Genomic DNA, 288358 nt, shown 5'->3' with positions numbered 1-288358 from the left:
GCTAGGGTCTCCCGTCAGTTGAGGTGTATTGCTTAGTAGCTCAGCCCCTAAAGATTCTGGGGAGACCTTCGACCAATTTCTGCTTGTGATGACTATCGAGCTGACATTAAAGTCAGAAGGTCCGCATATCAAGCTGAAAGGGACTAATAAGTGGTCTGACCAAGTTAGCGGTAATGGAGTCTCTACTTTCAAATTGGGGATATTAGTGAAAATAAGATCAAGCCTATGTCCTGCAACATGAGTAGGGCGCACACCATTTGTGTTAAATTTACACCTTTCAGTGTGTCTGCCAATTGTGCAGCCTTGGGAAATTTGCCATTGTCCATGTGGACATTGAAATCTCCAAGAACAAGGAAATCAAATCTGCAATAGCATCATACAGTGCGAGGAGGTGACTGGCAGGTGTATCAGGGGATCTATAAACCAGAGTGCCAGCCACAGAGAGAGCAGGGGAGGTCCTTATGCAGTAGAAGAGTGCCTCTATCGACCCCAGACCAGCAAGACTCCTGTAGGAGATCTCCCAGCCCTCCCTCATAATGGTGGCCAGCCCTCCCCCACACTTCTGGCCAGTCTGGTTGGCCACTGAAATCCGAAAGCCCTCTGGGACAGCCAACCTTATGTCAGGATTAGAACTTTCCTTTAGCCAAGTTTCAATTAGAAACATGAGGTCCCAGGAGTTGGCCTCCAGGGAAAACCAGATATCATCGCAGTGTTTGGGGAGGGATCTGCAGTTTATTAAGTACGCTGTGATGTTAACCCCAGAGGCCATCTGGTGGATAGACGGGGTCTTAGCGTCCCAATTAACCACGTTGTTACCCAAGGGCGCCAGCTTCGCACATTGCCCCAGAGCAAATGGGCTATGGCTGCAGCACCACGTCTGTCCTGCTAGGGATAGAGCCAGGCTGGCCATTCCAGGACTGATGATCCAATCGAGGGCAAATGGGGGATTGGCAGTCCCTAGCTTTCCACAATATTATGCTGCGGTGAAACTCAGAGTGATGGTGCACTGGTCTACCATGCTCTCAGAGAAGAACTGGAGGCAGATGGAACACGCCATAGCCCACCATCCTCTTTGGGACATGGCATGGTTGGATAAACGTCTTAGGTCCATCAACTCATACCTTAGCACACTAGTAGCCATGACCCTGCGAATCTGGGATATATATGTAAGCCCCGGGTTATTGACATCTTACCCATATCCATATACTCCTATTGACTTTAACATTGCATTCCCACCCTCATTAGATGGCCAGGTCTTTTGGCATTGAAGATAAGGGAGGCTGCAAAATAATTACAGACATGTTTGAGGCCTAGATACCAAAGGCTTTTCAGAAATGCAAAGATACATATAGTCTCCTTGAATGTGAATGGCTGTGGTATGTTTACTAAGCACTAAGCCACACAGCCCCTCACCCTCTCGGGAGCCATGAGATACAAAAACACTTTTGGAATACAATTCCCTAAACTAGTGGGCACACAGGGCACCATCTCGACACTATACTTGCTCCTGACACATGACATCCCACAATGATGGAGACACAATTGAGACTGGGAACATGCTTTTGGAGTACAGTTGACAGCGGAGGGGTGGAGCAGGCTTAAAAGGGACATGTACTCCTCATCTGATTTTTCCTTAGGGCATGAATGCTTGTGGAATGGCTTGTGGTATGGCTGGCACTACACCCCACCCCCCATAGTCTGCACTCTATGTAATGTAATACTTCATAATGGGGCTGAAGGTGCTGTGGTGCACATGAATAAGCACTGCATATATAGTGGGGGTGTGTCAACCATTTTTAGGTGGGGCCACCAAACTCCTCAGATGGTCCTAACGTTCACGATCCGAGCAATGCGTGCGGTGATGCTCCTTGCCATAAACGTCTTTACTGGCCCACATATCAAAGGATGAGTGGCAATTGTGCCTTCAGTGGTTGGGTGCAGCTAAAGAGACCATATCCCACCACTAGAAGAAAGAAAATTGCCCACCGCTCACACACTTGTATCACAGACTGAGGGCTCTCTTTGCTATGGAGCGGTTGGCGAGCAGTATGCAGGGATCCCACCAGGCTTTTGGGGCCAAATGGAGGCTGCTGGTTCAGCAATTAAGTGGAGGACCGTCTGGTCAGGTCCTCCCTCGAAGTGGAAAGCGTTGGACCTTTTCACTTATACACATGGGGTGAGCTCTCCATTTTAAGTGGCAAAGCGGATGTGGAGGTGGGTGAGGCACAGTGTTAGGGTTGTGCCCGGAGGCTACTTTGATGCTTCTACTTGCTATGCTTGGACATTGATTGGGATTCACCTTCTGCATTTACGGATGGCAGAAGGAGGGGGAGGGACCATGCAAGCAGCAGCCATTAAGTTTGGGTCTACCAAAAAGTGTACTGGTCGTAGATAGTTAACTCGTGCTCTCTTCAGTTGTCTCTGGCAGGCTGTGCAAGTTGCTCATTATGTCTCGCCATGGATGATCTCTACTGCTTTGTTGTTGACATTTCTGAAAACAAATCAATAAAATGTTTTAAACAAAAAGAAAGATAGCCATCGCTCATGAGTGTGTGAGCACTCACAACAGCCGCCATTTTGAAATGTCTTTCAATCCATCGAAAGATATCCACTGCGCATGCATGCATATGTACAGGGGCCATCTGATGAAAAACATCGAAAATCCAATAAATGTTAAACTCAAAACCTACTTCCTTTTATAATGCTCTTAGTTATTGCTCGCATTATTTTTCAAATAATCAGCAGACATTGTTTCTGTAAAGGGCATGAATGCTAACCTTTTACACATGATCTCTAGTTCATCTTGCCTCATCTTTCTTATCTGTCTAATTCTCCCCTCCATCTCTTCTTTATTTCTCGATTTTGTTTTGACGCGTAATGACACCCCATTGAATGAAAATGAATTACTCATCCCGACACTGGTGTGGTTTTTAATACCTAACGACCTTCATAGTCTCTCCATGCTGTCTGTAAACACTTTATTGATGTGAACCAATGTAATCATATTCTATATTTTAATCCATGTATTCAGGTCCACTCAGAGAGGTGAGGATATTCATATAATCGTGAAAAATGCAGATTGCGGAAGAAGCCAACACAATCATTGCAGTTCTATGACAGAGAATATGACTCACATCTTGCAGAAAAATAAAAACCTGTTCTATACATGTTGCTCTTCTTCAAAACACTTCACATAAAACCTTTTACATACAGTTAGTATTAGCCAATCTAACACCGTAGACTTTTAAGTGACCGGAAAAGATGCCAGGATCTGGGTTTGTGGCATGTTGGGCACACAGTTATCTCCAGTAGTAACAGCTTAATCAACTGAGCTTTAAGTCGAGTCCGCCACCTTCCTGGAAGACTGGAAGCATGCACAGATCAACCCCCTGCTGAAGAAACCCTCTCCCGCCCGAAGGGCCACAAGAACTACAGACCCATCTCTCTGCTCCCCTTCCTAGCCAAAGTAATCGAGAAAGCCATCAACGGTCAACTCTCCGAGTTCATCAAAATAAACCACATCCTGGACCGCTCCCAAATGGGCTTCAGAAGCAACCACTGCACAAGACCGCTATACTCAAGGTTCTGGCCGGCATCTGCACCCTCCTCAACCAAGGCGAAACTGCTGCCCTCATCCTCCTGGACCGCTCAGCCACCTTCAACATTGTAACCCACCACACTCTCTGCACAAGACTCCACAATGCCAGCATCCATGACAAAGCCCTGGAATGGATCTGCTCCTTTATCACCGGCCGAACACAGAGTCAGACTTCCACCGTTCAACTCAGAACACACAGAGATCAGCGGCGGAGTGCCTCAGAGATCCTCCATGAGCCCCACCGTCTTGAACATCTACATGGCCCCACTTGCAGCAATCGTCACTAGCCACAGACTCAACATCATCTCCTACGCCGATGACACTCAGCTAATGCTCTCCCTCACAGACGAACACACAGCCTCCAGGAGCAACTTCCACAACAGGATGAAGGTAGTCGCCACCTACCGGACAGCTGCCTCAAGCTTAACTCAGACAAGACCAAAGTCCTTATCCTGGGCTCCACCCCCTCTGCCTGGGATGACTCCTGGTGGCCTGCAGCACTCAGAACCCCCCCCCCCCACACCCACAGAGCATGCATGTCATCATCCTGGACTCCTTGCTCTCAATGAACCACCAAATCCATGCCATTTTGTCCTCCTGTTTCCACACGCTCCCCCTGCTCTAAGATCTTCAAGAGGATCCCCACTGAGTACAGGAAAATGGTCAACCATGCGCTCGTCAGCAGCAGACTCAACTACGGCAACCACTGTACACTGGCACCACCCAGAAACTCCAAAAGAAACTGCAGAACATCCAAAAAGCCTCTGCCAGATTCATCCTGAACATCCCATTCAGCAGCCACATCACCGGCCATCTGAGAGACATTCACTGGCTACCTATCAACAAAAGACTATCCTTCAAGCTCCTCACGCATGTCTACAAAGCCCTCTACAACACTGGACCTGCATACCTCAACCACTGCCTCTCCTTCTACACTCTTATCAGACATCTCCACTCCGCCCAACTGCCCTGGCCCTCCATCCCACCGATCTGCACGACTATGGCTGGAGGAAGATCCTTCTCCTGCATCACTGCAAAGATCTGCAACTCCCTGCCTCTGCACCTCAGGCAATCACTATTGCTGCTGCAATTCAGGAAGGACCTCAAGACCTAGCTCTTCAACTGAACCGCAGATCCACCCCCCACCCCACCACTCAAAGCCTTGAGACCCTCCCGGGTGAGTAGTCATGCTTTATAAGAATCCAGATTTATTGATTGATTATCATCTTCACATTGAAAGCTGTTTATACTGGGGTAGATTAATTTGTTTGTTTTCTTGCAGCCAGCATTGAAGGGAGATGGCAGCTCCTGGTGGCAGGTGTTGCAATGAGTAGGCATTGTGAAGACAAAAGGAAGGCAGTAGGTGTAAGCTCCCTTGTGTGGTTTGCCTTAAAAGTTTGAGAAAACCATTTCTTTCCCTCCCTGGAAATGGACAGAATATTACTCCAGTTTCCATGGTGTAAAAGGGACCCGATCACCCACAAGCTTGATGGAGATGTAGGGCTAGTAGTTTCTCATAGAAAAAAATATGTATTTTATGTGAGCAAAAAAAAGTGAAGAAACAAAAATATTTGCAGATCAGAGCTCACTTTCGCTGTTTGCGCCATGGCACACCTTCGAAAAGGACGCTGGGAAATTGCATTCTAATATGCTGAATGCTCTGCTCTCAGGGCAGCCGCAAACTTGTGCTGCAAGATGGCAGTGCATTTGAGTAAAACGTGGACCGGCTGCTTCAAAGTTTTTCTGTGTTTTACTGTGCAGATGGCAACCCGCCTGCACTTTTAAGAGGGGAGAGAGCCCCTTGCAGGTGGGTGCAGTGAGTGACCCTCCTGCAAGGGGATGTCTAGGGGCATCAGAGGGTTGCCATCAGGAGGTGCACTGACAGCGCACCACCTTTTTGTGGTGCACTAACAGTGTGCCTCCTGACAGCATCTTTGCCTTTGCGTCTGTGTCCATAATACAGTGCTGGTGCAGAGGTAAAGAGAACCCCTCATGTGCATGAAGCCATGCCTACATGCAAATAAGGGAACACCCTTTTGAGATATCGCTGGTGCTACATGTGCAAAAGCACTATCTGTTTTACAGAAGGGGCCGCACAGGCGTCTGCAGCCTCTTCTTTAATACCACAGTGCCCAGGAGATGCACAAAGCAGGCGTAAATTCCTGTTGCATCCCTGGGACACTTCCGTACAACATCCCCAGGATGTATTTCCCCATTGAGGAGTTGTGCACTATGTGCAATTCAGCATAACAGAAATGGAAGCACAATATTCCCAGTAGTACTCCTGGACAAGGCACAGCTTTTCAGGCCTACAACTGGAAATGTATGGGAATTCCCAAAAGTCGCAAGGCTGCATATGTTTGAAGGAGTACGACTCTCCAGTGCAGATTTACAATTTTTGGGGGGGGAATTGGGCCTCTGGTATTTCATGGTAAATTAAGGTACTTTTGAATTTCCATTAATATAGGGGAAAGCTTAACCAGTTTATGGTCTGATATATTCTGATATTGGTGAGCAAAGGGTTGCACAAGTTATATTCCACAACACTGAAATCCCAACAACGCTATATTTGGCATGAAAAATATTTAACACATTCTATCCAGTGGAACTTGTTCTTTATAAATACAGTTTCCTTTTATGTTTTTATTAGCTATGGAATTCAGTCCCAGTCTTTTTGTAGACATATGACAGAGACTCAGACATGTCTGTTGTGTATGCCCAACCATTGCATTATCCTTAAAGAAAGTGGCAGGATCTCATCTTTAGATTTTATTTACTTTATAAGTCATTCCCTTTCATAAATTAGTAATTCAATAGACACAAGAAGTATGCTTTTTTTAGAATCTGGCAACTCTTTTCTTACCACCTTCTTCATTACATTTTTGTTTTAGAAAATACTTATCAACTATAGTTCACAAGATAAGACTTGCGGCTTCCCATGCATCTTGTTAGACTTGACACAAAAGAATACATCTCTCAACCTTCACTACCTTTCCTGCTTGTGCACAGTCATGACCAGATGTGCAAAGGTATTTTGCGGCTTCAAAGACTATCATTCATAAAATCACAGACTTTGCAACGGCAAAATATCTTTATGCAATGTACAAAAGACTGAGAAATCTTTCAGGCTCACTGATTGGTGTTGCGAATCCTTCTGAGTTGCAAATCGGAGGGTACGTATGTTTATGAGAAGCCTCCCTCCTACTTGCAAGTCACAAATGTATGTAGCAATGGTTTGAATCCACAACAGTTGTCACAAACCATTGCTCAGTTTTGGACACCTGAATTATGTTAGGAACTTATTCACAAAAGATACTTAATACCTTTGGGAATCATTTTGGCTGAAATGAGGGGAAGTATACAGTGGCACAGGGCACCACTGCATAGTTCTCGCGATATCTACCCTGCTTGGAAAAAGGTTTTAAAGCAGCACAAGCCCCTTAAAGAGGCACAGCTCCTTTAAAACATGTTTCCAGACAAGGGGCTCTATTCCGATCTTGTTCGGAAAGGATACCGAACGACTGGGGTCCAGAATGCTTTCTGTACGACTCGGACCGGGGCAGCCGACCAAACGAGTACGATGCATCCGTATGTATCCGGATATGGTTCAGCTAGACTCCCATTGACTTCAATGGGAGCCTGTGTTCTGAACATGAACACAGGCTCCCATTGAAGAAAGGGGTGGCTGGGGAACATCTTGCACCCTGTGGCAGGCACCCCATGGTGCCTGCCACACAGTGCATGGTAGGGAAGAGGGGACACATGGGTACCCTCACGGGCCTGATTCAGAGGGCCCCAGGTGAAGGGGGACCTGCTTCGGGCCCCCAAAGACTGATTCCGGCAGCCATTTCATTTCGGGCAAACCAAATCGGAAAAGCTGTCTGAATTGTTCATTGTACTTGCTCGCTTGGAATCCAAGTCTATAGAGCTGTACGAATCGGCTCCGAAAAGGCTCGATCTTTATTATCTTTTATATATTATATCTTTTGCTTTATATGTATACACACACAAACAAAAACTTTGACCGTAATGAAGTGTGTAACTACTAATCGACCTCCACACGCACTTTGATAGTAGAAAAGGTTTATAAAGTGGATATAAAAAATACAACAGCACTTTCAGTTTTTTGATACACTTGCCTTCGCTGGGTCATTTACCACTAGTCTTTCTTTGTCACGCTCCTGTCTGTGTCATGCTTAATTATTCAAATCCATGCATGGAAATATAGCATCACCCATTGCATGGGCAAATACCAAAGATGCATTTCTGGAGTATTTAAATCTTGCTGCGCCTTAGTGGCGAAATATATATTGTAATTTAACAAGATGCTAAAAGAACTGCAGTCCATCCCATGGTAGATTAGTATATATAGCAAACAGAATTAATTACGATTTTCTTTTTTGCTGGAGACCAGACCACGAAGCTTTACAGTGTGCGCTGGGAAATCCTTGATCTAGTGAGAATAAGCTGATAAGAAGTCGGATTTGCAGGGGATTATTTGCTAAACCGGAGTAAATATTGACGTTTTAGGACAGATATGTGTTCAAAAAACCTAAATACTATTAGGGTATTACGTGTGCATCAACTGTTAATTATATGGCAAGCTGATAATTCAGGTGCAGGTACGAAAGGAAGAACGTAGTGTGAACAAGAGAGTTTGTGAGTGTCAACACTCAAGGTTAACACTGCAGACACTGCATAGCACCTGAAAAATCTGAACAGAAATGACCTGTTATACAGGAGCCGTCTGGTGTCATGACACTTAACCTCCTTTAAGGTACCAAAATTGCAATTCAATGCGAATATATATTATTGCTAACAGTCTTGTTGCAAAAAAACTCGCTGAAGGGCATGTGCAAAGATAATTGTAAAGTTTAAGGAAAGGGCTATGGACCAGGGTTATCAATCAAGATGGGGACATATGTTTATGTCATGGAAGTACAAATAAATGTGGTCCAATAACACATTTTATTTAGAGCAACTAAACTACCAAATGCACAGTCACACAATTAAGGCGACACTTCAAAGGTCACATTGAGTTTATTGCCACAGGGCAGCACCATTGAAATTGGAAAACACTTTTCACTGCCTCACAGATTGCATGGAAAATTGTTTTACATATGGAAACAACTAGACTAATAGTCATGAGGTCTCCTCGGTGTGATAACATATATGTATATGTATATGTAGTGTGTATGTATATGTATGTGATCAAGACCAGGATTGAACGAAATGTGTTGTGGCAGATTGTGAAATCAAAAAAAACCCTTTTTGCATGCAGTTATGTCCTGACGGCCACCGTTTGGAAAGCGACGTGAAGGGATTAAAATGTATGTATATATATATATATATATATATATATATATATATATATATATATATATATATATATATATATATATATATAAAGAAACAGGTTGCCCAAGATGAGAAGCTCACACTCGAGAGGGTTGACACACACTTGCTGCCGGCGGTGGTGTAACAGCATGGACCACACCCGCCCTCTGACTTGCCATACGCGTTTCGGGCGTGAATACCGCCCTTGTTCACTGGCTACACAAAAGGAGGACAAGACTTCATTGTCCGCACCTGTATTTATTGCACGTTGTTAAGTCCCGCCCATACATACACCAAAAGACACGCTACAACATGCCACACTACTCAAGTGAAGTGGGATAGAGTGAAGTAGCATAGAGTCTCGTGGCGTGGAGTGTCATGGTGGAGAGTGCCGAGGAGTCGAGTGAAATTTGGTAGACTAGAGTGGCTTAGACTGGAGGGGCGTACATTCTAGTGGCATACAGTTAAGCTGGGTATGGTGTCATGGCGTACAGTGGAGTGGGGTAGAGTTGAGTGGCGTACAATGGAGTGGGGTACAGTGTAGTGGGGTACAGTGTAATGGTGTATAATGGAATGGCGTAGAATGTCGTGGCATAGACTGCAGTGGTGCAGATTTGACAATAGTGGCATAGAGTACACTGGTGCAGAGTAGAGTGTAATGGCATACGTGGGAGTTGGAGGGAATGGAGGGGCATGGCGTAGAGTAGAGTTGCATAAAGTAGAGTGGGGTAGAGTGAAGTGGGGTAGAGTAGAGTGGCGTAGAGTAGAGGGGTATACAGTGAAGTGGGGTAGAGGGAAGTTGAGGAAAGCGAAGTGGGGTAGAGTAGAGTGGCGTAGAGTATATTGGTGTACAGTAGAATGAAATAGAGTGAAGTGGTATAAAGTAGAGTGGCATAGAGTAGAGTGGCGTAGAGTAGAGTGCAATAGAGTATAGTGGCATACTATAGGATGGGGTAGAGTGAAGTGGGGTAGAGATAAATTGCATATATAGAGTGGAGTACAGTAGACTTTCGTAGAGTAGAGTGGTGTACAGTGAAGTGAGGTAGAGTGGAGTGGGGTACAGTGAAGTAGAGTAGAGTGGGGTACAGTCGAATGCCATAGAGTGAAGTGGGGGTAGAGTGAAGAAGGGAAGAGTTAAGTGGGTTAAAGTGAAGTGGCATAGAGTGTCGTGGAGTGGTGTACAGTATGGTGACAGAGTAGAGTGGCGTAAGGTACAGGGTTGCAGAGTAGAGGGGTGTAAAGTACAGTGGGCTACAGTGAAGTGTGATAGAGCCAAGTGGCATAGAGTAGAGTGGCGTAGAGTGCAGTAGTGTACAGAAGAGTGTCATATAATTAAGTGGGGTACAGTAAAGTTGGGTAGTGTGAAATGGAGTAGAGGAGAGTGGCATACAGTACAGTGGCGTACAGTACAGTGACATACAGTGAAGTAGGATAGAGTGATGTGGTGTAGAGTGAAGTGGAGTAGAGTACAGTGGCACAGAGTGCAGTGGGTATAGTGAAGTGGGGTAGAGAGAAGCAGTGCATAGTAGAGTGGCATAGAGTGGAGTGGTGTACAGTAGGGTGGCAAAGAGTAGAGTGATGTAGAATAGATTGGTGTAGAGTAGAGTGTCATCCAATGGAGTGGAGTACAGTCGCTTGGAGTGGCGTAGAGTAGAGTGGCGTAAGGTAGAGTGGGGTAGAGTGAAATGGCATAGAGTACAATGGGGTAGAGTGGAATGGTGTACAGTAGAGTTGTGTAGTGAACTGGGGTAGAGTGAAGTAAGGTATAGTAGAGTGGCGTAAAGTAAAGTGAGGTATAGTAGAGTGGCGCAGAGTGAAGTGGGTTGCATTGAAGTGGAGTAAAATGAAGAGACGTAGAGTCTCATTGTATAGAGTGTCATGAAGATACAGTGTTGTGGCGTAGAGTGAAGTGTGGTAGATTATCGTGGCATACAGTGGAGTAGTAGATCTTTTATACAGATGTAACACAGAAAGGTGTGAACTTATTTTTTATGAAATTGGTCAGGAATATAGATTATGGAGTGGAGAGGGTTGTTATTGTTCATTTATATAATTTGGTTCAGTGGTTAAAAAAGCAATACTATTGGTTAATGATAGCCCTTACCAAATTAAAAGGCAGCTATATTGTTTAGACCACCTCTTTCAGTTTGTTCTAGGGTTTAATGTGAAATCAAGTTTAGCAGTCTGTTTTAAATGTATAACAACATATGAGGCACATTAGCAAACTTTGCAGTGGTAGGGAAAATTATTTTTAATGTTGGCAACTGCTGGAAAGCCCCAGGGTCCCCACGGCCCCAGCTGGATCCCCACATGGTGCAAGAGCCTGCATTGCTCCCGCCCGCTGCAGGTGGGAGCAATATGTTGTCCTGTGTCCCTTCCCGAATCAGTGCAGGCAGGGAAACAGATCAGAAGTCTGCTCCCAGCCTGGAGGAGCATTTTTAAAGCTCTCGCCGGCTGGAAGAAAACATAGGGCCTGATTACGAGGACCGCTGTACTTGCAGTTGAGTGTTGGGAACTGCAACACTGGCTGTTCGAATACCGCATTTGAGTGTGGCGGTCCCACCTACAAAAGACATGCTGCAACCACTGGGGATCCGCGATCCCGAGGCTGTGGCACGTCGGATGTTGCCCAGGAATCTGCTAGCAGTGCATCTGCGACACACCCAAGCATATTCTGAGATTCCTCACTGCCACGGTGCCATGAAAACTGTGGTGGTGAGGAAACAAAGGTGGCCTACAGGGCCCCCAGTGTCCTCAGGTTCACGGGATGCATGCAGGGGGGCACATGTTGTGCCCCCCTGTGTGCATGCCCCTCCTTTCCTACACGGCATAGACTGCAGTCTATGCCGTGCTGAAATGGACTTTGGTGCGCCCATTACAGTGTCTTTTTAATGGGCACCACTGTGTGCCCACCAAAGCACCGCCCACCAGACACGAGGAAACTGGTAATCTGACGGGCAGTGTTCACATAGCTTTGGTGGTGTGGCAGTAGGGCGGTGGCATGGCGGCCCTGCTGCCACATCGCCAAAGTCGTAACTAGGCTCTTAGTATTTGTTTCCGTTTGTCGGGAGATTTGAAAATGCTCCTGCCAGATGGGAGCAAACACGTACCTACCCACTTTAGTACGGGCAGGGAATCTACTTTGGCTTGTGGGTGGGCTCCCTGGGACACAGCAAGTGAACCAGTTCTGGGGGATGGGGTCTCCAGAGCCATTAAAGGCTCAAGGAGGGAGCCACATGGCCCTTCCTTTGATTAAAGTGCTGGTCCTGGGAGGTGGGGTCCCCAGGACCATTTTAAGGCTGTGGGAGGGGGTCTGCGTGGCCCCCCTCCCCTTTTAAATACATTAGACCCTAGGGGATTTGGTCCCTAGATCCAAAAATGGCTTGGAAATGAAGGCACACACACCCTTGCCTAAATAATAAAATTGGGCCATGTGGGATTAGTTCACTGGGACTGAAAAAGGCTCAGGGAGGGGGCTGCACACCCCACTCCCCTTATTAAATAGATTGGGTCCTGGGGCTTGAGGTCCCCAGGGCCGAACACAGCTCGGGGAGGGGGCTGTGCTAAGCCCTCCACTTAATCATACCCAGTCTAAAAAGTCTTAAAGTGCTGGGGATGGGGCCCCACTGACTAGCCCCTACAAATATATCTGTTATAAATTGGGGTTCACTGCAAAATTTGCCCAGTTGTTTTCCCTTTTGGCCCCTGGGGGGTTGTTCTGGGTCCACCGCATGGGGCCTACGAGGGCAGGGAATCCGACCCCTGCCCTCATATAATTTGTTTGTTTTTTAAAATCAGGACAGTGGACTAAGTCCCTGAGACCTGTAATGACTGCCTGCATAATTTTTCTCACATTACTTGCAGCCAATCAGAATGCTTACTGCCCCAGGAGTCTGACTCCCGCAGGAGAGAGATGACCCAAGGAAAAAAAGCTCCCTAGGCCAATTAGAATACTCCAGTTTTACATTGGGGCTCCTGTGAGACTCTCGTGGACCCAACCATTCAGATATACAAATAGTTTTGCACCTTGATTTCTAAAAAGATACTGAACTGATTTACACCAAATCACAAAAAGCACAATCTGTGGACCAAGATCTAGCTTCCTGCCACAATCTGTGTACCAAGATTTAGCTTCTGTGCAGCAGTTTTGAAAGAAGTCTATGGAAAATGCATTGGAATTTTTCACTTTGGGACCCCCCTTTTTTTGGCCCCCGCTTGGCAGATCACCACAAAACTTTCCAGAAAGGAGCTGAGGTCGTTTTTTGGAAAGTCTTGTGAAGATTCGTCAAGCAGGACCAAAGTTATTAGCAAACCAAAAAACACTCTTTCTATTGAAAAGCAGACCTAACTATAACTACCAGACCTTGTCATATGTTGAAAAATACTCTAGAAGTTCACTGAAAAATAGTTAGGTGTTGAAATGAGACAAGAAATGTCCATGAAAATCCCAAAACCACTGAAATACATCAGTTATAGTTTAGTCAACCAACTGTACTTTGTGCCCCATCATCCTCTGCTTATGTTCTCATATATTACATCCCACAGCAACCTGGATTCATATCTGCATTAACATCTAATAGCTCATTTATTTCAGCCTACTCCTCAGGAAAGACATTAAATTCCACCGCTCCTATTCTAATAAAATGTTATTCAGGAGCACCTTACATTTATCTTGAAAAAATGTTGGCGCTCTCATTGTTCATTACAGCTCTTTGGTGAAGTTGCAGTTGACCTCTAGGGAGTTAACTGACAGATTGCTGTTCATGTTGGAAATATGTTTCAGTCTGCATGCAAGAATGTTTTACTCACATGGTTGTGGAAGATAATTGAGAACTCATAGAAAATTCTTCCTGATTTTACCTGTCTAAAGCAGAAACCATGATTTCTAAGACAAAAAGAGGTCAAAGGATTTTGTCATTTTTCTGCTCAGCATGGATGGCACTAGCTAATCTATGCTTAAAGACTTTGCAGTATAAATGGCAAAAGACTTTGTCACTTTCTAGGTGTGCGTGAATGGCACTGTGCTAGTCCTATGCTTAAAAACTGTGCTAGAAAAACAGGCATTTGAAATTAGCAGATTCAGAATGTCGATGTTGTAGGGTGCTCCCTATAAAGGAGTTGCTCTCCACCTAAACTTGGCAACTGCCCAGAGTTTCCTGCTTCCTTTATATGTATACATACACAAACAAAAACTTTGACCGTAATGAAGTGTGTAATTACTACTCGACCTCCACACGCACTTTGATAGTAGAAAAGGTTTATAAAGTGGACCGAAGCAAATATAACAGCACTTTCAGTTTTTTGATACACTTGCTCAAAGTACCTAAACACACTACAGGGACTGATCCTGACACCGCAATGGTCCTCACATAGAAAGTGTTGGGTTCTGTCAAGGTTAACCCACGCTATGAGGACCGATCCGGTCCCCACAGAGAGGGTTATACATACATAGATACACACATGCGCGCAAACGCGTGCACGCACTCACACACACACACACATACATATATATTTATTCCCTACTGTCCGTCGCCACTGGGTAGTTATACTTAGGACCATTTTCCATAGGAATTTTTTTTTTTTTGTTTCCTTATAACTTTGATGCAGTTTGACGAACCTCCACAAAACTTTCCAAAAAAAAAGGTTCTTCCACCTCAGCTTCTTTCTGGTTGTTTTGAGGTAGTCCATAAAGCAGGGGCTGAAAAAAAGAGGGGAGGTCTCAAAATCCATTTCCCCCACTAATTTCACCATAGGAACAGTAGACACAGCTACAGCCCAAACGGCTGAACGGATGTACACCAAATTTGGCAGAAAGTTAGATTTTGGTCTAGAAAGACTGCTTTTTGTGATTTAGTGTAAATCCGTTCCATAATTCTTAAAGTAATTAATGCTCAAACAAAGTGGGCCTACTTCACAAAACGACCTCCATATTTGTGGGGGAGGCCACGCAGTCACGGCGAGGGTCTCGCACTCGTGACGGGTGCTCTGTACAACAGTTTACCATTGCGATGGTGCCACCGTGAGTGCGGGAACCCCTCCGCGTCTGTGAGGTCTCCGCTATGACTGTGGAGGCCGTTTGTGAATTAAGCCTTTTGAATATATCATGTCGCAGAGGCTCCTGGGACCTGACAGATTTCATGTTTAGATCGGATTGGCTGCCACCACTCCCACAAGGGAGCGGCGACAGACATCTCAGGACTCAGTCTTGAGTTCTCTAAAAAAGTTTGAAAAACCCTGCATATCTCTACACTGACCCGCTAGGCCTGGATGTAGGGTCCCGGAATCGGAAGAAAAATTGACACAAATTTGCAGAGGACCTGTTAATCTGCAACAACATTTTTTAAAAGTGTGGGCTCCCGCCCTACTATTTGAACCCCCCGGGGTGTGCCATGGGCCGGTGGCGGCAAAAAAAATAGTTTTGGGGAGAGGGTTCATGGCCACATCACCGAGCCTCAGGAAGGCACCAGGGACCCATCCCCTGAGGCGATTAATGAAAAAAAGAGAGAGGGGTGTGCTGCCTCCTCCCCAAGCCATAATAAGCCCCGGGGACCCCATTCCCCAGTGCCGAATGCCTTACAAAAGGAAAAGGGGGCACACAGAACCCCTCCCCAAGCCCTAATAGGACCCGGGGCTCAATGACACAAAAAAGGGAGTTAGGGGCCCATATCCCTGAACCTGTAAAAGCTCCTGGCACCCTATCCTCTGGACACTGTAGTTTCCCTACCTGCATTGCGCGGGCTGGAAAACATATGTCTGCTCTCACCTTCAATATCTGCCCCTGCTAGGTGGGAGCAGACTTTTGTTTCCCTGCCCGTGCTCTTGTGGGCAGGGAATTACATATTGCTCTGGGAACCCATCCAGCAGGTTAAGATGACCCTGGGAATTGGGTCCCCTGTGCCTGTTAAGGCTTGGGGAGGGGAGCTGTGTGCCCACCTCCCATTCTTAATGGAATTTGGCACAAGGGATGGAGTACTCAGAGCCTATTATGGCTCAGGGAGGGGGGCTGCACGCCCCTGCAACTTATTAATAGAATTCAGCCCGGGGGATGGGGCTCTCGGAGGCTCTTTGTGGCTCACAGAGGAGGCCCCCTTACCCTACATACAGAACAAATGCCCAGGGGGATGGGATCCCCATGTGCCCGCTCCCCTTAATTCAAATAAAATTCTCAGAGATGGGGTCCTCAGGGTCCAAAGTGGCTCCGTAAGGGAGCAGGGGCTACCCTCCACCTTAAAAAAAAAGCCCCTTGGTATGGGGTCCCTAGGGCCCGAAGTGGCTTGGGGAGGGGGCAGCACCGATTCTGCCAAACCAACACTGGTTGGTTGCCTGTGGGGGGTTGTAATCATGACTTTGGCCGTACGTGGCATGTGGTTGGCTGACTGTGGGGGACTGACCATAGTGGCCAACCCCTACCAAGCACAGCCAAAGGCCATGCGTGGTTGGAGGTTGGGTTTACATATGGTTATAAAATATTACTTTACTTAAACAAAAACTAGAAATTCAATGAAAAAACAAAGGTTTAAGTAATATTATTTTTAGGTGAAAATTTCAGTGGCAATGTAACGTTTTGAACATGCAAAACCACGGAAATTCCCCAGTTATAGTTATCTCAAGTAACTATAACTTGTGCCCTAAGGTAACTATTACCAACACCTTCGCCATATTGCCATACTCAAGCAAGTGCTTGGCTTGGTTTGAAATAATTCTATTCTGTACAGTTTGAGAAATTAGTGTTTAAAAGTGTTCCGGTCTGGGCATAAAGAAGTTAGAACCATTAATTTGCAGATTCTCCGCAGATTCGCAAATCTAATTAAAAAACAGTTTAGTCAAGGGAACTCTTTCTCCTTTCGAGCATTGCTGATTCACAAATCCAACTGTGGATTCATGAATACACCGCTCTCTCATTAGTTTGCTATCACAAAAACCCTTCTGCCATGGCCCCTATTACTCAACATGGTGCACTCTTTTTCACACTTATGTCCTCTTTCGCCATGTGAAAAATTATATAAGGGGCAGAGTGAACCTACCTAGGACATTGTGGAGAAGGAGGCTATAAAATTAGTATTAAAAAACGTATTTGTAGCACAGGATTTGCGAGTTTTATGGTAGATTTGTGAATCCTGGACCCAAATTAGGTCCGCAACATCTAAGGAGGCTCTAGGATTTGAATCCTGTAAAAACAAATAGGAAAAAAGTGTTCAGACTACTACTGTGGTGCTTGGTCAATGGCCACATGTAGGCATTGGCTAAATGTGGCAGGTTAGGAGTAGGGCTTGCCTGAAATTCAGTCTCTGCTGCCAACACCTATCAGGAGTTTGTATAGCACGGCTACTCACCTGTGAGGGTGTCAGGGCACTGGGGGGGGGGCTGCTGATCTGTCTGGGCATGGAGGTTCAGTCGCAGAGCCAGGTCTTGAGATCCTTCCTGAATTGGCACCAGGGATTGCCTTTGGTGGAGGGGCAGTGTGTTCTGGTCTTGTGAATCCATGGGGCGGTGGCCAGGGCAAGTAGGGTGGAGCGAAGTTGTCTGGTGGGTACGTGGAATAAGAGGCGGTGGTTCAGATATGCTAGTCCTGTGTCATGTAGAGCTTTGTAGACATATGTGAGGAGCTTGAAGGTGATTCTGTTGACTGGAAGTCAGTGGAGTTGTCGGAGGTGTTGTGTGATGTGGCTGTGGAGGGGGATGTTGAGGACCAGTCTAGCTGTGATGTTTTGAACATTCTACAGTTTTCTGAGGTGTTTCTGGGTGACGTAGGCAAGAGTGTGTTGCCGTAGTCGAATTTGCTGGTGATGAGTGTGTGGGTGACCGTATTTCTTGATTCTGTGGGGATCCATATGAATATCTTTTGAAGCAGGCAGAGTGTGTGGAAACAGGATGAGGATATGACGTTAATCTGGTGGTTCATTGTGAGCGAGGAGTTCAGTATGAAGCCAAGGTTACATGCGTGGTCCGTGGCGGTGGGAGGGGTTCCCAGTGCATCTGGCCACCTGCAGTCATTCCAGGCTGAGGGGGTGGGTCCCAGGATGAGTACTTCGGTCTTGTCGAGTTGAGCTACTGCACATGGCTAAAGGTCATGGACTTTGGGGTTGGCCACCCTTGCCATGATGGGACCCTGTGAACAACCCCTGCTGTGCACACCAAAGGCCCTGCAAAGTGGAGGTGGCTGCACCCTGAAAGCTGGATGTGGGGCCAGGCTACCTGTGGCAAAAGCCCCGCTGAGCATGGCTGAAGTACATGCAAAAAGGTGGTTGGCCTCCTATATAGAATTATGTGAAGGGTCTGGCTTAAAGTCTAGCAATGCGCCCATCCCCGCTATGCACTGTGAAAGTTAACCAATGGCAGAGAGTTAGGTAAAAGCCTCACTCACGGCTGGTTGGGCGCATGGAACTGTTAGATGTGGTATATAATCAAAATGCTCAAAAGTTCACTGAGAAACCAAAACCTGAAGTGAAGTTATGGTTAATTTTAGCTAAAACAAATAAACATTTTTATTTTCATTTTTTAAAACCTTAAACATTCAATTAAAAAACACAGTTAAAGTTCAATTATGGTATCAAATGAAAACTGAAAAGAACACTGAAATTTGCTTATGGTTAGAACCATGATCCATAACTCGCACAATAGCAATGCAAACCATAACTTGCACACCAAATGCAATCTTTTAGACCTCGCACCAAACCAATAAATGATACTACATTTATAGAGGTGCCTATTAAAGTAGTAATGTGATATGTAAGCTTGTCTGTAACCTGATTTTGTAATAGCATCTGTTTAAAGGTAAGGACATGAGCATTACATTTGGCATGAGTATTATGGTTTTCAAGTAAAGTACGTGTTATGCTTGATACAAAAGGGCTATTAGGCTCTAAGAATATTCCACCCACTGAGGGTAGAATGTTCTAAATGAAATAGTGTGAAACAGGAAGACAAACATTGGCTTATTTGGTGAGAATACCTAACCTAATCATTACTGGCCCTGAGTAACTCCATTGTCTTTAAAGGAGCACTCAACATTTTAGTGTTCAAATTCCAGAGTACAGCAAACTTGACATGAGAAAATCATGTTTTACTGCCTCGTAGATTGCATGTAATATTTACATTACACGGGAAAACAACTGTCCTAAAAGTCACCTGGTCTCTTCAATGTGATTTTTACCACACTGCACAAATTTTACCCCTTTGCATCTTGATTTCATTTAAATATGTTTTGTTAAAACAAGCAAGCATGAAAATACTATAGCATAAACTATATATACACAGATCTGTGTAGTATATTTTGTTACCTTTGTTGATGATATAATATAATTATATTGTAATTATTTTGTAATGGTAATAATATATTATGATGTACTATTTTATTAGACCGCAGAAATGCATTAAACCACAATTCAAGTGCAGTTTTGGCTACAAAATAAAACGTAAAATTACTGAAATTTGCTAGCTATGGTAATGTAAACTAACCATTACTCGTGGCCCAGTGATGAACTGGTGGTGATCTAAAACTGACACCATGAATGAAATCTCAAATTACATAATTGATTACATTTCCTGACTCATGGGGTAGCTAATTTTATTATTGACACCATCTTTATATAATTTACTTTTTTTACAATAAGCTCTTTCAGGCTTTTTTGATCTAGCACTTTTAAAAAGCACTTAAAAAAATACTGAATTGAGTATTATTTAATTTGTATGCTACTAGGCAATATAATTGTTAAACTTGTTTGTCATAACAGGCATAGCAGTCTGTGTCACTATTTTTGTGACTGAATGGCAATATATATGGACTATCTGTTCAGGCTTTTTGCAGTTTGAATGTATGTTTTGTATTGTATGTAGTTTATACTGCACCTATGACCATGGGATACTGGTAGTGTCGTTATATTACTGTTAATTACTGTTTTATTTTTTACTTTTTGGTCATTGTTTCTTGATGAGATAGTGTATATATGAGATATTGAGTGTTTGCATTTATGGTGTTTTTTAAAATAGTTTATAACTAAATGTATAACTTATTAATGTATCTGTTTTAAACAAAAATTTTTATATTATTGTACAATCGTTAGTGTTTGAAAGATTTATATTAATTGAGTAGTGCTTGCAGTATTATTTTGTGGTTTATTCATAGGTAAAGTATGTGGGTGAATAGTTATGCATGAGTATTATTTTAGATAGTGTAGTTAAGAAGCATTAAATAAAAGAATAATAGTTTTATTAATGAGAAGTTAAACAAGCACTGACAAAGCCAATAGGTCTCACCTATGTGAGAGCTAATGGCTTGGCCAATGTCTTTTAGCCATGTTGTAGAGCAGCATGGCTGCTGTGCTGGATGGGAAAAGTCATAAAAAATGCACTCTAAAAGTTTTTTTCAGCGCTATGATGTGGAAAGGTGGAAAAAAAACACTATGACACGGCAAGCACTGGCCAAGTTATAGGGCTTTTCTTTCTAATGGCGTGTGGGTGGAGGGACAACACAGACAACCTGGAGGGTGGTAGGGGGTAGGGAAGAGGCTACCAAAGTATTATGCCATTACTTCCAGCATGCTCCGCTTGTCATAAGAAAATATAGTGTTTATCAGTTGTCCAGAAATACACAATCCCCAAAGCCATCAATTGATTATTTCATTATGTAATGACCATGCATCACTTCATAAGATAACCTTTAATGGATGATAAATGGCTATGAAGGAAAGCTATAAAGCTTTGAAATGTACCCAAGAGTTAGTACAATTCTGAATTTGAGATTACTCATAATGTTATGTGATTTAAGGAGAGCTTTGTAGAAAGGTTTTTTTCTTGTATCCTGACATTTGAAGCAAAAATGAGGAGAAATTCAATACATAAAAAAAGTTATCCTATTCTGTAGTCCATGCTTCTCCTGGTTACCTATTTGTGTGGGTGAGCCTTTCCTGTGCAATGGGAAAGGCCCTAAAATGGTATATGAAGACATCAAGAATTTTCCACCTGGGGGAGTCCAAGGAAGATGTGGCTCACATAGATACTTCCTCGTGTTTTTACCCAGAATGCCTTGAAAAAAAACACACTTTGGATAAAATGTCAGATTTTCCTCACATTTCTGATTAGAATCTGTGAGGATTGTCCTACCACACAGGGTTCCCAAACCTCCCCTGATAAAAACAGCAGCCCATTTGTATTAGTGGGCCTGTCACTCATGAGAGGAAAGGTACCAAAATACAATGGGGAGACATAGATTGTAGTGGCTGCAGTCATTTCTGAAAACTATACATCCAGGGGAGTCAATGGTTGTCAACCTTCTTTGGGTAGCACCACTTTGTCTTATCTGGAATATCCTTCAGACTTTAGACTTTGACTACAATAACAGATTTTCCTCATGTCTGAGAGGAAAAGTTTCAGAATCTGTGTGGATCGACACCCTCTGTTCCCACACTTCTCATGACCAAAACAGTCCCCAACTTGTGTGGCTGGGTCTATCCCTCATGATAGGAACCAGCTAATATTTGAACGTTGTAAAGTCAGTGCAGTGTCAATGTAGTCTTCACATGGTTACAGTTTTGGTCCTATCCCATAATGTGTGTTCGGGCCACCCACACATGGTTGTACCGATTCTATAGGAGACAGTGGAAATACAAAGTGACTTTGATCATTGACTGGAAGAATCTGTGATTTTCTGTAAAATCAGTATGATAGAAATTGTGTATTTTGACTAATGCAAGCCACACCACCCTAATCTTCTGTGGATCTCTAGTTTTCAGAAAGGCCTAGTTTTGGAGGGTTCCTTGAATGCTGGCCAACCCCAGGATCTAAATACAGCAGTCATCCTCAAGGAAAGAGTGGGGTTATAGGAACACCTTTGATATCTGGATGGCATTCGGGATAAGAAAACAAGCTGGGATCCATGCAAGCTACTCCAATTTTTAGGGAAGGAACACAAGCCCTGGGTACCTGATTGGCAGGAGCCCAGGGCACACTCAGTCAAAGTACATCAGCAATTCAGCAAAAAGTGGGGGCATACAATGCAAGAAATATGGCACTTTTTCACAGAATGGGCAGAGTTATCATGACTCATGGAAGAACAGGTGGAGTTCTGATAACGTATGTAAAGGAGCAGCCTGCACACACCGAACGAGGCGAGTGCGAAAGTCATGAAAACTATGGAGGCCTGATCATGGGTGGCTGGGGCAGAGATACAGAAGCCAGGTATTCCAGGACAGACAGAAACAGGCAGCCAGGATTACACCTGGGTAGTTTAATTAGCCAGGTAGTAGGAACAGGTTGCCTTGCAACTGTTTGATTGTATGGTTCCCACTAACTCGTTTCATTCACCGTAATTGGGGTTCCCCAACACCTTTGCTTTTGTTACCCTTTTCCTGCGTTTCCTTTTTCTGTGCCTTGTTATTTCTTCATAGCTCAGCTTACCTCATGATCTACAACATTTATTGCTATTGATATATATATATATAGATATATATATATATATATATATATATATATATAGATATATATATATATATATATATATATATATATATATATATATATATCTTCAAGGTACATAGATGTGGAGTTAAATAGATGTGGAGTTAGGAATTATAATTCTGCACTTACCTATATTACAAATATTTTGGCCCCGTGATGTTTATTCCTTGATATTTTGACATACAATTTTTGCTCCTTGTCCACAAAAGAGTCTCAGGGGCAATAGCGAAACATCAGAGGCTCTCATATAGTAGGCCAATAGCTGCGGCAGTTAAGGTCTACGAGGGGAAGGCCATGTCAGCGGCCCTCTATGGGGCGGGACTGTGGGGATTCGAAAATCTATCAGAGCTCCTTAAATCGGAGAATAAGTTCTTTAGAGACTTAGTCTCGCTTCCTCTGTCTACCCCGCTAGTCCCACTCTGCAGTGATCTCGGTAGACACAACATCAGCAATGTGGCTAGGCTGCGCCCTATATTATATTGGACAAGGCTTAGAAGGTCCCCCGAACTTCATCATTACGCTTCTGCTCTGGACGAGCTATTAAAACTTGGAGCAGAGCACAAGATCCCCTGGGTATCGGATCTGAAAAAACAGTTGCAGAAGATAGGCCTGGAAGAGGCTTGGGAGAGCCAGCTCCCTCCACCCAAATCAACGATAAAAAAGATTTATTGGGAATGGGTCATGATTGACACTCTAAGAAATCAGAGGGGTGTTCTAACTGTGAATTTTTTGGATGTGAAACCAGCTCCCAGTATGGAATCCTTCATGGACCTGATTGAATCCCCTGGGGATAGGTCACTATATCTAAAAATGAGATATGGTACCCTTCCACTTCACGAGTTCCAATCTAGCTGGAGTAAGGCAATCGTGAGCCCAAAAGGCTGCCCAGGTTGTGCCTCGCCCATAGAGTCTATCTGCCATTTTATGTTTGCCTGCCAGGCGTACAGGCAACCAAGATTAAGATGGCTGAAACCGGCCTGTAATAATCTGGGCACTAGGTCTTCCAGGGTGGCGTTGCGCAACTTGACCCACGAAACATCAGTCCCTAGTGTTATCTGTAGGACTGCCAAATATCTGGGCTGGGCCTGGAGGATAAGACGCAAGCTCCTTAAGGCGTACCAATCATAAGCTAACCACCCATATCCCTGACCTTGTACGAATATCACTGTTTAATATATCATCTAACGGGGGCGTGTGAAAATGCTGTATGTACATATATATTGCTCTTTTACACTTTTTAACTGTATAAAGATTGAAGTCACTGTTGTAGTGGGTTTTAAACTGTTTTATATGTATTGTACTATACTTTTATGATATTTTTTTTTATATCGAATAAAGTAACTACAACAACAACAACAACATACAATTTTTCCCAAAATCTCCAACACCTTATCCACAATGACATCATTTATTATAGTCCTCAAAAAATGTAAACTTCAAAGCTGGCTGCACCTTAGCTGTCTTTGAACTTTTGAGAGAGGCCCTAGTTTAGGAATAGGGCTAGCCAATGCTAACAAAAATGGAATCCAGTAGAACAGAATCTACCATCATGGGAGTAACAAATGCATTAAGGTGTCCTAATTACATACCCTATGTAACTATTATTTCTTCAGTGTCTGGAAAAAGATTGCTCTTCATCTGCATAGCCACATTCATTCACTTTTTGCTATAAAATGCAGAGGTGTAAACTACCATTTAGTTTTTGGGCAGTGGCCTTTGAAGATAACAAAGCCAAAAATGTATACCTCTCTATATGCCTGCCCTATCCCCTTTCTCTCTCTCTTTTTTAACTTTTCTATCCGCTCATCCTGCACCTACTTCTCTATCAAAAATCTAGCCAGCAAGGGGATACCCGCCTAAGAACAGTAATGTACTAAGGTTTTCTGACAGCCGTGGTTAACCACGCTACTGCTTTTGTGATTGTATACAATTTATAAAAAAATTAATAAAAAAAAACAAAAAAACTGTAGACACTATAGAATGCCGTCCTTACACATTGTAGCCAGAAGCTTGAACAGTTGTTTCTAATGCTGAATGGGAAATGTATGAGCACGGTATCGCTGGTTTCACTACAAGTTTAATCTTGATGGTATATTTGAACCCATTAACCACTCATGTACACAAGCACCTTTGGCTGTAGGTGTAATATTCTTTCTACTTCACTTTATTATAAAGTAGGCAATTCATGTTATTTGCTACTAGGGTTGGGAATCATTTTGCATGCCGTCCACCAATATGGTGAAGTCACTTTTTGATGCATTAGGTTTGCTTGAATGTCATGATCCTTGTGTTCTGCCTTAGCTAACCTTGTAGATGAACTCTACTGCACAATAGGCTCCATGGACCGAATCAGTGGGATTTAAATTTCTATTTTCACATGCTTTCTTATATATCACCTCACCTTATGTACTCCTTTCTTAACTAATTCCCACTGATTCCCTAAAACGTCTCATCTAGAACAATTAAAGAATCCTTGCTTTTGAAATCTAAATTTTCTTTGCCAGTTTCTTTAGCGACGATCTTCTCATCCTGTTTATCTACTACCATATTGACCTGAAACTTTGCAGAATACATCCAATGTGCCTGGCCGTGTATCCCTTAAGTAAATAATATTTTTCCTCATAAAGTTACATTTAAATCAGAAATTAGTACAGAATTATAGGAAGTTCTCCTTCTTAGTGAACAGCAGGAGCAGATACCATTTGCAGGTGGTAAAGACCAGCTGGATTGGAAAATCACATCACCAAGTTTCACACTATAGAGAAACGGTGACAGCAGCTTGTGAACATCAATTATAAAATCCTGAGTTTGACTTCAGATTAGAATATCTTGTGTCACTGAGTATCTGGTATCCCATAATTTCAGACCAGATGTTGCGCCGAAACAGCCACTGGGCACCAAACCTTTGGACTTCCAAAGAGAGACCACACTAACATGGCCAGGGGCAGTTGTGCAGGTTCCCAAGAAAGGACATTTGGCCACATCATTTTTAGATGCCTCAACAAGTCTGTCTGTCAGACTGTATCTGAGTCGCACTAACATTGAGGAGACAAACAGATTCCAGGTGAAAATCATGTTGCAAGAAATACTAATAAGTACTCCACAATGGCTTGATCAGCAGTAAGGAGAATCTCACCAAAACTGGAACGAATACAACACACCACACAAGGCATCAATCAGAATTTAAAAATCTGTGCACTATGAGTCCTTGACTGCTGCGGACATTTTGAGTCACTGGTCCAGGTGGCAAGTGAAATAAAGAAGCTGGTAAGGTAATTAAACAGACTTCCGTACACTGACCCAAACTTGCAGCTGCTAAAGTAGAAAGCCCAGTTCAAATGAAAAGAACACAGTTTAAACACAAACATTGCATTGACAACGCCAATAGGTCTGGTGCAAAGTACTTTTGCTTTGTAAGTGTCATGGTTTTTGTCAAACGTTATTTTTGAGGGAGCAGCTGCACCTTTTCAGATATAAAATAAAAACATTGGCTAAAAGAAAATTCATTTTTTTGGTCTCAAAAAGTACACATTGCAATAGTAGTCCCAGATACAGATGGGTATGTGTGCAGATATACTCCTTGTGAAAGAGCAGACTAGCTGGACAATGAAGGTAGCCAATGGCTGAAGTGAGGTTACCCATTGTCCCATGCTGTATGCTGTAGCGGGTTAAAGACCAATAGGAATGCAACAACAAAGCCCAGTGGATGAAGAGGGCGGGCCGAAAGACCTGAAATATCGTCAATGGAAGAAGAGGTGCACACAGGGACTATCTGAGTCTCGGTTTCTTCACCTCAACTGCACTTGTCACTTCTTAATGTGCCACCTTATCTGTGTGGGGCTGTGACCTTTTACAGTTGATGTTTAGTAAAAGCTCACAATTCAGTTTTAAGTAAGACACCCTGTTAGAGCGGATCACCTTCGCTGACGGACTTCACCAAGAGACTCAAGACCTGACGTTTTGACTAAGCCCAGCAACCAAGCGCCTGGATACCCTCACGGGTGATAAGCACTGCTCTACAAGTACTGATTGATTGATAACACTGAGGGTCGCACTGGCGTATGCGCCAATCATGCAGTGCCCTATGGGCTGGTCTGACAGGTGTGGGCCGGATTGTTTGCTATTGTTTGGCCTGTTTTATGGTCTGTTGGGCTATTTTTATTTTTCACTGTGGGTTTCACTGATATTAAAACCAACATTGCCTGTAGCAACCTCAAATCTATACAATTGCAAAACACACAACTTCGAGTCATTGCAAGTTCAAAGCTGCCATCTCCACCCTGCCTGTCCACATTCCATGCCCCTATCCCCTTCCTCCTGTCCTCCATGGTCCATTTTACTGCCACACCCTTCTGCCCTCCCTGGTCTGTTGTGCTGCAACTGCTCCTCCTGCCTGCCCCGCGCGGTCTGTTGTGAGGCCCCTTCCCCTGAACTCTCTTGTCTGTGCCCAGGTCCTGACCCTCCCTTACAACACTTTTTTATCTGTCTAGTTCACTTATTTTGGTGCCCGCGCCGATTTTCTATCCCAGTCTGACCCTGACGCCGCCAGTATAATAGTAATCGGGCATTCAAGTCACCTCGCAGTTGCTTCACTGGCCTTACTGCACATTAGAAATTCTTCTCCTAACAAAAGAACAGTCCTTGGTGCCTTGGCCCACTGTGATGCTCACACTGAGTTGAATGTTCCTCCGCAGCTCATCGCCAAGGTCGTCGATGGAAAGAAGAGCTACATGCAGGAACCAGGCTAGTCTGACGCTCTTCATCTCATCCACCAACGACAACTGATGCCAGCCATCCCTGGGGAACCATGAGGCCACTGAGTTCTCAATTCTGGCACTGTGACTTGTCATTAGGGCCAACAGTAGAAGCCCCTATAGATTAGTATCTTATATGTATAATCTTGGCAAAAGGTCTTGGCTCGCGTGGTCTTAGAAATGAATCTACAGCACGGTTAGAAAGTAAAAGCGCAAAACTGAGCATTACAGGTGAACTGCAAAATAGCACAAATAAAATAAATATTATGTCATAACTTGCAGTGGAATTTAATGTTAATAAAATGGGAGGTTCAGTTTCAATGTCACAATTTAGAGCACATGCGGAATAGTACCATCTCTGGGGAAAATGCAAACGTCAAAACCGGTTAAAGTTATGTCTGCTGATCATCCAGGAACTCTAATTGTGGCACATTCACTAATTCTTTGTGTATTGTGTCTATATTTTTGATTTAGGAGAAGCAGAAATGGCTAAATACTACCTAGTAAGAGATTAACTGAACCCAATAAATAATATTAACGCACATTTTTGCAAGGCATGGTCCCAAGTGTGTATTTATAATTTTTTTCACGCTGCTTATTCGCCTGACCTTGCAGAGCACTTGACTTCCTGCGCTCGGAGCGGTGTCAATGTTACTGACACTCATTCCAGTTTATGGCATGCATATGCAAAAATGAAATGAGACAGCCTGCCAAGGCCTTCCCTGGCCACTGTAATATCCGCTCTCAATCCAGCATTTCTTTTGGAAACCTTTGAACTCCAGATCTGCTAAGGTAGGCACACAGTCTAAAAATATGCAGCAGTTCGCTTAAGCTGGGGAAAAAGTTATGACACTGCCTTAGGATCGCTCCCTCAGTGACCTGGAAGCAGTTCAGCAACACTTTGGACAATAATGGGCACTTTAATGTGCGCTTTTCTAATACAGTGTCTGGGGTGTGTTCCAAGCCAGTCAAGTGTTAGTCCTTGGAACAACTGCTTTTTATGAAGTACTGATCACTATTTCATCTTACAGAGGAATGTTAACTTTTGCATGACTGTAAAGTGGAGACATTTCGTAACTTGAGTTTATCTGAGGGTTATATTAAAGGATGAAGAAATATAGAAAGGTTTCTAACCAGTCTCAGATGCCAAATCACTCTACTAGCTCAATTTATGTTTACAAAAAATACAGCAACGTAAGAAATCCCATCCACCTAGTTTTGGGAGCAGGAGCAGCTGTGTTCAGCAACACAAATCTGCTCAACAGATGAGCTGAATAAGCTTGTCCAAAAAACCAGGTTTTTATTTTAGTAACCAATGGAGTGGTACTTTCAAGGCACTACATAACACTGGTCCAACATACCTTAACAGTTGCATCTGCTTTCACAAACCTTCCACACACCTCCACCCGTCAAGACGTATACTTGCACACATCCTGCGCAAGTGGAAAACCAGAGCTAGCAGTCAGGTTTTCTCCTACATCCTTCCTAAAGCTCAGCACGACCCGCCACTACAAAGTAGAGCCTCCCCCTCACTTCTTGTATGCCACAAGAAGCTGATGACCTGCCTATGCAAGTTGTCCCTCTAGGCCATAGGTTTGACTAGAGTCCCGGGTGACAGTGTACTCTACAAATCTGCACAACATAACACAACACAACATAAAATAACATGACATACCATAACCCAGCAGTTGTCTAAAGAGGACATCTGTTCAATGTCCTCATGGCGCAAGGTCAACGGAGGTTATGTGGGGAAAAGATAATGTTGTTTAACCCTTATGTTAGGAATTAAGGGCCCCGGCGCTTCCCCAGTGCAATGTAGGGGAGGAAGACTACATATGCTGGAGGCTCATGGGATAAAAACAGAGGACGCACAAGGATTTCCATGCGTAATTGAATTGTCGGAGTTGGATTGTGATTTCCGGTCGTTTGGTGGTGCGGAGGGCTCCTGAACGCTGAGCTGGCAGTGCTTAATTTGTAAAATATTAAGTCCAGGTGCTAACATTTATGTAGGAGGTCACACCCACTTACCCCGACTCCACCCACTTCCTCCACTGGTCCCACCCATTCACTCTATTGGCTCCACCCACATCCTCAACTGGCGTAGAACAGCTATTGAGGTACCCCATCAAGCCTAAAAGATATTTTCAGAAACAATATTACAACTGAATAATGTATAATAATATAGTACAGCTTTAAATCCTCTCTGCCTACATTTCACACACCTCACAATGTTACCCACTGTAGAAATGTGCCTCTTCTGAATCTGTCCTGTTCTGCATATAGATTTATTTGTGCATGGTGGCACATAATAGAACAGTGCACCATATCCATAATGCAGACCTTTTACTTTACATGGACACATCCTTAACCCAGTCATTCTCCCCATATGAAAAATTCAGTGATGCAGAGAAAAAACAGAACAGAAGCCCACGAGCAGCACTATCCCACCCCCTTCCTTGGCATATTGAGAATAACTAAAGCCCCTCTCAGGCCAGGTGTACAGTTATTGAGGTATGATTGTACAAATTCCCAATTAAAGATATCAAACCCATGTCAATACCCAACTTTTCCATATTTTGACAACAGTTGTTTTGAGTCACTATCTAAACCCTGGACAAGCTCAGGGAATCAAAATAAAGATGTAGATTTTGCTTCTCTTCTCGTTTGGTACAGAATCCCTGTCAACAGCCAGCTTGATTAAACTGAAGAACTCAATTTTCAACAATCTGTTTCTGGACCTTGGCCAAGATCCACAAGTAATACATTTGAACACATATCCTGAGGAGTTTTGGGCCTATATGCATCCAAGTCACCAGTCTTCTTTTCTACACAAAACAGATTAATCTAGTGTCAATATGTGACTCTGTAATCCATCATCTGATATTTAGAAAAAGTAACATGTGCCCCTAAAGAGTTCTAGTAGTGTTATACAAGCCACCATGCTGGCTAAACAAAAGTTGGGGTGATGGCCTATTGTGAATCAAGCATCTTGAACACTAAAGACAGATACTCCCCATTGCTAATCCTTAAGCTTTAAAAGAACTGAAGGAACCTCCTAGGACAATAAAACCTTGTGATACTCAAAGTAGCCCAGAATGTGGCAAGCTTATGTCACCGTGGCAAAGTGAGACCATACTCTGAACTCGATTCTCAATGCTACTGCAGAGGCTGTCATGTACTCCCTAATGGCCCTCAAAGCCAAAATTCCTCACTATACTTATAAATTGACCAACAACAGTACTTCACGGACAAAACAAGCACCAACAAGTCTCAACGTCAGCAGCACATAAAACTCACACTGACAAACAATAACACAGTCTTACCTCACAGTATTATCTCAATATCACTTCTAGAAAGAAAATCTAAGGGGCATATTATCAAGAAACGGCGTTAAAATTATCGTCGCTTTAGCGGTGGAAAACTGCTGCTAAAGCGGCGATAATGGCCTTGATAATATTTTGCAGAGAATTCCCATAGAAGCCCATGTTGACACCAGAACATGGGCTTCTATGGGAATTCTCACGGGCATATTATCAAGCCCATTATTGCCGCTTTAGCGGCAGTTTTCTGCCGCTAAAGCGGCGATAATTTTAACGCCGTTTCTTGATAATATGCCCTTAAATTATTTCTTCAAACATTGACTAGTAATATCAATAGCACCTATAATATGATTTGTGAGTGAATCTGCTCTTTTTTGTTTTTTTGCAATTTTATATAGCGCAACCTCGACTCAAAGGTATTGGAACGCTTTACATGAGCACCAGTTACATTACACAAAGACACATTCATTATGTAAGGCACAGGGAAATTAAGTGATTTGCCCAGAATCATAGGATGGTGAGCCGATGTCCAGACCAGAACTTGGTTCCCCAGTTCCAAAATAGGCAGCGCTGGCTGTTATGCCACATCCTCTCCCCTAATCTGGGGGAGAAGCCTGGAGAGTGGATGTTCAATTGCTAGAGGGCCTTGCAAACGATGTGAATACCCACAAACTTGCAAGTTAGCAGGCCTTCATAAAGGTACATTTAAAGTTGATTTATTCTTGTTGAGGGAAAAGTAAATTGCTTTCACAAGGACGCAGTGCAGTGGGAATAATCTGAAAATTCGTGAGGTGTAAGAGAAGGGGATTGTCTAAGGGAAAATCAGTTAGAAAAAGTTGTGTGAACCCTATTTTCTTATATGTTAACAAATGGGTAACTGTGCACAATGCACATTGACAAATGTGTGTGTATTCCTGGAAAGCTACTGTAATAATAATCAGTACTTTAAATGGGCTGGTACTTTCAGGGACCGAGTACCTGCACTTCTTTCATTTTCAAGTGAGAGTACCTGCACCTCTCAGCAGAAGTCTAATACGTTTAATTGGAGAGTACCAGCACTTCTCTGCAGCAAGAAGGTACTCCGGAATAGTAAATACCCACACTTTTCCATTTCATGCATCTGTCATCCTGTCCCTGGAGTGCTCTCGGATGTTTTGTCCAATTTCAAATTATCCCTGCAACACCATAAACGACAGGCCAGTACCAATCATGCAGGTCAAGTCACATCCCAAAACGCTGCAGGAAAGGGTGGGTAGCGACCTTACCTCATTATGAATTCTCCTTGGCGACTGGCACATCCAGATTACCAGGAAAAGGCCAGGTGGCGCCTTCAAATACAACTTCATAAAATCAAAGTACCACTCGGGATAGGGGTACAGGGAGATTTGCCTAGGTCCAATACAACACCGAGAGAAGGCATTGCATTCAACCCGCAGATTCATTCATATGTAGGCCTGAGCATGCCTAACCGTAACAAAACGCCAGCTTTAACAAACGACGCTCCGAAGGTGCAAAAATAGGACATTTGCCAGATTCTGGGGTGGCTGAAAGGAGGTAATGTTTCAATGGCCTACGCTTGAAATGCGTTGCCTGCACCCTCGTTGTGGCGAGTCCCCCAGGACTCCACAGGGATTAGTTTTCCATTGCGGCGCATCTTTGAGGACTACACCCAACCAACCCCACCGCGTTATCCCTGCAAAATATCCTCCAGCCAGAGAAATATTTCAAATTCTCCAGTATCCATGTCTGCAGGGAGCACTATCAGCAGAGCCAGTTCATGCTTTCACGCCCACAAACGTTTTGTAGTAGAAAGGTCAGACGCCTGCCTGCATCCCAAATACGAAAAAAGTGACGCTTGTATCAGGATGTGACACAATCTTTAACGGGACACACTCAAAAGCGTCACCAGCCAAATTTAATCCGAAAAATTCACAAAAGCAGTTTCCAACATAGGGCAGCCATGCAACATTTTCAGGATAAAATGCAAGCTATGAATTAGTTCTGTTACACTGAATGTATGAAAAATCATCTTATCTGGATTGCCTGAAAGGCAGGAATCGAATAGGAAACTGCCGTGATTAGGTTAAAAAACATTTTTTTAATTGACTGGGAAGAAATGTGTGCATTTGTTAGCATTTGAAACTTTATGCATATTTTAGCACAAACCTGAGAACTCGAAAAAGAAGTAGATAGCAGAGAAGTATACAAAAAAAGAGGCATGAAAAGAATGAACAATTAGGCCTACCATGCCCTGACTCGACTGGTGCTGTTGCTGTTCAAACTGTTGTAACTACAGCTACTCCTCAAGGCTCGCCTCAACGCCAACGTCGTCCAGGTCATGCTCTCAGACTGACTTTGAACGGCGGCGGCCGTTGCACCACCATGACTTGGTGCCGGTGGTGAGGTGCGGCCATGCGGGTATGCTGGGGCGTGGCAAAGCAGCAAATGCAGGTGCGCAATCTGAAAAAATCTGCGCACGCTGTCGCGCACAGCCCCAACCCCCACAGAAGACCAAAATCCAGCCCTGCCCAACTCAGTGTCCCGCCCACTGGGCCGGTGTTACCTCCGGCAACACTGAGCCAGTGCCACTGCATCAACAACATTTAGATTGAGATTGAAAAGAACTTGAAGACGTGAAGAACAGAACTTGAAGAATCAGAGTCAGAAATAAGTTCAACATCAACACAACAGTACGTAACATTCTAACAGTAACAGTAGCACTTACGGTAGAGCAGCACTCACTCTGTGCCGCTAATTACTATCAAATCATTTACGTGCACTAAATGCGTATAGACCCGGCCCTGATAATTAAGTGCCGGTGCTAAGCACCGGAAAGCACCGGCACACATTAAGCCCTGTGAGCTGGTCTTGTGGTGAGAGCGTTCCTCTGCACCTTTGTGCCTTTTTCTTCCTGAGGTAAGGAAGGAGGGAAGCTGAAGCGGAGCGGTCCTCTTTTTGAAACCATTCAAGGTTTAATTTCTCTGTAACTACAGAGCCCGAGTGGGGGGTTCTTTGTGCCTGAAAGAGACAGCCTTGGAGGGCTGTTCACTGAGGATAATACTCATGTTTACCGCTTCGTTTCACGCGTGGTGTGTTCCTTGATTGGAGTAAAGAGTAGGCTGTTCTCTCTCCGAACACTACAGTGCTCACCAAAGAGTGAGCAAGGCCATAAATTTCCACTCTAGGCTAGAGTGGAGTTTACAAACTAATTCCTGGATTGGAATCAAATCCCCCATTTGCATATATTGTTTATTGTCTTTTGATCTGAACTCACGTGGGAGTTTTCTATCCCTTATTTTGGATTAGTGTTCATTGTGAGCGTGAAGACTAGGAAAGAAATACGAGACTCTGAATGTTTACTAGGATTATTCCTTGTTTTCAAGAAGTTTCCTTACAAGACTTTCCTAGCCCATTTTATGTTCTACACATCAATGTTCTGTTATAAATTGTGTGAGATATGTATGAATAGGAATTAGTCATGTTACTATCTTTATTGGTGTTGTGGATTTCAGCAGGAAGGATGAGTGTAAATCTTTCTACTTTTGTGCTTACAGGTTTCAGCAGGCAATCAGGAGTTTGAGATCTTGACGTGTGAGGTGGAATACCTGGAAGCAGGACTTACCTGAGTGTAGTATTTGTGCTCAGAGTTAACCCCTTCCACGCGCGGGTAATTCTCCCGCGACGCGGGGGGGCGGCGGCGGTGGCGCTGTGCTCGTGACAAGCCCAGCTCGTCATGAGGCACAGTGGAGCTGTGCTCATGACGAGCTGAGCTCGTCACGACCCCGCCCACTGATTGATTCTCCCGCACAGGCGGGGAATCAACCGCACGTGGGCGGGCCGCGACGGTTATGACGAGCCCAGCTCGTCATGAGCACAGCTCCACTGTGCCTCATGACGAGCTGGGCTCGTCATGAGCACCAAAGCGGTTAATGTGTGCTTCTTTGTTCTTGCAGATGTCAAACTCCCTGCCGGTCCCCTTCCCAGTACCCTTTCCCTCGCCTGCTCTCCCTTCCCTCTGTGTTTGATTATTCTCAGAGTCGGAGCTAACAAGGAGGTGGACCCCTTTTTGCCTCATTCCAGTTCTGAAGAGCTTTCGTTTGGGGATCCGACAGATCTGACACCCTAGGCCTTCGGGGACATTTTATGCATCTTAGATAGACATGCAAGGGTACAATCGTTCCATCTTAAAGCTGTTCCATAAAATCCTATACTAAGGGAAGTCACTGTCAGAAATCCCAGAGGCTTATGTGCTACCAAGATATCCGATGGGCAGTGTTGGTTGCAGCAGGCCACAGAGTTGTCTTTCAGTGTTCTGGAAGTCATGGCAGCGTAGGGCACTGCGGAGCAAGAGATTGTGCCATCTGGGACATGACAGATTTTTGGGGTATTATTTCAATTTCGAGATAGAATTTCACTGGAAAATAGTCAGGCCTATTTCAAAATGGTGATGCACAGCATTTCTTTCATTGTCCACTCTTTTAACCCAATCTCAATGCAAAATGGCCACCAAAGAAGGAATTCTTCATGATTTGGTTAATGAGGAACATACTCCAGGACAGGTTTTCCAGTCAGAATGGTTGTTACAGGTTGTTGGGAGGCTTGGGGAATGGCTGCAATAGATGCACTCACTGTGCTAGGTCCTGCCAGGACCATTTTGCTCCATCCATTCAGCAGCTGCATTGAGCTCAAACCCTCTTTTACAGGATCGCTGAGTACCCAAGCAAACTAATAAGAAGTTATCTTTTTTTAAAAAAAGTTTTACTTAAAGCTATTTAGTATACACCAAAACTCAGCTCACGTGTGATCACTTCTTATTCCATTTTGCACACTATATTGTGCTATAAAAGCATATTTTCACTTACATCATCTTCAGTACATCTCTGAAGTTGTTCCTCACACCTCTTATCCAAAGTCAGCTGTATCTACAATGACAACATCTCCCCCTTTTAGCGTTAGGTCTACTCATCTCATTAAAATAGTTTGCTTCTCTCTCTGTCACATATAAGCTCTATATGGTCCCACAAGTCTCTCGGTTACACCTTTGGATTTACCATTTCACAATTGTCAGCCATCACTGCGTTACAATACACCATATCTTTCAACCATGCCTCTTCATAGCAGCCTTAGGGCTCATCCAGTGCATTGCCAATTGCCTCTTGTCCAATGCACACTGCACCAGGTAAGTAGGACGCGTGGGGCCTCTCTGGCTTGGGCGTGATATCTACCTCAATCATCATATACAATGTTTCAAAACTTTTTCAGACTGGGAAATCATTTTTGAACGGTTCTATGCAACGCACAGCAAGACCATATTGATAGCATTACACTTTGTACACTTTACAATGCTACCAACAAATTGAACAGTGGTAGGGAAATACTGCGCAGGGAAGTGGTAATTTAAAGTTGAGAAAATATCCCACTTAAAGCCACTGCTCCAAGGTTGACCATACAACGACCACCTCGCGTCGTAATTAGTGGGCAATGCCCACCTAGAACAATTACAGAAATGGTAATCCGAGCAAAAAGCTCAAAAGTAAAGCTTTAAATAAAGTCCAAGTGTCAGTTCTGTGGTGTAGTCTTCTTTTACTTAGAGCTTCTCAGATATTATTGTCTCTTGTTCCAATACAATTTCCTCAAATAAATGCCTTCAAGCCAAGCCAACACGTGTTTCGTCCAAAAAGCTGTTAGCCATGGACTTCATCAGGGCTAAAGACAAAGGAAATGACTCAAATGTAGTACTATTTCCAAAGATGTACAAATAATACATATGGTGGGCTTTGCTCTATACTAGTCCCATATGTGCACATAATAACTTCAGAATAGTGAGATGACGGAGAGCCCACATCGTTAGTATACTGAGAGAGGGGAAAGAAGAAAACTGCAAAAGTTTTGTGTAACATCTGGGAAATAAATTGAACTAGTGATGTCACAACAGAGAAAACTGAACAAAGTGACCTAAAAGTGCACTGTGTAATTCATTCTAGAAGAAAAAAGAGAACGAAAAAATAGACCAAAGTCACAATATAAGTGAAGGTAAATAAATTGTGCCATGCTCAATCCCAACTAATAAGCATAAAGCGAAAGAGAAATTACGTGAGTGCTGAAAACAAACGTCAAATGGAACATCCGTGGAAAAATTAACCGGACAGCCACAAAGTAAAGGGACACCATGTCCTGGTAAGAAACACTTACCAATGTTGTAAAAGTCTAATTTGAAGAAAGGAGAATACAGTTCGAGATAGGATCAAGCACTTCCTCTATGATTCTAAAACGTCAAATATAAGGTAAGAGGTTAAATAATTCTTCTCAAGGGCTGCAGTCTAAATCAGTACTAGAATATGTAAGCTGAATAAACTACTCCTATCACAAATAGTATTACTGAATTATATATAAGAAAAATCCCGTAGGTTCACAGTAGACCGTAAAGTAATACAAGGTAAGAGGAACTATATCGGGTTAAATCTAAATCACTATTTATAAGAAAGAGAGAAGAAGAATCTCGTTCATTCTAAAGTCAATAAATAAATGTTATGAGTGAAGTAAGTTCATGATTAGATTAAAAAGCAAAAAACATACCTAGACAAATAGTGCACATTCCTTCCATGAGTACATTCAAATGGAAAATCCAAGCTTCTATCCTTAAAAGTTCTGGTCAAAATAATAACCTCATATCCTCGAAACAAAAAAAAGAGATCTAAAAACCTCCAAATATTAAAATAATCAGAAATATAGTAGCGGGGAGAAAGAAGAAGAAGGAAAACCAAGATGGACTAGTGACAATATATCTAAATCAGCGACTAGGCTTAATCAAAAAGAAAAGTGAAAAAAGAGAAACCGAGAAAGTCCAAAAGGCACTTACAATCTAAAAATTAATACCCACATAAACATAATCAATAGCACAAAGAATATTAACCTAAAACTTGCTCAACCATATTGGTGTAAAGTCCGTCTGCCTCCCAAAGAATGCAAAGGAAAACCGCTATCACAAATAATATATGGCTGGGAGACATGAGCGATCAAAAGAATACACGTCTGCTTAACACATTAAACAGTAAGCTCAATGTCAATTATGGAAAAGAAAAGAAAAACAGACACAAATGTTGTGGAGTCATAGCATGATCTAAGCGTTAAAGTCGCTACGAAAATACGGGAGGGCAAAAGGCTTAAGGTGCTCTCCCAAGTAAGTATATTAACATATCCCTATAAAGTTACATAAAGCTGCTAGTTTGTCAATTATTTAGCGCTTACCTTAGAACAGCATAGCAAAGGTCCACTATCAGAACCTCACATAGCAAAAGTTGGCATGTGCTACGCACGCCATCTTTGAATGGGAATAAATAGCTGAAGGGAGAAATAGATGACAGACTTCGTTGGCGGACAGAAAGCTACAAATGTAGTGTCATCTTGGGTTAGTCAATCGGACCAGATCAGTTAGAATAATAATCGTGATCACAAAGTTTAAAGAGCTCTCTCAAGTAAGTGTATTAGCAAATCCCTATAAGATTACATAAGCAACTAGTTTGTCAATTGTTTAGCGCTTACCTTAGAGCAGCATGACGAAGGTCCATAATCAGAACCTCACATTGCAAACGATGACGTGTGCAACGCGCGCCATCTTAGAATGGGAATAGATAACTAAATGGAAGAGTAGACAACGGACTTAGTTGGCGATCGAAGAGCTACGATTATGGCGCCATATTAAGTTAGTCAATCGGGCCAAGTTAGTTCGAATAATAATCAAAATCACAAGTAAAAGACAAAGAAAGAAACAGGATAAAATAAAATAAAAAGGAGAAAATTAGTAAATCAAACCAAAATGGAAATAAAACTAGTACACTGTGCACATTATAAATGAATTACCATGTCAAATTTTGCAGTGCTACATTTCTCTCATAATCAAAATCCACATTACAGGGCAAAAGCTGAAAGGTATTGTTCTCATATCATACTCAAAAAGGAGTTAACAAAAAACAAATATGATGCCCAAATCATACATTGACAGTATTAGGCAAAAAGCCTTGCTAAAGATGTAAGGCAAGGTAAACAGATATAGACACTGCCCACAAGGTGGAGTAAATGGTTCAGTCACATTCAATGTTACGTGCCCAACAAGTGCCGCAGTTCATTATCGATATTAATTCCCTTATCAATCGCATGCAACTTCAAAATCCAGCGTGCTTCAGCCTGCCGCAGTTGCAATTCACGGTTACCACCCCTGATGTCAGTTGGTACAGTTTCAAGAGCATGAAATTTAAAAGACTGATGCTTACTTTATTCAGGACATTCCAACGCATGAGGTACAATAGGGTATCTGTCATCCATGTTTTTCAAGGCCCTAAAATGTTCTGAAATTCGTACTTTAAGGTTTCTGATCGTACTTCCCACGTAGATCATAGTACATTTACATACAATGGCATAAATAACAAATTTGGTATTACAGTTTATATATTGATTGATATAAAATTTCTTAGAACCATTTTACTGGAATTCTCTAATGCCAGATATAGCATGTTTGCACATACTACAGTCGCCACACTTGTGAAAACCCAAGTTACCTCTGTGAAGCCACGTAAATGTATCCTTGTTTTTCTTAGGATAACTAGAACTAACCATATTGCGAATAGTTATTCCCTTACGATATGTCAAACTGGGGTGCCTGGTCAGATATTTGTTCAGATCTGAGTCAGATGTAAGCAAATTCCAGTGATGTTTGAGTATATTAAACACTTTATGTGACCAAGGGTGGTAATTTGTGATCATTCTCACTGGTTGTTGTGTTCTCATTTTTTTGATAGGACGTGATATAAGTGTTTAATTTCTGGTAAGTGCATAAGCTCTTCTTTTGGCTTGATTAATAACTTTCTCATCATAGCCCCTATCAAGAAACCTCCGTTCAATGTCAGAGGCACATTGATGGAAGCCGGACTTCAAAAAAATGAGAACACAACAACTCACATCTGAACAAATATCTGACCAGGCACCCCAGTTTGACATATCGTAAGGGAATAACTTTTCGCAATATGGTTAGTCCTAGTACGATCAGAAACCTTAAAGTACGAATTTCAGAACATTTTAGGGCCTTGAAAAACACGGATGACAGATACCCTATTGTACATCATGCGTTGGAATGTCCTGAACAAAGTAAGCACCAGTCTTTTAAATGTCATGCTCTTGAAACTGTACCAACTGACATCAGGGGTGGTAACCGTGAATTGAAACTGCGGCAAGCTGAAGCACGCTGGATTTTGAAGTTGCATGCGGTTGATAAGGGAATTAATATCGATAATGAACTGCAGTACTTCTTGGGCACGTAACATTGAATGTGACTGAACCATTTACTCCACCTTGTGGGCAGTGTCTATATCTGTTTACTTTGCCTTACATCTTTAGCAAGGCTTTTTGCCTAATACTGTCAATGTATGATTTGGGCATCATATTTGTTTTTTGTTAACTCCTTTTTGAGTATGATATGAGAACAATACCTTTTAGCTTTTGCCCTGTAATGTGGATTTTGATTATGAGAGAAATGTAGCACTGCAAAATTTGACATGGTAATTCATTTATAATGTGCACAGTGTATTAGTTTTATTTCCATTTTGGTTTGATTTACTAATTTTCTCCTTTTTATTTTATTTTATCCTGTTTCTTTCTTTGTCTTTTACTTGTGATTATGATTATTATTCTAACTAACTTGGCCCGATTGACTAACTTAATATGGCGCCATAATCGTAGCTCTTCGACCGCCAACTAAGTCCGTCGTCTACTCTTCCATTTAGTTATCTATTCCCATTCTAAGATGGCGCGCGTTGCACACGTCATCGTTTGCAATGTGAGGTTCTGATTATGGACCTTCGTCATGCTGCTCTAAGGTAAGCGCTAAATAATTGACAAACTAGTAGCTTATGTAATCTTATAGGGATTTGCTAATACACTTACTTGAGAGCGCTCTTTAAACTTTGTGATCACGATTATTATTCTAACTAATCTGGTCCGATTGACTAACCCAAGATGGCACTACATTTGTAGCTTTCTGACCGCCAACGAAGTCCGTCTCCTATTTCTCCCTTCAGCTATTTATTCCCATTCAAAGATGGCGTGCGTTGCACACGCCAACTTTTGCTATGTGAGGTTCTGATAGTGGACCTTTGCTATACTGTTCTATGGTAAGCGCTAAATAATTGACAAACTAGCAGCTTTATGTAACTTTATAGGGATATGTTAATATACTTACTTGGGGGAGCACCTTAAGCCTTTTGCCCTCCCGTATTTTCGTAGCGACTTTAATGCTTAGATCATGCTATGACACCACACCATTTGTGTCTGTTTTTCTTTTCCATAATTGACATTGAGCTTACTGTTTAATGTGTTAAGCAGACGTGTATTCTTTTGATAGCTCATGTCTCCCAGCCATATATTGTTTGTGATAGCGGTTTTCCTTAGCGTTCTTTGGGAGGCAGACAGAATTTACACTAATATGGTTGAGCAAGTTTTAGGTTAATATTCTTTGTGCTATTGATTATGTTTATGTGAGTATTTATTTTTAGATTGTAAGGGCCTTTTGGACTTTCTCGGTTTCTCTTTTTTCACTTTTCTTTTTGATTAAGCCTAGTCGCTGATTTAGATATATTGTCACTAGCCCATCTTGGTTTTCCTTCTTCTTCTTTCTCCCCGCTACTATATTTGTGATTATTTTAATATTTGGAGGTTTTTAGATCTCTCTTTTTCGTTTCCAGGATATGAGGTTATTATTTTGACCAGAACTATTAAGGATAGAAGCTTGGATTTTCCATTTGAATGTACTCATGGAAGGAATGTTAACTATTTGTCTATGTATATTTTTTGCTTTTTAATCTAATCATGAACTTACTTCACTCATAACATTTATTTATTGACTTTAGAATGAAAGAGATTCTTCTTCTCTCTTTCTTATAAATAGTGATTTAGATTTAACCCGATATAGTTCCTCTTACCTTGTATTACTTTACGGTCTACTGTGAACCTACGGGGTTTTTCTTATATATAATTCAGTAATTCTATTTGCGATAGGATTAGGTTATTCAGCTTACATATTATAGTACTGATTTAGAATGCAGCCCTTGAGAAGAATTATTTAACCTCTTACCTTATATTTGACGTTTTAGGATCATAGAGGAAGCGCTTGATCCTATCTTGACACTGTATTCTCCTTTCTTCAAATTAGACTCTTACAACATTGGTAAGTGTTACTTACCAGGACATGGTGTCCCTTTAGTTTGTGGCTGTCCGGTTAATTTTTGCACGGATGTTCCATTTGACGTTTGTTTTCAGCACTCACGTAATTTCTCTTTCGCTTTATGTTTATTAGTTGGGATTGAGCATGGCACAATTTATTTAACTTAACTTATATTGTGACTTTGGTCTATTTTTTCGTTCTCTTTTTTCTTCTAGAATGGGTTAGACAGTGCACTTTTAGGTCACTTTTTTCAGTTTTCTCTGTTGTGACATCACTAGTTCAATTTATTTCCCAGATGTTACACATAACTTTAGCAGTTTTATTCTTTCCCCTCTCTCAGTATACTAACGATGTGGGTTCTCCGTCATCTCACTATTCTGAAGTTATTTTGTGCACATATGGGACTAGTATAGAGCAAAGCCCACCATATGTATTATTTGTACATCTTTGGAAATATGTACTACATTTGAGTCATTTCCTTTGTCTTTAGCCCTGATGAAGTCCATGGCTAACAGCTTTTTGGACGAAACACGTGTTGGCTTGGCTTGAAGGCAGTTATTTGAAGAAATTGTATTGGAATAAGAGACAATAATATCTGAGAAGCTCGAATTAAAAGAAGACGACAACACAGAACTGACACTTGGACTTTATTTGATGCTTTACTTTTGAGCTTTTTGCTCACTTTACAATGCTTCCTGGCTTGAACTTAGTTTTTCATTCCGGGGTATAGCATGGCCAGGGTAAGAATTTTCAATGTAAGAGCTCAATCCTTTGATTGAAAGGTATGTTTTTGATCTGCGCACAGCAGTATCGCCAACATTTGCCTGATAACTTCCTCCCTACACCACTTTAACTGCTTAATATTATGATATCCTTGCATGTATCAACTCCTTATGCATAAAAAAGATTGTGTTGCGCACATCCTCTTTCTAAATCATTTTGATTAGAACCTCCAACTCCAGCACATATGAAGTTTCAGTAAGATTTAATGGTAACTGGAACACCAGGGTAAGGTAAAAGCAGACAACCTTCACCCCTTCCTCCAGTTCTGCCAGCTCTTCAGTAACTGCCCTATACAACAATCTAGAATCCACCCCCGCCCCCATTGCCAGGGACCTAGGCACAAGCATTACACGGTTAAAGGAAAACAATAAACACCGCATGAAAGAATGCTTGACATAACACATCTCCCTTCATAATTAATACAACAAAACTAAGATATAAACTTTTAAAATTCAATGCCATAGAGAAAGGAAAATAATACCTAAATAAACATAAAAAACGAACCCAATGACATAACAATACCTTTAATCACCTACTATTTCACACTCATAATCTGATAACCATTTAGGTTTAATTCATACATGTGTTTCTTTTTCCCTTACTTCAGCACCATCCTCAATTCCATCTTCCCTACCTTGCATGTCAGTGGTACTTTCATTCACCTCCACTAGACCTTCCCAACACACATTGCATTTTCTTCTAGACTTCATCCTGCAACATTTCCTTCCCCATTAATCTGCCTTCCTGACTGATCCCCTTCTGTCCCAACACTGCTGCTAGCCCAACAGCTTCCCAGTCAGCATTTACAATTATATCAGTAACCTCTTCATTCCATAAACTCTCCCTGTGAAGTACAGCAATTCTTTTTAAGTTCCAAACCTTGCCATCACTCAATATGAGAACATTACACAATACCTTAATTACCTTCAAAGGTTTAGTAAACAGACTTTTGCCTCTCTTGACTCTCCAAGGTTTCCTCACCTTGACCATCAGTCCAACTTCCACTTCAGTATCTTTAGTGTTTTCCCCTAAATTAGTTTGTTCTGGATATTTTAAATGGGTATCCTCAACTTTCTTCCTGACCTCCTCCATGGAAACATTTGCCTTAACAGAATGTACTAACCACTTTGGGTTAGCTTTGGTCCTGGCCTCCCTTCCTTTCATAATTTCAAATGGTGAGACACCCAAAGCATCATGTGTAACTGTTTTATACATCCAAACTGGTTTGAATACTTTGACTTCCCAATCATCCTTGTTCTTAATATCTAATCACACAGAATTTGTAATCACCCTGCTGAAGCGCTCTTGTAAGAAATTGGGGGTCTCTAGTTGGCAATGGTTTGCACCTTGTCCAAGTAGGGATCCTTGCTTCTAGTCAGGATAAGGGAGTTACACTCCTAAAATAACCCCAGCTCACCCCCTTGGTAGCTTAGCACAAGCAGTCACGCTTATCTTAGAGGCAGTGTGTAAAGCATTTGCAGATAACCAACAGAAACACAGTGTAAGCATTACAAAAGGACACCACACCAGTTTAGAAAAATATTGAATATTTTTATATACTGAAGACAATACCAAAAACGATTAAAATCCACAATACAGCACTTAGAAATATTCAGTTATCAAAATAAACTTGAAATAAAGTTCCTTGAAGTCGATAGCTCCATCTGGGGCTATCACGACGTCGTGAACAACAAATTCCAAACAGTTCTGGCTCACCGCGTTGTCTTGGGCCAGCTATGGTGTCGGGAAGACCTGCAAAATAGTACCTTTAGAAATACAGGGCGTCGGCGACCTCTCATTGAGCTCCAAAAGCACGGCGTCCACAGACGTCGGTACCGGAGGTTGGTGCAAGAGTTGTTGGGCCCTTGAAGTCACACGCTTTGCAGATCGAACTCCTCGCGGTTGAAGTCAAGAGCGCTGGTGTCTGCAGGCGTCGGGTGCTGCGGTTCAAAGGGCAGCGATGCGGCATGCAATGCCCTCAGGTTGCGGTGCAGGCAGCGGCTCGGTGATGGTCGTCCAGCGGCGTCGGTGAGACCAGGGCTGTGGTGCGAAGTGATGCGGTGCTCATCCCAGGACTGGCAGTTCACGGTGCAAGCAGCGTCATTGTTGTTGCTGAAGCACTGTCTTCGGCTGATGAACTGGAGTCGATGGCGCCGGTGTCAGTAGGGCAAGGCGGCGGTGCAGGATGAGGACGGTGCATCATGTAACTTATGAGCGGTACACTTGAACGACAGTGCAAGCAGATGCGTAAATATCGGCATGTAGCGTTGTCGTCAGAGATACCAGGGTGATGATATGAAGTGAGGCAGTGCGGAGTGGGGTGCCCACAGGTTGTGGTGCAAGCAGCAGCTTGTGGCGGCATCAGCAGGCAGTGTCGGTGAGATCAGGGTTGTAGTGCGGCATTGCGGCCGTGCCCTCTACGGTGCCTACAGGACACAGAGTCGGCAGCGGCATTGTAGACGGCGTTGGGTAGTTTTTCTTCCGTTGCAGCACAAAACACACAGCCCCCAGTGCTGATGGCAGAAGAACTTGAAGTCTTTGCTGCTCCTGAGACTTCTTGAATAGGGGGCAAGCTCTACCTCAAGCCCTTGGAGAAACTCATAAAAAAGAGATTGCAGAAAGTTCAAGTCCAGTCCTTTCACTGCCCAATACAGAAGCAGCCATTGCAGGCCAACACAGCAAAGCACACAGCACAGTGGTAGTTCCTCCTCACAGCTTCTCCAGCTCTTCTTCTTGGCAGACTTCTTGGTCCGAAAGAGTTCTAAAGTTCTGGGGTCTGGGTTCCAATATTTATGCCACCAAATCCTATGTTCTCTGAAGGCAGAGAGTGTCTGTACCCAGCCCAAACCAGTTCTGTCTTTACTGGTGCAGCTTCCTGGCAGGGGTTGGAGAAGGCAGACCAGGCCCATTCAGGTGCAAGGAAATCTCCTCGCACTACTCTAAATGCAACCCAGGTCTATTCAGCCCAGCCCTAACCCATCAGGCTCTCTGGAGCCACTGCCCTTCTCCAGCCCCTGTCATCCCAAAACCAGACAGTCAGAGGCACACAGGATGGCTAAGCAAGAAAATACCTAGTTTCTAAAAGTGGTATTTCCAAACACAGAATGTAAAAATCATCTTCACTAAAAGATGTATTTAAACATTCGGTGTCCAGACATACTAAACTTAATTTTTCTACCTTGTTCCCAGCGGTTGTTAATTTATAAGATGGTATAATCAAACCCCCTATTCTTTCCTATGGGAACAGGCAGCCTTGCAAGGGTGAAAAGTGAAATACACTGTAATTCATCACCAGGACACAACCAGTGCTGCAAGCCCACTAGCAGCATTTGATTTACCAGCCCTGGCACTCTCAGGGCACTTTACTAGGGCCTCAACAGTAAATCAAATATGCCAATCATGGAAACACCAATCCATAACATAATTTACAACAGGAGCACTTGCACTTAACACTGAACAGCAGTCAGAAAGTGCGCAGAGAAACTAAACGAGCAAAAACAGAGTCAAAACCGAGAGGTCAGAAAGCAAGACAGGGAAAACACGCCAAAAGAAGCCATGTCTAACAGCTCTATCATACTGTTCCCACTGGGATTATAGCATGATGTGGTTCTATGTTTGATACCCACACTGGCAAAATAGTTATGTGTCTTCTCAGACATGAATTGTACACCACTGGCACTGATCAGTTGAACTGGCAACCCCTCATTTAGGAAAACCTAATTTCTAAATGTCAAGACAGAATCAGGGTCTACCCTTTCCATGATTTTGATGGTAGGACATCTAGAAAAGGTATCAAAAAGGGCTATCACATACTTCTGCCCTTCTCCAATGGGTCCCATGATGTCTATGGCAACAGTCTGGGTAATTACTGTAAGGCACTGTTCCAGGGTCGGTCTGATTGAAAATCAACCCAGACCGTACCTCAACAGAGAGAAAGTAAAGAGAAGGATCTATATGATAGAGGTCTAGGGTGGGGTACTTAGGAAGGGGGGAGACAGCATGAGTGTCTCATGTTGCCCTCACACATCCCGAGGGATGTCATGCTTCATCATCGGGCGGTGCTCCTCGTCGGGCCGGCGGTGCAATGCCCTACGGGTCCCCCGAAGGGTCTCTTTAGCGGAGATCTTTTAAGAGCGCTGCCGTTTGGTGCATGCGGGTATGTGGAGGGGAAGTACCAAGGTCAGTGGTGCTAGTGGTGTGTGCAGGAATAAAAATACCTAAGGGTTACCAGGGAAGCTAGTTTAATAAGAAGGTACCCTTGGTACATTAAAATACGTGGCAAAAGTGTTACTAATTAAAACGTGATGTGTTTAGTAGTAACTAAAGGTACAGGTCAAATGGTCGACATGTTTCGCGCCTAGTGGTGGTCAAAAAGATCCGGGGCGCTTCATCAGGACCAGTAGAGGTGAATAGTGTGGGGAGAGGTGCCCAGACTATGTGTAGTGGCGGGGGGTAAAATATCGCCCTCCCACTCGGCAATAAAGGGGGGGGGGTTTAGTGTCTCCTAAACAGGTGGTGTCTGCAGGGAGAGGTATGTTATGCCCCCTTTGACTTAGACCTAAAGTAGGAGCTGGAGTTGCTCCTTGAGTTTAAAAAGCGGCGTAGGAGGCCCACACCATCTAGGGGGGTTGCTCAGGTGACGGCACTGGAAACCTGCCCGGTCCTGACGCCTGCTCGAAGGCAACAGTCTCTCATGGACTATGCACAACAAAAGGTTCACTCATGCTGAGTCTTAAGGTCCTTTAGGACATGTCAGAATTTGAACAAGCAATGCATTCCCTCACAATTCTCTCCAGGAACACATCCAATCGAGGCAACCAATACCATTTTTTGACAATTTTTGGGAGTTTTGACAATTCCTCTATGTTCTTTGTGACATAAACTGACTAATTTCCTCCTAAAGGTAACTGGAGGAACAACTTTATCACCTCTTCGCACAATGCCACCTTACACCAATAATTCCTTCTTTATCTCCCAAAAGAGCCTCAATTCAGTTGATAATTAAGATTTGTTGGGCTAACCGGAGTCCATGAATTTGACCAATTTTTGGAAAACTGCATCATTTGCACACTATTTTTCCCATTCCTCTTTCTTAACAGCAGCCAAACCTTGATCATGAATAAGGGCTATTTTGAACTCTTCCCATTCAGATTTCTTGAATGCCCAAAGGCATCCTAGATAAGAAATCAGCTGTTATATTACTTTTACCAGGAATGCATTCTACCCCATAGATGAATTCCTACAGTCTCATGGACATTCATGTTATTCTAGCCGAAGCCCGAAAAGATGCAGCCAGTCGTCAAAAGTTTCACAATCAGCTTATGATTGGTCCTAACAGTGCATTCTTTACTCATACAAAAGGTCTAAAGCATTCCAAACGCTCACACACAAGCCAAAGCCACAGAGAAATTTTCTTCCAGTGGTGACAATGCCCTTGATGCATAAGCAATTATTCTTTCCTGCCCCTTAGTATCCCTTTGTGTTAAGACTCCCCCTAAACCTTTGTTGCTTGCATCCACGTAACATAATTCTACAAAGTGGGGTAAATCATTTCAATGCAGGAGCCTTGACAATGGCACTCCTGATTTCCTCAAATTCCTTCTGAAATTCAAGGATCAAATAAAATGTACTCTTGTTTTTCAATAGTTGCCTCACATTGTACATTTTACTGGAGAACCCTTCTACAAACTTGGAGTAAAACTCTACAAGTCCTATGAAGGATCTTAATTCCTCTTTCTTGGTAGGAGTAGGGGCATTTCTGATAGCTTCAACTAATTCAGGTTTGGGAGAAACACCCTCCTCACTTAACACATGGCCAAGGTATGTCACAGACTGCATCTCAAATTTGCATTTAGAGTATTCCACTTTTAAATTCCTGTTGTTTAGAACTTCTAACACGTAGTTCAAAGTTGTGTCATCTTGTCTTCACCACAGATCAAGATGTCATCCTGGAAACACCTTATATTATTCATCTTGCCGAAACAGCTGGTTCATTAATCTCTGAAAAAACGCTGCAGCGGATGCTAGTCTAAATGGCATTCATTTATACTGATAACATCCCATAGGCATGATGAATGCAGTGAATTTCTTACTCTTCTCATGTAAGGATATTTGATGGTATGCTGCAAATAGGTCAAGTGATGTAAGCCACTTCACACCATCTACTGAAGGAAGCATTTCAGTGATTTTCGTCAAGGGCAATTGGCTATCACTATATTGTTGTTAAGATAGCACAAATGAATGCATAATCTGATTTTGCCATTGTTATGTCTAGCAATTACTACAGGTGAAATCCATTCCAACGTTTCCACCTCTTCAATAATGTCAGCATTTAACAATTTGTCAAGGTCGTTTTGCACCTCCTCCCTTAACAGAAAAGGGATATTCCTGGCTTTGTGAATTTTTGGCTATGCGTATCCTTAAGTATGATGTGATGCTCAATGCCGCCGCCGACTCTGTGAGATTACCAATGTTACCTGGGAACACTTTGGGAAATCTCTCAAGCATTACACTACCAACCCTCTCACTGTTATCCACAATCGTACTGGTTCAGAACTATTTGGGATCAACATCATGTTGATATTACCCTGGTTAAGCCGCCCCAAAACAGATGGCCCTCTTCTTGCAATTTACAATTTGCCTCAGCTCTTTCTATTTTTTTATTCTGAAAAGTAATGTTCTGTAACCTAGCATCTCAATTTTCTCTCCATAAAACCTTTCTTGACAAAAGTCAGTGAGTAGCCTTGCTCCAATGTATTCTACACATTTTTCCTTCCATACATTCTCATTGATGATTGTATAGGGTGATCCCAAATCTGCATACACTTGAGTTTCCACCCACCAATCCTCATTAAACAAATGGGTTTCTTAGTTTGTCATCACTGCTCACATTCAACACAAATAAATCGCTTGAGCTAAATATTCTGTTAATTTGCTCCTCCTCATCGGAGTCCCCTTCCTTCTCAAGACATTTCACTTTTACATTTTTCTTGGTTTTACTAACCTCGGAAATATGCCCAATCTTACCACATATGGAATATTTTACCTCAGCTGCAGGGCATGATTTGTTGCATGCAAGGTGAGAATCGCTGTCGCAACTGTAGCATTTTAAACTCACCTTTTTCTAACTGTACTTAGGGCCTGATAACAAGTTTGGTGGTCTCACAGTGGGCCCCCAAGCCCGCTCCCCTCTGCAAGACCACCAAACCCGTAGTCTGAATCTGGGGCAGTCGGTCCTGCTGCAGCGGTCCCACTGCCGTGCCTTTCTAAGGCTCAAAGGAGAGCCATAGAATAGCAGCGTTGTGGGAGCACCGCAGCATGTTCCTGCACAAGGAGAAATGCACCGTGTTGTGCATTTCCTCCTGTGTAGGACCTGGGATTGGAAACATACAGAGGAGCACAACCAGTGTCCCCTTGCATTCCCCCTTGCACAGAGGAGCAGCTCAGGGGAGGGAGAATGGCCCCCTCCCCTGAGTTACCTCACTGACACCCTTTCCATGGTGGGCTCACCGCTGTGAATAGGGTTGCAGTGCATTGCCGCGGGGTCATGGTTCCCTAGCGGTTGAAGCAGTCCTGTGGTGGTGCAACCGCTAAAGTTGGAATACGGCAGTCGGACCGTCGGTGCGCACCGCTACCACAGGTTCAGTTGTCCATTGGAGCCCCAAACTCGTAATTAGGCCCTAAGGGTTTCTCCCTGATGTATTACCTTACCACAGCACTAACGCCGCCACCGCCAGGAGTCAAACGAAGCAGTAGGCAGCGCCGCCACCACCAGGAGTCACTTGCAGCGTCGCCGCAACAACGGGACTACAATTCCCGGCAGCACCAGCAGCGGCGCGCTATCCACGCATGAACAGCGCCAGGAGGCGCATTTAAACAGCGCTAAGGCCGGCGGAGCGGGGGGACTTACCACAGCACTAACGCCGCCACCGCCAGGAGTCAAACGAAGCAGTAGGCAGCGCCGCCACCGCCAAGAGTCATTGGCAGCCACTTGCAGCGTCGCTGCAACAACGGGACTACAATTCCCGGCAGCACCAGCGGCGGCGCGCTATCCACGCACGAACAGCACCAGGAGGCGCATTTAAACAGCTCTAAGGCCGGCGGAGCGGGGGGACTTACCACAGCACTAATGCCGCCACCGCCAGGAGTCAAACAAAGCAGTAGGCAGCGCCGCCACCACCAGGAGTCATTGGCAGCCACTTGCAGCGTCGCCGCAACAACGGGACTACAATTCCCGGCAGCTCCAGTTGTTAAACTAATCGTAAGTATGTCCAAACTTAAATCCACTGCGCCAGCTACGCTAGATAATTACCTAGTGAAGGTAGTTAATAAAATCAATTATGAACGTCGACTTTCCCTTAGTCAGGGAAGCCCCTCTGCATCCCTGTTTACCCTGTCTACCTCCCCAGATGTATCAGCGCTAGATGTTAGCCCAGTCCGTGACCCACAGCAGATTATTGGTGATGAGTCAGTGCCAATGATCTTTAATGGATCGGTGGTAAATGACTTGTCTGATATCCCTGGAGACTCTTCCCCGGTGCCTAGAGCAGTAAGGGCGTGCCGGAAAGCTCCAGTTAAGCGAGGGGATAACAAAAAAGTAAAGAAAACCCAATTACCTCCTAAAAGTATAATGGGGGGGAAGAAACCCAAGAATTAGTGGGCCATGCCCAGTTGAATCTAGAACAATTTAATTTGTTGGCCAGTCTTATTGATGCCAAACTGGATAAGATTATTTCACCATTGGTGGCCAAATTAGATCTAATTTCGGCGGAAGTCACTAGATTGACCCAGCTTTTGGATACTAATACTGTCCGTACAGGAATTCCAATGACTACTGATTTAAGCCTCAATAAGAGGAAAGAGGTTGTAACTTCACCCGTGCAGGGGACTAAGGCTAACCAATTAGCTGTACCATCTGTTGAGGGGATTAGAGTTAACCAACTGGTTGTACCTGTTCAACAGTATCCAGCGAGCCAGCAGTTTCAAACTAACCCCGTAGCTGAAAGCAATGAGGGTTGGACTGAGGTAAAAAGAAAGGATTCTGTTAACCTCCCACCAGATTGTGCCCCTTATGTGGTGGTTTTAACAAATGTCCTACGGATTGATTCTATGCCCCAGTCCCAGTATGAATCTCATGATTCATTGAAAAACAAAACTGTTGCCTGGTTGCATAAGCATTGTGGATTTCCCACGGCCCTTTCTAACGATATATTAACTACAAGAAGGGTCAATTGGGTGGGCAATTCTAGTAAGACCTGTAATGGCGACTTTGTTATTGTTAATTTTAAACACCCCCAACACGTCGCCACAGTCTTACTTAGATTAGCCTCCCTACCACTTACGGATACTGGTGTTTGGGCGCGCCCGCTAGGTTTTTTCTATAGCCATCTTATTAATATCCCTTCTAATGACCATGACTCTTCCTGGTTACCCCCGACGATCCAATGGCGGGGTTTAACCATCCCCCTGCATAATCGTTTTACTGTCCTCAACTGTTTAGACTCTAATGACTGACATAACCCGGAGAGTTTGATCCCCCTGGTTGAGTATATGTATAATCCAAGTCCCGACTGTATTAATGGTAATTTAGATACGGAGTCTACCAAGGCGGAGTTAAACCACGATAATGATTGTAGGGGGTCAGTTAATGAAAACCAAGCTGTTTTTACTACTTCAGTCAGCACTAATGTTGGGGGTAATGGAATAGTCATAGCCAGTTGGAATGTTGCAGGGTTAACATCAAAAGGGATTGTTCTGGGCTGGCAGAATTTTATTAATTCCATTGATATTATATGTTTCCAGGAGACTTGGTGCAGGGAAGAAATCAACTATGAGGGGTTTGTCTCATACAATCTGGTGCCCAAGGATACTGGGCCAGGTAGAGCAAAAGGGGGCCTATTGATTCTCGTGTCAATTCACCGTCCAATAACAGTAAAAAGATATATAACAGTCGGTGAATATGCTCAGATTCTTTGGTTGTTAGAGGAACATGACCATAACATTTTATTGATAAACTATTATAATAACATTTTTGATAGTTCCAGGGATGTAGTCGTCCGTGATCTGGCAAGTGCCATCGATAATTTGAATCCAGATGCTAATGTTTCTTTTGATTTTATCTGGCTTGGCGACTTTAACATCCCCTTATGTAAACTGTCAATTGAAAATGTTTGTGGATTCATTAATGATGAGGGGGTGGAGCTCCTACATTTTTGCCATAATACCTATGGGGATCTTTTGAATTATTGTTTGGGCTTTTATGATTTAGAAATTTTAGGTCTCCCTAGGGACCAATTAGGTAAAATTATTCCCGCCTTTAAGGGCCATCACTCTTGTTCAGTTATTGACCATGTGATTGTTTCCTCTAATATTGCATCTTGTTGTGCTCCACCTAGGATTGAAGTAACTACCCTAAGTGACCATAACTGTATTATTTTGGAAACAACCTTTTGGGCTGATAGCAGTGTTAAAAAGGGCACCACTGTCTCTAATATAGAGCCTTACAGATCAAATGGTGTTCGTTTAAGATGGGACGGGGATAAAGCTAGTGATTTACTTGGCATTATCGTGAGGGACTGCCTACCTAGTATTAGTATAATTCTTATAAATCCTACTGATGAACCGCAGGTTTTAAATGCTTTTATGGTTATTAATTCAATTATCGAGGCCAGGTTTACTAAAACCAAGGGGGGCCTGCGTAGCAATGCCCCGAGGTGGTTTGACCACGAGTGTACTTGATTATTGACTGAATTAAAAATTGGGCTTGCTAAAAAACCCAGGGACACCGAGTCTGTCGTGAAATTAAGGTTAGCTTATAAACTTGCTTTAAGGCGAAGGAAGGGTGAGTTACAGCAGTTGGCATGGGATTCGCTTAACCAAGCAGCTGAACTTTCCAATAGCACCCTATTTTCGGCCACTGTTAATTCTCCCTTTATTAAGGATGAGAATACCCCAATGTTGACCTCCAATGTTTCTAGTGATGACTGGGTTACCCATTTTTCTAATATCTTTGATTCTAACAGTTGTATCGGCACTTATCTTAATAGATGGCCTATTTTACCATTAAATATTACTGTTAGTGAGGGTGAATCTGCCATCCATGCTAGTAAAGGGGGCAAAGCCCAGGGCCCAGATGGGGTGCCTATTGATGTGTATAAAGGGGCCCCTGATATGTGGAGCCCTTTGTTGGCCACCGTTTTTAACGCTGCCATATGTACTGAGCCCCCCGAAACTTTGGGGGAATCTATTATCATCCCAATACATAAAAAAGGTAGCAGGTCCGACGTTAAAAACTATCGGCCAATTTCTCTTCTACATTCGTCGGTCAAGATCATGAGCAGAATCTTGCTCGTGAGATTGGAGGAATGGGCCGAGCAAGAGAGAATCCTTGCTGATAGCCAGTATGGATTTAGAAAAGGGAGGGGCACACTTGATCAGTGCCTAAATCTTGATCTACTGATCGGGAAATATACTGAGGCTAAGTTAGGTTCACTCTACCTTTGTTTTACGGACCTTAGTAGTGCATTCGATTTGGTCGACCATTCGATCTTATGGCCAACCTTATTGCAGTTAGGTGCACCAGAAGGTATAATTTATTTTCTCGCCAGACTGTATGAGAACTTAAAAACTTGTGTACGCTTTGGGTCCAAAGGTTAATGCACCCCCAAATTTAGTGTGAAAAGAGGCATCAGACAGGGCTGCGTATTGGCCCCCCTTCTTTTTATCTTATTTATTAACGGAGTCGACGTCATTTTAAAAACAATGCAAGCAGATGCCCCACAGATCAAAGGATCTCCTGTGCCAGTGTTGTTATACGCTGATGACGCTGTCCTACTTTCAAGAACCCCATTAGGATTGCAGCGTCTGATTGATAGATTCTCTTCCTTTATTAAGGATAGGAGGTTGACTATCAATAAGAAGAAAACGTATATCATGATTTGTGGGGCCAATAGTAAAATAAAAAGCAAATCTGCTAATTTTTCCTTTTTTATTGATAAGGAGAAGGTGCTTCAGGTTGATACCTTTTGCTACCTTGGTATTACCTTTTCCAACGACAGAAAATGGCTCAATGAATTGAAAAATATCCGTATTAAAATGGCCAAAAATGCCCACAGCATTTTTAGATTTGCTGCAAAGATCGGGGATCGACGCACCAGGGATATGCTTAAGATCTACCAAGCGAGGTGTGTTAGTATCGCCCCGTATGGGGCTGGTGTTTGGGGTTATTTTCCTGTTCATTACCTGCAGTTAGAGGAAAATGCCTTTTTAAAAAAACTTTTGTTATTACCGCCCACCGCCTGTACCGATCTCATCCACCGAGAGCTTGATATTAATTTTCTTACCGGTCAACTATCCTTGAGGCCACTTATGATCTGGCGTTCTATTTGGCTCCAAGAGGAAAAATCGTTTAATAGATCGGTCATTGAGGATTGTCTCACGCTGGATAAGTTTTTGAATATACCCTGGTTAAAATATGTGGTCAGTTGTTTCTCCGAAATCTTTAATGTAAATATTTTGGTGGATCCTAATGCAGCATCTTTAATAACAAAACAAGAGTTAAAAATTAATTTTTTTGGCATTTGCCGCTAGGAAACGGGCCATTGCTAACGGTTCTCTGTCTACTGTTATGTTTTATAACAAGCATAACCTTGTTGAGGGTCTACCTAGCTATTTAGTATGGGTAACGAGGTCATCCCATAAGTTTGTGCTGACTAGACTAAGGCTTGGTATCGTCCATCATTTAGTGGCACTGCCAACATTAAAGAAATATCCGCAGGGGCCTTGTATGTGTGATGGCGTTTCCAAACAGAGCACTGTGCACTTTCTCCTTATCTGTAAACTGTACATGAATTTTCGTATTGCCTATTTAAAACCTATGTTTCATAAATATGGCACATGTACTGTTAATCATGCTATGAGTTTAGTTTTTAACCTACAACACGTCGATATCTGTTATTTTACTGCTATGTTTTTAACCCAATCTATCAAGGCCAGGAAAAGTATGTGTTTTTAAATCCATTGTATTTGTTTTCTGTAGCTTGTGGTTCATAATTTGTTTTACTTGTAATATTGAAGTGTATTTGTATTTTGTATCTATGTTGTGCTTTTATGGTCATTTTTATATGCACCGAATAAAGCTTCATGAATTGAATTGAATTTAATTGAATTGAATTGTATTACCTTTATCTTTACCTTTATCTTTAATTTTACCTATCACCTCTTCTTGCGTTTTACTAATCTCACCCATAATGTCTTTCACACTGCGGCTAGACATTTGTGACTTTCTTACAATTGCTAACATATATGGTAAATCTGCATCTCCATTAACCCATAATCTCTCCTGGATTGCAGGGTCTTTTCGGACGCATAACCACTTGATCACATGTAAGTTGTTCTTGTAATGCCTCAAATTTACAATCAAGAGATAATTTGCATAAAGCAGGCAAATACTCATCCACACTCTCATTCCGTTCTTGCTTCCTCCTAAAGAACTTGTATCTAACAATGCCTATGCATAAACTTGGTGTAAAATACTTATTAAAAAAGCTGTAATAGCTTTTTTTAAAACATTGACTTCACCACCACCAAGAACCTGTGGTAATTGTTCAAACACTTTTAACCCCATAGGTCTCACAGAATGTAGGAATATGCTTTTTATTTTGCTCTGGTTTAATTTTTCCATCAATGTCAATGGAGTCTAAATAATTCTGAAAATAGGTCTTCCAATGCGGCCATTTCATGCATGGTTCACCTCTAGTAGGCCAAAATACTTGTAGAGGAGTTAACGCATAATTCCAGGTACTCATGACTGCAGCTGTACTTCGTTCAAGGGCAAGTTCAACACGAAATATGGAAAGGAATTACAGTGTCCCTTCTTCATCCCCAGGAGGGACTAGTTCACTGTCTAATAAATATAGATTAATGGAACATAAATACCAGACTTCATGAAGCTTCCCCAATTACTCACAGTGGGCAACAGAAATGCCAGGCTTCCAGAAGCTTCCCCATTTACTCACAGTGCTATCCTTGCAGAGAAGTTTGTGGGGAACAGAAATACCTGAATTACTTACTGTTATCCTTAAAGAACAGAAATCATGTGGGTAATCGTGCGTCAATTTCTAAAAACACGCGTCTCGCTCAATACGCCCGCTGTCAACAGTAAGGCTGCACTGGAGAGCGCATCTAATAAAACAAGCTGCACCAATGCAAGAAAGAGTGTTGGCGGAGACTACAAGGAAGTGTGTCTGATAAAAAAATAGTGGACTGCTGCTGGCAGGAGCATCGCCGGAGACCAAGGACGTCTTAAAAGCTCTTCTTCACTTTCGGTACATGATGGTTAGTCTCTTGTCACTCTCCCTTTTCCAGGACAGTACAATCTAGTGTTGTGCAGAGAAGCTCACAGGATACGCCGCTGATTATGACCATGTAGAACAGGCAGCGCTTCCACTTTATGCACTCAAGAGGAGTTTTCAAATAATGCTGTACTGTAACCACACTGGATATATCACTGTAAGTGGTACCTTAAACACCCTCACAGCAAGGCAAAACTCAGCTGAAATGAAATGTGCTCCGGTTTGAGGAGGTACTTTCCCCCCCAATTAACACCATAATTTAAAAGTTCTTAAATTGATCCTTCAGGAATCCGATGAATACCTACACACGTGGTTCTGTGGTGTTCCAGCCACTCATTGCCACGTTTGTAAAGTTTGAATTCACCACACAGGAAGTTTCAATACCATTTAATGGTAACTGGAACACCAGGGTACTTTAAAAGCAGCCAAACTTCACCCTCCTTCTTGCTCTGCCAGCTCCCCTGTAACTGCCCTATAAAACAATCTACAATCCCCCATTACTAGGGAACTAGGCGCAAGCATTACATGGTTAAAGAAAAGCTATAAGCACTGCATGAAAGAATGCTTGACATAATCGGGGAGGTAGGGAAAAGCAGGAATCACTGACCATGCTTCGTGCCTCAACCGATGGTACCCTGAGATTGCCAGTGCATCACTCTCCGCCTGAACCTTAATAGCTTCTTTGAAGCTGGTTTGAGTAAAGGCGGGAAAAGAGGGTTACCGTCAATAGATAACAGGGGAGATTAGGGCACATCTATACCTATATACGCCACAATCCCCCACCACACCCATCCTGTAGTCGCTATCACATCCACCTTGTCACAACAAATGATTGGTTTTCGACTTACAACAGTCGATAGGAAGTAAGGCTTCGCTAGTGTTTTTTCAACCCTGCCATGTGCTAATGCCTGTGATTAATTAAATAAGTATTTGACCTTCTGAGCAATGAGATATTCCAAATACGGATCTAGTACTTCTAATCTCCATTTTTCCATCAATTGGCTTAGTACTGCTTAGTTTATGCAATGCTGCTTTCTACCCCAAACTAATCTGGCTTGTATTTGTTGAAGCTGCCTGAAAACTTCTTTCAGTACACGTTCAGTGACCTTTACAAACATATAATTTAAGGCTATTGATAATTTTAATTTAATGATGTCTTTCCTATCATTGATAGGGGAAGCCTCAGCCACTTCACAATGCATACTTGAAAATTTTACCCAAAATATTTCTTCACCCTGTCTCTTGTTATATTTAATACCAAATACTTCACTTCCTCAGAATTTCATCGTAGTGGATTTTCACCAGCCCATGGAGCAAGATGGTTGATTAATAGGAATACTTTGATTCATCCCAATTAATTTGTAATCATGACTATGGCTCAGAATCTGGTTATATTTTTAATGACCAGGACTGTATTTTCCTATGTTTTTTGGAAATATCGGTCAAAATCGTTGGCATACAAGGACACCAGTAGGGGTCCAGACTTAACATACAATCCTTTATGCAGGTGGAAATCTCGTAATCAGCAGGCCAATGGATCAGTAGTTAGGGCAAATATTAAGGGTGATGATGGCCATCCCTCAAGAGTGCCGCTGATAATAGCAAACCTATTAGATTGTAAACCATTCACCCTTACTCATGCAGTCGGGTTCATGTATAACAAGTTAATCAGACTGGAAAGGTATTTTCCAAAATCCATCCACCTCAACAATTTCAGCATATACTGCCATTTCACTGCGCCAAAAACTTTCTCAGTGTCCCAAAAAATTCTGCTGCTGGTAACTCTGGATCCACTCTAGGCAGTATAGACCTCACTCAAGGTGTGCAAATTTAATGCAGTCTATCTTTGGGGAATGTACCAAGATTCCTCCAGGCGCACCAATTCCCGCTCAGAGGTTGCAGACTCTGTGCGAGGATTTTGGCAAGAATTTTGTTGTCAGTGTTTAATAGCGACAGCAGCTGGTAAGTAGCACATTGATTAAGGTCTCAGCCTCACTTTTATTGAACAGTAATCCAGCATCGAGGCGAGCAGCTCTCCTTTAGTTATAGCTTCAGTGTAAACATCCAGCAGCTTTGGGAAAGCTGAATAGAGAGCTCCTTATAGAATTCCACATTAATGCCATGATTTTGGAAGGCTTTCGATTTAAGAGAGCCACCATTGCAACCTTTACATCCTCAATTGTAATGGGAGAGTTAGCTCCTAGATCTCTCTCTCTCAACCTTAGCTAGTGCCAAGTTATTTAGATAGCATGTGATATCGCTATGGTATGACATGTGTAAGTATTCACAGTATTTCTAAAAAAACTGTCAAAATGTCTCCCGGTGTCGTCATTACTTCACCGTCGCTCCGAAGTATGCCTGTTATCTATGGGCTCTCTCTATTTGGATCAATGATAAAATATAGTTGAAAACAATATCAATTCTCAAAAATGTTGCAAAAAAATGTTTACATAAATATCGCCATCCTTTACTAAATTAACAGAAACACTCATATCGAAGACCAAAATATCATCATTAATAATATTCTCCTAAAATTGAAACCACAAATATCGGAAACTAATATATCGTTATCTTTGAATAGTTATATAAAATGTAAGAAATAACAAAATACACACTATCGATTACACTAATATCTCAAAAAAGTAAAGGCAACTATTACACAATACTATAATAACTCTATTTTGCTTCAAACAAAAAATAAAATTAAACTCACCATAAAGGAATAAATCTTCTAATTACATTATTTTAATATTATACCACTAAAATAATCTTTAAACACATAAAATAACATTGAACTACTTTACAAAATATCAAACAATAAATATTTAATTCGATTTATGTAATATACAAAATAAACATTAATAAATAAAATTAGAATTAAAAATGTCCAAGATACCACAAAAAACACAAATATATATTAAACATTAAAACCAAAACAATAATTAGCATCCACCATAAATAGTAATAACTTAAAAAAAATTTTACTAAATGAACACTAAACAATGAACACAACTCCTAAGCAAGTAAAATCAAGGCACTTCTAAACAGCTAAACCTTAAACCTAACAATTAAAAGTAAAAACCCTGAACCCCTGAATATTAGCTACAAATAAACATAAAAAATATAACTAATCCACCATTTTTCCCAACAGAAAACACACCACCTAATCCACATTGAAACAGCTTTACCTGAAAAATGAAAAAAAGAAATAAAAAATCCACAATATAAATGAGAGTATAAAATGCAAAACTATTGTCATAATATTTTATTTACATAAGCAGAGCAAAAGTAAAATGGGTGCAAATTATTTAGCTGTATTATTAAATTATTTTTAGACAGAATGGCAAAAAAAGCAAGAAATATCACATAACAGAAAAGCAAACAATTACTCTATCACATGGGCTACACTTACAGCACAGAAAGTACAAGTACCGAGAATGCTAATTGGAAATGTACAAAATACTACTCTAATGCTTATTAATGGAGGGTTACTATGAAAAATTATGGGGTATATTATCAAGCCAGGCGATAAAATTATCACCGCTTTAGCGGCAGCAAACTGCCGCTAAAACGGCGATAATGGGCTTGATAATATGCTCTATGGAATTCCAATTGAAGCCCATGTTAAATGTGAAGGACATCTAACATGGGCCTCAATTGGAATTGCATAGAGCATATTATCAAGCCCATTATCGCCGTTTTAGCGGCAGTTTTCTGCCGCTAAAGCAGCGATAATGTTATCGCCTGGCTTGATAATATGCCCCCTACTTATTATTAACGTGAAAGTACACGACCCCCCCAAATGTCATTGAAATCGAAGTTAGACATGTACTTCGAGACTTAAAAGAGGCAAGTACTGGTTCCTAAGTGCCCACTACTAAAATGTTAAAATATATGCTACCTGTACACATCCAGCACAACTACCAATGATACCCAGTTTAAAATGCTTAATAGCACAAACTAAAAAAGCCACCAGTGATACTCCTGCTGCCCTTAGAAGATACCAAGAAATCCAAATTCCTGGACACTTAAACACCACACATAATGATGAACCCTTCCTCCAACATGACATCCTTAATGACAAACACATTAATATATTTGCTACAACAGATAAGTTATTAAGGGTAAGCCAAATTCAAACATGGATGGTAGACAGAACATTCATAATGTGCCCTAAATCATTCACTCAGATATACTCAATACATGGTGAATATCAAAACACCAATTTACCCATCATCAAATACCTTGCTACCTAATAAACAAAGAGGCATATTTATGAGAGCTTTGCGTTATGATTGCACCATGCAACTTAGACCATGCATGACATAACTCCCGAAGTCAAATTTTGAAGCCACGCAAAGGCAATTTGCATGGCTTTGAATGGCTTAAAAAATATGGAGTAATGCAACGCAGCACATATCGCTTTGTTGCATTACTCCGAGTTAAGGAGGCATTCCATGGGCGTTGAGGTGGGTGTTTGCCACACAACTCCCAAGGTTTTTTACGTATTCCCAGATTTACCAAATCTGGTAAACATTGGAATGCGCCAAAAAGATACACCTCCCCAGGGGAGGTGTAACAAGGAGAAATATCTTTATTTCTCTTCGTTTTTTCCTCTGTCTATGTGTGCTGCATTCTGCAGCACACATAGAAAGAGGAAAAAGCCTCTCAGGATAGTTTTTGTGCAGGAAGGTGTCACTTCCGTCACAAACTGAAACCAGGAACTGGGGCGCATGCACACAGGGGTGCACAAGTTGTACCCCCTGCATGCATCACTTGTGGAGGAGGCACAGGGGGCCCCCTTTGTTTCCTCTCCACCATGGTGTTCATGGAGGAAGAACCTCCATGACACTGCTGGCGGAGAGGAAACTCGTAATATACTTGGCAGGACCGCCGTGCTCCCACTAAGCATATCGCGGCCTCCTGACCCCTGCAACACTGACAGGGAATGGCAGTTCTTTGGTGGCTGCAGTGGGGCTGTAGTGGTCCGACCGCCCAAATCGTATGAGGGCTCAGCAACTGCCACACCCGCACAAGTCTTGCTGACAAAACAAGCACAAACTAAGGGCCTGATTATGAGTTTGGTGGTCTTACCGCTGTGGCAGCGGTACCAAGTACACGGCCGAGTTGGTGGTCTCTCGCTCGTTGAATTACCATGTTTCCAATGGGCTGGCGGCCTCTTGGCGGCAGAGTCCTAGAGTGATGTTTCACTGCTGGAAAGATAGGTAAGTGTGTATATCGAAACACATGTATGTTGAATATGAGTCGTAATGTATATGTAGGTCATGTATAGTGAATGTTTTGTTGCATGTTAAACATAACAAACTGTTACCATGCACTACATAGGAGAAGTGATGGTGAAGCCTCCCTTCGAATCCAGCGAAAACCGGTTTTAAAAGCATCAAGGGCTGGTGTCAGGAGCACAGGAGGGACCTGGACAATGGTGTCTGAAGCAGATTCCGAAGTGGGTCCCCGAGAAAAGGTGGGGTTTCACCTCTTTTTGTGCCTTTCTGCCGACTTGCGCATGGCGGTGTCGTGGCCAAGAAAAGCTTGATGGAAAGGCAGATCATAATCCAGACAGCAAGAACCTTGGCAGGACTGCCTCCAGGACCCGCCTCTGGCCTTACGCCATCAACTCGGTAGCAGCAATTTCAGTGGTTGCGACAGTCCAGTGACGGTCTTGTAGCTGAGTTTCCAACATGATCGTAATCGGGCAGTCGGACCGCCATGGCAGCAAGTTGAAAGACTGCCAAAAATGAGCGGCAGTGCCTTTTCTCCAAACTCGCAATCAGGCCCTAAGTCCCCTAATGGACTGCTTTGAAGACTCTTGCGTTAGGTGACTGCAACTCTCTGGACACAGATGCCAACCAAAATGCCAAACACCATGGTGGAATGTCTACGACAGCACCTTGGCTTAAGAAGCCGAAATCAACAGTGCAGTAGAAGGATTCCTTCTCCTTCTAAGCCCTGCAATAGGAAGAAAGCTACCAACAACTTAGAATCGAGTAATCAGCAGCTCAAATTAAACCTAAAATAAATAGACAACTCGTAGAATGCATGACATGGTAAAGAGGTGTCATTAACCATTCATACTCCAATCTAAGCCATGTAAGAGAAATTGTTGGACACTAAAGGGGTGACATCTACTATTCCCACTGCAATCTAAGTGATTATGGGGAAGGTTAAAATATTTATAAACAACAAAGGGGTACACTACTAAGATACAATAGCAAAATCCCTATTTTAAAATACCTAACTACCTGAAAACTAACCAACACACCTTATCAAGGGTTAACACCACCACAACTTGATGATTTGTAACTAAATATTAAACACTTTTTATTACACATCTGTTGAAAAAACATGTAAATAACATAGAAAAGAAAACTGATAGTAAAACCAAAATGTTTAATAATTAATTAAAAATCAGCACATCAATAGCCATAAAGCCCAACATTAGAAATAAAGACAACATTGAACTAAATAAATCTAACACATAGAAATTCTAATTAGCATATTTTAACGACAACAAATACAGGTAGAGAATAAAATACAACAGCTCCAACCCACAAATAAAATAATAAATAAAACGTATAGTTCAGTAGCTATTGATCTTCCTCCATGTCCATGTTGTAAAAATACAATCCACCAAAAAGATCAAATAAATTCTAACAACTGTTGCAGGGATTCTGCTCATGCACAGAACTATGCGCAGGAAACCAGGACCTCAGTGAATTGGGGTGTACCAAAAACTCGCCTCAGTACCCAGAACCCCAATCCAACTAGCATCAGTGTCCCATTCGACCTCCGTATTCTCTCGGAGCTCCCAATGTATAGACAACCCAGAACAAGCGACTTAGAGTACTCTCAGGGATGGTGGGAATCAGAAATACCTGTTCGTTATTATTCTCATATCAGTCCACAACAAGAGTAATCAGAGACACAATAAAGTTTAAAATGTTTATTTTATAAACTACGTGTCCTAAGATGCAGTACTTTGGCTAACATAAGCAGACAAATTATTAAAATTAAAACCATCAGCATTGTTACAATACCATAGAAAATGAAGGGAGAAATCATATTGCAAATGATAGTGGAATGCAACCACCCTCCCTTCGCTAGTGATCTAGTATTATCATACTAATAGAAGGTCTCTAGGTTTGAAAGGGGAACCCCATACCGTAAAGATCAGCTTAGGTGAATCACATCATAGGATCAGCTTTGCTCTACGCCTGGAAAAGTTCTTCTCCAGAATGTGTGTCTAATACATGCAAACTGCAATATTAAAGGCTCTCGACTTTCAGATATTTGCAGATGTGTGTGTGTTATGGCTAGAGCGTGGGCCGATCAACCTGAACTAAAAAACATACATTGTTTGGTGGCTCAGACTGTTTCTGCACACAATGTACAGACCAAGGTCGCAGTGCACATCTAGGGATGTGAACAACAGACAGTTCTCATGTGAAGAAAAGGCAAGCAAGCAGTTTTCAAATAATAACATGTATCTGCAGTGTTGTGTGAAAAAGCAGCAAAAGTGGCAAGATGGCGTTTCTAACATCTAAGGCGCTTATGCTAACATAGCAATGTATGTATCTAAAACGCTACCTCCACTACACAACGCCACCAAAAAGGCAGAAATAAAATAGTCCAGGGTAAATCCATCAATGTAATCCGAAGTCATAAGGATCATTAATGACCTGAAAAATAAGAACCACTACAGGAAACCCAAAAAAGTAAAGGAAATTAAAAAAACATAATATTGGTTTACTAAAATCCAACATAATTTTGTTGGAAAAAAGCACAAGAACCATAGGTCCCTGGGATGACTTATGATCCATACTCCTGTGAAAAAAAAAACAATACCCACTGTCACATAATACTTTTTTTAAATATAACAGAAACATTACATTAAAACTATAATCGACAATATAATTTAACAATATCTAAAAAAAACTCAAGTATACCACCAAACTCCAAAAAAGCCTAACTCACAGCACGACTAAACAACAGAGTGCAAACTATGACTATATAATCCTGAAAATAAAAACTAGCACTATATCTAACATGAAATAGATCTACCCACAACCCCCACCCCAAAAACTTAAAAAAGGTCTTACCTTTTCCAACGATCAGCAGCAGTTAACTGCACCTCACTCACTCCAAATCCAACAAAAAAATGATAGGAAATCCAACAAAATAATGATAGGAATAGACTTAGGGCCTGATTACGAGTCTGAGGCGGGGCGACGGTGGTGGTCTTACAACCACCAGATTACGACCTTAGTGGTTGTGCCACCCTGGTCCACCAACTCTGCCAGGGAATCACCATTCCCTAGTTGTGGCACGGTGGTCCAGGGCCATCCATATGCTTGGCGGGACCAGTCTCGCCAAGCATATTAAGAGCTTCCTGTTCACCAGGGTTTTCATGAGGGTTTCTCCTCTATGAAAACCCTTGTGGAGAGGAAACAAAGCCCACGCCCTGTGTATGCTCACAGGGGGGCATAACATGTGTCCCCCCTGTGTACATGCACAGAAGTTTCAGCACGGCGTGGTCATTTCAGTCCATGCCGTGCTGTAACTTGTTTGATGTTCCCATTGCAGTGCCTATTTTATAGGGATTGTGGGGCCTATTTTCTAGGCACCGCCATGGGAACGCCAAAGGAGTCACCCGTCAATAACAAAAAAAAGTATTTATTCGGCAGGAGGTTCTCTCGTGGGTTTGGCGGTGCGGTGGCGGGGCAGTCCTGCCGCAGCACCGTCAAACTCGTAATCAGCCCCTTAGCGTTAAAAAAAATGGCCCTAAATGAAAATACAAGAAATACTATGTCAAACTATGGGACTTTATCCAAAACTTGATAAAATATTTTAAACATTATGTAACAATGTTCTAAAATATGTAGAGAATGTCAACAAATGTATTAAGAAAATATAAATAATTTTGAAAAGTACAATATGAAAACTGCTATTAAAACAAGAAATAATATATTATAGTACAATGTATAATATACCTAAAGAGAATTTAAACCTGTTATATCAAAAAAATGTAGGTGTAACAAATGTATATGTTTATTTTTTTTTACCATATTTGCAAAACATTTGCAAAATAACAACACATGAAAATTGTTTTACAAATATAAAACATGCTTTGTATTTTACCAAAAATATAGCAAATGTTGTAAAAGAAAACCTTTTTATTTTCTGTTATAAAAATGTGTATTTGTGTGCTAAAAAAAGAAAATACATACATAAAATATTAAAACTAAATGAAGAACAATACAAAAGTCATAAAATGTGTCATTTTCTGTTGTTTTGAAAAAAATATATACTAGTTATATGTGTGAAAACTGCAATCCTTAAAGTTTCAGATGTAATACTTACACTGTAATACCACACATTAGAATAAATATGTTATACGCAAAAGTGGTTCACTACTCCCACTTCTAAACCATTTTGGGGGTTATTTTGTACACTAAAGGTATCACTTTTTTGACTCTAGTCTAAACCATTTACGGGAAGGCATTGGACACTAAAGTGTTAACATTTACTATTTCCACTTCAATCTAAGTCATTTAGGGTGAAAGATTGAACACTAATGCGGTGACATTTACTAAACACACTCCAATCTAAGACACTTAGACGAAGGTGGTGGAAACTAGAGTGGTCTCATTTACCATTCCCATTCCAACGAGAGCCATCAGGTTTAAGGTGTTGCACACTAAAGGGGTGACATTTACTATTCCAATGTCAATCTAAACCAATCTAAACCACATAGGGCAAGGGGTTGAACACTAAACTGGTTTAATTTAGTATTACCACTCCACTCTAAGCTATTAGGGGAAGGTGCTAGACACTAAAGTTCTCACATTTACTATTCCCACTTTAACCTAAACCAATAGGGAAAAGTGTTGGACACTAATGTTCTCACATTTACTATTGCTTTTCCAATGCATAGCATTTAAGGGAAGTCTTTGGACACTAAAGTGGTGACATTTACTATTCCCCCTCCAATGTAATCCATTTAGAGGAAGGTGTTGAACACTATAGTGGTGACATTTACTATTATCATTCTAACTTAAGCCATTTCAAGGAAGGTGTTGGACACTAAAGGGGCGACATTTACTTTTCCCACTCCAGTCTAAACCTTGTAGGGGAAGGTGTTGGGCACTTACTGGAAGACATTTACTATTCTCTTTTCAACCTAATCCATTAAGGGGAAGGTGTTGAATCTTCAAGTTCTCACATTTACTATTTCTGATACACCCTAAGGCATTTAGAGGATGGTGTTCGACAGTATAGGGGAGACACATACTATTCCCACTACAACCTAAGCCATTTAGGGGAAGATGTTGGCCACTAGAGTGGTCACATTTACTACTGTCTCTTAAACCTAAGCCATTTAAGGAAGGTGCTGGACTCTAAAATCTCGAATCTAAGCCACTCAAATCTAAGCCATTTAATGAAAGGTATTGGACACTAAAGGAGTGACATTTAGTATCCCAACTCAAGTCTACGCCATTTAGGGGAAGGTGTAGGACACTAAAGGGGTGACATTTACTATTCCCACTCCAATATAAACCATCTAAGGAAAGGTGTTGGACACTTACAGGGAGACATTTACTATTCTCACTTCCACCTGAACCATTTAGGGGAAGGTGTTGGACACTAAAATGTTCACATTTACTATGCCCACTCCAACCCAAGCTATTTAGAGCAATCTCCATTCTAGATACATTTCTTGTGGAAAGTCTTTAATACCAAAGATAGTATAATATTTTACACTTTATCAAAAATTATAAAATTATATATTTTCAATATTGCTATTTTGAAACAATAGCGATTAAAAGTAATTATTGTTTAAAAATGAACAAATAATAATTTGTTTATACAAGAGACATATGATTAATATTCATATATCTCTTATACAAACAAATATATAGACATCTACAATAAATACTAAAGGTTATGCATGCATTAATAATAATTTATGCAATAACATAGATAACAATATTCTATCATTATAATTAAGCATAGTCATTTTCCTCCACACAAACTGAAAAGAAAACATAGCACATTAAAAAAACACAACAAATAGCACATTGAATAAACAAAATATAGCTGAAACAACTATAAAAATTAAAATATACAAACTATGAATTTCATTTTTTTCACATACCATTTGAAATAAGCACTTACATAACAGTATACCTATATTTTTTTTAAAATATATATTTTTACATCTATAGAAATGTGTAAATTCCTATAGCTAATATATAAAGGAAAAAATAATATATATAACAGGTACATATTTGTACAATTTTTAAATTAAATATTTAAATAAATAAACATTTAAAGAACATACATTATTATGCACTGAAATTAATAAATAAAATTTGAATTTGAAACATATTGTCAAAATAAACTACAAACAATGTTTGGATATTTTATATTAAAAGTATTGAAAATTGATATATGAGAAATATCAATATAACAAAATAAAAATAACAAATGTTATTTAAGTAAAGATTCCAAATATTCAAACAAATATAATCGCATAAAAAATAAAAATAAAATTACAAATCATATTCATAATGTATCAAACTATCACTCATACAGCTAATTTCCAAGAATGTTTAAAAATGTTCCCTACCTTTTTCCCCTATAAACCCAATAGCCAACTCCTATAACGTGATAAAAAGTATAAAAACACAAAATTTCTTCAATTACTCATATAAATTTTTTTATAATATTTACATATCTTATTGACATAATACATTAAATAAATTCCAAATGCAAATCGAATACAAAAATAGCAAACAATTCTAACTGAATTCTACAAAAAACATATTTAAATAATCGTAAGAATAATATGTACAACAATAGTTTAGAAAATGATATTTTTTCACAATATTAAAAACAACACTTAAAATGATGTTCTTACCGTCGATATTTCTGTCCATGATATTTTCTCGATATTCTTGACATGATATCTTTGTAGCACAATATTTTTTTATTTAATATTTTGTCCAAACAGCTTCTATTTAGCATAAGCGCCCAAACAAGGTTTTACCTGGCAGTTCCCCCTCACCAAATGCTCTGGCTCTCACCTGCTTTCCCAAATATAACACTTCCCACTTTTCTGCCTCCTGAAACTCCTTCAAGGCATCCTGAATTCTAGACAATATGCTCGAGTCCTTGCGAGCCTCATATTTTTTTTAGGTGTTTAATGTCTTTTTTCCAATGCACCTGACCTGAAGCACAATGACCAAAGGATACCTGCTCCTTGGAGATACAAAGACCTCTGTTGGAAGCCTTTAACACCTCCCATGGTGTACCTACCTTGGCAAATGTACCCTTATTAATTTCCTCCTTCGCTGCAGAGCCTGCTCTGTTGCTAAAGAGTGGGAATCTCTTATTCCATGACAGCAGTTTCTAGCAAAGGGCTGGTGGTCAACTGTAATTATAGAAGATGGAGGACCATCAGTATGGTGTAAGTAAATTACTTCTCCATATCGACAGACTTACCTCCGCCCGCCAAACTCTAAATCAGTCCCAAAGTATGGTCAGACCCTAACTGATAATAGTTTCACTCTAAGTCAACCCTAAATGTTCTTATTTTTTACTTCTTGTAATATTATGGGGCTACATTATAGGAACTGGGGCACTACTGGTTCAAGCCTGGGTGATGTCTTCGTGGTGACCTGGCCTTCTCGTACCAGGGGTGATGGATCCTAGGGAAAAGATTGCATTAATATGCATTTATAGGAGCAGATGCTTCAAATCTCTCTCAAGAGTATAATGTGTAATTAACTGGGCAATGTCATGAAATAGTTATTTTACCTTTAGGGCCTTAATTCCCTTCAATTTTGTCTGATAGATACCTGATTAGAGGAACTGTTGCTTACATTTGAGTTGGTGGTGACTACCCACTTGCCCTGATGTTCTGCATTTATAGGAACCACTTGGCATGAAGTAATTACTTATTAATGCTCCGCTTATCTACGATGTTTTATCATTGCATATCATAAGCATTAGATCACGACAGCTGACTTATAGCGTCTCATTTCTTTATATTCAATGCCAACCTATAAATTTAAATTAATCTAATCAATGTGTTTCCAACAATGGTTTATACGGTAGGTTTGAGTGCAAAATCTTTAATAATTTAGGATTTCAAGTAAATTTATGTTCATAATGTAAAGGAGCTTCGATGAACGACAATGCAAAAAGGAAACACCCCTTCTAAATGGGAAAGAGTGCATAATGAGTAGGTGGATAATTGCACAGCTGTTTTTGATTAGAAAGAAATGGTTGTAAGGTTATTGGCATCACTACCCCTTTTACGCTGCACCAGCTTGATCAACTGGCCTCATGTTCCAGCTAACCAATGAGGCACTTATTTCTGATCCATATGTCCTCTTCATCTCTTGCTTTCTGCAGCTATGCTTTTATCCCCTGCATCCCTGACACCACGCACGCCTTTGGTCACATCTAGCAGATCGGTTCCTTGCTCCTTTGTCTCCTCCATTACAAGGAAACATTTTAGCAGGTCAAGAGGTAGAAATGCAGATGCTCATCTCAATCAATCAATCAATCCAGCCACTGAGGTCTATGCAGTCTCTAGTTGAAGAGCGAGGTCTTGAGTTCCTTTCTAAAATCTGCGATTTAGGGTGAAGTACGTAGGTGGAGGGGAAGGTCGGAGACTGTGAGTTAGGAAATGGAACAACCTCCATTGTGGCTTTGGTGAATGTGGGGAACGTGAGCGAGGTCAAGGGAGGCGGAACACAAATGTCTGTCAGGCTGATGGAAGTTTAGCCGGTGCTTGATGTAAGCTTGACCCTGTTTGTAGAGGCCTTTGTAGGCGTGGGTCGGCATCTTGAACTAACATCTCTTCTGGAGGAGGAGCCAATGGAGGTTCCTCATTTATCTCACTGAACTGTTTCCCAGAGGTACACTTTGTAAATGCGGTTTATACAATGAATCCTGCAAGAATTGTATGAACCCACTGAGTTATTTTTTTTAGCATTTTAATCTGTTTCCTTCCTCAAGGTTAAACACAGTGGTGTGAGAATTGGACATTAACGTTGGTACTAAAATGGATGACTGTGGTACCAGGTTGCATTTAAAAGGCTTGTTAAAAGAAGCGTGTCTCTTTCTGGCGGGTCAGGCATGAAGTCCAGATTTTGCTTGAAGCATGATGGTGCCATAGGCCCTGTACGTTAATAAAATGCCTAGCTGCATATTCAATTCAAGTACCTGTGTTCTCATTGAGCTTGGGAGCTGAAGACAGTCATCAGGCAGAAAGTCACATGGGCTTTGTGGGCCTGGAAAGCAGCTCTGGGTGGCAGTTGAAGGTATGTATTTGGTTATTATAACACAGAGGAGGGGCTTGCAGTATGATGGGGTTAGGAGCTTTAAGGACATCTGGGAGTCAGTAGAAAGAGGTTGTGTGCCAGAGATGTTCAGGGTTAGGTGACATGCTCTTAGGGTAAGTGGAGGAGTTCTCAAGGTCTCAAATGACTAAGAAGATGGGGATGAGGCTCTACAAGGGCAGCTGAGTCTCTGTGAGGATCCACTGAGCTAATGTTACGGCCCGCTAATGGCATCTCAGGGTTGATAAGAGACACTTGGGGCCAGCTAATGGGTGTCTAATGGTGGGCTGAGAGGAGGTTGAAGGTGTCTTTGGAAAGGCAGAGACCCAGTAGCAGGGATTGGGAAACTTGATGCCCGAACATATAGGATCTGAGCACTGGTTGCGAGGGCCTAAAGACCAATTCAAAGTGACTAAGAGGCACACAAGGATCACAATGCAGCAGCTGAGGATTTCTTATAGTTTGTTGTTAGCCTTTCTGAGGTCTTACTGAGGGACTCCTAAGACTGACATAAGGCTCTCGTGAATTTCTTTGTAGAAGCATGGGTTGGCTATGTTCAATCTTCGGGTGTCTTAGGGTTGCCTGAAGATCTTTACGGAATGGCTGAAGGTCTGTGAGGGCCAGATGATAGTCTGTGAGGATGAGCAGAGGTAATGTGAGAACCAACTAAAGGCAAATAAGAGTCAGTAGAAGATCTCTGAAGGCAGGCTGAAAGCACTTTTATCAGCTGGCTTAGGGTGCCACAATTTAGCCTGATGAAATCCCATTGGCAAGTTGAGGTCTTGTGGTATTGTTGGCCTCTAGAAGGGTTTTGAGGTATAACTAAGAAGGTTGGCATTTTAACGAGACCCTTAGCAGTAGGATCCAGCAACCCAAAAATTTCCCTATCTCCATAATCCCTCCTGTACTACCCACAGTAGTCCCATGACTCCACCCCCTATGTGGCCCAGACTGCAAGACCTTTTTGGCTACACCCACTTGTAAACATTGTTGGGACCATGAGGCCCAATGGACAGCATGTAACAGGATTTCATGCCATAGTGCAGGGACTCAGGTTCTCCTGGAACTCCGCTGGGGTGCTTTAACCATTCCTGGGCAGTAGCAGAAAGGGACTGAATGACATAGATGTTCTTCATGGCTAGGTGGCAGGTTCTCAGGTCGGGTGGAGAAGTTCTCAATGGCTGTTGAGACTGGAAAGATGGGTCAATAGGCTAAATGTACAAAAGTCATGAATAGTGATTTTCTAATTGCAATATCCTATGAATCGCAGTTAGGAAATCTCTATTTCTAATTTATGAAAGTCTTTTGAATTTCATTACAGATTCCTGGTGGGTCGCAAATAGACCTACTTCATGAATATTAATGAGGTAGGTGCAATTTGCTACCCATTAGGAATCGCAGCCATCATAGGGATGGTGGCCTGCTGGGTCAGCAGACCACTATGTCTTTGATTGCTTTTAAGTAGAAAATGAAACAGGATGCATTTAAAAAAAAAGAATGTAACTTGAAAGTTTTATTTTTATTATAGTAGGCAGTGGTCCCAAGGACCACTGCTTACCCTTAAAAAATATTTTTACAACCATTCTCAAAGGACCCCTTACCATTTCCAAATGGGTTCCGCACTAACTTTCAAATGGTGGTAAATTGCAAATGTTTTGCAACCACATTCAGTCGCAAAGCATTTATACATAACATTCAAATTTCATATTAGGAAGGGGCACCGTCAACACTCTGCGTCCTAAAACCAAATTGCAAAATCCAAATTGTGATTCTGTTACCGATTTTCAATTTATGCTTTGTACATTTCAAAAAGTATGTTTGCAGTCGCAAACAGACCCATTCTGCAAATCGGACCTTTTGCAACCTAAAAAATACTTCGTACGTGTAGCCCAAAATTACTACATTTATTTAACTGATGTACGTGCAGGCGCACATGGATGTCTTTGGGAGTTTACCAGTATAACCAGCCCTCTATAACACATTGGTACACACAAAGGAAAAATAGAACAAATGTGAACATTATTTATTTATTTAAGGACATGGCTTACCTTTTTGACCCCTCCCCCCCTTGGTGTCAGTTTGCCCAGATTTCACCTTTCAGGCATGAAGAGTCACTCAAATGTAAAGAAAAACACATTGTTTTCTGTCTGTATTTATGGGTAAAAATAAGTAAAAATCGAGCAACTTGGAGCATTAAATGTAATCTGCAACTATGTGTAATATGCAAAAACTGCACAGTGTTCTGCCTAGTGCTGCTTTGATTTCTTTCTTCCTAGCCAGAGTGTTTTAAGGGTTAGGCAACTGCCCCGGGGATCCGACCTTTCAAGGGCCCCCCTGACAAAGGTATTTTTTTCTTTATATCACCTGCCCTCTTCTCTATATCAGACCCTAACATATTATTCAATATTGTGTGGAATTGTGGAGCTTCAATTAGAAGAAAATGGGTAATAAGGGGGGGCGTGGCCTGATACCGAAGATGGTGGACGCGTCTTGCTAACGTTCCGCGCCTAATCCCCTAATTATCCTGTGCATCTTTCTTCAGTGGCAGTTTTTCCTGCCCCAGTGCATGTTTGCCATACCTACCCCGGGGCTGTGCTTCCTGAGGTGAGTTGTTTGGACCCTGGCGACGATTTCCCGAGGCCCTGGGCGATGCGGCGGCCCCTGTGGTAGCTCTGAGGCCTCCTGGCGCTCCTGCCTCCAGTCTCGACTGAGCTGTGGAGAGCGCTCAGTGCCTGTCCTGCAGAACACCATCGGCTGCCAGTGTGCTGATCGCAGAGGGAGCCTGAAGTGACGACCTGGGCCGATGCTGCGGAGATCACCGCTGCCATTTGCCTGTAAGCAACCGGCGCGGCCTTCACTGTAAAGGTAGGCCCATGAGTTTCAGTGGCGGCACCTGCCCAGCGGCGTGGGACCACGGGGGTTGGTCGGGCCTAGGACCCCGCCTGGACATACCGGGGCAGTGGCTGGGTGGCCTTGGCAGGTGAGGCGGACCCACATGGTGAACTTGCAATGCCTGCTCCGTGGCGGGGGGCCACAGGGGTCGGTCGGGCCTAGGGCCCCCTCCTGGGCATCGAGTGGCAGTATCTGGGCGGCCGCTGGAGGTGAGCTCCCGGGTGGTCGATCAGGCCTAGGGCTCTCACTGAGACGCAGCGAGTGGAGTGGAGACCTGTGTTGTCTCACCTGTGGGGGGGGCCTCGGGGTCAATCGGGCCTAGGGCCCCCACATGGATTTCCCTCAGCTGAATGGGGACCTGCATATACAGAAGGGCCGTGTCATCGCCTGTGCAGAGGGAGGCCACGGGGTTGGTTGGGCCTAGGGCCCCTCGCCAGATGCGGACCTAAGGGTCGTGAAACAACCTGACTCCCGCTGTGCCGGTACTGACACATCTTTGAGGCCATTCATACTCTCTTTCCCCCCTCTGGTGAGTGGTCTGCCCACCCCGGTGCTACCTGCTGTGGCCCCTTCCGGGATCTGGATCCTTGGCGTGGCATCAAGCACGGGCCGCAACGCTTCCGGTAGGTGAGATGCACTACTGGAGGTGTTCTACTGAGGGGTGAGAACTGGGCACGCACCATCCATAGCGGACTGTTCCCACTTCTGGCGGTGCGACTGCTTCAGTGGGGGGCCACACGGGACTGACTGTCCTTCCGCTGGGGCCACTGGATTCGATCGGGCCTGGGGTTCCATTCCCTTACAGACCATCGGCTGGAATATCACCCAACGGTTGAGTGCGCGCTGCATGGGGCTTCCACGGGGACTTCCTAGTGGGGGTTATTCCGGATGGCCCTCGTGGGTCCATTTCACGCCTGGACGCCAGGCCGTGGTACCATATCTCGGCAGGGGTGGGATGCTCCCCTCCCTCCACTCCTCATCTGTGACATCTCCGGTGGCCCTTGGGGGAGGCAAACTGATGTCCAGAGTAGCCCTACGGTTGCTGGGCCCGGGGCGGGACGCATAGCTGACTGCAGTGGTGCCACCCGGTGGAGTATACGGTCCTGAGTACCGCCACAAACACCACGTTGGGAGGTCACGGAGATCTGGCGTCCTGGTCTCGCTTCCTATGTGGAGCACTCAGCAAATCGTCATGGGCCGCCTACGTAACAATCCCAACCGCGATATATCTCCTGAGGGCCAGGCTGGGGCACCGCCTGTGGTTCCCGGATCCCTACCTGCAGTGAGTCAGCCTGACATTGCTACCAAACTTGACACTGTACTGGCGGCGGTTGAGCGAATTGGTAATGCTTTGGACCAGACCTGCACCTCCCTGGAGAGCCGGAAGGACACCATCCCCTCTGACTTTACTCTCCTTCGAGCTGACCAACACAAACTCTCAGACAGGGTTCGCGATGCAGAGACCGCACTTGCAGATCTACAGCCCTGATCTCGGACTTGCTCTTCTGCCTTTCAAGATCTGCTGGACCGGGTTTGCACCCTGGAGGAGAAGGTGGATGACGCGGAAGGCTGCTCCTGCCGTAAAAATGTCCGTGTGGTCGGCCTTCCTGAGGGGGCGGAGGGTCGAGACCCAGACACTTTTACAGAGACCTGGATGAGGGAGCTGATGCCCCCGGATCGCTCTCCCCGCAATTCATAGTGGAGCGGGCCCACAGAATACCTGCTCACAGGCCACCTCCTGGGGCTCGTCGCCGTCCCTTCCTGTTTCGAGTCATGAATTTTAGGGATAGGGATACAAATCTACGTGAACTTGGCAAACACCCATGCCCTACAGTACAGAACATCACCGTCTCCCTCTTCCCGAATTACACTGCTCATGTACAAAGGAGACGAGCCACCTTCACAGTAGTAAAGAAACAACTCCGTGATCTTGACCTCCGCTACTCCTTGCTCTTCCCGGTTCGCCTGCGAGTTATTAAAGATGGCAACACGAAGTATTTTGACTCCCCCGCGGAAACTTGGGACTGACTCGAGGAGCTGGGGCTGACGGTGGTGCCCAGCTCTTCTGATGTGTCCCGGCACCGTGAGGGCCCTCGCCGAGGCAGATGCGGGGGGAGAAAGAACAAGGACGTGGGGTCTAGGGTGGCCGCCCTAAGTCCCGACCAAATCAGACTGGAGCGCCAGGGGGCCCTGCAGGCGATGGTGGCTCTCCAGTCTGCTGGACCTCCATCCCCGGTTGACTCCACTGCCTCCTTGCCAAAGTCTGCAGCCTCCGAATCCACACCCGAATGGTCCTTAGGTGCAGATTTCCCCACGCTTCAGGGCGTCACCCCGCAAACCGCGGATGGCATTATTTGACTTTAGTCTATACTAGAACGTGGTGTTGCTCCAAGACATGCCATTCTTAGTAATTCCTTGATGCTCTATCTCCTGCTCTTTTGGGGTCACTGAAGGGGGCAGTCTTTACATCGGCTCCTTCCTTTCACTGGACCATACCCCCCCCGAAGTCGTACAACAACACTAGTTCAGTAGCTATGACTTGGCGTGATTGTTTGGGCAGTTCCTAATGTTGAGGTCCCGCTCTTCTCCTGTTTCAAGGTTTTCTACAGTTGTACATTATTATTTTCCTCCCCCTACACAAGTCGCCATACCTACAGACCTGCTGCCTCTACGCCCTTCCCCTCCGAGAGGGTTCCTCACACAGGGGGTGCCATAATCTACAGATGAATTATACTGATCTTAGTTGTCCAGATGACCGATCTTAATATAATAACCTGGAATGTCAGGGGCATTTATACACCCTCCAAGCGATACGCCATTTATGCCTATTTGCAACGCCGCAAGACGAGTGTAGCGCTTTTGCAGGAGACACACATGACGACCGTTGGAGCTGCCCGCTTGCGCCGTCACTGGTGTGGCCAGATATACAGTACCAACTATTCGTCCATGGCCAGAGGGGTGGTGATATGGGTTAAGGCGGGGGTTCCATGGGAGGAGAGGGAGGTCCTGACAGACCCTATTGGGCACTATATCCTAGTGAGTGGCAGGCTGAACGGCCAGCTGATCTTGCTGGGCTCTTTGTATGCCCCAAATGTTACACAGGGTACCTTTCTCTGCGATCTTTTGGAGATACTGCTCCGGTGGAGGGATATTCCGTGGCTCCTAGGGGGGACTTTAACGCAGTACTCGATGTCTCTCACTAGTACCACGGCTTCCTCCAATGCACATCTTTTAAAATCCTGGATGGGCAATTCGGCTCTTTCGGACATCTGGCGGTAACGCCATCCTCACTCCAGAGTATACTCCTTTTATTCCCCGGTCCATAAGTTGCATGTGTGCCTTGATCGCATACTCGTATCCTCGGCTCTCCTCCTCTTGATACAGACGAGTGATTACCTTGGTCAGACACACTCCGATCATAACCCCATGGTGATGCACTTGGCCTGGGAGGTGCAACCTCCCCTGATTCCGGCCTGGCGCCTGCAGACCGCGGCTCTAGAAGACCCCCTCTTCTGGAGCTCACTAGAATCAGCGATTGCTAGCTATTTTGCACTCAATACAGGTTCCACGGACTCGGTTCTCACTGAATGGGAGGCCTTTAAAGTAGTAATTAGGGGACATTGTCTGGGACAGACTTGGAGTATCTGCAGACAACTAGACACCTCACTATCCCGCATAGAGGAACGTCTGCTCCTGCTCGAGACGCAGGCCGTCACCAACCCGGATCGACAGCAGCACCTGGACGCTGCCCATACCGAACAGGAGGCACTCCTGGACTGACTGCGATACCATAATTATTTGGCACATTCGGCCTGTTCTCACTCGGTGGCGGACTAAGCCGGGAGAATGTTGGCTTATTTGATCAGACAGGAACATCCCCAGTGCCCCATACAATTATTACTCGATGATCTGGGCCGGTAGCGAAGCACCCAGAGCGACATTCACGAGCTGATGACTGAACACTACACTTGGGTATATGAGACCTGCCTGATGGGCAACACCCAGGATGTGGGGTCCTTTTTAGACACTGTGGAGTTGCCCACTTTTACAGTGGTCTAGTACCTGGAGTTGGACTCCCCCCTACTAGCAGAAGATGAAATACGAGACGCATTGCGGTCCTTGTCCTCCAGTAAAACACCAGGCCGGATGGCCTCCCGGCCAAGTTTTTCAAATTGTATGCGTAATATTTGGTGCCACATCTCCATTCAATGTACACAGAGGCAATGTCGGATGGGACTCTACCCCCAACCATGCGTACTGCTAATGTGGTATCTTTGTCGAAACCTGGTAAGGACGCTACGTCACCAGGCTCCTATCGGCCGATTGCAATATTGAACACAGATTATAAGATCCTGGCAAAAGTACTAGCCAATTGTCTGGTCCCACTAGTCCCTGATCTAGTCCATTCTGACCAGAATGGCTTTGTTCCATAGCGTAATACGGCACTGAACATACGTCACTACTTTTGGGTGGCGGAATATGCACCGATCGGCTGGCCATGCTCAGGCTGCATGGTGTTGGACCTTGAGAAGGCCTTTGAGTCGCTGGCTTGGAATTACCTCTTTGCTGTTCTGGCTCACTTTGGGGTTGGTCCCTATTTCCTTAGTTTGGTGCAACTGCTGTATCGTGATCCATCGGTTTGGATTCGGACGGGGCCCTACGTCTCAGACCCGATTCGGGTGCGGCGTGGAACCCGACAGGGATGCCCGTTGTCCCCGCTTTTGTTCACATTGGTGGTGGTGTCGCTGGTGGTCCATATCCGCACTCATGTTGACATGGAGATTGAGCTAGGAGATGGCACTCACACCATTTCGCTATACACAGATGATCTGCTGTTATATGCTCAGGATCTCCATAATATCCCCTCTCACTTGATCGAGCCCTTAGCCATTATGCGCGTGCCTCTGGACATCGAGTTAATCCAGCAAATCTATACTTTCTCCATTCTTGGCAGATGTTCCTGATCCGGGCTACAAACTGGGGGGGGACCTGTGACCTGGTGCGTCGAACCTTTTCGCTACTTAGGGGTCCGAGTTCATCGTACCAAAGCTGATCTCTTCGACAGGAAAGTGCTCCGGGCTGCCACGGCGATTTGGTCACAGATGAGTTTCTGGAGGACTCTCCCATTGGCAATCTCGGGGAGAATTGCCCTTGTCAAAATTATAGTTCTTCCTCGCCTTATCTTCTACTTCGCCACTTTACCCCTTATCATCTCTCCCCCTTTCTTCAGACAATGGGAAAAAGTTGTGCGGGACTTCATATGGGGGATATCACGCCACAGAGTGTCCATGGGAAAGCTGTATCTGCCTACCGAGCTGGGTGGCCTCACGGTACCCAACTTCGAACATTACTACCTGGCCTCCCAGCTGCAATGGATTGCCAGGTGGATATCCTCCTGTTACTTACCAGACACGACCTACTTACAGCCTTCACTGATGCAGAGAAGCCTTTTACTAATTTTCCATCCTTGCTCCAAGTCCAGACCCCCCAATACTCTTCTACTCACTGTAGCATACAAGTGCTTCCGTAGGTGTCTTCTTCTCACTAGAACCACCATTCCATATGCACCTGCTATCCCACTGCTGGGCACTTCACGGGGAGACACTTACACGACAGCGACTGAGTTGCATCACTGGGCCTCGGAGGGGATATGAGACGTGGGGAACCTTTTTCAGGACGGCACTCTTATTCCATACCAGGACCTTATAGCGGAAGAAAACCTGCACCCTGGGCAGTTTCTACTACATAGAACACACATAGCCCTGTTAGCATCCAAATAGGGTAGACTCACTCAGGAAACTCCAACACACCACAATTTGCAGTACCGTCACGTGATGGGGACAGGAGGGCATCTCACGCGCTGGTTCGCATCTTCTCTCTGACAACACACGGAGGTAGACCTCACTCGGCTTTGACTTCATTGGGAAGGGGCCGTGGGGAGGGCGTTTACAGATAGAAAGTGGGCGGTCGTCCGGGGCAGCCCGACCTATGTCCCCCGTAACCAACGATTCAAACAAATTCAATTCTTTGTACTACATCGGGCCTACCTTACCCCGGCCCAAATCAACAGGCACTTCCTCCACACGGATGGGGCTTGTCCCCAACGCCGGCAGTTAGATGCCGACATTTTTCACATGCTTTGGGGTTGCCCGGTCCTGACTGACTATTGGAACAATGTGACGGTCACCCTCACATATTGCACCTCCCGTACCATTCCCTCTACTTGGGAGGCCCATGTGCTGCACCTCTTCAGCAGAAACAAAAAATATAGAGCTCTGAGACGATTTCTAGACCTGGGTCTAAGAACGGCTAAGCGCTTGATCACCAGGCAATGGAAATCCCCTCTGTCGCCCCACCCACTTGCCTGGCGCTGAACCCTGCTTAACTGGGCTAAGGCGGAGGGTGTGGCGCTACGTAGGGAGGACCTGCTTGGCATTTGTATGTTCCCCCTAGCGCCTCCGTGGGACACAATGGTTTCCAAACTCCAAGGGATGGTCACGGACACAGGGGACCCGAATACGTTCCATGGGGTCATTACCCAGGGTATACCCCCCGCCGGCGGGAATGTAGAGTAGTACTGATACCCAAGCTGACCTGGCCCGTCTGTCTCAAAGCCCCATTGTCACCAGGTCCTGGCAGTTTTTGGCCCCTCGGCTACACTAGGTAGGGCAGCAGGTCTTAGACGACTCCACCCTACCCTTCCTTGACTTATGTTGTCCTCATTCTGTTGTGCCCTATGTCCCCAGTTAGGTTCGAACTGCACCATACCTGAATCGTTCACATGCTGCCCGGTGCCGTGACTCACCAGCACTGCTCTGTCCTCCCTGGGATATTGACTCATGGTTTGAAGTACTTGCCATAACTTACATCTCTGTTTTTCCTGTTGCTACTGGGTATTGTACATCGTGCCACTGACACTCACCTCTCTTTCATCTTCCACTTGCTGCATGATCGCTGCTCTGACTATATGTTTTATTAATAATGTGCAAAATGTTTAATAAAAACTATTTAACAAAAAAAAAAGAAGAAAATGGGTAATAAAATACAAAGTTTTTCTGAAGCGGGACCCTAAAGCACGTCTTAACTAGGGCCCCCACAAATCTTAAGATGATACTGTTCATAGCCATACTCCCAGCACATGCTTGTTCTGTAATCCAAACTCAATACGAACAACACACACTTTACTACGCTGTGTACAACACTTCATGTTCCTTCCATACCTGAGGGGTCGATTTGTGCGCGTTATCAAATTATTTAATTCATTCCACAATAAAAATGTTCTAAGTGTAGTCGTTCTCGCCTCTGATAAGTCATGTAAACACTGCATCAAATATCTAAAATGCATACATAACAACTGTTCAATCAACAAATAAACTCCACTCATCTTTTTATTCCCCTGTTTCATTTGTTTGAAGCTTGAAGTTTGTCACTAAGGAAAGTAAACTTCCATATAATACCCTTTGACTTAGCTGCTCACCAATACTGCTCTAGCACTTGGTGAGATAGCCTCAGCAAATAAATTGTTTTCAAAGAAAATATTTTTAGTGGATAATAGCACAAAAATGCACTAAAACGACCTGTTAGGAAACAAAATGCTGAAGGGAGGGAGGGGAAGGAGGTCCCCCTAGCATATAAGTACAGACAATGGCAATGGTTATATCCTCAGCAATGTAGAAGTTGTGGACAATAACTTGTCAAACAACATCAAGCAAAATGGACGTCGAAGTGTGCAAATAAATATTATACCTGAAATCATTTTGAAACAAGGGGTGGTTCGGAAAGAGGAGTGTTAATGTGTATGTGCTTATATAGCGCCGAATCACCCCTAGGGGTATCTCAGCGCTGTACTCATACCGCCGTAGGAACCCTTCCTGGCTATCCGTGTGAAGTGTCCACTCCTGGGCATCCCCATGGTGAAGCCAGGAATCCCAGCGCTGTTGGGGCCGTTGTGGAGACTAAGCAAGCTATTGCCCAGCGTTGCAGCGTGGGACCCATGATTAGAATAGGCACTGAGGCGAGAATATCAGGTCCGAGGAATTTATAGCCCGAGACCCTGCCGCGTCGGGAATCGAACCCTGGTCCCGGACAAGTGCTCTGCATCGAGGTCTGCCACTCTAACCATTGAGCCACAGGGAAAAGAAGCTGGGACAGAAGCGCAAGAGAGAGCTGACGAAAGTGGAGAGAGTAAGAAAATAGAGTGAAAAAAGAAGTAGACTATTAGCTATGAAGTTTGTATAAAAGTAAAGGACATTAAAAGATGTAAAAAGAGTGTCTCGTAGAGAGTTAAGTCGAGAGTAGGAAGAGATGGAAGAAACAGTATGGTAGACGAGATGGGGGAAGTAGGGGGAATGAGAGACATATCATGGTAGGGTCTTTCTTTTGAACAAACAGGTCAGTGGAAGACCAGAGTTTCACGAGATGCACTAAGACAAATATTAATTGAACCGCTGTTGAAACAGAGCCAATTCCACGAAGTTAAATAAGAGATTTTGTGAGAACTTTTCCATTCGAGACGGATCAGTTTAACACCCAAGGCAAGCATCAGATCAATCAACATCAGATCGGGTAAAGGGAGAAGAGGGAGCGGGGAGAAGGCGTATACACTGAGAATAGCCGTGGAGGAGGACAAGGTGACCGATATATTAATGATCTCCCAGATCATTTTTTGAATTTCAAACCACAACGTAGAGACACATTTACATTCGAAAATCACATGCATTGGAGAGTCAACATCTTCTTTACAGTTCTGACAAGTATCAGATGTGAATGGACCCAGTTTAAAGAAACGTGATGGAGCCCAGTAGGACTTGAACCTTAATTAGGAGAATGGGGGGGGGGGGGGGGGGATTTTACCTTGGAAGGCGGAAGAACAAAGTTTACTAACATCGAATAAAGTATGACAGCTTGTTGAGGGAGGGAAGTAGGTTAAACCAGGATTTACACACATGCCTTGTAAGGTATTTCTAGGAGTTAATAGGAAAATGTATATTTTTCAGGCAATGTGGCCTTAGTAGTTAATTTCAAATGGATGAAGGGGAGGGCAGGTAGATGAACTGGGGATGTTTTACTCACCAACACTTTTATCTTCAGAAAATTAAAAAAAAACTCAATATTAGGTAAATTGAATGTAGATTGGATTACTGAGAAGGGTTTGGGATCTGGCAGGGTGCCGAGATATTTAAGGAGGTTGATCCCTGATTTCACCCAAAGTTTCCAGAAAAACGGATTGTGAGCTGGTTTTAATGTATTTATTGTGCCAGAGAGAGGTGTATGTCTTCGGATGTTGGAGGTGATTCCTCAATCCTTGGCAAGATTAGCTGTAATTCACACAATCCAAACTGACTCACTATGCTATTTACTTATTGTTGGTTGCATGGTTTTGGACACTTGCTGCTAGGTGTTGGCTACCTAGACTTTATTGTTGTATGTTTTTGTCATGGATGGCTCATAGCTATACGCTTGTGATATCTTTGATCTTTTGTCTCTCAGCTATTTCTAATGTTTTTAAAACTGCTCCACGTCGCTGTTTTTGCTCCATCTAGACTGTCTGTTCCAATCGCTTCTATAATTATGACACTATTGCTCTACTTGACTAAATTTCAGAGTTGTTATTCCACCTGCAATCAATACCTTTGCAACATCTTGATATATGTTTTTCACATGTATACTAATCGCTTATTATTCCTCCTAATATCCATCCTGTTTATCTGCAGTCACTATTTTGTAATAGCAGACTCTGCTTTTATGGTTAATCTAGAAAATTACACTGATTCAATTTTGGGGTTGTTTAACTCCACCTACAAACAATATCATTGCACCTTCTTGATAAGCATTTCTACATGCAAATTAGTTGTATATTCTTCCGCTTACTACTCAACGTGTTTATTTAAAATCACTAATTAGTAATAACAGGCACTGTATCTATGGCTGTACGAATATAATTTAATACTGCATGTTTTTCTACGCCATCTCTATGTCACTCTGTGTCACTTGGTACTATTTATTCCTATTTGTTCTGTGCATAGTGTGATATTAGGTGTATCTGAACTCTTGGGTACATGAGGTTATTCCCATTGGCAACAGCTATTACAAACAGTAATCACTCTGCAGTTGCAACACAGATACAACCTTCTTTCTCTAGGTTGCTCTGTACACATTAAATTATCGCTATGTTGCTCACTTGAATTGTTTATCACATTGCAGATTATTTTGTCATAGTTTATGTTGTTTTCTTTTCTTCTCAAATGGTCTCTCACCAGTGCTTAATTTGAGCTGGTGGTTTCCGGTGCTCGGCACCAGCACTTAATTGTCAGCACCGGTTCTAGTGACAGCCCATCACATGGTTGTGTCACCTGAGATGTGCACAACAACTGTGTTTATTAAGTCAAATGGCATTGAAAATGAACAAAACCAGCCTTTAATATAGCTTTGTGTGCCCTGAGATAGTCTGAATTGTCACATTTGTAGGAGTGCGATGGTTAGGTGTTATGTTAGTACTGTCATTGGCAGCGCTGGCAGGAGCAATTCGTGGTGCAGGCTGCAATGGCCTACCAAAAAGGGCCCAGCCACTTAATTTTTTACAAATTAAGCACTGCCTCTCACCAACCATTGCTCATCTCTGGTCTCCTGGTTAATACCATCATCTATTTGTTCTCCCTTCTCTTTGACTCTCCTGAATTAGTGGCTCTCGCAACAATCTTCCAATTTTTTCTGTTCGGCATCAGATGCAGTGGTGGCATGGCGTTTCCTCTCCCTTTTTTTCTTATTTCTCTTTCCGCCCCTTGAGTGGGTTCTCATGAGCTTTAGGGCTCTGGTGGGTGGGTTTAAGCTGTTTGTCCAGTTGTTGGGGTTTGATATCAACTAATAAGGTACCCTTTCCTTCTTCTCTCTCTCTCTCCTCTTCTCTCTTTCTTTCTCTTTCTTTTGTATTAGCTAGGGAGGCTTGGTTCTTTTGTCCTTTATTACTCTAATTTTTATTCCTTACGTGTTTTCAAACAAATCGTTTTACATATATTTCCAATGTCACTCCATACCCCGCTTTCCCATTCTGTTTCTGGTCACTGATAACACTGATTTCAATTGTAAAATATGGTTTATTTTGGACAGCTTCAAACAACAAAACACTATCAAACTGCCACATCCTTATTTAGACTGCCAAGCTCGTGTCAAAAATTGGAAATATTACTTATTACTAAGCATTTGCCGCATACCGTACTACCTCGCTGAAACCCAGTAAATAGTTTCTTTCTCCAAATGATTGGTGGAAATGGATCCATTTTTTTTACCAGACAGTGTGTCTCTAGGTTAAGCTTATTTCTGTGAAACTTGAAATCTGGAGCTCATAGCATCCAGGATCTGGGAAGCAAAACCAGGCTTGCACAAATGCTTAACCCGGCCCTGCTTTCATCTCTTTCTTTCCTGAACCACCCCACCACCTCCTGCTGTAATTACCTGTTGAAGCTGGTGAAAGTGATAGAGGTGCTATAGTGCCCCCCCCTGGCCTAGGCACTAGCCTACGAGGGAAATTCCCATGGAAAAAAGGGCCAGTCAGTCTGATACCCAGCGCTTGATTTGATAATGAATGAGCACAGGTGTCCAAAGCTCTGCCCAGAACTTACACCCGCCTGACATCGTTGTGGAAACAGGACCAACCGACCTTTGGTCGGCGGTCCCGACCGCCTATTACGATGTGACCGTACATGGTACATTCACATTCTCACACTTCTGTATGGGAGCGTGTGCTTCGGCCGTAAATCGGCCGTAGCACAAGCTCCCATAGGAAAATGGGAGGTTGTGTTCATCCCTGCACCACGTGGCACACACGGTGCAAGGATCAACAAGCGGGCACTATAGGTGCTGCCTCAGCCCCCAACCAGAGGCAGCAAACAGAAGGGGGCCCCCAAACTCGCTTTCCAACCGGCTTTTCATGTCGGAATGCCCGGCATGGAATGCCTGTTGGAAACCAAGCATCATAATCTGGACTGCGTAAAACGCTGTCCATATGGATTACGAGCTGGTCTCCGACTGGCCAAAAGGCTCCTTGAGCCTTTTTGAATCCAGTCGGAATGACTGGGCGGTTTCACTTCCAACCGACTAAATTGTAAATAGGCCGAGATCGTAATCGGCCCCTAAATGTCAGCGCGCCGAATACCAAAACAGTGTAATTTTCAATTCCCCTCAGGCCTCTATTATCGACTACCAGACACTCCCTACCCCTTTATGTCACTCTTGCAGGTTCAGCTTTCTCCCATCCTGACGAGTTTTCCATCATCTTTCTAGTCTTCCTGCCTTGAGTGTCTTTCCCTCTCTTGCTATTGTTAAAAGTCTGATGCAGAAAAATAAGTGCCGGAACCCAAAAATAAGTGCCGGTGGCCACCACCGGCTCAAATTAAGCACTCCTGATAACATTCCATAATTGTATTTTGGCTTTATGGTATTCCTCCTGATTTAGAACATGGCTCTAAAGGAGGGTCCAAGTAAGTTGTAACACGGTGGATGAGAACATAAGACGGCTGCCTTGACCATGTTGGACCAATAAGAATGCGTTGGTTGACACACTGGCTAGACAAGTTATAGAGGTTGTTTCAGCTAATTGCATTTCCTATTTAAAAGTAAGAGACTGGATTGAATTCAGGAGCTTCCAGGTAGTCACAAACTGTGTGGTCTAACTTCCAGCAGTATGTTTTCAACATGCCATGTTACTTTGGCACAACAAAGATCTAAGAAAGAGAAGATCGAAGTGACAGTGTTGGTCACTTGTCAGATCAAAGCAGATCTCTGCCTGAATTAGATGCAGACTCCCACACTCCTCTTTGTTCGCGCCTGTCTGAGGAAAGCGAAATCAACTACGCAGTCATTTCCGTCCCATTTTAACAGTCCTCTCTCTGAAAAGCAAAGAGTAGAGAAAAGCGCCCATCGTGATGCCACCGTCAACGATTTAAGTTTACAGAAGCGCCAAAGCATGTCAGTGAGTGATAATAAAAAAAAATCTACATAAAGAATATTAAATTACTACTTGATAAAAAAGGCACTTCCAGCTCACACTGCTGTCTTCTTTTAACATTTTTGCATGCTAAAGGATAGTGAAACTACAGAGAAGGATGGGAGTAAACAATCTGATGGGCTCTGTCTGGGCTGAAAGTGTTTTTTGCTACATTTACGTATATTTATTATTTTCAAATTTTGGTGCACATTGCAGCACGAGCTCCCGTTAGGAGTGGAGTGTAAATTGCCCTTCTTTTGAATCAGTGGAGTACTTTTACCACCAAGTTTTCCCTGGATGTAATTGCCTGGGCTAAATAGTGCACAAACGTTAATAGTGCACACAAAATGGACGCAATTACTCTTTACAAGTGTTATTCCCCCTTTTTTCATCTAGTTATAAAATGGGTAGGGATAAGACCAGGCACAAACATTATTTGAACCAGAGTTTACCCCTACGTGTCAATGAACATTTTAGTGTTTTGCATATTTAAATTATAGTGTATTATGGCAATTTATTTGTATGTTTGAAACATTGATGACTAATCCATTCAAATTGATATTCTGTTTGTCAATACACAAAGCAAGCTTCATGTGATCCACATTGGTTTATTTCAAACATCCACTATTGGCTTGTGTGAGAAATTGGGGGTATTAGTTAAGGAAGTGATGACCCAACTTAAGCAATACCCACAGCCCTTTTCGGAATGAACCCCTAACGTCACTAAATTTACTTGAGCTCACCCCCCTGGTACCTATGGCACAGAGTAGACAGGCTTAACTTAGAAGCAATGTATAAACTACTAAAACAGTAATAAAGTCAAAACAGAACAATAGAAAATTCCCATACCAATTTAGAACAATAGAGTACATTTCAACAAGTAAAATGACACAAAATTCCAATAAGGGAAACCAGAGATAGCAATTTTTGAAGTTTAATGTTCAAAATAGCACCAGAAAGCATTAATCGCCAACCGGTAGCAATGGACTGGGACCTATGCGTGATTTGAAGCCGACTGCAATGGAACGCGGATTGGCTACAGAAACCATGTTCATCTCATTCAGATGTTTTACCTTCAGACTTAGGGTGCTATTAAAAGTACGGCGGTCGTTGGGACTGCCATACTTGCGGTGGTGCTTTGACCGCCACCAACCTGGCAGTCCGACCGCTGTATTACGATGGTGGCGGTGGGATGACCACCACAAAAATGCCACCTCTTCTCGGATCCAGGATCACACGACGGTGGAGGTGCGGAAAGGGGCCGGAATATGCTGGCGGGGCAGATGCCGGCACCACCAAGCATATTACGACTTGCATTTCCACCACCCATTTCATGGTGGGGACCCAGCCATGAAAAGGGTGGCGTAAATTCAGGTGGCCTCTCGGGTGTGCTCCTCTACAATTGCACTTTCATGCATGCATTGTTTGGCATGCACAACATGGTGCATGCCACACAGTGCACATGCGTGCAGCAGGCTCTCCTCACGGTGGTGGTATGTTGTATAGGCTCTCCTATGAGCCTGACATACCCACTGGCGTGACACAGCCTCAGCACTGCCTGTCTGCCTTGAATTATTCTCATAATTCAGCGGGTGGGTGCACCATGGACATGGCGGTCTTCCTGAGACTGCAGCGGCGGCAGTTCCAGATGAAGACCGCCAAACTCATATTAAGGCCCTCAGTCCCTGGAATTAAAGTCAAAAGTCCTTGGCAGGGTAAGGCAGCATGCTGTGGCCAAGGAGGGCACCTTGTCATCAGAAATCTGCTGGATGCTGTCTAGGTGAAGCTGGTGATCGTTGGTGGGAAAGCTCTCAGGAGAAGAAATTTAAATTTGAACCCAGAGAAGGTCCCTCGCAGGCTGAATAATTTCAGCGCCTCTGCCTGGTGAAGATTTCTGTTTGGACCTGGTCACTTTTTGTTCACGCTCGGAATCTTCCAGTGGGACAAGGTTTCAGCTTATTGCTGAACAGGGCTCCATGAGGCCAGATACCGTCTCTGCGAGGTCCTGCTAAAGCGGTTTTGCTGCTGCAGAAACACTCAGAGTGGGGGCAACCTGAATCTTCAGTCTAGCCACAACACATCTTTATTGTATCAGCTTGGCAGGATGGTCCAGCCAAAAAGTTTCCAAGTCCCAGGTTTCAGGAGAGGTTAGGAGAAGTGCACTTTGGTACAGTCTGCGGTTCCAGGACCCAAGGAACAACACTTGGGTGTGTCAAGATTCACTCTAGCAGAAGCAAAGAGAAGAATCCAGGAGAGGTCCAATTCGAACTAGTCAGCTATGCAGTTTCAGAAAAGGCCACTTATAGCTTGTTGTATTGCCTCTTGAACAGGAGGTCAGAAAAATAATGCATGGCATCCACTTCTTTGTCCTGGGTACAAGAGGGAGAGCAGGCCCAGTCTTCTTGGCTCTTCTCAGGTCTCAGACTGCAAGGTGCAGTCCTCTTCTGATCTTCCACAGGTCCAGAAGTGTTCTGATGAGGGTACTGTGGGTGCTACATTTTTGCCTAGCCCCAAGGTAAAATTCTAAAAGTACCCTTTCATAATATTTATTAAAAATTCGACTTCACCAGTAAATTGGTTTTTTGTAAATATTTTCTTTAAAAATAGCCCAAAAATGACATTTTTAGGTGTTTAATGCTGGAGATAACATTTGTTGAATGTAATATTTCATCCAAATCCTTTCCTTTGGAACAGCCAGTAAAAATAGCTTTTTTTCACAGTAAAAACGTGTTTAACCTAAAATGTCTACATGTCCTACTGTTAAATACCATGCACCCTGCCTTTGGGCAGTATGGCCTATTTAGGGGTGACTTATTATTTAAAACAAAGTTTTTAAGCCTGCCAGAAGGGTTAGTTTGACAGGTCAGATTTGCAGTTTGAAACTACCACAGCCAGGCAACAAATGGTAGACCTACAGTCATGTTTGCACTGTCACTGTTGTGGATGGCACAATAAGTGCTGCAGTCCAGTAATAACATTTAACTTACATGCACTAGGTACACTACATACAATATTCTAGGGACTTAATGGTAAGTTAAATATGCCAATTAGGGGTATAGCAATTTCATCATGTTAAAAGAAGGAGCACAGGTACTTTACCACTGGTTAGCAGGCGTAAAGCACACAGAGATCTACAGCCAGCAAAAAACTGTTCAGAAAATAAATCTGGGTGCACAACATGTAAAAAGATGGTAATTTCTTACAGCTTGTGCGTGTTGTTTTTCCACTTACATGTTTGTTGTCTCCATCAGCCCATATACATTGCTTACCTTTGGGTGCATCTGTTGTTTTTCGTGAATCCTGCCACAGATCTTTCCTCTTTGCATGTGCTAGCTTTTTAAGCTACTGGTATAAGATCCAGAGCTTTCTTTTCAAATGTGTGTAAGGGTTTGCGATATCTGTAGAACTGTACACACACTGGAAATGTCTTGCTGTTTCTATACATTCATATATTCATAAAGGTTTTGCTGAAAGTAATATTTCAAGTGAATTACCTCCATTTATGTACTTTTACGAGAGGCTTATCAAGACTAAACTTGCTACATAGCAACAGAGCTCTATTCAAGGGCAATAATATACAAAGAAGCATAGGGGAAAGAAAGAAGAGAGAGGGAGTAAGCAATGTCTAGCGGATGGGCCAAGATGTCTGAGAGAGTTTATACTAGGTAGGTGGGAAATCAGATTTTGAAGCAGTGCTATTAGATGGGGTGCTCTGTCGTACTGCAGTGGCAGCAAGAGGATTAGCTACATTTGCAGGTGTGCAGTGTCATGTGGTGCAACAGGATGTGAAAGTTGTTGTAGCACAAGGTCTGTTGTACGTAACCCTGGGCGTAGTTCGCGAAGTAGCACTTCGCGAAGCTACGCAAAGTGCAGTTCGCACTACGCGAGCTACGCGTAGCACTTCGCGAACTGCGTAGTACCTTGTTCGCACTGTGCCAGATGTCGTTTTCAATGATTGCACAGTGCGGACAAACAACCGGCACTGGGCAATCATTGAAAATGGCATCTTGCACAGTGCGAGCTGTAGTTTTCTGCTGCTCGAGTAGATTTTTACTCGAGCGGCAGCTTTCTCAACGCGAACTGGTAGTTTCTCATCACGAGCGGCCGCGAGCATACGCGACCACTCGCAATGAGAAACCTGACCTCCTCGCGTTGGGAATCTCGCCGGGAGGTTTATTTTCCATGCTCGCGATCGCCAACTTGATGTTGCTGATTGCGAACAAGGAAAAAGTCTCGCCGGGATGTCATTTTGCTTGCTCGCGGTCGCCAACTTGACGTTGAGGACCGCGAGCAAGCAAAAAATGACCGCAGCACTACGCGACACTACACTACGCGTGTTCGCACTGTGCTAAGTGCAATTCGAGTAGTGCGAAGTAGCGCGAACTTCGCAAACTATGCGAGCGTAGTGTAGTGCTTTGCCCAGGCTTATTTGTAAGGAGTTGGGAGCAGAGGAGGGAAGCAGGGATACCCCTAAAGAGGAAACATTGATTTTATATTTCACTCACATAATTTGCATGTATAGGAAAGGCAAGGGACAGAAGCATTGTAGCAAGTTGAGTAGTCGTGGCACCAAGGAAAATCAGTAAATATCCACAAATCACTGACACCTAACATAGCAGGTCAATCTGACCTGTGCATTGAATAGGTCACAAGGATAAAAGAGGCATGCATGTGATTAATATTTTTATATGTTCAACACCAATCTTGATCTTGGCCCAAAAATGTTGTAACTTGGGCTTTGTGCCATGAACAAATTTATGTGCCAACCCGACCCCTTCATAGATATGTAGAAATTGGCTGTAGGTGTTGGCTGATGTGGCGGTGGCCTGGTAGACTTGCAGACTAGTCTGGCAGCGGCATGTTGGACGTTCTGGAGTTTGCAGGTGAGGTTCTTGTTGATCCCGGTATAGAGTGCTTTGCCGTAGTCCAACCTGCTGCTGATGATGGTGTGATTGATGGTTTTCCTGTGTTGGGGGGGGGGAATCCAGTTGAAGGTCTTACGGAGTAGGCGAAGGGTGTGGTAGCAGGAAGAGGTGACGGCGTTTATCTGGCGGTCCATTTTGAGTTTGGAGTTCAGGATGATTCCGAGGTTGAGTGTCTGGTCCGTGGGGGAGAGGGAGAGTTTCTGAGGGTGAGGGGCCACCAGGTGTCATTCCAGGTGTCGGGGTGTGGGCCCATGATGAGTACCTCGGTTTTGTTACCCCTCGACCCCCTTTCAGTATTGGGGGCTGCGCCCCCCTCATCATCAGCAGCAGCCAGCAGCCAGCAGCCTGCTGCCACTAGCGTCTCATGGAGCCTGGGTACGACACACCAACACAAAGGAAGTCAGTGCCCTCTACATGGGCCCCTGCCTTGGTGTCCAACATCGACTCTGCCTTCTAGGCCCGCTTGCCCTTTGGGGTCCTCAGGCCCCACTCTTCGCACTTGGCCCAGCCACTGCCCTACAGAGTCATATGCACTGACTGGGGATGGTCTTTCCATCGCTGTTGGCTTCATGCACGTCAATAATCACTCTGTGGAAAGGATTCAAGGGCCAGAAGCACCAGAGGTGCCCTGTTACCGCTCTTTGGGCAATGCCCACAGATGGCCCAGTAGTAGGCCTCCCTGTACCTGGGACTGCTGATTCCTGAGCGCTGTCCTCTCCCACCTCAGAGCCTCTCTGATGCGAAGGTCTGAATGGAGACACACTATCACTGCTCCTCATTGCCGCCCTTGCACCATCCTGGTGTTTTGGGGCCCTCTCTGGAGTTACCTCACCCAACACAGTCCTGGCTCTCCTTCTCCCCCCCCCCCCCCCCCATCGGAGGCCATACTCTATCCTTGACTCTCCTTGACCCTGCTGCCAGCTTTTTTCCTCCACAAGCCAACGCCTGGAACATTCACTAACTGCTGTAGGGTGCAGGAGATGGCTCAGCCAATGGTGACATCCAAGAAGTCGAGGAAACAGCTGCTTTTCACAGAGGTGTTTTCCCAAACCAAAACTACACCTCCCGCACCGGGTCCCGTGGAGAACACAACAAATTTGCTCATCAAGTAGATAGCAGTGGTGGGGCTCCGACTGGAGGCTATGGACATGATAATGACCGATCTTACAGCGAAGATTAAATTGATCTGCGCTGAGATCTCTGGCTTCCATTGCAAGATGGAGGCCATGGGCCACCATCTATCCTCGCTAGAATCCAGAGTTGCATTCCTTCCGGATTGAGAACAGGAGCTCTGTGCCCTGCACAAAAAGATCATGGTCCATGAAGATCAGAGCCGCAGAGAAAATGTCTGCTTCTTTGGGTCCCAGAGAGAGCGCAGGGCACTAATGTCAGAGACTTTCTCTTTGACTTTCTACCCACCCTCCTTGGCATCACCTTCTCGCCCCTGTTGGAGATGCAGAGGGCACACAGGGTACGACTGAGGTAACCCCTGACACTATCTGGCATATGGACAATTAGAGCCTGTTTCCCCCGGCACAAACAGAAATGGCAGATGCGGATGGCGGCCAGGGCACACTGGCCCTATGACTTCAAAGGCCACAAGATTCAGATTGCAGCAGAGGCTGCTCATTTCCCTCCAGCCACAGCTTTGCAAAGGGGACATCAAAGTTAGCCTCTTCGAGCCAGCACATATGTGGGTGACCATGAATGGCAAATCCCAGAACTTCTATGACCCAGCTGCACCACAGGCCTTTCTGGATAAGCAGCGGGACAGGGCCATGGATACTGCCCCATGCCCCCAACAGCCCGTGGTGGAGGATGGTCCACTCACCTTTAGCATCCCCGACACACAACCGCGAGAGCCCTGGCATCAGGATAAGAAGCATCACCTGCACAGTGGCAGGAAGATAGCACAGAATACATTGGTGGAGCACATACAGGACCCCCATTTTTCCCCATCCACCCCTTTCCCACTGCCTGTCGTCACACATGGTGACTAACCATGGTGCACCATGTCCTTCATCACCCCCTCCTGCACGAAACCTTGTCAATAGCCAATAAACGACCTTTCCCCTGACCTTTATTAATTTGGCGCCACCCTGGCATTGCCGAGGGGGTGCGCATGTCCTCTCTTGTTTCCTCCAGTCCTGCATGGGTACAACCCCCTCTCCCTCCACTAGCAGGACCTGCCCTCCGCACCCTCTTACCTTTCTCTGTATCTGTTAAAGACTCCTCCTAAATTGCTTCCATCCCTTGTCTTCTGCCCATTCTTTTGACCATAGGGCCTCCCACACCCAGTGGCTCCTCAGGTCTAGACCTGCTGTTTGCAGTTTCTAGAGCATAGTGCCTTGGGACTTCACATGAACGTATAGTTTCCATCCTTATCGTTGTGTTTATGAGTGCTTTGCTCTTTCACGCCAACTAGTTGGCCCTTTTTTTCCACCTTCACTTTCCTTCTTCTCATTCCTCTGGTTTTCTACCTGCCCTACCCTGCCTACCCTTCTTACCGACCGTCCATTTATCCTCCCTCATGTATGAAGGCAGGGAACTGCTCCGTGGTGCAATTTTCAAGGAGGAGATCATGTAGGCCGTCTCGAACCTACCCTATCTCAAAGCCCCAGCGGAGGATGGCTTCCCAGCGGAGTTCTACAGGTGATTCAAGCCTGAGGTAGTGGATCTTCTCCACAAGGCCTTCTCTGATGCCGACCAGACGGGCTCCCTGTGTCTAATATGCAACAAGGCATTGATCTTGGTTCTCCCAAGCCAGGGAAGGATCCTCTCCTCTGCAGCAGCTACCATCCCATATCCCTGCTCAATGGGGATGTTAAGATACGCAATTACGATGAACACTTGCACAAGGAGTCTAGATGGTGGTGTACTTTCCAAAGAAGGCCTTAGCACTCTCATTGGATGCCGAGAAGGCCTTCAACAGGATTGAGTGTGACTACCTGTTTGCCGTGCTCTGGAAATTTGGCGTAGGTGAGGATTTCATATTCAGACTGTGATGGCTTTATGACTCCCCCATGGTGCAGGTTAACTGTGGCGGCTTCCTCTCCGAACCTTTCCCAGTTCATCTGTGTACACACTAGGGGTATCTGCTCTCCCCCCTCCTGTTTCTCCTTGATATGGAACCAATGGTGGCATCTTTGTGCCAGTTCAAGCGTGTGCATACCTATGCCCGGAGGCCCCTCGTCCTTATACCTATATGTGACCTACATTCTACTCACCCTGTCTGCTCTTCCCTCCTCCATCCTGCGGTACTGGAGGTCATCAATGTCCTTGCGGCCATAAGGTCAACTGGGATAAAAGCAATGCCCTCCTGTTATCGAGAATCACCACGTCTACCGCCATCGTTAGATAACCATTCCAGTTGAAAAATGCATGTCTCAAAAACCAGGGCATCATTGTAAATACAGGATGGAGCACATGGTGGCGGACAACTTGGACCTGCTCATGGAGCTCATGTGTCTGGATTTAGCGGAATGGTCGCAATTGAACTCAACATTGTGGGGCCGGGGCCAAGCAGTGATAAATAGTGACCCTCCCGCAGTTCATGTATGTGCTGGGCATGCTCCCTCAGCTGATGCCCCTCTTGACACAGAGGGCTCACCGGGGCTGTTCTGCCTCCACCTACCCGGCCCTCCCCACAACAGGGCTCTGAACCCATTCTTCAGGATATATATACAACCTGGGCACGTGCCCACAAGCTCCTCTCGGTGGATGCGCACCTGTATGACAAGGCGCCCGTCTGGAAAAAACACAGTATCCACTTTGGGGGCACATGATTAACTGGAGCCCATGGTGCACGGCAGGGATTCAGACCCTCACACGACTGCTCTCTCAGGGTGAGCTCAAACCCTTTACAGTGCTGCGGGATAAATTCAGCCTGCCACCTAATCAATAGTGGCGTTATATCAACTGTGACACTGCCGGACAACCAAGTTTAACCCATAGCCCTGGTCAATTCCTCTTTCCCATCTGCTTGTGTACATTAACACCTAGGGCCAGTTCAAGGGTGTGATCTCTAGTCACCTCTATTCGCAACCTCTGATTGCATACCTTAGGAACACCTAGAAGGCTTGTCTACAGGTGGAGTATGAAGAGGAGGACTGGGAGGAGCTCCTAGAGGGTCTGAGCCAGGGAGTTCTGGAAGACTGGATGAAGTTTAGCCCCTTAAAGATCCTTCAGGGCTGGCAATAAACGCCATACGTTTTTTTTTTGCCACGCTCTTTTTGCTGGTGGTGCGATCACGCACCTTGTGACATCGTCCATGTCTCATTGAACTGCCCCGCCATTCATCCCTTTGAGGCAGTGGTAGGGTCCACACTGCGGGAATCCATGGGAGTGCCCCTGCCACTTCCGGACCCACTGATCCTTCTCCATGACCTGGCAGGTCTCTTTTTTATTCCATCTCTTCTTTTGCATCTTCTGGAGATTATTCTCCAACCCCCACCATGACTACCATCATATGACTGGCTTTGTTGACCGCCACCCTTTTCCTTTTTTTGGAGGTTATGTTGAAAACGCATGTATCTCTTTTAAGGGTTGTATTTCTTTTTTGAGTCCACAATGAGTGTATATGACTGCACTGCCATTATTTTCCTTGGAATCTTCGACATCAATAAAAATAATTACAATAAAAAATAAATGAACAATTAAATGAACAATATCCTAAACCTCATCTGCTGGGACCAGAGGAGGATGGATATCCAGATATCAGCAAATACTATAAGGTCTTATTAATGCATCAAACAAAACAGTGGTTCTCACAAGAAAAGGCAGGTGCTTTCTGTAAATGGAGAGTGAGTAAAACTCTTTTGAAATTGAATGGGCCCTTTATCTAGTTTAACTCCTTTATTTCGGGTATAGTAATGGTTGTGACAATGACATTCAGTAGGTTTAAAATCAACTGAATGGGTGCTTTGTGTAATTTAACTCTTATGTTTTGGCTATATTTATAGCTTCAACAATGGCAATCAATAGGTTTAAAATGGCAGACATTTGAAAAGATACATTTTTATTCCTTAAAGTGAATAATAACTCTATATCCACAAAAACATGTACCAAATGTAGTATCAGGCTTTCCAGCTACATTTGGAATTACAAGATCAGCACTATTCTAGAAAGGAAAGTAAAATCACATGTTTCTTTAATCATTAATGAAAGCTGAGGCACTGAAAACAACTCACTCTCAACTCTAAAGTCTATAAATCAAAGCCTTGTCAACCACACTAAAATGTTTCCGTTTGAGAATAGGCACTAATGTTGAAAAGGCAAAGAGCTGGGACATGACCTGGCAAGATGGCCGAACAGACATCATTGTTGCAACCATGACATCTCGGATTCCTGGGCATCTAAGAACCATGGTATCATGTGTGGTTCGATCGCTCCTGGTGTCAGGAATTGCTGCATGACGCCTGCAACTGCGTACTGTGAATTTCGCTTACCTGGGGCTGTCTTCCCTCATGCCCCTGGGCAACTAGCTACTGATCATTGCTCCTTCCGGCTTAAAAATGGCAAACACCTTTCTAAATGGTTTTCAGCTGCCTCTTAAAGCTGCTCTGTAGATAGTCTGGTTCAGGTTTTCATTCCTGTTTCTTTCACTTTTCCATTTTGGCAGTTTCTTTTTTGGTTTCTTTCTGGTTTTTCCAAAACTTTGTGTGTTCTGCCATGTGATGATTTGTGCAGTTTTCTTCCCCTATTCTTTCACTATAGAAAGGTATCAGTCTTAGTTTGAATGTGCTTCACAATAAAGCTATGTTCCTTTGCGTGTTTCCTGGTTTCCTCCACTTGCAGATCCTGACTCCTCACTCCTGAAGAATTCCAGTTCTAAATTCTTGGTTTTCTTCTATCCTATGAAGTCTTCGTCCATCAAAGAGGTTTATACGCCTTTAGATTTTTTCTTCTGAGAACGTGGCAGCTCTTTGAGGGCACTTGCCTACCATATATTTCAGTGTGTTATGACATTTTGTCTTCTGGAGTCTTTCACCTGTAAATTGGAAGACCCAGACCTGATTGCATGTAAGTGTCCAAACCTCAACAGTGATAAACTGGATCTCCCGCAGAGTCCCTTTAATATTTGTCAATAACTTGCATAAAATGGGAAGGTAAATAGTTGATGTTCAGTACCTCATAGGCTGTGAAATATCTTGACATTGTGGCACTTAGCTTTGTGGATGTGACCCCTAACAAGGTGAACAAAGGCAGCAAAGGGTTCTATCTGGTGAGGTGTGGTATTCGAGTCAGACCTGTAGCCAAATCTATTTCCTGAGATAAGACCCTTACATGAAATGGCAGAAAGAAGAACTAATAGCTGTGGAGATGTGGCTGCGCTTGCTACTTTATATTGGCGGGCTGCGGTGGGATGGGTTAATGAATGCTGAAGGACAGGGCAGATACTGTTGTGACTTCTGCTAATGTTGGGGGACATCAGCGAAGCCCACTGAAAAGATAGGGGAGAAGATCACTGGCACAGAAGGTACCAGCGGCCTGCTGGTGCTGAAGAGATATGATGGTGAACAGAGACAGGAGGGTGGCTTTCCCCCCAAAAGCTTGTTTGAGAGAGCGGCAGGCCGGCTTCTGGGAAATAGGTCCAACACACTTGAGGATAAACCTTAGAGGAGAGCTCTATGTATAAATTCAAAGGAAACATTTGACACTCACATGAACTGAAAAGAGGACTCAGGAATGTGGAGAGCCATGGGAGGAATCACTCTCATAGCAGATTAGACAATATGGGTCAGCACTTCATGGCCTCCCTGGAGCCCATAAAAAACAGACCTCGCTCCAACCTTTAGCACAAACACAAAAAGATAGCCAACAGGCCATAATGGACTCAGCATGATAAACAAGCAATCTGTAATAGGGCAGGTGATCCATATTTCATAGCTGGTCTTCGTGGATCATAGACTCTAATTCTGCACAATAATGAGATTTAAGTCACATACACAATCGGACAACATGAAAGAAAAAAAGGTGTGCTAGTTTTTTGTTATGTTTTATAAAGTAGGGACTTAGGGCTGTTTTAAAATTTGGTGGTTGGGCAGTCCTCCACCAGGGTAATAGAGTAAATTGCTCTATTGCCCTAGCGGATGTGTCAATGACCACATTTTGAAATGTCCATCAGGCCAGTAGACATTTGAAGCATTGTCAGTTTGTAAAAACAAATCCCCAAAGCAGGATTTTGTTTATGAAAATAAAAAACAATGCCACCCTCACCATTGGAATTATCTTCATGGCAAGGGAGGTATTTTGTAGTTTTAACTGCCCCTTACTTCTATGGTTTTCCTAGTGATGACAGGCAGTGAAAAATGACCTTTATGTCTGCCTATCTATAGTAGGTGGGTGGACAGACTGGTCAACCTCTGACAACTCTGACTCCATCGGGCCGTCTGCAGGGTGTAACCACGGCGCAGATGGATTAGTCATTGCTGTTGCTACAACAAAGGTCCGCGTGCATTTAAATCGGGCAGGAGGACCATTAAATTGGCAGAAAGGTACTCCGGCACCATTATAGATCAGGGTCTTAGTTTTCCCTGGGTGGAATAATGTGTGAGTGCAAGCTAGGGATCCAACCAGAATAGGACAATTATCAATGGTTTCTTACTGCGCTTTTCTGTCCTAATAAAGATACCTCTCCGAGGGACTGGATGGCTTCCACAGTTTTATGCAGGCATGAAGGTCTGTTGATTACGAATAATAGCAGTTGTCTTGTAATGGAGGAGTCATGTATGGTGATAACAAACTGCAAGGACCCAACCTTGGGATCACAATGTTAACAGGAGAGACACGCTAACCTACAGAGACATAAGAATAAACACTAATCTAATAACCTGAACATAAGAGGGCTGAACACCTGCCCTAAGTGCAATAGAACTCTATCATATTTGAGCCAAGATAATATAGCGAAAGCATTCCTCTAGGAGTGGACACACATCTGGTAGAACCTGAGGCGACTAAATTACATAATAAATAGCTAGATCAGACTTACTCTGCGACATACTCATCCTATGCTAGAAATGCCACAATATGTCACAATATGGATGGATTCAATTATTTCGTACCAACAACATCAGAGTACGATGAAAGATCTGTGGAGCAGGTATGTTGTGGTGCAGATGACAGACAGGGAAAATTGTTTAATTAATATTTATGAACCCAATGCAGAAAGCGCACGATTTTTTCTAAATATTTTGAACGAAATGTTGCCTTTTCTGGATACCCCCTGTATGTGAGATGAGGACATGAACAGTGTCATAAATGTTTAAATAAACAGACACCCTCAAAATACAAAGACTAAGTCCCTGATTACGAGTGGGTCAGGGTTTTCTGATCCTTGCATAAATAAACCCCTGTTTGCACAGGGGTAAAAATTAGGAGTTGGATGGTATTTACTGCATCCGATAATTACCAGCTGCACTAAATATCTCACTTTTGATTACATTTTTGAAGATCAAGCTTACTGGAATTTAACAGGGGAAAATTGTACAGTGTTTACCATACTATGTGGATTTTGGTGCGGTAAGCACTTAAATCGACATGCTATTCCCCAGAAACTCGTAATAAGTGTTATATATTGCACCTGATAAATAAAATAACCCAGGGTATTTTTATTTTGCTGGTGCAATAAAAAGCACCTGTATTATGAACAACTTGGAAACAGGGCCAAAGAAGGCCTAGGGAGACATGCTCAGGGAGAAAATGAAAAAGTAGGTTTAACAGATATCTGGGTGAGTCATCCAACAGATAAAAGATACTCCTGTTATTCTTTGACACATTAGATGGCAGGGCCGTTTCTACCATTAGGCAAGACTAGGCGGCAAAAGGTGGGGGGGGGGGGGGGGGCGGCAAAAAACATGAGTTTGGGAATATCTAATGCATTAATTCTTCTAGCCTGGATGACAGGGGGAGAGAGTGATGGTAGTAAAAGGGAGGGCGTGGCAGTTTTCAATTCTCGCCTAGGGCGGCAAAACACCTAGAAACGGCCCTGTTAGATGCACAGTATATCTGACTACTTCCTGGTTAGGCTGGAAGACTGGAATAGGGGAGAGGTTCACTAATTCAAAGTATTTAGGACAATTCTCGTTAGATCATTTGCCATTAAGGGTAATATACACTGGAGGAGCTCACCAAGCACAAATACCTCATGGCACCTTGTCAGAAAATGAGTAATTAGGTGGGGAGGATATCAGTCTTTCCCAAGCAATAATTTCGAGTCAGGTCCAACACACAAGTTCAATAAGTAAACTTGGGCTCAAGCCCTGGTAGCTATGGTTCAAGAATCCTGTAGTTTGTGCTCTCCAGGGAGGGTGTCCAGTGTTGCAGGGACATGGTAACATTTCTCAGACTCCACTATAGAAGCTTGCTATGGGACCTTAGAGACTGTGGCAGATGGCCCAGTAGTGCCTGGAGAGGTGAATGAGGGCAGAGTCACAGCACATCTGGGGCAAGATTAAAAGAGCTGTAGCATTCCTGAAAAGCCAAAACATTCTCGAAGAAGCCAGAAAGTTTGGACCCCATTTTGTCAGTAAAAGCTGGGAAGATTTAAGCACCAGCCACAGTATTTCACTTTGCCAGGCAACAGCAGTTGACCCATTCTCTGTTTCGGTTGCAGAGTTCACACAATTTGTGTTCCTTGCACCTTTCTTGTTTTGCACGCCCTTAGTTCCCTTGGGTGCTTAGGGCAGCTTCGGTTACCATTTGCTTCACAGATACTGAGGTTTGCTGGATACCATTTCAGAATTCCTCCTCCCACTTCCAACACTCCAAGTCATTCTGGCCGACTTTCTCAATACATTGTATCCTGTTGTATTCAAATAAATTTAGATTAATAGTACCTTGTCATATAGAGTTAATGGGGTTACCAGACAGTCAATTGCAGACAGAAGGCTCTTGCCGCAGGCCTTCCACACGCCCCTACTCCTGAGGACAGTGGACCAAGATGCTTATGGAGTGTTTTTTGCCTCTCGGTATCCCTTCCTCTTTTTTTTCTTTGTACGGTCACTTCAGATTATGGCATTCATTACAGATTTTATTTGACTGAAGGGGCAAGAAGTAGGTTTAGCATTGCAGCCTGTGGCCAGAATTCCAGGAACATTGGACTCTATGACACAGAGTAGACAGGCTTAACTTTTGAAAAAGTATGTAAAGTATTTACCAGCATCAAAACAATTAAAAAGTCAAAACCCAACACAATAAATATCCTACAGCCAATTTAAAAAACAGGGAAAATGTATTAAGAAAAATGACACCAAAACAACTAAAATCCAATAATCTGAGCCAGTGATATGAATTTTCAAAGTTTTATTTAGCAAAAGGACACCAAGAAAAAGTAAAATGTCAATCAGAAGTCACTATTCATGGTTGACAGGTACCCAGGTGTCATTTCAGGCCGACTATAATGGAGCAGAGGAGGGTTATCCAAGCAGATTGCCCCAGTCAAATATTTTTTTCTGACTTAGGCTCTAAAATCGTAGTCAAAATCCACCAGTGGGTCAAGACGATAGCTGGTAGAGTCAGACAGCCTTTGGATGAAATCTCGCTGAAGCTGTTAGTTTTTCCAGGAAAAGCTATGAGTGAGAAAATTCTAATTTTGCACCTGCCGAAGTCCTGTAATCAGTTGTATACTTCTAGCACCTTTACCCAGTCAAGATTTCCACCTTTGGACTTAGTCATTTTTATGGAGCTTCAAATACTCCAGAGGGCCAAGCCTGAAGTTGTATCCAACACAGTCCTCTCAAAATCAGACATCTTTACCGAAATGTCCCGCTGACTCTCTGGAGGTCCTGGAAGTCCAAAAATATTTCAACTTTTAAGGATTTCTTCTTGTCTCTTCTAAGGCTCTCTAAGCCTCAGTGACAGTAATTATGGATCAGGACTCACTCCAACAGAGACCATAAGCAGCGTCCAGTTGCTACTGGTTCGACATTCACTTAACAATGAGAAAAAAGTTCCTCTGCAACTCTTCTCACTTTTGCAGGACATTATGTTTACCTTATTTCAAACTATCCCACTGTACACTATTCTTAGTAAAATCCAATATGGCGGCACCCTTCTACCCTTGAAGGTTTCTGGTGTCCCAGCCAGGGGTGTGTTTAGGCAAATGACCAGTCCCTTCCTCCTGAGCCCAACCACACTGAGTCTAGGACCTGTCCCCTGTGTATGAGAAGACCTCACACTGGTCCCTTTCAAGTTAATGCAGTTGTTGATCCCTCCCTAGCTGTCCTTCATGAGCTGAGAGGAGGTACATATCTCGTACCCTAGTCTCCCTGCCAAAAGACATAAGCAATTGTTTCTGCTCTGGGAGCAGCTTTCACATCTCATTAATGGTAACACCAGCAGAAACCAGATTTTAGCAGGTGAATGGTAACTAGCTTCCAGGGGGTTCACTAATGAAAAGTCTACCTTTACCAAATATTTAGCAGAAATCTAACTTTAGTGATAAATTGGATTATTAAAAAATAGTGAAAACAGTGGCTGAATCATTCTTGTAGCTTATGCCACAAACAAGTTAGCAGAAATAGTATTTTATTCTGAATATTTGTTGTTTTTAGTAACAGCTACTCCCCTTTACAATGAAAATAATTTTTGGGAACTAGTCCCTGATAGCACATACCAACAGTAAATTCTTTCATGCACCATTGTTAAATACTGGGCACCCTACCTTATGGATGACAAGTACTACTTAGGGATGACTTATTTAATTTTTAATAACATTACATCATGTTTAAAAGTAGGGTTCTTTCCCATCAAAAGTGTTACTTTGACAGGTTTTCCTACTGGTTCAAAAGCTGCAACATAAAGAGGAGCGATCCTATTGAGGTAGTAAGGGGTGGGATCAATCAAACTATAACCATACACAGAGGACTCCTTACACCATAGATTCATCAATAATTTCCTCTGGCTGTGTGTTTATTTAGCGCCTATGAATAGCAACTTATATTGGAAATCTTACTTAACTCATCGTTCATCTGTATCATCTCAATGTTATAACACATAAGTTGACATAACACATAAATGCCCACAAAACAATACCCGCATCCAGGAGAGCACATTGAAAGCTCCCCATAAATACAACTATACACTCAAGCAAACAAAACAATATTTTTCATTGTAGACTTCTCCATCCCCTGTCACAACAGAGAAAGAAATTGTACAGAGAAAGGGATAGGTAAGGCTGACTGCTTGTCTGGTTACTCCAGAAGGGGCAACCACACACACAGATAGTATCAATAAGAGGAGATAATAGCATACACACAATACCTGCAGCTAGATATAAAATGTTTTTTAAAATATTTCTCCCAACCGTACCCGATACAGCACAGATTGAACACATGCTCACTAACACCCTGCTGCTTAGTTTTTCAGACAAGCAAAGAGAATCCATATTGATATTAGACAGACAGGAGACACAGGAGGTAATTGAAGAGCTCAGAACAGGTAGGTCACCATGATGTGATGGCCTGACCCAAGAATTTTACCAAGCATATAATGGGGCACTAATGGACAAACTTCAGTGTTTAAAATGTGAAAAGATGGTAAGAAATTATAAAAGGTTATTTTGGAAGAACTCCAATGTTAGTGTCTGCGAAATTTTGGAAAAATTTGACATTATGTATTACCAGGGGCCTGTGGATGGCAGAGGAAATTAATTTCTGTAATTGTAGTGGCAGACAAATGGAGGACTTGGGTAATGCTATAAGATTGCAACCTCTGTGCAGATATTTTACCCACAAAGAGGATATCTTTTAAACCATTTTGAGATGCTGGTCCCATTTCACAAAAGAAGTCTGTGAGTATTTTAGGTAGTAATCCTCTAAGCAATTCATATAGGTACAGATGTAGGTCTACACTTCTGCCTGTCCTATAACTTGGGCCCAACTTACCAAGACTGGTGCATGATTAGAAGTTCCTTACTGTTGTAGTGCTCTTGACTTACTCATAAATTTCAGGAGTAAGGCAGTACTACTCTTGGCTTACTACTGGCTCACTCCTGGAGCTCAGTAGAAAGTTATGAGTAAGTCACAGCAAAATATTTGTAAATTCGAGTCGTCAGGTGAGGAGTTCTCCATCAAAAGTGCTCCCAACTCGCTTTCATATTCGTATGTTTGGGTCTAAATTTGGGAGTTTCAATGGGGAGCAGATGGAAATGGGGATTATCTACTACAGAGTTCGACGAAGAAATGGAAAACTAAGGATGTGCATAGGGAGTGACATTCAATACAAAAACAAACTTACTAAGGTGAAAGTCAGCTGCAGTTTAGTAATATTTACACACATATACTTCAATAGTGCTACAGCCCTTTGAGTAAGTCACTCACCTTACTTGTTCATTCACAGGTGCATTAAAGAAATTATTTAGCTATCAATGAAGGCAATGAATAGCACTATCAGCACAAATTCTAAATGTCATATGGCTTTAGACTTTGCATGCACCCATATAAATCAAATTGTACAATTGTAAAAAATATTAAAAAATAAAATAAAAACACAAATTTAAAAAAGCAACAAAACTGTGAACATTGCAGTCAATTTACAATGATATTATGAAAATATAAACATAACAGATGTACATATTCAGAAAATTTAAAATATATAAATTGTTATTGAAATGACATCTCACATTTAAAATACTCTACACACACTCAAAGAAGCATAATAATAGGTTGCATTTCCCAAACAAAAACAAAGGACTACAGGCACACACCCACACAATGACATGCAGTGACAAATTAAGGATTTGGGAGGCCTTGGGCAAGACATGTTTTGAGGAGCCCTGTCGGAAAAACTTTGAATTTGATTTAACGTTTTCTTCTAAATCAATCCTACATGATGCCAAACAATGGTTAATTATATGCTAAACATAGAGTAAAAGGGTCACACTAAACAGTCAAAATATGTCTTGCCTAGAGACACTGGGCAGCGAAAGACAAGGTGAAAAAAGAGAGAAATTTCACTTTCCTACAGGGCCCCTTGGGAGGTGGGGGCCCTGAGCAATTGCCAAATGTGTTCATAGCTTAAAACATCTCTATGAAACGCAACACAACTGTAGCTGATGTCTTGCACCCACAATGTCTCGCAGTACAAGGGAAAGAGCCCAGGTTGTGAGCTTTAGATTTTTTAAATGTTTCTACCTGTTATGTTGTGAGGCATATATTATTTTCCTCAAGTGATGCCTTTTTATCTTTTCTTTCTAATTCGGAGTTATTTATAGCATAGGCAGCGATCTCCACCTTCATTATGTAGAACTACATTTGGTGACCTTGCACCAAAAATACACTTGTAAAGTTACTATTAATGTTAACTTTATAGTAGTATTTTTATGTGTATGTGTCCCCACCCCCTTATGTACGGGGATGGGAGCACATACTCCTACCAATTGGCTTAAACTCTGCCTGTAGTGGCTGAATTGCATTTATGTTTTAAATCTTTTAATTAATTTTTCCAAAGAAAACATTAGCCACCACATACATCAGTTGGCTGGTGTGGAGATATTATGGTCGATAGAGATAAAGAAAGATAGGGCAGGAAACACTTGAGAAAGTGAAGAAAGAAGGGGACAGAGAGCAAACCTTGCCAGCCAGTGGAAGTGAGTGGTCAGGAGAGTGAGATGTGCCACCTCTATGCTCTAAACCTAGGCCAGTGGATTGTGTTGCTCAGTTGCTGGAGGCGTCCCAGTGAGTCAAAGAACACACAGGTATCCCGAGCAAGTAAGTTCAGTGACTTGGGTTCCTAGAAATTCTATAGTAGAACCCCATTGTTAGCAATGGGATCTCTGGTTGGCTAAGGCTTGCGCCAAAGCCAGGCAGAGACCACCACTCAAGTCAGGGCAAGAGAGTTACACGCCAAAGATAACCCCTGCTCACCCCCTTGGTAGCTTGGCACGAGCAGTCAGGCTTATCCCAGAGGCAATGTGTAAAGCGTTTGCGCAATACACTCACAGCAGCAATATACCAGGCACACCACAAAAGGAACTCCACACACGGTTATATCAAAAATAGCCTTTGTATTCTCATAACACATTAGAATAGTAATCACATAATATACATTGTGCCCTCTGGCACTAGGTAATATCTACAAGGGATTATATACACGTGACAGGGCCAATTGGACCACTGTCTTAGTAAATGTAGGACATATCATAAACGTACAACCAGTAATCACTGGCAAAACACTGTACTGAGTATCATCCTGTAACATAAACCATATTATGCACAGTATCACATTTAGGCGTGAAATACATTCTGTGCCAACCTCACCAGTATAAACCCATTATGCAATCATCTCATAAGTCTAAGCGCATTTAGACAATACCCTCACCAGCATAAATACATTATGCAGTAGCAATAACACCTAAACAGAACTCTTAGATTAGGGTATAACTCACGTTAGAGAATAATCCCACTAGCATAAACCACAGTATGCAAATAACCTCATACATAAACCACAGTTAGAGGCATAAAACAGGGTGCGTAAATCATAGAACATGAATCACGTTTCCTAGTACCACATAACTCACATTAGGGCCTGGCGCCCTACAAACCTCACAGTCCCCCTGGCCAACTGGCCTTCTCAAAGGGGATCATATGCCCTATGTCCCAAATGTCAGGGCGACTGCCAATGCAACAGAATCCAAAGTGCGTCATTGCGCTTGGGCAGGGGAGTGTATCTCACTCCTATCTCCTTCAAAGATGCCCCCAAAGAACTGTGGCCTAAATATTGCAGCTGACACTACTTGCCGTGCAGCTGTGATGGAAAGAAGGCCTGATACTCACTGTGCCCTCTAGAGTCCCCACTAGGACTCTACCACATATGCCCAACTCGCTGCAGCTGCCCGCGCTGGTGCGGCGCAGTTGGGAATCAGGTAAAGGGACCCTGGCACCTCTGTGCCCCTTCAGCCCCACTGGGCCTCTTAAATGAAATGACCCCATCGTTGCAGCTGCCCTCTGCAAGCGGAGCCTCTGAGATAACCAAAGTGAAGGGGCACGGGCACCTCTGTGCCCTAGGGGCCCCACTGGGGCGCTTTAAACTAATGTGCCCCAATGTTGGAGTGCCCCGCAACGGCGGGTCCGCTCATGGAAAATAGGCACTGGCACCTCTGTGCCTCGGGGAAATAGCTCTGGGAGCAGGCACTGATAGCGTGCCTCGACACACACCCCCCTCCCCACCAGGCTCCACTCACCGGACTCTCTCTTTGCCCGGTCACTGTTGCAGCACGCGGGGCTCCCTCTTCACCATGGGAGCCCCGCCTGTTATTTGGCACAGTCGTTGCCTGCTCCGGCCGCACTCCTCACTTCACCTGGGCACCCTCCTGGGGCCTGGGACTTTTCTTCCCGCTGGCCGCAGCTTCTCCTGCACGAGGGCCCTTCCCTTCACTCATGGGAGCACCGCGCTGCCATTGGTGGCCTCGGTCACCTCTCCTCTTCACTAACAAAAGGCAATGAACTCCTCTCCGCTGCCGGGAGTTTGCGGAGATTTGTTAACTACGCATTCCATGAAAATCACAGAATTCAAGCATTAACTCTGTTCCTCCACGTAGCAGAGTCAGCTACTAAACTGTACCCACAAATGCTTTGATAAAGCAACTTTACATACTAAAAAGCATATAACCAATTCACAAAAGTAAACTGTGAAAATGAAAAATATCAGGCAATGAGAGAGGTGATTATTTTGGTGTCCCCACTAACCTAGGGGGAGGACCAAGCAGATGCCTTGAACACAAATAGCATATCATACTGAACGATTCAGTGGTGGTCCCATCCTCTTAGGACCACCCCAAGCACAGTTATGGGCAAAAATACAATCCCAACCAAAGGCTCTGCAAAGCATTATGGGGCCAGATTAGCAGTGGGCAGTGAATATTATAGTATCCAATATCAAAATAATTCTACAAAGAGCTGGAGTTCAACTAGTCGTTACTAGGTGTCCCTCACGAGTCAAATGCAAAAGCATTGTAATTATTACAACAAGCTGCAGTTCAACTAGCCGTTGCTAGGTGTCCCTCACGTCAAATGCTTTTGCATTTAACTCATGAGGGACACCTTTTAACGACTAGTGGAACTGCAGCTTCATGAAAGGGTTTCAATGCTTTTACATTTGACTCGTGAGGGACACCTTTTAACGACTAGTGGAACTGCAGCTTCATGAAAGGGTTTCAATGCTTTTGCATTTGACTCGTGAGGGACACCTAGTCACGACTACTTGAACTGCAGCTCTTTGCAGAATTATTTTGATATTGGATACTATAATATTCACTGCCCACTGTTAATCTCATCCCATAATGCTTTGCAGGGCCTTTGGTTGGGATTGTATTTTTACCCATAACTGTGCTTGGGGTGGTCCTAAGAGGATGGGACCACCACCGAATCGTTCAGCAAGATGTGCTCTTTGTTTTCAAGGCATCTGCTTGGTTCTCTCCATAGTTTAGGGAGGATCCCAAAATCATCACCTCTCTCACTGCTTGCTAAAGTTTCATTTTCACTTTTGTGAAATGACTATATGCATTTTAGCATGTAAAGATAGAGATACTTGTTATTTTACCAAAAGTATATGAGGTTTCTGTTTAATTGGGAGTCCAACTGAGCGAAGTTGCTGAATTCACAGAGTTTTTGTTCAATTTCATGGATCCACATAGTAGTATTACGCCAATAACGCCCACCCTTACTCTTCACCCGGGCGCCCTCCTGGGACCTGGGACTTGTGGAGCCAGCGAGGCTCCGGACTTCTTCTCCAGCGCTTCTGTGGGCGCGGGGCTTCCCTCGGGGAGGCAGAAGTCCTGCCCCACGTCAGGCATCACGCTGCCTGACTTCCTGCTCGGCCCGGCGGCAGTGATTCACTGGGCAAAATGCGGAGTGGGTACCCGTAAGTTAAATAAAATGAAACTCCACATGCGGGTTGGGCACCCGCCATCTGAAGTATCCATAAAGCAGGGTAGGCTCCCATTATACATCGCAATGTGGGGTGGGCTCCCGCCGAAAAAGGCACAAACTGCAGGGGATTTCCCACGTCGGGATTACCTCTAACTGCAGCTTTGTACTGCAGTTCAGCCACAAAATACACACTCCTCTCTCCCTGGAAATTTAAATATAGCACTCACGAGGCGCTAGAGGCAGCCAAAAGTCCTGGAGGATAACGAAGAGTAAGTCCAGCAAAAGTTCCTTTAGGGATTAAGGGGGCAATGCTAGACCCAGGGAGGCAAGCCCTCATGGTGGTTCCCCCCGGGCCCCAGCAGCAGCACGCCCCTGCAGGTTCAAGAACAAGCACCAGAACTGAACAATTTCATGGGGTCAGAGCCCCTTTATTTATACCAACATTTCCTTTGTCTGTAGTGCAGGGCATGGTGGAACCAGATGCAACTGGTTCAGGGGGGACTTGGAGCACTTTGTTTTGGAAGCTCCTCTTACCCTTTGTCAAGTGGGGCTAGGTGATCAGACACACCACAGGGGGTGGAGCCAGCATTGTACAGGGCAGGCACACTCCTATTCAGAGTCAGGGGATTACTTCTCCCACTGCTCCCAACACAGATGTCCTATTCAGCCCAGCACTGACTCACCCTGCCCCTCCTGGAGCCACACCCACCTCCCAGCCCCTGTCACTCACAAGCCAGACATGCAATTCACATCAGGCAGGCAGACACATCGCACACAGAAATGCTAACTTCTAAAAGTGGCATTTCCCCCATTGTCATAATAAATCTGTGCCCACCATTGCGCAGCATTTATTCTCACAATTTCATACATACCAAACTCGACCACTCTGCTCCTCCCATACCATGAATTACCACTGACACACACTGATCAGGGAATCCCCACTGCATTCCTATGGGAGGACAGGCCAATCTCACTAATGTAACCCAGACAGCGCACGCACTTTACACTGGACCACAGTGCTAAAGTGCCTAGAGGCCTAAAACCACCAACACCATGTCACAAAAAAGGCTAGGAGAATGCAAAACGTTTCGGGGTGAACCGGCCAAAAAGGGCCAAGTCCAACACCCATGTTTTATCGAAGAGAGGGAGTGTATGCGTGATACTGGCCATTAGTTTCTCCATGCCAACCACTTCCCACAGCCTATGTAGCCAGTCCAGTCTTGTCGGGACCCCTTCAGTCCCCCACCCAGGGAGCAGCACCTGATTAGCAGCTCCTAGTGCCAGGGTAATGGCCCTCCCCTGGCACGACCTGAGAGGATAGGGTAAGGCGCTCGGCAGCTCCAGTAGTGTGTAGCTCGGGAACCTGGGTATGTCTGTGTTATAGGTGGCGTTTATGTCGGACAATATAGTCTCCCAGAAGTGTTGTATCTTCGGGCAGTGCCACAGGACATGTGAGAGAGTGCCTTCCTGGCCACAACGGCACCAGCATTGTGCATCCCCCTGGACTTCCAGCGAGCCACCCTAGCAGGGGTATAGTACCAGTAGTGTACTATTTTGAGGAACATTTCTTTCCAGGCGGTGCTGCAGGAGGAGGCCATGGCTTTGTGTACAATGTCATGCCATTCCTTGGGGGGCCTCCATGTGGGCAAATATGGGGTTGTGTGACCCAGTGCTGCAGGGCAAGGTATTGCCAATAGGCCTCTCTAGGCAAGCCATAGCTGGAGTAGAGCTGAGCAAAGTCAATTATCCCTTCCACATCAAAGAGGTTTTCAATCCTCTTGCATTTGGCTTCCTGCCATTTGATGTACCCATCACTCTTCTTGGCCAGGGGTAATTCCAGTTGGCCTATAAAAGGGGGGACATGCGAGTGGAAAGATGTCAGGACTCTAGTACTTTGTCCCACACACTCAACGTGGTCCTCAGGACCGGTGAGATGTAGACACCGGCTGGTCGGTGCCGTTCAGGTAGCCAAAGCACCTTCTAGATGTGGATGCCCATGATAGCTCGATTGATGAAGCACCAGTGTTTCTCCGATGCAGGCCTGTACCATTCAACCATATAGCGCAGCTGGGCTGCTTGATAATATCTCTCCAGGTGCAGGACACCCAGGCTGCACCTTCCTGTTTCAGGTATGTCTGGGTGCAAGCCATTCAAGCCCTCTTCCCAGCCCAGTTAAAATCGACCATGAGGTGTTGTAGTTTGGCCAATACCAGTGGGGTAGGCTGCAGCGGGAGGGTCTGCATCACGTTTAAGATGCGGGGGATTAAGGTAATCTTGACTGCGGTCAATCTACCAAGCCACTATAGTGTAAGTCTCTTCCAGGCCAAGAGTTCCGTCTGGGTGTTAACCAAGAGGGTGGCGTAGTTTCCCCAAGCTATCCTCTCCATTGTGGGAAAAACCTGTAGACTCTAATAGGTCACGCTGTTCGGTGCCCATGTGAACGGAAACTCAGTCACCAGGGGCGTCTGCTCAGCCCTAGGGATAGTCAGGCTGAGAGCTTGCATTTTTTGAAGATTCATTTTAAAGCCAGACACCAAGCCAAAGTCCTCTATCTCCTGCAGAAGGGGAGGCAGGGATGTAAGTGGCTGAGTGAGGAAAGACACAACGTCATCGGCATAGAGAGAGACCTTATGTTCCTTGCCACCCATATATTGAGCGAGAGGTAAGGGTGACAGGGGGCACCCCTTGCGGTTACCCCTTGATATCTTAAAGGGACAGGAGGTGACACCGTTCACTTTGACCTACGCTTCCGGCTCATTACAGGTACAACTCACCCAGCTCAGGAACCTCGCACCCAAGCCAAATCTGTCCAGAGCCAGCCGTAAAAAGGGCCAGTGGACCCGGTCAAAGCCTTCTCGACGTCAACCGATAGGAGCATGGCTGGTGTCTTCGAGCACTGGACCTTGTTGAGGAGGTGGCACAATCGCCTGGTCCCATTGCTGTAGCTCCAGAATGAAAACAAATTGGTCAGGGTCCACAAGGCCCTGCACATAGGGCGACAGTCAGGCCGCCAGAATGCTGGTGAAGATTTTTATGTCAACATTTAGCAAGGAGATGGGGCGGTAGGAGGTATATCACGTTGGGTCCTTACTCAGCTTTGGTATGACACAACTGCAGCCATGCGCATGGAAGAGGCAAGGGCGCTAAAGTCACTAAAAGAGATTTAGAGACGTGTAAGCAGTGGAACAAGAGTGGATGCAAAGGTTTTGTAGAAATCTGAAGAGAAACCATCCTCGCCAGGCGCTTTCCCCATAGGGAGCCCTTTAATGGCTCACAGTACCTCATCAGGTCAGATGTCTGCGTCTAATTTGGCCACCTCTGGACCCAGTAGGGAGGCCACTGGGGCCTACTCTACATAGGCTACTGCCTCCTCCTCACCGAGAGGGTCAGCGGAGTATAGGGCCGAATAGAAATGTTCAAATGTGCCTGCGATGAGGTCATCCGTCTGCAGTCTCTACTCCTGGGGTCCCTCGATCTCTGCAATCTGGCACATGGCGGTCTGTGCTCGAAGTTGATGTGCCAAGAGCTTCCCAGCTCTGTTCCCCCCTCGTAGTAGCGCTGCTTGGTGCACAAGAGTAAGTAATCTGCGCAGTCAAAGTCCAGTGCTTTCAATTGTTTTTGCTCAGCAGTGAGCTGGTGCCTAGATTGAAAAGAGCCTGTGCGCCGATGTACCCCCTCCAATTCCTTGATATGTCCCTCCAGTTGCTCCTGTTTGACCCTCCTATCTTCATTTAGCCTAGCCGCTATCACTATGAACTGTCCCTGAATCACTGCTTTCAAAGTGTTCCAAAACAGGGGAGAAAAGGAGAAGGCCGTCGTCATTGGAGTCCACTGCAGATAGGTCTGTGTGACCTTCTGTACCTCCTTTATGTTTTTGTCATACATGAGCAGTTTGTGGTTCAGCCACCACATTCTTTGGCGATTATGGTCCCTAGTCAGTTGTAAAGTGAGGGTAATAGGGGGATGGCCTTAAAGTGCCACTGTTCCTATTTTGGGTTCTAAGGTTGCCAATGTAGTGCACAAGGACATCAGAAAGAGTTCTATGCGGGCATATGTCTGATGTGCTGCTGAGAAAAAGGTGCATTCCTGGGCAGTGGGGTTGCGTTGATGCCAAATGTCGACCAGGCCCACCTCAGTCAGCCACTGTCTCATTGAGTCAGAGAGTGCCCTGGCATGTCCCAACCTTTGTATGGACCTATCCAGCTGAGGGTCACCCACTATATTGAAGTCACCTCCCAATAGGAGGTCTTCATCTGGAGTTTCTAAAAAAAAGGCCACCTTAAGGAAAGCTTCCTGCTGGTAGTTTGGGCTGTATATAGACACAAGTGTGTAAGTATGATCCCCACTCGCCAACCACGGGGTAAGCAGTCTCACGGATACTTCCGCCTGTCTCCCTAACACCCTCTAAGGGAAGTGTGTAATGAATAGAATGGCCAACCTGCCCTCTTCCCTGGCATGGAAGAAAATTACTGGCAGTCAAACCACCATTGCCGAAGGCATTTCCAGTCTGCTCGCAGTAAGTGCGTCTCTTGTGGAAAGAAAATGTTACACTGGGCATCCCTAAGGAGGGTAAGGAGTGCGCGCTGTTTCAAAGGTGCAATGAGATTGTGTACATTGATGCTCAATAGCAAGACCCTAAGGGGAGCCATGGAGGAGGAAGTGCGCATGCGTGCATAAATAACATAAGTAATCCACTCCCCAGAGAAAATGGAGATCGCATCCTACAGGCCCCATGTAAGAAAGGGGAGAAGGTGGCTGTTTTCGGGGAAGAAAATAGGATCCAGCAAAATCTGAGTGTGCCATGCGTTAGGGATGGCAGGAGTCCAAAGCAGCCTTGATGTTAAGTTCCATGCAGGTGATGCCCCACAGGGCTCCCCGGCAGAGGCCCTCATACAGCAAGGGGCTGCAAAGCCGGCAAAAGGAAGGAGGGCCCACATCGGCCCCAGTGCCCCAAAAGGTAAGTGCCATCGCCTCCGGGTCCCCAGTAGGGACATAATGTCCCCATGCCATATTAGGAGCAGAAGCGCTCCATAGATGCGAAAGAGATGTAGAAGAATAAAAGAGACAGTGTAACTGAGAAGAGGTTAACAACAGTAGAACAACCCAAAGGTGGGCAACAATGTCACCATAGTGGAAGGGTCCATAAGCCAGGCAGCCGGTTATCACCATAACCCAAGGGTAGTAGCATACAGTGGAACTCTGTCAGGTGAGGCCAAAGCTCATGTGGAAAACCAGTGCCTGCAGCTAAACAGCTAGCAGAGAAGACGCAGCCTGGGTGATTTGGAGCAAAGGCCATTCCTTCGGTCTCTCACGATTTTCTTCACATCCTGCAGCTGCCAAAGGAGAGCTTTCCCTTCCCTTTGGCTTTTCACCTCAGGGGGCCGCAGTCGAGCATCTTTCCCCTTCTGACAATGCCTTCTTGGTTTCGTGTTTTGCTGTGCCCAAACTCCACTGTGTGCTCAGTGTAGCCTCCCCTCTGCATCTAGGTCAACCTCCAGCAGGGACTGTGTCTCTTCCAAGGACTGCACTGCATGTGTCTCCTTGTTCCACACAAAAATCAGCTGAAAGGGGTGGCCCCACCGATAGCGAATACCTTTTACACGGAGGAAGGCAGTGGCTGGCTTCATGGCTCTACATCGTTGGTGGGTAAAGGGGGAGAGGTCCTGATAAATGCTGACCTGCCAGCTCTCAAATGACGGAACTGCTGTGTCCCATGTTGCCTCCATGATGGTTTCCTTCTTCCTGTATGAGAGAAGGTGGTGAGTATGTTCTGTGGCCGACCCAAACCCGCAGTGTGGTGTCTAATCCCGTGGGAGCAGTCAAGGACAATCTCCTTGTCGCCCAGTGCCAGGGTGACGTGTTAGAAGAGCTGTGTCACAGAGTCCTCCAGTTGTCACGCATCTGCATGTAGAGGCCCCCCCTTAATGTGAATATTGTAGCGTCTCAATCTGTTTCAAGGTCCTCCATGCACAGTCAGAGTTCCTCTTTGCGATCCCTCAGTTCTAGCAGCTCCAGGGCATAATCGCCGAGCTCCTCCTCCCTATGGTCTCCAGCCCTCTCCAGGGAGCCCACACAGTCACTCAGTTTGTTGATTTCTGTACTGGCATTTTTTATGTCGCAGCGACCTCCTGGTGTAAGGCTGCAAAATCCTCCCTCAGCGTATCAAACAGTTGTTCCAGGAACTGGCGAGTGACCGGCTCCCCTCCATCAGCCCCGGACAAGCCCAGGTCATGTTCCTGCACAGAAGCCATCGGATGGTCAGGAGCACCTCCATCAGCTTTTTTAACTCCAGGATTTTGCAAGAGGTCCTTAATGGTCACATCCTTCTTTGAGTGGTGGGACATCTCACAGGGGCAGAGCGTCCGCTGCATGCAGGTCCGTCAGGTACTCCAAGACAGTCCAGGGCCCGCACTGCCCGACCCGTCGACCCCCTGGAAATCCAAATGCGCAGGCACTATCTGTCCAAGGTCGGGGGAAAAGCAAGAGGCACTCCCCAGGCGGGCTGTAGCAGCCAGCAACTACTGGGCCTAACTGGCCTCGTGTGGTGGACCTTGTAGCTGTATTAATCCCCGCTGGATCCCGGGGGGAGGCAAGCACTCCAGCCTCTCTAAGGTCTCCCAGTCTCAGAACCACAGTCTCTTGGCCTTTAACCTCCAGCGCAGGCTGCAGTCACATGGAAAGGCTCCTCGGCTAGGCCGGACTTGGCTCCACCACTCCAGCCCCTCTAACTCTGTCCTGTGTTGCACCCCCACCATCTGACCCGGCTCACCATGCTGCCCGGGTCACCGGGACAAGTCTGCAGGGCGATTAAGGGTCCCCAGTGTGGTTCAGGGTTCAGTGGTGCAGCAGGCAGCATGTCTCTCGGACTCTCCAGCAAGGGACATCTGCGCTTTTGCACCATAGAGGTGGCGGAGGCCAGGCAGCAGCCAGGTGATGAACCGAGGGTCTTCCTCGGTTCACGCTGCAATCATCACCACTTTGGGGTCACCACAGCCCTGTGATGTCCCCTTTGCCAGCTGCTTTCATCCTCAGTTGGCGGAAATACATATGGAAGCTGCTACTCCACCGCCATCTTGGCCACGCCCCTCTGAATTGCATTTAAGAGAAGTTTTACATCTAGGTGTAGACGTGAATTCATGTGCGTTGGGATTTGCCCCTTTCAATTTACCTATGTGATTGGTTATTTTGAATTATATAATGAATATGTCATCAGATTGATGCTGTTAATTTTTCTACATTTCTGCATTTCACATACACCACTTTCAACCACAACCCGCTTAGTTATACTTCACCATTATGTCATATTCCTTATACAGTGTTAATTGTGATACATCTTGAATTCAGATATGAGGCCAGATTTATTATTCTTTTCCACAGCGCAATGCGGCGATGCTCTGCATGAAAGGGAAAGTGCAAGAATGCGCCATATGTACCATTATACAGCACATTACTGTCTTTTCCAGGTGCTGGCTCACATTTGGCTGCCTAGCGCCAATGCAGGCACCTTTGCATCATGGTGCAAGGGTGCCTGGTTTGTAGGCACGATTGTTTTTGTGCAGGAAAGAAAAGCTTTCTGTACAAAAACAATCTTGAGAGGCATCTTTCTACGTGTGATGCAGAATGGCTTGATAAATTACTTCGGTTTTGCATCGCCCTTGCTCCCCATTGAGTGCTGCAGTGCTGCAAGGGTCGACACAAAACCGTGATAAATATGGCTCATGCTTTTTTCATTTAGATTTTGTTAAAGTAGATTTCAGTAGTTACAGATCCTATGGTTTGTGTCAGTTTTTGAAAGATCTTTGGGAAAATGTGAGGCGTTGCAGATAACCTGACAAAAATGCTTAAAGAAGGACTTGAATGTCTTGTAGAATATAACTGTCTGTTACTAGTGAGGAAGGTTGGTGTTTGCATGCCAAGAATAACCACATTAAGTGGAAGCATTTTATACAGAATTCCATAGTTGTCGGAGTGTTTTCATCCGTACAATTGGTTGTTATATGTAGAAACATGCAACATCTATTTTATGTATTTATTTTATTGTTGCTCTGTAATATGTTATGGTGAAGGTCTACCCTTGAGTACTGGGCACTTGTACGATGGGGTTACATATCGTCAGGTCCACATTGACGGGACTATTGTTATCTTCATATATATCAAGAATCAATGTGGCTGTGCGCATAGCAAGGCGCAGTAAACTTCAAATAGTATTTACATTATCGGAGACACAGTTATGTTCATACCACGGGACGGTGCAAGACAAGAGAGCCTTACCATGCGACGAATATGGTATATGTTGCGTGCAATGCTGATGAATGCACAACACACCGCAGTGCAATGCAAGAAATGTTTACATTGCAGAGAATATGGTTGTGTGCATATGGGGGTCGTAGGATACAGTTAAGCAATCTTTACATTTCAAGGAACAGGATTTTGTAACTATAAGTGGCAGCAAAAATCAAGCAAGTTTTCCATTTCCGGGAATATTGTTGTGTGCCTATTAAATGGCTGTACATGTCAAATATTGTTTACATTGCAAGACGGTTGTGTGTATATATCAAGAGACCATGCGAAACAAACTTTGGTTAGTTATCATGTTAGGAATGTGGTTGTGTGCATAGTAAGTGCCAGTAAGAAGCGTGTCATATTTTTGTAATTAGTGATACAGTCTTGATCCAAGCCCGCGTGAGTAAGTATGGCTGGAAGCAGAGTAATGAGAAGCTGGAAGCATGGTCCATGCCCCCTTTTGAATAGAGCCAATTTCTATTCAAATGAGTTGTATGCACTTACCAACGTGAGACAAATGCACCAGGAATCCATTATTGAATGAATAAAGCAGTACTTCCTATACAATATGCGCAATGTGTCCACAAAACACTAAATTTATTTTGGCAGCATCTTTGTTAACCAAACCCAGCAGACAAATCCATATTTCACGTAATAGTGAAATGTGAAATAAAATTGCAACTGGGGGGTGGAGTATGGTTTCAATTGCATGAATGCCTTTCATTAACCTTCGTTACCATGGCTTTCTTTCCCTCTACCGAGTGCGGGATATCTTTCGACAGGTTTTCTCATAAAGTCTGCACTATTAGTATGCGTACAAAAGCAGGATTAAAAGAAAGTTTGACAGGAGTTTTGACAGTCTGCTCATAGATCACAATATGTCAGCGTTCACTGGGCCACTAGAGGAAATTTCAATTTCCTGTATTGTCCTGCAAGGTCTCCGCATTGAGGAAACACTCGACTACCCTTTTTCCGGCGTTGAGTCACGCACTCCATTACACCAGCTCATTTTTTCACACTAATACGCGCCAAAGCACCAGGAGATTGGATGTTGGGGCCTGAATTTCAATATGCGACGAGGCAGAAAATAACCACACGCAGTAAAAATCACAATATATGCTAAGGTTATAAAGTAGTCCGGTGTCGTTTTTGTCAATTGTTCTCCATGACAAATCGTGCGTTCTTCATCTTGTGCTCCTGCAATGAAAATACATTTTGGCAAAACCAATAAAGCTGACTTGAGTGTGCCAACACGTAAACACATGCATTCACCAATGCTATTTATTTGCGAGGCTTGCACAAATGCTATTTATTTGCGAGGCTTGCACAAATGCTATTTATTTGCGAGGCTTGCACAAATGCTATTTATTTGCGAGGCTTGCACAAATGCTATTTATTTGCGAGGCTTGCACAAATGCTATTTATTTGCGAGGCTTGCACAAATGCTATTTATTTGCGAGGCTTGCACAAATGCTATTTATTTGCGAGGCATGCACAAATGCTATTCAGCTATTCATTCACGTTCCAGCCTACCATATTGGCTTTACCAAAGCCTGAAAAGAAAGTTTCTGTCTAGAATGCACATAGGAAATAAGCAATTAAATGTGACAAAGGGAGTGATGATGGGGTGTAAAAATGTCCCTCATGCATTCCAATGGAAGAACGTCCTGAAAGGCAAAAGGATACATAAAGTAACCAATAGCATGAGGTAAGAGAGTGGTCCTTCTCTATGTGGAGCAAAAGTCACTCTATACAGATTTTAAAGAACCTCTGACCACACATTCTGCAAGTAGCTGTGCTGTTAAGCCAGACCTAATAATATCGATTAGACAACATTTAGACAATGTCAGGTTTGTTAAAATCTTGTCTCCGTCTTCACTTTCCACCCACAAAACTAAGGGTGGGTGTAGTGCTCCGCTCACGGAGTGTACGTAGTGCTGCCTGCTTCGGGGTCCACGAAGTAGGCGTAGCAGGCAGCACTACGCACAAGGCGCGGTGGAGCAGAGCTGCCCGCCACCCGCCTCCCGCCCGCCCTCATTTTAAAATAATTTAAAGTATTTTAAAGTAAGAAAATGCCTTACCTGAGGTGCGGCGTCCCGGGGCTTCCTTTTCCTGTTTCAGCGGCAACTTCTTCCTCACAAATGCGCATGCGCGGATGCATGCGCATTTCACGCTGATGATCAGAAGAATTATTACAGACTATAAAAATCAATACATGCTGGAATAATAGGAAGAAACAAATTCTGAAATGCCACTTGAATATGGATTGGAATATTGGGAAAAATGTGCACATTCCATACACTGGAAAAAATACAAGCATAGCCATACTCTAAGGGGTAGCATGAAAATAATGAGCATGACATATATACAATAATAAATATAAAATGAGAAGTTTAATGAAACTAACAGTTTGAGTAAGGGATAGAGCAGTGCATTCCAATTCTTACAACAGGAATCCAAGTGCATCACTATGATGCTAAAGATGCCACTGTAAATATTCAAAAGGCAGTACAGGTTAAGTCAGCACATCTCTGCAGAAAAAAACACAAACTCCACTTATCAAGTTACATAGACCTGGTCGTAAAATCCCAACTTCAAGGGACCTCTCCAATTACCATCAATTTCCGATTCATATATCTGCAAATCACACAGAGATGTTCAAGGTCATGAAGACCCATTAGACTCTGCTAGATGTTTCTGCTCCTAATATGTGCATAGAACCTAGGAATGATTATGTATTTGCATAGGATGCCATGTGAAAATGTGTTCATTGATCCAAAACAAAGAGTCGAAATGCCGCAGAACAGGATTTGAATAAATTACAGAAAGAGTCAAAATGCTGTAGAACAGGATTTGAATAAATTATACAAAAACAGTATCTTTAAAACAACCATAGGAGAAAAGACATTTGTAAATTTTGCAAATGTTGCCGGCAGTGAAACATAATATTCATGCAATAGAGTCAATACTATATACATGCACCACTAATAATTAGGAATGGTTGGAATTAGAATGTTTAGATTTTGTTTACCTTTCTTGAATAAACTGTTAAACTGTTGCTAAAACCAGGACAATTGGGAGGTCTAGTGAATTTATGTGATTCTGTGGCTGCAGTGTTTACCACATAATACTGGATTAATTGTATTTGCCACATAATATGTCACATAATTTGCAGATTTCACCAAAATGCTATTTCTAGCTTATCCTTGCTGCATAATTTGGTCTGGCCTGCCACATATTTTTAGTAGCCCTGACAATACAGAGGCTATTTTATGACTTATAATCAATCCACGGTCACAGCATCACTCAGTCCACACACTGCTTAAATGCTATGGGGTTTCTTTATGAGAGCCCTGCATCACATTTGCACCACGTAAAGTGATACATACATGGCTTTGAGTGGCTTCATAAATCTTGAGTAAGACAACACAACGCAAATCCGTGCATTGCCTTACATTGCACCCAGGATGCATTCCATGGGCGTTGCAGTGGGTTTTCCCATGCAGCATCCATGGATTTTGACACTGTCCCAGATTTACAAAATCTTGTACATATGGGAAGTGCCAAATCCATGCACCTCCTGAGGTGAGGCATAGCGATGAGAAATACGTTTAATTGTCCTTGTTTTTCCTCTTTCTCTGTGTGCTACACACGTAGAAAGAGGAAAACGCCTCTTAGGATTGTTTTTGTGCAGGAAGGTGTCCCTTCCTGCACCAAAACAATCCTACATGCAACGGAGGCACCCTTGCACCATGGTGCAAGGGTGCCTATGTTGGCGCTAGATGCTGAAATGGTGCCAGTGCAGGGGGAAATGACAGTAATGCACCATATTGCATAAATATGGAGCATTCCTGCCCTTTCACTTCATTTTAGAAAAACAAACTCTTAAAGGAATGGTGTCTAAAATGCCTCTGTTGTGATGCTCCGTGTCCGGCTTTTCCCCTTCACTGCTGGCTCTGGAAGCAAGCATGTTACAACTCAACTGCTTATAAGTTATTAAAATTGAGCGGATACTTTATTTTTAATGACATATGGCTAGATTTATTACAATTAGACTGTAACTAGGAAATTAGAGACAGTGTAAATAGAATACAGAACAGCATCTACAGTACAATACAATCTCACAATGCAGTAATGCAGCACGAAACACAACAGTACAAAACGAAACACAACACATAATAAAATGCTACACAAAAAATATACACAAATGTTCATCTCACACATTACCACCTCTACAAATCTGCTTAGATAATGCAGTGGTTTAAGTCATTTGCCCTAAGCAGTGCCTTACTAACTACCAAAGGCATGCAATAGCACCAGCTAAAACTGTTTTGTGATCTCGCCCACCAGTGTGGTAAAAATGGTAAGATTAACATTGCTTAAAGTACTGTAGTTAGACAAGATCATGAAATAGCTACAGAATAGCAAACAAAGTGTATGAAAGAACATCAGAACAATCCCTTCCAAAAAATATTAAAGAAACTATATAAAACCGTAACTAATGCAGCTGAAGGGCCATGGAAAAAGCAGTAAAATAATTGTCACCAGATAGCAACAGAATAAATGCCAGGAAACAATAGAATAAATGGTATCGAAATGAAATCAAGAAAATACCACCAAACAAAAACATAATAAATGTTGAAAAACAACAGTAATGCCACCAAACACTAAGATGCCTATTACAAACTTGGTCGGAAAGACTCCAACCTGAGGTCGGAGGCTTTCCGACGAGATCATTGGTTTCAATTCCGACCGCCTAATTACAATCTAGGTGGTTGGAATTGAAACCGGACGGTCATAACAGCTGGAGTCCCATGAGCTCAAGGAGTCTGTTGGCTAGTCGGAGACTGGCCCATAATCCCAATGGACGCCATTTACGCTGTTGGGATTAGGATGCTCGGCTTCTGACAGGCTGTCCATGGTGGGCTTTCAGACATGGAAAGCCTGTCGGAAAGCGAGTTTGAGGGCCCATAGCAGGGCCCCCTTCTCCTTGCGGCCTCTGGTTGGGGGCTGAGGGGGCACAATCTCCCATTTCCCTATGAGAGCTTGTGCTACGGCTGATTTACGGCCATACCACAAGCTCCGATAGGAAAATGTGAGTATGCGACCGCACCATGTGCGATCACATCGTAAATAGACGGTCGGGACTGCCGACCGAGGTCAGTCGGTCCCAATTCCACGATGATGTCGTTCGGAGGCAAATCTGACTGACATCATAATCAGCCCCTTAGAGTGCAAACCACGAACAGTAGTAAAGAAAACCCTGTTTACCTGAACTGGATTAAATATGAACAAATCACAGTGGAAGAAATTCCAGAGGACACAGACAGAATAAATACCACAAAACAGCAAACTAATAAATGCCGCTAGGTGAAATTCTGCCTTGTAACTAAAATAGACGAAATGCCTCAAAAGTGTGACAGACTAAACAAGCGGAATATCAATAGAATAAAGACCATGAAACAGCAGAACATATGTCACCTAACAATAATAAAATTAATTCAACTCCAACAGAATAAATGACACCTAAAGGCATTTCAACGATATGCTTCCAAACAGCAATCAAATAAATTCAAACCGCAATAGTATAAGTGTTTTTCATGACTATGGTGCCGATCACAATCCGGTAAAAACCGGGTACGAACCGTCGGACGGAGCATATTCTCCGTCCGACGCGTACCCGGTCTTCAAAATATACAAACATGGAATTACGATTCGCACGGGTACACCATTACCGTACGAATCGTAAAAAAGACCGACCGAACAAAAAACACCTACCAATGCGATCCGGGAAAGCGCCGACCTGACGTCGGGACGCACGCAGCCAGCCATTCACGACCCAGGAATCACGATTCGCACCGACGTCACCCCGCACGGTGAATATTTTGCGGCAGCCAAAAACTGCCGGGAAATCAGGACGACGCGAACAAGGACCACCAGTACGCGACGGACAGACGGCGACGCGAACAAGGAGGACCAGTACGTGACGGACACACAGGACGACGCCACCAAGGAGGACCCGTACGCGACAGGACGACGCGATCAAGGAGGACCCGTACGCGACAGGACGACGCGAGCAAGGAGTACCAGTACGCGACGGACAGACATGGACCCGAACCTACGAGTCATCCCTGCCCTCATAGCAGTACACCTCCTCTACAGGTTACGACGCAGACGCCGCAGAAGGTCAGAATAACTAAGGGAGGGGGGAAAGTGGGGTGGGGTGGGGGTGGCACGACCAGGGCAGGCCACAAAACAACCACATGAGTGACACACTACACATGGCCTGGACATACCTGACTCCCATGCCCTGGTCACCACGAGGGGGTGGGGGCGTGTCCTGATAATCCAGCGACCGCCACAACGGAAGTCCGTCACCACGCGAACCGGCAACACAACCAGACAGGTACGTCCCGTACCCACGCCTGAAGAGCGTGGGTACGAGTCGGACCACGCCCACACACGTCACCCCAACAATGGCGGGACGGATCGCACCCACGTGGCAAAGGCCTGGGTACGGGCCGCACAAACATCACATAGCGTGGGGACGGATATGTACGGACCCTACCCCCACCCCGTATGCAAGGAGCATACCCCCCAGCCCAACAGTGCAAGTACGACCCGTACCCCCACCCGCGGACGTACGGAGCGTACCCCCAGCCCAACAGTGTAAGTACGACCCGTACCCCCACCCGCGGACGTACGGAGCGTACCCCCAGCCCAACAGTGTAAGTACGACCCGTACCCCCACCCGCGGACGTACGGAGCGTACCCCCAGCCCAACAGTGTAAGTACGACCCGTACCCCCACCCGCGGACGTACGGAGCGTACCCCCAGCCCAACAGTGTAAGTACGACCCGTACCCCCACCCGCGGACGTACGGAGCGTACCCCCAGCCCAACAGTGTAAGTACGACCCGTACCCCCACCCGCGGACGCACGGAGCGTACCCCCAGCCCAACAGTGTAAGTACGACCCGTACCCCCACCCGCGGACGTACGGAGCGTACCCCCAGCCCAACAGTGTAAGTACGACCCGTACCCCCACCCGCGAATGCAAGGAGCGTACCCCCCTGCCCAACAGTGTAAGTACGACCCGTACCCCCACCCGCGTATGCATGGAGCGTACCCCCCATGCCAACAGTGTAAGTACGACTCGAACCCCCACCCACGAATGCAAGGAGCGTACCCCCCTGCCCAACAGTGTAAGTACGACCCGTACCCACACCCGCGGACGTACGGAGCGTACCCCCACCACACCAGTGTCAGTAGACACGTACCCTCACCTCTAATGCAGTGTGCGTAACCCCACCGTGTATGTGCCAAGCGCACATATCCAGAAATCGGAGGTGTGTGTGCAGAGTCCACCCAGCAGTGCCCTGAGACAGGAGTGGTGGGTGTGGAGTCCTCCCAGCAGTGCCCTGAGACAGGAGGGGTGGGTGCCCATCACTCCCAGCAGTGCCCAGAGACAGGAGGGGTGTGTGCAGAGTCCTCCCAGCAGTGCCCTGAGACAGGAGGGGTGGGTGCAGAGTCCTCCCAGCAGTGCCCTGAGACAGGAGGGGTGGGTGCCCATCACTCCCAGCAGTGCCCAGAGACAGGAGGGGTGTGTGCAGAGTCCTCCCAGCAGTGCCCTGAGACAGGAGGGGTGGGTGCAGAGTCCTCCCAGCAGTGCCCAGACACAGGAGGGGTGGGTGTGGAGTCCTCCCAGCAGTGCCCTGAGACAGGAGGGGTGTGTGCAGAGTCCTCCCAGCAGTGCCCTGAGACAGGAGGGGTGGGTGCAGAGTCCTCCCAGCAGTGCCCTGAGACAGGAGGGGTGGGTGCCCATCACTCCCAGCAGTGCCCAGAGACAGGAGGGGTGTGTGCAGAGTCCTCCCAGCAGTGCCCTGAGACAGGAGGGGTGGGTGCAGAGTCCTCCCAGCAGTGCCCAGACACAGGAGGGGTGGGTGTGGAGTCCTCCCAGCAGTGCCCTGAGACAGGAGGGGTGTGTGCAGAGTCCTCCCAGCAGTGCCCTGAGACAGGAGGGGTGGGTGCAGAGTCCTCCCAGCAGTGCCCTGAGACAGGAGGGGTGGGTGCCCATCACTCCCAGCAGTGCCCAGAGACAGGAGGGGTGTGTGCAGAGTCCTCCCAGCAGTGCCCTGAGACAGGAGGGGTGGGTGCAGAGTCCTCCCAGCAGTGCCCAGACACAGGAGGGGTGGGTGTGGAGTCCTCCCAGCAGTGCCCTGAGACAGGAGGGGTGGGTGCAGAGTCCTCCCAGCAGTGCCCTGAGACAGGAGGGGTGGGTGCCCATCACTCCCAGCAGTGCCCAGAGACAGGAGGGGTGTGTGCAGAGTCCTCCCAGCAGTGCCCAGAGACAGGAGGGGTGTGTGCAGAGTCCTCCCAGCAGTGCCCAGAGACAGGAGGGGTGGGTGCAGAGTCCTCCCAGCAGTGCCCAGACACAGGAGGGGTGGGTGTGGAGTCCTCCCAGCAGTGCCCTGAGACAGGAGGGGTGGGTGCAGAGACCTCCCAGCAGTGCCCTGAGACAGGAGGGGTGGGTGTGGAGTCCTCCCAGCAGTGCCCTGACACAGGAGGGGTGGGTGCAGAGTCCTCCCAGCAGTGCCCTGACACAGGAGGGGTGGGTGGTGAGTCCTCCCAGCAGTGCCCAGAGACAGGAGGGGTGGGTGCAGAGTCCTCCCAGCAGTGTCCAGACCCAGGAGGGGTGGGTGGTGAGTCCTCCCAGCAGTGCCCAGAGACAGGAGGGGTGTGTGCAGAGTCCTCCCAGCAGTGTCCAGACCCAGGAGGGGTGGGTGCAGAGTCCTCCCAGCAGTGCCCAGAGACAGGAGGGGTGTGTGCAGAGTCCTCCCAGCAGTGTCCAGACCCAGGAGGGGTGTGTGCAGAGTCCTCCCAGCAGTGTCCAGACCCAGGAGGGGTGGGTGCAGAGTCCTCCCAGCAGTGTCCACACCCAGGAGGGGTGTAACACATGTGTGTGATGCCACAATTACCCACATCCATACTGCCTACAAGGGAACATGTCCCCATGAACTCATGTCAACTGACTCCACACACAAGTACAGTGATCACCAAGGATGCCACGATTGTTGCAGGTGGAGACATGGCCATGCATGCATGGCCAAAGTAGAAGGGCTCCGTCACACACACAGCTCATGTACACACAGCTCTGCGCTAAACATTGGGAACACCCTGCAGGGAAGAAACTGGGTACACAGAGGAAGGAATACACCCTGGGACAATTGAACCATGCAGTAACTGCTGACATGACCTAAGGAAGTTAGCCAACACCTTGTGATGGCACACAGATCCTAGGGTGGCCCCAAAGAGCAGAACACTACTACAAATCCCACACACCCAAAGCCTTAAACACCACCCAAAACAATGTAGCAGCCCCACCAACACCAATACCACCATAGCAGGAGTGTGATAATGAAAAAAAAAATAAGCTTTAATCAGCATGAGCACAATGTCCGTGGATCAACGGCAGTTCAAAGTCAACAAAGGCCATAGGGCAGTCAATTATTCCCAGCTGCATGGGGGACACAGTGGGATGTGTGTCCCCTACCTTGCCTGCACAGTCAAATGCCATCGTCTTCCATACTGGTGAGGGCATCAGGGGGGGGGGAAGCAACAGGCACCGCAGGGACATCAGGGCAAAGGGGCGGCGTTGTGGGTGCAGGGATGGAGGACTCAACCACAGGGGGTGTGTCATGGCCAAAGGCGGAGGCCAGGATGGCACTACACACCTTAGCAAGGTCCTCCAGGGAGTCCCCTGCACCCGAAGTGACCTCAGGCCCCAAGGAGGGGGGGGGGTTCAGAGGGATGGGTTGCAGCGCCACCGGGGGAGGGTGGAGACAGGGGGGGAGACTCAACCACCCTGACCGAGGACTTCCTTGACCGCTTGCGTGGTGGCGTAACTGTGGGGCTCAGGGACAGAGCGGCCATGAAGGAGTCCTTGGGGGAGATGTGGCCAGGAGAGCTGAGGGGAGGGGATTTGGAGGGAGTGGATTGTGTGGAATGCGGACTCCCACTCTGGCTGCGTGTCACACGTTTGCTCCCCGACCCAGTGGGTGTGCCTATCTCACCCTGTGTGTGCGTGTCAGGAGGAGTGCGGTGGACCTTCCCTGCTGGTGTGGTGCCTGTGTCTGTTGTGGTGGGTGCATGCCGACGTCTGGGTGTACGTGGGACAGGCATGGAAGTGGGAAGTGTGGATGGGGCAGGGGTAGGTGGGGGGAGGTCGCGCTGCAGGAGACCCACTGCTGCAGTCAGTGTGGAGTCTAGGGACCTCAGCAAGTTGCGTTGGTCAGCCTGCAAAGAATGAATGCCCTCCAAGAATGCCTCGATGTTGGTGAGGGTTTTCCCGTGGGAATGGAGGACATTCAGGATCGCAGCTAGGGGTGGGCGACAATTTCCGTTCCGCTCCCGGAAATTGCGACAATTCGACATTTCCGCGTTCTGACCGGAACGCGGAAATGCCGAATTGTCGCAATTTCCGGGAGGGAACGGAAATTGTTGCCTGCCAACCACAACAGGAAGCACTTACAGATATAAATAAAGCAGGGGCCCGAGTGGAAGCTCAAATTCAGTAACGTGGCGACTCCTTACCTGATGTGCAGCCATGACTTTCTCGAGCGCAATCCCCGTGTAGTTCCTGACACCAGGAGGTTCTGTCTCCTCGTCTGCTGCTCTGATCGGTCTCTGGCCCGCGGCATGTGAACTGCATGGAAGCCCCGCCCCACACACCAGCGGTGGGCAACGTCTTCCGCCCTTTCCCCCACTACGATGGACAGCTGACTCGAGGGACCCCAGGGACGTCGGCGCCGTGGCAAGTACGCACACAAACTGTAGCGGGCGGCAGCGGCAGGCCAGAAGCACCAATTTCCGGGATCACGGAAATATCGCGTGATCGCGGAAATTGCGTGCATTCTCGCGAGAATTGGCGGAAGTGCCTTCCGCCAATTCCGCCCACCCCTAATCGCAGCCTGACCAACCTGCATTTGCCGCTGGATGTCCATAGACTCAGCATTGGCGGCAGCAGTGGAGACAGGGGCAGGGGGTGCGGTGCCTGGCAGGAAGGAGACATGCGGTGACCGGGCACGCTGGGAAGGGACACGAGCAAGTGGGAGGCGGTTGGTGGGAACTGAGGGGGCGGTGGCAGGTGTTGTTCCACTGTCAGCTGCTGGTGCAGCCTCCGCCAACCCTGAGACATCCTCCTCGGACCTGTCAGCTTCGTAGTCTGATGTGCCAGTCGACAGGTCCTCGGCCACACTATCCTCCGCCTCTGTCCCACTCGATGTGCCAGCCCCGATGTCACGGCTGCCACTGGTGCTCGGTCCCTCCGCCTGGTCCGTGTCCATGTCTCCCTCTGTGTCCCCCGACGATGCTGTGGGCAGGGTGGAGAGACAGAAATTAATCAGACACCTGTACACATCTGTCACATGAGTCCAATCTACATAGTCAACATTGCATAGCCTGAAGAGGCAGATCCCTAACATCTGCAAAACAAGGTACCGATGTAGGGCATGAAACACAGTTGGTTGAGCCACCATGCCACTGAAATACCATGGAGAGCATGAGACAATAGCTGATGACAGGAAACGGAGTCTGACATAGCACCCAGGCCCTGGGGACAATCCTGCACTGCCTCTGCACCACACAGCGTTTGTGAAAATACCTATGACCAGGGACAATATCCATGAACTTGAGACACATGCTGCATAGGTAATGCTGCAAACATGCCCAACATAACTCGGTCACTGCACCTTGCGTGTGTGTCCAGTAACATCACACACTGTCCAGACCCAGCAATTAGGAATCAGGATTTGACACATAGGCATTGCCCGCCCCAAGCAACCCCCACACGATGCTAATTGCTGAGACACAGGTGGCACCAACATCTCATAGTCTGGGTGATAAACACAGTGGCAGGCAAAAGGCAAGATTGGACGCAAAACAGCAAAGGTGCGCCTGTACAAATAATGAGGTACCAGTGCCCATCCTCAGATGAGTATAACAAGACACACAGGCACTGGCAACTGTGAGTATGAAGAGGGACAATCAGGTCAGGCTGCACAGTGGACACCTGTACATAATAGCACGTCTATATACATGGTGACAGGGGACAATGGCACAGAGCACAACCTACGCTGTAGACAGTGAGAGTGTCCACGTTGATGATGACACAAACAACACTGAGGATAAGGTGCCCCAGGGGACAGTATTGGGCACGCAACTACATGCTACTGAATGGGAATGACTGCTACACACGTCACCATCCCTGCACTATGCGTAGCGCACACTCATGCACATCATGTCACAGGCCACTACATAGGACATGCGCGCTGTAAGGCATGACACATGAGAGACCAACTCCCATGTCTGGAGCCAGCATCAGTGCCAACTGACATGGAACCCACATGCAGTGAACTTGACAGTTCACAGGCAAGGTCCCACAACCTGTTACCCACCACCACCACCCATGATGCTACAGTCATTGTTCTCGTGGACAAAGCGCCAGCCTACATTACCTTGTGAAGGAGTGACTACACACAGACCAGGGAACACATTGCAAGGAGGGGAAGGGTGGCAGGGGCGCAGCGCTACACTTGGGCAAACTGGATGGGCACAGCACCTTTAAACCCTGCCAGTGAATTAATGCCACTGTGCCCTTACAAATGCCGGTGACACACAACAAACGCACATGTACCTACCCCCTTCCGCCTGCTGCATCGCCTGTAAGCGCCTCTCCAGGTCTGGAAAGACCACCGGCAGCACACGCCTGTGGAGGTGGGTCAGACGGCGGCGGCCGCGGTTCTTGTGGCTCTCAGGTGAGTCCCCCAGCAGGAGCCGTGCAATCCTCCGCGTCCAGCACCGGATATCCTGCCAGCGTTTCCTCACCTGGGACAGGCTCCGCCTCCGACCATCCACACGCCTCACGGCACTGACGGCGGTCAGCCAGATCTGCTCCTTGGCAGTGGCGCCTACCTGTGAGGAAGTACAAGTGACACCACATCAATACACCAGCCACATGTCACAGAGAGACATATGTGAACATAATAGCTGGTTACTACATGGCATGTAATGCAGCCAACGCATTGCACCTCTGTCATAGGGACATCATCCTCTGGTGAGGGAAAAGGCAGTACGTGCCATAGTGGGTACTCAGGTGGAATGATGGCAATGTCACAATCAATGATCAAGGCTCACACTGTGCATCACACCCACACCTCCTGTCTCAGGGCACTGCTGGGAGGACTCTGCACACACACCTCCTGTCTCAGGGCACTGCTGGGAGGACTCTGCACACACCCCTCCTGTCTCAGGGCACTGCTGGGAGACATCAGGCACCCCCCCCCTGGTACCCCCCCGACAGTACATGGCATGTGTGTCACACCGGGTCACAATGCCTGAAGACACAGTCACAACATAGGGACAGTCTGTGGCAGTGGCCTATGCACTCACCTGATACCCTGGTCGCCCATACAGCATGGGGTACTGTGGGAGGATCACATCCAGCAGAGCCATGTTCTCCTCCAGGGTGAATGGCTGTGTCCTCTCCACAGCCCTTGACATGGTTCCAGGGAATCAGTAGCAGCAGCTTGGTCGACAAATGCAAAGATGTGCAGGCAAGTAATCCCTCATGGGACCTGGCTGCCTTATATGTGGCCTTCTGCCCAGTCTCATGCACAGGAGTACAGAGTGATTGGTCACTCACATTTGCATCCTATGTTTCCACCAATCCCTTCAAACCTAGCAGTCTGTGGGTTCTCTATCGGTTTCATTCTCCTGCATGATGTCAGCCCCACAAACACATTGCAACAAAGTAGAAGAATTCCAACTGACTTCTGCTGTGCACCTTCCAGAACAAAATCGAAATTTGAACCTGGTCGCCATGACAACCAGCATGCATGTAGGCCTTAATACTTGTCCCCTATGTAATTAGGAGAATCACACACAGGTACGGTGCGTTTCCGGGCCCTAGGGCACCCCAAATGCATGGCAACGGCCCGTACATGCATGCCTACGTTCAAAATCACTATGGGTCTGCACGCGTATGCGTACTCGTGGTACGGACCGTACAAATGCCTGTACGCTCACTATCACTATGGTTCTGCACGCGTATGCGTACTCGTTGTGGTACGGACCGTACAAATGCCTGTACGCTCACTATCACTATGGGTCTGTGTACCCGTAGTGATAGTGAGCGTACATGCGAGTGTACGGTCCGTACCACTACGTGTACGCATACGCGTGCAGAACCATAGTGATAGTGAGCGTAGATGCGAGTGTACGGTCCGTACCACTACGTGTACGCATACGCGTGCAGAACCATAGTGATAGTGAGCGTACAGGCATTTGTACGGTCCGTACCACAACGAGTACGCATACGCGTGCAGAACCATAGTGATAGTGAGCGTACAGGCATTTGTACGGTCCGTACCACAACGAGTACGCATACGCGTGCAGAACCATAGTGATAGTGAGCGTACAGGCATTTGTACGGTCCGTACCACAACGAGTACGCATACGCGTGCAGACCCATAGTGAGAGGGCCGTACACTCGCATGTACGCTCACTATCACTATGGGTCTGCACGCGTATGCGTACTCGTTGTGGTACGGACCGTACAAATGCCTGTACGCTCGCCATCACGATGGGTACACATACGGCAGCACTCCCACAGTGATTGGGGAACATACACAGGCCCTCTTAGCAGCAGTACGCCGGTTTGTACACATCACTGTGGTGATAGTCGACACACAGGTAGGAATAGGGCGGACATACTTGTCCATGGATGGACATACTTGTCCAGGAATGGACATCAAGGCATCGTCTGTGCATTACTACATGTGTGGGGCACAGGTGTGACAGGCTGTGATGTGGAACATGCCTCCTGAGTGGAGGAGGCACCAGATGTATGATGAGATGTGTACAGGTGTACTGTGTGAGGGTGCAATGTGTGCCAGGCATGCCCTTGACTCCTTTGACATGTGTGCATGTCGTACTGCGCACTTGGAGTGAGCGTCACTGGCATGGCACGGACACCAACACACGGAAGTGTCCCATGATGCCCGGTACAGGGGTCATGACACCTGACTTGTCACTACCCACAGTGCACAATGTGACTATGTCATTTATGTGTCCGGGATTTACATCAGGTTGATGTTGTAGCACCCTCAAAAGCTGCAGCCGTTGCAGCAACCAACATGTGTCTGTGTGTAGATTGTCATTGCACACTGTTCCGCACACCATGCCACATGTGGTATCTGATGTGAGGTGCACATGTATGCATGGGACACGGAGTAGCGTGACAAGGCCATGTCAGCATCCTCACAAGGAATGTGTGGTGAGTCATGATATGTGCACCTTCATGGCAAGGTGTGTGGGCAGGCCTAGTGTAATGTCATGTGACCTGTGGCTCCGGTGTTCCGCTACCAGTCTCTACAATCGGCATCCTACTTCTGCTGATGTGTGGGTGTATGTCACTTCTGTCTTGCGTCGGGCTGTTCACTTGCACTGGGACACAGCTATTCCCATGGCGTGGCATGGGGAGGTTCTCAATCACCGTGTGTAGCTGGGTCTTGGAAGGAGTGTCACCTTGCATCCATACGTGTCCTGGGCATGTAGCACATGCCTGACTCCCTATGTGGCATGTGTGTATTGGCAGATTTACATGTGCTCAGTAGACATGAGTTGTTCTCGTAGTGCACTCACTCTTCCTTGTCACTTCCAAATTACTGCAGAGCGCCTCCTGTTGCCCGAAGAATTCCAGACTTGGCCACCATGCAGGAGAATGACAGGATCCGGCTCTACCGCTTCACCCAACCGTTGATTCTGGAGCTGACGGCGAGACTGGCACCACACCTGCAACCGCAGCACAGGTATCCTACGGCACTGACACCCCAGCTGAAGGTAATGGCTGCCCTACATTTCCTTGCCACGGGTACCTTCCAATATACCATAGCTCATGTTGGTGGCATGTCCCAGAGCATGTTCAGCGGTGTGCTGCATGATTTCTTGGAGGCCATGTTGATTCACCTGGATGACTTCATCAAGTTCCCAACCCCTGAACAGATGACTGAGGTCAAACGTGGTTTCTATGCCCTGGGAGGGATGCCCCATGTCATTGGGTCCATAGATGGGACACATGTAGGTTTGGTACCACCACACGCACGGGAGGTGGCGTACCGCAATCGGAAGCACTACCACTCCATCAATGCCCTTGTGGTGTGTCTGTCCAACATGGTGATTTCACATGTCTGTGCTCGTTTTCCAGGATCAGCACACGATGCCTACATCATGAGGCGTAGCGGGATGCCTGATATGATGATGCAGCTGCGCAACGAACGTGCATGTGTTGTTGGTGGGTACAGTCTGTCTGTCCTGTATTCTGTTTGGCCGAGCAGCACTACCGCTTCGCCTGTTCTAACGATATCCATGTGCTTTCCATTTAGGGGACGCTGGCTATCCCAACATGCCTTGGCTGCTGACACCTCTCCGCAACCCCATCACGCCGGCCCAGCTCCGCTACAACACCGCCCATGGCCGGACAAGGCGAGTGATAGAGAGGACGTTTGGCATGCTGAAGAGCCGATTCCGGTGCCTCCACAAGACCGGCGGCGCACTCCCATATGCCCCGGCGAAGGTCTGCAAGATCTTCATGGTCTGCTGCATGCTGCACAACATGGCAGTTGAAAGAGCTGTGCCCCTCATCCTGGATCAAGATGACGAGGACCATCCACCCGTGGAGGACGAAGGGCTTGGCAATGGGGCTAGTGATGTGGAGGATGTGGAGCCGCAAGAGGACATCCGGACTCGGCTCATACGCGACTTCTTTGCTTAGTGGTGAGTACCAGGGTCTGAGTGTGCACGCATTGGTCCCCGTGTGGCATGCGTTGTGATGTGTGTCTCCACCTGCATGTATGGCACGTGGGTCAGAGGTGTGTGTGGGTGTGTCACTGGAGTGATGGTGGCAGTGATGGTAGTATTTCCCCAGACATAATTGTGACCTAGCATGTTGTCATACATACATGTGTCGAGTACATGCACATGCAAGTGGCTGTGCTTCTTGTGGCTGACTTCTTGTGTGTCTCTCTTCCCCAGGTACCTGCGCATGCCGTTTGCTGGTTGCATTGTTGTGGCACTGCTATTCCTCATGGACATGGCATCGTGGGCTGACTCAGCGTTACAGGCACGGACACGTTTGGAAGTCTCCATGGGGTAAGGGATGCATCTGGGGTGTATTGGGTGTGGCAGTTGTTCACGATGTGTGCACACTGCCCCGGTCGGGGTTTGGGTCCTCTGCAGACATGTGGCATCCCCATGGGACACGACATGCAGCTGGGTACACCTGAATAGATGGGCTGCCTGGTTGTCAGTCATCAGTGATGGGATGGTGGATTGTGATGAAGGCATCAATGTGTGTGACACTGCCCTCGGACACATACGGTTAACATTGTCTTGACATGGCGTGGGACTTCCACATCAGCGGATCTATGGTGTATGGCAGGCTCTCCGTGAGCAGCTGTGGGTATTTAGCTATTATCCGACACTTGTGTGCCAGTTCCATGGCTATCACGCATTTGTGCTGCAGAAGGGGGGTGCCAGTGTTGGAGCCACATGTTACTCCACATGATGTGTTCATGTGTACTTCAAGTTGCCTCTGCAATCCCAAACACATGACTATTAAAGGTGTCCCTATGCCTCCAAGGTGCCTCTTCTCAGTCAATGCTGGTGTGTTGGCACGGTGCATCCTGCATGTCTGGCATGGTATTCCCTGATTGTGGCTATGTGTCAATGTGTCGAGTGGCAAGATGCAAGCTGTGTGTGTGTGCTGAGACTGTGTAATGGGCATGATGTCCATGACTGTGTGGGTATTGTGACATGTGCCATCCCCATGCATCCAACGTTGTCCATGACCCCATTCTCTGCATCCACCGGACTCAAGCTTGCAGGACATGGTTCTGCCACCTGTCTACACGTACCTGGGTGCCCCCCAGGACACGGGCCAGGATCCCTGACCTCTGCGCATGACTGTTGCTGTACTCAATGTGTCTGTCAGCACGGTTGTTCGGCCACCCCCTCAGCTGGTTCTGACCATCACGGGTGTGTATGGTGCTCCATGTCTGTCTTGCCTAGAAAACTGTGACCCATGTGTCCTGTGCCAGACTCAGGCCCCAGGGTGTGGATGGTTGAAGTGAACAGATGACTCAGGCATGTTTAGACTGTACAAGACACATGTTAGGTAATAATGCTACCAGCAGGCATCTACTCTTAATAGTGTGATTTATTATTGGGGGGGGGGGGCCAAGTGAGGGCCTTTCCGGGATTAGGGAATCCAAAGTTCAGTAGGGGAGTTGGTGTCCTTGCCATTGGAAATCCTCAGAGTCCATGCCACAGTCTTTGTCAACATTGGTCAGCCAGTGACCAGCAGGGCCATGTGGCAGAGAATGTCTCTTGATGCTGTGATGCTGTTGCTCCAGTGGGCCAGGTGCCAGGCCAGGTGTCCTGGGAGATGGTGATGTAGCAGCCACCCTCACGGTCCTTTCCGTGGACGACCCGGCTTCCTGCGGGGAACCTCAGCAGCAGGCCGTGACGACGTCTGGGATGCTCCGTCGGATGTTTCCTCCTCCTCCTCATGATCCCTCCCTGTGGGTGGTGATGTTCTCCGCCTTCTGGCACAGGGAGGGTCGGCCATGGTGTCGGCCATCCGACGGAGTTCAGCGTGAATCCCCTGGGACGCCGTCACTTGCTCAGCCTGTCTGTCCTCCATCCTCCGTTGGTGTAGCTGTAGACAGGCTATTAGCTCCGCATGTTGCTGGGCCTGCTGGACCTTGATCCCCTCGAGGACGGACACAACCTGGGCCATGCCCGTGGTGTCCTGCCGGTATGAGTCCAGGATGTTACGGACATGGGAAAATACCGGATCCCCAGCCAACTGGTCAGGCTCGCGCCTCCGCCGCTCTCCACTCCCACCACCCCTGCCCACTTGCGTCTGGCCTGCACTTGTGGGCACATGGGGTCTCCGGGACCCCTGAGGGGTGGCATTGGCGTTGTCGCCTGCCTCCTCCTGGGTGCCCGGGACACCGTGTCCCTCCTGGCGAGCCTGGCTGCATTGTGGTGTTGGGGCAGGGATCCTGGGTGTCTCCTGGGATGTGGCAGGAGTGGGGGTGGTGGTTGGCACGGTTGTACCTGACGCAGGTGCTGCAGGTGGTTGGACACCAGAGGGGCCAGGTCGGTCGGGGTCGTCCGCAGAGTGGTGAGAGTGGTCGCTGCCGGTGGGATCGGTCTCCTGCAGATCCGGGTCCTGTGAGTGTTCCCCCCCAGTGTTGGGGGGTGCAGCACGACGTTGACCTGTGTGTGAGAGAGACAATGTTACTTTTGATCCATGCAACATCCATGTTGCATCCGTTACAAAGTTGGCACATTTCCTCTTGGAATTAGGATCTGTCTTGCATTCCACTCACAGTGCACTTGTGCATGTGTGTGTCCCTTGGGCACCAATTTGGCCCCTTTAACTATGTGTGGCACAGTCTTACTTGCTGCGTCAAGTGTGACTGCAGTCAGCAGTGGAGTGTGCATGTGTGCCGAGCTATGCGTTTGCGCCTTCCTTGTAGCACTGTACATGTGCACATGGAGTGGATCCACACACTCATATGATGCAGGTGGCTGTCCTTGTGCTCGTGTACAGGTTGTAACATGGCCCTGCGTTTTGCCATGATGAAGAGGGGGGGTTCTGGCACTGGGCACCCTTGTCTACATGCACGCAGTCCACCTGCTGACGAGCAGACATTCCCACACACCAAAGGACTGATTTGCTCTCCCTGTGTCTCCCTCCTTCTCTGTCCCCCTCTCCCTCCCTCTCTGTCCCCCTCTCCCTCCCTCTGTGTCCCCCTCTCCCTCCCTCTGTGTCCCCCTCTCCCTCCCTCTGTGTCCCCCTCTCCCTCCCTCTGTGTGTCAGCCTCCTCCCTCTGTCCATCTTCCTGTGTCTCCCTCCCTCTGTGTCCCCCTCTCCCTCCCTCTGTGTGTCAGCCTCCTCCCTCTGTCCATCTTCCTGTGTCTCCCTCCCTCTGTGTCCCCCTCTCCCTCCCTCTGTGTGTCAGCCTCCTCCCTCTGTCCATCTTCCTGTGTCTCCCTCCCTCTCTGTCCCCCTCTCCCTCCCTCTCTGTCCCCCTCTCCCTCCCTCTCTGTCCCCCTCTCCCTCCCTCTGTGTGTCAGCCTCCTCCCTCTGTCCATCTTCCTGTGTCTCCCTCCCTCTGTGTCCCCCTCTCCCTCCCTCTGTGTGTCAGCCTCCTCCCTCTGTCCATCTTCCTGTGTCTCCCTCCCTCTCTGTCCCCCTCTCCCTCCCTCTCTGTCCCCCTCTCCCTCCCTCTCTGTCCCCCTCTCCCTCCCTCTGTGTGTCAGCCTCCTCCCTCTGTCCATCTTCCTGTGTCCCCCTCCCTCTCTGTCCCCCTCTCCCTCCCTCTGTGTCCCCCTCTCCCTCCCTCTGTGTGTCAGCCTCCTCCCTCTGTCCATCTTCCTGTGTCTCCCTCCCTCTCAGTCCCCCTCTCCCTCCCTCTGTGTCCCCCTCTCCCTCCCTCCGTGTGTCACCCTCTGTCACCTTGGCCCAGCTTCCTGGGCACACACTGTTAGCAGATCTTTGAGTGGCCCTTGGCCTGTTGATGTGAGTTTGTTTCTGATCTCCAGGCACCCATTTTGTCTGCTGTGTGTCTGTGCGCTGCTGCTGTGGTGGTGTGTGCTGCCACTCTTTCACACTGTTGGCTGTTCATTAGCTGCTGGCATGTGCAAAACAGTGCCTTCACCCCCATGTGTTGATGCAAGGCATCCGCCATTTGCTGGCAAGTCATTCCTGTGTTGGGACACAGTGTTTGTCTGGCTGTGACCTAGGCCATATGGGCAGAGGGCATTGTTGTCTGCTTTGGAGTCGCACTATGTGATTCTTGGTGCCCACACTTCCGCCATCCGGGTTACCGTGTCATGTGTTGTTGTCTTCTGTGGCCTGTGACTTGACATTGTCCAGCTGGGTGCATGGGGCATGGTGGCAGCAGTGGCATGTGCCTGCTCATGGAGTGTGGTTGAGTAATGCGATGGCTTGTGGTGTTTGCGTGCCTGTTATTAATTTTGGTTGTGGTTGCAGTTCCCCCCATGTGAGGTGCGTTGTTTGTGTACTCACCCGGGTCTCGGAGTCCTTCTACTCCTTCAACTGCCTCCACCGGCAGTATGGCCATCACCCTCTCCTCCCAGGGATGGTACTGTACGGGTCTGCGGGAGGGCCCTCCTCCGGTGGCGTTGGCCTGGTCGTGTTCCTCCTGTCTCTTGGCTCTGACCCTCCTCCGCAGATCGTACCACCTGTTCTGGCAATCCTGCTTGGTCCTCCTGGTGTCCGCAACAGCATTCACAGCATCGACGATGGTCTGCCACATGGCTGTTTTGGCTGCCTGGCTGGTGCTTCTGACCAATGTTCCAAAGATCTGTGGCTCGACTCTGAGGATTTGATCAACAAGGACCTCCAACTCTCGGTGACTGAACTTTGGATTCTTGGTAGTGGGCATGGTGAGGGGTGTGGGTGGGGATGGTGTGGGTGTGGGGGGTGTGTGGATGTTGGGGGGGGGTGTGGATGGTTGTGTGTGTGTGTGAATGTGATGAGAGGGTGTTTGTGAGGGTGGTCGTGTGAAGGTGTGCAAGTGTAAGATGTGGTGTCGCTTGTAGTCTGGTTCTGTGGTGTCTGGCAGCAGTGGGTCTGTTGCAAAGGCTCATGGTTTGTGTGTGTGGGCCCTTTTTATTGGTCCATGGGTGGGTGTGGCAGTGTTTGAATTTTGGGTGGGTGTGTTATAAGGAGTGGTGGTGTATTGGGCCTCTGTTTGTTTTTGACAGTTGCAGGTCAGTGATTGTGTTCTTTTAGTGGTTGTTGGCCATGTTTAGTGGCTGTGTGCCTTTCGAATGGTGTATTGTTGAGTTGTTTTGTTTTGTCCTTGTTGTGTACGTGCGTTTTGAGCGTGTGTACGGTGTGTACATGGGCCATTTGGTTGTACGATTTGGTCCTTGTGTGTGGCTTTGTACGACTCGTACATGCGGTTGTGATGTTGGGGCATGGGGTGCGCTCCGTACTTAGGAGGTTGTGTTGGGGGTGCGCCAGGAACGTACTGGGGTGGGGGTACGACTGGAACGTACTGGGGTGTACATAGACGGTGGTACGACACGTACAGGGGTGGGGGGGTGTACATTGACGGTGGTACGACACGTACTGGGGTGGGGGTACGACTGGAACGTACTGGGGTGTAGGTTCACGGTGGTACGACACGTACTGGGGTGGGGGTACGAATGGAACGTACTGGGGTGTACATAGACGGTGGTACGACACGTACAGGGGTGGGGGGGTGTACATTGACGGTGGTACGACACGTACAGGGGTGGGGGGGTGTACATTGACGGTGGTACGACACGTACTGGGGTGGGGGTACGACTGGAACGTACTGGGGTGTAGGTTCACGGTGGTACGACACGTACTGGGGTGGGGGTACGAATGGAACGTACTGGGGTGTACATAGACGGTGGTACGACACGTACAGGGGTGGGGGGGTGTACATTGACGGTGGTACGACACGTACAGGGGTGGGGGGGTGTACATTGACGGTGGTACGACACGTACTGGGGTGGGGGTACGACTGGAACGTACTGGGGTGTACATAGACGGTGGTACGACACGTACAGGGGTGGGGGGGTGTACATTGACGGTGGTACGACACGTACAGGGGTGGGGGGGTGTACATTGACGGTGGTACGACACGTACTGGGGTGGGGGTACGACTGGAACGTACTGGGGTGTACATAGACGGTGGTACGACACGTACAGGGGTGGGGGGTGTACATAGACGGTGGTACGACACGTACAGGGGTGGGGGGGTGTACATTGACGGTGGTACGACACGTACAGGGGTGGGGGGGTGTACATTGACGGTGGTACGACACGTACTGGGGTGGGGGTACGACTGGAACGTACTGGGGTGTACATAGACGGTGGTACGACACGTACAGGGGTGGGGGGGTGTACATTGACGGTGGTACGACACGTACAGGGGTGGGGGGGTGTACATTGACGGTGGTACGACACGTACTGGGGTGGGGGTACGACTGGAACGTACTGGGGTGTACATGGACGGTGGTACGACACGTACAGGGGTGGGGGGGTGTACATAGACGGTGGTACGACACGTACAGGGGTGGGGGGGTGTACATAGACGGTGGTACGACACGTACAGGGGTGGGGGGGTGTACATTGACGGTGGTACGACACGTACAGGGGTGGGGGGGTGTACATTGACGGTGGTACGACACGTACTGGGGTGGGGGTACGACTGGAACGTACTGGGGTGTACATAGACGGTGGTACGACACGTACAGGGGTGGGGGGGTGTACATTGACGGTGGTACGACACGTACAGGGGTGGGGGGTGTACATTGACGGTGGTACGACACGTACTGGGGTGGGGGTACGACTGGAACGTACTGGGGTGTACATGGACGGTGGTACGACACGTACAGGGGTGGGGGGGTGTACATTGACGGTGGTACGACACGTACTGGGGTGGGGGTACGACTGGAACGTACTGGGGTGTACATGGACGGTGGTACGACACGTACAGGGGTGGGGGGGTGTACATAGACGGTGGTACGACACGTACAGGGGTGGGGGGTGTACATTGACGGTGGTACGACACGTACAGGGGTGGGGGGGTTTACATTGACGGTGGTACGACACGTACTGGGGTGGGGGTACGACTGGAACGTACTGGGGTGTAGGTTCACGGTGGTACGACACGTACTGGGGTGGGGGTACGACTGGAACGTACTGGGGTGTACCTAGACGGGTGGGGGTATACATATACGGGGGGTACGTGTCGGACGTACGGGGGCTGGGGGGAGTGTTGGGCGCGTGTGCGGGCACATGTCTCCATGGTTGCTATTGGTGTTCGGTGCGGACGGTGTTTTTTCCATACGGTTGTAGGCTCGGACGCACGGGATGGATCGTGATTCCTCGGTCGGACTTGGATTTTTACGTTTGTAAGGTAAATCGTCCGAGGACGTGTCGGACACATTTTCCGACCCGAGGACGTGTGGGGAATGATTCCCGGTGCGGGTCGTATGGACTTTTTACCATGCGAATCGTGATTGCCAGTTCGTACGGCACTTGTACGATTCGTACGGTAAAAAGACCCGATACGAGTCGCACGGGGGAATTTTTTACCGGATCGTGATCGGCACCTTTGTGTTTTGGAAGAGCTATCAATAAAAGACACAGAGCAGCAAACAGACCATGTCAGGGTGCGGCATTACAACACTACTGAATAATTGTAGCATTAGAAACACAGACAAACAGCTTGATTATTGACATAGAAGGGCAGTACAATGACTGCTACAATAATTGCTGCAGGAGAATAACACAATAAATGCAACTGAACAGCATATACCACGAGCTAAATGTAGCAGTACAAGCAATTCTAGGAAAACATGCTAAAAAACAAAATATAAAACATGCAAAAGAAGAAAGGTAAAATACATGATGTGGAAATGAAATACAAAAAATCCACAGTACAACAGAAGGACAAAAGCTGCTCAAAAGGAAATAATGGCCTGGCCCAGACTCAGAAAAATCACAAATAATGCCATGGAAAAGTATGAAAACGCACGGCAAACACCCAGGGTTATAAACACAGCTGAACAAGAGCAGAATAAATGTCACTGAAGAAAACTAAAAAATTGAGTGAAATAAACATGGAGACTCATGCTCAAAAGCAGCATTTATTGCTAACATGCCTGGGTCAACCCACTGGGAAGTAAATCTCAATCGAAAAACACAGAACAATAAACGTCATAATGAAAGTACAGTTATAGACCACAACAGCAGTAGAATACATTTACAGTATTCTCGATGGAGAAAAGCACAGAATTGACCTGTATTTGGTTTACAGAATTCGATTAAACGTGTGAATAAGGAGCGCAAGCTACATTTGCATTTAGGTAGATGGGTACCTACTGGGTACTAAACATTTTTAATACAGTTGTGACACAACAAGCTTACCATCATTTTAGAATATGTGAAAATAATACAAAATAATACAAAGAGCAAAGCATACCCAAATATGTATATGAGATTTCAATTTTGTTATTTCCATTCTTTGTGTCATTTTTAGCATTGGACTAGTGTACAAGGCTGTCCTATATGCATACCTGTAACACATGGATCTAGAAATCCCCAGGTCTGTGATTGCATATTTAACACAACTACAACACTATTCCATACCAAAAATTATGCTATGCACATAGGACTCTTTGGGGGCATATTTATCAACACTTTGCACCAGTGCAAAGTCTCAAAAAGTGAACAAACCAGAGCACACTTTATTTCTGTTGGAAAGTAGGCAAGTAATGCAAATAGAACTTTCTGCTACTTTGCGTCAAGATGGGCCCATGTATCCCATGGGTGATACATGGCCATTCCCAGACTGTTACCCACTGTTTTTAGATTCCATTTCGGAATATTGAGAAAGGAATATAAAGGTCACACAGTATCAAGGACAAAACATTGAAAGGGTAAGTGCACAGAGGAAGGTATATATAGATTTAATGTTCCTAACTCCACATCAATGTACATTGAAGATTTATATATGTGTATCATCAAGGTAGGTATATTTGGAATTAGAGATATGAAATATGTACATGCTTACTTGACAATGTTTTGGTCCTCAATATTCACCCCTATATAGGAATTGAAGACCACATGGCACAATGCCTGGTATTTGAAAGTAGGACGTGTAGAAAGTTAAAGTTAAATATGTGCTTACAGTGACTAGGACCTAAAAGCAATTATCACCGTAGCAAGGATGGCTTTTCCATAGAGAAATACTGGAATGCACTGCTCAATAATGCTATTTACAATTAGGAAACAGCTAGAAATTACATTCTTGGACTCTGTAATATTAATTAAAAGCCCAAGTCCCTGGTGAAACATGATTTCTAATAAATGTTAAGGAAAGGGTACTTTTAGAAAGTTACCTTTTCTCTGCCTAAAGTCTCTAGAGGCTTATTTGCATTTACATCCAGCTGCAGCTCTCTGATTGTTCAAGTCCTGCAGGAGTAATGAAAACTGCTCCCAAGGCACAGACAAAGGTCAGGTTGTAGAGAGATGTTCCTGTTCCTCTGGCATGATAGCCATTTGGGCAGTTTCCGTGAACTTGATTAACTTCAAAGTGGTCTCCCATCACAGGCAGATGTCAAATTACACCTGAACTGGCCCCTTCTTTGTTCCTTCAGCCAGGCGGGCACAAATACCAATGAGGAAGGAGCTGCCCTCAGAACTAGTTTGAACTGACCACAGGAAGGATTGCACACTTTCTTGGCCACACTTCCGGAGGGGACACAGGTTCTGCACAAGGGAACAGGGGTTTCACCATGTTAGATTTAGGCAGAGGTAGCACTGTGGTATTGTTTGCAGTAGGGCACACAGGATGTGCTACCAAATTGGGTAGGGTAACCCCTGGGAACCTTTACCCCATTGGTTAGGGAGGAGCCAGGAGTCACTCCTCCACCTACAAGTTAATGACAGGCATGACTATGGCACCCCCTGGCACCATCCTCAGAACCCTCCGGGCCTGTGGAAGATGGGCTGCACCTGCTGTTTGAGAACTATGAGTAGACCTGAAGTGCTGGACCTGCTCCCACTTGTAACAAAGACAAAGAAGTGGACTCTAAGGCTCAGTTGGCTTACCTCCTGTTAAGCTATACGGCAAGAACAAGCTGTGGATGACTATTCCTGGAAGAACAGAGCTGACCTGTTCCAACTGGACCTGCCCTGGACTCTGCTGATAGTGGTCTCTGCTGGAGTGATTCTGTATGTGCCAAGTGCTGTTCCTGAGATCCTGGGACCCTTGGCTGTAAAGTGTACTCCTCCTAACATCCAGAAAAGCCTGTGACTTAGAAACCTTTATATTCCAGAGACCTTCAGAGGACTATGACAAACCTGTCAAGCTGATCCAACCAAAGTGCATTGTCTCTGGGTTGAAGAAACAGGTTTCCTCTGCTCTGAACGTTTCTGGAGATACACATTTATTGGAAAGATCCCTCACAGAGAAGGTATCCAGCCTTCTGGAGCCCTCTACGATACAGCCCAAAGCCTTGCCCTGCTGGAGGATTCCAAGGTCTGAAAATGAGAGTATGTCCCAAGCAAAAATCTTGACTGGTCAAAGGCACCAAATGTATCCGGCCAGTTAGAGGAGATCCCTCACCTCAACATTCAAATTTATCCTCCTTGGAACTTTTCCTACCAAATTCAACAGCTTCATCAAGGTACATCTAATGCCTTGCTGATGTTGTGGAGCCAATTCTTAAATGCAGCCTGCTGCCCTGCCCCACTGAATAATTTTGACTTCCAGAAAAAAGACTAAGTACCAAGGTAAAACCTTAGACCTGTTCAATCCTGATTGGTGCATTAGACCATTGGTTCTTAACGGTCTGTATGAAATTGCACTTAGGTTCTGGTCTACAACGACCACTGACTACTATTGGTACTTTGTGCTTTTTGGTAGTATTTCTACTTAAACCTTAAAAATTCATGTCTCTGGTTCATCCTCCTGGATGTCTGTAGATGTCATTTTGTTCATTGAATTATTGTCTGCTTTTATAAATTAAAGTGGAATTTTTATTGCGTTGTGCTTTTGACCTTTAACTGCTTTGGTACTTCAAAATGTTTTATACATTTGCTTAAGTTACGCCTGCCTCCTCTGTGCCATAGCTGTCAGGGGTTGAGCTTATGTTTAAATTACTGAAATGTTTAACTGGACCTAACAAGATAGTAGCATTAATACATGTGGCGGACTACTATCCACCCCAATTAATAATCCACCTTCTCAGACTACGGAAAGTGTCTCTAAATTGTAGAAATCTTTGAATTTCTCCTAACTTTGAAACAACATTGCATGTGTGCTGACCCAATGTCTGAGAATTTTTCAACTTTGTCTAGGAATTGCATTTTGTACTGGAAGGGAACCCTTCCAGGACAAAACTTATGTCAGACACCACACACATACCTTTGCACCATTGTGCAAAGGGGTGTGTGTTGCTCCCAGTAGTCTAATTGTGCCCCAACACTGGTTGATTCACTGCGTTGCTCTAGAAATGAGTAAATGTGCCCCTTTGTGTTTCAGAGGTTTTGAATAATTTCACACAGTATCTCTATTTGACTACAAGTAACATTTCTGATAGTAACATTATAACCTTCTAGGTTATAAAATTATAACACTTTTTCTGGCAGATTAGTGTAAATTTTGCTACAGGTTTGGTCTCACAGTTTGCGGTAATCCTACAAGCTTTGCCATTCTTTGTTTATAACGCTTATAACAATGGGCAGCACTGAAGGCAATGTCTGTTACTCACAAGAGCTCCCATAACACAGACCCATCCTTTTTGACAGAGGGAATAACAGTGTTCTTAACTGAGGCCATCCCTTCTTGCCTCAGTGGACTTTTCTCTGGCACTGTGGCACTTAATTTGGGCTGTGGTTACAGGTTGTGGGCACCAACAATCATGTTTGGGGACCAGGACTTTATTTTCATCATCTGATTGTGACCTAGATGAAATGAGACAGGTAACAACTTGAGAAGGAGGATGGAAGACAAAGATAGAAAAATAGTGATGGTTAGAGAAAGCAAGGATGAAAAGTAAGATGCAAGACAAGATTGGTGTTAAAATACAGGAAGGGAAAGGTAGGGAAAGAAGAAAAGGTATAAGTTGGAAACAAGACCGCTTTGATAATCATCATCCTTGGCATTTGGCAATGCAGGCATTGAGTTCTTTAGATATAACATTTAGTGCTTTGGACTTATTTTCTTTTACAATGATGTACATTCTACTGCATTGGTTAAGAGTCAATGACACTGGAGAAAGAATGTTATTTGCTGTTATGTATCCTCAAATAATCTGCTTAAATATGTCAAAAAGATTAAAAACCACCCATGTTTACTAAAAAGACTTAAACCTTTGCTGTTAACCAAGTAAATACTGGTTCCTGTCTTCAGCCTCTTTTCTGTTCTGTGTATTGCTAAGAAGAAATTTTGCTCTTATATTAATTACTAATGAAATGCCATGAGTTCACCAGCACTAAGAGTTATCCTCTCCAAGCTCCATTTAGGCAATGATATATACACCACACTCCCCACTATAACTTTGAAGTTGTACAGGGCCCATGACTCTAGTTTGCTTATGGACAAGTCTTTGTTTTTCCTGCAGCCAATGTAAAGATTTATCGACTTGCTGTTATCTGCCGTCTTTCGGACAAACATGAGGGCAGATAACATCAGTCAAGTCAAAAAATCCTTATATATACTGCAGGAAAAACAAAGAGTTGTCCATCAGCAAACTAGAGTTCAAACTCATCTCTCACCCTACACCTCAACCCCTGATGTTAGCTCCCTTCTTGAAAACTTCAACATGGTTCCTGAAAACCACATGAACATCCAGGGTCTAAATAAAACATGCAGGTGCATGTTGAAGCCTTCAGCATACTGGTACTCCAAAGACCTTATGAACAACAAGAGCTCCACCAGCAGAGCAACAACTCAATGGCTTCTTGCTACTAAGTGCTTCTGAGCATCACACAGAGAACTCATCACATCAGTCAAAGCCAGGTACTATACAGACACCATAAATGAGGAAGCCAACAGGAGCAGAATACTCTTCAAGAAAATCAAGTACTACATCAGCGTCCTGCTTGAACTTCCTATCCCACAATTCACAGACAAGGACAGTCCTATCAACTGCTTCTTCTGTGAAATACAGAGGATCCAACATTACATCAACTAGACAAAACCTCCTTTCCTATTACACATACATCTGGGTGAAGCATCCAGCAGTGTTCATCCTTCCAATGCCTTTCTCTTGTGGTTCTCTCTTTATCTTTTCTCAAAGCACACTGCCGAGAAGCACTCAAATCTCTATTCACCATCTTCAAGATCTACCTTTCTGAAAACACCTGCCAAACATTTCTAACTACAGTTCAGATCCTCCTACTCTTAAAAAACCCACACTACACTCTGATGACCTCACCTCCCTCTATCAACAAGATCACTGAGTACACAGTCCAGGCTCAATCCCAAGATCACATCATTGCCAAACATATTCTACATAACCTCCAATCCAGTTTGAGGTCATGTTTCAGCATGAAAATGGAAAAAAGATGAAGACATAACTCCTAATGTTGCCCGACCTCAGCTGCATTTGATACCATTAACTATCCGCACCCTGAATTCTGGAAAGGGATTTACTAGCAATGTCTTTAATTGGTTCTCCTCTGACCTATACAACTGATTCCGGTTCATTCACATTGGCACCTCCAGGACTCAGAACCCCCTATAACCTATAGATTCCCCCTAGGGCTCCATCTTGACTCATCATCTTCAACCTATACATGGACTCTACTCTTCGACAACAGCAACAACTTTCACCAACATACTAATGAGAAACAGCTCTCTTCCCCTGAAGACATCCAAAACCTTAAATACTGCCTGCATCTTATCCAGAACTGTATGGCCTACACCTACCTGAGGCTAGACTTGGAAAGAAATGCAACCCTTGCAAAAATGTTCAAACCAGCCTAGCTCCCTTTCTCTCATTTATCATTCATTCATTTTCAGACTCCCTCTCTCTCTCTCACTCTTTTTTACTTACTCTCTCTTCCTTTCTCTCTGTATTTCTCTCCTTTGCCTCCTCTGTGTCTACTGCCAAGAAACATGGGGAGCTGGAGTCAGAGGCAGCGGCACCCAACTCCAGACCATCAGGGAAATGCCCAATGGATAAATGGACATTGTAGGTGTAGTGTGGCTAAATCACATACTCTCCAAAACAGAATTACTACTGTTGGACTTGGGCCTTTCTACAGTGTAATCCCTAAACTTTTTTGCCTTCACCCTTCTGTTTACTAAACCTATTTGTGTTGGCTTTTAGGATTATGAGCACTTTACCACTGCTATCCAGCACTAAAGTGCTTGTGCTCTCTCCTTAAAACATGGGAAGAATGGCTTATACCCAATTGCCATATTTAATTTACTTGTAAATCCCTAGTAAAGTGGTACTACCTGTGCTCAGGGCCTGTAAATCAAATGCTACTAGTGGGCGTTGCAGCACTGATTGTGCCACCCACTTAAGTAGCTCTTTAAACATATCTCAGGCCTGCGGTTATAGCCTCTGCGTGCAATTTCGAGCTGCCATTTCGACCTGGCAAAATAATGTTAATATTGAGAAAGTCGATGTCAATACGAAGAATGACACAATAACAACAAGAGGGTGAGGGAAAATCACTCTTGATCCCCCTGGTTCATGATAAGTCAACAACAAAAGAGTGAACAGGGTAAGGAGCAAACTAAGAGTAACAGCGTGGGCAAAAACCAAAATAGTGTTTTAAAAGAACCCTCACTCACCAACCTAGTTGGTGACATGCTTCATCATCGGGTTCCCACCAGAGAGGCCGAGTGCCTCTCTGGTGTGCTGCAACGCCTGAACTACAGCGGAGCTGGTTTTGATAGAAAGGGAAGTGAAAATTTAAAAGGTGAATGGTTTTAACCAATAACCAATTTAATCCTGGCAAACCAAAAACCGAATAAAAACAAGTGAGTTGGACAAGAGCCGGCCAATTAGGTGGGACAAGGCTCGTCCTATTTAAAGGGAGGTCAACATGTTTCAGCTTAACATGCCCAGTTGGCTAAGCATTCGTCAGGACCATGTGGATCACCACGGCGGTATGCACACGCTAAGGTGCACCCTAACCAGTGGCGTGTTTAAACGGTAAAACTCACTGTTCTACCGCAAAAGCCATCCTATAATTCAGGGGCTAGTAACGCCTGTAAAGAAAAAAACAGACATAACACACATAAAGACATATAAAGACAGACACTTTATGTCACTTGAATTGTTTATACTTTACGTGATTCAGGTGAACACAAATGGTAGGCCCGTGCTGTGAAGCGGGAGTGGGTGTCAAATAACGTTATGTGGTTATAAAAACTCCCACAGTAGAGTGTTGTGCTCTATAAGAGGTGGAGGACCTGTACATTTATAGTTGTGTTTCGTTACGGTCCTACGCACTAATTGTGCCTGTGAAAAGGATCAATAAAAATATTGACCGGTCGACCAGCGATGTGCAATCGACGAAGGCTATTTAGCCATTAAGTATGCCGAAAAACTAGCAGACTCGTGCAAGTGAAGTGCATGCTGAAACGAGCGCACGTAGTGTTTGCCAGGCGCCGTTGCTCCAGTGCATGACTATCAATAAAGTATGTTAAAAACAACAACAACATGGAAAAAAGGGGGCTGAACTCTTACTCAGTAAATTGGTATTGTTTGCGTCATGGGTCCGAGAGGGGGGTAGTGAGCTATAGTATCTGTGAGGGTAAATAAACAGGAGAACCTTGTTTGTCTAGGTACTCATAAGTAAACCTCACTGGGACCAAAAGGATGCGGTAGTGAAGAATATCTACTTACTTCCATGCTCGCACACTCCCGTGAAATACCTGGTTCAGTCCTGCTCGGCCCGGATATTGGTGAGTGTAAAGCGAAACCGGAAGAAATACTAACGCAATTCCGTCACGTGATCCCAACAACGCGTGTCACGTGATCTCAACAGCGCACGTCAACGTGTGACGTCATCTGGAGGGGCGTGTAGTATCAGACGTGCTCCCATACCTAATTCAATCGGGATTGGTCTTTTGGTGAAGAAAAAGGTGACATACTAGTTTTTGTGATTGAAGAAGGGGGGGAAGCGGGTAATGTTCGTGACAACCGGGTCTGGCATTTGGAAATACATTTAACATTTGCGTGCACTCTCACTGCGAAACCTTTGTCCCGGTGTTTGATGTATTGGAATGGCAGATAACTACTAACTGTTTGTGAATGGCACGTAGTGTCTAAAAACCTTCAATTGATTGTACGCCTTATGTGGATCTCCAGTGTGGCAGCTACCTATAAGGTCATATCAGTGTGAGGCACATAGAAGTCCACACCTATAGTCCACATCTGGTGGGAACCCGATGATGAAGCATGTCACCAACTAGGTTGGTGAGTGAGGGTTCTTTTAAAACACTATTTTGGTTTTTGCCCACGCTGTTACTCTTAGTTTGCTCCTTACCCTGTTCACTCTTTTGTTGTTGATTTAATACGAAGAATGATACATTAATGTATAAAAACAAAATCACATCTTTATTAACTTATTCGCAGTTTGTGAATTCCACATCAACCCTAACTCAGAAATACATAGTCAGGCAGGCTCTGAGTCCTAGGCCTAAGGTAATTGATTGACAGGTCACAGGTGGGGTGGCACATAGCCGGCAGACAAATGCATGAACAGGAAATCCCAGATCAATCCCACAGATATGCGCAGTGACACCTCAATGGTCCAGAGAAAGTGGCCCCAAAAAAGCACACATGACCGGAGGGGTATGCATGCTCTCAAAGCACTATAAAGTCAGATGTCACATAAGTTAGGAACATATAGCCAATCAGGACACAGCACACATAGTACGCACAGTAATCACTCGCTCCCCATGCCAGACATCTGGACACCTTACCCACTGATCGCATTGTGTCCATGCATGGTGGAGGCCCACTGGGATTCCCCATTGAATAAATTAATTTACGACTCCAAAGACAGCAGTTCACATTCCCCACTATAAAGGATCACAGACCTGTTTATGGCATTCATTGAATTGTATATAAACCTATTTCAGATCGATTTTAAGTTGAGACAGTCCTCAGACCCTATGCCTGTAACTGTTCTCCCAGCCCTCTACAAGGCCTACCTCCCCATAGAATAACATTGGAGATACCTTATTACATTTAATAAAGTGTAAATTCCAAATTCAATTCGGTAATCCGATCATGTTTGGTGACTTTGGATTTGTAACAAAAAAACCTAACTTATGGGGAAGTCAGATTTTAAATTACAATTTTGAAAATGGCACTTTTAGAAAGTCTTGCATCACAGACTTTCAGATCCTCAGAACAGACGCATCACCTTGACTGCACAACGCATCCTCGACAACGACGAACCTCCTATCACAGCCTTTTTACTCCTCAGAACCAACGCATCGCTCTGGCTGCGAATGCATCTTCAACTCAGATCCTCGCAATGCTCCGCAAACCAGAATTTAAGGTCGTTTTATCAGCAAGTCTAACTGGGTGCTTGTAGCTGGCCGGTGCTCTATCACATTCGCCCAGAATTGTGACTTTTTTCTGGTCCGGTGTCACCAGATCTCCACAGCTGGTGCTTTGTGCATTTTGGAGGTATTTTCACAACAGTCTTTCAAATTGAATATCTCCGATTCTACTGATTGGATTTTTGTTGTTTTGATAATGTTTTGTTTTTTATAAAAAACAATCTATTTGTATAACTTGGTGGAGGATCCTTTTAGTGTGTTGTTTTCACTTATTTGCTGTTTTAAGAGTTGCAAAAACACTGTGCACATTGCCTCTAAGTTAAGTCTGACTGATCTGTAACAAGCTGCCAGGTTGATTTAGGGTTGGCTTGTGCCTCACCCTAACAAGAATTGTGGTGGCTCATTGACCAGGGCTCCCACCCCAGTCTTCCAGCAACCCAATTTCTTATAGCGGGTATTTGCCAAGAATAACAAGATGAAACTAGTCCAAACCATCCTCAATAACAAGAACCTGAATAGATCTGAACACAACCACTTGAATTAAGTGTGGTCACTGATCTCACCTTCATGAAGCCAAAGAAACCAAGATGGCCTAGTACTAGGTGTCACTACTAAACGTAGTAAAACCATCCCTCTGAGAAAGACACTTCAGAATGACATTCATGCCCTGGTTCCCATGAATCTGAATGTATTGCTCCATGGCCTCTTAGAGTCCACACTGTCCACCCACAAGGGCATTCTACAAGACACATCATGTTTAATCACAGACCTTAAGAATTATGACCAAATCATGCATACCCCAGTGGAATTCCACTGTCTACCCTTAAAAGATGCACCAGCTTCGAAACAATCTGCATTATCGACAAAGCCATTACGACCACTACCCCTTTCTCTCCCTGGCTTACAAATCTACAGTGACTCTCTGCACACCTGACAAAAAGGACACCATCAGACCGGAGACAGAGAAGTGGAAAAAAGAAAAACAATGCCACAGGACATCTCCTTCTATGTGTCGAAGATCTGGTCATATCCATCACAGCCTAACCTTACTCCACTTTATGACAATATATATGCTTTTAACCCTGAATAGCGCTCTGCTGCTTTTAAGCTGCTTGCGCAGGATAGGAATACGGCATACGTACAGACAGACATAAATACATACACTGTGTTAGCTTGTCGTTCCTGTGTCTGACCCACAAGGTTGTTTTCAACCAAGTGCCAGTTTAGAACCTCAAAAACTCCTGCACTGCCAGCTGATCAGACACCTAAAACTGGCTACACCTAAATTGGTGTGTGTTGTGTTTTTCATCATATTAGCGATCTTTTAAAGAGTTTTGTTTTTGGCCATGGTTGATGGCCATGTACATGGTTCATTGTATTGTGTTGTACTTTATTGACACCTATATAGTGCTTACTACCCTTGACGAGGAGCTGAAGCGCTTTGCAGATGGGCAGCATGTGCTTCCCAGTGTTAATTATATTTGTCTAGACTGAGAAGTCCTAAGGTGGTTCTAATTCATATTTTGCCATCTACAGTGTTATTGATTGGCTGTTTGTGCACTTCATGGAGTTGCTCACATTTATTATATCTAGGACTTGGACACTTTTTCCCATAAACTGTCAGTATTTCCTTGGGGGTGCCAGTTGGATCTGAAAATCGTTGTGCTGTTTCATTGTGAGTTTAATTTTAAGCAGTCTTTCAGGGGACTATCAGGCTCGGTGCTTAATTTGAGCAGTGGTACACCGGCACTTAATTGTCAAAACCGGGACTTCTGACAGTCTGCCACATGGTGGCGTTGTATATCTAATTTAGCGATAAGAGCTACAACAGTTGTTTATTCATTCAATATACAATAAATGTGGCTTCTGCCTGCCGCCCTAACCATTCTTATAGCATTTGGGGCATGGAATAGTCTGGATTGTCACACTTGCAGGAGTTTGATGGGTAGTTGTTCTGCTTGTACTCTCAATGGCAGCGCTGGCAGGGGCAATAGTTGTTGCAAGCTGCAGTTGCCCATTGCCGAGGACCTGGCACTTACATTTGGACAAATTAGGCACTGACAAACTAGGTGAATGTTGGTGATCTTTTTTTTCTTGGTTTCTTGTAACAGTTTAAGAAGTCGGTGAAAGACCAAATTTTCACGTGACAGGTCCTTTGCAGCGAAATGTATGGTCTAGTGTTAGTACATGCAGCATTCGCCACAATTGTGGGAAGTTTGGCAGGAGAAAAGCTGTGCATGTCCCTACACAAAGCATATTCAGTGGCAAGCACATGGGCTTTAGAGGCAGATCCCTAAAGTCATCTTTCACCGAATCGCCCCTTTGAACTGGGCCGCTTAACGTTCAGAAGAGAAATACATCAGATTTACCTTTGAGTTCTGTAATAGTTTTATCATAACACATGAATCACGTCATATTTTATCAAACCGTTTCGAAATGGAATTAAATGTAAGTGCAAAACCGCAAGCCTATGTGTAAGGATCTCTATACTCCTTTGAAGAATGTTATTGTGTTCACGTTGTGTAGTGACCTGCCTTCCTTCTCTCCAATGAAGTCATGGAACGTTAGGTGTTGGAGGGTCCAGTTGACTGTCCCTGGCTGTTAGACCTGGGCGGAGCCTCCTGTAACATCCATTCCTGGCGGGGGTCTGCGATTTATGCTTGTACCAATGTCTGCCTGCTAAATAAAGCCTCCTTTCAACTATCAAGCTGCCTGCAGGCTGCTGTGCTTCCTACTTGCCAAGCTACATCATGACACTTTGTAACGTAAATAGATGGATGGGGCTTCCCTGATGAAAAGCATTATTTTGTGTGTATCATTTACAAAGAAGCTAAAATGTTGAAAGATGCTGCTTGCATTCTGCTGCTTTGGGTTTATACCTGAGAGCCATTGCACCATAAGAAAAGTCTTCATGACATCATTATGTGACAGTATGTAGTTGTAGGAACTCACCTCGTCTTGGCTGTGAGAAATATTTCTGCACAGTTCAGTGCCCATCTGTCCCCGCCGGGGGTCGTCTCCCTGACAAACCTCTGGCTGTCCCCCTGGTTTGGGACATAGGATTTTATGCCTTACGTTTGGTCCCTGGCTCCATGCCACTGTTGTAGGGCCAATGAAAAGCAATAGGGTGCTTACCAACATGTCTTCAAACTACTGTAGTTCCCTGCGTAATCTAAGACAACTGCTGAGAAACCTGAGCAATCACATATAGCAAGCCACACTTATTCATTGAGGTGACTATCATTCACTTTTTCAATTCTCCCATAATGCAATTAGTAAAGGATTACACAACAAACATGAGTAGTATTCATCATAGGGAATCAACTGTATTATACTTACAGACATTATAAAAGAATATCCACGGTGCAAAAAGAGATCCCCATAGGACACAAATGAAGCCCTAACCACGCAATGTGTGTGTTAAAAAACACCTCAATTGTCTTGCCCCCATACACCATAGGTCTTACAGACAATTCTCTCAGCTTAACATGGCAGACTTTTTTCAAATCTCCAACATTTATAGAGATAAATGGAGATCCTGATTCAGCCATCATATTTACCAAATTCTCACCCACAGCAATCATGCAAGACGGTCTGCGAACAGTAGTCAAATTCAGTTTGTACACTAACTTTTCCTCCATCTGTGCTCCCTCTATCATCACAGAGTCCAAACACAGCACCATGCTTTAATCATCAGATCTAAAATATTCTGCTTTAGTTTCCGCATCATCAGTGTCATTCATAATTTCGGTTTGCCCTTGATTTCTTGATTTTCACATTTTGGAAAAATGCCAATTTTTCCACAGCAATTACACATCTTGACAACAGTAGGACAATGAGTAGCTTTCCCTAAGTGATTGGTACTGCCACATGGATAGCCAATGTTTTTCAACTAAGAACATTTTTCTTTCCAAATTGTGTTTTGAAAGAATTGTCCACCATCTTAATTTCAGAGACACAAGTTTGTTTGGAAATAGGCATCTCTCCCATATATGATGGCATATTTTCTATCCCTGCAGCTACCTAAATAGCTTTGTCTAAAGTTAAATTAGCAGCGGTAAGAAGAGCTTCTTGTATTTTCTTATTATTGGTGTGCTCCACAAACTAGTCTCTAATTAACTCATCCTCGAAAGTGTTATACTCACAAGAAGAAATAAGAACATGCCATGCATTCACAAAACTCTTTATGGGTTCACCCGGCAACTGATGACACCTATAAAACTTGAGTCTTTCCAAATCTATGGGGGATATTCTCAAGAACGTGTGATAACTATCGCAAAATTTGCTTAACGCAACTTTGCACATCGTAGTCTATCGCGTGAAAATAACGCTGTGTTCACATTGTATTCTCAAGCTGGCGGCACCGTGCGATAGTCTCACGATAACGCGCCAAATAACCGTGTTAAAACAAATGCGACGCCAAAAAAACGTGAAACAGCAACGCGAAAAAAGTCGCGATGTGGCCAATCGCGTTACGAAAATCAGCGACAACCAGCGACAGGCCTGCAATTCCCACGCGTCATGCGTGAAAATGCACTATAAAAACACCGAAAAACACAAACAAGATTATACAAACTGCGTAGCACCATGAAGGAAGCCGGAGCAAGTACAGAGGACGACCAGAACCCCAGAAGCCCCCAGAAGGACCTGCTTGGGACCTCGGGATCACAGAAGGGCAAGGAGAAGAAGACGAGGAAGACGAGGTTCAGGCCGCAGGAAAACAGGATCATCATCACTGAGGTGGTAGAACACCAACAACAACTGTTCGTCACCTCCAACGTGCCAGGCCATCCTGGACAAGGTGAATGCAGTCGGAGTGAGGAAGAGGACAATTGGAGAGGTCAAGAGGCGCTGGAATGATGCGAAGCGCAAGCGCAAAACCAAGAAGAAACTCGCTGACAACCATCAGGCAGCAATGCAGACTGGAGGTGGCAGTCCAGTGGAACACCAGGAGCTGGATGAGATGGAGGAAATGGTGTCCACAGTCATCAGTGGGGAGGTGGTGGTAGGAGTTGGGGGTCCGGACACTGCTCGACATGACCTGACACAACACACCAGGATGAGTACCCAATACGGACTGGGGGACGGGGGGAGATGGGCACAATGGCACACATGCACAATTAAGTAGAGCACACTGCACACCCACAATGACTCATGAGCATGTCCCTCATCCTCTTGGCACACTGCAGCACACATACAAACACCAAGTAGGCCCACGTCCACTATGGGCATAAAGGTGTCCCCCCACAGCACCAATCTCACAACCAACCCATGCACACGTGTGAAAACCAGCAAATCTGTGTTTCTGTGAGCCACACTGACAAGGCAAGTGACACTGCATGATGAATAGCATGGCTGCAGTCCAATAATCATGACATGCTGCACACCACAACACTGAGGTGTCTGAGTGTGGAATGGTAACAACACATCTGCGGATAGACCATACCCAAAAGCCCAAACTAGCCACGTCTGCAACATCTCAGCACTGTAGAAGCACAGGAGTCAAAGGCACAGCGCCTCAAAGGGATAAGGGGCACCAAATTCACAGCTGCAGGGCCGACTCATCCACAATGCAGCAGACACACATAGCAACAACAGCACATCGACATTGACGAGAATGTGATACGAAGTGCAACACTTTCACTGCAGAACAGAGGACAAAACTGGTTCCGCCTGTGCGTAGATACTGGTCAATCACATCTGGCATAGCAGGAAACTGTGAGATGAGAGTGTACACGTACAACCTCACATCCCTGATGTTGTTCAAATGTCCACTGTCCAGCATGAAATAGTCAGCTCCTCCCAAACAGTCACAATGTACATTGTCATGCATTCTGTATGTAAACATGTACAATGCTTCAACATACATGGAACACACTGCCAACCAGCATCTCCCCTTTACATTGCAGAGGGACAATCAACACCTCATGCAGAGAAGACCAGACACCTCTTCAGTGATGAAGAGGACCCCCTGGACATTAGCCCCAACACCCTCCTATGGCTCGTGGACAGCCTCCGCACCCCACCCCCAGGAGCAGTGCAGGCCAGCTGCATCGAGGTGAACCCACCCCTGCACAGACCACACAGCAGGAAGCACCAACCACCGCGGCTGGCTCCCAGCACCTCACCCAAGAACTCATGGCATTCCAAGGCCAGGTGGCTGAACATGTGCGGGTGGGGTTCGACAACATGGCAGCCAAAATGGATGACATACGTGGGTGTCTGAGTGCCATCAGGGACAACTTACACTCACTAACAGACACCCACAGTTCACACCATGATGTCCAACAATCCATGCCGGACACCGCGGGAGACATGCCTCTGGGGGGAGAACAACTATCTACTCAGAGTGGCCTCAGCGATGTCAGCCGAGAGTTGGCTCAGATGATGAGAATAATGGAGAACATGGAGCATATGCGTGCAGAAGGAATGGCTGCCACGGAGGCACACCAGCGAAAAGTTGTTGGTATATTCCATACCCTGCAGATCCTCATCATGGCATTACTGCCACTAAGGCAGTCGCAGGTGAATGCTGCTGGTACTTCCACACACACATCTCCAGCCCCTGATGTGTCAGTGGCACACAGTGCTGCAGATCAAACATCAGCACCCACATGTCAGACAGATGACATAGAGGACGAAGATGCGGGTGATTCCACCTGTGTAGTAGGAAGGAGACAGTAGCAATCCTCTCCGCCATATGCCCTGTTTCATTTTGGTGCTGCCCGCTGCATCATTCTCTGTAACAATACCCCCCACTGTCCCCTGAAACACTCCGCGACACTCACCTTGGACCTCGACATGGACTACCATGTACTGTTTACTCTACAAGGACACAGCAATCACACTGCGGACTGTAATCTACATCTTCCGATGTACTTGTCAATCCCTAAATGACTCTGGCTGGCCCTACCCTGGTCTACAATGTAATGTGGTGTTTGCATGGCCATGTACTGCTCCAGCTCCGACAACCCCAACGAATGTCAACAAAATATTCAAATTGACACAGATGTGTCATGTCCATATTCGATCAAGTTTGTAAGTATGAATGCATGTAATGACATTGATTAAACAAAAAGGTAAACCCTGGGAAATGAGAGCAATGCGCATGTGTGACCGTGACACACATAGGCAGTGAGAGGACTGGGAATTTGTGCATTAGCTGTGGCCTTAATGCCCAGAAACAACACTTGCGCACTTTCACAACTGTGCCCCACGCAATGTTAGGAATAGGGCTGTGTGTGTAATGTCTAAGTCGGTGGCAGGCCTAAAATAGTGTCCCCCATCACATTTGACAACAGAACATCTCTTCGCATACCTACTCACACTCAACTGGGTGGACACAGCCTGTAGTGATGGATCACATTGATCCACATGGCAAGAAGTTGGACACCATACTCACATTGCTCAAGACACGTAGTAGCACAGGTCTATCAGCAACTATCCCAACCAGAATGTCTGGCTCACAGAGGTGGAGCTGGCAATAGGGACTCACCCCTCAGTGAAATGCGCCAGTCAGTCCCTCACTTTGTACGGACAATGCTCATTGAGGCACACGATGTGTCATTCCAATCAACACTCATCACAATTGAACACTAGTGAAGTTGCATAGACTCGATGTGCATGTGTGTGTCAGTATGGGCAAGACAAGGGCCACAACATGCAGTCCAATGCATCAGACACTAACAGGCAGCATTCGGTTACAGTGCAGTTCCATGTGACAGCCGTTGTGCATGTGCCCGGGATGTTCTGCCCTGGCGTTGGTGGCTCACATCTCACATATAACCTACACTCCTCAGGCCTGCCGCAGTTATGTGGATGATATGCCACAGCTCGGAGCAATGAGTCGTATGTGTGTGCAACGCTTGGACATATGGGTAGATGTGTACGTATGGGTCAAGGGCATTCCATGCAAGAGTACCTCGAGCAAGGACTACTGTGTGTGTAGTGTGGATACGTTGCTCTTTCATTTGCGCTGTGCGTAGTGTGGGAGTCATCATCATCTGCTATGGTATCTCTCTCAGGGGGTGCCGGCTGCATGCAAGACCAAGGTCAGAGGTGCAGATGTCCTTCCGCATTATGTATTGGGACAAAGGTGCTTTCATCCCTGATGTTAGTCTGACAACTGCTTGCATTCTGAAAATGTGATGTGACTTTTGCGCTGCAAATGAGGCTAGGCCTTAGGCTTACGGTGCTCCAATGGCGAAACACACGTAACAGTTGATATGTATGATCCAAGAGCCCGAGAGGTCTTGCACTCCTTGTACAATCCCTTCGTGGCCGGCCGCCCTCTGGGTGCATGCAAAATTGCAACATTGTTGATTGCGGCCTGTGTGGCACCGACACTGCGACAGAGACACACACATCAGTTGGTTTCCTGTCCATCCCAGAAATGAACCACGCCCAGAGCCCAGGGATAATTATTCACACCCCTACACTGGCCTGGTGTATGCTGACCCAGCCCACTCGGCCTACATATAAAGGGGGGACGACGTCTCTACGTGTCCCAGTTCTTCCCCTCTGCCAGAGCTGACATGGCTGCTTCCGCCTGGCATATCACTGGACTCAATCATCCATGACTAGCATCACACAGAGTTGGTGGCACCGGATACACTGCGGCCGGCACGGGCCTACCGCCACAGGACAGTGACTTTCGGTGCACTGAGGTAGGGGCACCGTAAGTGCTGAGAGGGTGTGCAGCCTGCGATGATGTGCCGTCCTGGCAGTGTAGGCCTGAGCCAGGGGGCAGCGCGGGCCTACCGCCACGTGGAGTTGCCTCGCAGTTCACAGAGTTACTGGCATCTAAAGGGCTGGGCGGGTGTGCAGCCTGCGATGATGCCCTGTGCACAGAATCAGGCGTGTGACCTTATGGCCCGCAGTGCGGGACTGCATGATGTGGAGGCTGCCGAGGTCGTGGGACCCGGGCTTGGAGTTTGCACTGGCATGAGGCCTGGTTGCGCAGGGGCGGCCAGTCACCACTGGGCAGCGGGAGGGGCTGGTGTGCAGCAGAATATGTGCGCAGGTACGGGCAAGCGCTGATGCCGTCTGCAATGATGTAGACTCTGCCATTCATGATTCGGGAATCTGTTTCAGATAAGGGACCTGGTGGACCGCAGTGTGTACCGGCATGTGGTTGGAGACACACCGCTGGCAGCAGGTGAGCAGTGAGGCCTGGGCCCACAGTGTCGGCACACTCTCTCCCTCTCCCCCTTTCGCTGTCTCACTCTTTCTCGCTCTTTCTCTCTCTTTCTCTTTCTCTTTCTCTCTCTCTTTCTCTTTCTCGCTCTTTTGCTCTCTTTCTCTTTCACTCTCTTTCTCGCTCTATGTCTCTCTCTCTTTCTCTCTCTTTCTCTCTCTTCCTTTCATGCTCTCTCTCTTTCTCTCTTTCTCTGTCCTTGGATGAGTGCATGACACACATTCTTATCTTTTAATTTTGTCTTGCAGGCTGTGACTTACAGATTGTCCAGAGAAGGCCCACCATGACTCTTCCACATAGTTGTATTTGGTTTAATTTGAATACATTTTGAAATTCAAAGAAAATGACTGATTCGCCTTTTTCTGACCACACATGATTGTTGATTGTTGTGATTGTGCGATGGGTGTTGTGGCCCTCTTGGGGCTCCGAGCTGCATGATCGGTGGCTCCATGGCATTTGTCATTTTGCAGGTGTGGCTCTGGGCTGGGCTCCCTTTCATGGTGCAGGTTGTCGTCCAACTTAACACCAGGTAAGAGCAGGTGTTAGATCCCTGCTGCTAACGCGCCTTATCGCATGTTTTCTGAACTTATCGCCGATCTGGCTAGTCGTTGAGAATGTTGCGAAGTGGTGTTGTCGCTGCTTTTTGCACGGGGAACGCATACTCTGCATCTCATTAGCGTTAGTTGCCGGTGTCATCTGTTGCAATGTTTTTTGCGGCTGCTATCGCCGGAAAACTGGTGATGTCAGCTGTTAGCACCAGATTTTGAATAGTGCAATGAATTTAACGCCACTTTGGCGGCGATAAAGTGCCGCTAACTCAGCGATAGGTCCTTGAGCATATGCCCCTATGTCTCTTGAAACAGTCTGACAAGGCAAGTTGCATCTTTCCAGATTTTTTGGTCCCTGCTGGTCAACCAGTGTGTATCTGCTGTGTGTAATGTTGGTGTGCTTGGTGATGTATTGGAATGTGAGGATGCCTGTGATGTGAGTTTTTGCTGCCGTCTATTGCTGTGTTTTTCTCCTGGCATGTATTGTAGAGTGCTTTGATTTTTCATTAGTATCACTATTTTTCATGTTGCCATCAGGTAATACACTAGATCACTGTGTCTTATACTGTTGTTACGCAAGCTTCCTGTGCATGGGGGTTATTGTTGTGATGTTGCTATGCTAAAAGGTTAATTGTGACAGTGTGTATTCCTACCTGTGTGCAAGAGTCTTGTGCGTGGAATCATTACTTGTATTACTGTCTTGTGGGTTTGATTTTTGTTATTAATGCGCAAGTTTCCTCTGCGAGAGAATTTTACAGTGTTTTCCGCTACATTAGAAGACATGTGCGCAAGGTTCTTGTGCGTGGAGTCTGCAATTATCTATTGTCATGTTGGTGTTGTTGATGGACTTGTGGGGTGTAGTTCACCCATTCTTTGCTTTTACTGCTTGTTGATACACTAGTAGGGCGTAGTTCACCCATTCATTGCCTTTTCACTAGACGGCCTTTCTTCAGGGATGACATGTTGAGTGGTATTCAGTCAAAATATCGAGTTGAAAATGTCGACTTAAACCAATATTGAATTTCTAATATCTTGACACAGCAAGAATATCGTGGTGAAGACTTTAAGGTAAGAAATAACAATTTTTAATTAGTGTTATGTATTTTTGTATATATTTCAAATGTATGTGATGTATTTTTGTATAATTATTGTTCATGTTTTTTAATATGGGTTACATTTTTAGTAGTTATTAATTTTATTTTAATTAAATTTTGCGTTTTTTAGTTCCAAAGTGGGTTGTGGGTATGTAGGGGAATTGGGTGGGAAGTAATTTCATTATGATGAATTAATTATTATATTTTGTATTATTAATATTTATTTAATTGAGATTTTATCATGTTAATTGTATTTGAAATATTTTTGGGTACATTTTTGGTGTGGGTTGTGGGGTTTATAGGGGTAGAGTGTGGAAAGTAATTTATTTTTAATTAAGTAATAATTAGGTATTAATTAATATTAATTAATTAATAGACAATTAATTATGGTAATTGTGTAATTCATTTTAGGTGCAGGTTATGGGGTGTACATTGTTAAAGGGTGGGAAGTAATTTTTTAAAATTAATTATCAATTAGTTGGTAATTAATATAAATTAATTCATTGACACGTAATTCTGGAAATTGCGTAATTGATTTTAGTTGTAAGTTGTGGGGTTTTTACGGGCAAAGTGTGGGAAGTAATTTATTTTTAATTAATTAATAATTAGTTGAGAATTAATATTAATTAATTGATAATTAATTAGGGTAATTGTTTGATTATTTTGTGTGTGTGGGTTTTGGGTTTATTGGTGCGAAGGGTGTGGAGTACATTAGTTTTACTCACTTTATAATTAGTTGTAAATACTTTTAGTAATATTTTAAATTGTGTAATTAATGTTTTTACAGTTTCTTTTTAGGTGTGGTTTGTGGGGGTTATAGGTGGAAAGACAGGGAAGGTGATTACATTTTATGTTTTTTCATTTGTTTTTTACTTAATAATATTTGTTTAATTGAAAATTAATTATGTTAATTATGCAAATACTTTTTTTATTTTTGATGTGGGCTGTGATTTGTGTGGTGTTATTGGATAGGGAGTAAATAGACTCAATGTATGTAATAATGAATGTTTTAATTAATACATAATTTCTAAATAAAAATATGCATTTGTTTGAAAAATATTTTTTTTATATAATGTAATATTTAAAAATTTTGTATTTACTTTAAAAATATTTTTTTTTATTTTGTTGGTGATATTACGTTTGTTTTTAATTTTGAACTGCCTGGAGTAAGAAGCATAAATGGTATCCCTCCCCAATCCAACACTTTCCCTACTGTTGCATTCATTGGAGTGGGAATAGTAATTTTTACCCCTCCGCTATCCAACTCTTTCCCTACTGTTGCACTGACTGGAGTGGGAATAGTAATTTTTACACATCTGCTATCCAACATTTTCCCTACTGTTGCACCCATTGGAGTGGGAATAGTAATTTTCCCCCTCCACTAGCCAACACTTTCTCGACTGTTGCACTCAATGGAGTGGGAATAGTAATTTTTGCCCCTGCGCTGTCAAACACTTTCCCTACCGATGCACTGAATGTAGTGGGAATAGTAAATATTTCCATCCGCTATCCAACACTTTCGCTACTGTTGCACTCACTGGAGTAGGAGTAGTAATTTTTACCCCTCCGCTATCCAACACTTTCCCTACTGTTGCACTGAGTGGAATGGGACATGTACGTTTAAAGATTTTTAAATAGTTTAATGTTTTATTTTATAATAAAATGTTTTTTAAATAGATTTAATGGTATTGGTATATGTATATGTTTATATATATATATTTTTATTTGTTAAATCTTTATTGAATTTTATAAATATCAAATTGATTAAAAATTATTAGTTTAGTAATTGTTTTAAAGTAAATATATATATATTAATTATTATGGGGCCGATTCCGATCCTGTAAAAAGGCTGTACGAATCGTTGTACGGAGTGTTTACCCCGTACGTCTCGTACCCGGTAAACTTTCCGTACAACCTAGGAAGTACGATTCGTACAGAAAGCCTATTTCCATACGTTTCGAAAAAAGCCCGTACGGGTCAAAAAAACCAACGATTCTGATCCGGAACAGCTTGCACGCGACGTCCGGACGTATTCAGGCAGCGGTTTCCGGCCCAGCAAGTACGATTCGTCCCTACGTCACTCCGTACGGCTCTTTTTTTACGGGAGTCAAACACAGTCGGAAAAGCAGAGTCCGACGCGAACCGCTACGCAACGAAGACCCGGTATGCAATGTACACGCCATGAACCCCGTCTTACGTGTCATCCCGGTCCTCTTGGCCTACGACCTGGTGCACCGCACCCGACGCACACGCCGCAGAAGGTGAGAACAACACCCAGGGGCCAGGGTGGGGGTGAGGGGCAGGAAACAAACCCATACTCAAAGCCAAACCTATAATATGGAGGCCATACATTACCACCAGGGTCTGGTCACTTGGGGGAGCGTGGCTAGCAACCCCTACGTACCGCAACAACGGAAGTGGATGTGTACGGTGCGTGTCACACGTACTCCTACGGCACCATTAGAACAGTGATAGGGACCGTACACACGCAATGAATGCGTGGATACGGTGCGTGCCACATGTACCCCTACGGCACAGTAGAACTGTGATACGGACCGTACACATGGAATGAATGCGTGGGTATGGTGCGTGGCACACGTACCCCTACGCCACCATTAGAACAGTGATACGGACCGTAAACACGCAATGAATGCGTGGGTACGGTGCTTACCACATGTACCCCTACGGCACAGTAGAACTGTGATACGGACCGTACACACGCAGTGAATGCGTGGGTACGGTGCTTACCACACGTACCCCTATGGCACAGTAGAACAGTGATACAGACCGTACACATGCAATGAATGCATGGGTACGGTGCGTACCACTCGTACCCCTATGGCACAGTAGAACAGTGATACGGACCGTACACACGCAATGAATGCGTGGGTATGGTGTGTGTCACACGTACCCCTACGGCACCATTAGAACAGTGATACGGACCGTACACACGCAATGAATGCGTGGGTACGGTGCGTACCACACGTACCCCTACGGCACAGTAGAACTGTGATACGGACCGTACACACGCAATGAATGCGTGGGTACGGTGCGTGTCACACGTACCCCGTTACGGCACCAGTACATTTGGGATACGAGGCATACACACGCCAGGAATGTGGGCTTAGAGGACTGGCCCAGCATGTTACCTTCATATTGGTGTGTGTGTAGGTCCAGGCCAGCAGTGTACTGCTCCAAGGGGGTGCGTGGGTGGGTGCAGAGGACTCCCAGCAGTGTCCAGACATATGAGGGGTGGGTGCATATGACTCCCAGCAGTGTCCAGACATATGAGGGGTGGGTGCATATGACTCCCAGCAGTGTCCAGACATATGAGGGGTGGGTGCATATGACTACCAGCAGTGGCCTGCAATATGAGGGGTGGGTGCATATGACTCCCAGCAGTGTCCAGACATATGAGGGGTGGGTGCATATGACTACCAGCAGTGTCCAGACATATGAGGGGTGGGTGCATATGACTCCCAGCAGTGTCCAGACATATGAGGGGTTGGTGCATATGACTCCCAGCCGTAGACAGAGATATGGGGGTGGGTGCAGAGGACTCCCAGCAGTGGTCAGAGATATGAGGGGTGGGTGCATATGACTCCCAGCAGTGGACAGAGATATGAGGGGTGGGTGCATATGACTCCCAGCAGTGTCCAGACATATGAGGGGTGGGTGCATATGACTACCAGCAGTGTTCAGACATATGCGGGGTGGGTGCATATGACTCCCAGCAGTGTCCAGACATATGAGGGGTGGGTGCATATGACTCCCAGCAGTGTCCAGACATATGAGGGGTGGGTGCATATGATTACCAGCAGTGTCCAGACATATGAGGGGTGGGTGCATATGACTCCCAGCAGTGTCCAGACATATGAGGGGTCGGTGCATATGACTCCCAGCCGTGGACAGAGATATGGGGGTGGGTGCAGAGGACTCCCAGCAGTGGACAGAGATATGGGGGGTGTACATCATCATCAGATTACCACACCTACATGGTGGTATGGACGCATCCCTAACTCTGGACTATGATTTTAGTGCTATTACAACACATCACTGACAGCAGTGTCCCACTATATTGGGTATGCTGGTTTATGATATTCTGCCATGTTTACACTTACATCGACAGACTTATGGGACGGTAGTACTTCACTGCCGTAGTACTTGTACACTGATCTAAATTTTGTCAACTTGGAACAAGTGCCTGTTATTCCGTACACCCACTTACAGGGCCTTCATACCGTTTTTGATAAAACCTGGATTGCTTCGCAATATATTGGTCAACACTGCGACTAGATCATGGACCTGATCAACGGATAAGCCCTTATTACATACTATCAACAGACACCGTTATTATTTCCCCCATTGTTCTCTTTTATGAGCCTTGTTCAGCATTTTGTATACATTCAATCAATGTCTCCCACTTGAGCGGTTTCAAATTAAGCCATACATAAAGTATGCTTTGGCCTTTTGCCCGTTCAAAGATGGCCGACATAGAATCCCCTGGGTAGGCGTCCCTTAAATCAGATAGACGATTACTCACCCACTGGTAACCTATCGTCTTCTAGCCCCGCCTCAAACAGGAACCGGGGGAGATATTTAACTTCCCCTCGTAGGTGAAACCACCGACCGTTTCCGGCGATGTATGGGTAGGTTTACTACACGGACACCACTGCAAACAAGGTGAGACTTAGGAGAGCACAAGTGGTTCCTGCCCCCACTGTCAGCGACACTGGAGGTAACAGGTTGGGCTACGAGTCGGTTTTTCTTGTATAGTTGGCACGTTAGTCCCCACGGCATTATTTACATGTTGAGCTGGTTATGGACGCGGGGACCCCCCCTTTTTCCCCCGGCCGCTAGGTTCACTCACAATCTTTTGGGTTTTCCTTGGCGGGCCCTCGGGGCTAGATATGTCTTCCAGTGTTACGATGCTCACGTAAATCGCTCCTCATTTAACGCAATATGTTGGGATAAGTGCCAAACTAGACCACTACCCTCCCTGTTACCTACCATTGGTATGTCCTGAGCAATTGGGTGATGTAGCATAAATTCGATCATCTGATCTTCCTGCCATTATTCTGTTCTCTAGGACACTCCACCATGTGTGTCCTTGATCAGCCGGCAACTGTTGAAACATAACCCTTTAATGACTAGGTGAGTCCTTTTACCTTCCCCATCGCCATTCTGTGTTTTTGTGAGTCCTGTTTTTAGCATATTTGACTATGTGCTCACTTAAACCTTTCTACTTAAGTAAGTCACGATTATAGTTTCGTGTTGATGACATTATTACTGTTGAGTGATGTTATTATGCACATTTGCGCACACTATGGGTCATAGGTTTACAACTTATGGTGTTGAGAGAGCCTTTTACTTCCACTATGTTTATACAGTATTAACCTACCAGAGTTTGAGTATGATTTTTCCTTTTTTCTAGATTGTCCTCTATACCTGTGGGTAAATGTTTTTTCCCGAGGTCTCTTCATGTGATAGGTAGGTGATGCCACCTGATCACAATGTGTAGATAGTATTCACTATGGTCCTGAAGAATTGCCACTGATCCCCCTGACAATTAGGCATGAAACATGTTGACCTTGATAGTAAGAGTAGGGCGCTAATATATTTTTTGATCCACTATGGTCACATACCTGCCACACACTCTCTATTTTTAATCAGGCAGGGAGCCCAATACAAAAAACTGGTTCGCACTGGACTTCCTGACCTGTTTTAACCTTTGCACTCACTAACACATCACATCTACACGTTATAGGTCCCTCACCCCCACGACACCATACGGCATGGAACAAAAGATCTCCGCCAAAGAGCCCCTCATTGGGTGCCCGTCGGGTATTGCAGCGCCGACCCGACGAGGAGCAGGCCCAATGATGAAGCATGACACCTGCTGGCTGGGTGTGTGAGGGCCCTAGTTCCAAAGGAAACAATTTTCCTGCATTATTAAATCAGCAGGATTACCTGTATTTATAGTGGGCCTTGTACATAGCACTCTGTTCCCCATCTGTTCTATGACCCTGTTTAGGAACAACGTACCTTCTTTTGTTACAGACCATTTGGGGCACGTACGTTGGACCTATCAAGCCCTGTGAACTCTCCCCCCCCCCTTTTTTGATATATAAGCAGTGTCCCACTCCCAGGATGATGGATGTCTTTCACACACTGCATGACACACCACATGTCGGTGTGAGGACATATAACACATGCATTCCCACCCATGGCGGATGCAGCACAATACACACCCTGATTTCATGTCAACAGACTGTATAGTCATGTAACTGCATACAAAACTAAGATAGCCAAAGGGAACACACACTGTCACGCACATCCCAGGACTGATAGGAATGTTCAGTTGCTGGTCCAGCCACCAAGATGTTGTCTCTCATGGAAGGAATAGGGTTGAATTCCACCAGAGACAATGCCCACAATTGTGAGTCAGGTGCCCAAATACCCTGCATAACAAGTACCATTTGTGTGGTAGGCCATGATTACACACATGCATAGTGCTGAAAAGGGCCAATTTGTCCCTGAAGGCATTCCTACATACCCAAAACACAAGTACAGTGACTAGCAAGGATGGCACAGACGATTCAGCAGGAGACATCGGGGAGAAGGCATGGCCATTGTTGAAGGGATCCGTCACCAACAAAGGAAATTTGGACACAGGTCAGCCGAACAATTGTGCAACTGTTTGCAGGGAAGATGTCAGGTGCCATAGAGGAAGGAACACTCCTTGGGACAATGTCTCCAAACTAAATGAACACACACTACCATTGATTCTTTGCAGAGACATTGTGATGGCACACAGATACCATGGTCCACCTCATGACCATCATACAAGAACATTTCTCAGAACCCTAACACATTACCAGAACACCAACTCCAGGAGCCTCATCACCAACATCAAGTACCTGAAATGCAATAGTGTTGAAAGTAAAAGAAAAGGCTTTATTCAGCACCAAAAATAAATAAATGTAAAAGAGACTATGTACAAAGGCCAATGGCCAGTCCATTTCTCAAGTCCAAGGGTGGACGTAGGGGACCGCGTCCACCCCGACCTTGCCTGCACGAAGGAAACTCAAGGTTTGTCGACCGGGGGGGCATCATCTGTGGCAGGACCAGGCACCGCAGGGACAGGAGGGGGATGGGTAGGTGTGGTGGGTGCAGGGGTGGACGTCTCCACCACAGGGGGTGGGGCAGCGCCAAAGGTGGAGGTGACCTCGGCACTGCACACTGCTGCTAGGGCCTCCATCCTAACCCCTGCACCTGAAGATACCCCAGGGCCAACGGAGGGTGTGGTGGGTGAGGGATGGGGTGCAGCGCTCTTGGGGAAGGGGGTGGACATGGTGGGTGACTCAACTCCCGTGCCCGGGGACTTCCTCGCCCGCTTGTGGGGTGGTGGCTCAGTGGGGGCGAGGCCCAGCTCAACCACATAGGTCTCCTTGGGTGAGAGTTTGGCATGGGAGCTAAGGGGAGTGGTTTTGGAGGAACAGGGTTGTGAGGACTGCGACTGTGGCTGTGTGTATGTCGTCTGCCCCCAGACCCTGTGGGTGTGCCTACACCCCCCTGAGTGTGCGTGCCAGGAGGTGTGCGCTGTGCCTTACTTGGGGGTGTGCTGGATGTGTCTGGTGGGGTGCGTGCCTGTGACTGTCTGGGTATGTGTTGGGCAGGCATGGGAGAGGGCAGTGTGGATGGGTCCGGGGTGGCGGGGATGGAGCGCTGCAGGAGAGAAACTGCTGCCATCAGGGAAGAGTCCATGGACCACAGAAACCTGCGTTGGTCAGACATCGTTGCTGACATGCCCTCCATGAACGACACCATCTGTGTGAGCAGTTTAGTGTGTCCATGGAGGACATGCAGCACCGATGCCTGCCCAACCTGCAACTGCCGCAGTATGTCCACAGACTCTTCACTGAGGGCAGCAGGGGTGACAGGGGCAGGGGGTGCGGTGCCTGGGCCGAAGGAGACATGGTGGGACTCTGCACGGACAGAAGGGACGGGAGCAACAGGGAGGGCGGAGATGGTAATGGAGAAGGCGGGGACAGATGTGGGGATGCTGCCAGTTGGTGTTGCAGCCTCTGCCTCCTCAGGGAAGTCAGCCTCGGACCCGTCGGCGTCATAGCTGCTCTCACCTCCACACAGGTCCTCTGACTGACTCCCCTCGCCCTCCGTGCCACTGGCTCCTTCTGATCCCCAGCACTGGTGGCACTGTCGCTGGGTCCCTCCTCCAGGTCCATACAGGTGTCTCCCTCGGTTGCGGATGATGATGCTGTGGGCAAGGAGAAGAAACCGAAATGCATCAGTCACCTGTATACATCTGACACATGAGCACAAGAACAATTGGTCACAGTGCATATCAAGCAATGCATCATCAGTAACAGCTAGATAACTCCGCACATATGTAAGCCCTGTATTGCCCAGTTGGTAGACCCACTATGCCACTTGGATACCAGGAAAAAAGAGAACACAAAAGGCCACAACTTGAATGAGAAATACACTGAGAAGCTAGTGTCTGTGAACCGGTGAGCACAGCAATACAATTAAGTCATGCCACCTCTTGTTTACCCTGAAACAAACAGTAGTGGTGCACCCAACGTAAACTGACACACCTCAATACTCAAGGTGTCACCACAATCAGAGACCTGTAAGTACTTTGGAACACAAAAAGAAAAAATGTTGGTACCTTGGGACTCACAATACTTTACACAATCTACATGTTTAGAACGTGCCAATTCGCCATTTCGTGAAAAGAACACTCATGTGCCTGCATGAAATATGTCGCACAAGGCAGTGCACACAAAAGTACATTTACACTGTCATTGAAGAAGCTGGCACCTTTTCTAAGAAGCCACTGTTAGAAATTAATGGTGTTGCAGAAAGTACATATACATGGGCCCACGGAGGTCATGATGTCTTGAGACTCGTCAGTTTGTATCACCAACAACAAAGGAGTCTCACAAAACCAAGAGCACTGTGGGAACATGTATATGGAGAATCTGCAACACCATTTAATTCTAACAGTGGCTTCTTAGAAAATGTGCCAGTGTGTTCAATGAAAGTGGAAATGTCGTTTGGTGTGCACTTCCTTGGGAGACTTTTTTCATGCAGGCACATCAGTGTTCTTAGCACAAATCATCAAATTTCCACATTTAAAACCTGAACTGTCGACAAGTGCTGTGAGGGCCAAGGTACAATTGTTTCAGAGTAACAACTTGAATTATGTCAGTTGTCACATGGCCATCCGTCACCTGATTACACAGTTGGCTACACATATGACCTACTGCCTGTCATCTTGAGTGGCACACGTGTCCACACCCAGGACAATACATAAGCTAATGGGCCTGCAATTGGGTTGAAAAAAAGCCTAGCTGTACTGTGGGGACACCCTTGTGGCAAGCCAGAATGTACACACAGATGCCAGCACACAAAGTCCAAACAGCGTTCCATCTGAACCACACACAGGTGCTAAAAATATATGAGCAGGAATCATGTTTTTAAAAAACTGACACAGGCTGCAAAGCACAAACATTAAGCACTGGCCAGCATCACAGGGGCACTGCACGGTGATTCTTTGTACAGCCAAGTCTCGCACACAAGTCAGACCTGGCAATGAAAAATCGGGGTTGCACATGTATGCCTCTCCCACACACCCCACCCCATGCCTGAGTCAATGTGATTGATACAGATCAAGAAGTGACACCTCTTATTCAGGGTTACAATAACTGTGCTGGAAAAATAGCTTAATTTACACAACATCACCTCGTGGGGCTGGCAACACATATTTGTGACAAACAACCATCAACAGATTGTTGTGAATAGCCACACAGGCACTGCCCAGTGTGAGTATGCAAAGTAAAGCAAAATGGTGTATCCCTGTCCAGTGGACAAATGTAGCACACATTTGCAAAATACTAACTAGGCCAGGGAACAATGCCACAGAGGCAGACCTATGCTGAAACCACAGAGAATTTGCACAGTGTTGGATGACACACATGATTAGGAGGCCAGGGTGTCTCAGGGGACTGTAGTGGGCACACTGCTCCGTGGTCCTGGAATGAGCTGACTGTACCATGTTCAACCGTCATGGCAATATGCATATCTCCCACTCATGCACATCATGTCTGATGCCACAACATTGGTCATGCATGTTACAAGGGTGTTCAGTTGAATTCTCACACTCCTATGTTGAGAATCATCATCAGTGACAACAAATATGGACCCCCAACAGGTCATGGCACAGGCAAGGTACCAACACAAGTCACAGACCACCCTCCCACATGATGCAGAAAGCAATGTACACTTAGATTTACTGGCACCCTAGATGACCATGTGCAAATGTGATTACACACAGACCAGGGGACACATGTCAAGGAGGGGAAGGGATGAAAAAGAGCACCAGGTGACATTGGGGAACCGAAAATGCACTGCACATATAAACTCTGGGAGTGTATCCAGGCTACAGAGCACTTCAAAAAGCTGGCGACACATAAGACGACAAACAGCCATGTACCTACCCCCTCCTTGCTGCAGTTTCTCCTGTAACTGCCTATCGAGCTCAGGGAATAACACCGCCAGGACATGTTTCATGTGGGGGGGTCAGGCGTCGGCTGCCGTGGGGGCGAGGACTGTCGAGCCCCAGCTGGACCCGGGTGATCCGCCGGGTCCAGCACCGGATGTCCTGCCACCTCTTGCGGACCAGTGGCAGCTGCCGACTACTCTCCTCCTGAGATCTCACGGCCCTGACAATGTCTTTCCAGATCACCCCCTTCTCGTAGGCAGTTACGTGTCAGGATGACAAAGTGACACAACATCATTACACCTGCTCCATGTCCCAGAGACACACATTTAAACATCATTGAAATGTTGAACAGGGCATAGGATGCAGACAGGAATTACATCATACACAATAAGAAATTGGCCTGTGTGCAAGCCTTAATGCACTACATGGCATTGAAAGTCAACAGGTTGGCATGAGGGTGTGACACACTCACTGATCATGCCACACTCTGTGCAGCACATGCAACAGCAGGCTGAAGGCCAGCACGTGACAAGCAGTCACATTTCCCACTCCACTGACGCACCATCAGCATACTAGACAGACACACCCAAGCACAGATCACTCGCCTGTCATTGACAACAGCGGATACAACCCTCACTCTGCACATGTGCCAATTGCCAGTGGGGTGTCACAGGTGTCATGCTAGCTCTGTAAGTCAGACACACAGCACGGATTACTTGTCACATCAGATGGGTTGATCTGTTGCCTCCTCTATGCAGCTGTGGTGCAACACTTCGCATAGACACTCACCCACATGACAAGGAACATTCACACACATCAATGTCCATGAGGTCGTACACATCATTTGGACACTCTCACCACAGGGCCACTCAACTCATACACATCTGTGGGTACAGTCACCTGTCACACCGGGGGGACCACTGAATCACCTCAGGACAATAGGGAAAAAAACCAACAAGGATTTGCCAGGCTGAAAGTGTCATGCACTATGCAGTGAAAGTCACAGTAAGCACAATGCAAGTGAGGAGTGCACACAGGAACTACATTATGCTCTGCATGAGAGACATCAGCATGTCCCACCCCTGGGACCCACTCTAAACAAGATTGCATGTCTGTCCCACCTGGACGCAATATTAAGAGTCACACAACAGGTGCATAGGCAAAGGTAGTGGACTCAGCACCCCCTGGTCTCCCATACAGCTTGGTGTACTGTGGGAGGAGGACATCCAGCAAGGCCTCATTCTCCTCCTGGGTGAATGGCTGGGCCCTCTCCACAGTATGTGACATGGTCCAGAGGAAGCAGAGACAGCAGCAGTGTGGTCGACTGGAAAGTTGTGCAGGCAAGTGCCCTCTCATGGGTTCTGGCTGCCTTATATCTGTCTTGCTGAGGGGAATTTATTTAGAGGAGTACATAGTGATTGGTCAGACTCATTCGCATCCTACGTTTACTCCAATCCCTTTAAACATACACCAATGACTTTAAACATACACCAATGACAGCATTCGCATCGTTCAAATTTTGAGCATCATGTCAAGTCAACAACCACTTTGCAACATTGTATTTTGTGGCCAACTGACTGTTCCAGGACACATGATCAACACTTTTCAACTGAAAACTCTGTCTCCATGACAACCAGTATGCATTTAGGGCCTAATACTTGTCCCTTATGTGTCCCCTATGTAATTTTGAAATCCACACACAGGTACGGTGCGTTTCACACGTACCCCTACGGAACAAGTACAATGGTGAAACGAAGTGTACACACGCAATGATAGCGGGTGTACGGTGGTTTCACACGTACCCCTACGGCACAAGTACAATGGTGAAATGAAGTGTACATACGCGATGATTGCGTGTGTACGGTGCGTTTCACACGTACCCCTACGGCACAAGTACAATGGTGAAATGAAGTGTACACACGCGATGATAGCGGCTGTACGGTGCGTTTCACATGTACCCCTACGGCACAAGTACAATGGTGAAACGAAGCATACACAAGCGATGATAGCAGGTGTACGGTGCGTTTCACACGTACCCCTACGGCACAAGTACAATGGTGAAACGAAGCGTACACACGCAATGATAGCGGGTGTACGGTGCGTTTCACACGTACCCCTACGGCACAAGTACAGTGGTGAAACGAAGCGTACACATGCGATGATAGCGGGTGTACGGTGCGTTTCACACGTACGGGTACGCACTGGTTCACATGTACGGGTACGCACTAGTAGTACAGTGCGTTTGAAACCTAAGGGTACGCACTGGTTCACACGTACGGGTACGCACTAGTAGTACAGTGCGTTTGACACCTACGGGTACGCACTGGTTCACACGTACGGGTACGCACTAGTAGTACAGTGCGTTTGACATCTACGGGTGGGCACTGGTTCACACGTACAGTACGCATTAGTAGTACAGTGCGTTTGACACCTACGGGTGCGCACTGGTTCACACGTACGGGTACGCACTAGTAGTACAGTGCGTTTGACACCTACGGGTGCGCACTGGTTCACACGTACGGGTACGCACTAGTAGTACAGTGCGTTTGACACCTACGGGTGTGCACTGGTTCACACATACAGGTACGCACTAGTAGTACAGTGCGTTTGACACCTACGGGTATGCACTAGTTCACACGTACGGGTACGCATTTCACACACTTACAATGGTAATACAGGCGCACACATGCCAGGAATGGAGGGCTACGAATCGCAGAAGGATGTCCATCAAGTACTTGTCATTGCATACTGTTATGTGCAGGCCCTAGGTGTGGCAGCCAGTGATATTGCACAGGTCATCTCATCTAGTTGCACAATTGATGTGTGATGACCTGTGGACACATGTCATGTGTGATGGGGCACTATGTGGTACACATCACCTTGCCACTTGCCACGTGTGTTTGTAGTCCAACTGTGTCATGCACAGCAGCAGTGGGATGGCACAGTCATCACCATCCGCACCTGTATCCTGATGACAGGGACAGGGACACTCTATCAACTGACATGTCGCGATCTGCATGCCCCTTTGTGACGATGTCAGGTGTGTGTCATGTGTTCCCATGAGCTTGATGTCAGTGTTCCGTCAACTGCATCTGCTGTTGGTGCATCCAACATGGGTCTGTGTGGAGATGGGCATGGCGCACATCTACGCACACCATGCCACATGTGGATTCCCACCGCTGTAGGGTCTGTGTGCATCGGACATCATATTTTCCAAGTCATACATGTCTGCATTGTCTCAATGGCTGTGTCTTTCTCTTGTCACGTGTACCCCTTCATCGCAATGTGTTTGATATGTACATTTGACATTCCTTGTGACCTGTGCGTGTGCCTTGCAGTCAGCTGTGTGGATGAGATGACATCCTTCCAATGCAGCTATGTGGTTGTGTGTCACTCCGGTCATATCTGTGGCTCTTCACTCAGACTGGCCACCAACTCATTTCGGGGCATGTCATGTAGACTTGACAATCAACAGGTGTATCTGGCTTTTTGTAGGAGTGCCAGAAAGCTGGCATATGTGTTCTGTATGTATTGCACACACCAGATTCCATAGTTACCTGATGTGTATTAGCAGTGTAGCATGTGCCATGTTCATTGACAATGATATTGGCAGACTCTCAATCTTCAGTCTTACAAACAATGTCTTGCAGGGCACCGCCTGTCCCAAGACCAATGCCAGACTTGGGTGCCATGAGGGAACGTGCCTGCATCCGACATTACAGATTCACTCAACAGTTGATTGAGGACTTGACCGACAGGCTGGCACCACACCTCCAACCACGACACAGGTATCCTACTGCGCTGACCCCAAAGATGAAGGTGATGGCAGCCCTACATTTTCTTTGTCACAGGTACGTTTCAATTCACCATAGCTGATGTTGGTGGCATGCCACAGACAATGTTCATCCGTGTCCTGCGTGATGTTTTAGCAGCCATGTTGGAGCACCTTGATGAATTCATCACATTTCCTACTCCTGAGGAGATGACAGATGTCAAGGGTGATTTCTATGCCCTGGGAGGGATGCCCCATGTCATTGGGTCCATTGGTGGTACACATGTGGCTTTGGTACCACCACAGGCACAGGAACAAGCCTATCGCAATAGAAAACATTACCACTTGATAAATGCCCTTGTGGTGTGTCTTGCTAACATGCTGATTTCCCATGTCTGTGCCCGTTTTCCAGGATCAGCACACGATGCCAACATCATGAGGCATAGCAAGGTGCCACAAATGATGCTGCGGCTGCACAACGAACGAGCATGACTTGTTGGTGGGTATACTCTATTTGTCCTGTGTGTTGCGGTATCTTTGGCTCTTACGGCATCTCCTGACCCACTTTTTTACATGATGTTTCCATGTAGGGGACTCTGGATATCCCAACATGCCATGGCTAATGACACCTCTCTGCAACCCAAGAACAGCTGCAGATCACAGGTACAACAATGCACACGGGCAGACCAGGCGAGTGATTGAGAGGACGTTTGGCCTCCTGAAGAGCCGATTCCGGTGCCTGGACAAGACAGGCGGGTCCCTCCCTTATGCCCCGGAGAAGGTCTGCCGAATCTTCCTCGTGTGCTGCATGCTGCACAACATGGCAGTTGAGAAGGCAGTGCCACTCATCCTGGATCCGGATGAGCAGGAACATCCACCTGTGGAGGATCAAGGGCTTGCTCACGAGGCTAGTGATGAGGAGGAGGAGGAGGAGGATGATATCCGGAGTCAGCTCATACGCAACTTCTTCTCATAATGGTGAGTCACTGGGTATGAGTGTGCAAGCTTGTAGCATTGAGTGGCATGTGTTGTAATGTGTGTGTCCAGCTGATTGAATGCAAAGTGACTTTGATGTGTGTTCTGATGTGTCACTCGAGTGATGATGTCATGCCACACAGTTTTGCGGAGAGATTTTCTTTGAAATTTACATGTGTCCAACATTGTTCATGTTTTGTAAATGTCCATGTGTGCGGTGAGAATTGTTTTAGGTGACTTCTTGTGTGTCTGTCATTCCCAGGTTTTTGCGCCTGTTGTCTGCTCGTGTCATCTTTGTCCTCCTGCTTTTCCTCATGAGGATTGCAACGTGTGCTGAATCAGCGTTCCATGCACGGACATGTGAAAATGTCAGTTTGGGTAAGGATAGCAGCAAGGCTTTTTGGTGGTGGTACGAGTTGGGAATGCGTGGGCCTGCTTCTGTGCATGTTGTGGTATCATGTATACATGTCTTCTCACCATGGAGCATATAACATGTAGCATCACTCCCATGACATGATAGTCACCCTTCTTGACTGTCATCTGTAATGGAGTGTGGCGTCTGATGAAGGCATCAATGTGTGTAAACCTTGCCTCTGAAACATTGCGGATGCTACGAGTGGACATAGTGTGGGACATCACAACAACAGGCTCTATGGGGAATTGCAGCCTCTCCGTGTGCAGCAGGATGTGTTTGGCTCATCCCCTTGACTTGTGTGCCAGTTCATTGGGATTGACATCATCCGTGTCGTGAAGGGGGGGTCCAGCATATGTCCCACATGTTCTGTCAACTGACCTGTGAGTCTGTTCACATGGATGCATTTCCCTTTGTGTTTGTATGTGGAATAAAGGTGTTCAGCAGAATCCAAAGTGCCTCATCTCTGCACTGCAGCTCTCTTGCCAGTTTGCATGCGTCATCTATGGCATACTTGTCAAATATTGAGCATATGTGTATGTGTACTTCGGCAACATGCATGCAGTTCTTCATGGCTAATAATATCTATTGTGCATGAAGTCCCTGGTTGTGTATGTATTTGTGCAGGTTGCTCCCACAACGGGACGTGAACACATGCTGATGGTGTGTCTCCTGTGCGCAGCTCCGCATTTTGTTGTCTGACCCTGTGACCGTCATTTTTGGTGATTGGTCATACATTTTCTCGTAGTGACCCATGAGTTACCTGACACTCCTTCCTTTACATACACCTGTTGCACTGTGCCTTTTTGACCTCCTTGTCTTTGTGTGCTACTTTTTGCCTAGTTTCTAGGGGAGGGCGGAATTTGCAAAATTCACTTCCGCAAATTATCGCGAAAATGTTAAAATCTCCGCAAACACGCGGAAATATCGCGAAGATGCGTAAGTTTTTTTTCCGCCCGTTCACGGTATTTTCTGCGTGGTCGCAGCTCGCCAACTTACCCATGCGGTTGCTCGCGGGCGCGGCCATCTTGTTTTCACTTGTCTCGTGGTGCATGATCATGAGAAGAAAGACGTGATCGCACGACGAATGACGTTACTGTGGGCGCGAACTGTCGCGAGACAGCGCAAAAGGCTACCAACAATCCAACATCTCGTGGAGAATGAGACCGGATCGGGAAAACTTGTCGGCGAACGCGGGGATTCAGGTAAGGCGATCGCGCTTACGCTAGAATGTATTATTTTACAGCGTGAGCAAGCAAAAAATTTCCGGTAAACTGCGGATTGCGGAAATTTTGACATTTTCGCGCTCTCCGCGGAACGCGAAATTGTCAAATTATCGCAATTTCCGTGAGCGGAACGGAATTTTAGCCCAGGCCTACTAGTTTCTCACCCCTTCTGTCTGCTGCTGCGTCACCTGCGGCACCGCCCCGCCGAGTGCCCTGATTCTGCAACCCACACGCCTCCAAAATGCTCCTCCCTTTCCCCCTCCACCCATTCTTAATGCAGCCAGCAGCTTGTCTGTGCCACTGTTGCGCCAATGCCGTGCCAAAGGCAGGACCTTCTGCGCCTGCAACGTGCACAGTGCCCGAGCCTCTGGTCTTTGCATGACCCACGTCACACAACAGGCTCATGCTGCAGCCAACCTCCAAGCAATGTCCACACAATCATCCGCCTGCTATCAAGCAACCCCTAAGCGCACACACGGCACCTTCACATGCTGAGTGTGCAACTCAAACTGCCTACACAGCGCTGCCCAGCCTACCAGACCCTGTCAGAACAACCAGGTCATGTGCCTCCTACTCCACACCTGCTCCGTCCACCAGCACGCCATTGGACTCTGTTACCTCCTCAACACAACAGGCCCACACATCACCTTCATGACAGTAACCTGGACATAAGCATCCTCAGCACACGACTTCTTCATTGCCATCTCAGATGGATACAAGATCACCCGCAGGGACAGCACCAACAATTCCGGAACCAACAATACCGGAGCATGAATTGCAATATATTCACAAGTACACCCTCAGAGTCACAAATCCGGGTTTGCAGCAACTCCCTGGCAACCCTCAGAGTAACACTCATCTACAGATATCCAGGCCTACATCCACAATTGCGCTAAGCCATCAACACGTACATCTGCATGCACGCCCTCACCTCCACAGGCTACATGTGGCTGGGGGCCAGTAAAGTCTGGCTGGAGGAGAACCACACCACCATCCATCATTGGTCCATCAACATTTTAATCAACGTCTCCGACAAGCAACACACTGCCCCACACCCTGCTAACGATCCCCCAAAGATGCTTGATGTAAGTCACCACAGACAAGCTATGTGGGACACTCAAAATAACACCAACGCAACACCCTGAAACCTCACGCACTGGATCAGCAACTGATCCAACAATCTTGCCACATTGACAGACTTTCCTGTGAAGCACAACAACAGTTAAGGCACCTGGGACAAGGCAGACCTACTGGACTCCTACAGACGTAGCCGGACTCTTGTGCACACCTTGCAACACAAAGAGCCACCTTACAGGCCTGGAAAAGACCACACACAGCCATCACCATATCATCAGCAAGGACAAGTGGAGATCCTTCAGATAGTGCTGAGACACCAAAACACACGACATTAAGGAGCTCATCAGCATTGTGAGTGAACTGACAGCAGATCTCCATCCAAGACACCCCAACCCTTGCAAGGCAGATCACATCCCTTGCAACTTTGTACCACTGCTAGCTCATGGCTATACACAACAGCCTTGGCACACAGAGGCAGACAGCACTATGATCCGCAGGACAAACCCCCCTCAGGTTCTGGACTCCCGTCAGCAGCAAGTACACCACCTGGCTCATGTGCACCATCCACTCTGGCTCTCCATCAGGCCCCTTCCCACACAACATCTCAACCACATCATTCCCCATCCTTGAAGCCCAAGTCCAGCGCGTCCTGAATGTCTCCTTTGAGTTAGCCACATTCCATGGGTGCTGGAGGCATGCAGAGACCCAGGCCCTTCTTAAACAATGGACGGCAGTAACGCAGGATCTCCTGGTACATCTCCCTGCTTCCCTACCCAGCAAATGTCACCCGGAAAACACTCAACAAGCAACTGACAAATTTTCTCCACGCAACCAGCTCCAGGCAACCGGCACCAGCCCATATTCCACAGTAATCACACCACTGCAACCGTCATAATTGCCACCACCAACGACAACTTTGCCCTGCTCAACAATGGTGAGCCCACCCCCCTTGACCTCTCAACGGCATTGTACACCATGTGCTACCACACTGTCAGCTCACACATCTCCAACACTGGTATCCAGAGGAGGGCCCAGGATTCAATCAGAAAGTAGCTCACCAGCAAGGCCCAGGGAGTCTGCCTCCACCCTGCAGCATGTAGTACACTGGGGTCATGTGGCACATGCCCCAGTGCTCTTCTCTCAGCGTGATGATCTTCAATGTCTCCATGACCCCCCTCTCCACCATCACATGCGCACACAACCTCATCATCATCTTGTATGCCATTCACACCCAGCTGCTCCTCAAACTCACCAAAGAGCCAGCCATTGCCAGATCCAAACTTCAAGAAGGCATGAGATCCGTTGACGAATGGCTGAACATCAGCCACCTGAAGCTGGACTTGGACAAGACTGAGGTCATCATCTGAGGATTGTCCCCTTACGGCTGTGTCAACTCCTTGTGTCCCACTGGTCTTTGCACTGCACCAGCACCCAGTGGCCACGCACGCAAGCTGGTGTTCATCATGGACCCATCGCTGACAATTACCATGCAACTCACCACCATCTGTACCTCATGCTGCAACACCCTCCGCATGCTGCAAATGATCCACAGATAGATCCACTACAAGGCAAGACAGACCGTCCCCCAGGTCCACGACACCAGCCGTCTCTACTACAGCACCGGCCTCTACGTAGAACAACAGCAAAACTGCAGGAGAACTTGTCCACATCCAGGGTGCATCCGCACACCTCATCTTCAACATCCCCAGCACCAGCCACATCACCGTCCACCTGAGATAGCTAGAATGGCTCACTGTCTGCTGCAGGATCACCTTCAGACTCCTCAACCACACTCAGGAGGCAGTCCACAACCCAGACCCAAAACAAACCTTGGACGTCTGTCATCCAATACCCCGTTGGCCCAACTCCATGCAGCCCACCTTACCCTGGCCACCATTCATCACATCCACATAAACACTGCATGCAGGAGATAGTTCTCCCACCTCGCCAAACAGACATGGGACTCCCTCCCCGGGCACATCAACATGACCCATGACCTCTACACCTTCATGATACTCTTCCAAATTGGTCTGTCTGAGCAGTATTGCAAGCTCCCCCTCAGCAGCTTGAGGCCATCACGGGTGAGTATTGGGCTCCATGTCTGTATTTGGTGATACATTGAGACACATGTGTGTCCTCGACCGGACTCAGATCCAAGTGTATGGATGGCTGGAGTTAGTTCCACACTCAGGCATACTTTGACATATCCCCACACGTATGTTGTGGACTCATGCTAAATGACTGCAACATAACATTTCACGGATTAATTTTTTAATTATAGCTCTGTGGCGTGATTTGTGCACTGAAAAAGGCACAATGCAGGGACCATAGAATCCAAAGTTCACAGGGGGAGATGGGATCCTTGCCATTTGAAGTCATCAGAGTCCAGACCACAGTGTTTGGCATCATTAGTCAGACTTGACCAGCAGGTCCATGTGGCAGATGATGTCAGTCAATGAGGTGATGCTGTCGCACATGAAGGCCAGGTGCCAGGTCAGGTGACCTGGGAGATGTGGATGGTCCGCTGCCTCTCACGGTCTTTTCTGTGGACGACCCATCTTCCTCCGGGGACCCTCAGATGCAGGCCTTGACGATGCTGGGGACGCTCCGTCGGACAAATCGTCCTCCTCCTCCCTCCCTGTGGCTGGTGGTGGTCTTCACCTGGTGGCACAGGGAGGGTTGCCCATGTTGTCGGCGATCCGACGGAGTGAATGGCTTATGTCCCTTTGCACTGCCAGGAGCTCAGCCAGTCTTGCCTCCATCCATCCTTGGTGTTCTTGTTGACTGGCGTGTTGCTCGGCCTGCTGGTTCTTGATCTCTGTGAGGGTCACCACTACCTGGCTGAACTCCCTGGTGTCACGCCGGTATGCCTCCATGATGTTGTGTATGTGTGACATACCGGTCCCTTCAGCTGGCTGGTCAGGTTCTCGCCCCCGCCTGCCTCCACTCCCACCACCCCTGCCCACACGAGCCTGACGTGCCATTGTGGGCACATCGGGTCTATGGGACCCCTGAGGGATGGCAGTGGCAGTGTTGTCTGCCTCATCCTGGGTGCCTGGCGCTCCTTGTCCCTCCTGGTCAGACTGGCTCAGTTGTTCACTGCGGGCAGGGCTCCTCGGTGTCTCCTGGGATGTGGCAGGAATGGGGGTGGTGGTTGGCACAGATGGTCCTGAACCAGGTTCTGCAGGGGCTTGGACACCAGAGGGTCCAGGTCGGTCGGGGTCATCCACGGAATGTTGAGAGGCGTCGCTACCGGTGGGATCAGGTTCCTCCCGGGCCAGGGACTGTGAATCTTCACCCCCATTGTTGGGGGTAGATTCATCACGTTGCCCTGTGTGTGAGAGACAGACAATGTTAATGCTGTTTCATGCAACATGCATGTATCATACACATTCAAGTTGGCACTGTTCCTCCAGGTAGTTGTATGTGCCTAGCATTCTCCTCAATGTTCACTTGTGGATGGGTATCTTGCAGGGGACAGATTGATATGTTCTCCTGAGTCTTTGACATGTAGATTTTTGGCTTGGATGCTTCTTTGGATATGTATTGGTGTTGTTATGTTACATGTCCATTGTGACAGTGGGTAAATCCATTGCCTGTCCCGGGGGTGTCTGCTTGTGTAAGGGGTGTGTGTGACAGGGCCTGCTGGTGGGTGTAGTGTGATTTGGCACTGGGGCTCCCAGGTGATGTAGCTGTCCCCCCATGGAGCATGCTGCCATGACAGTGAGTGTGAGTTCCTGTCCTAGATATCTGACCTGGTTGTCTTGGTGTTTGTGTTTGCACTGGTCATAGGAGGGCCTTGTGCTGCCTACACCCGGGCCGAGTGTGAGCTATCTTGTTAGTACTTTCCCAATCCCTGTGCATTGCGCATGGTGCATGGGTATGTACCTTGACCATATGGGATGAGGGCAATTGTGTCTGATTTGGAGTTCAACAATGTGTTTTGTGCCACCCACCCTCCCAGCATACCGGACATCCATTCTTGGGTTGCTGCTTCATGTAGCATGGGACATAGCATGGCCTTGCTTTCTCAATGGAGCATACACATGTTAGTGGCATTAGCGTTATTTTTGACTGTGGTTCTGGCTGGTGAGGGCTTGGGGGTAGTTGCGTGCATTTTGTGTAGTTGGGGTGTGGATGCCATTACCCCCATGTTACCTAAGTTGTTTGTGTACTCACCAGGCTCTGGAAGTCCTTGCAGTCCATCTACTCCCACCGGCAGAAGCAAGGCCATCACCTTCTCCTCCCAGGGATTGAAATGTACTGGTCTGCGGGGCGCACTACCTCCAGTGATGTTGCTCTGGGCGTAGTCATCATTCATTTTGCGCTTGACCGCCCTCCGCAGATCGTACCACCTGGCTTGGCATTCATTCCTGGTCCTTCTGATGGGTGCACCCTATCGACGATCCTCTGCCACAGGCGTGATTTTTTAGCTATGCTGGTCTGTCTGACCATTGTTCCAAACAGCTGTGGCTCGACTCTGATGACTTAATTGACAAGGATCTCCAGCTCCTCCCTTGTGAACTTTGGATTCTTGTCTGTGAGCATGGTGTGGGGTGAGGGAGTGGATGGTTGTGGGTGTGTGGGTCTAAATGTGACGGTGTTGGTGTGAATTTGAAGAGGGGGCATGCGCGAAGGAGGTTGTGTGACGGTGTATATGTTAAGGTGGATGGGTGCAGTTGTTGGTGTGTGCTCTCTAGCTGCAGTGAGTCTGTTGCAAAGGCTCATGGTTTGTGTGTGTGGGACCTTTTTATTGGTCCATTTGTGGGTGGGCCTCAGTTTGAATTTTTGGTGGGTGTGTTATAAGGGGTGGTTGTGAGTTTGCCCCTCTGTTTGCCTGTTTGGATGTGTCCAGGTCAGTCATTTCCATTTTTAGTGCACTGTAGACGTGTTTTGTGGTGTTGTGCGAGTCGCATAGACCCTCCTTGTGCTGTTTTACAGTGTCCGTGGTTTAGTACGTTACAGGGGTACGAGTCATACAGGCACACACACCCATGCGTTGTGTATGTACGGTGCGTACACGGCCATTGCTATGTACGGTATGTACACCACCATTGCATATGTACGGTGCGTACACCGCCATTGCTATGTACGGTGCATACACCGCCATTGCTATGTACGGTGCGTACACCGCCATTGCATATGTACGGTGCGTACACCGCCATTGCTATGTACGGTGCGTACACCGCCATTGCTATGTACGGTGCTTACACCGCCATTGCATATGTACGGTGCGTACACCGCCATTGCTATGTACGGTACGTACTACAATATTGGTGCGTACAACAACATTGCATATGTACGGTGCATACACCGCCATTGCTATGTACGGTGCGTACACCGCCATTGCTATGTACGGTGCGTACAGTACAGGCACACACCCACATGCGTTGTGTATGTACGGTACGTACATGGTCTTTGCTATGCACGGTGCGTACACCGCCATTGCATATGTACGGTGCGTACACCGCCATTGCTATGTACGGTGCGTACACCGCCATTGCTATGTACGGTGCGTACACCACCATTGCATATGTACGATGCGTACACCGCCATTGCGTATGTACGGTGCGCAATACAACATTGGTGCGTACAACAGCATTGCGTATGTACGGTGCGTACACCGACATTGCATATGTACAAGTCATTCCCCGTGTACGGGACATTTTCCGTACGGTTCGTAAATCGGAAAGCCGGTCCGGAACAGAATTGTACGCTCGGACTGTCTTTTTACGATTCGTACGGAAAAGTGTCCGGGTCCGTCTCGTACAACTTTTCACGCTAAGATTCGTACGGATCGGGCCGATCTGTATGTTCTTTTTCCCGTACGAATTGTACTTCACGGATCGGAATCGACCCCTATATGTGTGTTTAACTTTTTGAAATTAGGTTTATTTTTTTTTTTTTTTTTTTTTTTTATTTTTTTTTTTATTTATAAGCATTTATTATTTAATGCAAGCAAGGTACAGCGATGTATAAAGAAAAAAGAGAACCAGTAATACAGTCCACAAATACACTTAATGATACAGAAAAAAGAAATAAGAAATAACCAAATACATTACTTAGGTCAAGGTATCGTTAATCCAATTCTCTAAAGGACTCCAGAGTTCTTCACCCAACCTTCTCTTTTTTCTACTTTTAACACTATATATGGCCTTTTCCAAATTATACTTAGCAAGTAAACATGCTCTCCAGGTAGAAAAATTGGGAGAGTCAGGACTCAACCAGGCTTGAGTAATGCATGCCCTCCAAGTGGACATACAAATAAAAAGAAAATTTGTCTGTCCCACAGATAACTCAAATGGTGTCAGACCTATTATTATTAATTCTCCTGTCAAAACAATTGTCTGATCCATCAGTATTGTTAAGAATGTTTGGATTTCTGACAATACAGGAGACAAACGAGGACATGCAAAAAACATATGGAGAGCGTCTGCTGCATAAAGTCCACATCGGCTACACAGTGTACCTACAGTAGTTGACCATTTGCTAATTTTGGCTGGTGAATAGTATAGATCGAATAAAGCCATATAGTGCTGTGTACGTGATCTCCCAGTTATTAGTATTGTGTTGGCCAATTCAATTGATTCTTGGATTTTGGTGTTGGTTAACCCCAATTTTTCATTCCATTTTTTTTGACAAAGCAAAATATCATCAGGCAATGAGGCCAAAAGTAGATTGTAATATGCGCCGATCTTTTTTTTAGTGTAAAGACTGTCTATAAGAGGGATCCTAGTCAGCCGTGTTCGGACTGACGGGCAAAGGGTATTAAAGAAATTATGTATCTGGACATATTTAAAATAATCATTACAGGTTAGGTTGTATTTGGTCTCTAACACTGAGAAGGGGGTTAACTGGCCGTCCTCACAAAGGTCGCCTATACAGTTGATACCTAAGTTACGCCAACGTGTCATAACTGTATCCTGAAAAATTGCAGGAAAAATATTAAATGACTTGAATGGAGTATACACCAAGATTTTGCCGATACCCATTTGCTTTTTAATTAGCCGCCAAGTACCGAAAGCCGCACTCAAAACCTTAAACTTTGTTTTTTTAAAATAACTAGGTTCAACAATTCTCAAAAAACTACCATGACAGTCTGTACCCATTGCAAATTCATAAATAAAAGGTGTGTGGCTAACTGGAATACGTAATCGTGGCCCTATTATCAAAGGTGAAATAAACTGTAGCACTGCAGCAAGATAATAAAAAAGAAAATGTGGGATTCCCCAGCCTCCTCTTGTTATGGGAAGAATCATTTTTTTGTATGACCTACGATGACCTCTATACCCCCAAAGAAATCTTGCCGACATCCTTTCCAGCTGTTGGAAAAAGGTCGAGGGAAACGGTAGTGGGATTGTTCTGAACATATATAAAAATTTGGGTAAAATCAGCATTTTCAGAACGTTGCATCTGCCAAATAAAGATAAATGGAAATGATCAATACGTTCTAAAGATGACTGCGCTTTTTTGAGTATGGGCGTAAAATTAATTTCAGGAATGACGGCAACTGGGGATGTAATTTTTATACCCAAATAAGTAGCCGCTAAGACTATATTTAGCTGTTCTGGGGGATTCGGTCCTACAAATAAAATTTGTGTTTTTTGTACGTTTAATCTATAGCCTGAAAAATAACCAAATTGCAATGCAAGGTCTTGTATTATTGGCATTGCCCCCTTAATATCTGTTGTCAATACAACGATGTCATCTGCATATGCAAGGGCTCTATATATTGTGGCAGACACTTGAACTGGTTTTATGTCCTCTGTATTATTAAGTCTATTTAGAAAAATATCAATATATAGAGCAAAGAGAAGAGGTGAAACAGGACACCCCTGCCGAGTCCCACGGTTTATACTGAAAGGCAATTGCATATGTACGGTGCGTACACCGCCATTGCTATGTACGGTGCGTACACCGCCATTGCTATGTACGGTGCGTACACCACCATTGCATATGTACGATGCGTACACCGCCATTGCGTATGTACGGTGCGCAATACAACATTGGTGCGTACAACAGCATTGCGTATGTACGGTGCGTACACCGACATTGCATATGTACAAGTCATTCCCCGTGTACGGGACGTTTTCCGTACGGTTCGTAAATCGGAAAGCCGGTCCGGAACAGAATTGTACGCTCGGACTGTCTTTTTACGATTCGTACGGAAAAGTGTCCGGGTCCGTCTCGTACAACTTTTCACGCTAAGATTCGTACGGATCGGGCCGATCTGTATGTTCTTTTTCCCGTACGAATTGTACTTCACGGATCGGAATCGACCCCTATATGTGTGTTTAACTTTTTGAAATTAGGTTTATTTTGTATATTTGTTCAAATGTATATTAAATCTAATTAAGTTTTTAAGTACAATTGTATTCTTAAATATATTCAATATTTATGAATTTATTTTATATATATAAAAACGTTATTTTGTACAACTATATTTATGACATCAATAGTTTTCCCCCAATAGTTTTGTGCTTACCATTATAAATATATAGATGTCGGTATTTTTGACATCTATATTTATAACTCGATTTTCTGGTATGGGGATATTTTAGTTGTAGATATTCTGTCAGTGAACCATGTTGGGAGCAAGCCACTCATTGCTTCATTTTTTAGTTTTAGTGGTTTTCGTTTGGGATTAAGAGTTGGAGAGTCCTGTCTTGTGTATCTTTTTTGGGAGTACCTTGTTGGTGTTTGATATTGTGTCTCTTACCTCCAAATTGTTGGTGTTTCATGTTATCTCTCATTTCCATGCTAGTCTGGCCAACTGGTGTGTTCTGGTGGTAGCATGGAGCAGCATGTTTGCTCCGTATGCGTCTGCTTGGGGTGTGTGTTATTTTTGGTATGCTTTTGGAGGGGATATATGTATTTACATATATTGTTTCTTCCTTATGTTATTGTAGGGCTGTTTTATTCCATATTCAGCCCTTTATTTTGCAAGATTTATCTAAAATTAAGTGCATTGTTGCCATCTTGCATTCTTATTGTTATTTTCATTTGCTCTGCAAATCGGGGAGATGTGTGTCAGATGTGTTTTACTTTTGGTATCATAATGCCATGTTTCCATCTTGCATATTGCAGCATTTTCAATGAATGTTCTCTTTTGAAATGTCATTTGTTGTCTTATGTAATGCTGTTTACATTTTGCATGTGCAACATTTTCACATGCAAGTTTCTTCATGTACCTGCAATGTTTACTTTTTGTATTCAGAATACTTTATGTGTTCTGTAAAATGTTAAGATGTCTTGTATCTAGTTTATCATTTTATGCATCTTTCCTGATTCTTTGGTCCCTGCTGCTCAACCAGTGTGTAAGTGCTGTTTGGAATGTTGGTGTGCATGGTGATGTATTGAAATGTGAGGATGTCTTTGATGTGAGTGTCAGTTGGAGTAAGGGCTGAGCAGCAGGGAGGCTTCTCCTGGTGGGGGTGACTACAGAACTTACTAGAAGACCATCTTAACATCTAAGATCAATAACTCCTTTATCTATAACCTTACCTCGGCTAATGGATTTCCTCCATACATCATAACACAATTGCTTAAGTATCTTCCTGCCCTCATGTCGCAAATGATGAGATAACAGGGTGTATTTTATTTTTAGTAAAAGCATCCGCTTAAAAAGCATGGAGACACACCTCAAAGCCTTCTTTCCACTGGTCCCTATCAATATTAGTAAGACTTGGGCTTGGAGATGAAGAAAGTGGTGACACAATGTTCATTTTGTTACACTGAAGTTGCAATAACAAAAAAAAGATAGCAAATTAGCAATATTATCTTGTGAAATCAACAAAATGTGTTTCTACTAGCAAAGTCCACCATACATTAACATAAAAAATATATATATCCTATGCATCAACAGAAGAACATGGTGTGCATACCACCGCAGATCGATTTGAAAGGAGTGGCGATGACAATAAAATCCAAACTCAACAGTGAATGCATGAACACGGGAGACAGAGTTTACAACGCTGGTAATACCATGCGGGTAGGTTACAACGCAGATCTTACATCGTCCGCGTTGTTACCACGCATGGCATTACATCGCAAGTCATTTCAACGACTTGCGCTAGATGGAGTGCAACACCAGGAAATGTGTTGAAATGTGTTGGATTCTAAGTCCAACACATTCCCTGCTGTTGCGCTAAGTGGAGTAGGAATAGTAATTTTTACTATTACTAAGTCCAGCGCGCCATCTAGCGCAAGTCATAGGAATGACTTGTGATGTAAAGCCATGTGTGGTAACAACGCGGACGATGTAACATCCACATTGTAACCTACCGCGTGGTATTTGATCGCGGTGTAACGTCATTTATTCATGAACACATACTAGATAATTAAGGTGTATGTATCACAAGGAAGATAAATGTACACCAATAATAGGTGTGCACATCAACGTCACAACAGTCGCTCAAAAAGAACTGTGCCTGGAATAAGCAATGAGGAGATAAAGGCCTGCTGCTGAAGCTTTAGCACCTAAAATGGTGTGCTCAACACCGAAATGCACTTGAATATCTCACTTAGTATAAATGACTTCTGGTGCAGTTAAAATGACAACAATGTTAAAACTCGGTTGTAAACTTAGGGCCCAATTCCAATGTCTAACGGACCGAAGTCTGTCCGACATCGGTCAGGAACTGTAACCGACTGACCTCCTGTCGTCAGATCAGACCTTCAAGTGGGTTCGGTTGCAATCCTATTCTTAACAATGGGAGCATGCATTCCGAACCGAATGCCTGCACCCATTGTTAACTGCAGAGGTGCAGTTCATCCCGATTGCCTGGCGGAGCAGTCTGCATCCATAAAAATGGTGGTGGTGCCTAGCAGGCACCGTCCGCCAAATTAGGATGCTGGCTTCAGCCAGCCTTTCTGTGGTGGGTAAACCGCCATTGAAAGGCTAGCGGGGATTGGTTTTGAGGGCCCGTTGTGGGCCTCCTTTGTGTCTGGGGCTGGTGTTTGTACACTGGGGGGATACCCATGGTACCCCCCACATTTTACTGCACCAAGTGGCAGGCACCATGTGGTGCCTGCCATGTAGTGCAGTGAAATGCATAACATGCATTTTGAACATCGCGGCAGGTGCTGCAGTCAGCAGCACCCGCCGCAATGTTAAAGTGCAAAATGCGACTGCCATGGTGGTAGTCGCATCCTAATTGGGTGTGCGGGACCACCGCATGTATTGCAGACGGTCCTGGTCACCACCACAATGGCGGGCGGACTCCAGTCCGTCCGCCATCATAATCGGCCCCTAAGTACATTAGAGACAACAGCACTGTTTGACAGCTGTGCTGTTAAAATCCAGACCTACATGACACAGAGATTCACTGTGAGCCTTTATAATCGAAAAACAGTTCCAGATTGTATTGATTACTGTTGATAATATAGACCTCGCTCAGTTTCTGCACATATGCATAACATTTTTTGTGTTCTTTAGGTAAATAAATTATTACGGTTGTAAAGATTGTGGGGAAAAAAAAGGTCATGACTAAAGAGGAATATTGAACTTAAAGAGATTTACAAACATGCCCATCTGTTTTACTGTACTAGAAAATAGAGCATAGGAGATAAATGGTAAAAGACGATGGACACTTGGTATTAGCAGTAAGTATTTATTAGGTATAAACATAGCAACAGGCACAGCCTCTGACATCAACTGTTCCTTCCAAACGTCTCCCTGCTGCTCTCGAAAGTCTGCTGATATTCCCCACACAACCATGCAACCACCAAGCCCACACGCTCCCACAATTCCATTAGAGAAAAGTATTATTGTTAAAACATATCTATCTGCAGCCATAGACAGACAGATACACTTTTTCATACAAAAGAAATGTATTTTTCTATGACGATTACAGAAAAGTTATTCTGACTCATTAAATGTGTTTAGAGAACAATTAGGAATCGCTGTTTGGAAGGTGCATGTTATTTGGTTGCAAAACATGAATATTTTACCACCAACTCAAAGGAGGTAGTAGCCCATTTTCAAGTGGGAAGGGGTCCACAAAGGTCTTCTTACCTTAAGTGAATGTTTACAAAAACATTTTTAGGATTAGGCAATGGTCCAAGGGACCACTGCTAACTCATTAAACATATTTGTAAAACTTTTCATTTTTATTTTAAATGCATCCTGTTTTCCTTTTAGGAAAAATGTTCTACATTTAAGAAAAAAAGATTGCTTTATTGAAAAGCAATCATAAACATAGAGGTCTCTTGACCACAGGAGGCCACCATCGCTGTAATTGTAGCCAATCATAGTGGATCGCAATTTTTGACCTATCAGGTGAATACTAATGAGGTAGGTCGAATTATGAGACAATGCATTTCTGAATATTGTGAACCGACTTGTTCGTACATAGGTCATTTCACAAAATACAAATGCAATCTTTAAAACTCAGTGTGCAAATTACAACCTCTTTTACCAAATTAATTCTTCTTACATGAGGGCTGATATTCTTAAATAGCGAATTCTAAGAAATCACTGTTGAAGACATTGGACTCATTGTTCATAACATTTTGCGATTTCTAAATAGCGAATCAGTAATATTTGCTACTTAGGAAACAGAAAATGTACTTTTTCGACATGAGTCCCGAAATGCCCTCGTGAAATGGCTCATACTGCAGAAACTACTCATTTCTTCAAAGCTAAAAAAGGACAGTGCAAATCTGGAATGTGGACAAAGAGTGAAATGTACCCAGGGCAGGGTGTAAGTGAAATTGTTCATTTGCCCTCATGTAACAGACAGAGTATGGCCAGTGCCACCGGCCGTAAGGCGTCATACAAAAATATGAGCTTCCCCACCTGCAGACAGTAGTAGTAAATAAAACTAACGTGAGTCTGCATCATGTGACTCATATCTGTTTCTCTTGGGTGCAAGCTTAGCTGACTGAGCTGGCATGCCGGCTACAACAAAGTTATGTAATTGCGCTAAACTAGAGATAAGAACAACACGACTGGTGTACACGACTGGTGTTCCGACATTATAATCGTACATAGTACGATTATAATGTCGGAAACTCCCACAAATGTTAGAGTCCACGGAAGTAGGAGTAGAGCTACTTACCACCAAATCACAAGTGTTATGTACTGTGCTTGCTAGTGATACTGTGACACTATGTGTGCTAAGAGTATTGGCTACAACATGTTATTTTTCTTTCTTGATATAGATACTCCTTCCACATCCACACCAAAACCATCTAGGAAGGAGTTGGCCTCCAGGGCCCGGCGCCGTAATCTGGAGGCCATTTGCGAAGAATATCGCCGGCTGGTGGCTCAGGAGGAGGAGGAGGAGGAGGCGGCGGCTGCAGCTGCAGCCTCCTCCAATGCCCCGGGCCCCAGTCAGGCCCTGCCTCCAGTTTCACGGCGCCGTGGTCGGGCAGCCACCCGCCGCTGCGCCTCCATCTCAACCACTGCTGCCCCCCACGCTGCATGTAACTGCAGGGCATTTCGCCGCCAGCTGCTCTACCGGATGGCCCGCTTAGAGGAGAACCTAGAGGAGCGGGTAAAAATCCTGGTGGATAAACACCTGAAGGCCCGCCGACTATAGAGGACCTTGTGATTTGCCCCTTTTTTAATTCCTTTTGTTGGTGGGTGGGTTTTTGGGCGTTGGGGATTCATTCGAACATTGGGACTTGGACTTTCGTTTCGTTGTGGACATTGGTTGGGCTAGGGAGGGGGGTGGGTTAGGTCAGAGTGGGATAGTTTATTTTTGTTAGGGGATATTACATTTTATACTATTTACTTATACGATGTTAATGTTTTGTGGTGGGTTACTGTTTTCCGAATTCAATCTAAGTTACATGGTTTGTTACTTTGCTTCCGTGCTGCTGCATGCCCGTTGCCAGTGTTTGATTTAAAAGTTCTGTTGATTTTGTAACACACAAACTGATAGATGCAGTACCCCTCACTGAGTTATTTTTAATTGTCATAATAGTACTGTCAGTCTCTCCTCCTAGTCCATACCTCCCACCAAACGTATCTTACCTGTGATTGATGATGATGAAGTTCGGCACACTGATGGCTGCCTGGTTGGTTTCCCAAATGAACGGAGAAGATGCCATTATTGAGGTGGTAGTAGTAGACACTGGCAATAGCATTTGAAAAAAGAAAGAGAAATTCACTTGACTGAGAGACTGTGGGAGGAGTAGTAGAACAAAGTAAACTACAGCATGGGTGGGCAAGCAGAAGAAGATCCTTGCCCTGCCTTAGTTGAAATTCAATTAGTGTTGCTTTCACCACATCTGCCCCAGCAAGCGTGTGATCAATTGTTGGTGTACATTTAATATAGTCACATCACACCTCAATATAAATCACACAGCCCAGGGGAAGAGGGTTAGGGATTGATGAATGGATGGGAAGTGGGGTTTTGGGAAGGGTTTGAGAAAGAAAAACAGACAGTATGCATGGACACAACAAAAGTAAAACACAAACTTGTAAGACGACCATGATCCATTATCAAAGAAATCAAAGTATAAAGTGAGAAAAAGGAAATGCATGCATACTGAGGAAGAGAACTTGATGGTTAATGATAATGAGTTGTACTTACTAACTACTACTACCCAATGAGACAGTACAGGGAAGAAATTATTAATATGAAATTTGCCTTGCCTGTCTGCCGCCCTCAGAGCTCAGACCAAACCAAATTACATGCTGTACCGGGCTTACTTTTATTTTTCAAGCTAGCAAAGGAAATGAAAAAATAGTTGTAGGGTCAATTACCAAACAAACCACAACACACAGTCGTAATGATTGAAGAGAAAAAAGGAATCAAATAAATGTAAAGGCGAATGATGAATGATACTAAAGTTACTGTATTATCCTGGTCCAAATGTGGAGTTGCATCATTCTCGTCATTCCTCTTGGTCCTCCCTTTCATGGACACTCCGCACATCAATCTTGGGTACCACTGCCTGCCTGATGCGGATTAGTAAGGTAAGTGTGAGTTGTTTCTCCCACTATAGCACAGGTTAAAGGCCGGCCTGTTAGTGTAGATGGAAAAACAAAAGGGGTATTGAAAAATAACTACATTTAAAACAATAAACTCAATTACAGTGGAGTGCAAGAAGAGAAGACACTTTCAGACTGAGACAGTTTGGATAGGATACATAGTGTCTACTCTACAGCATTAAGCTACAACAACAACGGGACAGGACTCAGGAGCCAGCCCAGCCACAGAACAGGAGAACCGCAGCACAGGCCAGGCACCCTACCCCTTACCTTACATTTTGACCGAGCCAGACAAATGGCATATGCACTGTAGCAACCTAGCATTTTCCAAATGAAGTGACTAAATCAATGCACCACTGTCCCTCATACCACTACACTCTACTCCAGTCCACACCACTCCACAGACATCTAGCCTAGGTCTGTTGTGGTTCTTGTTCAAACTGTTTACCTTTTAAGTCAGTCCATGAAACGCAGTTATTCCATCAATTATCTCCGATCCAACTGACTGACTGTGTGCAAAGATAGTATGCTCAGCAGCATCATGATGACCGTGTGGTACGTGTTCTCCAACACCAACTCAGTCTGTAGTGACTGATTAAGTTTATAATATATTCCATATTACAAAATTGCAACGGATATTGGCCGGCACCTGCAGTGGTAGGAGTACAATGTGGTTATTAAACAACAAGTAAACATTGACTGTCACCTGACCTGAGTCACTTTTACTTTGTCGATAAACTAGTATAGTTCTACACATGCACATTCATTCGTAGTCAGCAAGCATCCAATGCAATGCATTCCATCATTCACAATAATCACTCATTACCTGTCTTGCTGTTCTCTTTGGCTGTCAGATCTGATGCTTGCCTAGCCTTCTGACAGTCAGTGATGAGTTTCTTTCGGCTTGGAAACAAAATGGAATATAGCTGGAGCCACGTTTCACTTTTGATGGAGGGACTGTTAGAGGCAACATGTATTGTACTATTCTCCATGTCCATCCAATGTCTGGCTTGCTTGAAATGTATTTAGGGAGAGTAAGGAAGATGGAGCAGGACCCTGAGGAGTGGAGTGGACAGTTATGCACAGACGTGCAACTCCAATAGGGAAATAAAAAGAGGAGACTGTTGATGGATTTGTTGTGATTAGATTTTGAACCAGAAAAACAGATACACAGTCACACACAAATAAAGAAAGGGAGAACAATTTGAAAGCCTAGCTGCCAAGGAAGAGGAGCGCGTCCTAAAACTCTGGTGGTTCAGACAGAAGTACGTCTAACAACCCACTACTTATGTCATCAAAGTCGCTCTCCTCTTCCTGCTGTGATTCACGTATTTTGTACTCCGGTGGTATAAAGTGTTGATTCATTTTGATCATGGTTAACCTCTCCATGCTTTTGGGCGAGAGACTGGTCCTTTTCACAGTAACAATGGCACCAGCAGCACTGAAAACACGCTCTGAAGAGACACTTGCAACAGGGCAAGCCACATACATTATCGCCAGCCTGCTGAGCACAGGCCATTGGCTTCTTTTCCCATACCAATACACCAATGGGCTTTGCTCCATGAAGACCTCTGTTGTGTCATCTAGATAGGCCTGAACCATCCGCTCAATGTTCAGGGGTGCTCCGATTTGCTTGGCCTCTTTTGCCTTTGCATCAGTCATGGACGTACAAAACCCTTTCCGTAGAAACCAATCACCTGCCATTTTTTTTAATGTGGCTGATGATCCTGTTGGTGCTGTTGATGTTATTGCTGGCAGTGTTGTTGACTGCTGGGAGGCAAACGCACTGCTCTTGGCCTCTGTGGTAGAATTTGACTCTGAGTGCCCTGCAGTACTTCTTCTGCCCTGGGGTGGCGGGCCTCTAATTAAGATCTGTTCGTTTGCGTCTACTTTGTCATCCACACCTGCGTACATTTCTGACACCTCCTTCAGCTCTTGCTCTAGCATGTACAACAATGGGATAGGTTGGCCCATAGTACAGTCCTCCCTGCTCACTTCACGTGTGAAGACCTCAAAAGGAAGTAGCATCTCTGTCAGGCATTTGACGAGGTCCCATTGGGCCATCTCAACGGTCATGCCTTTAACAGTAGGATCTCCTGACCTTTTCATGGCATAAGCATTGAGTGGTATGTACTGCTCAAACACACGCTCAAGCATGTAATAAGTTGAGTTCCAACGTGTTGGCACCTCCTGGATGAGTGCTTTGACTGGCATTTTATGCTCACGTTGAATGACCCTCAGCTGCTTCCGGGCTTTAAAAGAATGGTTGAAATGTGTGCATATTCTTCAGCAGGTGGTCAGTAAGCTGCTGACTTTGCTTTAATTTTTCAGAAAGTCTTGAACAACAATGTTAATGCAGTGTGCCAAACAAGGGACCTTGAAATAGCCACCATCTTTCATGGCCCTAACTACATTACTGCCATTGTCTGTGGCAACAAAACCAATGTTAAGCCCTCTTGGTCGCAGCCACTCAAACACCTTGCTGTTAAACTCATCCAAAATGTTTGCAGCACTATGAGATTTCTCCATAGCAAACATGGCTACAGTTGCATGTTTGCGAGTGTCTTTAAAAATCTCAGCGGTGTCAACAACACCGCCAGATATCTTATCTTTAACACCCGAAAAAGAGACCCAGTGTGCAGTGATGCACATGTAATCAGTGGCTTGGCAACTGGTCCACATGTCTGTTGTCAGGTGTATACTCTGAACAGCACTCTGTTTAAAGGCTTTTCCAAGCAATTCCAGCACGTCGTGATGTAGTGCTGGAACAGCAACTCTTGCGAAATAGTAGCGGCTGGGAACTTTCCATTTTGGGCAGATGGTGGTCACAAATTCAAGAAAACCCACCCCTTCAACAAAAGAAAAAGGGAGAAGGTCCAGTGCTAACATTTTAGCCAGCATCGCATTGTACAAACGTGCTATTGGGTGGTTGCGTTCGTACTGTCCCTCCGGCCTAGTAAACATGCTAAGAATGGTAGGCTGCATGGTATTCCTTCCTGTGCTCAACGTCGCACTTTTTTGGCAAGCAGTACTCCTTGGTGTCTCAGGCTGACTCTTACTCTTGTGCCAATGAGATGTGGCTGAGGATGTGGGCGTTACCACTCCAGTGCTGGGGACAGGGCTACTTTGTGTACCACTAGCACAGAGAATGTCTCCCTCTTCTTCCTGTTCCACCGTGAGCGGACTTTCTACTCGTTTATGCCCAACAGCAATGGTTCCAGATTTTATGCGACTAAGGTGCTCCTCCCACTGGATTGCGTGGTGTTTTTTCAGATGGGTCATTTGGCCTCCGGTACCATAGTTTGTACCAAGCTTACCACGAGTAACAGAGGTATGACAAACGGAACATATAGCAATGTTTTCCTCCTTTCCGCTAACCGTAAAGAAGTCCCACACTGGGGAGCTTAACTTTTGTCTCCTGCTGGAGGTGCACTTCCAATGCCGGATGAACTGGAGGGTGTGTGTTGAATTTGACTCTGTGCAGTACCACTACCTACTTCTGCTGAGGTGGTGCTTGTGCTGGATGTAGGACGCTGCCGGCCCTTTGCTAATGTAAATATGGAAGCTGTAGGTCGTGTTGGTATTACCTGTGTTGGAGGTATGCATGCTACATCCCTCGCAGCCATTTTGGATAGTGTAAAAATGTTGGTCTCCATCTCCTCAGGCCCGGGAGTGATGTTCGTGATTACTGGCTCATCATCATCATCATCCTGCTCTTCTACATCAACCTCCATATGTGTAAGGCTTTCTGGAACCTTCCTTTTCCCATGCCTGCTCTTGTGACGTGTTTCCCTCTCAGACTCAGTTTGTGGCTTCCAAGTGGCATCTAGATCATCAGAAGGGGGGCTTGGTGAAGAACTTGATGTCCTAACCCTCCTTTTCCTTGCTGGGGATTTGGAAGCCAATGGAACTTCTGAAGGAGTGGCTTCCTCTTCTTCCTCTGCATGAGGCTCAATTTCCTGAACTGCCCCTACTTCGGGAGGAACTACAGCTACTATTGCAGGTGGTGGTTGTGGCTGTTGACCACTTATCTGCTGTGTTCCCTCCTGCGTTGATTGTGTACTACTTTGAGATAGCGATAAGTTTAGTTCAGGCTCAGCATCACTGCTTTCCACCATAAGGCTGGCTACCTCTTCCACATTCATCTGCTTGGGCCGGGGTTGGTGGGTTGGGCCCACTGATGTGGAGGTGCTGCCCCCAGCTTGGTCCCAGGAACCTCTGCTGCAAGCGTCATTTTTGGTGTCCCAAAAAAGGTTTTGGGAGGCACACCAGACTTAAGTGACACTTCCTTCTTCTTCTGTTCCTTCTTCTCCATGGCAACTTTCTTGGTACTGGAGGACCTGCTACCTGCTTTCTTTGGGGGCATCTTCTTCAGATGTCAAAACAGCACTCAGTTGCACAAGTTGCAGAGATGCCTTTTCAGGTCACTCACACGTCACGTACAGCAGCAGGACGTTGGTCTGGCACCACAACGGTCGATAATGATGACACACCTCCTTTGTCTTTTCTGCACCTAAAAGCAATAAAGCCAGAAGAACATCAGTCAAAAGATCAATAATATAATATATAACTTCTTAGTGTTTGGTGGGTGGTCACAATTATAAAATGTTATGAAGTCAGTGAACAACAACAGTATAGCCATTTATGAGACTGACAAGGCCAGGGCTGCTGGTGTACTTGTACTGTGTACACTCAGGAAGAAGAATAGCAAAGAACAAAAACATAAATGTAGTGTAGCCTGTTTGCCCTAAATAAAAATGTGTGCATCTTATGGGATGGATGCAGCATCAGGGAGCAACAACAACGAACATATACACATAAAAACTAAAGGCATTTATTTACAACACCCAAAAACTGAAATGTTCCCCCGAAAAAAAGTAAAGCTCACATTTTACAATTCAATCCAAAGCCATACATGATGTTGAAATTTAACGCACAACACAAAAACAGTTGTTTAAATTCCATGCACCCATGATGATTGATGAGTAGTACCCCTGGGCCTACTGTACGACTAGGCCACAAGCTTGGAGGCCTATGGAAAAAGCACAGTGGCTGGTACCACAAAATGGCCGCCACCACATGGCCAGGCCACTCACAAAAACAAGAAAAGGTCAGGAATACAAGACAGACAATGCAGGCCTATTGCAAATGCACAATGCCTGCCTCCACAAAATGGCCGCCACACATGCCCAGGCCACCCACCACAATAATAACAAAAAAGTGATTACAAAGGACAGGAACAGGAAGTTGTAGTCTCTGTGGGACTTACTTCCTCTCCTAAAAATATATATTTTTAAATAAAAGTGACTCTGTGCTCCAAAACTACAGCAGAATGACAACCTGAGGAGTTTTTTTAGCAAAATGCACAAAATCAGCGTTTTCGAGAAGGATTTATGTTGCTCGCAAGATGTTGTTTGCCAGATTGCAAATGCTGCGTGTTCGGGATCGCGAACTGTACAAAAAGGCTTTATCGTGTGCGCGAACACGCATATTGAGAGCGCAAAAATGACAAAAACTGTAAGTCCGCGTTGTCGCGCTGTGCAGAGTTACCGAAAGTATGCGAGCTGAATCCCTAGGGTTACCTACTGGCTGAAAAGCCCTATCTATTTAACACACACCCAAAAACTGCTATTCCACCCCAAAAAACACCTTTTGCAATTCAATCCAAACCCATCCATGGTGTAAAGAAAAAATTCAACAGAAAACACAAACTGTAAATTTAAATAATGCACCAAAGATTTGAGGATGACTACCTCTGGGCCTACTGTCAGACTAGGCCACAAGCTTGGAACAGAATGGCAAAAGCAAGCACACTGCTTGGATGGCTCCACAAAATGGCCTCTACACACCCACAACAACAAGAAATGGAAAACAGAAAATGTAAGCCTATGGCAAAAGCACAATGCCTGCCTTCACAAAATGGCCGCCACACACATGCTCAGGCCACCCACCACAATAATAACAAAAAAGTGATTACAAAGGACAGGAACAGGAAGTTGTACTCTCTATGGGACTTACTTCCTCTCCTAAAAATATTTTTTTTTAAATAAAAGTGACTCCGTGCTCCAAAACTACAGCAGAATGACAACCTGAGGAGTTTTTTTAGCAAAATGCACAAAATCAGTGTTTTCGAGAAGGATTTATGTTGCTCGCGAGATATTGTTTGCCAGATTGCAAATGCTGCGTGTTCGGGATCGCGAACTGTACAAAAAGGCTTTATCGCGTGCGCGAACACGCATATTGAGAGCGTGAAACTGACAAAAACTGTAAGTCCGCGTTGTCGCGCTGTGCAGAGTTACCGAAAGTACGCGAGCTGAATCCCTAGGGTTACCTACTGGCTGAAAAGCCCTATTTATTTAACACACACCCAAATACTGCTCTTCCACCCCAAAAAACACCTTTTGCAATTCAATCCAAAGCCATCCATGGTGTAAAAAAAAATTCAACTGACAACACAAACTGTAAATTTAAATAATGCACCAAAGATTTGAAGATGACTACCTCTGGGCCTACTGGCAGACTAGGCCACAAGCTTGGAACAGAATGGCAAAAGCAAGCACACTGCTTGGATGGCTCCACAAAATGGCCGCTACACACCCACAACAACAAGAAATGGAAAACAGACAATGTAAGCCTATGGCAAATGCAGAATGTCTGCCTTCACAAAATGGCCGCCACACACATGCTCAGGCCACCCACCACAATAATAACAAAAAAGTGATTACAAAGGACAGGAACAGGAAGTTGTAGTCTCTGTGGGACTTTCTTCCTCTCCTAAAAATATTTTTTTTAAAATAAAAGTGACTCCGTGCTCCAAAACTACAGCAGAATGACAACCTGAGGAGTTTTTATAGCAAAATGCACAAAATCAGCATTTTCGAGAAGGATTTATGTTGCTCGCGAGATATTGTTTGCCAGATTGCAAATGCTGCGTGTTCGGGATCGCGAACTGTACAAAAACGCTTTATCGCGTGCGCGAACACGCATATTGAGAGCGCGAAAATGACAAAAACTGTAAGTCCGCGTTGTCGCGCTGTGCAGAGTTACCGAAAGTACGCGAGCTGAATCCCTAGGGTTACCTACTGGCTGAAAAGCCCTATTTATTTAACACACACCCAAAAACTGCTATTCCACCCCAAAAAACACCTTTTGCAAATCAATCCAAAGCCATCCATGGTGTAAAAAAAAAATTCAACAGACAACACAAACTGTAAATTTAAATAATGCACCAAAGATTTGAAGATGACTACCTCTGGGCCTACTGGCAGACTAGGCCACAAGCTTGGAACAGAACGGCAAAAGCAAGCACACTGCTTGGATGGCTCCACAAAATGGCCGCTACATACCCACAACAAGAAATGGAAGACAGACAATGTAAGCCTATGGCAAAAGCACAATGTCTGCCTTCACAAAATGGCTGCCACACACATGGCCATGACACAACAACAACAAGCATAAGCCAAGGGGAACAAAGAAAAGAAATGCAGGCCTTTATGGAAAAAAGAAGCACACACTACTAAACTACCACCACAAAATTGCCACAAGCCACATGCCCACTCACAGTCACAACAGGCCATGGAAAACAATGAACTGAAGCAGGCCTATATATGAATGGACAAAGGAGGCCAGCTAAACAACACAGCTTTAATACAAAAATGAAAATCAACAGGGCTACGAAAGGTTCGGAAAGAAGTTAATCATCAAGAACACACATCCAACAAAGGTATTTCACATACACACACAAACAGTGAAATACACCACAGCCACATTTAGCATTTCAATCCTAAGCCATCCATGCCCTACATGTTGTTGAAATTCAACAGATACCACGAAACATGGACCCATGGGTACCCTACTGGCTGAAATTGCAGATAAAAACAACTAGGCCCCTATTGAAAGTACAGGCCACCCACAACAATAACTTTTTTAAAAAAGATGAAAATCCCGGAAAAATGTAGGTACACTACAAACAAGCCCCAATGAAACAAACACACCAATTCTCCAACTTACTTGTAGTAAATTAAATCTCAAATCAAAAAGTCCTCAAATAAATCCAATCCAATGATATGATGCAGCAGACAGACACAAAAAGTGATCCTTCCAGCTCCAAATCCAAATGAAAGTGAACAGCACATGGACAAAGCACTGGGAGGAGCCTGCTGGACAGGAACAGGAAGTTGGAGACTCAGGGGCACTTCCTTCCTCTTGAAAAAATGAGTAAAAAAAATAAAGGACTCCTTACACAAAAGACTACAGCAAAATCACAATCTGAAGAGTTTTTCTGAGCAAAATGATCATTTTAGAGAAGGTTTTATGAAGCTCGAGAGATATTCTTCGCCAGATTGTAGTTTTTGCATGTTCGGGATCGCGATCTTACCAAGACAGCCGCACACTCTTGCGGGCTTGGGCAGCCATATTACAAATCTCGTGGCGCACGCGAACAGACAGAAAAGCAAGTTGGCGAACGCAGAATCACGGTAAACGTTATCGCGATCGTGAGCATGAATATTGAGCGCGCGAGGAAGCAAAACCACTACGCTACGCGCTAGATTGCGTAGCAATCTGCAACTTCGCACTCTACGCGAATCGCGAAGTTGTCTAAACTTCGCAAGCTCTGCGAACGGAGCGTATTTCAACGCCCAGGCTTAGGTAGAACACACTTTTGATATACGACTGAAACCTCACAGTAAACCTCCAGAAGTGCAAGTTTGAAGCAATGAGCATCTTATATCCGGTAATAATAATAGAACTATACTGAGAAACTGGTCCATTGTCATCAATTCCATGTTCCCTAATTATCGCACCATTACAATATGTAAGTTGATAAAATGAAGAACTATACTAGGTGGGACACATTGTTGTCTGATAAATGCTTACCAAACATTAGCATTCATGCAAAATCAATTAATTGGTTATCAAAATACCAATTGTTAATCAACGCATACAAAAATGCGGAAACGAAGAGTAAATGGTGATGTAGGAATCCGTGGGCCCTGGGACGTAGGCACTGAAATAACATTTATTAAAAAGTATACTAACCTAAAATTATGGTGATTTCGTTTTAGTTTATCTCTGCATACTTTTCAAAAGTATTTCTCTTGCATCTTTGTAACCTAGACATGCTCTAAAATCGTTACTATTATGAAAATTCATATTGATAAACAACATACAGCCAAAATAGTGGCATTATTTGAGGAGTGCCTTAAAAAATCCCTAATGAATGGTTCTGTCAAATTAATGAGCTATCAAAATACAAAATAGATACACATCAGAATTATCATTCAAATACTCTGTTTAGAAAATATTGTCTGGGCATGTATTTTTCATTAAACCGATTTTTCTTTGTATTAGTTTATGAATATCAAGGGTGAGGTTACTATAAATTGAAAGACATGTCCCCAAAGAAGGAATACAAAATACTCCGAAATACATTGGACGAGAAGACATGCTAAATAAGGAATTGATACTACATGAACAATACATTCACAGACTACTGCCTTAAAACACTGCTGGTAGGTAAGCATATTTCAAAAGTGTCTAGCCTCAGTTCTGTTAATATATTGCGTTCCATGCTGGCAGAAGGTGGAACATTAATTTCAAATCTGCATCTATGGAGACCTAACCCCAACCACAAAGATCCCCATTGAAACCTTAAGCAGAACTTGTCGGACCTGGCCCTCTCTGCAGGGTCACCCCGAAATTTTGCCTTTACCCCCAACTTTTGCTGAATTCCTTTTTGCTGGCTTTAGGACTTTGCTCACTTTACTGCTGCTAACCGGTGCTAAAGTACTTACGTTTCCTCCTTAAAACATGGTAACATTAGCCTATCCCCAATTGTTATATATAGTTTACTTGTAAGTCCCTAGTAAAGTGGCACTATATGTGCCTAGGGCATGTAAATTAAATGCTACTACTGAGCCTGCAGCATTGATTGTGCCGCCCACTTACATAGCCTTTAAACATGTCTCAGGCTTGCCATCGCTGCCTGCGTGTGCAATTTGTAACTGCCATTTCGACCTGGCAAAATAAACCATTTGCCAGGCCCAAACCTTCCCTTTTTATACATGTCACCCATTGGGTAGGCCCTGGACAGTCCATTGGGCAGGGTGCAGTGTATTTAAAAGGTAGGGCATATAATTGCGAGTTTTACCTCTACTGGTAGTGAAAAACTCTTGAATTTGTTTTTTACTACTGCAAGGCCTACCTCTCCGATAGACTAACTTCAGAGTTCCCTTATTACATTTAATAAGCTCTCATTTGCAAATGGGACCAGGTAATCAGTTCATGTTTGGTGTCTTTAGAATTGGAATGGAAAATCCTAACTTATGGTGAAATCAGATTTTACATTACCATTTTGAAAACTACACTTTTAGAAAGTTGGCATTTTCGTGCCTTAACCATTCAGTGCTTGTAGCCCGTAATGGGTCTCATGGGTGTGGCTGACAGTTTAGCTTTGTGTATTCCTCCTAGACAGCTACACACAAAAGGGAACTTAGGTGGCTCTGAATGGGCCATCAGTAGAAGGATGGGAGGAAGCAGCTGGGCACAGCCCCACGTACACTTGAATATGCTGTGACCTGCCTGAACACAAAGAGCAGCATACCCCCTGCAGGTATTCTGGAGCTATATCAGGGAAGGCAGGACGCCTGGAGACTTCAAAGGGAAGCCTCTAGAAGCTTCCTTCCCCCTCTTCAAAGGCACAGCTGAATATAAATATTGGACCTCAGATACCAACTCTTCAGTGCACATCTGGACCTGGGGATACTCTGCCAGGAAGATGGACTACTAGGCTGCTGAAAGGACTGCCACTCTTCTGGCCTGTTGCTCCTCTGAAGGACTGCTGCCCTGATGTGCTGACCTGCTGCCCTCTTACTTGGGTGAGAAGGACTGGACCTGCATCTCCGAACCAAAAACCCCAGAGTGACTGCAATGGCTAACTGGCTGGGCTCTTGGTCAGAAGACCCAGCGACGTACCAGGCTTCCAACAACATTGAAACCAGCACCTGGATCTACCATCTGTGAGTTCTGCCCTCCCAAGTGGTGCCACCCCAGTCCTGGACCCTTGGAAGAGGGCCCGGAGATGCTTCTGTCAAGCCCAATGTGGTCTCCATCAGAACTGAAGCTAAGCGATACAATGCCCCGTTAATCCTCGCCGCATGGCTGCCAGCCTCATTGGAATTGAGCCGAGCAATAAGCCCTGCAACCCCTCGCTGCCCAGCTACCAGCTCCATCAGAATCTACTCCAAGTGACTCAAGGCCCGCTAAGTTTTGCAGCACTGATCATCAGAACTTATGCAAAACAACACCAACCCCCTCAAAGTCTTGCCGCATAGCTTCCTCGGAACCAACGCCGGACAGCACGAAGCTTCGCAAAGCAACACCGTCCTCCAGGATTTAAGGTACTGTGCTCAGCAGACCCAGGAGGGTCCCTGCAGCTGGCATACACTTTATACTCCTTTGCGGTTGACCTGAACGTGTGACTTTGTCATGGTCTGGCATGACCAGATATCCACAGTTGGTGCTTTATGTCTTTTCTTGCTATTTTTAATGAAATCTTCATAATCAAATATGCTTGATTCTATCTATTGTATTTTTCTTATTTTATTTATTAATAATGACTCTATTTCTCTAAATCTGTGGCAGGTTTCTTTTGTGGTGTATTTTTACTATGTTAGTGTTTGACGTTTTGCAAAAATACTTGATAAATTGCCTCCGAGTTAAGCCTGACTGCTCTGTTGCAAGCTACACAGGGGTTGAGCACTAGTTAATTTAGGGTTTGATTGTCACTTCACCCAGAGAAGAATTGTGGTTGCTGCTTGAGAACGGTTTCACCCCCCTCAACCAGTAACCCAATTTCTAACAGTGGTGTTTAGCAGTTAGAATTTGAACTTGTGTTTGTGTAGAGCCATACAGTAACTTTGTGTTACACTACTACCCTTCATGAATAATCTAAGACCATTTTGAGTTTTTAAATTTTCCCTGATCTGCTTTTGGCTTTTTCAAATCTATCCTCATGCCTACTACTGGACTGTCTGAATACATACCTGAACCAATAGAGTTTGAGCTGGCTCACTTTGAATGCTACACAGTGGCTGAGCTTAAACAGTTCTGCCAGGAAAGGGGACATGAGTGGTGATGGTTCTCTTGGCTAGTAGGAAACCCAAATCTATAAATTTACTAGTGATTTTGTTTTTTGAAGTATGAGGAAACCAATGTAGAATTCAGTGAGCCATGGATGGGTCTAGGTCCCTGTCGGTAATGTCTGACAATAGAGCTGTCACTTCCTCCCAATAACTATCTAGGACCGGGCAGTCCCACAGCATGTGTTTTAAATCTGCATTGTCTGCCGTAAATCTCGGGCAAGTCGCAGGGTGGGTTGGAAAATATGCATGCAGTTTTACCGGGGTAAGGTACGCTCTGTGTAGAATATGGAAGTGTATTAACTGGAACCTTGCATTCCTTGTGCTCTTCCAAGCTCTCTCCACCAGTTCACCCCATGCTTTGTCTGGAATGGCCGTCCCTATGTCAGTTTCCCACTTAAGCTTTAGAGCAGATAGGGGGGGGTAAGGATTCCAGTGTCATGCGTCTGTTGAGACATGTCACTGCTTTGAATGTGCCTGCCGCCATTACCACATATTGGCATCCCATAGAGGTGGGCGGTTCTGTCAATCCTGTTCCCCATTGTTTCGGAATGGCTGTTGTGAGATCCGTGTACTGTAAGAAGTCACCCCCAGGCAAGTCGTAACAGACACGCAGCTCATCAAACGGGAGTAGGGCTCCTCCCTCGTAAAGGCCTCCCCTAGTAGTTAACCCTCGCTGTGCCCAAGCCTACCCTTGCCCCACAGGAAAGCGGTAATCATTGTACGGAGTTGGTTGAAGTAGGGAGCCGGAACCCAGATCGGGAAGGTCCCGAAGAGATATAGGAGCTGTGGGAGGGTCACCATTTTGAGTAGTGCCACTCGACCTGCGAGAGACAGGGGGAGGGAACCCCAAAATTCAAAGTTGGCCCTAGTGCCTCTGATGGCCTTCCCAATGTTGCCTTCAAGAATATCCTCTTGGTCATGGTAAAAAAGAGTGCCCAGATAGGGCAAGCATCTGTCTTCCCAGTTCACTTCCTCCGTGCGTTTTGGGCCCAGCCTATTCCCTCGTGGCGGGAATAGGTATGATTTTGACCAATTCACTTTTAGCACTGCCACTCTGCTGATATCATGAAGCAGCTTCTTGCCCCCAGTAAGGCCTCCCCCGAGTCAGCAAGGAAGAGGAGGAGATCATCTGCATAAAGTGCTATATGATGCATTTGTCCGTGAACATCAAGTCCCCGGTATGCTGGCCCCAGTCTAGCACGCGCCGCCAGGTGTGCCTCCGCCAGTGCAAACAACAGCGGGGAGAGGGGACATCCCTGGAGAGTGCCACGTCCCATCTTACATGCCTCTGATACTATTGCTACCATCCTGACCCTAGCAGTGGAATCAGCATACAAAAGAGCTGTACACTTCTCAAACTCTGGACCAAGTCCCATTGTTCTCATTACATGGAACAAGAACGCCCATTCTAAACTGTCAAAGGCTTTTTCCATCTCTACTGCGAATATCGCAGCAGTGTTAACGTTGTAGGAATCTGCTTCCAAAATATGCAAGAATCTTCTGACATTTAGGGCCGTGTTCCTGTGAGGGATGAACCCGGACTGGTCAGCATGGATGAGGGAAGTCATGTGGGGGAGCAGCCTGGAGGCTAGGATCTTGCTTAGTATTTTATAATCAAGGTTATGCATGGACAAGAGGCGATATGCACTTCTGTCCCATGCCTGCTTGCCCGGTTTTAGGAGAGAAATGATGATCGCCTGTGGAGACCGGCAGTTTGCCAATCTTCTTGGCATCATTGTATAGGCAGGTGAGTCAGGGAGCCAGGAGGTCAATGTAGGTGAGGTAGAATTCTACAGGGAGGCCATCAGTGCCTGGGGTTTTGTTACGGGCCATACTTTTGATGGCGCAGCGCACCTCTCGAATTTCAATTTCGCGGCCCAGTAAAGTTGCCGCGTCTCCATCAAGCATAGGCAGGTTCACCTCTTGTGTGAACTCCTGCAGCTCAGCCTCAGATGGGGCCAATCGGCTTCGGTATAGCTCAGTATAATAGTCAACGAGTAGATTGTTGATTCCCTGTTGATCGTGCCTAGCGATACCCCTCTGATCTCTGAGTTCCAGTATAGTTGACCCTCGCCTAGCCGGGTTCGCCAGCCAAGCCAAAAGGGCTCCTGACTTATCTCTTTCCGAGTGTGCCCTCGCTATATAAGTCTTATAATCAAAACAGCGCAGGTGCTCCACATGCGCAGCCACAGCTTCCCTCGCTTGTAGCATCTTCGGGTGCTTGTCTGGGTTTCCAGGTCTTTCCTTCTCCAGGATACGCAGGCATTCGTCATCCCTCTGAATATCCCAGAGGAGGACCTTCCTGACTCCTACTAATTCGGATATGCACTGCCCTCTGTGCACTACCTTGCAGGCATCCCATTCCACATTCGTGGATGCAGCTGTGCCCTCGTTGGTCCGAAAGTATTCCGTGATGGCTGTGCCAATAGTGGTACGGAAGACCTGATCCTCCAGGGCCACCGGGCACAAGCACCAGGTGGGAATTGTGGGGTGTGTAAGTGACCATTGTAACCGAGCTAGCAGAGGATTGTGGTCGGCGAGTATCCTGGTGAGGTACTCACTACTGCTAATCCCCCAATGGACATCAGGTGAACATGAAATGGTATCCAATCGAACATTTAAGTCATGAAGGGCAGAAAAGAAGGAATAATCCCGGTCCATTGGGTGCCCCGCCCTCCAGGTATCGATCAAGCCCCATTTCTGTTGCCAGTTACGACGCGACTCAGCGACCTTATGTGCTGGTGCGTTAGGGAGTGGTGGGTGGGGGCGGTCTAGGGTAACATCAGTGGTGCAGTTGAAGTCTCCCCCTAGTAGCAGTGATCCTGTGAGTATATGCGCTAACCTTTGTGATAATAAGGAGAAGAATGCCGGTTGGTCCACATTAGGCGCGTATATGCTGCCCAGGGTAAGGTCCCTCCCGTCTAGTTTCCCTGTCACCACCACAAATCTGCCCTCTGGGTCTATCACCTGTGATGTGCGTTGAAAGGGGACCCCCGCTCGTACCCATATCAATACCCCTCTCACATAAGCAGAGTACGTGGTATAGTAAACCTGACCCTACCAGCAGCGCTGTAGCGCCTTCCCTTCTGGTGCCAGGAGATGAGTTTCTTGCAAGAGTGCTTTCTGAATGCCTTTGCGAATCAGGTAGGAGTGTATATTGTGGCGCCTAACCATAGAGTGCATACTCCTCACATTCCACGAGAGACACGCCAATCCTAATGGTGGTCCCATTGCTGCTCTCTCCTAATGCAAACCTTGAAAAGTCCCCCCCTGACATGCCTAGGTCGCCGTAAAAAAAAACAACTAGTGAAACAACCCCAACTCCCCCTCCCCAGGACAGGTAACCAACGAGGTGTCCCCATCCAAACTACGATAACTCCAACCATCGTCAAGTGACCAAGGTAGGGGCAACCTCCCGCTAAGAAACCTGCAATACACGCCGCAATGCCGCCTCCCCGCTCAGAGTTCCAGTCAGTATGCCCCCTTTCAGCTGGATGTTACCTAAAGGTCCAAAAAAAGGGAAGCCATCAGTTCTTGGAAGCTGCACTCACGTCGCAGGGACATCAGGTCCCGGGAGGATCCGCACGACAAGGGGCAAGCCACGCTCCCTACATGAGGTCGCCTGCCGTGTGGGGCTTTACCTCCGGCATGTTGGCCCTTAAGCTGTCAGTGTTGCTGCGGTCTGATGAGGATTCTGATTGGCTCAGTTGACGTTCTCTCTCCCCCAGAGGTGAGCTAGGACTGGCCAGACTGTGTGACATCACGGCTTGCAGCACCCTCTGGCGTTCAAGACTGAGTTCCCTGGGTGAAGGAGCCCTAGAGCATGGGCCATGACCAGTAGGGCTCTGCTGTGGGGTTCCCGAAGTCGAGGTAGGTCGATCCTGTGCGCCATGGGTTTCTAACCAATCCCAGCTTTCTTGTGGGGAATTGAAGAAGTGTACTCCTGCTGGGTCCGCCACTCTGAGTCGAGCGGGAAAAAGCATAGCATAGGATAAGTTCATCTTGCGAAGTTTGGTCTTGACAGCAGAGAATGAGGCCCTGTTCCACTGCACCTCTCGTGTAAAGTCTGGGAAGATCATGACAGTGTTGTTGTCTATGTGGAGCGTTCACTTTTGACGAGCACACTGTAGGATATGGTCTCTATCAAGTGTAACAGTCTAGCCACCACTGGTCTGGGAGGGGCCCCTGGTTTTGGTGGCCTAGCCAGCACTCTGTGGGCCTGCTCCAGGGCATAGAAGGAGGAGAGGCTCTCTGCAGCTACTTCAGTTCGAAGCCAGTCCTCCAGGTACTTTCCCATGTCGGACCCCTCTGTTATTTCAGGTATCCCAATGACACGGATATTGTTCCGCCTTGATCCCCCCTCCCTGTCCTCAGCACGCAGCTCCACAGATAGCGAGAGAGCGTTTCATGTCTTGTACTTCATCCGGCAGGCCCTTGAGTTCTTTTTTGTTGCTTGATACCCTGTCTTTGAGCTTGCGGTGGTCGTCTTTGAGCAAGGTGAAGTCTGTACTGATAGCATCTATCTTCTTCAGTGCTTCTCTGGGGGCCGTTATTGCTTGCATGATGTCTGCTAGTGTGGGCTTCTGGGAGGTCAACTCTCCACCAGCATCAGGTATCTCTTCCTCCTCCTCGGATTGGGGTCCAGGGACATCCACGCTAAGAGCAGCAAAGCCCCTTTTCCTTTGCGATCTCCCCATCTTGCGGCTATGCAGAGTCAGCATCTGATTGATTGCAGTGTCCCTTAGAGGCAGTGTACCAGAGCACCGCCAGAGCACCGCCAAGCATGCAAGGTCACCTCTGAGATGGCGTGCTGCCTCAGTCCAGAAAGCCCCCGTCGACCTCGCCTCCAGTGAACCCACCACTATTGGCACCGCGAGCCGGTGTGTCTAGCCGAAATCGAGCACCACTTAGTAGTCCGCCATTGTTGCAGTTAGTCTGTGTATTTAGGTCCCCCAAGACCCTTCGTTTGTGTTTCGGAAGTGCGGATCAGATCCAACAAACTGCTCAAGTGTTCTCCCCTGCATTGGCGCAATCCGGTGCTCCCGGGCGCTGCCCGCTCGGAGCAGAGGCCTGGTGTAGTAGATAGCTCCTTCTCGTTTGTTCCCTCATGCAACTATATTGCAGGCCGCTGCGTGCCTCCAGTCGCTGGGTGCGGTCAGGTTTCCTGAGGGAATGGAGATCCAATGGGCCATCCTACTTGAACAAGTGTGTCTCGGGGAGAGAGGCACCCCTCTTCTGGATGTAGGCACTCTCCTCCGCTATCCACTTGCTCTCCACTGCTGCAGCCCCTTCAGCTTTCCCCCACATCTGGGGTTAATCGAGGGTGCCCTCGTCAGTGCCACATACAGATCCCCTGCAAGGCAGACACTGGCCACAGCTGTGATGAGGTATGAACTCACCCAAGAGGAATACCTCATCAGATCTCGAGACAGCAAGAAGATGAAGAATCAGTCTTGGATGGACTTCTTGGATTAAGCCAGCAAGGCACTGAATGGTTGGGTGCAGGGCAACAAAGTTAATGATTTTGTTGGGGTATTTCCAGCTGATACTAAGAGAGCCCACACTCAATATATGCTTTACAGAGCCGCAACAGCACCTAGTGGACAGCAAGCTGGCTGACCGCAGGAAGCTTGCCGAGAAGGCTGACCTCTGGGTCAGTATCAGAGTGTCCAAAAAGATACCCGGAAGTCACTTCAAGAAGGGTGGTATAGGTGCCACCCAGCAGAGTGAGGGGGAGGTTAAAGATGACCCAGACAGGACCCAGAGTGAGATGGGGAAAGGATCCCCAAGCATCTTCTGAGAAACAGAGGGTTGGTTTGTGTGGGTGGTGGCCCTCTATTTCCAGCCTGCAGCTTTGAGTGCTCCCAGTAGGAGCACAAGCAGGGTGACTCTATCCAAAGAAACCACACACTGGTGGTGGGCAATATGGCATTAGGGGTAAGTAATCCCCAGGGGCAGGTTATAGATCATGCCATGATCTCCCTTACCTGGGGGATAGACTCAGAAGGTGAGCTTGTGATTCCTGAGGGTGGGAATTGTCACTTCCACCTGGTGATAGTGAATGGGATCCCTGTCACTGCTGTAAGTGACACTAGGGCTAGCCTGACCATGGTAGTGGAAAGGCTAGTTTCTCCAGAGCAGTACATTGGCTAGATGTGTAGGATAACTTAGGCCAATATGCATGACATTTACGACCCTATGGCCATGGTATCCCCAGAGTGGGGTGGGGAGGAGACACAGCGGAGGATCACAGTTAGTCCCCAGATACCCATAGACTGCATTCTGGGGAATAAGTTGCACCCGGTGTCAGGAGAACTAAGAGGGTCGGCTGTCCTGGGCATCCCGACAGCTCAGTTTTCTGGAGCTACCACTCCCAAGCAGAGGGTGTGTGAGCCCATTTGGAGGGGCAAGATAAGGAAGGACTCACCCTTGTCCTATGTTCAGCCCCTCAGGGTACAGACTCTGGGCTGAGTGGCCAATCTCAGACTACCACTCCTAAACTGGTGGGAGGTAGAGTGGAAATAGGATGTCTAACATCCGGGGCTGTTGCCGCCCACTCTGAGAAACCTCAGAGGTGAGAGAAGCTTCAGGAGCCAATAGGGAAGACAAGTCTACCCAATGTCTTCACTCACAGCTTTCACCTGACAGAGGATGGCCCGGGTTGTAGCTCCTGACATTGACAGTTGTCAGTGGCCTTTGTTGGTTGCTGTCCTTACAGGCAGAATTTTACTTGGGTTGGGGTCAGAAGTCTTATCTAAGGGGTGGAATGGGTGCCTACTAGGATGCATCTGTGAGCAAGTTAAGATTAAGATTAGGAGCTGCACAGATGGGATCCACAGATAAGAAGAACGGTTCCTCTTGGGTCAGTTTAGTGGCTCAGGAAATTGTAAACAGAGGAAGCCAACTGAATTCAGAAGTGCCATGTTCTATTTTCTAAATAGGGAAATCCATTGAAGTATTGATCAGTCTCACCTGGCTTTAGTCTGGGGGTCATGTAGGACCTCTCTGCAAGGTCATCTCTCAACCTTTTGCCTTTAATCTCCATTTTTTGCTAAGTGAAAAATCCTAACTTATGGTGAAATTGGATTTTACATTACAATTTTGAAAATGCCACTTTTAGAAAGTTAGCATTTTCGTGCCTTAGCAATTTAGTGCCCGTAACCTGTATCTGGGTCACATGGCTGGGTTATCTGAAAATTATTCCTCCTAGACAGCTACACACAATAGGGAGCTTAGGTGTGAGCTTATGTGTGCCTGGATGGACCATCACTGGCAGGATGGGAGGGAGAAGCTGGGCACAGCCCCACCTACACCTGAATAGGCTGTATACTGCCTCCATACAAAGGACAGGGAAGGCAGGATGCCTTGGGACTTCAAAGGGAAACATCTTCCCCCACTTGAAAGGCACAACAGGGTATAAATACTCGACCTCAGAAACCAACTCTTCAGTACAATTCTGGACCTGTGGATACTTTGCCAGGAAGAAGGACTACTGTGCTGCTGAAAGGACTGCCATTCTGCTGGACTTCTGCTCTGAAAGACTGTAGCTCTGAAGGACTGCTTCCCTACCAAGCCCAACTGTGGTCCCCATCAAAATTGATGACATGCAACATGAAGCCCTGCAAAGCCTTGCTGTATAGCTGCCAACCTCATCGGAATTGAGTTGAGCAACACAAAGCCCCGCGACCCCTCATTTCCCAGCTGACAGCTTATCGGAACCGATGCCAAGCGACGCAAGGCCCCGCCAATTCTCCCTGCACAGCTTCCTCAGAACCAATGCCAGATGACGCAGAGCCTTGCAATGCATCACTGTGCAGACCGCGACTCAGGATTTAAGGTTCTGTGTTCAGCGGACTTAGGTGGGTCCTTGTAGCCGCCCCGTGCCCCATCATGATCAGCCTGAAATTGTACCTTTGTCCCGATCTGGCACTACTAGATATCCACAGTTGGAGCTTTACACCTTTTGCTGCTAATTTTTAATAAAATCTTCCAAATTAAATATGTCCGGTTCCACTGATTGGGTTGTTGTCATTTTGGTCTTGTTTTATTTATTGAAAAGTACTCTATGTTTCTAAATTGGTTACAGGCTTCTTTTGCAGTGGATTTGCACTTTGTAACTGTTTGAAGTGTTGCACAAATACTTTACCTATTGCCTCTGAGCTAAGCCTAACTGTTCTGTGCCAAGCTACCCAAGGGTTGAGGACAGGTTAATTTAGGGTTTGCTTGTGACTTCACCCTGAGAAGAAATGTGGTTGCTGCTTGAGAAGGGGTATGCCCTCTCTACCCATAACCCAATTTCTTAAAAAGCTGAAGTAGTAGAGGGAGGTGGGTGTAGCATCCTTGAAAGCCAGCTTTAGTGCAATTGGTATCAATGGTCCCCTTTAGATCCTTGGTCAATAGCAAAACTTAAAAAAATTACAAAGTGCAAATGAACATACCTATTGTGTGCAACATTGGTGCTTTATTATTTCCAAATGTATTTCTATACTACAATATATTTGACGCAGTATTATTTACTGCACAGCTATTACAAGTATACTATATATAGTGTATGTAAACATCCTGTCTGTTGAGATGATTGATGCGATTGGAAGACTTTGCATCTTTCATAAAAGCAGTAAGAATATAAAGGGATATATACAATATTTCTGTTATTTTGAGAGGGGTTCATCCCCACTGATGTCATGAAAGCAGCAGGACACTTATTTTTGCGGTATCTGTGTGCTTAATAAATATTTTACACACTGTTCAACCTGAAAGCCTTAGGGTGGTCTTCTCCCAACCTTTTTTCTTGCCTCCTTCTATTTTTCTGTACTCGTTTTTGCTGGCTTTAGGACTCTCACCAGTTGTAAAGTGCTTGTGCTCTCTCCCCTAAACATGGCAATGTTAGTTCATCCCAAATTGGCATATTTAATTTACTTCTAAGTCCCTAGTAAAGAGCACTACATGTGCTCTGGGCCTGTAAATTAAATGCTACTAGTGGGCCTGCAGCACAGATTGTGCCACCCACATATGTAGCCCCTTAACCATGTCTCAGGTCTGCCATTGCAGGGTCTGTGTATACCGTTTACTGCCACTTCTAATTGAAATCTATAACTACTTGCCAAGCCTTAAACTTCCTCCTTTACTACACACAAGTCACCCCTAAGGTAGGCTTCAGGTAACCCATAAGACAGGGTGCTGTATTAGTAAAAAGTAGGACATGTACGTTTAAGTCATACATGTCCTAGTAGTGACAAACGGCTACATTTGTTTTTCACTACTGTAAGGCCTACTCCTCTCATAGGCCAACACTGGAAATTTCTAAAATTACCTTTAAGCTGTAATTCCCAATTAGAAAGGAGTAGCTGCATCATGTTTCATATCTTTGGAATGGTAATGATACAGTCTCTTTACTGGTAAAGTTGGATTTAGCATTACTATTTTAGAAATGCCATGTTTAGAAAGTGGCCATTTCTCTGTTCTTACTGCTCTGTGTGCCTTGCAGGCTGTCTCCAATACAAGTCTGGGCTGGGTAACAGGTACATTTTGTGCATTACCTCCAGACAGTCACAAAACAGGAAGTCTAGGTGTGCTTGAGTACCATCTACATACATCTGCATTCTGATTACCCTTCCTTGGCAGGAAGGGAGGAGGAGGCTAACACACTTCAATACATAGTGGCCTGATCCCACCCAAAGTACTAATTACCCCCTCACACATAGCCTGGCAGACAGGACTGGGTTGAAAGGGATACTGATGCACTTCAAAGCCACTCTTTAAGGTCTCCCCAACTTCGATGGCACATTTGGGTATAAGAACTGCGTCTTTGAACCTACCAATTCAGCCACTTCTGGACCTGTGACCACTGTACCATGACGAAGAGCCATGGTGCTGCCAAAAGGACTTCTATGCTGCCAGACCACTGCTTTGCTGAACTCTGCCTTGTGGTGTTCTTGCCGCGCTGAGCAACCCTGCTACTTGCTGTTTGAATGACTGGGTGACACAGACTGTACCTGTATCATGTAGACCTAGAGTGACTCCAAGGGGTTGCTGGCTTACCTCCTGTTCTTCAAGTCTCATGGACATCAAAGACTTCAACCGCCTGCATCTGCACCTGGACTCTACAAACCCTGAGTCTGCCCTGCCAAGTGGTACCATCCCAGTGCTGTGCCCTTGATAGTGCACCTGAACTCTACTAGCCGTGAGTCTGCCCTGTCAAGTAGTGCCATCCTAGTCCTGGACCCTTGAGTGTGCCCTAAGGTGTTTGACAACCCGCACTCACACATCCACATCAGATTTGGCACCTCTCTGCCACCCTGTGGGTCGGAACCAACGCTCTCTCACCGTGACGTGTAGTGGACTCTGCGCATTGCCGCAGTTGCATGGAAGCCCTCTATGCATCGCGTCCACAGCGTGATCTATGCAGCCTTATAGCAACAACAGCGCCTGGATCAAAGGTACTTTTCTTCAGAGGTCCCTCGCGGTCCGTCTGAGCTCTTGACTTTGTCCTGGCCTAGTGCGACCCAATAACTCACTTAAGCACATTTTGTCTCTAAGCGCTCTTCTGAATTTTTGATTCCATACAACTTTGTACTTCAAAGTCTACTGAAAGAATTCTTATCATTTTCGGTCTTGTTTTATTTATGAAGTGATACTTTAGCTTTCTAAAATGTTGTGAAGTCTTTTTGTGGTGTTTTCACTGTTTTACTATATGAGTTATTGCAAAATTACTTTAAATATTGCATTCTAAGTTAAGCATGCCTGCTTTGTACCTAGTTACCAGAGGGAGAGCACAGGATAATTTAGGTTGTTTTGTGACTTATCCTGACTAAGATTGTGGTCCCTACATGGATAGGGTGTATACCTCAGCCAAGTAGAGACCCGATTTCTAACACATACATTAAAATTCATAATTATATTGGGATTCTTTTCTGTCTCAAATTAAGAGAACCTAGCAATGTATTCTGTTTGTTCACATAAAGATGGGAATGCATTAAACATTTGAGATTTTTGCACCTCTTAAGATTGATATATTGATATGCATTTTTTGTTTGATACTGTAAAATGTTTTGATAAACTGAGAAGGAGTCTTTAGGACATGGCAAAACATTGCAGGGATCATGGGATTGAAAACGTAATTGTTTTTGTGACATTTTGATGTATGAAAACATGCACGTAAATACACCATCATTTACTTCAATACACAGCATGCCGTACCTTCCTGAATCTCCATCACCTATCAACATAGAAGTAAGCAGAACCTCCTTCAATCCACAAAGTAGTAAATGTTCTACTATGTGTTAAATCTAATTCCCATTGTCACAGAAGGCACTAAGAGAGTTTGGAGACTGCTCATGCAACAACTGGCCAGCTGAATCTCATCAGGTGCAATAGACTTCCACTGATGATATTGCTCACAAAAATCATCTGGCAAATTAATAGACAGGCTTCAGTTTAGTAAAATAATTCCTTTCCCAGCAATATGGCAAGAACGTCAATATAAGGTTCCTAACATAGATGTTCCTAAACATCAATCACTAAAAGCAAATACACAAAATAAAGCATCACAGAGAAATGAAGAGAAATAAAGCAATCAAAGTAATCTCTCAGCAACATGAAGCAGGGCCGTCAAAATAGCGCATTGGTGCTATGAATTATTGATAGCCCTGATTTGTAAACTGTGATTACAGAGTATATGAGGATGCCACCGATACCACAAATATTGCGCACACAAGAGCAAATGTCGCCCAACTTTACACAACCCTTCAGGGGTCATTCTTTTCCTGCACAAATGGGAAAAATATCACCCATTTGTGCAGGAAACAACCCAATATGGCAACACTGCTCCCAGAGTATTCTAAAGAACAACTAGAGCAGTAACAGTATTACTTATGGCAGAAGTATGGCACACCTGAAGCCATCTTGATTGAATGAAACTGGTAAAACTTAAAACATTTAATTTAGAAAGGAGCAAAATGAGAGGTTACATTTTATCATAGAAATTATGTTAGTGCTGTAGAAAGAAAAATTAGGACACATAAGTGAGTTCTCAAATATATTCCTCTTCTATTTCATTAAAACATTCTGACATGTACACTGAAACATGCCCTTTCAACACCAGCAGCAGACTGCCAGGTATCTCAATGGTGATCAGCAGTTTACTACAGTGTTCTGATAAGCAACTAGAGTGCTAACATTCTGAATTGATGCCAAAAGTGTGGCACATCTGACAACCATCTTGATGGAATTGAAGTGGAAAACTGAAACAAATACGTCTCCCAATATGGCCACAGAGAGAAAAGAGCCTAAATGTAGCACAAATATCACCCAAATGTAGCCCAAATATAGCCCTATGTCAGAAGTGTGCAAAACACCCAAACATAGTGAGCTTCTTTATAAAAGTGCATGAAAGGGTTAACACATGCTAACCATTCAGGAATAGAGTGAAAGAAAAAACAAATTAAAGATATGTTTTTATGTGCTGCCTTCTGCACTATAAGAGGGTGCAAAGTTTACAGTGCTGCCATTAATGGTTGCTTTGTGTGAGAGTGGTGTGCCATTCTTATGCTTAGTTTTTACATTTCCTGACAGTATTGTATCTATCTGATAAGACAATAAAATGATATTTGATCAGCGAACTCAATTTTCTGGTATGTGAATTACATTTAATTTGGAGAATAAATTAGTAAAAAGGTGTATGTGTATTTTAGAATGTTATAAGACAGTTTCAAATATTTTTGAGAAATTATTAGAATTATATGAGGTAATGTATGATTGGTTTTGTGAGTGGCATTGTATGTTCAATAACAGGTGAGTAAGATGCTTTATGAGTGTATGAGAATGTGACAGTTTGTCTGATTTGAAGACTAGGTGTGTAAGATGTTGGTTCACAATCTGTTGCTTTGAATTAGTATGTTGTACATTTGCTGCTCACTACATGGTGTATTTGGTAGTAACATACTGTAAATTGAGAGTTAAACCTTTCGTTAGCAAGGCATTAGACGATGTGGAAATATTTAGATGTGTATATGATGTGCTGTTCTCAAAGAGTGTTTTTCTTTTAATTCTGGGTGCTGTAGTTGTTACACTGCTTTGTCAGACAACTACAGAAGCTCCTATACATTCAGTCACTTATGCAGAAACTACTTGTGCATGCAGCAGATTCCAACAAAGTTGTAGTCACATCTATATGCCGCTCTTTTCCATAACACCTGGCACTGAGGTGTTTGTTTATGACCACTTACATAGATATTTATAGAGTCATAGAGACTCTAAAATAGACAGTCACATACCGGCACATTTACTGAAACGTACCATGGCACTGCTACAGGTATACTCCTACAATTTCTCAGATATGTGGGCAACTACTGACACAACCTCCTAATTCATACAGAGAAATACTCTTTCAAACATGGATGATGCTTGGTAGTACAGGCCCTGTGTGTGTACTTTCACAGTCTTAAAACCAAGTTTCAGAATGCACAAATCAAATGTGAGAGATGCTGTAGGTGTGCTATAGAGCATGCTGGTTTGTGCTTAAAAGATGAGGGATGTTATCTTCAGTTCACTAAGTTACTTACACACTTGCATGCTCCTTTGCCAAGTACTACATAGAATATGCCATCCCTAAAGTAACTGACATACATGCTCAGATAAACAAAGAGCCTCTGTTTCAGCTATTGAGACAACTACAGAAGCATGTATAGATTCAGTCACTCACCAGAGACTATTAATACATGCAGCTGACTCAAAGGTTATTAAAGTCACACCTAAGTAGCTCTGTATTGCCTAACACAGGCTCTGAAGTATTTCTGCAGCCACTTACATACACATTTAGACAGCAATAGAGGTATTACAGCAGGCAGTTATATACCAGCACATTTACTTAAACATCTCATGGTACTGATAGATGTAATGTAATGTAATGTAAATAAAACTTGTAGAGCGCAACTAATGCCCGAAGGCGTCTTGGCGCTAAAGAAAGCTGAGAACCGGTGCAACAGAGGTGGAGAAATTCTGCTGTGGGTGAGAACTAAAAACTGAAATGTGTACTAAGATGTGTACTTCTACACTCTCTCAGATAAGTAGGCAAGTACTGACGCAATCTTCTCAACCATGCAGAGAAATAGTATTTCAAAATAGGTGATGGCTAGTAGTGTAGACCTTGTCTGTGCACTGTCACTGCAAGCTTCACTTGAAATATTATAGTTGTTTCTGAAGTGTCAAACCCATGTTTTATTGCACATAACACACTTCTAAGATATGCTGTACGTATGCCATTAAGAATGTTGTTTTGTGCTTAAGAGATTGCCCTGTGCCCTTCAGAGTTGAATAAATTACTTGAGCACTTTTAGGACCCTATGCAAAGTACTGCATAGAGCATGCACCGCTAAAGCAACTGATATCCATGTTCACAAAAGCATAGCCTCTCACTGCAACCTAATCAGACAGCTACAGAAGCACATATACATTCAGTCCCTTACTAGAAACAACTCATGACTGCAGTAGACTCATAGTTAGTTGCAGTCACACCTTCCTAGCTCTCTATTCTCTTACAGGGCACTGAAGTATTTGTGCAGCCACTTGCATACACATTTAGACAGCCTTAGAGCTACTAAAATACACAGTCACATACCAGCACATTTACTTAAACATGGCATGGCACTCACAGAGGTGTACTGCTGCACTCACTTACATATGTAGGAAAGTACTGACACAACTTTCTGAACCATACAGAGAAATAGTTTGTGAATCATGGGTAATGGCTACTAGTGTAGACCCTGTCTGTGTATTCTTACTCCAAGCTTCACTTGGCATTTTGTAAGTCTTTCTCAAGTATAAAACCCATGTTTTAGTGCACATAATACACTTCTAAGATATGCTGTAGGTATGCAATAAAGGATGATGTTTTGTGCTTAAGAGATTGAGAGATGCCTTTTTGAGTTGAATAAGTTACTTGAGCACTTGCAGACTTCTATGCCAAGTACTACATAGAGTATGCTATACCTAAAACAATTGACATACCTGTTCACAAAAGCATAGAGGCTGTCATTCAGTTACAGAGACAGTTACAGAAGCAATTATACGTTCCGTCATTCACTAGAAACTATGTATGAATGCAGCAAACTCAAAAGCAGTTGCAGTGATACCTACATAGCTCTCTAATGCCTAACACGGGTATTGAAGTATTTGTGCAGGCTGTTACACATTTAGACAGCCATAGAGGTATTATAGCAGGCTGTTACAACTAGCACATTTACTTAAACATCTTATGGCACTGATAGAAGTGTACTCCTATACTCTCAGAGATATGTAGGCAAGTACTGACACAACCTTCTCAACCATGTACATCAATAGTCCTTCAAACATGGGTGATAGCAACTAGTGCAGACCCTGTCTGTGCTCTCTCACTGCAAGCTTTACTTGGCATGTTATATGTCTATTTCAAGTGTCACTCAGACACTCATGCACTCACTTAGAAATCTACTCAAATAGTCAGAGACTCACTCAGACAGTGGTGCACCCACTCACATACCCAGTGAGACACATATGCAGGTAGTCCCAGACCCAATCAGACACACACACACACAGTTGCATACCCACTGAGGCACTGTTGCACTTACCCACACCAATTTTAAAAACCTTAGAAATTCATTGAAAGAAAAAAAGGTTACAGGGATGTTATAGTTAAGAAATTGAATTAAAAAAAACCTTAGAAATTACCTGAAAAAACAAAGTTTAGAGGGATGTTATAGTTAGGAAACAGAATAAAAGACACCTTAGAAATTCATTAAAAAAACAAAGGTTATAGGCAAGTTATATTTAGGCTCACATTTCACTCGTACAAAACCAGTGGAATTCAGCAGTGATAGTTACCTGAGCTAACTATAACTTACACCCCCGTAATGTACTGCTTATGAACTCACATTTTACATCACTAATTACATGGCCAGTGACATCACTGATGACATCACTAATGACATCTCAAATGACATCACTGATGACATCAACCAGTGAGTGTGAGTGTTTTCTAAATGTTTCTGAGTGTTAAAGATATATACTAAGATACTACAAAACTTAAAAAAGCAAAGTTTATGTACTAGTAATACTATTTGTAACACATATTATGTGAGTGACTGTGTGTATCCGTGTGTGAGTAGGCGTCTGAGTAGATCTATGGGTGTGTGAGTGGTTGTATGAGTAAGTGGCTGTGTGAGTGGCTATATGGGTGAGTGGGTGACTGTGTGTGTGGCTGTGTGGGTGAATGAGTGGGTATGTCAGTGGTGTATGGGTGAGTAATTGGGTATGTGAGAGTCTGTATGGGTGAGTGATGGGGTATTCGAGTGACTGTATGGGTGAGTGAGTGGGTGCATAAGTAGTGTATGGATGAGTAAGTGGGTATGTGAGCGACTGTATGGGCAAGTGAGTGAATGTGAAAGTGGCTGTATGGGTGAATGTGTGCTTGTGCCAGTGACTGTATAAGTGAGTGAGTACATGTTTTAGTATCTGTATGGTTAAGTGAGTAGGTGTGTGAGTATCTGTATGGGTGGGTGAGTGGCTGAATGAGTGACTGTATGGGTGAGTGAGTAGGTGTGTGAGTAGCTGTATGGGTGACTGACTCAATGTGTGAGTGGCTGTGTGGTATGTTAGTGTGTGTATGTCTGGATGTGTGAGTGGCTGTATTGTTGAGTGAGTAGGTGCATGGGTGGCAGTATGGGTAAGTTAGGGGTTATGTGAGTGGCTGTATGAGTGAGTGGATGGGTGAGTGGCTCTATAAATCAGTGAGTGGGTGTGTGAGTACTTGTATGAGTCTGTGAATGGGTTGTGAGTGGTTCCATGGATGATGTCATCAGTGATGTAATTTGAGAAAGAGAAAGAACATGCGAGAGAGAGAATTGCTATATATTAGGTACATGGACAATGTAATAACTAGTTAAAAGAACAAAATTAGTAAAAGAAGGGAATGGGGGAGTTTAATAAATAGAACATGTTGTTGCATTTCTCCCAAATCGAAACTTAACATTTTTAGTGCATAGAGAATTATCAATGTGTATGCAAACATAAATAAAGCTGAACAAGGGGAAAAGCAGGAGAGTCCAATTTGTGAAGAAGGAATGACATAGCAGGTTATTTTCTGGGGAAAAACCAGCAGAGGAAATTAATGAGTTAATTGTAAAATGTATTCTCAGCTTAGGTGAGACTTTCAAGCCAATCAATGCAAGTAGAGATATTGAAACTCATGGAATGTAAAAATGTCAGGAAAAGCCTACTAAATTACCAAAAACAAATGACCCCTTCGGTGCTATAATTATCAAGGACACAAGCCCAGAAGAGAAAGTGATAGATGAGAAAGAAAAGAGCAAAGATTTGCAGCAATCTTCCATACTTCTTCACCCAGATCTCCCTACCCAGCCCTCCTTCCCTCTCAGCACTCTCACTCAGCAGCAGCTCTTCCGCTAAGGTGGAGGAGTGTCGCCCCACTGCATTTCAGTACTGAAAAATTAAAAATTAAATTATTATAATAAAGGTTATTATCATCTTATTTGCCCTCACTCGCTTCCTGTAGCCGAGCCGAGGGTGGACGGGGCTGTCCATTCTGACACAACACAGCTGCAGGAAGGAGGAGAAATTGTGGCACTGCTTTAAGTGCGCATGACATACAGCCAGCTAAACCGTCATGCGCACTTCGATCTCTCCACCCGAGCTGTGCTGTACAGCTGGATGGAGGGCAAGCACAGGGTCGTAGTCCCTTAGAGAGTGCCTAACTGGGCACTCACATCAATCACGGCACTGCACTCATGCTGGATTGGTGTAGGGGAGTCTACACCAATGTAGGCATGCTGGGAGTCGAGGAGCAGAGGCCAGAAGAGCACCAATGCTGCAGATGGCAGGCAAGCATTTTTAAAATTATTTCCCCTGCACTTCCCCTCCACGCTGCCCCCCTCCACTGCCTCTCCCATGCTGCTCACCACTTTGATGCCCCAGCAGCCGCCCCTGCTCTCACTGAATCCGAGTATGCCTGGAATCCTGTTAAAATTGTAGTTTTCATGTTGTACTCCTGGAAAACATTTTAGAAGTTACACTTACGAGATGCAAATACACATACATCTCTATGCACAATTAAACACAGTGCATAATTCTGCATGCTGAAACATAATCAGATTTGTGCAACGGCAGTTTTATTTATATTTTCTACTCCACTGGGGAAATCTCTTTGCCAGCGGAGAAACCACAAATTAATCCCTGCAAGAAATCCAGCACATAAAGGAAAATTAATTTGCTGGACAGTCCGTTCTTTTTTTCTTATTATTTTTTTTTAAACAAATTATGCTTGTTTGTAGGATATTTGGGGAAATCTGTCCCGCCAGCATTCTGTTTATTTAATCCCTTCTCTGTTGGACTCGCACTGCCTGCAAAATGCAGAATTGTTCTAGATTGTGGAGTGAATTCGAGTCCCAGCTTGTTGTAGGCAATGTATGAGTCAGAGGGTGAATTTTATTTTTTTCCACTTTACTTTCTTTGCAATGCATGAAAGGTAAGAAAAATCATCTACAACACGTGCATGCGGTTGCTAAACACTTAAGATAATACGTAGTTCAAATAACAAGAAATGTGTTCCATAGCAGTTTTTCCCGGAAGACTCATCCAGCAGAAACCAGCACCAAGAATACCAGTTACGCCTACTCTTTAAGAATTCTCAACCTCCAAAAAAACAACACATTGATCAAATGACAGCAGGGTATTGTCATGCATGATGAGGGTTATATGAGGAGTAACATGTAGCTAAAAGTCTCTACAAAATAACATGTAAACACATCAAGGTCCATAGTTACTGGTGTTAACATAAAATAACTGCACTATTTTTCCATCTGTCCACTTCCGCCTGTAGCACCGCTAAGGGGCCCTTATCGGTGCACCTGTTGCTGCTGGCGCCTGCCTCCCCCGTCTCGCGTCCGCTCTATGCAAATTTCATCCCGGCAGATTAACGTGTCGGGGGTGAATATTGCCAGTATATATAGCCTGAATGTCAGATCTCTGGTCAAACATCAGGCGGAGATTTTTGATATTGCCACCAATGACTCCCCTGATGTGTTTTTTATGACCGAGACATGGCTTCAAGATGCTGATACTGCGATTTTAAACCTTGCCTTCCCCCCTGACTATACCGTGGCAACTCTCAACCGTGGTTCGAGAGGTGGCGGAATTGCAATGGCGGTGAAACGTCGCTTTCCTTGTGAATGGAAAGAACTAAAACTTCCAGGTTGTGAATGTTCTCGTTTTAGAATCTCTCTGTCTCATTGCTTTAGCTTCTCAGGTCTTCTAATATATCGGCCTCCGGGCTGCGATGTGGCCTTTAGGGCCGCTCTCCCGGACGTCATTAGTATAGAAGCTCTTGGCTGTGCAAATTTCAATGTGGTAGGTGATCTCAACCTGCACTTTGACTGTCCTTCCCAATCCTCCATTAAGATCTAGAAGCCTTGCAGCTCACACAAAGAGTGACGTCCCCCTCCCACTCTGGTGGACATATACTGGACCCGTTCTTTACCTCCTTAGAGGAGATTACCTTATGCCAACCTGTTCAGCTGTCTTGGACAGACCATATGCTGGTGAAAGCAGCTCTCCCTGTGGTAGATCCTCTTTTTGTGGCACTGAATAAAACGTCTTTTTCCCGCCAGTGGAGTAAACTAAAACTTGAAGACTTCTACCTCTTATTAGGAAAAACACCCCTACCTCTTCTCGCTGATGTTGACGGTGGGTATGATTCATTCTGCACTTGGATTGGCACGGCCTTGGACTCTCTTATTCCTTTTGTACGTTCTAAGTGCCGGACCAAGGCACATAGCCCGTGGTATGATGAGACCTTGGCGTCTCTTAAGAGAGAGTGTAGGCAAGCGGAAAGGCGATGGAGGAAAGCCTATGATCCCGCGCTTAAGACCTGCTACCTCACTCTATCCAAGGCATATCACAGAGCGGTGTGTCGAACACGTGCCGCATTTTATGCGCAGGAGTTCCGGAACAGCCCTTTTCCCTCCAAATTAATCTTTAAGGTCCTAAAGGACCTTATAACTAAGAGGGCCTCCGCGGCTGAAATCTGCACTGACTCTCATTGCGAGAGTCTGGCTTTGTTCTTTGTTCATAAGGTGCAAGCAATTTACCACTCCTTTCCAACTATCGTGCACTGCTTGGATTCACTTGATTGTCCTAAGATCAATGATAGGATCCTGGATCTTTTGGCCCCCCTATCTGAGGAGGGTTTTGATTTTCTGAGCCAAAAAATTAAATCTGGCTCCCCTGCAGACCCCCTCAAACCGGCCCTATTTAAAAACATGCAGGCCATATGTCGTGCACCCTTGCTTGCCCTTATCAATATGTCACTGGGTTCAGGGACTGTACCCACCAAGTGGAAGCAAGCGGTAGTTACCCCATCCTAAAAAAGCCTACCCTCGACCCCACAAAACCTGAAAACTATCGCCCCATCTCTTTGCTGCCGTGGGCTGCTAAAGTCATCGAAGCCCACGTGAATGGGATCCTGGCTGACCATCTTGATAAAGCTAACATCTTGGATCCCACGCAAAATGGTTTTCGTAAAGCCCACAGCACGGAGACTGCCTTGTTATACATGGTTGAACATCTGCGCTCCGTGCTGGACACCGGACAAACAGCGGCACTCCTGCTGTTAGATCTGAGTGCCGCCTTTGATACGGTGTCCCACGATATCCTGTTGCGGCGGTTAGAGGAAGCTGGGGTTAGGGGGCTGGCATTAGGCTGGTTCCGCTCCTTCCTTTCCAATAGATCCTTTCAGGTTGCGATACCACCCGGTAAATCCACCTCTCACCCGCTCACCCTGGGGGTCCCACAGGGTTCATCTCTGAGCCCCACTCTCTTCAATCTTTACGTGAGGCCGCTGGCTGCGGTAGTCAAAGGCTGGGGCTTGACAATGGTGTCCTATGCGGATGACACGCAGCTGGCGGTCACACTAAGTGGGGACTCAGCTTTGGACGCCCTCAACTTCTGTGAGGGGCTGCGCTCAGTGGCCAATTGGATGAACCAGAATTGTCTCCAATTGAACACAAAGAAGACAGAGGTGATGGTGTTTGGGAAGCAACCTGGATGTTGGAATGACAGCTGGTGGCCACCCGAGTTAGGAATGATCCCCTCTCCTGCTACGGAGTTAAAAAACCTTGGGGTCTGGCTGGACCCTTCACTCAGTTTTACTTGCCATACTAAGAAGGTGGCTGCCTCTTGCTTTGGCATTATTAGGAGCATCAGGCCGGTGCTTAAATTTTTCGATGCCAGCACTAGACAGCTTGTGGTCCAGGCCTCGGTACTATCCAGGATAGACTATGCCAGTGCTCTGCTTGCAGGCACGAACAAGGCTGAATTTCTGCGGTTACAACGAGTGCAGAATGCCGCCGCAAGAGCGATATTTGGGTTGCCCAAACGTTGCTCAGTGTCCGGAACACTGCAAACACTCCATTGGTTGCCTGTTGCGCGGCGGATTGAGTTTAAGGTGCTTTGCCTGGCCTTGAAAATTTTGAAAGGCTTGGCTCCACCTATTCTCATGAATCTTCTGACTCCATATATCCCCTCTCGCTCTTTGAGATCGATGGGCCAGAATTTAGCTGTTGTTCCCCGTTTTCTGTTGAGCAGGACTGGAGGCCGCTCCTTTCGAGTAGTAGCCGCCAAGCTCTGGAACTCTCTCCCTATTGACATCCGTGCTTTGGAAGACTTAACCAGGTTCAGACGTGTCATTAAAACGTTTCTTTTTAATAAAATTAACTGACTCTGCTGCATTTTGTGATGTTGTGTTTACCTTTCTTGGCGCCAGGACGCCCCTTTGCTGGGGCAGCTGTGCGCGGTACAAAAACCATTAACATAACATAACATAACTATCCTGCTCTTGTGCAAGTACAATTTAGACACACTTTCTTTTATTTTGTGCGGCAAGTAGTTCGCACATACGGCTGTCTTCAGTTTTGTGACATAAAATGAAAGGACGGACAATAATAAAGGATTCATTACCATCCAACCTTCAATTGACATACAAACAAAAAGAGGACTGTTATGAAGGAAAGGGAGCCTTCAATATAGACAGTCTTTCATTTCTAGGCAAGCTCTGGCGGCAAGAATGAGAAGCCACTGAAGCTAACAAGGAGGATACAAAGGGGAATGAGGGAGAGGTTTAAGGGAAGAAAGACAGGGGAAGTGGGCAGGTGAATGAGAAGGACAAAAAGGGGGGAAAGGGAGAGGGATTAAAGGGAGAAGTGAAAGGGACAGATGGATGGTTGGGAGGAAGAAATAAGGGGGAGATGTTGGTGGGAAATTAGAAGCACAAATTAAAAGATGGAGGGGCTAGAGGGAGGAACTTGAGGGGTGGATTGAGAGAGAAATGAAGATCGAGACACACAGAAATGAAGGCAGACAGGAGGAAATCAGCAGTAGTGGAATGAGGGAAAGGCGAAATTACACTGAATACAGCCCCTTATGGATTTCAAAACAAGCATCCCGTTAGAGATGGACAGATGCAACCTAAAAACCAACAGCATCAGGTGAGAGAGACATATTCTTCTTGTCTGAGCCAAGAGGTGGTTGACAAAGTCTAAAGCCAATAGCGGAAAGAGGCTAGTGGAAACGCCCGTGGTTGAAAGGGGTGAGCCCAAAGCCCACACTAAGCATATTGGGATGATAGGTATGTTTGACATTCACATCTTCAGAACCCAGAAATAAAAATGGTGAAAAATTGTGGGGGTCCAGCCCATCTAAATAGCATTGATTAGCATGAAGAATAAATATTTCTAGCAATCTTGACTATCTGTCGCTTTGGATTTATTAATGCTTTATTCAACTAATATCAGAATTACATTTTTGTGAGTAGGCAAAACCTCTTATGTGTAAACCAAGTTTTGCATGGATGCCTATAATCGTACGAAAGGGAAATTTGTGATAACAATTGATAGAGCTAAAATAGTTGATTACCTTAATAGTGAGTTTGTCCATGAAGTACTACACCCATTTGTTATATGATCGAAATCTCACAGTATGATTTCGTTACTGTAAAAAAATTATGTTAGAAGTTATTAGCATCTAACAGTGTGGAATACTTTATAAAACGAAAGTTGTTAGGTGGTCCACTGTCTTCAGCTCTATGTTAACTAATAATTGAGCCATTACAATGTATATCCCGATGAACAGCAAAGTCCATTGTGGGCACCTAGAGGCATGAATGTAGGAAAAGTACATGCAAGCAGATTTATTTTTTCTGGTAAATTCTTATTTAACCCCTAGCATTCCTGTCAAAACCAATTAATAAGTTATGAAAAGATTATTTGTGAATCTATTCTGACAAAATGCAAAAACTAAGATTAAATGGTGATTTGGAAGATGAAGGCCGTAAGGCTTAGACAGTGAATAAATATTTATAAAAAATTATACTAACTAAAAATTGATGATTATATCTTTGAGAATACACTGAACCCTTTTCAAGTATTTCTCCTGCTTATTTGTAATCTAGACGTGTTTTAAATAGTCACTATTATCAAAGTTCACAAATAAATATGCAACCAAAATTGTTACATGGTTTGATGAGTGCATCAGAGATCCCCTAATGAATAGTTCTATCAAATTAATGAGCTATGAAAATACAAAACAGGCCCACTCGTACTTATCATTTCAATAGTAGGATACCAACATATTGATTGGGCATGTGCGCCTCTTCTTTTTTCACTCCACATGTACAATTTGCGTGTAGAGCTGGTCAGAAAAAAGGGGATCCACCTAAATTAGGGATAATGAATGTCAGTTGTCTTCCTTACGCTGCCAATGTTATTTAGCAAGATCTAACCCCGAAAGATCTTCATAGGCACCTCTGTGTGTTTGAGAAATATGTGGGAGAACACTTCCTAAAATTAAACATACCCAAGAGTAAAGTTATCATTTTTAGACAAAGGGGTGAATAATCAGGAAAAATCTTAATTCGTTCCTGGCGAATGAAAAGTTGGAAGTGGTGCAGTTCTACCAGTACCTCAGCAGAATTTTCTCAAGTAATTACCTAAATAATGATCACTTAAATCACTGCAAAAGTAAGGTGCTGTCCCAGGTTTCTGCTGTTCAGAGATTGTGCAAATGCTGCTTCATTGAGTTATGCCTGCGAAGTGATGGGCGAGAAGCACTGGTCCTTCTTTGAGAAAGTAGAAGTCGCATAAAGTGCCATATTTGTAATTTGAATTCTTTGTCTTCTCCATCTGCCCTTTGGCTTGAATCTGGATTACCTTCTACACTCGTGTTACTATGGCAGCTGTCCTGAGGTGGAGGAACAGTCTATTGGGTAGTGAAACTAGTTTAATCCGAGCTGCATTAAAGATTGTCATTTTTCATAGCTTTAAAGGAAGAAGTGCACTTTATTCTTATTATAAAAGCTCTGAAATTGTTTGAGATTAGCCAGAATGAGGTTGTCCTTTTTCTAAAACATTTTCTAAAAAACTGATTAAAAATCCTTGTATACAGTGAGTAGAAATAAGGGAACTCTGTTTTGTTCACAGCATGTTAGAAATTAAATTATAATAGAGAGTAGCCCTTGGAGTCACTCTTGTAGTCCATGGGTTCAAGCAGGGGATCAGGGCTCAAACAGCAGGGCAGGCATCTGAGGGTTCAATGCAGGCTTTACAGGGAAGAGCAATCCTTCCATCTGCAGCAAAACAGTCTTCTGAAGTACACAGCAGGCAACAGCAGCAGGTAGTCCTCTGAGAGCCTTAGGTCCTGAAAGTGAATTGAAGAGTAGGTGTGAGGGTCCTATTTTTATACTAGAGCCTTCTTTGAAGTAGGATAATTTTGTAGAGAATTCCCTTTGAAGTCCTTGGAGTTTCCTACCTCCCCGGCCCTGGCTCCAGGCTGGCCGCATGAACAATGAAGTTGTGAAAGGACCTTTGTGTGAAGGCAGGACACAGCCTACTCAGTTGCAAGTGTGTCTCTGCCCCTTCCCCATTTAGGCACACCTAATCCCTCTATTGCATGGCTGTCTGGGAGGTCTAAACAAAGCCTAACTGCCAACTATACCCACTCATGTGACCCAGTGACAGGCTGCAGGCACCAAGTAGTTGGGGCACGAAAATGCCCACTTTCGTCGTCATCGTCGTCGTCCCAAAGTGTTTGCACCCCATCATTCCATGCAAGTTGCAGACTTTAAGGACTATTTTAGTCAATATGATGTTGTTTTTAATTATAATTTTCAGGCAACACAATTCGAGGTTATGTTTTGGTTAACTCTTCACGTTTGGTTTGGTGCAAATAGGTTTTCATTCATGGAGTATTTATGCACTACGTTTTTTTCCCTTAGGGTTTTTGTAATAGCGGGGTAATACATTATGGGAATTGTAGGAGAGATGGTTTTTGTAACGAGCGCGCCTTTGTTAGAATGGTGATGTCACATGGTTTCATTGAACACACCTGTGACAGCGGTTAAAAGAACAACTCAAGAGGGAGCGAGTAATTTTATTAATCTTTTGAGAATGAATGGAGGAAGTAAGAGACTGTAATGCCACATTTGGCTTTCACAAGGTAAATTGGGAGAATTTGATTTGTGCAATGGGAGAGGCTGTTTTCATTTATTATTATTTTTAATGTGTGAATACGAAAGAGACATTTGTTGAGGGTACATTTGATGTTTAGATTACACATAGTTTGATTTAGGAGAGGAGACTTTTGGGTTTAATTGCCGTTTTCGCGCCATTTGGGACACTGTGAGGGTGGTTAAGGGTGGGGAATCTGAAAGGTTTAAAGGGATGACATTTTATTTTTGCTTTTGTTTTGAATCACTGAGTCCGTTATGTGCTGGAAAGGTTGGCTAAGTGCATGTTTTTAATATTTTACAGCAACCCCTGACGAAGAACCTCACAGGTTCGAAATGCATTGAGTTACATGGAAAGTTGCGAAATACACACGTTTATGTTAAAGCTTGGATGAGCTGCAGATAATGTCTGAAAATGATTAAATAAAGCATCTAGTGAATTCCAGCTGTCTCTGGATTGATTCTATATATTGACTACGATGAAGATGAGTACAATATGTTAAAGTGACTGGTTTACTGTGGATTACTTGGTTAAAACTGAAAAATTTGATTACATGGAAGACCTTTTCCCTCCTAGCAGCGCAACAGCTAGGGTCGCAATCGGCGTCACTTTTTTCCTGTGACTTTCTAAAAGTGGCATTTGGAAAATTGTAAGTTAAATTCCACCTTTACCATAAAAAAGGATTTTAAATTAACAATTTCTCAGACGCCAAACATGAAATTTTACCTGTAACCAATCAAACATTCCCGCTTATTAAATGTAATAGGATAACCCAATATTATCCTATGGGAGAGATAGGCCTCACAGTAGTGAAAAACGAATGTAGGAGTTTTTCACTACCAGGACATGTAAAACGTAACATTTAGGGGCGATCCCAATCCTGGAAAAAGGCCGTACGAATCGTCGTACGGAGCGTTTTCTCTGTACGACTCCTACCCAGAAAGCCTATTTCCGTACGAATCGTACAAAAGACCGTACGGGTAAAAAAAACCTACGATTCTGATCCGGAACAGCCTGTTTGCGACGTCCGTACGTATTTAAGCAGCGTTTTACGGCCCAGCAAGTACGATTCGTCACTACGTCACTCCGTACGGCTGTTTTTTTACAGGAGCCAATAACAGCCATAAAAGCTGAGTCCCCAGGGGTACGAGTCGTACAGGCATACACCCCGGTGCGTTGTGTATATTAAGCACCGTACCCCCAGTGCGTATGTACGCACTGTACCCCCAGCGCATATGTACGGTGCGTACCCCCAGCGCGTATGTACGGTGCGTACCCCCACCGCGTATGTACGCACTGTACCCCCATAGCGTATGTACGCACCGTACCCCCAGCGCGTACGTGCTGGGGGTACGGTGCGTACATACGCCCTGGGGGTACGCACTGTACATATGCATGGGGGGCCTGTATGACTCGCACCCCGGGAACAACTTTTCCCAGGATACGAGTCGTACAAACTTCGCTTCGTAGCGGGTAAAGTCATTCCCCGTGTACGGGACGTTTTCCGTATGAATCGTAAATCGGCAAGCCGGTTCGGATCGTACTTGTACGCTCGGACTGTATTTTTACGATTCGTACGGAAAAGTGTCCGGGTCCGTCTCGTACAACTTTTCCCGATACGTTTCGTACGGATCGGGCCGATCCGTATGTACTTTTTCCTGTACGAATCGTACTTCACGGGTCGGACGTGACTTGTACGATTCGTACGGAAATAAATCCGGATACGAGTCGTACGGAAAAAAAAAATACAGGATCGGAATCGGCCCCTTAATGTTCAACCTTTTCATTAAGATGCACCCTGCCTTATGTGCTACTAGGGCCTACCTTAAGAGTGACTTATATGTAATAAAATTGAAAGTTTAGGCCTGGCAAAAGGTTTATTTTGCCAGGTCCAAATGGTTAAAACTGCACATACAGACTGAAGTGGCAGGCCTGAGCCGTGTTTGAAAGGCTACTCAATTTTAAGGCTTTGAAAATGAGTTATTTTGCCAAGTCAAATTGGCAGTTTAAAACTGCATTCAGGCTATACTGACAGACGTGTGAAAGGTTTTAAGGGGCTACTTAAGCGGATAGCGCAATAGGTGCTGCAGGCCCACTAGCAGGATTCAATTTACAGGCCCTGGGTAAATGAAATACAGCATGAGTAGGAAAGTAGAAGTAAACTAAATATGCAATCAGGTGTAAGGCAGTTTTACCATGCTTTATGGAGTGAGCACAAGCACGTTAGCACAGGTTAACAATGGTAAAATGCCAGCAAAAACTAATTGAGAAAAAAAGGAGAAGGAAGGCAAAAGGTTTGGGGTTGACTCTGCAGAAAGGTCCAGGTCCAACAGCAGTTATCATGGGCTTTAAAATCAAATTTCATTTTTTTCTGTCGATGAACAATAAGGGTGAGAGTATATGTCATTTGAAATGTCATCAGTGGTGCCAAAAATATGTGAGGTCATAAGCAGTGCATGGTGGAGCGCAAGTTATAATTAGCTGTGCTAATTATAACTGGTGAATTTCTGCATTTGTTCTGTACAAAGCGTTAATGTTATCACTGACATATTCACCTAACAGTAACGTTGATCCAGCGGCTCACCAGCAACAGGTAATCCAATACCACATACTCACCTGGGCCCATATACACACACTCACAACAACCTGGCAATAACCGCTAGAGTAATGTTTTTATGAGTTCTTACCATGTCAAGATTAGTCATCTCTTATTCTCAACTAATCTTTCACTGATCAAAAAGTTCTTTCCTCTGGTCAATGGACCATTAGTTGAACTAGTTGATGGTGAAATGACATAAAATTCTACTTACGCGTTGAAATGATCACAGAGTCAGGAATATTTTAAATCTTTATCTAAGATTAATTTCATGTGAACCACCTACAAAGTACAGAGCAGTCTCCGTCTCTCATAGGAAGGAAGATTCAATAAATCAATCATTAAACACATTCTTTTATACTTCGCAATGACTTATGCTCAGAAAGGAGAGGATAGAGAGAAAAGAACATTGGTACATACACAGAAATATATATATTTACCGGGAATGGTGTGAAAACCAACCCCCTGACCTAGGAGCTGGAACGGGTCCCCGAAGAAAGATCTGGCAACCAAAGGCTTCAGGACACGATTCAAGACAGGATAGATGGCCTCTTCTACCAACAACGCTTGCGTAGCACCCCTTTCTGACACTCTCTTCCTCCTCGAGATTCTTCAGCGATCTTCTTCTAAATTAATTAAGTTAAAGATGATAGTTCTGCATTCGTTTCTTCATCAGCATCTCTCGTCCCTCCGGCAGCATCCTGGTCTCATGCTTCTCTGTGATCTCTGGCACACTCTTTCTAACTAACAAAACTACCTCAATTATACTCTTCCTTTCCTCATGTACCACTCATTAATGTTTCAATTCCAAAAACTACTAACTCTGATTGGAGAGGCAAGGGGAGGTGATCATCAAACCATGCTTATTTTCAAATTTTGTCTTTCAGGTCTTAGTTCAAATTTCCCATCCATTCATTTTTATTCATAAGTTTTTATTCACACCTACATTCACGTTTTAATCGACACAAAAAATGAAATTGTTGTATGTTCCCATTCGTGTCAGCGAACGCCAGTTCCTTTTCCCAGGGTATGTATCCTTTTCTTCCTTGGACAGTGTTCAAGAATCACATCACTTCTTCTGGCTCATTCTTACTACGCATGTGCAGCAATCAGGAGGGAACAAACTATGGTTCATGTAAAAGGCCCATTTATACTCACTATTGAAAGAGTCAAAAAGACAAATGTTAAAATCAAAAATAAATGGTTTCACTGTATACCACCTATCTCTACTCTATCCCCATTTACTCTCCCCACATTAGCATTAGTAAAATAGCTTGATTTAGTTTTAGCAGAGCAGATGCCAAGCATGTGAGTTCCAAAGAAGCCATTTTAAGAGCATTTACGCAAGCACAAAAAATTCCCTCCAAGCGACAGCACGTCATACTACGTAGATGCAGTAGACGCATGCGCACTAAAGTTTTTCAGTTAGCGGCCATTTTAGAATCTCGCTCGAGTTACTCACTAGTAAAACACATAGGCAAGCTTCTTTTTATTTTGTGTTTTCTGTTGTGCATATTACGGTTCACAATACAAGGTTAGTACGAGGTTAGAAGTTATGTGAGAGGTTTGCATCCAAACACGTTTCTTTTCAACGAGTCCTTGCTCCATCAACCCCCTCTCTGATTGCATTTTTGAGCCATCACAAAATTACCCATCCCTAATCAGATGCCAACTTAAGCATTTTTTCACTTTCTTTCCTTCTTTGTTCCTGCTCCCATCTTTATTCTTTAATTCTTTCACTTTCTCACATAGTTTTCCCTTCATCTCTTCTAACTGTATCTCTTCATACTTTCTTTTAGTCCTCTTTCCATTTACTTCATATCTCTTTCTTCTTAATTTAGTAGTGCAACACTTACACCATATTACTATTGACAAAACTATTATGGCTATACCAATTAAGGCGAAAACTACTTGTCCTATGAAACTTTTCCCTATATTAGAAAACCAAGTCCTTACTGAAGAAATACTTTTTGTTAGTCTTTCCCATACATTGTCAACCTCCAGTGGTTTCAATTCTTCTTGTATTTTCGTAATGTTCTTTATGTATCCTTTAATGTGTGTACTTTTATCTGGTATGTATTGCAACAATGTTGTACTTTCAACATTTTACAGACTCTGCCCTCTTTGGCCAATAATATATCAAGCGCAAGTCGATTTTGCAAATCCATAGATCTAATTGCAACTATTTCTGTATTAATCATCAAGAAACCTCCAGCAGTATCAGTCGAAAGAAGATTAACTACTGTTGACAATTGACAAATTCTATGTGAATTTGAAATGACTTCCACTGAGGTATTAATGCACTGAATATGTCACCTATTGTTTCTGAAAAACTAGCTCTCTTTCTTCGTGTTAGTCCATTAGTGTTTTCATTGCTTCCAGTGATTCTCTTTACATGGTATATTTTCGGAAATACTATTCCGAAGTAGCAACTTCCATACCACCGTGCAGGCAGCTTACAATAAGCTTTATTCCCACACACGTAGTAAACTCCAGGAAATACTGGATCAGTTCCTCCTTTTAGTCCCCAATCTCCCATAATCCGGAAGTTATGTTCACATTCACTGGAACCAATAAATAGGTTATTATAATCTGTTTTTAATCTATGGAGGCATGTTTTCCCTGTCTTCACAAAGTCTAGGGACATCGCAGCATGAGCCTTGCCAGCTGTATAAATTCCCTCCTTCTCAGCCCATGATGGATTATGGTGTTTCTGTTCAGTAGCTTTACTTTAGAAATACTGTCTCCTTTCTTCAACTAAATTCAAAAACACTTTCTCTGCTTCACGTAATGAGCATGTTAAATTGTTCTTATGTTCCTCTCCTATATCTAATGACTTCATTGTTAAGAAAAATTCACCCATGAACTGTGCGTCTAGACTACTAAGCACTGGATTCACCTTCTTTCGAATAGGAATTTCTGTAAATACTACATCTATATTTGAATAATAATATTGAAGTTTCCCTGTTCTATAAAATAAACTAGACAATCTGCTACATGAAATACCTTATGTTAAAGGTAAATGATGATATGTGACTCCCTCTGCTACTAAAACTGGTAATTGAATACAAACATAACAATCACTAATCTCCATTGTGTCTACCTACTGGAACAACAACTTTGTAAATACATTCAAAGAGGTGACATTATCTGTTACTGTGTGATGTAAATCTTTCTCATCTGCTGTTTCTAATTCTACTCTATCTCCTTTCAGGTTAGCTATCTTTTCATTGATGTTTGGATCATTCTTTTTGTCCGTTATCATCAGATAAGGAACTGCTATTGTTAAAAATAACCATATTAGAATCACTTATAACATACTACATATGCAAGCCCTATAGCATTTCTTTATACAACTTTGTTTTATTCTTTCTGCAACTCTGGTTTAAGTCATTTTGACTTAAGAAGATTCCTCTTTTTTTCTTTAGTTTTGAATCAGAATTTTCAAGTACTTCAAGGAGGCCTCACTTCCCCTTCATTAATCTGTTCTGCATCTACTTCTTCATCTGATTCTTTGTTTAAATCTAGATTTTCAAATTCCTCAAGAATCACACAAGTCCATTCATGACCCTTGTACTTTTTGTTCAAGACCTTTAGTCTTTGACTTCTCCGAATGTTTTTAGCAATTGCCTGTTCAGACTGAGTTTGACAAGTAATCTCATTCACTTGTTCTGGGTCTTCATTTACTTTTCTCAAGTGATATTTTAACCTTTTGACTCCACCTGGCCAATTATCACCTTTTCTAACCCTTTTAACTTGCACTGCACTATCTGGTCTTGCTCAGGGTATCCAGTTTCTTTGTTCAATTCTTCCCGAGCGTGTTCTTCTATACCTATCTGGTCATCTCTAGTTTCCTGCTCCTCTAATCTTGTTATACTCTTTGTTTTGATAACCACCTCAGGTATGTCAACCAATGGTATCCAGTCCTCCTGACTTGTGCTCGGTTGCTCTCTGTCAGTCTTCTTAGGATCTAATACTCTAGATTCTTGGACTGCACAACCTTCAGCAGCCTCAACTGTTTCGGTCAGTTGCGGTCTCTCTACCTCAGGGGCTGGTACCCTGTTTGTGTGACATGCATGAATCCAGTTGGCCAAACCTACACACTTCACTGCTGTGGTGGTGACCAATATAACTTGCCGTGGTTCATCCCACCTGGGTGCTAGGCACGACTCTGGTATGATTCTTTACTACCACCCAATCTCCAGGATTCAAATCATGTGCTTGATCCGGCTGCCTGGTTACTGCGTCTTCTCCAACCTGGTGAGAGACAGAATGCACTAAATCAGCCAATCCTTTGCAATAATCCAATACCAGATCATCAGTTATATTCAACAATTTATGTCCTGGTATAAATGCTTGTCTCATTCCTCTTTCCATGACAATCTCATGGGTACTCAATCCAGTGTTTCTGTCAGGAATACTTCTGAGTCCCATCAGAACAAGAGACAATGCATCTGGTCAACTCATTGAGGTGGATGCACACACTTTCACCAGTCTTGATTTGATTGTGCCATTCAATTGTACCACCATTCCAGAAGCCTCTGGGCGGTATGCACAGTGCAGTTTCTGTTCAATTTTAAATGCTTCACAGATTATTTGAATTATTTCATTATTAAAATGAGGTCCTCTATCTGATTTCAAAGCTACTGGAAAACCAAAACGCAAAATCAATTCCCTCAACAACAATTTGGCAACTGTGATACTGTCATTTCTCCTAGTGGGTTATGCTTCCACCCATCGTGAAAACAAACACACTATTACAAGGACGTACTTCATTCCCCTGCATGGTGGTAAAACTATGAAATCTAGCTGCAATCTTATGAAAGGTCCTTCTGCCTTTCCAATTTTAACCCAACTGACCACTGTCTTTCTGCCTGGATTTATTTGTTGAGAAATTAAACATCTCTGGCAAAGGCTCTCTGCGACTACCCTAAACCTTGGATCATACCACTCTTGTCTGAATAGTCGGATCATAGTATCCGTGCCAACATGAGTGTCTCCATGGTACAATCTTGCCATTTGTGAGAGCAAACAATCTGGCATAACTGGTCTGCCATCATGGTACACCCACACATCATCTTCTGCCCTCTTTTCACAACCCTGCTTTATCCAATTTTCCTTTTCACTTTCTTCCACTTCATCCTGCAACTGTCTCACCTCATCCCATGTTTCGATAGCTGAAAATTACATAAGTTGGCAGCTGATTCCACTTGTTTCCATTTTTCTGTTTATTGACATATTGCTTTTCGCACAGTATTGAGCAACCTGGTCAGCGTATCGATTACCAGCTGTCGCATAGTAATTTCCTGACTAGTGAGCAGCACACTTGACCACTGCTAGTTCTTTTGGCAATTGTATTGCTTCCAATAGTTCTTTCACAAATTTTCCATTTCGAATAGGGGATCCTGAAGAAGTCATAAATTCCCTCTGCATCCAAAGTTGGCCAAAGTCGTGCACAACCCCGTAACCATATTGGCTGTCAGTAAATATGGTCACTTTCCAATTCTTCCCAATTTTGCATGCTTTTATTAAAGCTATCAATTCAGGTACTTGTGCAGACTTGACTCCCAGTAAACAGGATGCTTCAACAACCCAAGATAATTTGCAAACCGCATAGGCTGCACTTAGTCCACCTTCCTCAAGCCTCAAGCAAGAACCATCAACAAATAATTCATGGTCTGACTCCTTCACAGGCTCTTCCTGTATGTCAGGGCGGGGCTTAGTACTCATCTCAGTTACGTCTAAGCAATCATGATCCACTTCATCTCTCACTTCTTCACATTGTGAGTCTGGCAACAGGGTAGCAGGGTTTACCATAGTACACCTAATCACAGTCACATTCTCTGCTCCCAGAATTATTCTTTCATACATAGTCATCTGACTAGGGGTAAGATGCTGTGTTCAAGTTCTAGTTAATAGTATCTCAACTGAATGAGGAACATATACCTTCAATGGATGTCCCATCACAATTGACTCACTTTGTTCTATGCTCATTCAGGTAGCAGCTACTGCTTTTAAGCAGCCAGGTAATGCTGAAGCCACATGATCCAAAGTATCAGAGAAATATGCTACTGGACGTTGGCTTAATCCGTGTCTCTGGGTTAAGACTGAGAGTGCACAACCCTCTCTCTCACAACAGAAGAGTGCAAATTCTTTTGTGTAGTCACGCATACGTAGAGCTGGGGCATCACATTAACAATTTTGCAATTTTACAAATGCTTCTTCACTTTCATCATCCCAAACTATTGGGTCCTTTACTCTCTTTCGTGTCATCTGAATTAATGGTTTCGCTAAGAAGGAAAAACCTACAATCCACTGTCTGCAGTATCCCACAACTCCGAGAAACATTCTGATCTCTCGCTGCGTTTGGGGCAATTGCATTTGTTTGATTATTCTAATTCTCTCAGTGGTTACTTTTCTCACTCCTCTTTCTATTTGGTGACCTAAATATTCAACTCCTGTTCGGCAAAATTGCAATTTTTCTGGAGATACTTTGTGTCCCCCATCAGCCAAATGATTTAGTAATGCAATTGAATTAGTAACACAGTCTTCTCTGGATTTCGATGCCACAAGTAAGTCATCGATATACTGCACTAGGACTGAATTTCGGGGCATAACTAACTTCTCTGAGCACTTTTTCAAAATTTGATTAATAATTGAAGGACTTTCTGTATACCCTTCAGGAACACGATTCCATTCCAAAATACGATCCTCAAATTTAAAGGAAAAAAGATACTGGCTGTGTGCGTGTAAAGGAATTGAAAAAAAAGGCTTGGCATAAATCAATTACAGTAAACCATCCAGCATTCCAGGGTATCTGATACAGAATTACTGCTGGGTTTGGTACTACGGTACAGCAAGGCACTACAATTTTATTAATCTTTCTCAAATCCTGCACTATACGGTACTTTCTGCTAGGCTTTTTAAGACCTATTATAGGTGAATTACAAGGACTGCTCATTATTTGCTTTAAAATGCCTTTTTTAATCATTCGGCCAATCTCGTACGCTACTCCTGCTTTAACTTCTGGACTCATTTTGTATTGTCGGGTGTTAGGGTAAACTGCACCTTCTTTCACGGTCACTTTCACTGGGTCTACATCTGCCATTAGCCCTATTTCTTTTCCAGTAAAGTCCCATACTACTGGATTCACAGTTGTTTTCAGCTATTCTGGTAAGTCATCTTTTGTCATTAATGAAAACATTTAATCTATTTCCGTGCCTTGTTAAGCTAACATTATCTTGTATACAATATCTTCATCAGGGGTTTGAAAAGTAACACCATCCGGTGTGCAATAAATTGGGCAATTCATCTTGCACAAAAGATCTCTTCCCAATAAATTCACTGGACTAGAATCACAGACTACAAACTTGTGCATGTCTTTAAAAGTTCCAATTTGCACCGCCATCGGTTTTGTAATGGGGGTTCTAATCTGCTGGTTCGAGACTCCAACCACTTGGATAGCTTCTCCCGAGAGGGGTAGGTTTGGGATGTCTGCTGTTCTCACAGTAGAATGGGTAGCACCAGTATCCTTTTTTAAAAAAAATGTTTTTATTGATTTTTCCCACTTTTATGCAAGGATTAGCACAATTCCACATACATAAACATAAGCTTAAGGCAGTAAGTTTAAAATACAAAAATAAACATAGATTCAAAAACATGAAGAAAATTGGGCTGTAACAAAATTAAAACACAGCAAAACACACTTGGTACAGACTGATATAAGGATAAATAATAGTAAGCAAAATATACCACAGGAAGAAGAAAAAATAAAAAAAAGGGGTAATATTATTTACTACTGAATCCAATGCGTTATGGCAGACCAGATCGTGGCTCCCATAGCACTCTTCCTCCTCTCCTTAGTTTTATATATTGCTAGTTCTAAATTATACATGGCTAATAATCTTGAACGCCAGTTCGAGAATGTCGGTGGATCAGGATTGATCCAATCCTTCGTAATACAGGCCCGTAACACCGCCATACAAATAAAGAAAAAAGATACCATAATTCTTGATCTAGTCTGTGCAGTAATATCTAAGCCGACCCCTATCAAGACCAATTCCCCAGTTATACTCACAGAGGATCCGAATATTGTACCTAAGAACTGCTCAATTTCTCTAAATAACTCCCCTATTTTAGGACAAAGAAAGAACATATGAGCTGAATCCGCTGCATGTTGGCCACATCTATTACATTTAACCCCAACAGATGTCCCCCATTTTGAGATCTTACTTGGGGTATAATATAAATCATAAATGGCCATGTAGTGTTGAGTGCGCATCCTCCTGGTCATCATAACCTGATTAGCAAGCCCCAGGGATTCCCTGATATTAACATCCTCTAACCCGAATTTCCTTGCCCATTTACCTTGACAAACATCTAAATCATCAGGAAATGTCTCAATTAGTTGTACATAAAATTGTCCAATAGATGTTTTTTTCTTCATTCTTTCGAAAAGCAGGATCCTAGCTAGCTGTTGTCCGAATCCAGGCCCTTGCTTATTAAAATAACTACGAATTTGAAGATATTTAAAGAATTAATGTATAGCGAAACCAAATTTCGCTTGCAAATCCGCAAATGTTGCCAACTGACCATCGTCACATAAATCCCCTAAATAGTGAATCCCTTTTAATCCCCATCTATCGGTCACTTGATCTCGAAAAATTATTGGAAGTAGCCCGGCAGCTGAAAATGGAGAATATGCATTCAGTTTAAAAACAACAAGCTGCCGCTTGACTTGCTTCCAAACAGAATAAGCTGCGTTAAGTATTTTAAATTTGATTTTCTTAAAATAAATTGGTTCAATTATTTTGACCAGGCATTCCCTAGTCTCATCCCCCAACCCAAATTCATATATTGATGGTCTATGGCAGGGCAAAATTTCAGCCCTATCACCAACAACCAGTTTCCAATAGAAAAGTGATATCATTACCTTCCACTTTCCCATCAATAAATGGACTTGACTGATCTACCGGCAAGGATGTGCCAAGTACATTCCTCTTCCACCCCCCTCAGGCACCTTCATTGCATGTAACTACTTCTTTCATCATTATTCTGCAAAAGATATTGTGAAACCACAGAGTTTTTCTTACCACTTCTTTGAAATCCGGCGTTCGCACTGTACTTTGGCTGGTTCACAAAATTTGGCATAGGGGCAGGTGGCACCTAATACTGCTCATTAACTACCTGCTGCGGTTGATTCACAAACACCTCATTCTGCGTCTGTGGATTTAAATTTTGATTTGGGCCATTATTATTCTGAATATTCTTACACTCGTTTTTCCAATGTCCAAGCTTTACGCACCCATGACAAGGAAACCGTTTCTTTGCATCCTCTCTATTTATTCGTCCTTTTGGTTTACCACCACTTGTCACATTATCACTCTGATTCTGCTCTTTTGTCTGACCATCCATTTGACTATTTAATTTGTTTTCCTGCTGTTCTGCCAATTTCACTTGTGCCCACATAATTTTCTCTTTTAACTTTTTATGTCGGGCCTCAATGTCATCGCCACAATATTTGGCGTATTTCAAAATCTCATCAATGCTTTTGCTTTGCCAGCAAAGCATATGTTGCTGAATCATTTGACTAATTTCAGGTTTCAAACCATAGACAAATCGATACACAAAATGAGCCATATCCTTGTCTCCAATATTCTCAAAACCACTGTACTGCTTAAACACCTGCAACAATCGTTCATAATATGCATGAACAGATTAATGTGGCTCTTTAGTCGTTCTATCTATTTTTGCACAATCTGTTTCTTTTGGAGGAATTTTCCCTTTCAAGAAAGTAATTACTTGGTGATATTTCTTCATCACACAATCTGAAGGTGCTCCTGTTTTCGGATCTCTTGGATATTCTTCATTAGGCCAATCAACTGTGATTTTACATTTTGTCCATAAATCTGCAGGTACCACTATGTCATACGGACCATCCAAATATTTCAACAAAACCTTCGAAACTTTCACAAACAGTTCAACTTGTTTGTACCATTCAACTGGCTTCTCTCTCAATTTTTGAAAATTATTTGTAAATGACAAAATATCTTGTCGACTCCATGGGACATGAACACAACCACCACCAGGTACCTCTCTCATGGGACACAATCTTTCTACTTTTCCTGCTTCTTTTAACATATATGTAGTAGATGCTTCCTTTGCTTGTGCTTCCTCCTTTTTCTTTGTCCACCTTACTTTCCACTTGTTAATGTCTCCCCATTTTTGCAAAATATTCATCAACTCTTTTACTTGTAACTTCCTTCCAGACACATTCATATTTTCTAAATCTTTGTCAGTAAAATCCACTCTATAGGGCTTCTGTAACACCTTTGATCTCCCTATGTCTATTCCCATTTCGGAAGCAAGTTCTGTCAATTTCTCATGAAACAATCTTGCATTTCTAATTATACTCCTGCATATGAATAACAACTCTTCCTCATTGTAAGTGTTTAATCCATCCACACATTTCCAGCTATTATCTCTTCTAATTCCACTTTCAGTTTGTAAATATCTAATATTTTAGGGAGTGAACTCTGTTTTTCAATCCCTTTTGCCCATCTTTCTAAGTCTTCTGGAGTTACTGCTGTGCCACTCCTAGCTCCTGAGAATGTCTCTGACCTTCCTTCTTTTGAACTACTAGGCACAACTCTCTTTGGGGTTTCACTCACTGAGTCTCTTATCGGTAGATCGATTAATGAAATTACTGAATCACACTCACTGGCTTGGTCATCAGTTATTATAATTTATTTTCTGGGATTATTCAAAGGCGTTACTGCAGCTGGTGGTTTTGGACAATTTATCTTGTCTCCATACAAAGGAACAACAGGACCTATAGTTATGGGTATGGTCAATGCTTCTGGATTTACATTTAGTTGGGTTAATTTCTGTATTAATTCTTCTCTATTTTTATTCATTGCTTCTTTTTCTTTATCATAAAGTACTCTATTAACTGTTTGATCATGTAAAACCTGTGGGATCAAAGGTGGTCCTAATACTGGTGCAGTTAGGGTAATTATACTTGGTCCTTCCTGATACGATGGAGGGTTTTTAGTTAAAATAACCTTTATTATAATTCATCTTCTGATTCACCATATCCTGTCGTATTTAAGTGTTTCAATTTTTCTTTACACTTACACCCTGTTTGTTCATCAGCCACTAATACTGGATATAAATCTTCTGATACCATTGCTCTTCTCCATTGTTGCATTTGTTCTTCACGCGATCCATTCATATATCTTGAGTGAAATCCTGTCAATTTTCCTCTTCTACACTTTTCTCTTTCAAACGACTCAGTCTCCCATTCTTCTAACGTTTCATACTGAGTTAATCTAGGTCTTGGTTCCAACTCATACATCTGCATCCTAAAATTCTGCAAAATTCTTCCATTAAAGGTACCATTCTCTACCTAAGCTAAAACACCATCATCCTTAGTGTATGCGATCCAATTCTCATTCACATGTATGATAAACTCTCTCCATCATTATAAATGAAGCAGGCGTTTTAGGTGGCGGAATAGGAATTCCTTCTCTAGTCAAAACGGTTTTATCTTTCTTAAAGAAGCTCTTAATTTTCTTTATAAATGACATTTTCCTCCTTTCTCCATACATATTGGACACTCAATACATAAAACAATAATCCACAAAACCTCGAGCTTTCCTGTCAGGGCGGCTCACACGAAAAAGACAAAGGAGAATCAAGCATACAAATTTTCACTAACCAATCTAAAAAGAGCTTTCACACAAGCGTCCAATCAGACTTCAGGTCACGCTCGTGATCTGACCAATGCTAGTGCGGCCTTTCTGATGAAGTCAGTTTGCCTCCTCACTACTAACCCCTCCTTTACAAATCTGCGTCAGTCACACCCCCGCTGGCTCTCTGTGACGTCAGTGCAACTCCGCCTACTGACCCTCCATTTACAAGGTAATACGAAAGCTTATTTCTTTCAAATTAAAATGCATTAGTAACAACATAAAAACTTTCGCTACTCTGCCTGTTCCACTAAAACCAAAGAATAGATTATTTCATTCCACTGCGAGTAAAACCTTCTGCTTGCTCTTTGAGTAGGACCTTCTGTTTACTCCTCATACACTGCAAGTAAAAACTTCCCTTTTACTCTTCATTCAAGCTCGGAAGAACCTGCTACTCCTTCGTGTTACCCTTTCTAGGTGATATAAGACCAAAGTTTCACCAGCAAACTCTCTGCTATCAATCACTCTCACTTTTATACAAAATAGTCCCTAGTTTAACACAGCCAGCCCTGCGTAGCTTCTCAGTGCTATTCCAACAGACGAGTAACCTCACTGCAGTGTGGTTTCTGTTGCCACCCGCTATTCAATTTCCCGGGAATTCTGGACAACATAAAAAAAGACGCTAACTCTTTTGTTAAACATAAATCAACAATCAATACTTATCACCAAACTATTCAATAACAACCATAGCTCTGCTACCAGATAACTGATCCAGCGGCTCACCAGAAACAGGTAATCCAATACCACATACTCAACTGGGCCCATATACATACACTCACAACAACCTGGCAATAACAGCTGGAGTTTTGTTTTAATGAGTTCTTACCATGTCAAGATTAGTCACCTCTTATTCTCAATTAGTCTTTCACTGATCAAAAAGTTGTTTCCTCTGGTCAATGGACCATTAGTTGAACTAGTTGATGGTGAAATGACATAAAATTCCACTTACGCTTTGAAATGATCAGAGTCAGGAATAGTTTAAATCTTTATCTAAGATTAATTTCATGTGAACCACTTACAAAGTACAGAACAGTCTCCGTCTCTCATAGGAAGGATGATTCAATTCATCGATCATTAAACACATTCTTTTATACTTCGCAATGACTTATGCTCAGAAAGCAGGGGATAGAGAGAAAAGAACATTGGCACTTACACAGAAATATATATATTTACCGAGAATAGTGTGAAAACCAACCCCTTGGCCTAGGAGCTGGGACGGGTCCCCGGGGAAAGATCTGGCAACCAAAGGCTTCAGGACAGGATAGATGACCTCTTCTACCACCGACGCTTGCGTAGCACCCCTCTCTGACACTCTCGCCCTCCTCGAGATTCTTCTGCGATCTTCTTCTAAATTAATTAAGTTAAAGATGATAGTTCTGCATTCGATTCTTCATCAGCATCTCTAGTCACTCCGACAGCATCCTGGTCTCATGCTTCTCTGTGATCTCCGGCACACTCTTTCTAACTAACTAAACTACCTCAGTTATACTCTTCCTTTCCTCATGTACCACCCATTAATGTTTCAATTCCAAAAACTACTAACTTTGATTGGACAGGCAAGGGGAGGTGATCATCACACCATGCTTATTCTCAAATTTTGTCTTTCAGGTCTTTGTTCTAATTTCCCACCCCTTAATTTGTATTCATAAGTTTTATTCCCACCCGCATTCACGGCTTAATCGACACAAAAAATGAATTTTTTGTATGTTCCCATCCGTTTCAGCGGACTTCAGTTCGTTTTCCCAGGGTATGTATCCTTTTCGTCCTTGGACAGTGTTCAAGAATCACATCACTTCTTCTGGCTCATTCTTACTATGCATGTGCAGCAATCCGGAGGGAACAAACTATGGTTCACGTAAAAGGCCCATTTATACGCATTATTAAAAGAGTCAAAAAGACAAATATTAAAATCAAAAATAAATGGTTTCACTGTATACCACCTATCTCTACTCTAACCCCATTTACTTATTAATGCTCTCCCCGCATTAGCATTAGTAAAATAGCTTGATTTAGTTTTAGCAGAGCAGATGCCAAGCATGTGAGTTCCAAAGCAGCCATTTTAATAGCATTTGCTCAAGCGCAAGAAATTCCCTCCAAGTGACAGCCCGACATACTGCGTAGATGCAGTTGACGCATGCGCACTAAAGTTTTTCAGTTAGCGGCCATTTTAGAATCTCGCTTGAATTACTCATCATTAAAACACATTCGCAAGCTTCTTTTTCTTTTGTGTTTTCTGTTGTGCATATTAATTCTCACAATACAAGGTTAGTACGAGGTTAGAAGTTATGTGAGACGTTTGCATCCAAACAAGTCTCTTTTCTACGAGTCCTTGCTCCATCAATCCTCTCTCTGATGGCATTTTTGAGCCATCACAAAATTACCCATCCCTAATCAGATGCCAACTTTAGCATTTTTTCACTTTCTTTCCTTCTTTGTTCTTGCTCTAATCTTTATTCTCTAATTCTTTCACTTTCTCATATAGTTTTCCCTTCATCTCTTCTAACTGTATCTCTTCATACTTTCTTTTAGTCCCCTTTCCATTGACTTCATATCTACTTCTTCATAATTTATTAGTGCAACACTTACACCATATTAGAATTGACAAAACTATTATGGCTATACCAATTAAAGAGTAAAACTACTTGTCCTTGCTTCATCAACGTTATTTTAACCTTTGGTTTTTTCAGTGAGTTACTAAGTATTTTGTTCAAACAAAAACAGATCTATTTATCAGACCTAACTATAACGTTACTATAACCTTTGGCTTTTTCAGCGGATTTCTAGTTTTTTTTAACGTAAACTAATATTTTATTACAATATTTAAAGCCAATGCCCCACCATGCTTAGCCTTTGGCCTTGCGGGGTGGGGGGTTGGCCACAGTGCCTGTCCTGTGATCAGTCCCTCAGGCAAACCCCCCACAGGCAGTTAACCCCATATTGTGCACAGCCTTATGCCTTGTTACCATAGGGTTGGCCACAGGGCCTGGCTTGTAGCCAGCCCCTGCGTCCAACTCCACGCTGGCAGTCACGCAACCCAATGTGGCCCCCTTCCCTGAGCCTCATAATGTCCTGGGGAACCCATCCCCAAGGCCATAACTATTTTAAGGGGGAGGCAGGCTTGTGGCCCCCCTCCCCAAGCTTCATTGGGCCCTGGGGACCCCATTCCCAGGGCCTTTTTTTAAAGGGGTGGGGGCTGTGTGGCCCGAGCCTTATTAGCCCTGGTGACCCTATTCCCCGGGGGCCTATTTTTTTAAAGTACAGTGCATCCACATAGCCACCCTTCCCAAGCCTTTAAAATGCCCTGGGACCCCATCCCCCAGGGCCACAAATTAGGTTAAAGGGGAAGGGGCTACGTAGCCCCCCTCCCCAAGACTATTCTGGCCCTGTGGACCCCAACCCCCGGGCCTGTGTTTAAAGTTTGGGTGCCCACCTTGGGCACCCACTATACACTGGTTGGGGCCACAAGGGGAGCCCCCGGGACCCCACCACCCCAGCCAGCTCCGCAAATGCTGCGGGAGCCGGCATTGCTCCCACTAAGAGGGAGCAGCTATTTATAATGCCCCCTCCTGGCAGGAGCAATCTCTTGAGCTGTTTCCCTATCCACATTAGTGCTGGTAGGGAGGAGTATTTTCGAAGCTCCCGCCCGCTGGGATCAGACTTTGTGTTTGCTCCTGTTTGACGGACGTTTTGAAAATGCTCCCTAAAGGCGAGAACAAACACAGGTTTGATTGGTTTAGATTGATGGATTGGAACCAGCGAAAAGCCCCACATCACATTGCAGCTCCTCGATCTGCAGCATCGTGTTCACTGGCGACGCATCTTCAGCGTAAGCCTTCGCATCCCTTGTTGACGGCAGCCTCGACGACAACACTGTTCTCTGCATCGCAACCTGGCAGCTCTTCTGAACCAATGCATCACCCCGACTGAACGCAGCATCTTCCACACCAGACTTCACGTCGCAAGCCTCTTTGACGGGATCCTGAATAATGATGCAGGCCCTCACATCGCAGCCTTGCCATATTTCGAAACTGATGCATTACTTCGGCTGCACAACGCATCTTCGACACAGATCCTCGCAACCCCACTCAAACCAGGATTTCAAGTACTTTGTTCAGCGGGCCTAACTGGGTCGCTGTAGCTGGCCCATGCCCCTTCACGGTCAGCCTAAACTTGTGACTTTGCCTTTTGGCGCTATTTTCACTAAAGTCTTTAAAACTGCGTATCTCCAGTTCCACTGATTAGATTTTTGCCACTTTGGTCTTGTTTTATTTATTAAAGTAAGCTCTATTTTCTAACTTGGTTTAGGATCTTTTTTGAGTGGTGTTTTCACTGTATTACTGTTTGAAGTGTTGCACAAATACTTTACATATTGCCTCTAAGTTAAGCCTGCCAAGCTACCAGAGGGTTGAGAACAGGTTAACTTGGGGTTGGCTTGTGCCTCACCCTAACAAATTTTGTGGTTGCTGCTTGACCAGGGCTCACAACCCAGTCAAACAATGACCCAATTTCTCAAAATCATTTTTCAGGCCGTCTGTTGGAGCATTATGATCGTACCTAATACAGATTTTTTTCCAAACAAACAACTGATGTGAAAGTTTTCACAAAGCAAAATAATGGTGTAACAGGATTTTTTCCTGCATTTATTAACGATATCAGAAGGCTAATGTGGCAGCTGTTTTTGAACAGTGCTCAATTTGTAAATAAATAACTAAAATGCAGAACGTCACAGTTTTTCTTAGGTGCTCATCTCCACAATTGCCAAATGCAAAGGAGTCCAATATCAATGTTAGCTAATCTTAATTCACAATCATGCCTTTTCTTCCATCACGCCACTGCCTCTTTTTCTTCCTCTTGCGGGTTATTTTCCATACCATCTTTCTCACCTTATCACTGTATTCTTTTCTTTTTCAAAGTTTTTCTCTTCCCTGCCCGTCTCCCTCTCTTGCTCTGGGTCAGTCATAGTTAGTTGATGAGAATTAATTCCCGGGCTCCAAAAAGGAGGACACCCAGGCCAATATTTATTCAGGACGAAATCCAGCACATAAGGAATTCGTGCAGAAAAATAATATTTGCTGGACAGTTTCCTCATTTATTTTCTTTAATAAATTATGCTTGCTTGCAGGGTATTTGGGCGATGCGTCCTTGCCAGCATTCTGCTGATGTAAACCCTTCTCTGTTGAGCTGGCACAGTGCGCCGTAAAATGCTCGGTTGCACCAGTTTCTCGGGTGATATCAAGGCTTGTTAGCAGGCTGTGTATGAGTCACTCCAGACAGGGCGGATCTTCTGTATTTTCTTGTTTGCTTTCTTTGCGATGCTTTAAAATGGGAAAAGACATTTACATGTGTACATGTTGCTGAATTCTTCAGATGACACATAGTTCAATTACTAGCAATATCTTCCAGAGCAGTTTTACCAGGAAGTCCCGCCCAACAGGAGCCAATACCAACAATGTCACTTACGCCTAACATTAAATAATTCTCTTCTTTAAAAAAAAAATGAAGAAAAAAACATTGATCATTGTCAGCAGAATAGGGTGATGCACAATGAGGGTTAAATTAGGAGTATGGAGGGCCTGATTCACAAATGTAAACTTACTCTTTTGTGTAAGTTTACATTTTCTGTGGTTACTTTACTACTTTTTGGTATTTACAAACCACAAGTCTAATTTTCTACTTGTAGAATTACTAGTAGTGAAATTGCACTTGCAAAATTACTAGTAGTTAAATTAAACTTCTTTGTGAATAACAAAAGTAGGGAATTTACTGCAGCAAGTGTAGACATGCACAAAAGTGTAAGTTCACCTTTGTGAATCAGGGCTATTGTATCTATAAACCTATAAGAAATAATGAATTGACACATCCACATCCAAAGAAAAATATACACATTTAGCAATGTGCTGTTTATATGCCCTCGTGTTAGAATAAATGCAAGTACAAAAGAAGGCTATGTCTGCTGTTCTTTTATTATTCAGTTCATCCTTCCCTTCATTTTCTGCTGCAAGGAATCTGCACACTGCATTAAGGAGCATTTTAGGATAAATCCCGAACCAGAGGATCTTCCAATAACTTTGCACCCTTTCTATTTTCCAAATGAACAATATTGTGCTTTTTCAGCATTATATGTAGCACGGAATAGTACAAGAATAAAGGTCTCGCTATATGCCAAAAGGCTGCACCCTCCCTGAGCACAATATTTTTTAGTTTATTTGAATGTTTTATAGAGCGCAAACTTGACCCGTGAGGCTATCAGAGCGCTTTACATGGTTTACAGAGGTAAACAACAGAAAAACAGAAAAGTCTCAAGTACAGAAATATATAGAGGTTGGGGCAGGGTAGGGTTTCTTGGAGCATAGGGACAAAAAGGGGACACAAATGTGAGGTTACAGTTATAGTTAGAGTTGGTAAAATCAGTAGCCCCACATATTCTCGGCGGTGTGAGATTGGTGATCTGTGGAAGAAGCAATAGTCTTAGATTCAACAGGCACATTGTGGTGGTTGAGAGAAGGCCTTAGACCAGGAATTTACCGATGAGCAAATGGTGGTCGGAACGCCGTGTAATTGCACCGAGTTTTTGTGTAACTGTACAGAATTGACAAGTGAAACTCCAAGACCTCCGCCCAACCGTGCTCATGGGGGGATCTGGTTGAGGTGAGATTATCTGAGATAGACCTGCAAATATTATTGAACTCAAGTTGGATCTTGGCTGGCCCACATTCATCTTTTAAACTAATTATGATGGATCACAAGGTCTCTTTTACTATGTCTTTGTTAAAAACTATTGGGTCAACCCTAACCCATTTTATCTTTAGTCCTTTATTGTTCGAGAACTCTGTTCTATCTTTCCTTGTGGGGTTCGTGGGATTAACAAAAGAGTTCAATTTAATGCAAAGGGGTTTGTGATCACTAGCACAATTGCTAAACACAACAAAATCTATAAGGTAAGGGGATAACTCTGCTGATAAAATAATATAATTATAAGTACTCTCAACATGGTTACCAAGGAAAGTTGGGATACGGATATTCTCTACACAGCAAATGTCGTTAAAAAATGTAGATTATGCTTCATCATCAATTCTTTTAGTACTTTACCATAAAAGTAATGCTTAAAATGAATAGCATTCTCATTACTTGAATAGCTAAAGCCGCATACCTGTGTGTCAGCATATTGACATGATACAATATTGAAATCCCCAGCTCAAGTTATATAGAGGATACGTTTTAATTTTTGAAAAATATTCTAGAAGTGCATCCAATTGATCAATTACATCCCTCATCGACTGGTTAAAAATGTTATTATAAAAGCTAATTAGCAAAATATCGGGTTCAGCATGGAAGGTCAACAGGATAGCCATGAAATAAGGGGAGGACCAGCATTCTGAAGCTTGAAAGTCAGTAATTCTGATGGTAAATAAGGTGGCAAGTCTGTCTTTAGCTTGTCCCCCATTGGATGGTATTGTTGCCTGGAGGAGCAGTGGATTTTCCCCTCTGATTGCCCATCGCCCAAAACTGGTGGAAGGTCTGTCCTCATCGTCATCATCCCCAGCACCAGCTACAACTTTCTGTCCCTTTGCCATCTCTCCTGATGTCAACTGTGGAACTATGCTCCTCATAGGTTTTTTTGACAAAGCCGTCCCCGATCCAGAAGCTGATGGACAGGTGCAAGAGGGTTTCACTGCTGCAGCCAGGATGTCTTGCATTCCCCGGGATGGTGTACGCTGCACTGGTGTCATCCTGTCAGCAGCTGCAGATGCTTGAAATTGAAGAAAGTTCTTGAACATTTTCTTTTTTTAAATTATTTATTTTTATATATTGTATACAATCACAAATACTGCTTCAGGGTTGACCACAGCTGTCAAAGATCATTAGTACAGTGCTGCTTATGCGATTACCCGCTTGCTGGTTAGATTTTGATAGAGAAATAAGTATAAGGAGGAAGGGACAGAAAAGGTAGAAATGAGAGAGAGAAAGAGAGAGAGAGAGGGAGAGAGAGAGAGAGAGAGAGGGAGAGAGAGGATAGGACAGGCAAATAGAGAAGTATACATTATTTGCTTAACATTAATATCCGATATATCAACTGCCAATCGTTTTATCTTAACCTCAAGATTATTGGTCTAATGTTCGAGTCCACCCTGTTCATACTTGTGCTGTGGCTTTGGACCGTTGGTCGGTGCAGTAGTTTTTAGGGTCGGTGTTCTATGGAGGATCATTGGGGTCTAGGGACCTGTCCAGAGCCTCCCACAGTCCCCTTGATGATGCTTTCCAGGGGGAGTGTTGCAGTGCCATGCGGTCTGCTCCTCTGAGGTAAGTGACCCAGTTAATCCAACCCTTGTAGCTAGTTTTGCTAGGGTCTTTCCAGTTGGTTAGTACAAGTTTAATCACAGCTGTTAGTAGTAGGTTCATGAGTTCCATATCTCTCTCAGAGGAGAGATCAGTTCGCATAAACGCCGTGGTAAGGTAGGCAAAGTCTCTTGTTAGTTTGCATTTAAACACATTGTCTATGAAGTCAAATACCCTTCCCCAAAACACCTTGTGTGTTGGGCAGTGGAAGATAAGGTGCGCTAAGTCTCCCTTCTCTGTGTTACAGTTCCAGCAGAGAGAGTCTTCCCTGAGGCCTAGTGTGTGTAAGCGGTCTGGGGTCCAGAAAGTCTTGTGGAGTAGCCAGAATTTTGTTTGTGCTAAGACTGGGGTGATCTTATTTCGCGTGGCCGAGGCCCATAGGGTTTTCCACTCATGGTCGTTTAGCGGGGGGTCTGTTTATCCCAGTATCCCGTTGTTCTGGCGTTAAGTTTGGTGGTTTTCGGGTGTATTAGCTTGTATATTTGCGAGACTTGATGACCTAGTTTGTTGATGTTTGCCACATAGCTGAAGATCGAGGCTTGGGTGTTTCCTAGGCTTGTCTTCGACAGGGCTGCTTTAACCGTTAGGAATCTGTATAGGTCTATGTCCTCTAATTGGTGGATTGCTTTCAGGTCCGAGAATGTAATGGGGGATGCTCCCTTCTCGAGTTGGTGTGGGTAGGATATCCCTTTTTCTATCCATGTCTCCTAGTTGAGACTTTTCCCCTTATATTTGATCCTGCTATTTGCCCACAGCGATGCTGACTTGGACCCTTTGATGCTAACCTCCATGACAGAAAACAGAGCCTGAACTGGGAGGGTCTACAATCGGGCAACTTCAACTTGCCCTGCGGCGTCCCACAAGGCTCAGCTCTGTCCCCCACCCTGTTTAATGTTTATGTCAGGCCGCTGGCTAGAGTAGTGAGGAAACACGGCTTCACCTTCGTGTCCTATGCTGATGATTCACAACTGGTGATATCAGTATTCGATAGACCGGGCAAACAGCGGCAAGATTCCACGCTTGTCTGAAGGACGTTATGGAGTGGACGAGCCTGAGCTTTCTAAAGATTAACACGGAGAAAACAGAAGTCATTGAATTTGGCAACGGTCCCCCATTATGGAGCGCTTTGTGGTGGCCACCAGAGGCTGAGGAATGTCCTCTACCTGTTACAAAGGTGAAGAATCTTGGGGTGATTTTCAACGATAAACTGAACATGTCAGCTCAGGTGAACAGTTTAACTTCAGCATGTTTTCTCTTGCTTAAAACTCTGCGCAAAATCTTCCTCTTCATTTTCCAGTCACTGCAGAAGACGGTAATAGCCGCCCTCTTCATGTCCAGATTGGATTATTGTAATGCAATGTTCCTGGGCATTGATAAGCATCAGGTCAGTAAACTCCAGTCACTGCAGAACGCTGCCATCCGTGTGATCTTAAATCTACCCAAGGGCTACCCTACCTCCAATGGAAAAAGGTCATTACATTGGCTTCCTGTCCAGTAGAGAATCGAGTTTAAGGCGCTTTGCTTGGTGCACAAGGCACGTTACGGCGGGGGTTCGGTGGATTGCCAGGACAGGTTTAGGCCTTACACCCCCTCCCGGGATCTACGATCGGCCAATCTTGGCCTTATATGTACCTCCAGAGATAGACGTGCCAGATGGGGTGGTCGCTCATTTGCCAGCTGTGCAGTCCAATTATGGAACAAATTACCAGTGGCCTTGCGACTTCAGCAGAATCTTTCCTCTTTCAGGAAAGCCCTGAAGTTCCCATTGTTCAATCTCCACTAGATATCAGCCCTCCACTCCGCCAATGCTCACACACTCCAGCGCCAAGACACCTTTTGCATTCGAGCGCTTAATAAGCTTCTTTATACTTATACTTATACTTAACCATACTGGTGTGTAGTCGGCCGCCGGGGTAATCCATTGCGTTCCTTGCTTAGCTAGATAGGCTAGTTGGAAAACCTTGAAGTCTGCTAGGTTCACCCCTCCCTGGGCTTTCGTTAGTCTCAGTTTCTTAATACTGATCCTAGCCTTCTTTCCGCGCCATGGGAATTTGGTGAACATGTTGTCGATTTTCCGGTGGAAATCGTCTGTGAGAAGGATTAGGAGCATGCTTATCAGGTAGTTTATCAGTGCCATGATCATCATTTTTAGAGTTTCAATTCGCCCCCACCATGTTATGAATTTCGGGGACCAGGCCTCTAATAGGTTTTTAACTTTTTCTAGTGGGGATTTTTCATTGTGACGTAGAGTGTTTATCAGGTTGGTACCAAAGTATATACCTAAGTATTTAATGTATCCTGTCTGCCAGGTCAACCCCGATTCCTCTAGAGTGTCTCTTGTGCAGTAGATGTTTAATGATGTACATTCTGATTTTTCATTATTAAGTTTGTACCCTGATAATTTGGAGTATTCCGCTATTGTGGACATCAGAGCCTTTATCGAGGGCTTTGGTTGCTCTGTTAATATCAGGATGTCATCCGCATAAGTGGCCAGTTTTACCACGGACCTCTTGATATCAACCCCTTTTATGGTGTCATTTAGTTTTATGTCTTGTATGAGGGATTCGAGGGCCAGAAGGAAGAGTGCCGGCGAGAGTGGGCATCCTTGTCTGGTTCCTTGCTGGAGTTTGAAGGGTTCCGAGAGTGAACCGTTTACCATGATGCAAGCTGAAGGGGTCTTGTACAGGGCCATGGTCACCCGAATATAATCCTCCCCTAGGTCAAAGGCCTGCATGCATTGCTCTAGGAAAGCCCAGGAGACCTTATCGAAGGCCTTCTCTGTGTCCAGTGTAATAGCTACTGCCGGTTCTCGTTTCGTGGAGATTTGTTCTAGTTTATGGCAGAGAAGCTGTGTATTGTCGCTAGACATACGATTTCGCATGAATCCGACTTGGGCGTTACCTATTAATTTGGGTACAACCGTGTTTAGTCTGACCGCCAGGATTTTGGCGTATATTTTGAAGTCCACATTGGTGAGGGATATGGGTCTGTAATTTTTGGGTAATTGGTGGTATTTGCCCTCCTTTGGGATGACTATTATAGTTGCCTCTGTCATGGATTGTGGTACTACCCCTGTAGATGCAGCCTGGTTGAAGACTCTTTTCATGGTTGGGGTTAGTTGAGTTAGAAAGGTCTTATAGAAATCGGCAGAGTATCCATCTGGCCCGGGTGCCTTATTTTTTTGTAGTGACTTGATTGCCAATTCGATTTCCGCGCAATTGATTTGTTCTTGAACATTTTCTCCTAAATTCCTTGGGTGGGTTCAAGCTAGCAGGATGCTGTCGATGGCCCCTGCTGCATCATGAAAGCACTTCTTAAAAAATCATTCTAACTTTACGATATTCGACATCTCCCGCTTCCCAGCAAAAACAGAAACATTCGCCAACATATCAGACTAGAGCATCCCACCCGGGGAATGCAAGAATATGAGACAAAAAGAAAGTTGGCATACTCCAATCAGGGATTTACATGCATGTTTTTTTCTACAGGTGGTATATACGATACCCATATGTTTTTGACTTATTTATTGAAAAGAGTATAATAATGCTTTATTAGTATATTATTGGAATGTAGAGTTTTGATGAATCAAATTTTTTTAAGTATCCCTAAATTTAAATTTCATACCAATCTCTTGTTCATGCAGATTTTTCTTCAAGTTGCCTTGTTAAAGCTGTGTGTGTTCTTTAAAAAAGAGTTTAAAATGTTAATTGCCACAAATATCATTATGATATTGAATAGCATCATAATACCATTATGTTGTGTGGGAAAGTGTAATATTTCAAAACATGTCTGTGGTCCTTTTCGTATTATTGGCACTGTGAGGAAGTGCTTCTTTTTGCATGCCCCTACCCCACTTTCTTTTGAACTTATGCTGCTGTTTTTTTTTAACTCTGCATTCTGGGGCACTTATGTTGATCCCTGACCCATTAAACTTTCTTAGGAGGTCCCTGTACATAGTATAGAAACTACACCCATAACAGGGAAAGTTAAATACAATATATGCACTTCAGTACTTACTGTACCATCGACTAATGTGACAAGGAAAACATGGCTTCATGCTTACCAATGGAGGATGACAAGTCAAACTAACCTTTTGAAAGGACAAAATCTTCCCTCTTCAATAATAATAATTCATTCACGAAAGGCCCCTATAATAGATTAACACTTTGGAAGGCTCTGGTTCTCCCATGATGAAAACTATAGTGCAGATAATCATTAATTTTACTATCAAGGGTTTGAGATAACATGGGCTCAAATGGTTCCGTCATAAGTTGTTTGAGGACTGTATTTAAACTCCACATGGGGGCTGGAGCTGTCCTTGGGGGAACAATTCTTTTAGACCCCTCTAGGAACCTTTTAATGACAGGTCTTCTAAAGTAACTTTGCATGACTTTCCTCTGGTGTAAGCTACGATGGATGCTAGGTGTACCTTTATGCTTGAGTAGTTGATCTGGGATTCAACCACTATTCTTAACATTAAAAATCCAATTTAATGGCAACGTTAGATTCTTAGTAAATATTAAGGAAATTAACTTTTACAAAGTTACCTTTCCGTGCCTGAAGCTCATGGAAGCTAACTTGTATTAGCCTACCAGCAGCTGCCCTGCCAATGCTTGACCTTAACAAGATGCAAACATTTCTCCAAGAGCAGGAACAATGGCTTAGGCCTTTTCACAGGAATACCTGAGGTTGACATAGGTGACAGAACAACTGGGGAGGGCCAAGAAACGTATTTAGATTGAGAGGGACCATGGTGAGGCCTGCCTACTCACAGTTGGATGCCAGATAAATATCTGAAGAAGGGAATGTCTTTGTTCTTTAGGTCCTCCATTAGGCACAAGCACAGTGGGAGAATAGTTGCTCCCAGAACCAGTTTGATGTAGGTGAGGAGGAGGGAACTCCCCATTTTCCTAAAACACACTCATTGCTTGCCCACAGTCTCCCTTCAAGGGCAGAAGGCCTATGCCATCTTGGATTTCCTTTGGAATGGTACAATGCAGTGAAATGTTCAGTAAGGCAACCAGGATATTCTGCAAAAGTGGGAATTGTGTTCCCCGTTAACTTTTTCCTCATTGGTTAGGGAGTGTAAATTAATCAGCCCCACCCATTGGCTAGTAAAACCTACAAAGTTGGCACCTCACCCACAGCTCATCAAAAACCCCTCTGCACCTTCGGAGAAGCAGAAGAGGATTGGACCTGTTGTTTGAGAACTTTGTGGAGCCCTGAAGGGCAGGACCTGCTCCTTCTTTTACAAAGGACTAAGAAGTGGACTCGAAGGGTCAATTGGCTAACCTCCTTTGTGGCTATAGGGACCCAACAAGCTGCAAAAGGTCTTTTTCCTGAATTATCCAGCTGACCACTAGCAACTGGAACTGGACTGTACCCTGCTGGTGGCCTATGCTGGAGTGAGTCCTGAACCCTAAATGCTGTCCATAAGGACCTGGAAGCCTTAGAAGTGACCAAGATGAGCTGCACCAGAAAATCTGAAAAGTTACCACTTTTCGACATCTGGAGCATTAGTGAGACCTCACAGCAAAGGTGTCAGATGTCAATGTAACTTAATCAGACACAGTTGTAGGCTTGCCTAGTGGAAGGAATTTGAGCTCCACAAAAAAGTCTAATTCTGAAGGCAGAAATTTTGACCAGGTGAAGGCTTGAATAGTATCCTCTCAACGAGAGGGCTTTGTTGGTTGCAAAGTTTACATTTCTCCCTCATGGAGCCTTTTCCACCAAAACCAATGGCTTCAGCAGGCCTCCATCCAGCAGTTATCCAGCTTCAAGAGGAATTCGGCAGATACAACCTGCAACTGTGTTCTGCTGGAGAATTGTAACTTCCATTTCAGAGAAGTGAAAAGGTAAAATCTTTGATCAGGTTGAACCTGCTTGGTGTATCTGACAGGCCCCATTCAGTTGCACTGAAATTGCACTTAAGTCCTGGTCAACCACGAGCAGTGACTGCAAATTAATATGTGCGGTTGCCCTTATTGGATTTTTGCCAATTTTTACTTCATTTTGTAATTATGTTTTTCTCTTTTTGCAGAAATTTGAGTGGAATTTTTAATGTGTTGTGTTTTCTGACTTTGTAACTGTTGTGGTACTTCTAAATGCTTTATACCAGCGCTTTCCAAACTTTTTAACACCACGCCCGAATTTTTAGAACAACAAACGTTTACGTCCCACCTAACTTTAATGAACATGAGGGGGAAGATTTTTTAATGTAGCTAAAGCATCGTGTCGTAGTGCAATGCCATTTACAACAACACACTTTCCATTGAACTGGTTACTAAATATCCACAGACCTACAGTTTTACTGATAAATCTATATTGCTCACAAATGTGGAATAGTTTTCAGTGAATATTTATCATTTGTGCATCACTAAGTAAAGTGTCTTGATTTCTTTTGGTCATAATAAAATATTTGCTTTCATTATAGTTCATAATTACCCAAAAAATGTGCTTCATTTTTGCTTTCCTCACTGATAAATGTGTACATTACATTTACAATTATTTACATTTTGTTATGTTTTCCTAAACAATGACATCCTAATGCCTTTCTTCTCACACTCTTTCTGCCTAAGCACGCTTGTCAAAAATTCTTTTCAGTTTTCTTTCTCTGACTGCAAAGTGAGAGGAGTTTGTAAAAACCAATCCCATGTTGAAACAAGCCATAGCCAATAGGTCTCACGTTTGGGACCTTAAAAGTGTTTAGCCATGCAGCACATTATCCTGGGTGCTGTGCCACCTAGGATGGAAAAGCTATACAATTACTGCACTGGGTCATGCAGTCTGATTCAGGAATACTTGTGTGCCTCAGGAAATGTTTATGGACACATTCCAAAGCTTTTTAATGCACAGACAGAAAGGCAAGTGCGTTGATGCAAGTTAACAGCACTATTACATTGTGGGGCCGATTCCGATGGCCGGTCGGACAGCTGTCTGTAGCCTTACCCTGTGACCGACACGTACCCGGAGCCGGTCCGTCCTGTATAGGAAGTACGACGCGCATAACTGCCAAAAACACCACCGACACGTAGGCTGTGAACCAAGACCCATTCTCCGTCCGAGCCGTAACTCCCAAAGAGGAACCGTGTCGCCTGGAAGCAGTATCCAAAGCAGTTTCCAGCATGATACGATGCGTACTTCCTACGCGCCGAACGTACGGCACGTCACAGCATCCGGAAAACAAGCATATCAGCTACGATTCGCGACACAACTCAATACACAGCTACGAGACGGAACAGCTTGCAGTGGGTACGAGATGGAGCAACAAGCAGCGTGTACAACACGAACACATCATGAATCCCATCGCGCAGGTCATACCAGTACTCTACATCTATGACCGGATCAGGGACCGACGCCGACGGCGCAGATGGTAAGTCAGACACCTACCACATAAACAAATGACACGTACCCGCAAAATGGCACACACACACAGGGGATACATATCCTGGCCACTAACGACAGCCCACCATAGGGGTTGCATGGCCAGCACCACTAACACCCCCACCCATAGGGGGCCTGTTGCCCATCACCCCTGCCACCCCCACTCACAGGGCTTATGTTGCCCATCACCCCTGCCACCCCCACTCACAGGGCTTATGTTTCCCATCACCCCTACCACCCCCACTCACAGGGCTTATGTTGCCCATCACCCCTGCCACCCCCACTCACAGGGCTTATGTTGCCCATCACCCCTGCCACCCTCACTCATAGGGGACCTGTTGCCCATCACCCCTGCCACCCCCAGCCATAGGGGACCTGTTGCCCATCACCCCTGCCACCCCCACTCACAGGGCTTATGTTTCCCATCACCCCTGCCATCTCCACTCACAGGGCTTATGTTTCCCATCACCCCTGCCACCCCCACTCACAGGGCTTATATTTCCCATCACCCCTGCCACCCCCAGCTATAGGGTACCTGTTGCCCATCACCCCTGCCTCCCCCAGCCATAGGGGACCTGTTGCCCATCACCCCTGCCACCCCCACTCACAGGGGACCTGTTGCCCATCACCCCAGCCACCCCCAGCCATAGGGTACCTGTTGCCCATCACCCCTGCCACCCCCACTCACAGGGGACCTGTTGCCCATCACACCTGCCACCCCCAGCCATAGGGGACCTGTTGCCCATCACCCCTGCCACCCCACTCACAGGGCTTATGTTGCCCATCACCCCTGCCACCCTAACTCATAGGGGACCTGTTGCCCATCACCCTTGCCACCCCCAGCCATAGGGGACCTGTTGCCCATCACCCCTGCCACCCCCAGCCATAGGGGACCTGTTGCCCATCACCCCTGCCACCCCCACTCACAGGGCTTATGTTTCCCATCACCCCTGCCACCCCCACTCACAGGGCTTATGTTTCCCATCACCCCTGCCACCCCCACCCACAGGGCTTATGTTTCCCATCACCCCTGCCACCCCCACTCACAGGGCTTATGTTGCCTATCACCCCTGCCACCCCCACTCACAGGGATTATGTTTCCCATCACCCCTGTCTCCCCCAGCCATAGGGGACCTGTTGCTCATCACACCTGCCACCCCCAGCCATAAGATGGGTGATGCGCAACACATCCAGCATACGCAAACATCAGGTATGTCCGCAAAATACATCCCCCACGACATCATGACAACAGTGTGTAGTCTGTGACAAATGCCCACAACAGTGAATATGGCTACGAGCATACAATGTAAGTAACAGCACATGTGTGACCAACACATGAGTGTCACATACACAAGGCAAGCATCACCATAGCACTGTGGCAATGTAAAAAGAACACCCCCTCACTGTGTAGAACAGAAGTCAAGTGGGGGCTCACAAAATGCAGCAGATGTGGAGCATTGTGGTGATGGGGACCAAACACCCCTCAACACAGTGACCAAAAGGTAAGTGTCATCATGGTCAAAGCTGCAAATAACTAACAGCATGTATGATCCCTGCTCCCAACACATCAAACACTTCTGGGGGAAAATAGTGGTTGTGTCCCATACACACAGAGATGTGTTGAGGCAAACTGTGCTGTGAAAACATAACACTCTCGGCCATGTGCAGACAAGCACCACACATGGGGGCTGACAATGCACACAGCGTACAATGACACAGCAGCAGAAGTGACCATCACCAAGCATGCACACATCTCGAAAATAGACACACCAACCAAAACAACATGAGTAGACTGTAGGTGTCAGCTCACTAGCTCACATTCCATGACAGCAATGGCACCCAACAACCAGGATGAATGTGCACAATGATGTGAAATGACTCACAGGGACAGCATGCAAAATCACAGAAACAGCACCCAGACAAAGGCCCACAACAGCAATACCAATGCACTGGTGCAGGTGCACAAACACAAACAGGCAAACTCACACTGCACATCGGACACAACATGTGTGTGTGTGTGTCACAGTATCCACAGGCAACCACACAACACATGAGAGGGGCTGAACCACAGTGACACAGATGTGGACACAGTGCCATACAAAAGTAAACCATCATTGGGACACCCTCAGTGGGCAATCAGACGTTGGGAGATGAGAGGGAGCACAACAGACACATGTGACACTAGGTGGAATTAACAACAACTAACACAGCAAGAGACTGACACACAACAGCACAATCCCCAGGGAGAAGACATTGGTGTGACACAAGCATGCATGACACCTCCACTGTGATGACAAAGGCAGATGTCGTACAAACTGGGAAACCCAGACATGTGTCCTGTGCCACAAACGTACATCACACATACACGAACACAAATCACTCAGCATGGCCCCTCATCCATGGACAAACGGGAGCTAAGGGACCATCCATGCAAACATTCACATCAGTCCACCATCAACACCACAAACCTGAACTGCAACAATGTGTATCTGTGAAGCCCACATGGACAGGTGACATTGCACATGTCCACATGACAAACACAGGAATGTTGGCAGGAACTAAGGTGCACACACACATAACACAAGGACTGTTTACAACCCTGGGGAATGACAGACACACTGCACAGTATGCGGTACATGGCCATGACCTCAAAGCTCATGTGACCGTCACAATCCCTGCCACTGTCCCAGGACTATGCAGATGCCAAGGAGGAACACAAGGCACCCATGCTGACACCTGCCAGCATCGCTGCTGTGAACCCGACAAGTGGGAGCAGTCACACACACATACAAATGTCTCAATCACTGAAAACTACCACCTAGGGACAACTACATGATATTGCCAACTGACAAATCACAATGATGATACACCAATTAACAGGAGTGAGTCATGCACCCACACATCTGGTAGCCCATTAGAAAAGTAGCGGGATTAACCCAGTACCACTCAGAAAGCATTAACAGCACAAACATATCAAGGGAACACTGTCTGTGTATAAACAGGGATGTGGACACACACACATGCACATACAATACACACCATGGGCCCATGCCATGTCACTGGACAACACACTAACTTGAGGGGACACAACTCCTGTGGGAGCCCAGATGTGCCAAACATATTCACCGCAAGTCCCACTCATGTCTGCAGAACACTTGGTCAGTCAGCCATCAGTTACCGCACAATGAAGGCTCTGGTCACAACAGCCTGGGTACGGGAGTCTCCCTTAAGTCATCTGCACATACTCAATACATATGTACAGCAAGTTGCATAGAGGACCCAGTTGCTCCTATACCAATGATGCCCACACCTGTAGGGCCAGTAGTGATGAGCACGAAGTATGTGGAAGTGACAATTTGGACAATGGGAAGCACATCATATGTGCAGGGGTGCAAGCCACAGATGTGACCATGGCAATTAAATACTCACAGAGAGATGTACACAAATGGTTGATCCAGACACACCCAGGTAGCTGCAAAGGATGACATGGATACCCACCAGAATAGGATACATATCTCATGGACCACCGGGAGTACCTCACATTAACACATCAGTATGCAACATTGTAAACCAAGCATTACAGGTGCAAGGGCATCTAAAACAACCTACATGATGTACAGCTAAATCAAGTTCACAGGGACAAAGTAAAAAGCTTTATTCAGCATATGAAAAGTGAAACGTCTGTTCCAACAAAAGGCCAATGGCCAGTCCATGTCCAAAGGGCAAGGAGTGAACTAGAGTCACAAATTCAGTATATGAAATTCGAAACGTCTGTGCACCCAAAAGGCCAATGTCCAGTCCATGTCAAATTTCCAAGGAGTGAACTAAAGTGACAACTGTCACACCTTGCTTGCCTGCACTGCTACGGACCGGGGTCATCCCCTCGGAGGGGCATAAATGGGGGCAGGCCAGGCACCCCAGGGACAGGATCAGGGCGCAGCAGAAGGAGGCAGTGAAGAGGTAGGGGATGCAGGCGAGACACTTGCAACTGCAGTGGAGATGACTGAAGTGGTGGGTGCTGTCACAACTGTGGGGCACAAGTCAGATGGGGTGGGCGTGGCTACATCCATGGGAGCGCAACGGGGGACAGGTGAGGTCTGCAGGACAGGGGGTGGTGACACGGTCTCCCCAGTGGCAGCAATTGTCTGACCAGGTGTGGAGGAGAAAGTGCTAGGGGAGATGGCCTTAGCATTTTGGGGATGGTGTATCTGTGTGTGGGGGAACCCGGGGCAGGGAGTGGTGGGGGAACCTCTGGAGTGGTAGCCTGGGGGATGGAGGACGGAGACTTTGCCTTGGAGCTGTGTGCTGGCGGGGGGGTCTTGCTCTTCTTGCCCCGGGGGGACTTGCGGGTGGGCGTCTCGGTCTGAGTGCGCCTGGGGGAGGGTATCTGGGTGTGGGGGCACTCCCTTCTGTGTGTGGGGACTTCCTCTTCCCCTTGTAATCAGGATCAACTGGGTCAGTGGGGAAGAGGCCAAGGTCACAAAGGAAGAGCTACTGGGGGGATGGGGTTGCAGGTGAGGCAAGGGAAGGGGGCTGGGAGGGAAAGGTCTCGGAGGACTGTGGAGTGGTTGTGGATGACTGTGTGTGTGTCAGCAAAACAGCCCCTGTGAGTGTGGAATTAGTCCCCTGCGCTTGCTTGTGTGCACATCTAGACCTTGGTTTGGGGGTTTCGGGGCTTTGGACAGGTAGTGTGCTACGAATTGTGGGTGCTGCAGGGGTAGGAGGGGTGTGGGACTGTTGGAGGAGGGACACTGCTGCGGTCAGGGAGGAGGCCACGGACTGGTTGGTCCTCTGTAGGGCAGACATGCCAGAGGAAATGCCCTCCATGAATGACACCAGTTGTGTCAACAGACCTGTGTGTGCATGGAGGACCTTCAGCATCGATGTCTGCCCCACATGCATCTGTCTCAGTGAGTCCACAGACTCCTCAATCAGGGCAGCAGGGGACACAGGGGCAGGGGGTGCGGTGCCTGGCACAAAGGAGACATGCTCACGATCACGGGAGCCCACAGGGACCTCTGGGATGGGAGCCGATGGGAGGATGGTGGTGATGTTGGTGGCGGCGGTGGCGGAGACTGCCTCACTAGCTGGGGTTTGGTGGCTGCTGACACCCGCCTCCACAGGGGAGTCATCCTCAGAGCTGCTGTGGCCTTCAGCGGGGGGGATGGTGCTGACGACTCCTCTGTGTGGCTGAAATTGCCCTCCGTGCTACAAGGTCCACCTAACTCCTCTCCTTCTGTCCCTGTAAGGCTCTGTGGCTCTTCCTGTTCCATGGAGCAGTCCCCTCCTGTGGCAGTGGATGTATCTGGATAGGAATAGGAAGTAACAGAACAACATCAGTCACCTGCACCGACTGCACACACCACAGTGAGTACATCACATCACAGGGCAAGCCCTGACATCATCAGCTAAACACAGCTCAAAGTGCCAACACTGTTTAGAATAAGACAATTATCATTTCCAACATCAACCATGGCCCACATATCCCTCCTTGATTTGCACACATATGTCTGTTGCATGTTGGATGCTAATACCTCAATGAGTCCTTTGTGTGTTGTGCACATTTGCACTGTGATGTGCAATTGGATGTGAAATTGGACAGTAATTGGCATGAGTGAAGGCCACAGTGTCAGGTTGGATATGTTTGGGGCATGTCACATACACCCTGAGTCCTGGGGGTGATGGCATGTACGTCACAGTGAGACCTGTAGCCCCAATACTGATGAGCCCCCACAGTCTGTGTGCATGTTGTGTCTCAGATGTGTCTGATCACATGTTACCAATGGGTGACAGTCTCCACATCCATGTGGTATATGCATCAACATTGATGGGGTGTGTGTCTAAGAGATGTACATGTAGGGCCGGCATGGACAACAGTGGCCACTACCTGTGGGACTTACGCTTGCCTTGTGGTGTGACCTGCTACGCCGTGTCCATTGCTGTGTTGATGTGGCAATACAGGGAGCTTGGGTTTCTGCATGGCGAAGATCTGTGATGCCTGGGAGACATGAGTCCTCATTAGTCATGGGGTGGGTTTTTTTAACGTTGCAGCAGCACATAGGTTGGGTGACACAGCCAGATGATTAGCCCATTGCACTACATGGGACTCATGTGGACATGTGGAATTGAGATGTGAGGTGGTGGTCTTGTAGGTGACATATGTGTCCATGACCAACAGAACACACCTCAGTACATTGTGTAATGTCATGAACTAGCATGTGAGAGTGATCGTGGTCATCGCCACATGGGGGGATGTACTGACAATCTTCCTTTGTGCATCTCTGTACTGCAGGGCACCAGCTGTGCATCGTCCGTTCCCAGACATTGTAACCATGCAGGAACGCGACAGCATCAAACGGTACCGCTTCACCAGGCCTCTGATTGAGGAGTTGGCGGAGCAGTTGGCGCCACATCTGCTACCTGGCCGGACATACCCTAGAGCACTGACCCCAGAGGTGAAGGTGATGGCAGCCCTGCACTTCTTTGCTACCGGTACCTTCCAGTACACTGTGGCTACTGCTGGTGGTATGTCGCAAATTGTGTTTAGTCGGGTGCTACGCGATGTCGTGGAGGGGATGTTGCAATTCCTTGACCTGTATATCAAGTTCCCGAGCCAAGATGAACTCCCTGAAATTAAGGATGCCTTTTATACACTGGGGAGGATGCCAAACGTCATTGGATCCATTGACGGGACACATGTTGCCCTGATACCACCACAGGCACATGAGCAGGCATACCGTAACAGGAAGCACTACCATTCGATCAATGCTCTGGTAGTCTGTCTTTCTGACATGTTGATCACACATGTGTGTGCACAGTTCCCTGGTTCGGTGCACGATGCCTACATAATGAGGAGTAGTCACATTGCAATGCTGATGTCACAGATGCCAGCTCAGCGTGCCTGGCTTGTCGGTGTGTACTGACTGTTTCTCATTGTGTGTGTTTGTCATTGTTGTATTCCACACTCCTACCAAACTCATCTACTTGTTCATTGTTGTGTGTGTAGGTGACTCCGGATACCCCAACATGCCTTGGTTGCTGACACCCCTCAGGAACCCTGTGACATCAGCCGAGCTGCGCTACAATGAGGCACATGGTCGGAGCAGGAGGGTAATTGAGCGGACATTCGGCCTTCTGAAAAGCCGCTTTCGCTGCCTGGACAAGACCGGAGGGGCCCTCCCATATGAGCCTGCAAAGGTGTGCAAAATAATACTGGTCTGCTGCATGCTACACAACATGGCGGTGCAGAAGGAGGTGCCTCTCATCCTGGATGAGGATGACGACGACTAACGTCCGGCACCTGTGGAGGATCCTGGCCTGGGCCAGGATGCCAGTGATGATGAAGATGATGGTGACGTCCGCTCCCAGCTCATAAACAACTTCTTCACCTGAAAGTGAGTTTCCAGGAATGTGTTAAGCCAGCTCTGTTGCTGTCTGAGTGTGTCTGTGTGCCACTTGACTGGATGCGTGCTGTGATGTGTCCATTCAGGTGGTGTGTACTCCACAATAGGGTAGTACTGCTAACTAGTGTTTGTGTAGGTGTTTTGCAACATGTTTTGTCCACGTGTATTGCATTTCTCTCCTGTTCGTCTGTGCTGTTGACTGTATCTTGCCTGTCCTTCCCAGGGTCCTTTGCCTGTTGTGTGGTCAACACTGACCCCCAACACCCAGAAGCCAACACCAGTGTGGAAATTGAGAATTCCCATCAACTGATGTACCACACATCCCTGGACTTCCATTCTCCAAAACATTGTGAGCGTGTGTCCACTGTTACGTAGAATTACTGTGCAACTATTGTGGAATAAACATGTTGCTGGTGTGTAATGAACCTGTGCTACACTTTGTTATGTGCGTTGTCTGTCTTCCCACATCTGAGTGACATCTGCTTACCTCACCTGTGGACTGTTACCACTGACTATGCTTGGTGTTGTGTCTGTGCATGCCAATGTGTTTCAGCTCAACATCATTGTGTGTGATGAGTCACATGGCCATAGTGAGTATGTTTCGTGTTGCCATAGTGGTGTGTCTCCCTCACATGTGTCACATCCCCATTACTGACCTTTCGTTGGTCACATTGTTGCAGTATTTGGCATGCACTGTGTTGTGTAGCAGATCGACTTCTCCCTGAACATGACAAGTTTGAATCACAACAGAGGCAAGTATGGTGTACTGCTGAGTTTATTTACAAACATGTGTGAGTGAGGTGCACAGGATGTTGGGTGCTGTACAGTGGTTTGGGAATCCAAAGTTCACATTTGAGTTGGATGTGCTGGTAGATGAAATGTCCAGAGTAAAGTCCACAGTCATCTGATACATTGGCCCAACATGAACCCTCCATGTCATGTGGGCGAGTTGTGTGCGATTGGACAAGGTGAACGGGTTGCGCACTAAGAACATTGTCCAGAACAGGTTTAGAGACCCTGGGGGATGTGCTGGGACATCTGCCTCTCACATGTCCTTCTTCGGACGACCCCTGCTCTTCTGGGGGGGTGGGGATCCTCATGTGCAGGACTCTGCGGTGAAGGGGACTCTCCTCCAGAGTCCTCCTCCCTCCCTGTGGCGCTGGCAGATGGTGTTGTGACAGATGTTGTGGGCACACAGGGGGGTGGGGACAGGTTGGTGTTGATCTGGCAGAGGCATTGTAGTGTGTCCCAATGCACCGCAGTAAGGGCATCCCACTTTGCCTCCATGCGGGCATGGTGGGCGACCTGCTCCTGTTGCATGTCCTTGAGCATCCCCACTACCTGGCCAAATCCTCCGGTGCTATCCTGGTACGCATCTATGATGCGTGCCAGTTGGGGGTCATCATGCAGTCCAGACCCCTCTGCAAGGCTTGTCCTGTGCCTCCCACCCCTCCCAGCACCCCTCTCCACATGGGCAGGACCAGCGGCGGTACGCACAGGTGACCCTGGGACCCCTTGGGTGGTGTTGCTGGTGGTGTTGGCTGTAGCTTCCGGGGGGTCCTGTGTCCCTGTGCTGTGGGTGTTGATTGTCCTTGGTCTGTCCGTGTTGGCGGGGGTGCCCTGTCGGTGTCCAGATGGTGGAGGCGTGGGTACAGGGGGGGCAGATGTTGCTCCTGCTGGTGCTGCATGATGGCTCACACCGGAGGGGCCAGGATGGTCGTCGTCATCCGAAGAGGACAGTGAGAGAGTCAGACCAGAGAGCTCAGTGTCCACCAGACTCTGGGACTGGGTATCCTCGTCATTTGTCGGTGGGTGCCCAGCACGACCTGTGTTTGGAAGAGACACACAATGTGATTTATGTTTCTACATGCATCGTTGGTTCACAAACATGACATTTTCTACTTTTATAACAGATACCTGCCTTTACACAGCTTTTTCCCAGCTTGTCACGGACAGAGTTTGATCTTGTTGTTGGCCATTTGCCAGCATGGCCTTGTGCTCCCCACAACAGAGCCCAGTGTCAGACATCTGGTCGGTCCCTTCCCACTCCCTGTGAGGCGAGTATGGTTCAGGTTGATCTTGCTGGGCCATGTGGGTGGGTGTAGGTAGGGTGTGACTGCGAGTCCCATCATACTCTTGGCTACACCCCCCTACCCAGCATGCCTATGCTTCCTCACTCTTGACTCTGCTTCCCTGTGAGGGGGTGTGACAGCAATGGCAAGATGGCTGACTGTGGAATCCTGGTGTTTGTTTGGCTAGCAGTCCCAGCATGGCCTTGTGCTCCCCACAACAGAGCCCAGTGTCAGACATCTTGTCGGTCCCTTCCCACTCCCTGTGAGGCGAGTATGGTTCAGGTTGATCTTGCTGGGCCATGTGGGTGGGTGTAGGTTGGGTGTGACTGCGAGTCCCATCATACTCTTGGCTACACCCCCCTACCCAGCATGCCCATGCTTCCTCCCTCTTGACTCTGCTTCCCTGTGAGGGGGTGTGACAGCAATGGCAAGATGGCTGACTGTGGAATACTGGCGTTTGTTTGGCTAGCAGTCCCAGCATGGCCTTGTGCTCCCCACAACAGAGCCCAGTGTCAGACATCTTGTCGGTCCCTTCCCACTCCCTGTGAGGCGAGTATGGTTCAGGTTGATCTTGCTGGGCCATGTGGGTGGGTGTAGGTTGGGTGTGACTGCGAGTCCCATCATACTCTTGGCTACACCCCCCTACCCAGCATGCCCATGCTTCCTCCCTCTTGACTCTGCTTCCCTGTGAGGGGGTGTGACAGCAATGGCAAGATGGCTGACTGTGGAATCCTGGCGTTTGTTTGGCTAGCAGTCCCAGCATGGCCTTGTGCTCCCCACAACAGAGCCCAGTGTCAGACATCTTGTCGGTCCCTTCCCACTCCCTGTGAGGCGAGTATAGTTCAGGTTGATCTTGCTGGGCCATGTGGGTGGGTGTAGGTTGGGTGTGACTGCAAGTCCCATCATACTCTTGGCTACACCCCCCTACCCAGCATGACCATGCTTCCTCCCTCTTGACTGTGCTTCCCTGTGAGGGGGTGTGACAGCAATGGCAAGATGGCTGACTGTGGAATCCTGGTGTTTGTTTGGCTAGCACTCCCAGCATGGCCTAGTGCTCCCCACAACAGAGCCCAGTGTCAGACATCTTGCCGGTCCCTTCCCACTCCCTGTGAGGCGAGTATGGTTAAGGTTGATCTTGCTGGGCCATGTGGGTGGGTGTAGGTTGGGTGTGACTGCGAGTCCCATCATACTCTTGGCTACACCCCCCTACCCAGCATGACCATGCTTCCTCCCTCTTGACTGTGCTTCCCTGTGAGGGGGTGTGACAGCACTGGCAAGATGGCTGACTGTGGAATCCTGGTGTTTGTTTGGCTAGCAGTCCCAGCATGGCCTTGTGCTCCCCACAACAGAGCCCAGTGTCAGACATCTTGTCGGTCCCTTCCCACTCCCTGTGAGGCGAGTATGGTTCAGGTTGATCTTGCTGGGCCATGTGGGTGGGTGTAGGTTGGGTGTGACTGCGAGTCCCATCATACTCTTGGCTACACCCCCCACCCAGCATGCCCATGCTTCCTCCCTCTTGACTCTGCTTCCCTGTGAGGGGGTGTGACAGCAATGGCAAGATGGCTGACTGTGGAATCCTGGCGTTTGTTTGGCTAGCAGTCCCAGCATGGCCTTGTGCTCCCCACAACAGAGCCCAGTGTCAGACATCTTGTCGGTCCCTTCCCACTCCCTGTGAGGCGAGTATGGTTCAGGTTGATCTTGCTGGGCCATGTGGGTGGGTGTAGGTTGGGTGTGACTGCGAGTCCCATCATACTCTTGGCTACACCCCCCTACCCAGCATGCCCATGCTTCCTCCCTCTTGACTGTGCTTCCCTGTGAGGGGGTGTGACAGCAATGGCAAGATGGCTGACTGTGAAATCCTGGTGTTTGTTTGGCTACAAGTCCCAAGTGAGCTCCTGTGCTTCACACAGCAGCAGCCAGTACGGGGGATCTTTTGCTGATATTTCAATGAGGTGTGTGTCAAAGCATTGTACCCGGTGAGTTGTGTGGAGTTTGTGTTGGGGGGTGTCTCCCCATGCTGATTAGTATAGTCAGGGCTGTCAGTCCTCCTTCCTATCATGACACGTGCTTCCATTGTAGGGCGTGCAAGTTGTCTTTCAGGATGTCAGTCAGTGGTGTCCTGCTTCTGATTTGCACACAACCCCTAGCAGGAGCCAGTGTCAGCCATCTTGTCAGTCATTTTCCACTCCCTGTGATGTGGGCATGTTTCAGAGAGGACTTGATGGGCCAATGAGGAGGGGGAGCATTATCTGTGACTACAGGCCCCATCATGCTTTTGGCTACACTCACTTCACCTGCATCCCCACTATTCCTTCCTGACAGTCAGCTGCGCTGTTAGGTGGTGTGTTTGTGGTGGCAAACTGTCTTGCTGGATGTATTTGACTTAGTGCCAGTGGCTTGCTCTATTTGTTTGTAGGTTGGTGCATGTCATGACAAAGTCTCCAGTCACTATGAGATGGCAGGTATTGTGTTTGTGTGACTGGCATACACATCTTGGGTTGATTATCTATTGGTTAGTGTAGGTTTGCTTGGGGTGCATGGTTTCACTGTCCTCTTGCCAAACAATCTTGGGTTTGTTGTTTGTGTACTCACCAGTCTCTCGGATGTCTGTTAGGCCATGGACGCTCTCTGGTGGTAGGATGTCCCGTACCTTCTCCTCCCAGGTCCTGAAGTAGACTGGTTTGGCAGGAGGGCCACCGCCGGTGCGCTGACTCAAGGCGTGATCTTTCTCGATGAGTTTCTTGACCCTCCTGCGCGCGTCATACCACCTGTTCTGGATATCGTCCTTTGTGCGCAACGTTGGTGCTTGTGCGTTCACCTTGTCCACAATCCTCGCCCACATCTTTGTTTTCTGTGAGATGGGGGTCCCTTGAACCAATGTACCAAACAAATGTGGCTCTACTCTGATGATCTCGTCTACCAGCACTTCTAACTCACTATCTGTGAACTTTGGATTCTTCTTTGGGGGCATGGTGATGGGTGGTGGTGGTGAGGGATGTGTGTGTGAGGGTGCAAGTGATGTTGGTTTGGTGTTGGTTTTGCTGTGTGTATGTGTGTGTGCTTTTGTATGAGGTGCTGATGGTGTGTGAGTTGTGTGATGGATGAATTGTGAGTGTGTCTGTGGTTGCTGTGTACTGGTGTTTGCTGCTGGCTGTGTCTCCTGTTTGCAAGGGATGATGGTAGTGATTGTAGTCCTTTATATAGTTGTAGTTGTGGGTGTGTCTTTGTCCAATTAATTTGTGTTGGGTATTTATTGGGTTAGTCATTGCTTGTTTGGTCCTTTTTTTGTGTTTTTTCCTTTGTGTTTTGTAGGCATGTAGGAGACGTTCATGTGACAGAAACGGACGCTGCTGTTGTCTCGTGCGGGCTTCTCCGCCTCATTCACGCTGCCTGTCTTCTGTGTTTGGTAGGCGTCGTTCGCGGCGGTCTCTTTTGCTTGTGTGCCGGGTTGTCTGTGCGTGTCGGTCGTGCGGCTTGGTCTCCGTGTGAGTCGGTCTGGTTTACACGCATTGCATCGTACTGCGCTAATCATACATCGCGGGTACGGGTCGGTCGGGTTGATTCCGGGTTTGTGTCAGTCGGTGAATATCGCGTCAGTTTTCCGGCCGGATCACTATTTTCCCTCCGGCTCGGTCATACGGCTTGTATTCCGTACGTGTCGGTTGTAATTCACTCGCGTTGCATCGTACTGCACGGGTCGTACGCGCTGGTCCGTGTCGGTCGGTATTCGGCCCGGGTCCGTGTCTGTCGGTTTGTTTTGCGGCCGGAATCGGAATCGGCCCCTCTGTGTATGACTGCTTCAATAGAGTATTGAACACCCTGAAGAATCAGTGTCAGGGGCAAGTTATGCATAACACAATAAGATGACAGACAACTTTACTAAGCTCCACTCCCAGGCTCTGCACTTACAGACTATGACTGATAGCTAGCCCAACATTAGAAATTTAGCAGCTGTTCTGAAAAAAATACTCAGGTGCAATTTAATTCAATTCTTTTCTCATGTGCCTTGGTTCCATAGAACAGCATGCTAATAAACATGGCTTCACTTTCAAGAAGACTTCTATGGAGGCCCCCTATACAGGCATGGCCCCGGCAAGGGCATTTCAAATTGACAGTGCTTCTCCCCCCACCCCCAGAAGTCAGTGAATCTGGCACATGTTTTACAGCATCTGCTGTGAAAGGATTAATGGTTGCATAGATTGTACTGAGCTGAAGCCAAGACTCTGGAAGTCAAAGTGTGCGCATGGAAGCACTTGCGCAGATGCAGAGACACACATGGCAATAAGCAAATAATGTAAAAAAAAACTATCTGCTCAGTTATTGCAGTGTTCGTTAAGAGTTCTGTTATAACAAATATGTACACTGTAACAGTCTAGATCAGTATTACGGAGAGTCTCCCAAAAGAAAAAGTATTTTTATTATATGCTAATGCAACTAATATCACAAAGGGTCATTGGGCGGATATGCTAAATGCAAAAAGCCACCAATGGTGTACACACCAGCTCTGTATCAAATGTCATATCCTAGCATTGCGTTTTGAATTCTCAGTAACAACTCATAATGTCGTACAAGAAAGAAAGCACAGGGAGGCAACACAGAAGTAGAAAAGCACAAATGCTAGACAAAACAAGATCTATCCGGACTCTTCAATGACGTTTGTCAAGTTTTTTTAATTGTTGCATGAATCACAAAAGCGAAGTGCCGATGCAGCCAACGCGTTTCACCCTGAATAGGGCTACACATAATGTCATCTAATTTAATAGCAATAAATTGTACATCACGAAACATAAATAGCCCCCATAGATTCATGAAGATTCATGAGGGTATATGAAACGAGCATGTAAATGCGGAAATCGACTGGCAATATGTGCTTCATATAAGAGGAAATACAAGGGCAAATGAGGCCCCCATATGCCTGCAAAACTCAATCTGGGCATTTAAAGGTGTTTCTGACATTTTATAGTGTATTAAGGGAAATTTAAGGCCTATCAATGAGTCCGGGGACATAGAGACAGAAAGAGTCTAATGTAGCATGACACTGGGAAGATAAATATTATGGAAACATTTTAAAAAAGCAAATTAATGAGTGCAAGGGCATTTTGTGAACACGTAAAGAAAAGCTTTGCAGCACAAAATTGTTAGTTAGACTGATGGGTATGTTAAGAGCGAATAGCAACAAAATAAATTAAAACTAGAGAGCATGGTAAGAGACTGGAAACGGAGCAAGGAAGCGAAAATGTGTAGAACATGTTATTTTAGCGAAATGAAAATGATTGCACAAAATAGAAGGCGGTGACAATAATGCCCTTTTAACACTGAGCTATGTTATTTGTCCCTTTGGCGTGCACAGGAAGGCTTGTAGCTGGGACAACAGAAATGGGTAGGTGACATGCTGGGTGGTCACGTGCTGCGAGCCATCCTGGATGCCGCAGTGGTGTGGACAGCAGAGTGAAGAGTAAGATAGGATTAGGAGGCAAAAGGAGGCTAAAGGGAGGGATTTGTGACCACTAATTATTTAACTACAAGGGAACATATGAACACCTGTTGTTTAGAGCGGTTCCTTGGGTATTATTCCAGCAGTGATACCTGTCCGTCCGCTCCTGCGTCGTGCTCCCTGCCATGTGGCCTTGCTTGTACAGACCATCTCTGACAAACACAAAGAGGCCTTGCATTTAGATTGTATTAGGAAAGGTAGCAACCATAAAGACGTGCCCACCAAAGATGCTTCTCAAGGGATGCTGCACCCTCCCTCACCCAAAAAGTCCAGCAAAGCTATCAGAGGGTTAATGTTAACTGTCAGCAGTATGTCATGGCTGGGTTTTCACTTGTTTTTTTGCGCCTGTTTTTCAGCAGGCCACACTTCGCCCAAAAAACACCCATCTGTCTTGTTATATTATGTAGAGACATTGCCATTAGATAATGTGTGTGGGAACCTCTACCATATATACCATGGTCAGCTCTGATGTGTGAGCAGTCTAGTTTAAAACGGGGGCACCAGGTGTTGGCTCTGCCTCGGTACAACATTGTACAACCAAAGCAATCAGAACAAGCATTGAAAATGCAATAGGTCTCGCCTTTGATTAAGTCAAAGCCATTTGCTTTGTTAATGGTATTGTATAGCAAAGCAAATGGCTTTAACTTAATGAAAGGCGAGACCTATTGCATTTTTAATGCTTGTTTGTATCTCCTACCCAGGGCTTTAAGTGAGCTGGGTCCTGCCGGTGCTCAGCACCGGCAATTCTAACAAGATCCACTTAAAATAGCTTAAAACGTTCTTTATTTGTAGTGCCTGGCGATGAAGAACATGTAAAGTATTTTTGTTCACATGATACTTCCCACCCAGTGTTCAAGAGGTGTGATATGTATGGCCAAGTGGAGAGGTTGTCCTTGTCCTGCTGTGAGATACATTTTAGGAGCATTGTTTGGGAGATGCTAATAGAGCCACTAGGGCCAGGTAAAGAAGGAGACGGAATGGGAGGAATGGAAATAATGATGGGGGAGTGGGGCCAGTGACAGAGACTAGATGGGAGCAAGGGAGGGATAGACATGGAGACAGGAATATAGGAAGGGAGGGAGAGACAGAGACAGGAATACAGGAAGAGAGGGAGAGACATAGACAGGAATACAGGAAGGAAGGGAGAGACAGAGAGACAGGAATACAGGAAGGTAGGAGGAGACAGAGACAGGAATACAGGAAGGGAGAGAGAGACAGAGACAGGGAGGGAGAGACGACAGAGACAGGAATACAGGAAGGGAGGGAGAGACAGTGACAGGAATACAGGAAGGGAGGGAGAGACAGAGAGGCAGGAATACAGGAAGGGAGGGAGAGACAGAGACAGGAAGGGAGGGATGGAGAGACAGAGACAGGAATATAGGAAGGGAGGGAGACAGAGACAGGAATACAGGAAGGGAGGAGGAGACAGAGACATGAATACAGGAAGGGAGGGAGACAGACAGGAATACAGGAAGGGAGGAGGAGACAGAGACAGGAAGGGAGGGAGAGACAGAGACAGGAAGGGAGGGAGAGACAGAGACAGGAATACAGGAAGGGAGGAGGAGACTGAGACAGGAATACAGGAAGGGAGGGAGAGACATAGAGAAATAATTAATGGAGTGAAAGGAAAGTCATTTTAAAAGGAACTTTTTCTTTTTAAGAATTTAAACATACGCAACCTAGCTGATGTGGGTTTTTTATTTTGGTTTTAGTGTCCTTTAAGATAAATTAGTCATACTGATTTTTTAAATATGATGCACCTAAAAATACAGGGGCAGATTTATAACGGCCTTGCGCCACTTTTACGCCGCCGTTGCGTCACTTTTGTGACGCAGCGGCGGCGTAAACCCTGCGCCATGCTGCGGCAGATTTACAACGTGACACATCTAGGGAGATGCGTCACGTTGTAAAGCTTGCGCCACATGTGGGCGTACCTACACAGGGAGGGGCGTTCCGGCGCAGGAACGCCTCCGAAAAGTGGCTGAGTGAAATCTACAAGATTTCACTCAGTCACTTTTCCGGCCATGCTGCGTCAAATCCCTGCGCCTGCTTGAAGCAGGCGTAAGGATTGACGCAGCATGGTAGGGATAGGGGCACCCAGAGCCTTGCTGGAGCTGCGTCACGGTTGCGACGCAACTCCAGCAATGCGCCATCCTTACGACGACAGATGCGTCACGCATCTGCCCATCCAAGTGCCACGGTGCGCCGCATCATAAATGCGGCGCATCAATGGTGGCGCACGGGTGGGCAGATGCATCGCAACTCCTCTGGCGCATCTCTGCTGATTAGCAGAGATGCGCCAGACGTCATAAATCTGCCCCACAGTTTTTTATTTGAAAATATCTGCTGGCGAGTGTTGGTAATACACCAGCGAACGATTCTTAAATCACTGAGCCCGCTTCATTTCCCATTTGGTTTTATACATGACTTTTATTTGTGGGACCGGGCTTAGCAAGGTATGTTGATGTTAAATGACTAAACTATAAAATGCAAACCATAGAACGAAAACAATGGCCTGAGCAGTGAGGCAGAGATGACGTCATAATTTATTTGTTAGCCTTGGTCGATGTTTTAAAAAAATATTTTTATACAGTGAGAACTCGACCCGAAGGTATCTGAGCACTAGTTACGTTACAGAGGGGCACATACATTTCTAGGGATGGTCAGATTGAGTGATTGCCCGGAATCACAGGATGTGGGTGCCTCTTGCCAGACTCGAGCCTGGTTCCCCAGCTTCAAAGTCGGCTGCTCTAGCTATGAAGCCACAGAACCGACGGGTGCCATTATCAGTGCATCAGCATAGTCATGGGGAAGACACCTTGGCATTATTTCCCCAAAATCCCGGAGAGCTGTGGCATTTGAAATAATAGTTTTAAAAAAACAGCTGGCAAAAAAAACGCATGTCCAACTCCACAGTCGGTTTTTTCTCCGTGCATAAACTTGCTTCTTAGCTGACAAACAGCAGCACACATATGTGGCAAAAATAAACATCTCAATAATTCTTACCTGAGATCTACGAAGGGGCAAGCATGCAAAAGATGGCCATGTGACGTAAAGGATGAATGAGCTGCCTGTATTAGCATATGAAGTACATCTTGGCAATATTAACGCCTTACGTGGCTAAACGCTTCTTTGGAAAAGGTGTAGAACAGTACATAAAATGCAGCTTGTGAATCATATTCCTCTGTTTTAAACATTGGCCTGAGCTTCGATGGAGCCAGGACTGCAGGGGTTGCAGGAAGGCGCAGCCGCTACTCGCCCAGGGGGTCACCGTACTGTGCATAGTACTTCATGCGCCGCAGTAAGACTTTATTAAAGAAGAGTGCAGAACTGTTTATATTGTTTAAAAAACGGGCATCAGCAGTCGCAGCTGATAACGGTTACTGAGAGCATTCTATTAAGGACATTGCAGCAGTGACATGGTGGCAGGAAAGCAACTACTGGCGGAAAGCAAAGCAGCTCCACCCGAAGTCTTAGCGTGTTGCAAACATAAACAAGAGAAACCCGGCGGAGTGTGGCGCGCGCGCTTGGCGGGGGCGGGGGAGCGGACCCTTTGAAGTGCTTATCTGAGCTTCGATGGAGCCAGAACTGCAGGGGTGGCTGGCAGGCGCAGCCGCTACTCGCCCAGGGGGTCACCCTACTATGCATAGTACTTCATGCGCCGCAGTAAGACTTTATTAAAGAAGAGTGCAGAACTGTTTATATTGTTTAAAAAACGGGCATCAGCAGTCTCAGCTGATAACGGTTAGTGAGAGCATTCTATTAAGGACATTGCAGCAGTGACATGGTGGCAGGAAAGCAACTACTGGCGGAAAGCAAAGCAGCTCCACCCGAAGTCTTGGCGTGTTGCAAACATAAACAAGAGAAGCCCGGCGGAGCGTGGCGCGCGCGCGCTTGGGGGCGGGGGAGCGGACACTTTGAAGTGCTCCCAAAAGGCGGATTGCATGGCGGCACGATGCGCGTGATTGTGCGCGTGCTAGCCATGCAATCCGCTTTTTGGGAGCACTTTTCAAACCCCCTTACAATAGTCTCGCTTTGAGTTCGCTTACGCGATAGCAAGGTCGAGACCTAAAAATGGCCCCCAGATGACTTGAACGGGTGCAAAGTCAATTGCGAGGTAGGGGGACTGGAAACTCTCTTCCCTGCTATTTCTCAGGCAATTATAACAAGATGGCCGGCGCTGCTTTAGAACGCAAAATAATTGTGCATTCCACAAGAGTGCCTGCCATTTTAAAGGCTAATCTCGTGGGTCGAGGATGTGGCTTAAGAGCTAGAGCAGCTGACCTTAACCACTAGAGCTAAATCGGTTCTAGTATAGTTGGGAGGCTCTGCATCCTCTGTGTCTTTTTAAATATATGTGGTAATGCAACTGGTGCTTTTGTAAGTGCTCCGATACCTTGGGGTGGAGTTTGCGATATGTAAAAAAAAATTGTATTTACCAAAATCACATAAATTAAAAAGATGTAAACATGCGAAAGCCTTGCTCGGGGATGAGGAAGTGCAGTGGCTCCCATTGTGTGGACGCATTGTGATGTAATTGTAAAACAAAAACATGCAATCAGTTAAGCATGTCTGTAGATCAAAATGCCCATAAACAAAACATTCAGAACAAACGAGCCAACCCCAAATAAAATAATAGTGCACCGTAAGTAACAGATATAAAGTGAAGAGAACCACTATATGTAATAGGGCCAGTTGCAATGGGAGGTAACTAAACACCAAAAGGAGGGACAAATAAAACAAATGCACCTATAAAAACTAAGTATTTACACAAGACACACCAAAGAACGAATGAAAAATGATGGCCATGCTCAAAGCCTACAGAGTAGATTACAGCATGTCTCAAAGAGACAGCACATGTGCTGCCTAGGCGAGAAATAGAAAGCAGAAATTTGTCAGTAGACATAGCCTGACATTTGACCCCTGCTTTTGAAGTGCTGAAAATGTGACAAGATAAATTCAGAATTGAAAGGCAACTTTATTTATTGTTTGGACTTTCCTCACCCACCAAAAAGTGGCTCACAACCCACCAGGGGGTAGCAAATTACAGTTTAGGAAACACTGCTTTATGTGTTTTCTGTGCGTTAAGCCATTCTACTCTGTGCCATAGATACCATAGATGAGCTCAGGTTTAGATTGCTAAAACCTTAACTGGACCTAAGAGGCTAGGGACTTTATTACTTGTGGTGGGCTACCATCCAGCCCGATTAATAAATCATTTTCTTAAAGGCATGTTCTATTGTCAGAATGCACCTATGATATAAAAATGAATCAGCCGGTCCCATGCAAACATTTATCACAAGCAAACAGAGATGTTGTAGCACCATTGTCAGTATCACCACTCATCCCTGTAGAGGCTCCTCTTCACCCCTTCAATGACCTCACCCGTTATCAGAGGCAGCCTGCGCCAAGGCCTTCCATTGAAGGCATTCACCTATTTACATACAAACACTACATGCATGCACCATCTGCTACTGCTGCTCACAACTCTCCCTACGAATGAGAACGTGTGCAGGTTGCCTAGCAGGATTGTAACGGCTGCACCTACCTTCAGGTTAGTACATGGAGAGGCCAGTTGATGCATAGCTTGAAGCCTCTAACTGGCTTTCCAAACAACCAGAAGAGAGCAGTGGAGAGGCTAAAACAGTTGACACAGACTACCCCATAAGGCCCTACCCACCAGCCCTGAAGAAGAATAGAGGGTGCACTTTGCACAAGAGCTGTGCAGCCCCCTTGAGCCACCTGGGCCAGGCAAGTGTGCAGAGATGCCCCTGAACTGCTGACTGGGCCGGTTCTGAGGAAAGGGGCTACTCCACATCTAACTTTAACCAGAACTTCCTTGGCCGTGTGAAGAGCAATTATCCCAGGCATCAGAAGGACATAGAGGACGTACAGATATTGTAAGAGATAAAACGCTCCCCCTTCTAAATGAAAAGGATACTGTAACTCGCCTCTCATGGTGGCCTCATAATGGCGCCCAGGCTGCAGCCTTGGGCCTATCAGTCTCTGCAGAACTCCACTGTGACTTGCAATGTCCTTATAATGTACAACTCTGAGTGCGTTGTCCTCTTTATAACTTATTGCAGTTACTCTATCTATGTTATATGCTATTCTACTTGTGATGTCACAAATCACGTTTACATTATAAATGTGACTTGTGGCGTAAATTAACACTCTTTGACAGCAGAAGTTCAAGAAAGAGGGATTCATCTCAAAAGGCCTCATAACTTCCCAAAGAAGAGCGATTAAATTGCATTACTTCACAGACATCTGTGTTTTCCAGAAACGTACTAGCCTTTCTGAAATATTTTTTCAAGATTTAAGGCACCTTCTGGCTTGTACAAATGGGCTATAACATTGTCATTTTGAAATCATGTATACTAAATGCCTTTTAAGAATATTGTTTGTCACTTTGGAAATCTGTCCATGATTCAGATATTATTTGCAACTTTGGATAAGAGTCATTTATCAAGCACTCACACTCAGCATGAAGCAATACGAGGCACAGAACACCTCAATGTCTTTTCGTTATGAAGAACAGTTGGGGGTAAAATATTCTGTAAATCTTGCAAATGTGGATTTAATTCTCATTCATCTAAACTTTTCACTTTGATAACACATCACTGATTCACTTTGAAACCGTTTGACAGTGTGGCGTACCTTTGTAAATTGCAACATATATTGTTAATTAACTCTGCCAATTCTCACATCTTGATCATCTAACTCCACCTCAAACCTTTTTTTCTTATGTTCCGCCCACTAGGCAGGTGACTTACATGTTGTGTTTTTTTCATACTCATACCCAATTTTCTATTCAATTTCGAGGTGTGATATCTCAATGAAACTGCAATATTTGTGTCTGCTTGACTTGAATAACTTTGAATAATAGACTTGTGTTTTGCCTAACTTGGCATACACTGTAAGCTGTAAACTTCTAGCCACGTAGCCATTGTTCCATGTTCCTTCATACCAGTTCTATATCACAGCGGGTGAACGTGACCTTTACAAATGCACGTTATGATCTCCTTGGATTCCCTGACTACCAACCACCAATAACAATAATCCGCATTTGTAAAGCGCTAACAATCAGTAAGGGTCTCTAGGCGCTGGGGGCCTTCGGGAAGATTAAGCCAGCTGTTGCCCAGTTAAATGGTGCTGGGCTAATCTGTCACCGGCGCAGGAGATCGAACCGTGATCCCCAAATTCCGGAGTCAGTCTCCCTGGCCGCAGCACCACACCTCTTCCACACTCATCTCTCCATCGCCCCTCTCACACATACATTTGATTTGTTTTAAAGCATTTGTAATGCCTAGCTTTACTAATCCACTTAGCTATCCAGATAAAAAAGCAGATGTGTTCTTTGCAGCAGGCCCTCTGCGCTACTTTATGGTTTCAAAACTGCCAATAGACATAATCACAAACATTTTCTTGACATTGTTATCGCTGCCTGAAAGCTTAATGGGGGAAAATATCTAAATATATTCACAAACACATATATAGGGAGCTATCTCTCTCTTTACATATCTATATATACTTCATATTTATATATACACAAATTAATTTTTTATATATGTGTTGTTTCCCTGGGGGCCATCGCAGTCCTCAGGGAAACCACACATGTATAAAGAAAACTGATATTTTTTTTAATAGATATATCAGAGCTGGATGTTCATTGGCCGCAGTAGCTGGAGGGCATCGTAAACACCAGCGTAGTGAAAAGCGCCAGCCATACAGACTGGAGGATAATCGGAAATATGCCGATCCCTGCGCTGTCATGTGACGAAACCTGGTGGTTGACGAGGGGTGCCCTCAAGACTACGTTTGACGTGGTGGGGATTCGGAGCCAGCGGTAATAGGGAGATGTACGAGCAGAGGGGCCCTTGACATTGAGCAACCTATCCCTCTCCCCCTACCAGCTACTGCCGCCGATGAGCATCCAGCTCTGATATTTTAAGGCAAAGACACCCAAACGCGTTTGATAATGCACACGCGAGCAGGAAGAAGACAGAACGCCGAAACGCGTCCTCGCGATTTGTGCGCTTGAATAAAGGGATCTAAATCAACGCACAAGTGCATTGTGTTTCTACACCCGAGCCAGATATTTTAAGAATGGACCCACCTCCATTTTACTTGCACCCGTCAGAAGAGTGCAGCGGGGGCCAAAGGTGGACATTGAGAGAGGATCATACAGCATCTTGCACCACCACTGGGCATCGGAAACACCAGCGTCGTAAAAAGCGCCAGCCATACAGACTGGAGGATAATCGGAAATATGCCGATCCCTGCGCTGTCATGTGACGAAACCTGGTGGTTGACGAGGGGTGCCCTCAAGACTACGTTTGACGTGGTGGGGATTCAGAGCCAGCGGTAGTAGGGAGATGTACGAGAAGAGGGGCACTTGACATTGGACATTGAGCAACCTATCCCTCTCTCCCTACCAGCTACTGTGGCCAATGAGCATCCAGCTCTGATATTTTAAGGCAAAGACACCCACACGCTTTTGATAATGCACACGTGAGCTGGAAGAAGGCAGAACGCTGAAACGCGTCCTCGCGATTTGTGTGCTTGAATAAAAGGATCTAACTCACCCCACAAGTGCATTGTGTTTCTACACCCGAGCCAGATATTTTAAGAATGGACCCACCTCCATTTTACTTGCACCCGTCAGAAGAGTGCAGCGGGCGCCAAAGGTGGACAAGGAGCGAGGATCATACAGCGTCTTGCACCACCACTTGCATCGGAAACACCAGCGTCGTGAAAAGCACCAGCCATACAGACTGGAGGATAATCGGAAATATGCCAATCCCTGCGCTGTCATGTGGCGAAACCTGGTGGTTGACGTGGGGTGCCCTCAAGACTACGTTTGATGTGGTGGGGATTCGGAGCCAGCGGTAATAGGGAGATATACGAGCAGAGGGGCCCTTGACATTGGACATTGAGCAACCTATCCCTCTCTCCCTACCAGCTACTGCGGCCAATGAGCATCCAGCTCTGATATTTTAAGGCGAAGACACCTACACACGTTTGATAATGCACACGCGAGCTGGAAGAAGGCAGAACACCAAAACGTGTCCTCGCGATTTGTGTGCTTGAATAAAGGGATCTAACTCACCCCACAAGTGCATTGTGTTTCTACACCCGAGCCAGATATTTTAAGAATGGAGCTACATCCATTTTACTTGCACCCGTCAGAAGAGTGCAGCGGGCGCCAAAGGTGGACAAGGAGCGAGGATCATACAGCATCTTGCACCACAACTGGGCGTCGGAAACACCAGCGTCGTGAAAAGCGCCAGCCATACAGACTGGAGGATAATCGGAAATATGCCGATCCCTGCGCTGTCATGTGACGAAACCTGATGGTTGACGAGGGGTTCCCGCAAGACTACATTTGACGTGGTGGGGATTCGGAGCCAGCGGTAATAGGGAGATGTACGAGCAAAGGGGCCCGTGACATTGGACATTGAGCAATCTATCCCTCTCTCCCTACCAGCTACTGCCGCCGATGAGCATCCAGCTCTGATATTTTAAAGCAAAGACACCCAAACGCGTTT

This window comes from Triturus cristatus, chromosome 4_2 (assembly GCF_964204655.1).
Source record: "Triturus cristatus chromosome 4_2, aTriCri1.1, whole genome shotgun sequence".
Lineage (NCBI taxonomy): Eukaryota > Metazoa > Chordata > Amphibia > Caudata > Salamandridae > Triturus > Triturus cristatus.
The sequence above is the reverse complement of the archived record's forward strand: the minus strand, read 5'-3'. Positions refer to the sequence as shown.